Source organism: Pteronotus mesoamericanus, unplaced genomic scaffold, assembly GCF_021234165.1.
Source record: "Pteronotus mesoamericanus isolate MK-2021 breed Mesoamerican mustached bat unplaced genomic scaffold, CSHL_Meso_final scaffold_31, whole genome shotgun sequence".
NCBI lineage: Eukaryota > Metazoa > Chordata > Mammalia > Chiroptera > Mormoopidae > Pteronotus > Pteronotus mesoamericanus.
Genome location: NW_026555312.1, coordinates 23,069,696 through 23,358,053, shown reverse-complemented (window position 1 = coordinate 23,358,053; position 288,358 = coordinate 23,069,696). Strand labels below are relative to the sequence as shown.

Genomic DNA, 288,358 nt, shown 5'->3' with positions numbered 1-288,358 from the left:
TCTTTACAGAAATAAAAGACAGAGGAATAAATTCTTAAACTTTGAAATTCTATGCCCAACCAACAAAAACAACCATCAAAAGCGACAAAGACATTTTCAGATGAACAACTTAGAGAATTCATCACAAGCAGACTCAAAGGAAACACCAAAAAGCATTCTTTAGGCAAAAGAACATGATTCCAGTTGCTTAGAGATAGATGGAGGAAGAAATGAAAAGCATAGAAATGGGGTAAATAAATAAGTAAATAACTTTTGTCCAAATAAATGTTGTTCTTTCTAAAGTGATATTAATGCTGTATTTTGGGAGTTAAAAATACATAGAAAGATTTTTAAATCTCAACAAGCAAGAGGGGTATGAATGAAAGTATTCCAAGGTCTCTTGATTCTATTGTAGAAGCAAAAGTATTAATGATACTAGCTTTTGATAATCATCAATCCACCTTGTAATTTCTGCTACTAAAAGAATAGTAAAAGATTGGAAAGTGCCAAATTAATGAAAAAAAAAAGTATTTTAAAATACTGAGTTATGCCCTGGCTGGTTGGCTTATTTGACTAGTGTGGTCTGGTTCACCAAAAGTCTGCGGGTTCGATCTCCGGTCAGGGCACATACCTGGGCTGCAGGTTTGATCCTGGTTGGGGCATGTGTGAAAAGCAGCTGATCAATGTTTCTCTCTCACATCGATGTTTCTCTCTCTCCCTTTCCTCTCTCTCTAAAGTCAATGAACATATCTTTGGGTGAGGAATAAAATACACATATTTTGAGTCAATTTCAAAGAAGGCAAAGGAGAAAAGGAAAAAAAGAGGACCTAGATAGGCAAATGAGAATAAAGCTATTAAGATGGTAGATTCTAAAATAAATATATACTATATATTTAAGAAATACATTAACTATATAGTGAAAGATGCTTTAGTTAAAATATAAATATTCATAGGTGAGTTATTTTAAAAATAACTATGATTTTACAAGGGATACATTAAGTCATGGGAACACAGAAAGGATGAAAACGAATGGAAAAGTTATACTGTGGAAATACCGTCCAGAAGAAAACTGGTCACTAATTTATTCTCAGGGAAAAGACACTGAGCAAAAAGTATTCCAAGAAATAGAGTTAATTCATAGTGATAAAATATTTAATTTACAAAAAAAGCAAAAGAGTTCTAAATATGCAGCAAAGAACATAGCTTCCTCAATAACTGACCGAAAAGGCACTTAAAAATCAGTAAAACTTTAGAAGATTTGAACAAGACAATTAATAAGCTTCATCAGATTGGCCTATATAGAACATATTGCCATACAATATGCAGAATGCACACTATTCTCAAGTACATAATAATATTTATGAAAAGTGACCACACGCTGGGCCTTAAGGCAGATCTCAACAAATTTCAGAATATTAAGATCATGCAGAATATGCTTTCTCTGAAAATCAATAAAAATATCAGGTAAGGATTAAAATAATATATATAATTACAAAAAAAATAAATTTACAGAAAAAATCATATAAATGTATAAAAGAAATGCTAAAAATCAGTTTCCTAAGCAGTCTTCTCTAGAAGTTAGAGAAAAATAGCTTAGTAAAATGTAAAAGAAGTAGAGAGGAATAAATAGGTGAGGGGATTTAATAAAATAGAAAACAAATATAGAGAGGACCTACAAAGCCAAAAGTTGTTCATTTGAAAAGACTAATAAAACTCTTAAATCCCTGCTGAGACTGATCTGGAAAAAAGTGAAGGCACAAATAACCAACGTCAGGAATGTGAAAGGGCACATCAGCTCAGATCCTCCAGACACCGCAAATAGGGTGTTATGAGGAACGTGTATGAATGACTCACGCACAAGAGAGCATTGACTGTGAGCAAGAGGGTGGGCTGGGTGGAGGGGAGCAAAAGGGAGAGAAAAGAAATTGGGACAACTGTAATAGAATAAACAATTTTTAAAAAGAAAAAAAAAAAACCAGAAGAAAACCAGGCAAAGAAAGGAGTTTTTAGATAAAAGGAGTACAAATGTCCATGAACCACAGAAGAGGATATGTTGCTATCAAAAGAAAGCTTCCAAAGTATTTAAAATTTTGCTTTTAAATATTTAGTTTTCAGTCTGCCTGGATATTATTTTTAGTATGATATGAAATAATATGTTTTTATCTTGATAAGCAATTACCTATATAGGATTTATTGAATTAAAATCTGTATTTTTCTCCCTGAGGCTATATCAACTCTGCTATATATTGATTCCATGTAAGTTGGGCCTGGCCTGGTTTATTTGTCTTTCAAAGTATTCTCAACACATTGTATTTTTTTTATTGTTGTTCTATTACAGTTGTCCCAATTTTCCCCCATGCTCTCCCGTGCCCTGCCCTACCCCCGGCTCCCACAGTCAATCCCCACCCTGTTTTCCATGTCCATGGTTCATTTATACTTGTTCTTTAACCAAACCCTTCCCCTTCTTTCCTCCGTAACCCCCCTTCCCCTCCCCTCTGGTCCCCGTCAGTCTTTTACTTGTTTCCATGCCTCTGGTTCTATTTGCTCACTTGTATGTTTTGTTCATTAGGTTTCTGCTATAGGTGAGATCATACAGTATTTGTTTTGACGGTATTTGTCTTTTATGCCTGGCTTATTTCAGTTAGGATAATGCTCTCCAGTTCCATCCATGTGGTGAAGGGTAGTAGCTCTTTCGTTCTTTCTGCTGCATAGTATTCCATTGTGAAAATGTACCACAGTTTTTTGATCTACTCATATGCTGATGGGCACTTAGGCTGTTCCCAGCGCTTGGTACATAATGAACATAGGGGTACATTAGTTCTTTTGAATTGGTGATTCGGGATTCTTAGGGTATAATCCCAACAGTGGAATCACTGAGTCAAAAGGTGTTTCCATTTTTAGTTTTTTAAATAAATTCCATACTGTTCTCCACAATGGCTGTACCAGCTTGCATTCCCACCAACAGTGCACTAGGGTTCCCTTTTCTCCACAACCTCGCCAGCACTTTTTGTGTGTTGATTTGTTAACGATGGCCATTCTGACCAGTGACAACATTGACTTAACTCTCTAGCTTTCTAACACCCAGCCTAAGTTGAACTGAAACCGGCTTATTTCAGAATGTGGAGCTTTGCTGTATTTTCGTTGAGTTACTCTTTACTGCCTTCCAATTCACCACTTCTCATTTTGACTGCATTCAAATAGACTACAACTGAACACATCTTGCTTTAGTAGTCTTTATTTCAGTGACTTTTTAAATTCATGTTTAAATCTCCAACTAGTTTTTTTCCACAAAAATGAGTTCTGATAGCATTCTATCTCATCTTTTCCCATTGTTTTTTTATTCAATTGTAAATGAAAGTACCTTCAATTATTTTTTTAAATGCTTTGAACATTAAAAAAAACTATATTATGTACAATTATATGACAGTAAGTGTGTAAATGTAAAGTAATGGACAAATTCCTAGAAAAATGCAACTTAAAACCAGCCTAAGAAGTAATAGAAAATCTAAATAATTCCATAACAATTAAATAATGTGAATCCATAATTTAAAATCATCTATAAAGAAAGCTCCAGGATTAAATGTTTGCCAGTGAATTCTTTCAAACATTTGAGGAGGAAATAATGGTAGTTGTATTGGTTGCCTATTGCTGCATAACATATTACTCCAAAACTTAGTTTAAAATAACATATTATCTCACAGTTTATGTGGATGATAAACATAAGGTATGGCTTACCGAAGTGCCTCTGGTTCAAGGGCTCAACATACACACTTGATTCAGGCTTAAGTCTCATTTGAAGGTCTGATTGGTTTGATTGTGAACGCATGTGTACCATGAGACACACACAAGCTTCCTCATGGTGGCTGGCAGGCCTCAATTCCTCACAGGCTATTGACTGAGGGCCTTGGTTCCTCACTGGCTATTGACCAGAGGTCACACTCTGTTCCTGGCCGTGTGGGCTTCTCCAAAGGGTAGTTCAAACAAAGCAGCTGGCTTTCCTCAGAGTGAGCAGGTCAGAGTGAGTACGCAAGACTGAAGGCACAGTCTTTTGTTACCTAATTTTGGAAGTGACATCCCATTACCTCGCTGTATTCTTTTCTTAGAAGTGAGTCTCCAAATTTGGCCCACACTAATGGGGAGGAAATTACACAAGGGCATAAATACCAGGGTGACAGGACCTTCAGTGCCATCTTCAAGGCTGCCCGCCATAGTAATTAATCTTAAAAAAAACTCTTCCAGAGATAAATAAAAGAGGGAGCACATCATAATAGTTTTAGGGACCAGCAAAAATTGGACACCAAATTCTGACAAGGATGTTACTAGAAAGGAAAGTGATAGGAGTGAAAGTCATCATGAGCATAGATGCAAAAAATAAGTAAAATATTAACAAATTACATGTAGCAATAGAGTAACCAAGTTGTGTTTATGCCAGGAATTCAAGGTTGTATTAACATTTGAAAATCAATTAGATAACTATAACAGGATAGATTCCAGAAATAGACCCATATTTATATATATAATTGTTTAATGAACAGGTGATTAAAAGATAGTTTTTTCAATGATTGGTTCTGGGTGAGTTGAATATCCATATGGGAAAATAAAAGTTGGCCCCTACCTCCATATCATGCAAAAAAAATTAATTCTAGGTGGACTCCAGATTCAAATATGAGAGGTGAAATTATAAAGCTTCTAGAAAACAGTTTAGGAGCATATCTTCATGAGTTTGGAAAGGGAAAGGTTTCTTACACATGACACTAAGAGCTTTAACCACAAATGACAAGACTAATATATTGATCTTCTTTAAAACTTGGAACTCTTTGTTAGCAAACAATAAATTAAGAAAGTGGAAAGGTAAGCCACAGAATGGGAGACTGTATTTATGACAACTGAAACAAAAGATTTGTAATTTGTAGCCAAACAAATGAATAAGAAATGTTATAAAGCTCAATAGAAAAGATAAGCAACCAGTTTGAACTGTCAGTTCAATAAACATAAAAATGTGTTCAATCACATTAGCCATGGGGTAATGCAGATTAAACCACAGTGCAATACTATGATACATATACCAGAATGGCTATAATTTTAAAGATTGACAATATCAGACAGATGTGAAGCAATGGAAATTTATATAGTGCAGGTGGGACTATAAACTGGCACAGTTTGGAAAAAGTTGGGCATTATCTGTGAAAGCTAAACATAAGTCTGTTCAAAGACCTAGCAAGTCCACTCCCAACAGAAACGTGCGTCCATGTGTACCATAAGACACATATAAGACTATTTACAAGAACATGATTTAGAAGAGCCCCAAATTGGAAAGAAACTATATATCCATCAGCAGCAAGATGGTAAATAAATTGTGGTATATCCATATAATTGCAGTTCCCGCCCTGCCAGATGAACTAATTCAGCTATGTACAATGATATGGGTGAATCTCACAAATGTAATGTTGAGTGAAACAAGCTAGATAAAAAAATTATACAAGATCTGTCTGGAAAAAGTCCAACAATTGTTAATATAATGAGAACAGTTTGCATCACATCATTGTAACCTGGCAGCCAAGGAGAGTGGACTGGAATGCATATGTGTGAACAATGATGACTTCACTGTAGTCAGTGGGGGCAGTTGACGCCATTGGATGAGCATGTGTACTGTGTGGCCGTCGCATTCAAAATGACTGAGAAAGTAAAGCAATGAGTCTGCATCAAATTTTGCTTTAAGCTTGAACATTCCTCTGTGGAAACTATTCTGATGTTTCAGAAGGCCGCAGCTGTGGGCAACTGGTGATTGGCAGCTTCATCATGACAAGGTGCCCACTCATGCATCACTTCTCATGCAGAGTTTTTTGCCAAAACATCAAATCACCCAGGTGACTCAGCCCCCTACAGCCCAGATTTGGCACCCTGCAACTTCTGGCGTCTCCCAAAACTAAAATCACCTTTAAAAGGAAGAGATTTCACACCATTGATGAGATTCAGGAAAATACAACAGTGCAGCTGATGGCGATTGGGGGAACTGTGTGAGGTCCCAAGGTACCTACTTTGAAAGGGACTGGGGCACCATTGTCTTATGTACAATGTTTCTTGTATCTTGTATCTTCTTCAATAAATATCTCTATTTTTTTATATTACATAGCTGGATATTTTCTGGAGATACACACACACACACACACACACACACACACATGTCTCCCGAAAATATTATAAATGAAATCATATAAAATATGTTTCCATTTATATCATGTTCAAAAGAGTAAAACTAATGTTGGGTGGTGATAGCAGTCAAAATAGTGGTTATTCTTATAGTGATTGGGAGGGAGCTCAGGGGTTATTTTCTAATTCTTGACCCCTGATAGTTATACAGAAGTACTCTCTAGATGATTCATTGTGTTGTACACTTTTTAAAGAGATAAAAACCTATGATTATGTGTATTTAAATGAGGGCTAATCATTTACTAACTCTAGGCTAAATGCTAGAATTGAAAAAGTGAATCAGAGACAGTGTCTGCCTTCCAGGAACTTGGAGTCTAGCTGTTGATAGCAACTTAAAGACAAATTACTGTGACGTAGTAGTAACGTCCTAAGTGCCATCAAGGATCAATATAAGATTAGGACCAGGATTGGTTTCTCTTAAGGAGTCAGCATGCAAATTAGGTCTTAAAGTATGATTGGCCTTCAGCAGGTGAAGAAGACGCTGGGGATGTTCTCAGCAGAAAGTGCACAAACATGAACATAGTTTCAAAGTGTAGGCACATTCACTCAACCACTAAAAAGATAATGATAAAAAAACAGTCCTTACTTAATTTTGTATTAGTGCTGAAACTGATGATAAAGCTGCTGGAAAATGGTCTGCTGCCAGTAGGCAGTGAAAAATAGAATCGAGGGAGAAATTTGCTTGTTAATCTTAAACTTCATGCCTGGATCTTAGGTATTCTTTAGAGTGCGCTTATTATATATATTTGGTAGTAGCCAAGTACTAATAAAAGTAAATATTGAAATTAAAAATTGTGCCCGCTTAGGGGGAAATGTGAGCACTTCTGGGCTCCTGTTCACAATCTGCTGTCCAGATGCTCACGCCTCCCAACGCAGAGCAGAAACACACATCTGCTCCACACTCCTATGTTTTTCTGTCTGCTCACTGTGCTGACGCCACCACTGTCCCCACTTGCAAGCCAGCACGGACCCTACATGATTCTCCAAGAGGGCAGACAACTCTTCACTACACGGACCTTCCCAAGGGGCACCGAGGTCCTGCTGTATGCATGCCTCTGCTGTGCACTGAACACAGGGCCCGTGTCAGTCTCCTATGCGTGCTGTTGTTCCCTTTGCCTAGCGATGGCTGACACCCCACGAGTGCTGAACAAATGTTTGCTGAAACCACATTAAATAAAAGCCCAGGTGGTAAGTGGCCCGAACTGTGCAGCTGTGGCATCAGCAGACCTTATCCTTAGCCCCATTAGGGCATGGGCTGACAAGGGGACCATTTATCATCTAAAAGAAGACGCTTTAAGCATGAAAAAAGGTGTTATTAACACATGTGCCAGGGTAAACCCAGGGTTTTCTGGAGTAAACTCAGATATGGTCACTCTTTTATAACTCTGTCATCACATGATTCTTATATGATGTCCCTGAGTCACCCTAAGAAGTCCCATCTCTCCCTTGATCCCAGCTCTGTGTGACCTTTTGTCAAGTGGACAGCACCACTTTTGTCCATTGTAGACAGACGTCTGAGAGAAAGGAGGCCCTGGGACTAAAGCAGGCTTTCTCCCCCCACATTTCCTCAAGAATCTCCCCTGTGACACCACGTCTTGAAGGCCGAGCTCTCTTGTGGGCCCTCTGGGTTCCGACAAAATCGCACAAACCTGGTGTTGGGCCCACATGTGACCCGTGCATGCCGAGAGTCACTTGGTTCCTCTGGCCAGTGTTCAGTTTGCAGCATTCTGCTGTGCTCGCAAGAGACACACCATGTGCAGGTACTATGTACTCTCACTCTCCCCGTGCTTCTGCTTCAGAGACAACCTTCCCCAGAACAACGTTTCCATATTGCTTCTCTGTCTACACAGGAGAAAGCTCACCATTCTTATCTCACTGCAGGCACTTCCGAGGTCACAGCAGGAGGGTTTCCCTGATGGCGTGGGGATAAATTCAGGAGACAATAAATGTCTTGGTAGACTTCCTAGAATACGAGTCCAACAAAAGGGGAGATGAATGACAAAGATATAAATTTGCAATTAAAACAGTACCCTCAGCACCCAAAATACTTTCCATGCTATGTAAGTAATACATAAACATTACAGCTGATTACCATTTGATAAACTATTAACTTCCCTACTTCTTTGATAGGAAGGCTGTGAAGTGAGATAAAGCAGGGGCGCGCTATGGAGGACAAACATCTCAGCATCCAATAAACCTCAAATTGTTTCTTTTTTTTTTGTTTTCAAGACTGGTTGCTATTTCCTCTGTGACTCTTGTTTATTAACATGTTGACTCATCTAGAGTCAAGCACCCTGTTTCCACACCAGAGAGATGGACTTGCACATCTGCCAAGTGGGGTCAGAGGGGGAGATAACAGCCGGCGACAACAATGGTCTTCCTCAGTCTGGCGGCCAAAAACTTTTGGCAGAGTGGGCTGAGAATAACTTATCATCACTGCCCTGAAAGATCTGAAGTTCTGGAAGCATAGAGTGGTTGTTTGCCAGACAGAGATAACAGGCAGGATGCGACAGAGAGCCAGACGCACTCTGGAAGTCAGGGCTACACCTGGCAGACGCTGAAAAGGAAAATGGGATGAAGCAGCCAATTAGCACATGGTTTCCTGGTTGCCCGGTCCCTGCTGTCAACACAAGCAAATGTTCTCAAGTTAGCCAAGAGGCTTGAGTTTACTTCTGGGTCATGTAAAGAATACTTAATGGTTTATGCCACAGGCAAGAATTTCCATAGCTGTGATTTTTTAAAAATGTTTAAATTATAATTGACGTACAATATTATATTAGTTTCAGGTATATGTCACAGTGATTAGACATTTATATCATTTACAAAGTGATCACTCCAGTGAGTCTTGCACCCACCTGGCGCCATGCAGAGTTATTACACATTATTTACTATCTTCCTTATGGTGTATTTTGTATCCCTCTGACTTTTTATAACTGACAGTTTGTATTTAATTCCTTCACATTTTTCACTCATCCCCCCACCTTACCCCCTCCCATGTGGTCACTACTACTTTGTTCTCTGTATCTATGAGTTTGTTTCTGTTTTACTTCATTTGTTCATTTATTTTGTTTCTTAGATTCCACTTATAATAATGTGAAATCATACAATATATGCCTTTCTGTCTGACTTATTTCACTTAGCATAATACTCTCTTGTTCCATCCATGTTGGGGCAAATGGTAAGATTTCATTCTTTTTTATATGCACCACATCTTCCTTATCCATTCATCTATTGATGGACACTTAGGATGCTTCCATATCTTGGCTATTGTAAATAATACCACAATGAATATGGGTGTGCATATATATTTCTGTATTAGTGTTTTTTATTTCTTTGGATGAATACCCAGAAGTGGGATTGCTGGGTCATATGGTGGTTCTGTTCTTAATTATTTGAAGAATTTTCATAGGCATTTTTATTTTATTTATATTTTTGGATTTTTATTTACTGATTTTAGAGAGATGAAGGGGATGGAGGGGAGAGAGAGAGAGAGAGATTTGTTGTTCCATTTATTTGTGAATTCATTGGTTGACTCTTCTATGTGCCTGACCAGGCATCAAACCAGCGACTTTGGTGTATGGGGTCAACACTAACTAGCTGAGTTATTGGGCCAGGGCTAGGTGTGATTTAAAAAAAAAAAAATTAATCCAGGCAACTCATCTTGAAGAGAGAATATGTTCATTTTCAGTTGCTCTTGTTTAAAAAACACGATTGCATGATGAGGTAAGGGTTTGATAGTCTTATGAATCATCTTCTCAATGGCTGAAACATCCTTCATTCTCAAAAGATTGCTTTGGTAACCTAGAGAGGCAGTTTAAGATATCCCAGTGATTTGACCTGCTTATGATGCGCCCTCTAAGGAGCAGCTGCTTGCCACACTGGCCTTTAGCTGCGCAGGTGATGCACACTGCCCTGTGGGCTTCTCCAGCTTGAGTCTTCAGATGCACGAGGCAGGCATCATCCTCGAAAGTTTCCATTGTAAACTTGTGATGAAAATGTCCTTCATTGTCTCATAGAACTTTTTAGAATAATGACTAAACCAATGATAAAGGTGTGGTTGTTTTAGTAATAAGTTCAATCATTACTATACTATAAATTGCTCAAACTACAAAGCACTATATACCTCAGTCCTGTACAGTATGGCAGTGTTAATAACCATTATTTAATTTGAGGGCAGTGGAGAGCATGAATCTGAGGGCAGTTTTCAAAGTCACAGAACTTGTTCTTCAACAGTGATTCAAGTCAAGAGTCAAGGTTCGCTGAGTTATTGGAGTTTTGATACATAATTGATATTTACATAATGATTTAAGATTCTAACATGAATGCTTCCATGTCAATGTTTAATAACTTAATTACAGTGTGTGTAAATACAGTATATTTTCCTCCCTCACTACATACCTACTCCCGTTCTGAACGCTATTATAAACTAATCAGTATCCTCTCCTGAAGTATTTGTCAGACGTCTATCACAGTACTGCACTAAGCCACCAAAAAAAATCTCTCCAAATTTTACAGCACTTCTTTTTCCTAATATGTGGATAGCTTCGTTTTTATATGTTGGTCATTAAATCCCTTGAGGAGAGGGATCTCACCAGACGGCCCTACCTCAATAAAAGCCAGATTTACTGCCTACCATACAACATATTTTCAGTTGGATTTTGGCAAGTGAAGATGAAGCTTAGCTCTGGATTGCTTAGGCCGCGCTCTTGGTCATAGCATTTTTGTCATTAGTCTTTTGTGATAGGCCATCTAATCTCAGTAGGAGCCAGTTCCTTGCACTAAGCTGTTTACTAATTTAATACAGATAACTCAAAGAAATTTTAAGGTCAGGAAGGCATAAAATTGACTTACTTGTTGGGGGGTTTTAACGCACAGAGCCCTAAACGTAGAATTCTGAATTGTGTGGCTCTGCCTCCCATGGGCTGGCCATCTGGAAGGCAGGTGGGGGTGACGCGGTGGCCCAGCAGCCCGAGGGTGCCTCTGAGTCATCTCCACAGAGCAAAACAGCACCTGGTGGGCGAATGGTATCTGCTTGTTTCCTGGAAAATCTGCAGTTTATATGTATATAAATGAGACAAAGCTGGTTTCTGTCAGGGTAGCATATATTAATGTATGATTAGTGAAGAATTAATTCCCCAAATTCAGTTAACATGGGAAATCAAATTATTTTTTGATTTTCAGAATGCTTACTATGGAATAATATAGGTCCTTGTCTTATCTCAACCACTTTACTCCCAATCTAGACATTTTATTATGAACAGGTATGTTTTGAGACAGTAATATTTTAGAAAAGAAAGTTGATTAAAGAAAAAGTGATTATATTGAACACATTTAGGGAAAATTATCTGAAAGTTAAAGAGAAGCAAAGGCGATCTTAATTACTACTATATTACCGTATTTTTTTCAAATATAAGATGCACTTTATTTTTTTACATGTTACCATTTCTGAAATGGATAGTATCTTGCATATTAAATACAATATCTGTATTTAATGTGGTAGTGTTACTTTCCTTCCCCACCTAGCCTTAAAAATATTGCTCTTCATCATAAAAATCAGTGGCATCTTAGAATTATAGAAATAAAGAGGTCAAGAATTAGCAGAGATAAATTTTCCCACATTTCTTCAGTCTGCAATTTTACATATTAAAGTTATTAAGTATTTTTGTCTTTAAGTGATTGTTTTTAAAGAAGTGTCCCATAGGAGAGTGATCATCCTACTCTATATTTCTTGGGTAAAAGGTAAGGAAAACTATGACCCATTATGATATTTAGAATTCCTTAATTATTGTCCAATAATGACTCAGGATGGTGATAAATAAAATAAAATATAAATTTAATAATGTTTCCATTTGGAGCTAGGCCTCTGAAAGTCCATGTACCTTAGCAATTTTGTGTAATACATGTGTTCATTACTACAGGCAGTGTGTAAATGCTCCTCTTCCACCCCAGGTGGGTGTCCTGCAACACAACTCTTGACACCAACTGCCTGGAGTTAGCCTCTGCCTCACAGGTTTCAGGGCTCAGTCTCACCAGACTGGTTGTGCTTCAGACACCAAGCTGAGAGCCTCGGAGCCGCCCACATTTCTGACTGACTGGTTATAAATTTAAGGGTTCCCATGACCCTCTCAGTTCTGATATCTTGCAAGAATAACTCATAGAACTCAGAAAAGTGCTATACTTATGATTACAATTTTGTTATAATGGATACAAACCATGACCATCCAAACAGAAGAGACGCCCAGGGGAAGGTCCAAGAGGGCTGTGGAAACAGAGCTTCCATGCCTCCCTTTATGAAATCCAGGTGTGCTCCCCCACCGCCACCCCCCTCCCCGCCCCCCAGCACATCTGTGTGTTCACCAACCAGGAAGCTCCACTGGGCCTCAGGATCCAGAGTTTTCACTGAGGTTTCTTTGGTACATATGATTGGTTAAATCATTGGCCCCATGATTGAACTAATTAATCCCTGGAGCTTGGGCTGGTCCAAAATTCCAACCCTGTAATCAGACAGTTGGTCTTTTTTGGTAACCAGCCCTCCCGACCCCCCATTCTGAAGCTCTTGAGGAGCCCATCTTGAGTCATCTTATTAGCATAACAAAAACACCTGTCACTCTGGAAATTCCAACAGTGCCAGTGTTTGAAACTCTGTGCCAGGAACTGGGGACAAAGACCTGATATACCTTGTCCATTATACCACAGGGAGTAATCCAGATCTTGTATAATGTTTTTATTGTTGTCTAATGCTTACCTTTCCACTGGCTGACTCACAGGCGGCTGCAGTCTCTGTGGGATATCTTGCTGCCATCTGCAGTTCAGCAAATTCCAAATTATGCTTAGCTTCATTCACCCAAATTAGCTTGCCCCAAATTTTCCATAATGGTTAATGGAAACCACTGTCCTCCTGGACTTTAAAGCTCCAAATTTCAGATCCATCCTTGACGTTCCCCTGTTACCAAGATTTCCTGTAAATCTTGTCTGATCATATTATTTAGATCACTTTCCAGCCTTTTTCAACCTAAGCCTTTTGGTAGTAAGTGTTGAAACAACAATAGAAAAAAAGGAGTGAAATCTAGACCATATTAAACTCTACACACGTGTTCACTTTCTTCTTCCGCCCAGGGATTCTCCTATGTTCCTTCTGGTTGAGAATTTCCAGGCCAGATTATAGCTGATACAGTCACAAATACAACTTTGGTCATCAAGGACCTTTCTGAATCAAAGGTCATCAATATTTCAAGAGAGCCTGCTGCCTGTGTCCTTGAGCACTCTGTCACCAGATATCTTGCAAAGTAGATTTTGGTATTTAAACCTGAGGTAGGACCGGGTAACTCAGGAGTGGCAGGGAGAGCTGGCAGACAGTATGTGATGGCAGGTTGCAAACAAGCTAATCTCCCTTCTTCCCTTTCGTTCCTTTTCTTTGCTATCCTATCCTATACATCCCACAACTCAAAATTTCCTGACCCACCTCCTTAGTGCATCCATCCCCTCTTTCGACCCTTCATTTATCCATTCATTCAATGCCCTGTTGAGCACCTCCTTTAGTGACCTGTTTAACAAAACACAAGTTCCTGCCTCAGGGAACCCCCTAGTCTAGTGGCAGGGGCAACAGGTAAGTAAACGTATGCCAGATAACTTCAGAGTGTGTAAGTGCTGTGAAAATAATATTAAAATAAGCTAAGATGGATGTCGTGTGTGGCTTAGGTTGAGAGTTCCGAGAAGGCCTTTGTGAGGAAGGAGCATTTGAGCCAAAACCTGAATGATTTAACTTTGTCTCTCTCCTGTTTCCAAGAGGCAGCCTGAGCTTTCATCTTTATACCCAATTTAAGGGGAGGAAGAAGAGAGAAAATAGGGTCACCCTGCATGGGCATGGGATTTGGAGAAAAATAGGACCACAGAGGACTATTTGATCTTAACTAGAGAAATTGGACCAAAGTTTGTTCAGCTTGAGTTCACTCTCAGTTCACAAGAGGGAAACCTTCTGCTCTGAAAAAGCCCTGGCATCCTTCTCTAGAAATTCATTGTGAGAAAACCACCCGACCAAGTTTCTATGTCCTCCTGCATTGCTTCCCATAGTGTCCCCAAAAGAGCCTCCAGCGGTCCATATTGGTTTCCTGCTACAGTGGGAGCTCAGGAATGAACCTCTCTGCTTCTGCTCTTTCAGATTGCATGGCTCACTCTCCTTAGCCTCCCTCTGCTCTCTCCATAAATAAACCTTCCTTTGTTTATTTAGGGTAGTGAGTGAGTCTCTATTTTCACAGCACACAAGGTCACAGTGAGCCGGGCCCTCCTTGAGGTATCCTGCTGTCAGGAATCTTGTGGGGAGCACACCTCCAGGGATTAATACCAGGAGGCTGGGGGCCGGCAGTGACAGTGAGGGGTGTAGAATGCGTGGGGGGAGGGGCCCTGCGGGCGCGCGTCGCTCTCTCCTAGGCAGGCTGCCCCGGGGAGGCTGAATGCCTTATTATAAAGTCATGCAGGGAGAAAAAAATCACTTCTGGAAGGAAACCAAACATAGAAACTTTCAGCACCAAAGGCAGCTTTCTCAGAATATTTTAAAAGTAGCTCTGTTTTAAGTTTCAAGTCAATATCGTATCAGGCTTAAAAATACACTTTTGTTGTAGTTTTTAATTGTAATTCATCTGAAACACAGACACCTCAGTTTTTAGTCATCTGCTTTGATTCATTAGGCCAATGAGATGTTTAATCCAAATTAATGTAATAGGTTATAAAATACTTTTTGTACATACTGCGTCTAGAAGGTCTGGAACTTCATTTCGGCGTCCTGGTCTCCTCCCTCTGTCTAGCTCACGCTCACGGTGCTCCCACACCGCATTGGGCCGTCCCCTCCTAAGGCCTCGTACGAATATCCCTCCCTTCTTCCCTATCTCGTTCTTCTCCCTGGGAAACAGAAGTGGAAAGAGACAGAAATGAAAAGAACTTTATTACTGGTGTTTCCTAGGGATGAGCTAGGGTTCTTTCCAGGTGATCTACCTGCTAGCTGCTGCTAGGCTGATGTCTCTGCCCCATGTGAGTCTCCAGGGAAAGCCGGGAAGCCAACAGAACACTGCCTAAGCCATACAATAGCTAATTGTGCAAAGGCTACTTTGAATATCAGGAATAGGCTGCTCATGGATAATTAAATTAAAAGTATTCTCCTGATACTACATTCAAGAGAATAACTAGCGTCAGTGCACGTGGAAACGAGCAAGCCAGCAATTCCCAAGTCCTCTCATCAACAGGGCCTTAAGCCTCTGAGAACCCGGAGGCCTCTGGGGTTCATTAGCTCCGGAAGCTCTGTTCCAATACGGGGAGCTCTGACTATTAGATGGTTCTTTCTTTTATTTAGCTGAAATTTCTCTCCATCTCCTGCAAAAACAGTTCTGTCTGTTACAGGGTGGACAGAATAGGCCCAATTTCTCTTTTGGATGAGAATACCATTCTGCTTACCTCTAGATTAAATGCATTGATTCAAGTGAAAAATTTTCACATGAAATTTTTTCTAGTCTCCTTCAGGAGATTTTCTCGCCAATCTCCTTCTTCTTCAGAATTCCTTCTAATGTGTCTATTTCTTTTTTTCTTTTTTGCTTAGGAAGCCATTTGTTTCACCTTCAATTTTAAACAATAGCCTTGCTATGTAGAATAGTCTTGGTTGTAGACCCTTGCTTTTCATCACTTTGAATATTTCACTCCATTTTCTTCTGACCTGTAGTATTGCTGATGAGAAATCAGCTGACAGTCTTGTGAGAGCTCCCTTGTAGATAAGTAACTATCTTTTTCTTGTTGTTATTAAGATTCTCTCTTTATCTTTAATCTTTGCCATTTTAATTATGATGTGTTTTGGTGTGAACTTCTTTGGGTTTATCATTTATTTATTTATTTATTGTTGTTTATTCTGTTACAGTTGTCTCAATTTCTTTTTTTTGCCTTTTGCCCCCTCCACCTAGCCCACCCTTCTCACCTACAGCCAATCTCCTCATTGTTGTCCATGTCCATGTTCATGGACATGTTATTCATACATGTTCTTTCACTAATCCCTTCCCCTTCTTCCACCATTCCCCCCTCACCCCTCCCCTCCTACAGCTATCAGTCTGTTCCATGTTTCCATGTCTCTGGCTCTATTTTTCTATAACATTAGATTCCAATTATAAGTGAGGTGATACAGTATTTGTCTTTCACTGATTGGCTTATTTCACTTAGCATAATAGTCTCTAGTGCCATCCATGCTATCACAAAAGGTAGGACTTCCTTTTTACTTTCTGCTTCATAGCATTCCATTATGTAAATGTACCACAGTTTTTTAATCCACTCATCTACTGATGGGCACTTGGGCTGTTTCCAACACTTAGCTATTGTACATAGTGCTGCTATGAACATAGAGCTGCATAAATTCTTTTGAGTTGGTGTTTCAGGATTCCTAGGGTATATTCCCAGCAGTGGAATTGCTGGGTCATAAAGCAGTTATGTTTTTAATTTTTTAAGAAAATTCCATACTGTTTTCCACAGTGGCTGCACCAGACTACATTCCCACCAACGCTACACTAGGGTTCATTTTTCCCCATATCCTAGCCAGCACTTGTTGTTTGTTGATATATTAGTGATGGCCATTCAGACAGGTGTGAGTTGATATCTCATTGTGGTTTTAATTTGCATTTTTCTGATGGCTACTGATGCTAAACATTTTTTCATATGCTTATGGGCCATCTGTATACCCTCCTTGGAAAAATGTCTATTCAGGTCTTTTGCCCATTTTTTAATCAGATTGTTTTGAGTCATATGAGTTCTTTATATATTTTTGAGATTAAACCCTGTCTGATGTATCCTTAGCAAATATGTTCTCCCATATAGTCAGTGCCCTTTTCATTTTGATGGTGGTCTCTTTAGCCATGCAGAAAATTTTAATTTGATATAGTCCATTTATTTATTTTTTCCTTTATTTCCCTTGCTCTAGGAGATATATCAGCAAATATATTCCTATGTGGGATGTCTGAAATTTTACTGCTTGTGTTTTTGCTAGGACTATTATGGTATCACGACTTATATTTAAGTCCTTTATCCATTTTGAGTTTATTCTGGTGTATGGTGTAACTTGGTGGTCCAGGTTCATTTTTTTGCATGTAGCTGTCTCATTCTCCCAACACCATTTACTGGAGAATCTGTTTTTACCCCACTGTATGACCATGTTCCCTTTGTCGAATATTAATTGACCATACAAACATGGGTTTAATTCTGGGCTGTCTATTCTGTTCCATTGATCTATATGTCTGTTCTTATGCCAGTACCAGACTGTCTTTATTACAGTGACCTTGTAGCATAATTTAATGTCAGGTATTATGATCCCTCCAACTTTGTTCTTTCTCAGGATTGCTGAGGCTATTTGGGGTATTTTTTGGTTTCATACAAGTTTTTGGAATACTTGTTCCAGATCTGTGAAATATACCATTGATATTTTTATAGGAATTGTATTGAATATATAGATTGCTTTGGGTAGTATGCACATTTCGATGATGTTAATTCTTCCAATCCATAAACATGGTATATATTTCCATTTATTTGTGTCTTCCACAAAGTCTTTCTTCAGTGTTGGATTCATCCTGTTTGGGACTCTCTGTGCTTCCTGGACCTATCTTTTTTCTTCATCAGGTTAGGGAAGTTTCAGCCATTATTTCTTCAAACAGGTTCTTGATCCCTTGCTTTCTTGCTTCTAACCCTTGTGATACCCCTATGATGTGAATGTTGTTACACTTGATGTTGCCCCAGAGGTCTCATACTTTCTTCATGTTTTAAAATATCTCTCTTTATTTATTTATTTATTTATTTATTTATTGCTGCTGTGCTTGGGTGTTTCCTGTTATCTTGTTCTCTGAATCACTGTTTAATCTTCTGTTTCATCTAACCTGTTGTTGATTCCCTCTATGTATTCTTCATTTCAGATATTTTTCTTCCTTTCTGAATGGTTCTCTTTTTCTATAGTTTCTATGTCCTTTTTCATGTTTCTGTCTCTTTGTATAAGTTCTCCTTGACATCATCCATTTTTTCCCCTAAGGCCCTTGAGTATCATTATAACCATTGTTTTGACCTCTGCACCTGATGTCTTGGTTGCTTCCATTTCATTTAATTTTTTCTGGGGATTTCTCATGTCCTCTCATTTGAGGCATGTCTATTTGTCTCCCAATTTTGTCTGCCTTTTTGTGTTTGTCTTAGTGTACTAGGTAGATCTTTTCTGAGCCCTGAATTTGTTATGGTGGTTTTATGTTGTAGGTGTCTTATGAGGCTCAGTGGTTCAATCTCCCAAATACATTTAGGTACTCCAAATACAGTTAGGTACTCCAGGAATGTCTTTTGTGTGGGTTATGTGTGCCCCCCTTTTGTAGCCGAGTCTTGAATGCTGTTGGCCCCCTCATGGGTATGGTTAACCTCAGTGTGGCTGACTATAAGAATAGAACTTGATCACAGAGTATGAGCTGCCGTGCAGGGGCTGCCCACCTGAGGCAAAATTGTTTCCAGCAGGGTCTGGTGCCTCCCAGGATCTCCGTCTGTGTGTGCTGCTTGTGTGGTTATTTGGGTCAAGTTCTGGTGTGGGCTGAAGCCCACCACCAGCTGTTTTGGTTCTGGGTCCACTTGAAGAAGTTTCTGGTGCATGTTGATATCAGATTCTGCTGTAACTGGCCTTGGGCTACCTGCCTGGCACTACTGTGCAATTTGCCGTTTGTCACTGCCTCTACTGGGCCTGGGCATGCATGGAAGGGACCAAATTGTGTACAAGGGTCAGCTTCCTCCATCTCTAAGTTGCCGGGTTGGGGGGCGGGGAGATCAGTAACAGGTCCAAAGCCCCTTGAGGTCCGCCTCCACCTGTTTGCTCCTCTGCCATTCCCTAAGGTATCCTGATCCTCCTTGAGAGCGTTCTGTGGAAAGACTGTAGATTGGACACAGGCTCACCGTATCCCACATACTCTGCCACAAGGCATGAGCTTGATAGGTCAGGTTGATTGGGGTAGGATAGGGCTAGTGGGTCTCCTGTTCTGGGCAGCATAGTCAGGCACTCAGTAGGGGAAGTGGTCCCTATTCCAGAACAGTACCACTCAGTCTCTGTCTGAGTCTCTGACCCTTGCTCTCCCAGAAGGAGCAAATCGCAGGTTCAGGTTGGATGCAGCCAGCAGACTCTTCTGCAAAATCAAGCTCAGTAGGGTGGAGCTTCTGGGAGTCAGAGAAACAGGCCAAATGAGTCTCCTCTTGGGTGAGTGGAGCAGGCCGAGCTCACAGGGAGTAAGAATGGCTCCCCCTTAGCCATAGATGCACAACCCAGTGCCTTTTTGAGTCCCAGACAAGATCCTCCCAGGGAGATGTGCTCTAAACCCAGCTCTGCCCAGCACTCTGATTTCCCTGTGGGACTGAGCTCAGCAGGGTGGGACTCTAGGGAGTTGGAGGGACAGGTCAAATAAGTCTCCCATTGTGGGAGTGGCATGGATTTAGTTCACGGGGGTAAGTGCCCCCCCAGCAGCCTTAGTCACACAACCCAGCTCCAGTCTGAGTCTCGGACATGAGCCCCCCAGGGAGATGAGCTCCTAAGGTCCCAGCTCTGTATTGTACCCTTATCTTCCTTAGGGACTGAGCTTAGCAGGGTGGGGCCCCCCGAGTTGCAGGATAGGCCAAGTTCATCAACAGGTTGTGGGGGAGCACTGGCTGTGCACATGAAGTGGGAGAGTGGCCTCTGTTCCAAAGCTAAATTATTGTCTGAGTCTTTGCCAAGAGCTTCTCCAGATAAAGAGCTCACCAGTAGACCCTGCTGGGTACAGTCAACAGACATTTCTGCAGGACTCAAGCTCAACAGGGTGGTGTTGCCGGTAGCTGGAGAACCAGGCTGGTGCTATACGAGTAGGAGTGCTTGACCCTGAGAGGATGGCATCTGGGTTTCTAGCAGACACCCTTCTCTCCCAGGCAAACTAGACCCCTGCTGATTTTCACCCCCAGATGCTATACGGGCTCCTCTTCCCAGCTCTGGTACTCTGGGTTGGGGAACCAGGCATGAGATTGAAACCCCATGCTCCTCAGGGTGGACTTTTGTAGCCAAGATATTCCTTCGGGTTCTCAGCTGCCGTATGCAGGTGCAGGACCCAGCCCTTTCCATGTCTGTGCCTTTCTTACCAGTCTCTATGAGGCTTCTTTCATAAATCCTTAGTTATAATACTTCTGTTCACCTAGACTTCAGTTGGTTATTTAGGTTGATTGCTCTATTATTTAGCTGTAAATCTGGTTTGGCGCCTGGAGGAGGTGAATGTAGCTTCTACCTACTTTTGCAGTCATTTTAGAATCCATCTCACTGAGTTAGTTTTACTAAGTTTATGTTGTTCAACCATATAACAGCCATTCTCTTCTAGGTCTTATGTAGTATGACCCAGTATATGCACAGCCTAGCCCTTGAAAAGGACCCACGAGGGACTTTCTCAGAGACTTTTACCCACATATGTCCCCCAAACCCTGAGTAACTCCCTCTTCTTTATGACCTTCCCCCATAGATCCCAGCAACTTTTAACAGCTCCAAACTTGGGTCATCTCTGCCTTCCCAGGTCAGGGAAACTGCCATATACTCTTTGGGTTCCAGCTCTCTGCACCACGAACAGGAAATTTTCCCTATAAAACAGCCAGAGCAATCAAAGGACACATCCCATGCATTACCCTTCTCTCAAGGGATTACATTCTTGTGATACCTTGTGGCCAATGCCAGAAAACATTTACTTCATTTAGTTTGTCCAGTTTTATAGTTGTTTACAGTGGGAAGGCTAGTCTGATAGTAGGTACTCTATTAAACCACAGGTAGAAATCACTCTTCATGTTTATAAAAACAGGATTTATTAGTGAGGATGTCCAAACCTCCATACACAGAATATGTGGCCTCTCATGACCTGGCTTGTCCGCTATGTCTATTCCTCCAGCCTTTTCTCTTGACACACTGCCAAGCACTTAATGCTTCAGACAAACTACACTACTACACTACTTAGTGTTACTTTTTTTGCCACGCACACACCACAGAAGAGGCTGGAGTGCTTGCTCCTCTGGGTTTTCAGATGTTTGACGTTCTCTCTCTCTCTCTCTCTCTCTCTCTCTCTCTAACCTCAAATGTTCCCTTACCCTCTTCTAGCTAATGCACGGTTGTCCTTCAGAACTCATGGCAACTCCTGTGGCTGGATCACATGGCCCTCTTTTCCTCTCCTTCATGCTTACTTCTGTCATAGCACTCAGCATAGCAGAATAGACTAGTCTGTTCATTCTTATTTTGTTTCTTCCACTTGTGGATAGCAACTATTATTTATTTATCTTCTAAACAAATAAACATGTAGAAGGTCCTTAATAAATACTTGCAGAATGACTAATGCAGTGCCATTAACAGGTACTTTAACTGAAGGCAAATTTTTAAGTATTTCATTGTTTAAGATAATTAGCTTTATTAAATTATCTTAGAGTTCCAGACTATAGACATAAACTAGGGTCCTTCAAGCCCAGTTCCTGCCCTTCAACCTCAGTGAGGCAGAATCTTGAGGGAGGGGGAGAAATAATGGTATTATCTCATAGACCAGGCTCTGTAGCCACCTAAAGTGAGACGTTTCATGACTTTATTTTTATGTTCTTGGTTCATTTGATAACTTGTTTCATGACCATGGGGCTGGTTCTCCTTTGCTGTGACAGGCCACCTGAGGATCTGGCCACAGTGACCCTTCTGTAGTACTCCTGGTGCATCCTCCACTGCTCTAAGCCTTCTGCAATGGCTGGTTCCCCTCGCTAGAGAACAGACATCTGACATCTGAATATTAGGTTTTAATAGTCTGTGGACCCCTGTTTGCACTCCATTTTAGTGTCCACTATGTTTCCCTGCCCTTCTGTCTCAGAAGAGATGACTTTCTTGTGTGATTTACTTTCTCATTTACATGAGCACTCTACAAAGGATATTTGTATGATATTCTGAAGTACAGACTCTGATACTGAGAATAAAACTTTCTTAGGATTGTAACTCTTCCCTGGGAAGAACGACTTGCTGGTCAGAGCCCCTGCTTGCTGAGAGATGTTGACTCTCTGGAGGCCCAAGGTTGGGTCCTATTGCTTATAAGCAACTGAAACTGGCTGCTATCCTTCTTCGAAAGACCATGATACCTTATTTTGTATCTGTAAACTACCAGCATTCATATGGGTAAACAAAATCATCTGGGAAAGAACCCACAGCTTAAATTAATACCCAGGACTAGATTTCATGGAAACTGAAGTTCATTTTATTAGCAACAGACAGATCAGTCTGTTAGTAACAATAATTTTATATTTGCTTTAGAGGCCTATTTATTTATGCTATACTAAATGTACCTCATTTGCTATACGAAAGAATATTTTCTTTATGAGTTGGATAAAATTGACCACTAGAATTATCAGAGCCTATTGGGTGGATTCTATGATGATTCTCTAAATTTCTGTCCTGATATTTAGTTTGTTCAAAATTTCAACAGTGTGGATCACCTTTTTTGCCCCAAAAATGTTTTCTATTTCAAGTTTATTGAACATGTAAGCATGCAGTTATATAGACACTCCTCTTACAATTTTGTTGAATTTTCTTATTATTTTTAGAAATTGAGAAAAGACCAAGGAGTTGGTTTTTATGATTTTTAAAATATGATTTGGCCAGGAAACTTAGAAATCTCCAAATCCAGCCTTGGCTCATGAGCTCTCTTTTCTGAAGGAACTCCATGGTAAATTTAAGAACAGGGAACAATAGCAACATGAAACAGTGGAGAAGGAAAGTTTAATTTCAGCGGGGACTTTAACTTGGCTCTGCAGGGTTGAATGGCAGTAGGCAGGGCGGGGTCCGGATTGCAGAGCTGTCTTCTAGATAATTGAGTTTTCTGATTCGTAGTCAGATGCATCATCCACTGGGCCACTGGCCCATGCCTTGTCTTCTAGATCATTGGAAATGGGTAAAACCAGAACAAAGGTCTCCCTGGCCCACTTCAGTGATGCAGAAGAAAAGGAGAGAGAGGACAGAGCACATCTGCCCCAGCCACTAGCACTGAGCTGGCCCAGGCTGTCTGCCCTGGGATTTTCTTTATAGGCCAGTAGTTTCCTGCCTAATTGCCACACTGGAGGAAAAAGAGAAGAGAAAAAAGAGAAGACCAGTGCCTCCTGACACAGTCACAGAAACTTAAGGATGGGCATATTAGGGACGGGCTGGGGGCACTGAAGGAGCATACAAGTAACACATTGGACAACTAAGAACCACTGAATTGTACATTTTAATATTTTCTACTAGTAAAACTTTATTATACATTTTAGTGTTGACATATTTTAATGATGGCATTATAGAGGGAGCACAGTCATTTCTCAGCCCTGTCAGCCACTGGCTTGCTCTTCAGTCACTGTCATGCACATTTGTGATACAAAATAGACACTCACTGTCAAATGATTCCAGAAAAAGAACAGAGATTTGTAGGAGGATACATCATTTTGCTGTAACACTTTCTTTTTTCTTCATTTTTGATATTCTTTATTACCTCTGGTTCAAATATGATTTATCATGGGTGATATTGTACATAACTTAGGCATTTTTCCTCCTTGGGCAAGTCTGAGGCAACAAAGTGGACATTCTGCTTTTAACTTGTCATTCATAAGAATGGCCAAATAAGATTTTCTCCTGATTTATGACCTAAATGGAATTTAAAATGAATAAATAAAAACTTTAAATATTATTATAAATACTAATGTAAAAGAAACCATTTTACATAAAAAGGCTTATATCAAATCTTCATAATTTTGTTTTATTAAAAATTTTATAAAATGGGTTGGCTAAAAAAGAAGTCGTGTTTTTCCTCAAGTTATGTAACTAGCACGTTGTCTTACACAACTGTTTCAGTTGCCAGGCTTATTTTCTATGTATTGAACTATTTGAAAATTTTTTAATCCTTGTACATAAGTTAATAGTTTTCACAGACATTATACCTTATAGCATGTTACTCTTGCATAGCAAATATACATTTATTTTAACTGACTGATAGAATTTCAACCAAGAAGGTATTTTAAAAGTTTTAACTAAGTTTCCTTAAGTAAGTAAACTGGACTGGCATGTCTTATTGTAAATTGAGGTCATACTGATTAGAAATTGGGTCACATGGTTGTTGATCACTCTCAAGTTAAGGATAACTAAAAATGAAGGATAATTCAGCTATCTGGACTTCCCTATGCCCCAGGGCAAAGCTGAAGCAGAATAGCAGATTTGCGCCATATTGAAAGCTGCAGGTGAAATTTGGTGCATCATAGTATTTACTTACATTTTTCCTTATTTTTTCTAAAAAATTATTTATGGCATTATATTCCATTTTACCACTTATTATTTGGAACAATGTTCTTTGGGATTTCAAATAGTTTTTTAACCAAAATTTTGTTATTACTTTATAATTTTATCATATCTATAAAATAAAGCATTCTTTTATCTATTGGATTCTATTTTATATTTTATGTATTATGGACTGGATCTGTTTCTGTTTTATTAGTTGAGCTGTCAAGGCTAATATAATGTGTTAAAATGTCTTACAGTGATTTTGTCAAATTTTTTGTGTATTTTTTAAACAGATATTTCTATGTATGTTTGATACTGTGTTATTCATGTCTAAGAAGTTCATTCCACTGTTTTCTGCCTATGTGACCAAGCAAGTTGCTTGAATTCTCTGAGCTCCATTTCCCTTTTTTATAACCTAGGGTAGTAAAGCTCACTTTTCTGTAGTATGTATTGAAGGATTAAATGAAATAATTTGTGTAAAGGGAAAATTGCATATTCGATGATAGTGATTACATCTTCTTTGTGTCTTATGCATTTTAGCGGCAGCGTTTTTTGTTTCATGCATTTGGAGTTTTACCTGGTGTCAAATTAATATCATTGTCCCTCCTTTCTTTTTGTTTTAGTTCACCTTAAAAAACTATTCCCTATTGTTTTGTTTCACTTTTCTGTTGTGGTAATATATGCCTAACATAAAATGAACCATTTGCATCTTTTGTAAGCGTGTAAGACATCGGTGTTAAGCATACTCGCGTTGCTGTGCAACCATCAGTCACCGCCATCCGTGTCCAGAGCGTTTCATCTTCCCAAACGGAAACCCCGTCCCCATTAAACACCAACTCCCCATTCGTCTCTCCATCCAGCTGCTGGGAACCTTTATTCTACTTTCTGTATCTATGACTTTGCCTTTTATAGGTATATCATACAAGGAGAATTATACACTTGCCTTTTTGTGCCTATTTTCACTTAGCATGTTTTTAGGGGTCATCTGTGATGTAGCATATATCAAAATTTTATTTCTATTATGGAGGAATAATATTCCATTGTATCTATATTTCTCATGTGTTTATCCATTCATCTGTCCATGTACACTTCGGCAGTTTCCCCCTTTTGGCGATTGTGAACCATGCTGCTATGTACACTAGTGCACACGTCTGTTTGAGTCCCCGCTTTCAATTTTGGGGGTGTATACCTAGAAGTGGAATCACTGGGTCACATAAAACATATAAAGTTCTATGTTTAACTTTTTGAGGAACTCTCTGACTCTCTACAGTGGCTGTTACATCCTTTTACTTTTAACAGGTATGTGTGGATCTGTTTTAGTTGTATCTCTTGTAAGTTGTATGTAGCTGGTTTTTACATTTTAACCCCAAACTTTACTTAATCTTAACTATACCAGTAATTTGGCAAGTATATAATCTTTTTATTTTATTGGGACTTGCCTTTAATGTTTAAAAAGTTATCTTCCAGTCTCTATTGTTTTACTCTAAAGTTTGAAATTTTTAAAGATGCTTTTAGATCTATGCTCCTCCTACCCACAACTTGTAGTTAAGCTCTAAAACAATAAAAAAAAAGTAAATTAAAAAAATAAAAGCAATTTACAATTTAAAAAGAAAACTAAAATGTTTATTATTCTTTCAGTTGTGAATAAATGATGTAGAGAAAAAATAAAATTTAAATTATTTTTGCTCTTCATTATTATTCTATGTACTTTCACCTCAAACCTGAATCTTCTTTAATATAATCAGGAGTTTGAAATTGAGATTATTGTTACTTTATAGTTTTTATAGGTATATACATGTTAATCTCCAAGCACTGTTTCCACATTTGCCTTGAGTTTAGCAACCATATTTGTGAGTGTTTTCTACAACTCTGCCTTTAACTGCCTTTAGTGCTTATAGCTAATGCTTTTGGTCTCTAGTTTTTATCTTTTCTTGTTTGTTTCATCTTTTAGTCAACTAAACAGACTAAACCTCCAAGTAATTTTTTTCAAAAGGGAGAAAATACAACATATGTTTCAATCAGAGGTAGCTTTAGCACAGCACTCATAAGTTTAAGCTTCAAGTCCTCTCATTTACAGTGCCCCTCCCAATACGCCATCCCTAAAGTTGAATTTGTAGTGCTACATACTTAAAGAAGTGCCACAAATTGTTTTAATTTTAGACTCCACAAAGCCTGGATCTGCCCCTGATTCTTATTCATTAATCTCTGAGTATATTCATCTGTTGCTTTCACATGTGAAAGAGCTAAAGTCAAAAACCAACGAGATTTTTAAATCTTTCTGGGAGATATAGTTTTCCTATCTGGAACTCATGTGAGATTATTCTTGTAATTCAAAAATTTTGCCACACCATGTCGCCCCCACCCACAACCAATCCCTGCACTGGTTTTTTCTCCCTGCTGTGGAAAGATAGCAGGGAGATGAGAATTGGAGACTTTATTCTGGTTGTCTCACGTAGAACAACCAAGGTTTTCAGCCAGTTTTTAGAGTCTACATTTCTGTTCCAGGTTTCAGACAATAAGGATGACATTTTGGCCTGTCTCTTCCAAATATGGTAGAACTGTCCTAATTTATAAGATGCATGGGTTAATTTTCTCAGTCCAGTTCCACTAGGTTTATAACTTGTGGCAACATCAGCCAGACTATTTTCTTAAATAACAGTTTTATTGACATATAATTCACCATACCATACGAGTCACCCTTTTAAAGTGTACAACTCAATGTTTTTTGTATATTCACAGATATGGGCATCCATCACCACAGTCAATTTTAGAACATTCTCATCGGCTAAGAAAGAAAGTTCACCCCTAAGCTATCACCCCCTATCCATTCATATCCCCCATCCCTAAGCCACCACTAATATACTTTCTGTAGCTATAGATATGCCTGTTTTGGAATTTTATCTAAATGGTATCATTTAACAGGCGGTCTTCTGTAACTGTCTTCTTCCTTTAGCATAAGGTTTTCAAGGGCCATTGATGTTGAGTTTATATCAGTACATCATTCTTTTTTTGACCAAATAACATTCCATTGTACACTATGAATATTGCTGCATTTTGTTTATCCATTCTTCAGTTGATAGACATTTGGGTTGTTTCCACCTTTTTTTTTGTAGTTATAAGTGATACTGATATAAGCAGTTGTGTGAAAGTTTTTATAGACATATGTTTTCATTTCTCTTGGATAGACACCAGTGAGTGAGATTTCTGAGTTATGTCCTAAATTGATGTTTAACCATTTGAGGAACTACCACACTGTTTTCCAAAGTAGTTGCACCATTTGACATTTGCACCAGCAGTTTAGGAAGTTTCTGATTTCTCCACATCCTTATCAACACATGTTATTATTTGAATTTTTATGATTCTCATGGGTATGAAATAGTATCTCTTTGTAGTTATGATTTACATTTCCCTGATGACCAGCGATGTTCAGCATCTTTACATGTGTTTATGGCCATTTGTATTTTTTCTTTGGAGAAATGTCTATTCACATACTTTGTCCATTTTTAAGTTGGATTGTCTTTTTAGTATTGTGTTTTAAGAATATTTTAAAATATATTCTGGATATTAGTCCCTTATTAAATATGTGATTTGAAAATATTTTCTCCTATTCTGTGTGTCAAATTTCCACCTTCTTGATATTGTCTTTTGAAGTGCCTGATTTTGATGAAGTCTTGTTCATCTAATTTTTTCTGTTGTTGCTTGTGCTCTTGGTCCTACCTAAGACCAATTGCTTAACTCAAGGTTATGAAGATTGATGCCTATACTGTCCTCTAAGAGTTGTGTAGTTTTAGTTCATATTGTACATTTAGGTCTTTGATTGATTTTTGAGTTAGTATTTTTATGTAGTGTGAAGTAAGGGTCCAACCTCATTCTTTTGCATGTGGAAATCCAGATGCCCTGATACCATTTGTTGAAAAAAGCTTGTCTATTTGTATTGAATTGTCTTGGAAACCTTTTCAAAATCAATTGATCTTAAATATAAGGGGTATTTCTGGACTCTCTTCTGTTCAATTGATCCATATATATGATCCTATACCAGTGCCACACAGTCTTGATTTCTGCAACTTAGTAATAATTTTTGGAATCAGGAAATATTAGTCTTTCAACTTTCTTATTTTTTTCAAGATTGCCTGACTCTTTGTGGTCCCACAAAATTCCATGTGAACTTTAAGATCAGTTTGTCTATTTGAATAAGACTGCATTCAATATGTACATAATTTGAAGGGTATTTCCATTTTACCAATATTACATTTTCCAATCCTTGAACACAGGTATTTTTCCATGAATTTAAGTCTTTTTAAACTTTTTTCAATGACATTTTGTACTTTTTAGTATACAAGAATCATGCTTCTTTTATTTTTTTTTTTAAGATTTTATTTATTTATTCTTAGAGATAGGGGAAAGAAGGGAGAAAGAGAGGGAGAGAAACATCCAACAGCTGCCTCTCCCAAACACCCTGACTGGGTAGTGGCCTACAACTCAGACGTGCCCTGACCGGGAATCAAACTGGAGAGCTTTTGCTTTGTGGGACAATGCCCAACCAACTGAGCTACACTGGTCAGGGGAAATCTTATACTTCTTCAGTTAAATTTATTCATAAGTATCTTATTCTTTTTATTTTTAAAAATATTTTATTGATTATGCTATTACGGTTGGCCCAATTAATCCCCTTAGCCCCCACACTCAGCATCCCCCATTCCCCTCAGGCTTTCCCCTCACATTAGTTCATGCCCATGGGTCATGCATGTAAATTCTTTGGCTAGTTCATTTCCTATGTTGTACTTTACTATTCTGTGACTACCTATTTGTACTTCTTAATCCCCTCACCTCTTCACCCATTCTCCTGCAACCCCTTTCCCATCTGGTAACCATCAAAATGCTTTCCATATCCATGATTCTGTCTCTATTCATCTTGTTTGTTTAGTTTGTTTTTTAGATTCAATTGTTGATAGGTGTGTGCTGATTGCCATTTTATTATTCATAGTTTTGATCTTCTTTTTCTTAAATAAGTCTCTTTAACATTTCATATAATAATCATTTAGTTATGATGAACTCCTTTATTTTTTTCTTGTCTGGGTAGCTCTTTATCTGCCCTTCAGTTCTAACTGATCTCTTTGCTGAGTAGAGCAATCTTGGCTGTAGGTCCCCACTTTTCATGACTGAATATTTCTTGCCAATTCCTTTTAGCCTGCAGAGTTTCTTTTGAGAAATCAGCTGACAGCATTATGGGAACTCCCCTGTAGGGAACTAACTGCTTTTCTCTGCTGCTTTTAAGAGCCTCTCTTTATCTTTCACACTTGGCATTTTAATTATGATGTGTCTTGGGGTAGGCATCTTAGCATCCACCTTGTTTGAGACTGTTCTTCCTGGACTTGCATGTCATTTTCCTTCACCAAATCAGGGAATATTTCTTTCATTATTTTTTTCAAATAGATTTCCAATTTCCTGCTCTTTCTCTTTTCCTTCTGGCATGACTATGAGGCAAATATTGGAACACTTGAAACTGTTGCAGAAGCTGCTTACACTATCCTTGCTTTTTTGGATTCTTTTTTCTTCCTGTTGCTCTGGTAGGTTGTTTTATTGTTTCCTTATGTTCCAAGTCATTGATTTGATGTTTGGCTTCATTCACTCTACTGTTGATTCCCTATAAATTGTTCATTTTGATTATTGTATCCTTCATTTCTGCCTGGCTTTTTTTTATGCTGTTGAAATACTCACTGAGTTCCTTGAGCATCCTTATACCCAGTGTTTTTAGTTTTGAATCTAGTAGATTGCTCATCCCTATTTTGTGTAGTTCTTTTTCTGGAGTTTTGATCTGTTCTTTCATTGGGTCATGTGTCTTTGTCTCCTCATTTTGGCAGCCTCCCTGTGTTTGCTTCTGTGTATTAGGTGGAGCTGCTTTGACTCTCTGTCTTGGTAGTGTGGCTTAATGTAGCAGATGTCCTGTAGGCTCCAGTGGCACAGCTTCTCCTATCACCCATGCTGGGAACTCAAGTTGCGCCTTCCATGTGGGCTGAGTACACCCCCTCTTGTAGTTTAGTCTTGTTTGCTGTTGGCAGGTCTATGGGAGGAATTTACTCAGGCTAGTCAGCTGCAAAGACTGGCTATTATCACTGACTACCAATCTATTCCCTCCATGGAGGATCAGCTGTGCAAGGGCAGGCAGGGTGGTGGTGCTCACACATGGTCTGTAACTGTCCACTGGGTGCGCAGCCTCTGGGATTTCCCGGGTGGTGTATGCCAGGATCAGTCACTATCTGCGTTCCACCCAGGGCTACCAAGGGTGAGATACAGAGCAATCTGCAGATGGTTGCTACTTGTGCAGGGCTTGGAGGTTCCTAGGCAGAGCCAAACTGATCCAAAGCTGGCTGCTGCTAGTGCCGGGCCTGGGGCTGCTTAGCCAGAGATACAGGACTCGGGGCAGTACTGTAAGTTAGGTGTGGTGGAGCCTCAGGTAAACTCCAGAGCAGGGCAAACAGCATAAGCCATGTTGATGGGGTCTCAGATATGGCCCCTGCCCATTCTGCGGTTCTGTTGGGGGAGGCCTCAAAAAGGCACAGTGGCCTCAGCCTACCTTGCTGTCTGGGAAAGAGCTGTAGAGCTGTTCCCTAGCTCTCACTTTATGCTGGACACTTCATTTCCTCCTCATATGCCACTAGTACCTTTCAGACTGCTACCCTGGTGGTGCTAGTGCTCAGAAGGAGTGCCTCTGAGTAAGTTTGGCATGGGCACTTTAAGAGGAACTGCTAGGAAGTCCAGTAGTTTTTTTTTTCACCAACTCACTGGTTTTTACCACCAGAAGTTATGAGGGCTTCTCCTCCTGGCACTGGTACTCTGGGCTGGGGGCCAGATGTGGGGCTGGGACCACTCGCTCCTGAGATATCCTTCCTGGATTTTTATCCACCACACATGGGCCTGTTCTGCCTCTCTCAGTCTCTATCTTCCATGCATCAGGATCAATGTGATTTCTTTAGTTCCATAGTTTTTGGATTTCCATTCACTCAATTTCTGATGGTTCTGAGTGATCTTGGTCTGTAATTTAGTTGTAATTTTGATGTGGCTGCCTGAGGAGGTGAGCCATGTTTATCTTCGCCTCCATCTTCTATTTTATTCTTTTCAAAAATCTTATTTATTTTTAGAAATAGAGGAAGGGAGGGAGAAAAAGATGGAGAGAAACATTGATGCAAAAGAGAAACATCTGTTGGTTGCCTCTAGTACACACCCAACTGGGGACTGAACCTGTAACCTAGATATGTGCCCTGACTGGGAATCAAAGCAGCGACCATTTGCTTTGCTGGATGACACCCAACCAACTGAGCCACATTCATCAGAACCTAAGTATTTTATTCTATTGTATCCTTTTTATTCTCTTTATTCTATTGTAAATGTAATCATTTACTTAATTTTAGTTTCAGATTGTTCTTTGCCAGTGTATGAAAATATGATTCATTTTTGTATATTGATTATGTATTCTGCAAACTTGCTAAATTTGTTTATTAGTTGTCATAATTTTTAAAAAATTCTTTAGTATTTTCTACATGCAAAATGATGTAATCTGCAAATAGAGGTAAGTTTACTTCTTCTCTTCTATCTGGATGCCTGTCATTTCTTGTTCTTGCCTAATTGGCCTAGCTAGAACATCCAGTTCATTATTGAATACAAATGATAAGAACAGACATCCTTCTTCTTCCTGATCTTAAGGGAGGGCAGTTCAGTCTTTCACCATTAAGTGTGATATTTGCTGTGGGTTTTCCATAGATGCCACTTATTGGCTTAGATAAGTTTCCATCTATTTCTAGTTTGTTCAGTGTTGCTATCATGAAAAGGTGTTGGAATTCCTCACATGAGTTTTCTGGATCTTTTGTGGTGATCATGGGATTTTGTTCTTTATGCAGTGAATATGCTGTATTACATTGATTGATTTTCACATGTTGAATCAATCTTATTTCATTACTGGGATAAATTACACTTTATCATGGTATATGATCTGATGTTTCTGTTGCTGGATTTGGGATGCTAGTATTTTCTTAAGATATTAGTCTGCAGTTTTCTTGTGGTATGTTTTTTTGTTTTTACAATTAGGGTAATACTAGCCTCTTAGAATGAATTGAGAACTATTCTCTTATCTTCTATTGTTTGGAAGTGTTTATGAAGAATTGATGTTACTTATTCTTTAAAGATTTGTCAGAGTGCACCAGTAAAAGCATCTTATCCTGAGCTTTCCTTTGTGGGTTTTTCTTTTATTACCAACTCAGTCTTTTTACTTGCTATGGGTCTATTCAGATTTTCTGTTTTGTTCTTGAGTCAGTTTCAATAGGTTGTGTCTTTCTAGGAATGTGTACATTCTACCTAGATAGACAATTGTTGACACTATCCATTTTTATTTATGTAAGATCAGTAGTAATGTCTCCACTTTTATTTCTGATTTAATAATTTGAATCTTCTTACTTTTTTTTTTGGTCAGTCTTTCTAAAATTTTCTCAGTTCAGTTGGTATATACAGTGAACCAACTTTTGGTTTTAGAATTTTTTTCTATTGTTTCTCTGTTCTCTATTTCATTCATCTCTACTCATTTTTATTATTCCCTTCCTTCTGCTTGAATTGAATTTAGTTTGCTCCTCTTTTGCTAGTAGCTTAATGTGTAAGGTTAAGTTGTTGATTTGAAATCTTCCTTTTTTTAATATAGACATTAACAACTACAAATTATCCTATAAGCATGGCCGTAGCTGCATTCCATAAATTTTTATATGTCTCCATTTTATTTATATAAAAGTATTTCCTAATTTTTCTTGTGATTTCTTCTTTGACCCATTGGTTATATAAGAGTGTTATGTTTAATTTTTACATGTACAAAGTATATTTCTTTCCCAAATTACCTTCTGTTACTGATTTCTATTTTCATTTCATTGTGGTCAGATAGTACACTTTGTTTGATTTCAATCCTTTTAAATTTATTGAGGCTTGTTTTATGACGCCATATATTATTTATCCTGGATAATATTCCATGTGCACTTGAGAAGAATGTGTATTCTGCTGTTATTATGTGGCGTGTTCAAATATATCTTAGATCTAGTCAGTTTATAGCGTTGTACAAATCTACTTCCTTGTGGATTTTCTTTCTTGTTATTTTAATTATTATTTAAAGTGGGCTACTGAAGTTCCCAACACTTAGTTGTTGGAATGTCTATTTATTTCCTCAGTTCTGTCAGTTTTTCTTCATGTAGCTTTGGTCTCTGTTATTGGACTCGTACATGTTGATAATTATTGTATCTTTGTGATGCCTTTACCCTTTTATCTTTATTAAATTTCTTTTGTCTCTGGTCTCAATGCCTATTTTGTGTGATAATAGAATAACCACTGCACTTCTTTGTGTTCACTATTTGTGCAATGTATCTTTTTCCACCCTTTTGCTTTCCACTGATTTGTCTTTGAATCTAAAGGGTATCTTTCTTTAGTTGGATCATTAAAAAAAATTTCTTATCCATTCTGCCAGTCCCTGCATTTTGATTGAAGTGTTTAACCCATTTACACTTAATGTAATTACCAGTAAGGTGAAATTTAGGTATACCACTTTATATTTACTTTTTATATATTATGTCATTTTTGTTTTTTATTCCTTCATTACTACTTTTTGTTTTATGTAGATATTTTAATTATATGTGCATATTTAGTAATTTGTGGTTTCTCTAGTAATTACAGTTAACTTGTTGTTAACTTATTGTTAACATCTTAACAATCTTGTTCAAACTAATACCAGTTGAATTTCTACAGTGTTTATCTTATTGTCATATTTTTAACAAAACTTTTCTCCTCCATAACTTCATTCCCTTCCTCCTCCTTTGCACTATTATTTTTATATATTTTACATCTTTATGCATTGTATGCATATCCACACAGATACATAATTACTGCTTTACTTAGTTGTCTTTTAAATCAGATAGCAAAAAAAAGTTACAAAAATACATTTATACTATCTTTTATATTTACCTGTGTGGTCACCTTTACTGATATTCTTTATTTCTTTATATGGACTGAAGTTACTGTCTATAGTCCTTTCAGCCTGAGGGACCCTCTAACATATTTATCTAATGTGTTTCTTATACAACAGCTCAGCCAGTGACAATTTTCTCAGTTTTGGTTTGTGTGGGAGTGTCTTAATTTCTCCTTCATTGTGTGGTATCTTTTTCTGGTTTTATAATCAGGAATTAGTTCAGGAAACCATTTTGAATGATAGTTTTCCTAGGTATAGAATTCTTTGTTGACAATCTTTTTTTCTCTCTCTTCAGTGCATTGAAATGGCATCCCACTACCTTCTGGTCTCCGTGATTTCTGACGAACAATTAGCTTTTAATCTTCTTGAGGCTCTCTAATACATAATGAGTCATTTCTTCCTTGGAACTTTCAAAAGTCTCTCTTGTGGCTTTGATCAGCAGTTTGAGTATGAGGTGTTCAGGTTTTTATCCTACTTGCTGTTTGTTGGTTATGTATATTAATCTCTTTCTAATCACATTTTGGTTCACTTTTTTCAGTCATTCTTTCTTCCCCTTTCTCTCTCTCCTTGTCTTCTAGGAGTCCCATTATGCATATGTTGGTGTATTTGATGGTGCCCTAAATGGCTCTAGGACTCTGTTTTTCTTCATTGTTTTTCTTGTGTTCTGAGACTAGTCTCAATTGATGTAAATTAAAGTTCATTAATTCTTTCTTCTGCCTTCTCAAATCTCCTCTTGAACCCTTTAGACATTTAAAATTCTTAGTTAAGGTATTCTTTAGCCTCAGAATTTCTATTTGAAATTTTAATACTTTTAATAATTTCTGTCTCTTTACTGAACCTCCTGCCTCCAAAAGCTTTGTTGTTTTTATTATTATTTAGTGACTTTCCTGAACTAATTCTGTAAAGTCTATATTCTTTGTTGTGTTTGGTCACTGACATCTCTTTTTGGTCAGTTTAGTGAACAACTAATGATTGGACACATATTTTCTTAAACTCCTGATGCCAAATAAGCCTCTCGTTCTTTGCGGAGAGTCTCTGTGTGCATGTGGGGCATGCCTTCAATATTCATCCAGGCAGTCGGCATCCCTGCTTTAGCCTTCACTTCTTGCTTGCACAGAGCTTCAGAGTTATTCAGAAACAAGAACTCAGTTCTTTTCTGAGCCTACACACAGTCTTCTAGACTTCCAGGAATTTTCTGGAGGTCTTTATAACCCCCTATAGACATCTCCTTCTCTAGCTTTTCCTTAGGTGTCTGTGTCAACCTGTTTTTTGCCTCAACTGTTATCACCACCTCAGGCAGCTTCTGTATTAAACAATAGCCACTGATTTTTTTCTTTTCAACAATGGCCCTGGGTTGGAGGTGGGGAGGGAGGAAGATGTTTATATTTGGTGAGCTCTGAGTTAGAGTAAATGAAGGCACATTCTCTGAGTGAAGTTTTCCAAGGAACTTGCGGGCAGGTCAAATAATGACCATTCCCTAGAGATGCGGTTTGGGAGGGGTGCCAGCCCCATGTGCTTCCTCCAGTGGCTGCAGGCTTCTGGTCTTCTCTGTGACTGAGGGGTGGTGGTTTTGCAAGGCTACTGCAGAGGTTTGTATGGAGCGATGGCTGTATGGCAAGTTAAAATAACTCTGAACTTGCTATGGTAACCGAAGTTCAGGTTTTAAAAAAAAAATGCTTTCCTGGTCATTGCAAGCATTTAGTTAATTTCCAAGGTTTAGAAAAAAACTGATTTGGACAAATTTGAGCTGTTCTCATTGCTTTTATGGAAAGAGATGATTTTCGGAGATTTTTACTTCATTGCTCCCACCTAGGTCACCCCTTTTAAAATCTTTAATCAGGTTTTGTCACAGCCTCTTTAAAATCTTTCTAAAGGCTTCTCTTCACAATTGCAATGCCAGGCCTTCCGCAGGGCCTCGGGCTCTGCGTGGCTGCGCCCCTCGTGCTCCTCTGGTCTCACGCCCTGTCGCTCCCAGTTCTCCCGCCACATGGCCGCTCTGTCCTTTTTTCCATTCCTTGAACCTGCCCGTCTGCTTCCTCAGGCCACGTACCTCCTCGCAGAGGTTGTGCCTTCCCCATCCCACCCTCACTGTCTTTATTACATTGCCCTGCTTTGCTTTATTTGTAACATTTAGCACTATCTGAAAAGATCTTGTACTTCATTTCTTCAGTATGTATTTGCTCTACTTCACTAGACTGTAAACCTTATGTGCGCCAACGCCTTGTCTGTTTTCTTTTCTGTCACATCTCGCTGCTTAGAAAACAGGAGGGCTTTATTGTTGACTGAATTAAAAGCTAACTTTACAGTTTACAGACAACAAAAGTAGACCTACTGCAGTTCTTAAAGGGGATTTAAAATTTGTTTTTATCCCCTAGAATTTCTCAAATCTGCCTTCTGGCTATTAAAATGAAGTTAATAAACTTTCTCTTAAAGGACAGTTTTTACAATTGTTTTGTGAAACTAGTTAGAGTCTACATTAATCATGCCCAATGTACATTCTTAATCCCTTTTTACTCTATCCTTATATTTTAAGATCTCTGTTTATGTTAGAATTCAACTCTGTGTGTTGTATAATCTGAAAGACATTTTTTTCTTCTTTTAACAGCAGAAAAATATCACAGTAGAAGTATTTTGAAGAATTTCAGTCCCTAAAGTGGGAGCCATAATATATGAAAGGAAATTAAACTGTAACAAGCTGTAGAAGATATGACCTCTGGAAGTTTAGACTGTAAATTAGGCTCTTCAGCATATAAATTTATTCTTCATGCTATCACTTAATATACTTAGTGTTAAATTATTCCCACAGAGTAACCAAACAAAATCTGTATTTAATGTAAGAAAACTTTCCAACTTTCTCTGCCATTTTTATGTTAAAGAACCATTTTTCCTCTTATGGAACTCTTTGCAGGAATGAAATGTGTGAAATTGTTGTGAGTCCTTCATTAGTGTCCTAGTGGTGAGTACACCGAGGTGTGGCCTGATGACTCATTCTGTGTAATTAACTCTACTCTATCCAGGAACTGAGCCGTATCCATAAATGTAAGAGATCCAACACCAGATGTCAAAAAGTCAATGTTTATTCAGGAAAGGAAATATGTCATTGAGTGATTAACTCCTAGCAGCTATGGCTAAGTTTTTGATTCATGTGAATTTATTTTAAAGTGACACACTTCTTCTTCACTTTGTGGTTGGGATCATTCACTAAACACTTGGGTTTTCAATAAGAAAACAACATGGACACCTGTTAACATCAAGAGTTTCTTTTTCATGGTTAGTCTGTAAAATTAGCCTGGGAAATTCAGCAATTAATAATTTCCTGCTCTGAGTGGAGCTTCTGAATATCAGCCGGGTTGTACCTGGGTGGATTGCACTCAGGTAAGTGCTCCTGGAGGCAGGGAGCGGCCCGCACACGGGGAAGGATGCAGAGACCAGAACCACATGGCAGTGAATGGCGCAAGCTGGTTATAAGAAAACTTTCATTCAAGGTACATGTGGCCCCCAAATCTTTACTACTTTCAAAGGAGAGCAAAAGGTAGCCCTATCCTTCCATTGTGGATGAGTTGCAGAATATCTCACTGACTTGGCACATACAAGGCTGAGAGACCCAGGCAAACTTGCTTGACTGGTTACAGCACGATGCTAACAGGATCCAAGGATGCCATCTGATCCCTCTCAGGTCAGTTTCTTGGTTCAGGGAAAGAGAGTCAAACCCAAGACCCCAGGCACTACCCTGGACCGTTCACCCAAACCTAAACCATTTAAAAGTCTGTGACACAATAATCTTCTCAGTTCCACAGGAGATAATGGAAAACAACCCGTAGAAGTCACTTTCTAAATGCTGTCCTCCTGTTTCCTTTTTATTTCTAAAAATAAATGTCATGTGCTTCATGTGGATGAAGGTATTTTAATAACTACCTAAATAGAGAGGTATACAGATTGTATGAAACATTTAAAAAACTGTTAGCCTGTTTATTTAACCAGTATAGAGTATGTGGATCAGGCCCTTAAAATAAAAAAGCCATAAGAAATAATTCCTGCCATCAAAAAACTGCAATGAAATTAGTATCAAATTTTGGTTATTTGGAATATGCAAACTTCTTGGGAGGAAAGCCATAACAGGAGGTCACATGGAATTCAAATATTCTGACACATTTCAACAAGTAAGCTTCTCTTTTTTTTTATTCTTATTAAAACTATCAAACCTATTCCTCTTGATGTTGCAATATAATAGTAAATATTTTAAAAGCTTCATTTGTGATAAACATAATATACACACAAAATAGCATTCAGCCATGCAGCACCATTTTAACCAATGATGGACCACGTATGCGATGGTGGTCCTGTAAGATTATAGTGGAACTGAAAGAGTCCTCTCACAGTGACGGAGCTGTCCTAACGTCATAATGCAGCATTATTCACGAGTCTGTGGTGATGCTGGTGCAAATCACCATCCTGTGCTGCCAATCGTATAAAAGTATATAGCACCTCATTATGTAGAGCGCATAAAACTTGATAATGATAATAAACACTATGTCACTGGTTTACATATTTACTATACTATATTTTTATCATTATTTTAGAATGTAGTCTTTATACTTATAAAAAGAAATGTTTGCTGTAAAGCAGTATGCTGTGTTACAAAAGCAACCTCATATATCTCACGTCCGCTGTGTGCCTTGATCGCATCCTTTTCTCTTGTGCTTGATTTAATCTTGTGATGTGTTATAAATTTCGTGTAGCCTAAGTGAACAGTGTTTATAAAGTCTACCGTAGTGCACAGCGATGTCCTGGGCCTTCACACTCACCCAGCACTCCCTCACTGACTCACCCAGAGTAACCTCCAGCTCTGCAAGCTCCATTCATAAGTGCCCCACGCAGAAGAACCACATTTTATCTTGCATACCATATTTTCTATGTTTAGTTATGTTTTGATACATAAACACTTTCCATTGTGTTACAATTGCCTTCAGTATTTAGTAATGTAACATTGTGTTTGCAGCCTAAGAACAAGAGACTGCATCACATAGCCTAGGAGTGTAGTAGACTCTACCGCCTGCTCGTGTAAGTGCACTCTGTGATGTTTGTGCAGCGAAATTGTCTAATGCCTCATTTCTCAAAATGTATCTTCATCATTAAGCAGCACATGACTTTATGCAAATGAGTTCCAGGTACTTTTAAAAAGGAATCTAAATTGAGTATCCTATTTAAGAATATAGCTCTGGGGAGCTGTAATTTTTGTTAGTTTTTCATTCTTACATATTCATTGTGGAAAATTTAGAATATGCAAACCAAAACGAAGAAAACTAAATTTTCCATAATCCTACCACACAGATATAACCAGCTACCACTCAGATATATTTCAGAATATGTCTTTTAGCCTTTTATTATTTAAATAATAGTAAACATTTATCGTATCTGTGACAATAATTAAAATATCAACATACTGCTAAGCCTATCACATGCAGTATCTCATTTAATAAATGGTCTCAGGCTCTCCATGTGTTTTGTGGCAGTTTTTAATATATTTTATGATACTTTTTTCGCTAAAAATTCTATTAAGGCATAATTTTAAGTGGCTTAATTTTATGGTGTTTTAACCATAATTGTATTTAATCAAATTTTAAAAAAATGTTATCCTCACCCAAGGACAATTTTTTTCATTGCTTTTTTAGAGAGAGAGGAAAGGTGAGAAAGAAACATCAATGCAAGAGAAAAGCATCAACTGGTTACCTCCCATATGCACCTGCACCAGGGATCAAGTGTCTGGACCAGGGATTGCACACGCCTGCATCTGAACCAGAGATCGAACCTGCAACCTAAGTATGTGCCCTGACCAGGAATTGAACCCACGACCTTTCAGTCATGGGATGACACTCCAACCAACTGAGGCACATTGGCCAGGGCTCAAACTTTTAAATTTTTTTGAACTTTTTTTGCTGTTTTAATAAATGCAAGTGATGAGCGTGTATTGTTTATAATTGCAAACAAAACAAAACCCACAAGCAAGAAAATATTTTATCACCTCCAAGACTATTTCCTTAGTATAAACTCCTAGAAATAGTTCTGAAAACAAGTGCTTGAGCAATTTTAAGGCTTTTAATAGATGTCACCAAGAGAATATTCTGTTTGCATTCAATATCTATATTTCCAGAACACAGTGAGCGTAATGATAAGTGGATATTTTTCCATGATGTAAAGAAATGTTCATTTAGGACACAGAGTGAAATATGTTACTCCACTTGGGCTGTCCCTTCAGCAGCTGTAGCCACTCACCTGACTGGCAAAACCTCAGGACACTTCTTCGGGCTCCTGGCACCTATTTATAACACTGGGGGAGATAATACAATTGTCTTTCTTTCAGCTCAAAAAAATGAATTCAAGTAAGTTTAAGTTTACATGTGTAAAGAAGATTTTTATAGGTTAAAACCTACACTGCAACTTTTTTTTATAGCCTCTTCCTATTACCATAACATCCACATACTAAGACATGTAGCTTTCTTGATAATTATCAAGAAAGATTAGAACGAGGGGTAAGTCTAGCTCAGCAACATGATCATATTTGAACTTGTAGCTCATGTCTGAGGATGTTACACCCTTGTAGGCCCTGCACTTCTTGAGACATACAGCTTGCACTGTCAGCCTTAGAAAAGTCCCCAGAAGGTTCTGGATGCTCTCCAGAACCAAAGAGATTGCTTTGATCCTCTATTTGTCCTTGTCGATGTTCTACTACAATTGATAAAATAAATACAACGGTCATAGGTATGTGCATTTCAAATAGTGGGGACATTAAGAGGTCAACTCTAATATACCCTTAACACAAAAGGAGAGTCTAGTCATCTTTTAAGACCAAAGAAAACGCCAGTTGTGGCTAAATATTGAGAACTGTGAAAATTCCACCTAGGAAGGCAAAAAGAATAATAATAGTCAGGCAAATTTGACCTCATACCTCTCCCCAACTCACATTTCCAGTTCCCTCACTGGTTTGGATTTTATTCTGAAACTTTCTTGCGTCATTTGGTACTATATTGTAAATTCATTTTGTCCCTTAGAGAAAATGGTGTGATTAAATTGGAAACTTAAAAAATATATATTTTCTCACATAAATACCAAACATATAAGTTATAAAACAAAACAAAACCCTAATTGTTTGAGTCTCTTCCTCCCACCCAATAAACAGTTAAACTCATGTGTGGTTCTACAAACAAGAAATTAAGTGGTAAATGACTGGTAACAGTAGTTTCTTCTTTGCCAAATCAAACTATAAAAAAAATAGTTATATATCACCTGCACACCAGTGGGCTTATCACTAGTTTGAGATATTCTACCATATTTCCTGTGTTAGTTTAGAAGGTGGAGAAGTAGTTGCATATTTACTTTGGTCTCCTGTGGGTGCTAGCTGAGAGTTCTATTTTGTTCCACATTATATTACTTACAAGTCATTTTACTGGGTTGGCCAAAAAGACTGTTTAGTATTTTCTGTAACATAAAAGACACATTTCTCATTTTCATGAATAGCTTTATTAATTTGGATATTTTGAGTATGTCAGCTATCTCCCACATGGTAGAACAGTGATTTTTCTCAATTAATATCTCGATTTGATTTCTATCAACTTTAACGGGTCTGTCCGACCATGGAACATAATCCAGCAAGAAATCTCCAGCATGAAATGCTGCAAACCACTTTTTACACATTCCATCAGTCATAGCACCTTCTCTGTACACTGCACAAATCTTTTTTTGCATTTCAGTTTTTATGTCTCTTGAAATAATAAAGCATAATATTCCAAAAATGTTGCTTATTTTCTTCCATCTTCAATATTAAAATGGCTACAGAAAAATTAACCAATTTTGATTTTTTAAAAAATGCATGCTGATATGACGGCAGTCACAATACAATCTAACAAAATTGTTCCAAATGAAGTTAAAGTCAACTAAGCGCTACTAGAGCTAGCTTATGGGGAAAAAATGAACAAACTTTTTGGCCAGCCCAATATAATGGACTTCCTGAGGTCATACCCTACCTACACATTTCAAAGAAGCACTTAAAATTAGTCCAGAGTAGTTTTTTACGTGATAGCAACTTTAAGGCTAAAAGAACTTCTTGTACCATCAATGGTACATTTAATAAATGTCATTTGACAAGTTGGTGATTTAAAAAATGATGTTTTCGCCTTGCAGTAGAAATAAAATTGTGGATTTAATTTAAAGTAGGACACGTTTTTGGTTTCTGTACAGTTAGCTAGGCCCAAGGGAATATAATTCCTGGTAAAATATTTGAAGTCTCAGTATTATACATTGAGTTATAAATATTGTTGCTTTTCAAACAGGTTTTCCACCTAAAGTATGATGTTTTCAAATTTGCTTACTCCTTCGTATGATTTTTTTGTGCTTATATCATATGTTAGAATATACTTTCAATTTTATAAGGAAAATTAATGACGATAAAGTAAGCAGAAACTTATTTTCTCACTAACTTTCAAAACAGAGCTGCATTCCATAAAATGAGATGTGACTTGGCTGGTGTAAAACCTATCAAACTGCAAGGTAGATTAAGTGACTGAATTTAGTAGTTAGCAATGTCTTTCGCTGGATTCAGTGGTCTTTAACTGATCATTGTTTAAAGAATATATACAGGAGTGGACAAGAGTACATTTACAGTTGTGAGTACATGAAAACAGAGTTTATTCTGTTGGCCTTCGGGAATTGAAGCCCCATGCGAACTAGGCCTTGAAAGGGGCCTGTAGGTCTCAACCAGAAAACTGGGAATGCTGGAGGCAGGCATGATCGGATGCTAACACCAAGGGTTCCTGTGGGAAATCTGGCCTAAAGAATGCATTGTATCCATTAAAGGTGCTCTGCTTTGTACTGCTCTGATAAGGAAAAACCAGATGTTTAAGCTCCAAACAGAAGGAGTGAATTCCTGAATTCAGGAGCCATACCTTAACGACCATCTGACATCATCATGTCTTACAGATCCTGATCTGAGGCAAATCTCTGTGTTCCTTCAGTTATCTATGATCTCTATCCGTTTTCTATAAATATAACCTTTAGGCATTGATTGACAGGTTTTGCTTGCATGCAAGCTGAATATCATTCTCAATAAAAATCACTTCAGAGAAGGGCTTGGGGCATTCCCCTCTGGAGGGAATCACCTTCTCCTTTTCTTGACAGCATTTGGTGTCTGGAATGACACATTATTTCATCTGTGGTGAATCAGAGGACTCCGCAGCACGGGGTCTGCCACATCATTCATGTATTATTATTTATTAATTAATTACTGTATTATTTATTATTAGTCTACTTTTGCCAACCCCTCTGTGTGTGTGTGTGTGTGTGTGTGTGTACACAGACACATAAAATTCTTAAAATTGGAAACAGTATGTTTTTTTAAAAAAGATTCTTGTATTTCAACAAGAACATTTATTACTCGTTTACTAAACATTTATTATATGCCAAGTCCTTACAAATAATTGTTTTCTGTTGGAAATAGTAGTAACTGAAAGAGTCTTCATTGTGCCCTTTTCAAGGGAAATTAAACATTAAACTACAAAATTGTACTTACAGTTGCTTTAGTTACTGATGGATACTTCCATTTTAGAAGAGATCATTCTAAAAGTTTTCATGATATATAAAATGCTTAATATAGAGTTTCCAAATTCTTTATTACTTATTTGGCTTTGTGTTGCATGCATGTGCACACGTCTTGCTTTTCCTTCCGTTCCTTCATTCCCTTACAAGTTCCCACTGTACACTGGATTATAAAAAATTATATTCCTCTGAACATATCCAGTGATATTGCAAAATGTTTCTTTTTGACAGTTCTCCCTTCTCTGATGGTTTTTCTTTTCAAAGTCACTCTGTAAAAGATGCCTGTACTTTGTTATATTAAAACTAGAACTTCCAAGAAACACTTGGGTAATTGAAAGATTAAAACTTACAAATGGAGGCAAAGGTGACCAACTTCCTGGAACCTGGCTCTCCCTTAAGTGTATCTCTTGCTTGTAGCACCTTCACAAGAAAGCGCTCACCCTCTCATGTCAGTCCATGGGCTCAGGGGATGAGGTGGTGTCCTGCCTTCTCCTCAGTGCTGTTTCTCACAAGGAAAAGAAGTAAACTAGACCGCTTTTCCACCACACAAAAGCCCTTTGCTCTTTTGGAAATGGAAGAAAGAAGACCTGAACAGATACTTCTCCCAAGAAAACATGCAAATAGCCAATAGATGGAGGAAAAGATGCTCAGCCTCACTAGCTGTTAGGGAAATGCAAATCAAAACTACAACAGAGATACCAGCTCACACCGGTGAGGATGGCTGTTATCACAAATGTCATCACAAGTGTTGGAGCAGCTGTGGGAAGAAAAGTAACACTCACTCACTGCTGGTGGGAATGTAAACTGGTACAGCCACTATGGAAAACAGTATGGAGGCTCCTCAAAAAATTAAGAATACAGTTGCAATGTGACCCAGTGGCCCCCTTCTGGGTATTTACCCTAAATATTTAAAAATATTTATCCACAAAGATATGTGCACTCCTATGTTCAGTGAATCATTAATCATGGTGGCCAAGACGTGGAAACAAAGTTTTCTTTGATAGATGCCTGGATAAAGATGTGGTACATTTATACAATGGAATACTACTCAACGATAAGATGAAATATTACCATTTGTGACAATGTGGATGAATCTTGAGAACATCATGCTAAGTGAAATAAGTCCGACAGAAATAGTCAAGAACCATATGATTTCACTCACATGTGCGATATAAAACTGAAAGCAACAAGTGAACAAACAAGAAAAGCAAACAAAAACTCTTAGAGACAACAGTGCGGTGGTTATCAGAAGGAAGTGGCATGAGGGAGCAGTAAAGGGGAAAGGGGGTCAAATGTATGATGACAAAAGGTCTGACTTTGGGGGTTGGCCATACAATGCAACACACAAACGATGTATCATAGAAATGTACACTTGAAATCTATATAATTTTATTAATCAATGTCAACTCAATAAATTTAATTTTAAAAAGCCTCAGCTGAGTCTTAAGAAGTAAAGTATACAATGTATACAAGAACTGAAAAAAAAAAAAAAGAAATGCCACCTTTGTCACAGCTTCACAAATCTCTGTGAAGGGTGCTTGAATTGTGGAATGAAGAAAATACAAACAATGAGATCTCTGTCTTGGGAGGGAGACAGATAGTCAATAGCTAACAATTGGTGAGCACTGAGAGGTGTGAAGCAGTAGGATTAGATAACAGAGAAGTTTCTGCTTGACTGGAAAGGTCAGAAAATCAGAGAATGTTCCTGGAGGGAGTCAACACCTGTGTCCCATCGGAGGCGCTGACTATACTGAAAGAGGGACTGTAGACACAGCACCAGCCTGGGCAAAGATCTGGATGAGAGAGGGGACCCATCTGCCAGCGCTTCAGTGTCTTGGGAATGAGGGTGTGAGGCTGGGAATGGTAAGAGATGAATGAGGCAGATGCTGGGAATGATTAGGAATTTAGATTTCAACTTCCTAAGTGGGGGCCAAGTGGGAAGCCTTGGTCAGTTTTGAGCAAGACAGTAATGCAATACAAATTGTATTTAAATTTAAAGGATTGGCAGTGAGCAAGACTAAATGGTGGGAGCACGGTTAGAGGAGACATGCAACCAGCAAAATCAGGCCAAAGGGGCTGAAACTAAGGTAACAGAGAGAAGAGAGACAGTGATCGGAACCAGTGAGGAGGCTGGGTGGACGAGCTCAGAGCTGGCTGGGTGAGAGCTGGTTCGCGGATCCCTCTGCCTGTGGAAACTGGCAACGCCTCCCAGGTCAAAGCGCTCTCTCTTCCTCTCTCAGCTTCACAACTCAGACCTCACAGGCCCCTTCTCTTCCTTCTTGCTCTGTCCCCTTCTCTATCTTTCCCATCTCCCAGCGTAAAGCCAACTATTCTTTCAGAGTGGCTTCCAATCTACAAACTTCAGAATTCCGCTTACCTCCTCCCTCTTCCCGAGCCCCCTCCTCCCTCCTAGTCGCCCGATCTTGATGCCACTGAGAGGTTCCCAAATCTGGCTGCTTTCCCTCAAGCCCCTGCTCCTGCTCTGACTTAGAGTTTAATTTACTTCTTTATACCTCTCTTTTTCTACCTTCCACCACTGAAATCTTTGTTTACACTGATTAGACTAAGAATGGTTAGAGATGGGAGAAGGTAAAACTCATTCCACCTAGTTAATTTCAGTTCTTTGAAGGTGTGATTCAAACAAGGCACTAATGACATTTAGGGAAACTTAATTTTATTTTTTTAATTATAGTTGAAATGGGGAGATATTTTAAATAACAATTTAATCTGCCTTTTTTGTTTTAGTAAGAGTCAATTGAATAACAGAATTATAAAAACTTTTTCTAGAACATACTAAATTATATAAACAGCAGGTCTTTAAAATTAACAATGAAGAAACTACCTGCCCCTCCCTGCCCCCTCTTTTCCTCAGGAAAAAGCTAACATATTTCAATGAGGAACAAACGGTTTTTAAAATTTTACTTCTGTTGTATAGCAAAGTGATTATACATTCTGGAAAAAAAAAATGATAGCAAGGGACTACTCTTGATTATGGCAAATATCTAATTCAAATACTCTATGCCATTTAACTTATTCCAAAATATAAAACAATGCCTTAGGAACACTTTGGCTAACACTATTCTTCTATTGTTTTTGTGTAGGTAGGTCAAGTTGCTTAAGAGCTCATGCCAAATAATGTAACTGATTTAGAGCAGCCACTGATACTAGATCTAGTTCATGAGCACTGATTGCCATTGGAAGACTGCATTTGATACCTGACTAGTAAAATTAACTCTCATCTCTCATGATAACCCTTTGTTCCTGAAACTTTCTCTACTTGCTTCAAAAATGTTTGAAGATTTTATTTGGGATCTCTGTAGACAACTCTCTTGAATGGAAAAGGTTTTCTATATTGCTGAACATGTATGTTTCTAGAATGGGCAGGCACAAACTAGAAACCATAGAAGCCATCCATAGGAGAATAAGAATGCCTATTCCATCTTCTTAGAATTCAGCTTTAAGGCAAACAAGTAGACAATATATGAAGTTATTTGCACTCTTTGTTGAAAGTCATGATACAAATATGATCATAGGAAAGGACATTTTAGGGGACCAAAATTGGTGAGTTGCACACATTTATAAGGAAGCAACAGTAATTTAGAGCAATTTAAATGATCAATAAGGAGCTGCTGTCGGGATAGGATGGGACATTGCAGTCTGGCAAGTCTCTGTTGGTGAAGTGACAGGGAACTCCCAGGAGCTGAGGACGCTCTCAGGCTAAACTGGAGCAAGGGCAAGGATACAGGGGGCTTCCTAGCAACCTGGGAGCCTCCGCTTACCTTGATCTACAAAGACCCCGTTTCCTGTGAAAGCACAGTTACCCACCATGGCCTCTGGTTCTGGAGGAATCTGCGCCATGATGCAAACTGTTGTGATGGCAGAAAACCCAAAGGACATTGAGAGTCAGAACCTTTGGGTTCCACGCTCACCTTTTCCACTTGCTGGTTCTCTATGACATGCAGCAAAAATCTTAATGCCCTTAACTTTGATTTTTCTCAACTCTAAGCAGGAGAAATAATGTCATTTTCCTTACATACCTCTAATAGTGTGATAAGGAGGGGTCGAGGGAGAAGATGGAGGTGAGGACACCTTGTGAGATGTCTTTATAAACATAGGTGCCATTCTGCGCTTTGGCGTGTGCCTGTGGGAGTGTCTGAAGGCCAGGGAGTCCTGTGAAAAGAAAACTGAGTTGAGAAGGGGAATCACTTAGGGGGACTTTTGCTTTATCTCTATTGTTGGAATAGAATAAGGTAATGAGCATGTATTAATAGATTACTTGTAATATTTTAAAAACTGAAAAGTATAGAAATGGGCTATGGTATTTTTTTGAAGGAATATTTTAGAAATTCCTTCAAAAAATACCATATTCCAATAGAAATTCCAATATTCCAATAGAAATTTAATATAGAAGAAGTAACAATTTGTTTTCCCTTTGAATATAGGTCCATGACACTTCATTGTTTGGAAATTTAAAAAGCATTGAAAACAAAGAACTTTTTACATAAGATTTCAGAAAACTTATTTGATGGTAAAACATAACCTGAAATAATGTTAGGTTAGTTCTTATTTATTCCTTTACTATACTTTTTGTAACTGTACACAGTGGTAACATGCTACATAATACAATACAAGAATTATTTTAACATTTGAAAATCTGAAAAATTCTGATATAACGTGAACCCAGATAAGGAATAGTGTACCTGAATATGCTTATTAATAAATAAGATGGGGAAGGAGGACAATGGTGGAAAGAAGGAGAAGGGACTAGACAAAGAACATGTATGAATGACCCGTGGACATGGACAACAGAGTGGGAATTGACTGTGGGAGCAGAGGGTGGGATGGGTGGAGGAGGGCAAAGGGGAAAAAATTGAGACAACTGTAATAGAATAAACATGATTTAAAAATAAAAATAAAAAATAATTTTATTAAAAAAATAAAACCAATTTAAAAAGATGATAAAAATTAATAAATAAAGCAGAGGGGGAAATTGAGATAACTGTAATAGAATAAACATGATTTTAAAATAAAATTTAAAATAATAAATAAAGCAAATAGTCTTATGGATCTTTATAGAGATTTACTTAGTATAAACCCAGGTGCCTCGGACCCAGTAAGTTTTTTTGAGGGCATAATTCAATACAACATATGTTTAATTAATTAGTACTTTGAGGGGAATATCAAGATTAAAAAAGGTGATGGCGGCCCCTAAGGAATCGGCATTACAGCTCAGAGTGCATTTTCACGTAAATCTGATACAATTACGTTGCAATCAGTGCTGTGGCAGGACCACAGCCAGAGAGCAGAGATGGGTGAGAGCCAGGACCCCCCCTGGGGTGTGAAGTCTAGACCATTGGGGGAGGGTGAGAGAGAAGACTGTCTAAAGTCCTAATATTTTAGTTCCTTTTTCATCCTAAGTAATCAATAATACCTTGTGTTGTTAACACCCTTTCTGCGAGACCTAAGAGGCTCTGCGGAATCAGCATTCCCAAAACGTTCTCCAGGGCTGTGAGATACAATGAGATGTGAACACTGGGAAATGGAAACCCAGCAGTCATTTAGAATTATGAGACTCATTGCCAAGTCTCCCTCACCAGAGGTGGCGCTGTTGCAGAGGGGCCATCTTGCCCAGATCTGGGGTTCAGAAATTACATTTGTCCGTGAAAGGGTAATGTTAAAGTCTCCCTTCTGTGGTGGTTGACACTGAAACACATTGATTCTAAAGCCCCCAGAAAAGCAATGGATAGTGAAAAAAGAAACTGATTATTAAAACATGACTAAAACATAATTAAAACCAGTTTTACCACTAACTCCTAAAAGTGCTAGATAGGCTAAATCAAGCCCTAAGAGTGAGTAAATGAAAGACAAAGGGATCCCCGCCCCCAACCCAAAGCTTCATTTGTGTCAGCGGTGCCTCATGGTTTTGGTGCTGTTTGTTCCTCTGAAACTGCCCCCTTTTCTTTTAGTTCCACTTTTAGAATTACCAGCATAGGGTTCCATAATATGGACGTAATAGCATATCTAGAATGGCTGCGACGCTACAGCTGCAGGCAGAAGCAGCTCCAGGTCCTGTAATGAAGGTGTGTCCTTTCATGGGAGAAAACCTGAGCATAGAAAAATGTCCAGCATTCCCTCACACACAAGAGCAGCCATGGAACTAGCAGGGGGAAACACTCTCTTTTTCATCTGTGACAACTTCAGCATCTCTGTGGCATGTGTGAGCTCTGGCGGCCTGAGCGAAAAGCCCCAATGGTGAGGATCACAGCAGGGAAAGGTGCACAGAGACTCAGGGCACCCATGCAGTCGTTTAAACCTCAGCCTCCAGAGACCCAAGCTGGGAAAGATCTAATGGGAAAGGGCTCTAAAATGGACATAATTCCACGCAGAGGGAGCTGTTGCTCACGGCTCTGGGGAAAGCTAATGGCTTGTTGTCATAGTCATAATTTCATTATAGTGGCAGTTGCCAAACCTAAAAAGAAAATGGAGAAGAGAATAATTTTTATGGAAATATTTCTTCTCAAACACACAAAACCTGTCAACTTACTTGGCATTTTATTCTTCCTAGCATATGCCATCTTCTGGGCTGTCAAAGTTATAAGATTTGTGGGTGGCAAGATGATGTCATCTGTAGTCAGCAGCTTGTATTAATTTCCACTCCCAGCCCTGCTCAAGAGTTGAGATTATTGCAGTAAATGGGATCTGAGCTTACAAATGAAAGCCTCACTTTTCTTTTCCATTGAGATCACAATACTCTGCTCTTTAGCAGGATGACAATTGTGCTGTCACCAACATTACCTCACGCTATCTCCCTTGAAATGGCATCGTCTAAGCGTGTAAGCCCAGCTGTGAAAACAAAACATAAAACATATTTTGCTGGGAGCTTTGTAAATCCTCAAGGCATATGTTAATTAGTTTGCATTTTTAAAGTACAGTCATATCACCAATGTAATGTAAGAGGTGTGGCTGCAAGGAGTGAGTCATGAGCAAGATTCAGGAGCTCAGAAGGCACAGAGATCAGGCCTGGGTGCAGTGCCGGGTCCGCCAGTAGGGCTCCTGTCATGGGCCTTGCTCGAGTGTGGAAGCATGCATTCCACGGAAACATGTGGGAAACACACTCCTGAACAGCCCAGTGAGACACCACCACCTATCCACCATGCTATTCACCCCTAGACCACAAGAAGGAGAGACACTTACGTCACCGGATGATAAACCAAAAGGTGGACCAGGCGACTATTTCATATTCTGGAAACACCATACAGCTATCAAGATTTGGAGGGTTCAGTACCTTTTTCAACTAGTGATCCCAAATCTGGAGAAGCATCAACAAATTGAACAAATATGCAATGACTGGATACTGTCAGCCAGGACTGCAAAGTGAAAACGGTTTCTAGTGTTGAAAATAAACATCAGCTGACAAGACGTTACGTTCATGGATGGGAGAGGATTAGAAGTGACTGGATGTGGATTGAAATGTGAAGCAAAGGAATGTTCACTTCCTTTATTCCAGAAGTGGCAAAAACTGTCTAACTCAGAGAAAATGCCTACCTTGTGGTTGCCAGCAATGACTTCAGCCGTGCTTTCTGTAAGACGCGCCCCTCCTGAGACACACCTACACAGTCACAGATGGCACGGTTGTGAACAGCGTGAGGGTGCAGGGTGTCCCCACTCACAGATACCTGGGACTGTGGCTGGAGCTCTCTTGGTAACTTTTTCTCTTGATCATTAGTTTTGTCATCTTTCGATGTGTTGAAAACTGCAGAGAGGAAAATAAGAAAAGGAAGTTCACCATAATGGCAGAGCAGGGTGCCTCCTTCAATGACCTGTGTAAGAGCCGGCAGAGCCCTCTAGTCAGTGGTCATCGTTCCCGGGGCGCACGCCTCCTTCCACAATAGAAGGGTATTCTGGGGCCCAGTCCCACCAAGTGAGGAAACCTTGGATGATGTTTTACATAGCTGGAGTTACTGTAACAAAATACCTCAAGCAGGGGGATTAAATAACAAAAATTTATATTCTGACAGTTTTGAGGCTGGAAGTTCAAGATGAAGGTGTTGGCAGGTTTTTTCCTTCTGAGGCCTCTCTCCTGGGCTTGCAGATGGCCGTCTCTTCCCACGTCTTCACGTGGTCATCCCTCTGTGTGTGTCTGTGTTCTCTGCTAATAAGGGTACCAACCCTGCTGGATTAGGGCCCACCAAATGACCTCATTTTAACTTAATTACCTCTTCAAACTTCTTATTAACTTAAATAGTTACATTCTGAGGTACTGGGGTTAGGACTTCAACATGAATTTGTAGGGGAGACACAATTCAGCTCATGCCTAACAGGTAGCACTCTCAGAGCCTGCACCTCCCTCCAGCTAACCTCAAGCATGTTTTACTGGCCTGACTGGACAGCGTTGCAGTGGTGCAGTGAGGAGGGACCACTGGAGAACCTCAAAGCTGGGACCATTTGGATTTGGTGTTATCGCTCTAGTGTAAAGTTCTAGCAATACCTTTTTTCTTTTTCATTTAAAAATCAGCTCTTGGTGGTTTCTTCCAGGTTAGAGAGAAGTCTAGCAGAGGACAGAGCTGACGTCTGATAAGGACATGTACCTCGACAACAGCTCCATTGAAGACGCTTCAGGAGTGTATCCTATTGATGACAATGACTATGCTTCTGCATCGGGCTCAGGAGCCAATGAGGATGTGGAGAGTCCTGAGCTGACGACATCTCGGCCACTTACGAAGATCCTATTCACTAGTACTGCTCCAAAAGTAGAAACCACCATGCTGAAGATGCAGAACAAGCTACCTGCTCAGACAAAGTCACCTGAAGAAAATAAGGACAAAGATCACCACTCTGACTCAGAAAGAAAAATGGACCCAGCTGAAGAGGTTACAAATGTATATACTGAGAAGCCCCCAGACAGTCTGTTTAAAAGGACGGAAGTCCTGGCAGCTGTCATTGCTGGTGGAGTGATAGGCTTTCTCTTTGCCATTTTCCTTATCCTGCTGCTGGTGTACCGCATGAGAAAGAAGGATGAAGGAAGTTATGACCTTGGAGAGCACAAACCACCCAGTGTTGCTTATCAGAAAGCACCTACTGAGGAGCTTTATGCGTGAAACTCCTACTTAGTGTCTCTATTTATGAGATCACTGAACTTTTAAAAACAAAGTTTTTGCATAGAATAATGATCTTCGTTTTTTGTTTTTTCATTAAAGAGCCATTCTGGCACTTTAATGATAAAATCCCATTGTATTTAAAAGCTTTTCACGTATTTCTTTAGAACATAAAATTAAAACTTAACATCTGCAATGTTCTGTGAATAGCAGTGGCAAAATATTATGTTATGAAATTTCTCAATATTCATGGAATCAGTTTAAACTTTCATGCGCAAATATGAAACGATTGTTTTTTATTCAATGGTTCAGAGATGAAAGCTGTTTAATTTGTGTCAGCATGTCTCCAACTGACCTAACCAGGTTGGTCTTAGTTTGTTAATTTTTCTGTTTTCCTGTCTCCTCTACTCTCCCCTCGTGTCCCTTGGAAAAGAAAACAAAACTCTATGCCTTTTGTAACTGTTACGGTGTAATTTGTCTTTGGATAATTCAGATAACAGTAATTTAGTGTATATGTGATTTTCAAATATGTAAACTTTAACTTCCACTTTGTATAAAAAGAGGAAAATAAAAAAATAAAAATCAGCTCTTATTGTCTTGTACAAGGGACAAAGTTAAGATCTGCTGTGGAAACGTTGTTCTAGGAAAAGAGTGGATTTTTTTCCTTTACCACTTCCAAAAGAAGTTTCCAGGGTATAAGGCATTTCTTAAAATCCATATGAAGTCCTCAGTATTGTGTCTGTTTTGCAGACAAAACACTTTACCAGCAAATCTTTGACAGAGACAGTCCCATAACTCAGAAATTCCAGACTCTTCAAGCCTCAGTGACATAGATGTAAGCAGTTCCCACTGCCGACCCACACTGCCTGACTGCACATAACTAAACAACACACCTAAGGATGCGCTGGTTTTCTTCATTTGATAGGAGAGTGAGGATGTCACTGTGTGTGTATTGGGACTTGGCTGGGACAACAAGAATAACACCCCTCTGTTTATGAAAAATGCAGAGAGATTTTTAATGGAGCAGAAAATTTAGTTACATCACTGGGGTTTGCCCATCATTAAATGCATTTGGTTTATTTTATATTATGTCTGACCCACATGTGTGTGAGGCTGTAGATTCTTCCATGTTTAGTAAAACACTGAGCAAGAAGGCACAACTGACTAAATACTAGATGTTGAAGACCTATTTTTTAAAGTTGGTCAAAGGTACATGCCTTCACTGTTTTTCCTTTGTTTGTAAGCATAAAGACTCAAGACCTAATTCCTGAAGATGGTGGCAGAATAGATGGAAGCTACCTTCACCTCCTCCTAGGGCCAAACTGGCATTACAACTAAGTTATAGAACAATCAACTTGAATGGCCAGTTGAAGAGTAGCTGAAGGGAAGTCTCATGACCAAGGATTTACAGAAGAAGTCACATCAAAACTGGTAAGAAGGTCAGTGTTATATAAAGAGCTAACCCTACTCCCACGAGAGGTGGCTGAGGTTCCAGAGGGATATCTCAACTGTGGGGGAATCCCCCTGAGAAATCCCATGCCAAGATCCCTAGCCCAGAACATCGGAGCCAGCAAGAGGTACCCATATAACATTTGGACATGAAAAGCAGTGGGGTTTCTGTCCATCAGGGAGAGATTTGAGTCTGCCAAAGACACAAGCACCCTCTTAAAGAGCCAATGCACAAATCTCATTCACTGCCACTCACCCTGGGCTCCAGAGGAGGGAAGGAAGAGTAGACTAGAGTTGCATGAGGACAGTCTGGGGGTTGTGTTTCTGGAGAGATAGCTTAAGGGTCACCATCAGGATCCCTGTGCTGAGTTTCTTTCATACCATAGAGGCCATATTCCTTGAGTGGAGCACTATCCTCTGTGTGACACCAGTCTTGGGGGAAGAAATAGCCCCAAACTCTAGACTCCCTCTCACCCCATTCTATGGTGCTTCTGTCCTATTGAGTCAGCTACATGGCCAGGGTATAGAGGTCTGGGCAGATTCAGGGGGTGTCAAAGACTGAGTTGTGTGGCTTTGGAGTAGAGGCCATTCCCCACATTTTCACATAGACCTGACTGGCACTCTACCTTATGGAAGATCCACTAGAACCATCCTTTGAGCTTCTAGTGGACCAACACTTGGGGCTCTGGCAGCTCCACCCACCAGACTCCTAGTGGCTCTGCCCAGCCAGGGTTGGGGCAAATTTCAAGGCAAACTAAGCTGTGTGACTCTGGGGTGAGAACCACACTCTCACCTTACCAGAAGCCTGAGCAGCACCTCCCCTTCACAGGAGACCCACTGGCCCCATCCTTTCAAGTCCTGGCAGCCTTGCCCTGCTGAACTCTGTCTCCTCTAGCCAAAATCTGGGACACACTGAGTTGTGTGGCTCTAGGACAAGGGCCATTATTTCCTCAGACACCCAACTGGAGAAGTGCCCTCCCTTCACATGGCCAAATCGTGGTCTGTTTGGGCTTGATAAGCTCTGATGGCCTCACCCAGATGACCCCCTAAGGCCCCCACCCAACTCAAATGCATGCAAGCACCCAGTGGGTGGAAGTTGGACTTGGTAAACCCAGGAACATTTTCTGAGTATCTTCAGACTCAGCACTGGTGCCAAGTTTGATCCTGTATCAATCAGGTGAACATAACTCACCCCTACCTGGTGATTCCCTGAGAAATACTTCATGGAACTTGAGTACTGCCAGAGACTCTTTCAGTGACTGAGCATATCTGGCAGCCAGGAAGTGGAGGCAGGAAAATGCAGACCTTGGGATGCCTTGGGACTTTTGCTGACCTGTCTCCAAGCCCAGAGCTGGTAAAAGCCACTTTTGGTATACAGCTTCATCCTTACATGCACCCAGGCCCAGTAGAGGCAGCCACAAATTGTGAGTCACTTGTAGCTCCAAACCAAGTTGCCCAGGGCCAGTCTCAGGCAGCACCTGACAACAGCCTACACCAGAGTCCCTTCTAAGAGGTCCAGAAACAATACACCGAGTCGCCATCTTCAGACATCAGAAGAGGATCCAATAAGCTTTACAAGCAGCATATCCACAGGAAGATCTTGGCAAGCACCAGATCCTGCTGAAGTGAGTTCTGCTTTGTGATGGTCAGAATCTGCAAAGTAGCTCGCATGCCATGGTTGGTGTTAGCCCCACAATCAGCCATTCTGGAGGTCAGTTGCACTCACAAATGGGCCAATAGCAAGCAAGGCCCTATTACAACAGGAGGCCTCCCATAACCCACACAAGGGACATTCCTGGAGCACCCAAATAAGGTGATCAAAGAGATTGCACCACTGGGCCCCACAGGAAACCTACTATATAAGGCCACCCCACCAAGACTGGGAGTCATAGGAGATCTATCTAACACATAAAAACAAACACAAAAAGGAGCAAAAATGGGGTGGCAAAGAAATGGGCCTCAAATGAAACAAGAGAAAACTTCTGAAAAGAGCTAAATGAAGTACAAGCAAGCAATTCATCAGATATAGAGTTTAAAAATGGTTATAATGATGCTCAACAGCATAAAAAAAAGACATAGAAAGGATAAAAAGGGACCAGTCACAAATTAAGAATACAGTATGAGAAATGAAGAATACACTGGAAGAAATACACAGTAGTTTGGATGAAGCAGAGGACTGAATCAGCAATTTGGAAGACATGGTAGGATAAAACACACGATCAGAGCAGCAAAATCAAAAAAGAATTTTTAAAAAAATGAGGATAGTTTAAGGGACCTTTGAGACAATGTGAAGCATAACAACATCTGCATCATAAGGGTACCAGAATGAGAAAAGAGAAGGAAAAGGATAGAGAACCCATTTGAAGAAATAATGACCAAAATATTTCCAAACCTGGTGAAGAAAAAATGCGCACAAGTCCAAGAAATACAGTCACAAGCAAGATTAACAAAGAGGACCGAAACCAAGACACATCATAAATAAAATGGCAAAGCTGCTTAAAGACAAAAAGAAAATCTTAAAAGCAGCAAGAGAAAGACAGTTACCTACAAGGGAGCTTCCATTAGACTGTCAGTTAATTTCTCAACAGAAAGATTTCAGGGAAGACAGGACTGGCATGAAATATTCAAAGAGATGAAAAGTAAGGACCTACAATGAAGACTACTTTATCCAGAAAGACTATCGTTTAAAATTTAAGGAGAAATAAAGAGCTTCCCAGACCAGAACAACCTCAGGAATTTGTTACCAACAAACCAGTATTACAAGAAATATTAAATGGCATTCTTGAAGGAGGAGGAGGGGGGGGAGGAGGAATAGGAGAGGGAGCGAGGAAGAGGGAAGGAGGAGAAGGAGGAGGGAGAAGAGGAGGGGGGTAGAAAAGAAAAACAAAGGAACATAGATAAAAGAATGAAATAGCAACCTAGCAATAATCACTTTAAATGTAAATGGCTTAAGTGCTCCAATCAAAAGACCTAAGTTAGCTGAATGGGTAAGAAAACTAGATCTATATATATATACTGTCTATAAAAGACCCACATCAGAATTAAAGATACATACAGAATAAAAGTAAAGGGATAGAAAAAATATTTCATGCAAATGGAAAGAAAGAAAAGCTTGGGTAGCAATATGTATATCTGACAAAATAAACAAAAGCTATAGTAAGAGGCAAAGAAGGACACTACATAATGATAACAGGCACAATGCAACAAAATATATAACCCTTGTAAACATTTATGCACCCAACATAGGAGCACCTAAATATGTAAAGCAAATCTTGATGGACATAAAGTGAGAGAATGACAGTAATAAAATCATAGTAGGGGATTTTAACACTCTATTGACATTAATAGACAGATCTTCCAGACATAAAATCAACAAGGAAATGGCAGCCTTAAATGATACACTATATCAGATGGGCTGAATCTATATATTCAGAGCATTTCAACCCAGAACCCCAGAATATACATTCTTTTCAAGAGCACATGTCTTTTTCTAGGACAGATCACATCTTCGGACACAATTCAAGTTTCAATAAATTTAAGAAGATTGAAATCATATCAAGCATCTTCTCTGACCATAGTAGTATGAAACTAGAAGTCAATCACAAGAAAAAAACTGAAAAACACACAAAGACATGGAGGCTAAACAACATGTTACTAAACAATGAATGGGTTAAAAATGAGGTCAAGGAAGAAATCAAAAGATACCATGACAAAAATGATATTGAGAACAGAAGACCAAAAATCTACAGGACACAGGGAAAGCAGTCTTAATAGGGATATTCACAGCATCACAGTCCTACCTACCTCACGAAAAAAGAAAGATGTCAAATACACAATCTAACTTTACACTTAAATGAACTTGATAAAGAACAATAAACAAAGTCCAAAGTGGGTAGAGGATGGGAATAATGACTATCAGAGCAGAAGAGAATGGACTAGATTTTTTAAAAAGTACAAAAGATCAATGAAACCAAGAGCTTCTTGGCTTCAAAGGTTCTTTGAAAAGATAAACAAGATTGATATACCTTTAACCAGACTTATCAAGAAAACAAGAGAGACTTCTGGCCAAGATGGAGGCGTAGGTAGATATGCTTTGCTTCTTCGCACAACGAAAGAAGGACAACAACCAATTTGAAAACAAAAAACAACCAGAACTGCCAGAATATCGAACTGTATGGAGTCTGATAATCAAGGAGTTAAAGAAGAAGCATTCATCCACACTAGTAGGAGGGGCGGAGATGGGAAGCGGGGGGGAGGGAGGACATGTGGCAAGGCAGTGAACCAGGCAGGCGAGGCTGCGCCTGGTGGACTCTGCGGTCCCACATTTGTGTGCAGATAAACTTGGAGGAACAACTGGGGAGCGAGACAGACCGCAACATCCAGGGTTAAAGAAAGCCTCAAAACCTCTGGTTGTAAAAATCTGTGGGAGTTGTGGTTGGGGGAGACACTCCCAGCCTCACAGGAGAGTTTGTTGGAGAGACCCACAGTATCCTAGCATGTACACAAACCCACCCACTCAGGAATCAGCACCAAAAGGGCCCAATTTGCTTGTGAGTAGTGGGGGAAGTGACTGAAAGTGGGGTGAGAACAGAGCAAGAGGCATAGTTCCCTCTCTGATCCCTCCCCGACATACAGTGCCATAATGCAGCCAAGGGGGTTGCCCCACCCTGGGGAATACCTAAGGTTCCACCCAAGTGAAAGAACAGATAAAAACTCCAAAAACAGAACTAAGCAATGAGGAGATACCCAACCTATCAGATGCAGAGTTCAAAACACTGGTAATCAGGATGCTCACAGAAATGGTTGAGTACAGACACAAAATAGAAGAAAAAGTGAAGGCTATGCAAAGTAAAATAAAGCAAAATATACAGGGAACTGACAGTGAAGGGAAGGAAACCGGGATTCATATCAGCAATTTGGCACAGAAGGAAGAAATACACATTCACTGGAACAGAATGAAGAAACAATTCAAAAAAATGAGGAGAGGATTAGGGACCTCTGGGACAACATTAAATGTTTCAACATCTGAATCATAGGGGTGTCAGAAGGAGAAGAGGAACAGCAAGAAATTGAAAACTTCTTTGAAAAAATAATGGAAGAGCCCTAGCTGGGGTGGCTCAGTGGATTGAGTGACAGCCTGCGAACCAAATGGTTTCAGGTTAGATTCCCAGTCTAGGGCACATGCCTGGGTTGCGGGCTGGGTCTCCAGGTGGGGGCGCACAAGAGGCAACCACACCTTGGTGTTTCTCTCCTTCTCTTGCTCCCTCCCTTCCCAGGAAAAATAAATACAATCAAAAAAAAAAACTTTAAAAAACAAAAAGAATAATGAAGGAAAACTTCCTCAATCTGGTGAAGAAAATAGACATGCAAGTCCAGGAAGCTCAGAGAGTCCTAAAGAAGCTGGACCCAAGGAAGCACACACCAGGACACATCATAATTGAATTACTCAAAATTAAAAATAAGGAGAGAATCTTAAAAGCAGCAAGAGAAAAGGAGACAGTTACCTACAAAGGAGTTCCCATAAGACTATCAGCTGATTTCTCAAAAGAAACCTTGCGGGCAAGAAGGGGATGGAAGAAGTTTTCAAAGTCATGAAAAGCAAGGACCCACGCCCAAGATTACTCTATCCAGCAAAGCTATCATTTAGGATGGAAGGGCAAATAAAGTGCTTCCCAGGTAATGTCAAGTTAAAGGAGTTCATCATCATCAAGCCCTTATTATATGAAATGTTAAAGGGACTTATCTAAGAAAAAGAAGAACATCAAAACTATGAACAGTAAAATGACAATATACTCATGACTATCAACAACGGAACCTAAAAAACAAAAACAAACTAAGGAAACAACTAAAACAGGAACAGAATCACAGAAATGTAGATCACATGGAGTGTTATCAGTGGGGATGGGGAGCAGGAGAACTGGGGGGAAAGTACAGGGAATGAGAAACATAAATAGTAGGTACAAAATAGACAGGGGTCAATTAAGAATAGTATAGGAAATGGAGAAGCCGAAGAACTCATATGTACAACCCATGGACATGTACTAAGTGGCAGGGAATGCTAGAGAGAGGGGTTTGCAGGGTGGAGGGGAACAAAAGGGAGAATAAAAATAAGACAACTGTAATAGCATAATCAATAAAACATACTTAAAATAAAAAAATAAAAATAAATTTAAAAAGCAATCTAATTGAAAAATGAGCAAAGGACCTGAACAGACACTTTTCCAAAGACAACATTCAAATGACCAATAGACATATAAAAAGATGCTCATGTCACAAATCATCAGAGAAATGTCAGTTAAAACCAAAATGAGATATCATCTTACTCCTGTCAAAATGGCTATGATCAATAAATCAACAAACAACAAGTGCTGGCAAGGATTGGTAATAAAGGAACCCTTGATCACTGTTGGTGGGAATGCAGGCTGGTGCAGCCACTGTGGAAAACAGAATGGAGTTTCCTCAACAAATTAAAAATGGAACTGCCTTATGACCCAGTGAGTCCACTTCTGGGAATATATCCAAAGAAACCCAAAACACTAATTGAAAGAATATATGCACCCCTTTGTTCATTACAGCATTATTTACAATCGCTGAGATTTGGATGCAGGCCAAGTGTCCATCAAGAGATGAGTGGATAAAAGAGCTGTGGTACATTTGCACAATGGAATACTACACAGCTATAAAAAGGAAGGAACTCTTACCCTTTGCCACATATGGATGGACCTGGAGAGCATTATGCTAAGTGAAATAAGCCAGTCAGAGGAAGACAAACATTGTATGATCTCACTTATTTGGAATCTAATGAACAAAATTAACAAATTAGAAAAGAAAGACTGAAGGCCTGATTTTTTTTTTGCCTTAATGCAGTTTTTAAAGTGTCTTAAACTTTGATCTTCTTTACACACATAGATTTAAAAAGAGAAAGAAAATAGACGATAATGACATCTCCAGAAGAAATTAAATTTGGACCACAGTTCTTTAAAAGGAGATTTTATTTCTATGGGAGATATAAGTTTACTAAAAACTGAAAAAGTAGATGAAAATATACATGTGTACCTTTAAAAAACATCTCTCAAAGTTTTCCATAAAGATCTCTACTTATAAACAACTTTAAAATTAATTTCATTGCCTTATATGCTAGAAATTTTGACTCAAAAAAAGTAAATTTGGATATGCTCATTAAATAGTTGTATTGAGTGAGCCATTATTCTTGGGAAGTTAAAAGGAATAAACTGGTGCTTCTTTAGACATGAATGTACCATTGCTGAGGGGTTTTTTGTACAGATGGATGCTAATTGACTCTGAATTGATGTACATGTGTTAAAATGTTACTAAATCAGCTGTTTATAAAACAAAATAAACAAGAGCTGAGGAGTCTTTCACTGGAGAATGAGGGCATTAACTTTCACTTCAACTTTTCAATCCAAAGCAAACAAATTCATAAATACATTCTCTTTAATCATGAAGACAAGGTCAAATTTACAGTCTATTTAATCTATAATTCAAAAAGTGAATGACAGTTCTAACTTTTCAGTTTTAGGAAGGGCCATGTTGTTTAAAAACAAAGGAAGCAGGAGAAAATACTGCTTTAATCACTATGCTTATGATAATTATGATTTCATTTTAAAAAAAACATATTCTGGGACTGCTACAGACTGAATATTCATACTCACCTTCCAAATTTTATATGTTGAAACCCTAACTCCCCGTGTGACGGTATTCGGAAGTGGGGCCTTTGGAAGATGATTAGGCCGTGAGAGTGGAGCCCCCATGAGTGGGATTAGTGCCCTAATGAAGGGGCCCCCAAGGGCCCCCATGGCCCTTCCCGCCTGTGAGGACACAGTCAACCAGGCAGCAGGCTCTCGCCAGATGCCAAATCTTCCAGCACCTTGATTTTGGACTTCCTAGCATCCAGAACTGGCAGAAATAAATTTCTGCTGTTTCCAAGCCACCCAGTCTCTGGTGTTCTGTCACAGTGGCCTGAGGGCAGGAGCTTTCAAGTAGAGGGGCTTGGCTGTTGTGTGGAATTTATTTCTAGATGCTCATCCCCAACCAATTCTTAAATAATAATCCAAGAAATATATACAGTTGGGAATATTGTCCATTTACACAGAAAGCAGAAAGCAACTCATCAAAATGGCTGAAATTAATCCCTCCTCGAAGGCATGGTGTGGCCTCCTGGAAGTAAATAGGTAAAGTCCTGGCCTCCGTGGAGTCTCTGGACGGGGAGGGCTGCGTTCTGGAGAAAAGGGTGGGCTGCGGGACTAACCTGGAAAGTGCCCTGTGACTCCTGGCTAGGTGTGTAGCCTGCTGAGATCTCTTGTTAACAGCCAGTGCAGGACTCAGAGACCCAGGCTGCTCTCTGAAAGAACTGGTTTCTAGTTCTGGAGGGGAAGTTTCCCAAAGTGTAAAGGTGACTGTTGTGGTGATAAGCAGCCTGGTGAAATTGGGCCGCAGGAGACCCAAAAGAAGGAACACTGAACAAGAGGCCGCTGCTGTTGGGAAGAGCAGCATCCCTGGATGGTGGGTGCAGTAACGGCCAAATACAAAAATTGGGCTGAAAAGACAGATATTCATGTAGCAGATTGAAAGCCTAGCCGGAAGCCTGATGCCAGGCTGAGTGGTTTTGATATAAATAGTAGAGAAATTACAGAGACCAAACTCCCTAGTCAGCATAGTCTGCGGCTCAAATGCTCTCTTAGCTATCTGCAGACTGGATCACTGGATTAGCAACAATCACTAAGCAAGAATAAAATGAATGTGGTGTCTATAAAAAGATTCTTTATCATAAAATCCTGCTAGTAAGATTCAGACTAAGTACAGATTTTTGAAAAAGATTTGTGGCAAAAAAAAAACAATGAATTTCCAACAATGAATGCTCAATAACAATCAAGAAAATATATTCTCTATTCCTTTTTTTCTATTTTGCATTATTTTTACATTATGGAACATATATGTATATATACTCGTAGAGAAAGGTTAGAATATGTGTGTGTGTGTGTGTGTGTGTTTGGAAAGTCTGATGTTATCTGCTTAATTCCAAACCATTTCTTCAATACCTTATTATTTCTCTTATGGTTCTGCTTCCATCTCAATGTCACATCATTGTCACCTTGTCTTATAGTTCATCTGATTTTACAGAGAGCACATCCTCTTGAACGTTATTGAGCGTTGCTTGCTTTGTCTCTTGACTGGTTGTTTTTTATCTTTGTGTGTGTGTCTTATAATTTTTTATTGAATGTTGGACATTATGTATAGAACAATCAACGCTGAGGTAAATAGCATTTATATCTGTAAATGAGCACACCTCTACTGTTAGGCCACTAGCATTGGAGGTTAAATCTACTCAGGAGTTCAAGTGGATTTGAGTTTCATTGTTGTTATGGTTACCTTCAGAGCATCACTGAATTCAGTTCCTCTAGCATTACCTTGTGTGGGGGCTTGGGTTTCGTAATGTTTTCCTCAATATTCCCATTCTACCCTCGACTTTCAGTCCTTCCTGTGTGCCAAAGAGGAGGAGGTCTCTTTCCATGCTCTTGTCTCCTCCCCACAAGTACACTGTTCTTCCTTATGATTTGATGCTTGCTAGCCTTGTGGTGGGGAGTGGGAAGGGGTGGTTCTTTGTTGTTCTAGTCCAGCTTTAGTCTCAGGCAGGTCCACTCCAATTCCACTCATTTTCTTGTACCAACCACTATCACAGTTTAGTATGTATAGCAGGTTGAATTTTGAAAAGCAGGAAAGCATGGCATGAGCAAAGGAGGGAAAGAGTTGAAAATGAGTACAACATCTAGTAGGAGCAGTAAGGAAGCAAGCCTGCCAAACAGAATTACACAATGTAGAGATGAGTTTGCAAAAGCAGAGGGAGCTACAAACGTCAGGCAGAGGATTTGTGAATGTGATGGAATAGCAAACATTAACCTAGCCTTTTTTGGAGGGCGGGGACAAAGCAGTGACATGATAGACCTGTTGTCTCAAGATGATCTTGATCAAAATAATTGCCATTGTTTGAATGGGAACGCATGGAGCCAGGAATAACAGCCAAGACACTATGGAGATAATGCAGGCAGGAAGTGATGAAGGCCTGAGCTAAACAGGGTGCTAGACCTAGAGGGGAAGGCATGGAACATGACTTCTCAATAAACTGATTGACAGGTGACACTGGAATTATTAACATATCAAATTGTAATGAACTTACGTATTGTGTATATACATGGCTGAGTGCTACAACTTCTTTTTTTTTCATTTTTATATCATTTTTATGTTTCAGTTACAGTTGACATACATCATTGTATTAGTTTCAGGAGTACACTCCAGTGATTAGACATTACCTAATTTACTAAGTAATCATCCTGATAAACCTCACACTCATTTGATACCATGCATACTTATTAGAATATTATTGCCTATATTCCCTATGCTATACTTTACAACACAACTTATTAAACTGATTTACCCAGCTTAAATTCCCTGATCAACTATAATCATTTCTCCCCTACATGCACCCTCACTCTGTTGCCCTTCTCTGCCTTTGCTACTTCACTTGGCTAAATCCAACTCTTTGTCTATAGGACTTGATGGGACATACCTGCCCAGGTATGTCACAGTAATTTCAGGAAGGCCGTCAAAGCCTCCAGGCGATCATAACAAAATACCCTGGTGCATTCACTCTCTCCTTTTCTAGACTGCTACTGCCAACCTTTTCCTCCCTCCCCACACCTCCAATACTTCTTCAGTCTCAGCTTACGTTATTGTTCCCATTACGGTGACAAAATGGAAGCAGCCTGACGAAACGTCCCACCACCGACTGCATCCATCCACCCCTCTGGATCTGCGCTCACCTACTGTGCCTGCCCTTCTCTTATCACAGACAGTTGCCCTTGCTCCTTGGGCCAGCCTCCCCCAAGCACTTGGTGACATCGCCCTCACCCTCACTCAGGGATGTAGCCACAGACATTCTCTCTTCTCTCTCCTGCCACATCAATGATTTCTTCTTTTCTGGGTCAGCCTCATCGGCCTGGATATGTGCTTATTTGTTTTTTTTCACATTAAAAAAAAATTAAACTCTCTTGGTCATTCTCTCCCCTCTAATTACTATTGCATTCCTTGCCTTTTCTTTACAAGAGTTCTTGAACATGCTGTTTACACTCATTGTTTCCGATTCCTCTCTTCCTGCCCCTCAGCACTTCAATTAGATTTTTGTTGCTACCTCTGTGCCCAGACTACCATGATTGGGGTCTCCGGTGACATACACGTTGCCAAATCCAGAGGTAAGTGTTAATGCTCGTCACACCTGACCCATCAGTAGGATGATAGGTACAGTGTGTCCAAACATTTGAGAGTAAATGGGGTGCTAATAATAATTAAACCATGTCCATGGGTATACACTGGTATTGCCCAGGCCAAACCAAGATGACATCAACACCTTTGAAACAGCTGCTGCTCACTGCCTTCCTTTGAAACGTTTCCGTTCTTGGCCTTCAGGGCAACAATGCTCAAGTTGTCCTCCTACCTGCCCCACTGCTCCTTGTCAGTCTCTTCTTCCTGTTCCTCCTCATCGGCTGGTCTTTTAAACAGTGGTGTCCCCTAGGGCTCAGCCCTTGAATCTCTTCTCTTCTCTACACTCATGCAAACAGTAATCTTATCCTATCCCAAGGCTTTAAGTACCAACTACATGCTAATGACTCTCAAATTTGTCTCTGGCCCTCATCTCTGCCCTGACCTCAAATATCCAGCTGCCTACTCTGTATCTGCAGACATCTCCAATTTAGTATGTTCAATACTGTGAAACTATTTTCCCCCAAATCTGTTTCCCATCAAAGTTAATTACATTTCAATATTCCCCCTTGCTCCAGCTAAAAACCTCAAAGTCATCCTCATCTCCTATCTTTCTCTCAGAGGCCTCATCTGCTCAAGCAGCAGATGTTGGCATTTGCATCAAAACAGGTCTGGAATCCACCACTTCTCATCACCCTGCTGCTTCCATCCTGGCCTGAGTCATCAGCATCTCTGTCTGGGCTGTGGTAATAGCTTCCCAACTGGTCCCTGGACTTCTCCCCCTGCCCCCTGGGTGCTCTCCAGCACCACTTCAGAGCAGTGCTGTTGAAATGGAAGTCAGCACATGTGATGTTCCTGCTGAAACAAGGCTCCCCATGACTTCCCTTTTCATTTATAAAAGCCAGTGTTCTCATTCTGAACTGCCTCCCTCTGTGCCCACTACCTCTCTGACCACCTCTTCTAATTAATACTCACCCCTTCGTCCATTCCACTTAGTCATTTGCAGTTGCTGTTCCTTCAGCCAGGATCCTTTCCTCCAAATTTACATCTGTTGCTCCATCCCTAGGAGGTGTACTCAAAAACCACCTACCTAATGAGCCCTTCTTAAAATTTCAGTCCCATCGAGAACTTGACACTTCCTATCTCCTTCCCTCCCTGTGTTTTCTCCTTCCCACTTACCACTGAGCAACATAGTCTAGATCTTCTGTATCTTGTTTACTGGCTCTTTCTCCAGGAAGAATGGAAGCTCCTTTATGGCAGGGTTTTTTGTTTTCTTTTTTTTTTTTTTTTTTGGTCTATTCCTGTTGTTGATGAATATCCAGCACCTAGAATTTTGCCAGACACAATAGACACTGTTACAAACTTGATGAATTTCCTGGCAACTAAGCACATGAAATGAAGGAGGGGATGTTGCGGCTATAGGGAATGAAACCATTTATCTTTCCACGTGAAATATTACTTACCAGTAATAAAGCCTTTCACAAAGTGTTCTTCCAAGCATTAAAGACACAAGATATACCTTGAATAAAACAGAGTCCATGATCAGATAAGTTTGGAAAACACTGCATATGATACCTTTAGAGATTCCTAGGGTTCATTCACACATTAAAATCTCTGATAAGTCTCTTGGCAAATAAACGTAGCTCTTTCTTTTTTTGCCCCATTCCCATCTTATCTGGCCATTCCTCCAGTCTGCCCAGCTTCTCTGAGCACTTTTTCTGGGTTTGTGGGGCTTCCCACCTCACATCACCACATTAGAAAGAGCGCAGGCTACTCAGGACTAATATGGTGAAAGTAGTTTTGTGAAGCAGGTGTCCTGCAAAATGCATTTCTGCAAGGCTGGTGGCAGGGCAGAGGTTGTAGGGGTCAAACCCAGTGTCCTGTAGCAGAGGTGGGATAGACTAAGTTTGTACCCAAAGATGGTAGCAATGGCACCTCAATCTGAGCAATGTTATGGTACAATTTGGGCATATTCCTGGCTCTTTTGTCTTTGCTATAACCTAGTGTTCTGCAAACATGTTTGAGTGTTAAGGGTCTTTTCTTAAGGAAATGCCTATGAACTTCCACAGAACAGCGGCATTCCTTTGGGGGTCTGCTCCATGTTTGTGCCCTAAGAGCCCTACCACACTCCTCTCCAGGAACCTCAAGCACGGAGATCCAACTGTGCATCCTGGCTCAACTCTGGGAGCCAGGCCAAGGCATCAGTACTGGTCTCAACACCCAGGTGACTGTACTTTGCAGCCAGAGTTGAGAACCACTCAGGTAACCATGATCCTGGATTCTGGATTTGGAATAGTGTTCTGGAATTCGGGGAGCCATTAAGAGCTGGCCTCTGAGCACCATGAGAGAAATCTATCCCCATGCTCATAGGAAGATCACAGACCATGGCCAAAGCCATCGACACGCGCTAGGAAGGCCAAGGGAAGAGTGAGACGGCTTAGGGATGCCCTTCATCCTCGGTGGGAAGACTGCTCTTCTGTTCTCAAACCCGGGTGCTGACAGACAAGCTTCTGCAGTAGCATGTGGGCCCCGCACCCCGGGGGCCTGAGAGAGCAGCAGGAGGCCTGCCCTGACAGGATCCAGCGCACGCAGCCTGGGCAACTCACGGGTGAGAAGGAGCACGAGAGCCAGCATGTGCAAGGACCGAACGAGCCACAGTGGACAGCTAGGGCCGGACATCCATGGACTTTGAGAAATGGCAGTTCTTTCAGCTTAGTGGTCACGATACATGCAACAGAGGAACTGTTAATTTTTTCCTTGGTACGGGGCTCACATAGACTTTGAAAGATTTCTCTCCCTCAGCTGAACCTCGTATGTTACAATGTGCTTTCTTGTGCATATTGCTTGGGAGGAGGTGAGCAGTGTTGTCCAAGGAAGCTTTGTGTGCAGTGAGTAAATATCAAATTTCCATTAACCATTTTTAAAACACTGAGAATAGCTCTACTGCTCTGGGTGATTCCTGGGAATTCACTTCAGACTTTCTTTACGTGTTCTCTGATGAGAGTAATCCTCCAGCTTTGCCCTTTCTCAATAATCACATTTTACATTACAAAAGCTCATTGAGAAAAAATATGGTTTCTCCTCTTCATCTATACCTTCCAGAATGTTCTGACCAAAAGAACAACAGGATGTTGTACTTTCAGTGCCTGCCTAAAAGTAGCACTGTTAGCCCAATAATAACTCAGGATGCACCTGGTAAAGTGGTTCAAATGTTGGCATTTCAGTTTCTGTATTAACAGTGTTCTGCAGGGTTCTCTTCCCAAAATGACAACATACTTGGGATTCATTTTGCCTTCAGGAGGTGAAAATGAAAGCTGTAATTTTCCCAGTCAGTAGCAATTTGTCCCATTTTAGTTATCATTGCAGTCACTGGGATGAGGACAGCTTTACAAACAAGAGGCTTTGCCCCCTATCTCTCAGGCTGCTTCTGGGGATGGGGGTACAGCTCTTTGAAAAAACGGATTTGCAACAAGGGGGCGAGGCAGCACCACTCTTCGCCACTGGTGGCTATGCTGCTCTCCATGCCTGTTGCCTTATTTGCTGTGGGAAGGGCTGTGATTGGCAGGATTCTTTCTCAAGGAAGCCATTAGCTGAGGCTACACAAATGTGGCTTTCCATTCATTCATTCATGTACTCACTCAGCAACCTGCTCCAGACACCATGTTTACACCGCTCACTCCATGGGGTCTGGAGGGGAAGCCTGGCACTAAGCAAAAATTACACCAACAAATAATGCCTGTTCTCTTCAGGGCTATGGAGAGAAAGTACCTACATGACAGCATAGTGGGGAGCCGTGGGGAGTCTAGCTCCTGCTGGGAGTGACAAAAGTCTTCCCTGAGAAAGTGGTACTTACTTCATTGTTGTAAAATATAATTTCTCTGTTTTTAGGCTTTGTTGAGCTGAAGTCAGGATGCTCAGGGTGGGAATCTAAAGAGGGGCACTTGTGGCTGCTGTCGTACAGAGCCACATGCACGTCCTGGGCGAGGGCCAGGGTTTGAGAGGAAAGGCATGTGCAGCCGCCTGGTGATGCTGAGCAGCTTTGGGGCACTTTTGTTGATGGGTCATCCAGAGAAGGTAGGATCGTGGTTGACCCAGAAAAGGGGAATGTCATTCCTGGCCAAGGGAACAGCTTGCACATGTTTGGCAAAAACTAAGTAACTTAGCCCTGGCTGGTATGGCTCAGTGGATTGTGCACTGGCCTGCAAACCAAAGGGTCGCTGGTTCAATTCCCACGCAGGGCACGTGCCCGGGTTGCGGGCCAGGTCCCCAGTCAGGGGGCACATGAGAGGCAACCACACATTGATGTTTCTCTTCCTTTCTTTTTCCCTCCCTTCCCCTCTCTAAAAATAAATAAATACAATCTTTAAAAAAAACCAAAGAAACAAACAAACAAAAAAAACCCCTACATCCTTTAGTCTTGTGGACTCTGGGAAAGAGATTTGGGTAGAAAGATGGGCTCTTTCACCTAACACTTGTTGAGCATGTACTATGTGTCAGGAATCTGGGTTTCAGGGAGAGAGTGGTAAATATGGCAGGTAGATCTAGCCTTCGTGGGGCTTAGTGATGGAGAAGACGGCCCATTAACTAACTTAACACATAAATCTGCAGCAAAACAGCGTCAAGTTGTGAGATGGGCCGTGTGGAGACTAAACTGTGCAGTAATGGCAAGAGCACAGTGAGCAGGGGGAGGCTGCTCCAGAGAGGTGCTTGGGGAAGGTGTCCCTGAGATGGTATGTGGACAGAAGGCCTGAGGGTACAAGGGGGCCAGTCCCAGGGGAAGACAAGAGAGGAAACAAGCATGGGGCACCACGAGGGCAAAGGAGGGAAACACGAAGAGGGTACTGAAAAGCATCCCACGCGGCCAGGACCTTGGGGAGCGGAGGCACAGTGGTGTGGGAGGAGACTGCATCTTTCCTGAAGGCCCCTGCAAGCCAAGGCAAAGAGCTGGGATCTTACTAAGAGTGAAAAGGAAGCCACTGAAGCAAGTTAGGTGGAAGAGGGAGATGATTCCATTCTAGCTGCTCTATGAAGGCCAGATCAGGACTCATGGGCAGTAACACAGCAACCAGGACACTATTTTAGATGGCAAGATGAGCAGGTATGTGGCAATTGGAAAGCAGTAAGCCAATTGGAGCTGGGTTTCAAAAATGGAAATGACTGAGCTTGCTGCTATGAGGTGGGGGGCTGAAGTTGGGGTTGAGACACAACAATAAGGAAAAGGGGAACAAAGGCTGTAACCTGTGTTTCTGGTTTGAGCAAACAGCAGGGAAGGGCCGTTTATGGAGGCAGAGAAACTAAAGGACCAGCAGATTGCCTGGAAAATCACAGGTTTGGTTTTGGCTATGCCTGTAAGATAAACAAGTGGTGATCCCAAGTAGATAGTGAGTGTTCAGAGAAAGATCTCAGCTGGTAATTTAAATTTTGGAGTCATCACATACAGACAGTGTCTAAAGCCATGGCTCTGAATGAGATCATCTAGGGAGGGAGTAGAGAGAGGAGAAGTGGGTTGGAGACTAAGCCCGGAGTAACTAACATCTAGAGGTTGGGTTGAGGAGTCAGGGGTAACATAGGAGGCAAATCAGAGAAGCTAAGGCCCAGTGTTGATCCAGATGTGGGACCAGAGGTGGTCAGTCAACAGTACTGACGCTGCCAGGAAGCCTCGGCAGTGAGGGGAGCAAAGCCTTCTCTGACTTGCCAATGCAGACACCTTCAGTGTCTTTGGTGTATGACGGATACGGGAGTCAGAATGGCGTGTGCTAAAGAATCAGTGGAAAGTGAGATGCAGGAAAGTCTTGGAAGATTTTGCTATGAAGGAAAACTAAAGAATTGGGATAATAGCTAGGGGGTCATGCAGTCAAGGGGCTTTAAAAATCTTTTAAGTTAGGAGATACTACAGTATGTTTGTACATAGATGGAAATGCTCCAACAGAGAGAGAGAGTGGTTGAAATTAATGCAGGAGAGAGAGAAGACAGCTGAAGGAGAAAAATCTTTGAGTTGGGACAGTGTATCAGTTTCCCACGCCTGCTTTCATGAACTACCACAAACTTTGGGATTTAAAACATGCGTTTATTCTCTTACAGTTCTGGAGGTCAGAGTTCAAAATCAGTTTCACTGGACTAAAGTCAAACTGTCAGTAGGGCCAAAGGCCCCTCTGGAGGTTCTAAGAGAGAATCTGTTCCTTTGCTTTGTGCAGCTTCTAAGAGTTGCATTCCTTGGCTCATTGTCCCTGCCTTCATCTTCAAGGTCTGCAGTGAGGTATCTTCAAATCTCTCTGCTCTGGTCACACTGTCTACTCATCTACAGTCAAGTTTCCCTCTGCTTCTTTCTTAGGACACTTGTGATTCCACTTAGGGCCTATCCAGATATTCCAAGATCCTCTCTCCACCTCAAAATCCTTTAACCTGTACTCACATCCACAAATTTCTCCTTTGCCCTAAAAGGTCATACTCAGAGGTTCCAGGACTTAGGAACTGGAATGGCTCTAAAGTACCTGTGGAAGACTGGCCTTTGCTAGGAGGACGATTCTTTCCTTTGAACCTGAAGAAGAAGAGGGAGAAGAGGCTCGTGCAGAGCTGCACAGATTTGGTGGTGAAAAGACGAGGGAGTTCAGGCTTTTGGCTTCGATTTTCTGAGAGAAGTATGAGGTCAAGTTGACAGCTGAGAAGGATGATGACTGAAGGAGGGTGGAGAGGGAATTGCGTAAGTGGGAAAACAAACCGCCTTTTAGTCCTTTCAGCATCACTGCAGGGGAGCATGGCAAGGTAGCAAGTATAAGGATGAGAACCCACGGGGTGTGGTCTGGTCAGGAGGCCAGGGAAGACATCCCAGTCTGGCGGATTGTGAGGAGACTGTGAGATGGTGGGATTGGGAGCCCAGAGGCCATGACGAGGGGATACGGAGCAAGTGCAAACTGTAAGTACAAGAGGTGTTGGGCAGAGTGGAAGACTTTAATTCAGACTTTGGAGACAGTGCATTTCTGGTTATGCTAAGTTCTAGGGTTTCCTTTTGGGAGGGAGTCACTGAAGGACGGATAGATGATCATCCACCTAAATGCTGCAGACACCAGGAATGAAGTAAGGAATGGGGTGGCCAGGAAGCAAAGTCTTCAGTGATGAATTGGGTACCGGTGGGGGAAGCGACCTGGAAGAAGTGGGATGAGCCAAGTAGGTGGATGACAGAAACTGGAAGAGCAGTAGATGCCATGCCCAACGGCATCGATTAAATGGGAGCTGGGGGTTTCGCCAGAGGAAGGGGGAGAAATGGTTTGGAAGGAGCAATGGGGAGGAAGGAAACTCCGTGCTTTACTTCCTGTCTTTAAGGGACTCAGGTGTGAAAGAGTGGTTAACACTTAGGAGGGCTCCTATGTTCCTATGTTTGTACTAAGATAAGTTAACAAGTCGATGCAATAATAATGTGTGCTAATCCTTTGCTGGAGTTTCCCAATATCACAGTGGAAGGTTTCGGGAGGTATGAGGTTCTGGGGAGGACAGGGATGACAGTCTGGCAGTAGGTTATTGGAGACGGTCCCTGGATGTCCAGTGGTGAGTTTCACAAGGACACAAAACACATCACAGAGCCTTGATAAGAAATCTGTTTTACCTTGAGGCTGGGGGCTGGAGAGGACATTGAGAACTACAGTATTATGATCAAAGGCAGGCTTTAGGAAAATTAATTATGAACAAAAGAGGTCCTTAGAAAGCTATTGCAATAGGCCAAGATTAAAGTCTATTAAGGATTCAGGGTATGAATACTGAGAATGGTGGAAAGAAATGACAGTTCCAAGAAATGCACTTGGTTTGAATTATAGCACATAAGGGAAATGAGGGAGCCAGCGGGGAATGATTCTCATGTTTCAAGCTTAAGGGATTGGGAGGATTGGTTTTGAATGGAAATTGATGGTTTTGGTATTTGGCAAACAGTGGTTAAAGGTTCAGCAGTGGCTGGACCTGTAATGACAGGTGAATCACTGGGCTTTTTCCCTTTTGCCAACTCAGGAGTAACTGTCTGCTGTTTCCCACATTGAGGATCAGGCAAAGATCAGGCAGGATCTCAGGGAGCAACCAGTGATAGGCCCTAATTTAGCTTCAGATCCCCAGGGCAGGATCTGAACCTTCAATTACCATATGCAGTAAGGCACGTGCGCAGGTGTGAATGGTGGGGTGCCCAAACCTAGGGGTTACTGTTCAGCCAGAGGAGAGGTGCTGTCATTCTTTATAACCCTAACTCATGTCATGTCTTTATAACCCTAACTCACCATGACTTAGGGCACAGTAAGACACACCAGCTAGTCTCTCCAAGCAGGAGCCCTGCAGGCCTTGTCTAAGAGGCGACTTTTACTTTTTCTCCTACTCATCCGCCTGTTAAGGCCAAGCAGGGTTAACAGGCAAGGGTTTCGTCACACCTCGGAGTTCAGGTTTAGCGGCAGTTGATGTCCGGCTAAGAGTTGGACTCACTCAGGTGCAAACCCCACCCACTTTTGCTCAATTTCCCACTTTCTGCTGACAGCAGCTCTTTTCTTCCCTTTGCCCAAAAGGCCAGGTCTTTGTGTATGTCAGGACTGACCGAGTCTGACATTACCCTCTGTCGCATTCCTGCCTGGCCTCCACGACCCTTCAATATTCACCCTCGCTCCGAGCTGAGCGGGAACTGTCATGGTTGGGGAAGCGCCGGGGCCCTACGGGATTAACGCGAACTGACCCAGAAAGTGCTGGAGGGCAAACACCTGAAGATCTCTCCCGGGCCAGGACCTGCTCCTCCTTTGGCCACCCAACCCCCGAGCTGCCCACGCGCGCGCACTCAGTCTCCGCCGGGAGCCGACGCGCGCCGGACGGGGCGGGGCGAGGAAGAGGCGCGGCCTCTGTGGGGCGGTGCACGCGGCGGGCGGGCGGCGTGGAGCTGACCGGCCGCCGCGGCGAGAACGCGCCAGCCCCGCCGTGATGCCCGCGCGCCCCGGACACCTCCTCCTAACGCTGCCCCGGCCGCTAGCCCCGGCCGCGGTGCTGTTGGTGCTGCTGTTAGGCCTTGGCGGAGCTGAGCGCTGGGGCGCCAGGGCCCAGGAGCCGGGTGCAGCGGCGGAGAACGAGCCCCCTGCGGCCGATGGCGGGGACGGGGAGGACCCTCACGCCAAGCACCTGTACACAGCGGACATGTTCACGCACGGGATCCAGAGTGCTGCGCACTTCGTCATGTTCTTCGCGCCCTGGTAACTGGCCGCGCCGCCTCCTTGGGCCCCGGCCGTCGCTGGCCGGGCCCTCCAAGTCCCACAGCTGCGCTTCCGAAGCGGCCTGGGCCTCGGGGCCCTCGGGGCTCTCGGGAACCGCGGCGAGCCGGGAGCGCCGGGGCGGGGGCGGTGCGGGCTGGGGCGCTCACGGCTGACGTGGCGCTAGGCGGCCCGGGCTGTGCGGGGTGGGGGCGGGGGCGGGAGGCGGTTCCCATGGAACCCGGGAATAGGCCTTCCCTCCCCCATCCAAGTCCCCCTTTCCCCGAATCCTTGGACGGGACGAGGAGAAGGGGAATCGTCGCCCTTTGGGGCTGCTGGGAGCCTAGAGGCCACTCCGCAGTCCTCTGCCCCAAACTTGCTGCGCCGGCCGGAGGCAGTGGCCTGTCTGAGCGGCGGGACCTAGTGGGCCACGTGCGGCGGCTGCTGGCGAGCGGGGGCCCTGCCGGGGACACTTACACCTAGGATTCCATTCACACGCTGCAGGGGTGATTGTATGAGGGTTTAACTGAAAGATAAGAACGCACAACGGTGTGATTTCCTACTCTGTGTGTTCCTAAAGTGGGAAAGTGTGGCCCAGGCAACAGAGGGTCCCTGGGAGAGAGTAGTGCGAATTCTGGGGACGCATCCGCAGCTCGGAGTGGATGAGGAGCTGTGCTCTTGGCTCTCACTTCAAGGCTGACTGATGGCACCACCTCCCTTTGCTCTCTTGGGGCCTGCTCCTCTAGAAAGTGGCAAAACTCACTAAGTTGAACGGACTGTACCTCTTGGTTCTGGGGAATGGACTCTGGTATGGCCTCCGGGCCAACCCGAGACCCCCTACCCTGAGAGTTGTCCTAGCAGAGACAACAGGTAGTGCTCTTCTTCCATGGCATAGATGCCCCAATGAAGGGAAGTTCTCATGGGGCAGAGCGAAAGCTGGTGTTTGGGTAGAAGGCAGTTTGCAGGCTTACTGCAGAATTTGGCGTCCTTCCCTAGCGTGGGGGAGAAGCTCATTGAGATGTGGGAAGGAATAGAGAGAAGATGCCTGAGAAAAAACGGCCTATTCAGAAAGTGTGCTGTCGGAAGTAGGAGGAAACTTTTTCCCCTTTCTCCCCATATTCAGGCTATAAACTGTATTTCATTTCATTTGGAGTTAAGTCAACTTTTGGGAGCGCGTCTGAGTCACAGCTACCGTGTATTAAGAGTGTTTAAAGTTCCCAAGAACCAACTGACTTAATTTTTAGAACCACTTTTGGTGTAGAAAATACATTGTACATACAAATAATTATTCAGTATTATTAGTTATGCTGGGAAGGAATATTCTCAGAGTAACTCTTCCAATTATGTACACTACTTGACTGGAGCTTATACCAGTGGAATAAATCTGTCCGTGAACTTTTTTTATTTTTAAAAGAAAAAAATGACACATAGACATAGCAAGTCCATGCAGTGCCAGTGGTGTTTTAATTTCAGAGCCTGTAATACTTAACCAGCTGGTCCTGGACTGAGTGAGGGAGACGACTGGCAAATTTGAGCCCTTGGTATTAAGTAAACTCCTTTTTCACTGTGTGTGGTTTATGGTCTTTTAAGTGGACACCACCAGTAAAAGTAACTGAAAGCTTTTATTTTGCTTCTGAAAGTCTTACTACAAAATATTTAAACAGAGATGTGTGGGGCTTTCTATGACGGCATTTAAGAGTTTGACTTTAACAGCAGATTGGGACTCAAATAGAATATGCTGTGTTACCTGCTCCCCGCCCCCTGCCATCTCTTAACCGGTTTCAGTCTCTGTGGAATAGTGGAAGCCTGCATGTGATTTGGGATCAGGAGTGCCATGTAATGAAAACATTGGTCTATGAATTTTTACTCTGAACTTGACAGATGTAGGGTAGTCCTCCTGCTATAGATTTTGTGTCAACATATTCTCCTGAGTTAGTTTGCAGGCCACACTGAACCTGAAGGTGACAAAAGAGGTCACGGTTGGGGCCACCTCCTTGGGAGGACCAGGTAGCTTCGCTCTGTTACATGGCCACAGGCCACCTTCTGAATGCAGCTGCTGTCTTAGGTTCATGCTGTAGCCAGAAGGGTCCCAAACCAGAAGTGCCAACTACATGACACCCGTGGATCTATCACTGAGAAATTGCCAAACTCTTAGTACATGCTAAGCATGTGCTAAATACAGGGAACACAGTGGTAAAAAGGATAATGCTGTCTTCTTGGCCTTTGTACCACATATACTTACATAGAACACTGGTTTTTCTTCACAATTATCTTCCAGAAAAGAGGGAACCATACTGTATTTATGTCTCTCATAAAGCAGGGATTCTCTTAGCTTGCCAAGAAAGTGCTGCTCAGGGAAGACACATTTGCTGAAGCAAACGGTTTTTGTGCTACCTTTAGATGCATATTATTGAGGTCATCTGTCAGAAAAGAAAAGAGACAAAGATTTTATTGAGAAATCATTTTGAGGGTAGGCAGGCATGTTAAAGACCACTTTAAAAAGCAGTACAGCAAGTAGTTACATTATAGGCATTGTGACTACACACTTAGCAGGTGCCTTAGTCATACGTGACAGTACTCGAAGCTTGAGATAAAGTTTCTAGTGTTGGCTCATAGTCAAAAATGGCACTGCACACAGCTGTCAGCAAAAGAAGGTAATGAGCTATATGACTGAATAGATTTAGTTGATGGGAAAGAAACTGATGCTGTCAAGAAATGTGACAAAGAAGCAATAATTCTAAGTAAACGTTATTTTAAATGATAGGTGATATAAAAATATCTGTGTAGTTAAATTCATACAATAAATATTATATGCATACATTTGATTATATCAAACTTAGAATTTTGAGTGGACATAAATGCTTTTAAAGCTTTTCATTGGAGAACGTGCAGGATTGATTTGATTTTGGGGTTGCCTTGCATTTGCAGATACTTGGTCATATAGTGGAGGAGACCTGACTGAATGATAATGGGGCAAGTATAGCAAGAAGTGCTAAGCTGCTGCAGTAGAGGGAGAGTAAGTTTGCTTTCCAGAAAAGGGGAAGAGAATGGGTACCAAATAGCCTGGGAAGTCAGGCTGGCTTCTTGACGGAAGCGACACTTGAGCTAAACCTGGAGCGCAAATAGGAATAGCCAGGTGGGCTTAAAGCGAAGTGTCAAAGAGCGTATTTTGTGATTCCCAGGGCGAGCCAGGCTCTGGCCCTTTCCGAAAACTGCAAACACTGCAGTATGGTGCATGGATAGGCTACAAGGGCAGGAGGTTGCTAGGGCATTGAGGTGAAGTGGGAGGTCAGCAGTTTGGATTTCATGCTGAGAACAGTGCAAGCACTTTCTGGTGGATCATGAACCAGGGGAGGGGGGTTTTGTAGTAGCTGTGAGCTCACACATCTCTGCTGTGATGTGAAGGAAGGATCAGAGAGCCCTGTTGCCCTGCGAAAATGGCTGAGGAGCTGGGTGGGGCATCCTCTCACCCTGCACTCAGTGTGCTTATTACTCTCACCTTGTTACAGGTGTGGGCACTGCCAGCGGCTGCAGCCTACTTGGAACCTCCTGGGAGACAAGTACAACAGCATGGAAGATGCCAAAGTCTACGTGGCTAAGGTGGACTGCACAGCTGACTCAGACGTGTGCTCTGCCCAGGGGGTGCGAGGGTACCCCACGTAAGTGAGAAGGGTACATGCTTCCCGTATCTTCTAGGTTTTCCACATCTTATGACCAGCTGCCTTTGGCCAAAGAAAGTCTGGGTTACATTTTTGGTATCTTCCTTTGTAGTTCTGAGGAAGGAGGACACGCTGAATGTAAGCAGGCAGTCCCCGTTGTTAGAGAAAGGTTATATTGATCACCAGGTGTATAGTAGATATCTTTTTGTACCTTGTATGGAAAAATCCTTTTATTAATCAGTGTTGGGTTTGTCTGTTTATAAGAACATATGTTTGCAAGACAAAAATGGTCATCTCCGTGAGGTCCTGTCACATTTGATGTTCACAGGTACATTTACACAATGAGTACAGATTTTGTCATCAAATTAGTATGAATTTTTGGTCACTCTGTTATTCCTAAGCATCCTTCCTAATTTCCCATGTGACCAGCAGATGCTATTTCTGTGGACAGAAAGGTAGCAGGATGGAAAACAGCAGTTCTGACAAGGGATGTTACTTACTCCCTTGACAGGTAAAAGAGTTTTTGGTTTTAAGAAACAGAAATTGAAACTGGCTTAATAAACAAAAGAGGGAATTAAGTAGTAGGCTATGGAGGAAGCTCTGAAAGTCTGCTCCAAAGATTTCGGAACCTGTTTTTACTGTGTCTCCCTTAAGGTGACTTAACCCTCTAGCTTTGCATCTCTCTGTTGCCATGGTGTTCTTGGGCCCGCCACTCACTGGCCCAGCTTGGATGGGGCGCTCATTCCGAGAACAGTCCTTGTGGCCAGAGAGGCAGAGTCTTGTATGAAGACAGCAGCCCTATTCAGACCCGATGGCAGCTGTTGGGATGAAGAGTCCTCCTCCCAAAAAAGGGAAGGTGCTGTTTCCAGGAGGATGGGGGAAGGAGTAGGTGCTTCAACTCCCAAAATGTTTGTTTGAGTTGATGAATTAAGTAAAGTCTATATAAAACCTGAACTTTATCTTCAAAACTGAAAGTCAACACGGAAAAGTGGAAGGAACTTTGGGCTGGAACCTAGAAACCAGTGTTTGAATCCTGCCTCTACCACCTACTTAGGCAACTCTGGTCACACTATTTAACCTCTGAGTCGAAAGTAGGTTGCTGATACTCACTTCATATCCCTAAACATCCTTATGAAATAAAATGTGTGCAAACACCAATCTGAGCATACCCAGCAAATGTTAGGTTCCCCCTAATATTTGGAAATTTGGCATTTCCATATAGGACTCAGGAACTCTTGGTCTTTGGTGAATGCTCACTAATCTAAGTACCATAATTCGAGTCTACATCAAGTCAGGTCAAATAGAGATAAAATCTCCCACTCTGTGTACCTACCTCAAAGGCATCACTGTGCTATGCCTCACAGCATTGCCTTTAAACTCTGCTTGGATGGAGAGCATCCCAAATAAGCGGTCAGTGAGTAGTGGGAATGGGTGAGGAGGTAGATGCTTACGTGTTGAGAGCCTGTTACTTCAAGGTACAGGGGTGGCAGAGATGGTTGGGTGGTTGGCTATGGTGTATACTCTTATTTTACTTATTTTTAAAGAGAGGAGAGGGAGGGAGAAAGAGAGGGAGAAAAAGGCATCGATCCATTGCTTTTCACATGCCCCCAACCGGGGACCTGGCCTGAAACCCAGACATGGACCCTACCTGGGAATTGAACCGACATCCATTTGGTTTGCGGAACGATGCCCAACCCACTGAGCCACACCAGTCAGGGCGTGGTGTCCACTCTTGGGCAGCTGGCCATCTGTGGCCATGTGGCTGTGTACGCCACAAACCATGCCACAGGGAAGATGAAACAACAGGATCTGTAATAGGGCTGAGAGAGCATGTGTTAGGGGGCAACAGAGAGGGGAGTAGAGGGTTCCACATGGACCCGGCTATACAGACTATCTGGCTATAATTCTGTAGATGCTATTCACAGACTTCGAAAGATCCATCTGGGATCACGTGTCCCGGTTTTTATTTAGAAGATATGTCCCCTCGCCCTCCCTCACTGCAAATCATGCACTGTTTTTGTGTTATAAAAAAAGCAAAATGAGCTTACACTCTGCTGAGCGTGGTTTAGGAGGGAACCCCTGTGGCCATGACACACAGGTGTCTGAGAAGAGACTCTTCATTGAAGTCAGGAGGTAGAATGTGCTGCATAAAACATAGTCATGTCAGGGTATTCATAGAGCTACGTGCTGATCTTGTCCTTCCTCTAAACCGGCACTCACCTCAGAGAGATGTGGCGGGCCCTGAATCGGAGAGTGAATGTAAATGCCTGAGCTTTTATGTCATTCTTCCCCTGGCACCTTGAACTGGAGGGAAGGATTGAGAGGGAGGGTGTTTGAGTGCCCACACTCCTACAGGTGGCTCACTGTGCACAGGAGGGTGTTTTGAGGTCTTTCTGTCGAGCCAGAAAGTAATCTTTCTCATATTGGAAAATTTGAGCAGGGGCAGGACTGAATGAAGGAGGTTTCCTAGGGCTGCCTGGCTGAAAGAACAGAAGTTTATTCTCACAGTTCTGGAGGCCTGAAGCCCGAAATCAAGGCATCAGCAGGTCTCGTCTCTCTCTCTGAAATCTGTCAAGGAACCCGTCCTCGCTTCCTCCCAGCTCCTGGCGTTTGCTGGCGGCCTTTGGTGCGTTTGCTGGTGGCCTTTGGTGCGTTTGCTGGTGGCCTTTGGTGCGCCTGGGCTCGCAGCCGCGTCGCTCCAGTCCGCCATCCTCACGTGGCTTCTCATGTGCAGGCCTCTCCGTGTGTCCAAATTTCCCCTTTTTATAAGGACACAGTCACAGTAAATGAGGGCCCACCCTGCGAACCTCAGTTTAATTTGCCTCTCTAAAGACCCTATTTCTACATAAGGTCACATTCTCAGGTACTGTGTTTTAGGACTTCAGCAGATCTGTTTTGGGGGACATAGTTCAAACCATAACACCATATCATCATTAGTAGTGGAACTGTCATTGCACTGTTTGCCAGAGTGACCCATAAATGGCGATTTTCTCCCCTATAGTGACCTTGAAAAAGAAATAGGCTGCCAAAAACAACAACAGCAAAAAACAAATGCCCATGTCGGGGCTGGAGATAACAGAAAAGCTTGGGGTTGTATGTTGGTCTCGTACCCCATAGCTCTCTCACCATCACCTCCTTCATCTCCATCTACAATGAGAATTGAAGTCAGACTGAAAAGCCTGTAAAGGAAGCTCTAATTCTATCCCTAGGATCTAGAAACATAAGGAAGAATCTCAAACTCAGGCAGGCAGATTTTCAATCCAGCAAGAAGTTTTTTAAAAAAATTGTTTTGTTTTGTTTTGCTTCAAGCACACCAAATTAGAAAAATATCAGGTTAGATTTTACTGACTATTAAAGTTAGCAAAGAAATAGGGAATGAGTTTGACAACACCTGGTCCTTTCTGATGTTGGGAAGCTCTTTGGTGGAGGGAGATGCTCAGAGGAGAGAAGGGAGGTAGAGAAGAATAGTAAGCATCTTACAGTTCTCTGGGCAAAGCACATACTTCCAGAGTTTCACACAGTCCCAGGGGTGGGTGTGGGCATTCATAATTGTGAGATCATACCTTGGAGTTGCTTAAAATGTTAAGCTTCAGGAAGTCATAGGCACACTGGCCAAGTCTAGTTAGATTTTGGCTTTTTGTTATGTTTACAAAGGTATAAGCTGCTGAGAAAAACGTCATGTACAAACTGTCCCGAAAAAGTCCGGCTACTGTTAATGTAACGAGAATGGTTTGTGTGACATCAGTGTAACCTGGCATCAAAGGAAAGTGGGCTGGAGTGCACACGCGTGAACAATGACGACTTCGCTGTTCTAGTCAGTGGGGGTGGTAGACGCCATAGAGTGAGCATGCGTTTCATGTGACTGTCACACTCAAAATGACTGAGTGAGTAGAGCAACGGTTTTATGTTAAGTTTGAACATTCCTTCATGGAAACAGTTCAGATGATTCGGGAGGCCACAGCTGTGGGCAACTGGTGATTGGCAGCTCCATCACAACAACGCCCCGACTCAGGCATCACGTCTCATGCAGAGTTTTTGGCAAAACACCAAGTCACCCAGGTAGGTGTCTCAGCACCCCAACAGCCCAGATTTGGTGCCCCGTGACTTCTGACTTCCCAAAACGAAAAGCACCTTTGACAACAGGGCAGCTAATGGTGATTGGGAGAACGGTGTGAGGTCCTAAGGTGCCTATTTTAAAGGGGACTGAGGTGTCATTGCCCTATGTACAGTGTTTCTTGTATCTTCAATAATATCTCTGTTTTTCATATTACGTGGCTGGATACCTTATGGACAGACCTAATATATTCTTTGTTGGAAGCACATTAGTAAAGTCACCTAAGCCCATCACAGGATCTTAGCTTCTGGATGAGGCCAGGAAGCCCATTTTAATTTAAATACCTACTCCAGCCAGTTTTCTCATATAGCCGTGAAATGTCATTATATGGCATTTGGGGAGTTAGATAATCAAACCCACAGTTCTGATTTCTGCACATCTGACTTTTTACACTTTTGACCTTGCGTATTGGGCATCTGCTAACAAACTCCATGTACATACTTGTAGAAGTGTTAGGGGCGTTTTAGATGAATAGTCTTGCCAAAAAAAAAGCTGGTCTGTGTTTTTTCTGTCAATAGCCACATTTCTCCCTCCATCCTTGACACCTTCTCTTAGTTCTGTCAATGGAAGAATTAATCTCCCTTCTCCCACCCCCCTTTCTTTGACACCTTCTACTAAATTTTATCAGCATGTTTTTCCTTTACCAGCAGCATGATAACAGGATCTGGAAGCATTGATTTCAGGCTCTGGAATGTCTTTTGCTCACCTCTGAAGAAATACTTCGTATTCTCTCTGTAGATATCTTCAGAGACTAATATGTGTAGAAAAAAGAAAAGATTCCTTCTCTGTGAGGAAGTGGATAGACTGTATCAGCCAATGTCAAGGTTGTTCTTATAGTTGGAGACTTGAATTCTTACAATATCTGGTTATTCATGCTTTGTAAGAGTCGAATAGCTGACATGGTAACCTGGAAATACATTTATTGCAAAACAGTGCTATTTCTATTACAGTTCTAATTTCAAAAATAAAAAAAGAGCAGGATATAAAAACTATGAAAGCCTGGGAAGGATATCAAACACCTAGCAGGGAAAAGTTTTTGAGTGTTCTACACAACTCAACACTTGTTGCTTGGCATTTAATTCACAGCATCAGGCTTGATGTGTTCACCTCAGTTTTATTTTTCTTGAATAAAATATAAAACGTTTAAAAGTTTAGGATTAAAAGAGTATATTATCTTTTTCTTTTGCAAGTTTTATCAGAGAGTGGCAGATACATGCCTGGCTGCAGCCCATTGATAACTCCTTTTCTGATTGCTTCACTAAACGAGTTTGCTCCCTGAGAAGACGTTGCTCTTTACTCAGAGCAGTTTGAAATGCTCTGAAAATCTGCTCTATCTAATCATTTTTTACCCTTTCAGCTTGAAGTTTTACAAGCCTGGTCAAGAAGCTGTGAAGTACCAAGGTCCCCGGGACTTCCAGGCACTGGAAAACTGGATGCTGCAGACGCTGAATGATGAGCCTGCTGTGAGTGCGCAGAAAACCCCCTCCCTCTCTTTTTCTTCCTACATATTTGGTAATAAAGAGGCCAGTTTAGGTGAAAAATTAGGGATACCTAAAAAGTAAGGCTGATTTTACTTTTTTTTTTGGAAGTAATATAATCTTTTTTAAATATGTATTTTACTGATTGTGCTGTTACAGTTGTCTCATTTTTTTCCTCCCCTTCATTCCCCTCTACCCTACACCACTCCACCCCCTGGCATTCCCTCCCTTAGCTCATGTCCATAGTTCATGTCCATGGGTCGTACATATGAGTTCTTTGGCTTCTCCATTTCCTGTACTATTCTTAACCTCCCCCTGACTATGTTGTACCTATTATTTATGCTGCACCTTTTCTTCCCTGTACCTTTTCCCCCCATTCTTCCCTCTCTCCCTCCCCTCTGTTTTATTGTTCATAGTTTTTAATCTCCTTTTTCATAGGTAAGTCCTTTTAACATTTCATATAAGGGCTTGGTGATGGTGAACTCCTTTAACTTGACCTTACCTGGGAAGCGCTTTATCTGCCCTTCCATCCTAAATGATAGCTTTGCTGGATAGAGTAATCTTGGATGTGGGCCCTTGCTTTTCATGGCTGAAAACTTCTTTTCTGCAAGGTTTCTTTTGAGAAATCAGCTGATAGTCTTATGGGAACTCCTTTGTAGGTAACTGTCTCTTTTTTTCTTGCTGCTTTTAAGATTTTCTCTTTATCTATAATCTTGGGTAACTTAATTATGATGTCCCTTGGTGTGTGCTTCCTTGGGTCCAACTTCTTTGGGACTCAGCTTCCTGGACCTCCTGGAAGTCTATTTTCTTCACCAGATTGGGGAAGTTCTCCTTTGTTATTTTTTCAAATAAGTTTTCAATTTCTTGCTGTTCCTCTAATCCTGGCACCTCTATGATTTGGGTGTTGGAATATTTAAAGTTGTCCCAGAGGTTCCTAAGCCTCTCCTCATTTTTTTGAATTCTTGTTTCTTCATTCTGTTCTGGTTGAATGTTTTATCTCTTCCTTCTGCTCCCAATCATTGATTTAAGTCCTGGTTTCCTTCCCTTTACTGCTGGTTCCCTGTATATTTTTCTTTCTTTCAGTTTGTGTAGCCTTCTCTTTTTCCTCCATTTTGTGACCATATTCAACCAATACAATGAGCACACAGATTACCAGTGTTTTGAATTGTACATCTGATAGGTTGGCTATCTGTTCATCGCTTAGTTCTATTTTTGGAACTTGGATCAGTTCTTTCATTTGGGCCATATTTCTTTTTCTCAGTGTGCCTTTTATATTGGAAGGGGCAGAGACTTACGTGGTCGTTGGGCAGGGCAACCCGGGTCATTGGGTTGTGATGCTCTCTTGCAGCGGTGAAGCGGGGGTGGGGGGGTGTCTGAGAGAGAACAATGCTGCTCGCTTGGCTCTCAGCTGGCTTTCAGTCACTTCCCTCTCTACCCACAAGCAAATTGGGCCCTTCTAGTGCTGATTCCTGGATGGGTAGGTTTTTGTTTTTTGTACATTCTAGGGCCCTGTGGGTCTCCAGCGGACTCTCCTGTGAGGCAGGGAGTTTCTCCTGCTGCCGCAGCCCTCACAGGTTTTTACCTCCAGAAGTTTTGAGGTTTTCTTTTCCCGCACTGGAACCCTGGATTGCAGAGTCTGTCCCACTCCCCAGGTGTTCCTCCAGTTTATCTGCATGCAAATATGGAACCACCCTTTCTGCCATCCACCACATTGCCTGCCCGGCCCTCTAGCTGCTGCCTTCCCACGTGTTCTCTCCGCTCTGGCTGCCCATTTCTGCCCCTCCTACTGGTCTGGATGAATGTTTCTTTTCCAACTCCGCAGTTGTTGGACTTCCATACAGTTCGATTTTCTGGCAGTTCTGGTTATTTTTTGTTTTTTAAATTTGTTGTATTTCTTCTTTGGGTTGTGTGAGGAGGCAAAGTGTATCTACCAATGCTGCCATCTTGACCAGAAGTCTGGAGTTAATGTAATCTTAATACCAATACCCTGGACTCCAGCAAAGGCAGGGCAGAGTGGGCCAGAGACGCCTGAGGAGAGACTGGGGAAGGAGGCCCTGGGGAGAGAACTGAGAGAGTAGCCGGCGGGATCCCAGTGCTCTACTTTTACTTTTTTAGAACTCTGGTGTAACAAGTAAGGATTAACTTTTTTTCCTTCTCAACTTTTTTGTTGTGGTAAAATTTACCATCTTCACTATTTTCAAGTGTACAATTCAGTGGCATTAAGTACATTCATAATGTTGTGCAACCATCACCACCTTCCATCTTCAGAACTCTTTTTATCTATAAAACTGAAACTTTGCAAAATTAAACACTAACTTCGATCCTGTGGCAACCACTATCTACTTTTTTCCTGAATGATTTTAGCTCTAAACACCTTATGTGAGTGGAAAAGATTAATTTTTTAAATACTTTTTAGTAATGAAATACTCATATATACCCAACAGTAGAAAGGAGAATCTAGTGCTGCAGTTTTCAAATGGTGCGCTGCAAGAATTTCTAAAGCATGCAGTACTCGACTATTTAGTCAGGGGCACTGACCTCTTTTCCCTTAGATTGTCAAATAAAAAAACGACAACAGCCAACACAACAGTAGCCATCTAGTGCAAATGAATCAAAATTATAACTAATTTTCTGTCTGAATGGCAAAAAATGTATTTTTTTTTGGTGTGCCACAAAACTTTAGTCATTGGTTCATGTGTGCTATGAGATGAAAAAGGTTGAAAATCACTGGCCTAGTGAATGATGTATGAGTGATGAGAGGTGTATTGAAGACAGTCCCATGTACTCTTCCCCCAGCTTCAGTAATTATCTCAGTAATCAACCTTTTTTTGTCTTACCTGACTCTCTATCTCTTGCTTGGCTGCAGGGTCAGCCCTTATGGAGTGTCATTTTGTAAATATTCGAATGTGTATCTCACAGATCTCTCCTCAGTACTTTTTTAACATGTTCTCACCACTCCCCCTATACTACAATTAGCAGTAATTCCTTAGCATCAGAGATGGACTCTGGCCCACCTGGGGCCGGGCCAGGCCAGGCCAGAGTGTTCTGTGCGGGCCAGCTTTGGCCCTCCTGCCCACCTCCCGCAGCTACCAACTGCTTGTACTCCCACTCCGCATACCCAGAATGTGAATCTTTCCTTTTCCTTTCAACCCTCAGTCTGTAAGACCCTAACCAGCTTTGCTGATAATGTAATTTAATACTCTTAAAACTTTTAGTGTCATAATGTTCCTCCCTACATTACGGGTAATATCAGGAAGTTGGTGGAAACTGTATGATTCCTGAGATATTTTTTAAAGACATAGCTGTGTATAGAATGTTACCTGTTAGGAAAAATGTATAATCCTCTCCCCTCTCCATTTGACTTTGGGAGTCTTGATTTTTTAAAAGAATTATGATCATAAACCATGCATTGTGTCCCTTCATGTGTGGTGCTTTTGGATTAGTGCTGAATGCTCAGGCCCACCGAGGCTAAGTTGGACTTAGACGGTCTATGGAATTGTATTGGTGAGGGACTGGAAGGGTGGCCAGTATTCCCGTGCTATGTGCTTCTGATGAAGAATTTAAGAGCAGCCAAAGTCTTTGAATGTAATTTCAATTTAAAACTTAACTTAGGCTGCTTTATTGTAGCAGGTAGGTATTCCCAGGTGTGGAGGTTCTTGGTGCTCATGTGCAATTCAGCAGTCTTTGTGGGGTTCAGGGGCCTTTGTGGTGCGTCAGCTTTCCCCCAAGTGCTACAGCTAATCAGAAGCCAGCTGCTTCCTGAGTGCACCTGGGCCTCACATTTTAAAGTCTATAAGTATGTGGTGAAGAATGTTGGAATATGGTGTTGAATAAGTTGACCAGAGTCTTATCTAATTTTAGGTAACGGGAAAACCACAAACTTCTCAGAGAATAAATTTGCATCTCAGTCATGGCGAGAAAGCTGGCTGAGCCAGGTGTCACTTTCATGTAGATTTAAACTTCAAATTATTTCCTTTGTGAAAATGTTCTCTAATGAGAGGAAGCTAATTTTAAAGAGGAGTTAATAGTTTCAAAAAAAAGAACTCTTAAAATAAACTTTTCACAAAAAAACCCCCAAAAGACCAATCTCCTACACTGACTTTATTCAAGAAACCAGCAGCCAGTATCAGGATGGCAGAGAGACTTAAATGTCTGTGGGCCGACTTCCCTTTAGTGGGGTGACAGCCCAAAGTACAGGCTGCAAAGGATGGGGAGGCCAGGTCTAGGCCCAGTTAGATGTTTTGAGAAGCAGTGTCCTGTCTCCTTTGGGAGGGTGGGGGGCATGGTTGTGTGGGTTCCACCCATCACCACCCTAGAACCATAGTTTACCCACTGGAATGTCTTAGTCGCTCAGAGCTGTAGGGATCCCACACAGTTGCAGAAACAATGACAGCGTTCAATATTGCAGGAAAAAACTTCATATTGTGAACGGAAAACCCTTTCCAGTTTGAACTTAGCTGTTTATTGTAAGCAAAAACTTTTTTAGAAGTTCTTGTGTGTATTTATACCTATGATACATTTTTATATTTATACAGGATAAATTTTTATATTTATACAGGATAAATTTAGATTCCTTCCTAGTTATAGCAATAATAAAGAAGCTCAAAGAAAAGAAAATCTACCATTTATTACTGTCTACTTCAATTTTTATATTTCCATGTTTCCGTATTTTTTCTTAAACAGTTATAGTCATATAAACTATTTTATTAATGATCTTTTTAGTTATGTTGTCTTTATACTTGATCATATATTATGTGAATTTGCCATAATTCAGCTCTGTTCTGTTATGACTATTTAGTATTTATAATTTTTCTGTCATCAGAAATGCTGTAAGAAACTTGTTATCTTTGTAAAGGACATTTTTTTCCACCTGTCAGTGATATTGTTAGACTATATTCCCAGACAAAATATCAACACAGGAAAAAAAATAAGCAAGACCACGTTTATGGCTCTTGCTCAATATTGGAAGATTGCTTTCTTGAGAATTTAGACTGGGAGCTTTGGGTCAAGATGGCGGCATAGGCAGACATGGCTCGTCTCTTCGCACAACCACATCAAAATTACAACTAATATTTCGAACAACCATCAATCAGAACCATCAGAAATCGAGTTGAATGGAAACCTGACAACTGTGGAATTGAAGAAACCACATCCATCCAGACTGGTAGGAGGGGCGTGGACGCAGAATGGGCTAAGCCCACACTCATGTGGATGGAAACTCAGGAGGGATATCTCGGGTGAGGAGTCCCAGACCCACACCAGGCCCCCCCAGCCCAGGATTCCTGTGTCAGGAAGATAATTCCCCACTACTTCTGGCTGTAAAACCTAGTGGGGATTGAGTCAGTGGAGGAGGCTGCTGGAGCTCTCAGCAGTCACGCATGAATTCACCTACTCAGACTCACTCCCTCTGAGTTCCAGCACCAGAGAGACAGATTGAAGGGGACCAGCGGTACACAGGGAGAGACTGAAGTGTCTGGCATCAGGGTGAGCAGAGGCCATTGTCCCTTTGCTGAGCCCTCCCCCGACAGAGCCGGTAGTCTGGTGCTATATCTGAGACTCCATCAACCTGGCTAACACTGTGAGACCCACCTTGGAGATCCACAGAAGCTCTTCCCCATCCAATTTACACACCCACCCAAGCTGCTTTTCCATAAGAATGGCTGGCCTTTGCTCCTAAATCCTATGAAATAAACAACAGCTGGCTTCAGTGAGCCCTAGTGGCAGCCAGATTAGAGTCACAGTTTGGCTTCACCTAGAAATCCACAAGCCCAACACAAGTAGCGGCCACCTCAGATTGCTTTACAGATCAGGCAGGGTGCCCTGGGCAAAACACAGGTGTGGGCTGACCTTGGCCTGAGCCACCCGGGAAACCCCAGGGCCAGCAGACCCAGTGGACAGCTACAACCCTACCCCAGCATGGCTGATCCTCCGTGGAGGGAGGAGGTTGGTGGTAAGGGGTCACAGCCAGTCCTTGAAGTTGCCTGGCCTGGGCGAATCCCTCCCATTGACCTGTCAATAGCAGTCAAGTCTCAATTACAAGAGGAGGGTGTACCCAGCCCACACAAAGGGTGCACTTTGAGTACCCAGCATGGGTGACAGGAGAGGCTGTGCCACTGGACCCTACAGGACATCTACTAAATTAGGCCACGCTACCAAGACATGGAGTCAAAGCAGCTCTACCTAATACATAGAAACAAGTACAAGGAGGCTGCCAAAACGAGGAGGCAAACATGGCCCAAATGAAAGAACAGATCAAAACTCCAGAAAAAGAACACAATGAAATGGAGAAAAGCAATATATCAGATGCAGGATTCAAAATACTGTTTATTAGGATGCTCAAGGAATATAGTGAGGAGCAGCATAAAAAAGACCCAGACAGAAACGAAGGATACAATAATTAAAATAAGGAACAATTTACAGGGAAACAACAGTAGAATGGATGGAGCTAAGAATCAAATCAATGATTTGGAACATAAGCAGAAAACAACTGTGCAGAACAAGAAGAACAAAGAATTTAAAAAAATGAGGATAGTATAAACAGCTTCTGGGACAACTTCAGGAAATTTAATATTTGCCTCAAAGGGGTGCTCTGGCACCCTTCTGAGGAGAAGAAAAAGCAAGAAATTGGAAATATCTCTGAAAAAATAGTGAAAGAAAACTCCCCTAATTTGGAGAAGGAAATAGACATGCAAATTCAAGAAGCACAGAGAGTCCCAGTTATGATGGATGTAAAGAGGCCCACTCCAAGACACGTAATTATTGAAAGGCCAAAAGGTAAAAGTAGGGACTCTTAAAAGCAAGAGAAAAGAAGTTAGTTACAGTAACATTGCCAGATGGGAGAGGGGTGGGGGAGAATTGAAGAGGTGAGGGGATTAAGAAGTACAAATAGGTAGTTACAGAATAGCCATTAAGATGTGAAGTACAGCATAGGAAATGGAGTCACCAAAGAACTTGTACCCATGAGCCATGGACAGGAACAAAGGTGGAGGGATTGCCTGAGGGAGTGGGAGATGCTGGGGGCGGGGGGCAAAGTGGGAAAAGTCAGGACAACTGTAATAGCATAATCAATAAAACATAATTAAAAAATAAAATTAAAAAAACACTCTAGAGTGTACTCATTTCTGTGATGTGCTGTGGTGTTCCTATGAGGGCGGGGACCCCTCCGGTGTCTGCCCCAGAGCACAGGAAGTGAAAGTGTCCCCTAGGTGCCATGAATAACACCTTAATACAATAGCCCTTTGAACATCTTAAATTACACAGAGTGTTTTGTTTCACCTTTTTGGAACTCAGCTGCTGTTCATTTAGCTGTCATTCTCTTGAGCATCCTTTTGTGTAGGTGCTTAGCACTTGGAAAGTTTGACAAGCCGGCCACAGAAAGGAAAACTTAATGGGCTTTATGATTCAACTCTGTACACCTTTGAGCTGTCAGCACTTTTAAAGCTTTTAATGACATAACTTGGGTATTCTTTTTAATAGAAATATGAAGTGTCACAAAGCAATTGAGTAATACCCATGTGTCTACAGCAAACTGGTGATTCAAAGATCTTTCCTTCACCCCAGCTGTACTAGCCTCAAAGTCACAGAAATGTAGAATTGTGTAATAAGTACTGTGGTAACTATATAGTTGTACATATTGGTGTTTGCTCAGGTACTGGCAGAAGCATCTTTCTTAAAAAGCCACTTCTTGCACCTTCGTTGTTTGTTTCTGTCCCAAACTTAGTAATGTGATTAATAGCCTTTCTTAAAATTACAGCTCCCGTTTGCCTGTGGTTTTCTCTTTGTTGCGTTGATTCATCTAGATTTACCTTCTCATCACCTACTTTTCTCCTTTATCATCCTTCAGAGTTTTACCTTCCTTCACAGCTTTTTTTTGTTTTTATTGTTGTTTGTTTTTCATCATTTGTATGAATAACAGATAGCCAGGCTGCCCTTTTCCCTGGTGGTTTTCATTCTCAGTTTTGTCCATTTTGCTACCTCTGCGTGTTTAGGTACTTCTTCCTTCAGAGCCATTCTGTCAGGAATTTAATTTTGTAGTCTAGGTGAAATCTCAGATCGCATTTCAAACAGCAGGACAGAGTGCTAGTTTGGGGAGGGCCTGTCCTTCAGTTTGTCTGCTCTGTTTAGTTGTGTTCAGAGTCGTAAAAGATAGGTTGAGGTCAGGATGGCTGTCCCCTACTTCCCTCCACTGTCAGTCTTAGGACATTGCTGGGGAAGGAGGAGGCGGTTGTTGGCGAGGGGCTTCTTACTGAATCGTCCGGGGACCTGACCGCCCACTCCTGCTCTGGGCTCCCTCAGCACAGCACCACCCTGCATAGCTGCAAGGTAGCCAGGTGAGGAAGGAGATCTGCAAGAGGCTCTGGACAGACACAGCTCACCTCCCTGATGGGTTTCACTAAGTTTTTACTGACAAACTCTGTGTTCTTGTTTATTCCTATTAGACACCAGAACCAGAAGTAGAACCGCCCAGAGCCCCTGAGCTCAAGCAGGGGCTGTATGAGCTCTCCGCGAGCAACTTCGAGCTGCACGTCGCACAAGGTATGGCAGGCACATCTGGGGGCATTCCTGGTGGGGTACATACCTCTTAGAGCCGCTGACCATCCGTCAGTCCCTGGTTTGATGGGCTTGTCCTTCTTGCCACTTGAGGGCTCACGGAAAGCAGAGCCTGTCACACTAAGTCAGTATTTCTCTCTTCAGGACCCATTATATCATAGTTTATTGCTCTTCCTCTTGGAAATTATTACTCCTTTTGTCTCTATTCTTATAGAAATGAGAATTTTAATGCTAAGCTAAAGCCATAGGTGTGGAAATTTGGAGTTCACAAATCATGAGTGACACACTTGATTTGTACACTTGCTGGACAGTGTGCATCCTTGGCTAAGAAAGTGTGTTTATGTCCATGTTGATCATGTGCTTATTGATCTGAGGTAGAAACAGCACTTTCTCCTGTCCGTTTAAACTACAATTTAGTTTGTTTAGTGGAACTGTTATAACATGTGAATTAGAGTACGTGCTCTTTACGCTTAAAATCTTTTTTTAGATTACATCTCACTTTTTAAAGTGGTCTACTAAATATTAAAATGATCTATGTACAACTTCTGATATCAATAAGTCCTCCTCTCTTCACACGTTTCAGAAGAGTTGGTTCAGCAGTGAATGACTCGAAAGTAAATTCAGCTTTCTTGCTGACTCCATTCTCAAATACTACCATGGAGAGAAATCCTCCCGTAAGACTGGGTTGGAAATGTTGTGGAAAAGGGTTTAAAATCGTATCTGGCCTTGTAAGTTCGTGCCTGCTGAGAGTCAGCCCCACCACACTCCAAATAAGTGTCCAAATAAGTTCTCCCCCACCACATTTAAGGTCAAAAATAATTGTGATGCCTTTGACTGTTTTCCATTTCATTAAAGATGGCCATTCAATTTGTACCACTGCTCTGGCGGTGGAACTTTAAGGGGTTTCCCCCTGCAGGGGATTCTCTTTAATTTGAGACTGGCTTGGGCTCCCTGCATATGTGCTCCCAAAGTCACCTTGTTATAGCCCACTTCTGCAAGCCCTTCCTGGTCCCTCCCTAAGCAGGTCATTGCTGAAGGGCAGGGTTCTAGAGATGCTACCTCTGCTGCTTGCATGAGGCTACAGCCTCATTTCAGTTTGGTCTCAGCCTGACATCTTTTAGGTCCAAGGTGGTCAAAGTAGAAGAGCCTAGGAAAAAAAAAATCTTTAACATCTAAGTAATGACATTTGAGGGTTTGTTTTGTTTTTTTCCTCCTAGCCAAGGGAGTAATTTTCAGGTTTTTATTTTAATTTGTGTTTATTGATTTGAGAGAGAGAGAGAGAAACATAGATTTGTTGTTCCACTTAGGCATTCATTGGTTCACTCTTGTATGTGCCCTGACCAGAGAGCATACCAGCAGCCTTGGCCTATTGGGGCACTACTGGGCCAGGGCAAAATACTCATTTTTAAGCCTTCTATTTTGTGAAATAAAACACAGATTTAGGAAACGAATGTAGGGCTTGGTGAATTGTTATAAATTGGTCCCCTGCAACCATTGTTCAGTTCAAGAAATAACGCTGCCAGCTGCCCTGTACCCCATCCCCACCCCCAGAGGAGGCGCTGTCCTGGCTTTCATGGAAACCACTCCTTGTTTTTCTTTGTGGTTTCATCACTCAAGTGTCTGCTACTAAACGCTGTAGTTTAGTTTGGTCTTTTTAAAATATATCTCACTTAAATCTGTTTAATCTACATATACCCTCAACATTTCTTCCTTCCTTAACATTCCGTTTGCTCGCCACATAGGTTGTTTGACTTGTAGAGATCCCTACAGCGTGGCCTTTGCTGATTTGTCTCCCCATTGGTGTGGTTTAACAGGTGTCCCTGATTGCTCTAGTCCCTGTGACCTGCTATTTGGATCGAGGGACATTATCAGTTTTCATTAGGCATTTTTGGGGGGGTTTGGGCAGGACTTCATAGCTGCTGAAGTCTCTTTGTGATGTCAGTGCCTAGATTTGTTAATTCATTCTGGATACCAAATGCCACTGGTCTAATTCAAGCATCCTACCTTCATTTTTTCAGCAAGAGAAACTTGCCCTGACTTACCACTTGGTTATCCAAGACAGGATAAATGCCTGATTCTTTCACTTTATTTCCAGTTTTCCAAATAATAAGTTGGTTCCCTGTTGTCCTCCAAAGATGACAAATTAGTTTTTGTTTTGAGGATTGTTACACACCCATGGATATAGACATTTTTGATGGAGAGCCACTTTTTACCAGTTAAAGGTTTCACACTAAACTGAGCTTTGCAAGAGGACAAAGATCAGGCGCTTCCATTCAATCTCTAGTTAGGTGTCATGTCAATTACATTCCCTTTTCCCCCTTCTCTGCCCTGGCTCCCCACGGAAGGCGACCACTTTATCAAGTTCTTCGCTCCATGGTGTGGTCACTGCAAAGCTCTGGCTCCGACCTGGGAGCAGCTGGCTCTGGGCCTTGAACATTCCGAAACTGTCAAGATTGGCAAGGTAAGTGAAAGCCCTTATTAAACTGGAAATAGACTGCCTTTGGCTGGATTAATTAGCAGAGTAGCCCATTATTCATTCTGTGTGCAAAGTCACAAACTTGATTTATTATTTCCATTTAGTGTGCCACTTGATAATTCATTTCACCTTCCCAGATGGCAGCCTGGTTTCACATGTGCTGGCTTTTCCACAGCCTAGAGATAAATTATGGCTTGGGCTCCTCTGTTTATTTTGAAGTGATGGCCAATTCTGAATTGGCAGCTCAGAACCCTTTCTGCAGAGATAGCGGGCAGAGCCTTAGAGAATGTTCACTGGACGCCCTTGGAGATTGTCCACATTTGATCTCACCCAAGAGCTCCTTCCTGAAGGACGCACGGCTCCGTTGCCACACAGACACGCAGAAGCCCCTCCCGGTGGTGAGCCCCAACTTGCTCTGCTGCCTGGAATTCTTTCCAACTTTTCCCACTTCATGCAGAGAAGCCAGAAGTGATGTCTAACAACCTCTGTACCATCAAACACTTTTTAATCTTATCCATCTTCTGGCACTTACCCTGCCTGGATCTCCTTTAATAAAAATCTCATTTTCTGCATTGCCAGGGGGCTGATTTCTATACAGAAGTAATGCTATCTGTCCAGGAACTCTAGTTAATGAGACAATCTGCTCAGCATGGTGAGATGGTCAAAAGCATAAATCTGGGAGTCAGATAGACCTGGCTGGCCCACCTAGGGCAACCTCTCCACACCTCACTCTCCCTCTTTGTGAAACTGAGATAAGACCTAACTGTGGTGGTGAAGAGGATGAAAGTAAGAAGCTTAGCATGGTGCTTGGCACGGAGCAGATGGCTAGTAAATGGAAATAGGTGCTTTTATTTAAATGGAATTTGCAGGGGTGCCTGCAACTTTCCATAATATGTTCTAGTATATATGTGTATGATTGTGATTTTATATTTATTGAACATTTCATGGAAGTAATCATCAAATAATTTTCTTGTCTTCTGTATCCTTTAAATTATTTTTTGAACTTTGATGGGAAATTATTTTCAGTTTATGTCACTAGAGTGGACATAGTCTCAGTAACTGCCATGTGGCCCTTCATCTCTGGACAGACATGTGCCTGGGGTAGACTGGACCCCCAAAATGCATCCCCATCCTCAGTTTTAGTTTGAGGCTTCCTGTGCCTTAGTTTAACACTTTTAACTGCTCTTTGAATAGCAGTTAAAAGTTATAGTCTCTGTGTTACTATAACACAGTCTTATGTGTTATAGTAACATTTTCATCCTACTTTATTGACATAGTGAAAAACAATGTAGTCCCACATAGTTGATTTTAATGCCAGTAGAAAAAGAAAGAAATGACTTAGGAAAAAATGTTTCATGGACATGTTGACCAAGCAGAATCTTATGAAGATTTAAAAGAAGTAAAATATCTGAAGAGCTACGATAGATAGTTGGTAAATTGAGCTTATCGAATTAAGGACACAGTATAATCTTAATTCCACATCTTCTCAGTTTTCTCTTATGATATACCAAGTACTTCTATTTAAAATTGACTTCTTTATCCCCCTTGATTTTAAAACTCTATAAGTTTGAGCGTGAAAGTAACTCTCTGAGCTAGCACTGTGACAGGTTTGGGTGTCAGGCACCGATGTCCAGGCCCGCCCCTCCCCAGATGTCAGGCGAGGCTCCCCTTCTCCTCCTTATTAACCTGCTCGAGGTAAAGTTTTGCTTCCTAAAAATGGGCGTTTTAGTGAGAGAAATAAGTCATGTCTCTCAAATCTTGTCATCCTGCTCCCTTAGCTCAAGTGTATTTTGGGGCAGCTTTAGGAAAAGTCTCCGCAGAAACTGCAGCTTGCTGGCAGAGATGCTATAGATTGGGGCTTTAGAATTTTTCTTTTAAAAAAAGACTAGCAAGTACCCAGTAGTCCATTTTAATCAGAAAGGCTCACAAAAAGACCGACTTGGAATGTGATCTATAATTATAGGTTGACTGTACACAGCACTATGAACTCTGTTCAGGAAACCAGGTTCGTGGCTACCCTACTCTTCTCTGGTTCCGAGACGGTAAAAAGGTACGTCTTAGTGTTGAGACAAAATAAGGTTTCCCTTAACCACAGTGGGCTGAGTTGTCAAGTGGCTTAACAGGCATGGCAAATTGCCAGTATGGATTGTTTGGGCACTGGTTTAAAGGAATATATGTACTAGAACAAAAATGCCTTTCTCTTAATAAGATTTGGGTAGTTGAGAAAAACTGTCAGTTATACTATCTTGAAACCTTTCATTTGGCCAAGGTTATCACTAGAGTAACCAAGGTGCACTGTCCTAGGATAACTGAGCTCTGATCCTGACTTCTGAGCAGGGGTAATGGTCACTTTTCTTGGTGGGGTTCTCACGCCCTGCCTTCCGCCCCTGGCTGATGGTCAGCCTCTCAGAGGATCTGAGTTGGCACCCAAGCTTCTGTGACTCCCAGCTCTGCAGAAGGAAGAAGCCATAAAGTTCTCTCACCAAAGCCAAATCCTCAGTTTATAATCTGTGCTCTCCCATTCAAATTTGAGCACGCAAACCTTGCATAGCCCACACAGCCACGGGAAGACATCTGATGGGAGGAGGGTTCATGTGGGCAGTGGGGTCGGAGGAGGTGTGAGTGGTTCAAGCACTCAGGCGCACTAACAGGGCCGTGTTGCTGTGTGCCCTTATCTGGACAGATTGACCAGTACAAGGGAAAGCGGGATCTGGACTCGCTGAGGGAGTACGTGGAATCGCAGCTCCAGAGTGTGGCCAGGGGCGCCCCAGAGACCGCCCAGCCCTCTGAGGCCCCTGTGCCGCCTGCAGAGCCTGAGGACAAGGTGGGTGCACACCCAGCACTGCCCAGAGGGCGCGCTCCATTCTCTGATGCTTGGGGCAGAAGGACAGCTTAAGGACAGTACAGAGTCATCCAGATGATGGTTGCCACTGACTTTTCAATATGAAGCAAATTTTCTTTGACTACTTTTGCATTCATTTAAGGGGTAAAAGGAAAAAAGCCTCCGTGAAATTGAGGTGAGGAAGATGCTGAGTGGAGTCAGAATCGCTGGGAAATTTCTCCCTTTGATTCAGTCTCATTACTGTACTTGAGGATATTTGCTCTGAAGGCTTGTCTTCTGCCTCTTGGGCCTGCATTTCTGTTCATTTCCACAATGTGCAGCAGTCATGTTACTCTAGCCTGGGGCTTATAAAGATCCTGAAAGATCCACAGCGGAAAAGCTATGCTGTGTGCGCCGGAAGTGAAGGCACACAGCTGTCGAACATTTGCTTGGCTTGGGCAGTCTCTGACTCCCTGAGGGGCGCCTTCATTCATTCTGACAGTGTGAGGTTCCCGATTCATTTGTCCTGTGATTATCAAGCCCTTGTTATGTTTCAGGCCCTATCCTTGGCCACCGGGGAACAAAAACAAGGCCATTTTCCTGCCTGTGCAGAGTGGGGGGGCATGAGATCACACACACACAGATCCCGCAGGGGCTATGATGAGTGCCTGCAGGGCCGGTCACCGTTGTTTGAGGGGTGGGGGCAGATGGGCAGGAAGGCTGGCCTGATGGAGGAAGAGCGTGAGCAGTAGCCCTGCGGTGGGAACCAGCCGGGCATTCTGGGGCAGGCAGGTGGTCGGCTGGAGAGGGTGGTTAGAGAGAAGGGGGCGTGGCGGGGGGGTACCGGGAGGATGCCGGAAGGGAGCCATAGGAGCTGGTTGCAGGGATTTTGTGCTTTATTTATAGGGATCCAATGGAGGGTTTGAATTTTGGAAAGAGGACTGGCAACAGCACGCATGAGAGATGGAAAACTGATGGTGTATTAGGTCATAAAAGATAATGAGACCCCAAAGTGAGGCTGTGACAGTGGGAATGGAAGGAAGGGGTAGAACTAGCATTAAGGAGTCAAATCTGTGAGCACAGTTAGGAGGGCGGGGTCTGAGCTGGCTCAGATTTCCAGCACATCTGGTGCAGCATGGCACCAAGCACAAGAAAAGGGCCAGCGGGGAGCAAGGAGATACATTTGGTTTTCAGGGCTGTGATGGATATTTAGACAGCAATGTCCAATGGACAGTTAAATATTACCAGTCTGGAGCTAAAGCAGGTTATCTATACTAGGATTGTGTGTGTGAAGCTTTCAGGAGAAGCTGACGCTGAAGCCATGGGTAAAAACAGATTAAGGGGAGTCAAAATAATGTTTTTGCAGGAAAACAATGCTTGGATTTCCTAACTAAGAACCATAAGCCCTGTTTGTCAACGTATTTCTAAACTAGAATATTTAATGTTACTACTTCAGTTGACACAGCTATACTTTGTAGCCTGCCAAATCCTTACGTGGGACGCTGGGACACCGGGGGCACAGGAGGGGGCAGGGTGAGAGGGCAGCCGTCCCACACGCCCGAACGCCTCCCCAGTGGCTCTCCCGCCCTCAGCATTCACAGCAGAGACCACGGCTCGCCGGAGCCGGCTCTCCCGGAACCCCAGGTGTTTGGAATTGGAAACACCAGTGGAGCCACCCACCCACCGTCCCGGGGTCGGGGAGTAATGGGCCTCCTCGTCCCCACAGCCCCGCCCGTAGTGGGACTCTTGCAGGTTGTGGACTGTCTGGGTGTTAGCTAAAAGTTGAAGTTTTGGTTTAAGAAGTAAACAAATGATTTTGTACTTGTTATGACCACATATGTTAAAGGAGTGTGTGTGTCATGGTGGTTATAAAGGTCACCCTAAATTGAGTATAATTATATGGTATGGATGTTTTCATCAAACATAGAATGGTTTCTATTTATAATAGTTTTCCACCATTAAGTGGGTCTTTCAGTCAGTGTGGCGTCATATTTCTGAACATAAAGAAAGATGGCAGTGTTCTGCAATGGCCCCCTGGCACACTCCGCCTCCCCATCACTGACAAACGTTACTCGATGCCAGACTCACGTGGAGCGGCCCTGGTACATTTGGCCACATGATAAATCATCCATATTCCTGCTCTCACGAGAAAATCGCTGATGTGTTTTTGGAGAAACACAAGACATGATGTTCTGAAGAATGACTGAGATAGAATCACTTTAGAGCAGACTGCCTTGTCGCACCTTTCTCTTAATTTATCCAGCCAGAGCTTAGATGAACAGTTTTTACATTTACTTTGAATTTAAAAATGGAGAAAAGTCTTTTATATGTAAAACACATCATTGCCTGTGCCTCTGTAACTTTTTGTAAGGTCCTCCTATGACACAGAGAAGATCAGTTTTATGAATCCACGTAACATGAGAGTGGTTGAGTCAGGGGGAGAAGCCGCGTGCGCGCGGACTTCAGGAGGGCCAGTCAGTGGGCGTGTGGGTCTGGTTACTGTTGGGAGCTCCCAGCCTGGGAGGTCCAGCTTCCACCCTGTTGCCTGGAACCGCCTGGTCCACACTGCAGAGCCCCAAAGGACAGCAGCTGCACCTGAACTCCCTTGGGCAGGTGGGCAGCAGAGCTCTGGACTGGGTCCTGCCACCTCCTCAAGGCATCTCCTGGGCCCAGGGCCCATGGGGCCCGTAATGAGTCTCTGCCCTTCAGAGGCCTCTGCTCTTCCCTTTTGTGTCATTTGTGAAGTGCAAGTTGTATGGATATTTTTTGGTGACCTGGGAGTATACATAAAAATATTTTAAAATATTGATTCATATTTCTGTAATCCCAAAGCATGATCCCGCTGTGCTCTAAGTGCTGTATTTGAACTGTGGCTTTTCCATCCCCTGAAGGGCACTGTATTGGCACTCACAGAAAATAATTTCGATGACACCATTGCAGAAGGAATAACCTTCATCAAGTTTTATGCTCCATGGTAAGTGGCTCTGCAATTAGAAACTACTTTGTCCTAATGCACTTCAGTCCCGTCGTATTTTTCAGCTCAGTAGCCAGCCCTCCAAGCTCATTGTTGGACGGGTATTACATTGACCCCCAGGTTATGTTGTAGGAAATAAGGACATGTTGTCATTATGCTCCTTTGTTCAGGTATGTTCAAGTTTGGTGGTATTCATAAACATTTATGGTGAATGACGTTAATTTATTTTAAAGTTCAGTCTGCTTTGGAGAAAACATAGTAACGGAGGAGAATTACGGTGGCCATACAAAACCTAAGTTTTGTGGTATTTGTGTGCTTTTCCAAATAAATGGCTTTTTTGTTAACTATACCATGAACATCATGTTGTAGCTTTGCTCCTTAATCTTTTTACATGTTACAGAGAAGGCCAGTCGAGTTCAGCTTTCTGTTAGCACCTTTCAGTATGTTACCTGATCACCCGCCACTTTCCTGCCACATGGCTGAGGGGCCAGAGCAGAGAGGGGCTGTGTGCACATGGTCTGAGAACAGGGCCACCTGAAGGGGTGGGAAGACGAGAGGCCCCAGACTTCCCATGAGCTGCTGTAATTCAGCATGTCCTGTAATTTCTTGAAACTTCAGTTTCCTCAGTTGTAAAATCGAAGAAGGCTTTTTCTTCTCAAATGAAACATTCCTTTTGGGAAAGCAGAGGATGGAGGAGAGTGTAAGATTCTATATTTAAAAGTGAACAAGTACAGTCACCACGTGTCATAGTTGTTCTTCTGTTTGTTTCATTTTGGATATTGGTGAGAAACCATAATAGCAGAGATAAAAAGTTAATGAGCACATGACTCATATGAGTTGTGCAATTTTAATTCTTAAAAAATAAGAAACACTAGTAAATAATGCCTTTAAAACTGTTCTCTATTTTTTAAAAAAACCTAAAGCTGTAGGTCAAATTTGAAGACAGAAGCTCCCCTTTTATTGAAGGGGAGCAGCACCTCGCAGTGGGGGAGGGTCAGAAAAGGGCCGCAGTAGCAGTAGAGGGGAGGGTTTGAATGAAACTTGGTTGTAGCCTCGGTGCTCACACCAGATCACTGACACCTGAGGGGGGTCTGTGATGCTGTTTTGAAATGTTGAGACCATAAGCAATCAAATCTAAAATGTTTTTGGCATTCAAATAATTTTAAAAATAAATGTTTGCAGTCTGTTTTGTTTCCTGTTTAGTTCCTTCTGCTCATGGTGCATTCACAAAAGCCAGTTTGCCTGACTTACCGTATCATAGAAATGGTTTCAGAATCCAAATTTGTTTTCAGAGAAGCTTGCTCCTATCGGGTTATCCAAAACTCTACTTTAGAGTGGATTTGACTTCCTTGTTTAGAATAGGGAGGAAGAGAATGGGAGAATGTGGCGTTGTATAAATTTCTAGGCAATTGTTGACTGCCTCATAGAAAAACAAGGCTTGGCTTTGCTGTGAAATGGGCCCAGGACTTCAACCAGGCTGTCATTGTTCTGTTTCTAGGTGCGGTCATTGTAAGAATCTGGCTCCTACTTGGGAGGAACTCTCTAAAAAGGAATTCCCTGGTTTGGCAGAGGTCAAGATTGCTGAAGTGGACTGTACAGCTGAACGGAATATTTGCAGCAAGTTCTCGGTGAGTACCTGTGGATGGAAGGAAACACTTACAGGGATGCTAAGTTATTGGGGGCAGATCCCCGGTAGGGTTGGAATTTGGTATTGTGGACTCAACCGAGATAACTCACGCTGCCCTCACCCCTTCAACAAAGCACTCTGTGTGTCCTTCTGAGGTGTTTTGTTTTTTTCACTTTGAAAAGCAAGAGATGCTCTCAAAAAGAAAGGCTTTCTCCCTCTGCTACTATACACATTTCAGTGGGGGTTTTAGGCCTTGCCCTCTGTGTATGAGGCTGGGCAGTGACTGAGACTCCACACTGGGGAATGGGGTGCCGCCCAAATGCACTTTCTCAGCAACAGAACAGTCAGCTGCTTTGTAGCCTTCATCGTAAATACCTAAGTGGCTCATTTTTTTGGCATAAGCCAGCATTCTGAAGTACGATGTCTGAATAAAGGAAACATTTGAACATAAACTTCCACCTGAGAGGGCCATACCAACAAGCCAGTCTTGTGCTTGGATTGTTTATTTAACTGCTGCCTTCTTTACCCGCTGTTCGCACCATCTACTAGCCTGTAAGATTTGTAATTTGTAGTTTTCTTTTGTGTTGTTTTCTTAAAACACCTGAGGCTTCTCAAATTACCTCATTCGATTGAGATAGATGTAGCATAGACATTTTTTCTTTATCATTAGAAGATACCAGTTACATATATATATTTTTTGTGCCTTAAAATTCTCAAAAGAGAAAAGAAGTGAGTTGCAGCTGAAAAATATATCTCCTTGTGGCTCTCGCTACTACTGACTGTGGCCCCCTCTGGCCCTGGGCGTCCCTGGGAAGTGTGTCAGCAACACAGAGTCTCAGGCCCCACACTGACCTGCTGCACCAGAACGTGCACTCTCATCGGTCCCCAGGGCTGCGTATGCCTGTGAAAGATTGAGATTTCCACTTTCAGGGAAAGGCAGCCCTTTGACTCTGATCTTGAATGTAATTTGGATTGGAAAGTGAATAAATAGCCCCAAGGCTTTGTTTTCTGAACTGTCTGGTACTTTTTAAGTAGTGTGTACACTTCATAGACTTTCCTGACCACAATAGTAGGCGTTTTTCTGGTTTTATATAAGAAGTAATTTGTGTATGGTTCAGACCACCGGTTTTCAAACTGCATTTTTTCTTTAAAGGTACGAGGCTATCCCACATTGTTGCTTTTCCGTGGAGGAAAAAAAGTCAGTGAGCACAGTGGAGGCAGAGACCTTGAATCGTTGCACCACTTTGTCCTGCGCCAGGCAAAAGATGAGCTCTAAAAACTCAGGTGGAAGTCCTGCCTGGCCCCCTGGACTCAGTGTGGAGGAGCCAAGTCCTGCAGATGTTGAGGAGTTTCAAGCGGTGGTTGTTCAGAAAGCTGAATGTACTGAACTTGTGGTATCTTCTTTGTGTGGGTGTTTTTAAGCCAACACACTCTACAGATCCTTAATATTAAGTTTCTTTAAGTAAATACTGTAACTCTATGACCCCTTTGCAAACTACAGATTTTCAGTGGCAATCTTTCATCCCCTTTAACCTTCTCTTGATGGAATCTAAATGGTTTCCTTTGAGACTAAAATAGAGTTGAGAAAAATCAAATTGCTGGATTATTTTTCGCTCCTGAGTGACTTTGGCTAAAGCATCATCCAAAGCATAGTTTTTAACTGCCCACAAGTTGAGAAAGATGGCCGTGTGGTAGTTATCGATGTGCCTCTGATCTGAAGGTCACAATTGACTTACTAATAATGTGGTTGGTCCGTAGCTTGGAGTAGATCTAAAAACAAAACCCTGCATCTCTGGAAGATACCTTCACACTACTCCTGGATTTTGTTTCTGTTAATACTTCTCTCATCATGAGAGGTTTGCCATAATGAGAGCAGTGGTACTTCAGACATGTGCCTGAGAAAGAGAACGCTGATGCCATAATCTTTTGTGTGTGTCGATATTTGTCATGTCGGTCATTACTGTTCAAGGGATACTTACTTCTCTTTGTTTCTCATGGGTGAAAGATCTAATTAGTTATATTAACATTAAGTCAGGGTCCATGTGAAGGTATTTAAGAGTTGAAGTCCATGTTGAAGTCCATGTTTAAGATTTGATATCTCCCATGGAAAGTTCCACAAGGCTGGTCCTGACTGTTCATTAAATCATAGGAAGATTCTGATTGTATTTGCCACCTAAGGCAAGAGGACTAGACGAGCTTTTCCAGGTCCTGGTATTGGGGACCAGGGGAAGCCTGCAGCCTCCTCCCTATAAGGCCCTCACTGGAAGCAGCTTCTGTCCTGCTCCTAGGAAGTCCTTTCAGAGGCTCCCTGTGCATCGTCTGCCTTCGCGGGGGCTGTCCCCCTGCTTTATGGAGAGTGGGATTAACTTGACCTAAAGACCAAAGAATGGAGTAGGCAGGGCTGAGTCACAGCTGATGGAGGCTGTGCTACCATCAGTGCTAGCTACCATCCTTACAATGTAAGCCATCCTGGCTATTAAACATTTTTACCATCACCCTTGGAAATAAGTAACCACAGGACTAGGCTTACCTTAAAATAGGCACCTGTATGTTCTTTGCTGTCAATTTACTTCTCATGATACCCGCTCTGGGTCTAACACTGTTCACCCTACCTCCCATGCTTGGGGAATCTAGCCACTTGGCACAAAGTAACTGATGGTACAAATCTTAGAAGCAAGAGCCCTTCTGCTCTCTGCGGCAGATGACAACAGAGCAGGATCTCGACCAGCCTCTGCCTTAAAGGAAATCTTTATTAATCACGTATGGTTCACAGATGTTCTTTTTAAAAACCCAATTTTCTGGAGAAGCACAATCCTCATGAGTGGCTTCAGCTTTGCATCATGAGTCTTGTATTGAAAGGAAATCAAAGTGGTACAATTTGTTTACACTATGATACTTTCTAAATAAACTCTTTTTTAAAAAAAAAAGTCTGGTCTTTCCTTAAAAGTTACAGCAAAACAGATATAAAATAGACAATAAATTACAGTTTATATTTACAAAAAAGCTGTAAGTGCAAGTAGTTATAGATCATAAATGTATTATTTAATCAGTTTAGTATGAAATTGATTTCCTAGTACATGATTGTGAAAAAGACATTTAAAAAATATTCTAAGATTTAATCCGAGTCTTAATTTCTACAAGAGAAAACTGATTCCGATTCATAAACAGCATGGCCATCCAGTCCCATTCCTAAAGGCTAGGAGCCCCTTTCTCAGTGTATTTCCTTGATTGGTTCTCACCTCTGACATGATGTGCTGTATAGTAAAAGGGAAAGAACTGTTTTACCAAAATAGATGCAATATTAGAGCCAGCGTTCCTGAAGTGAATGTGCTTTTCAGAGAGCCACTCCAAAAAAAGAGGTGCAGAACTGCTTTCACATGTCACATGGTTACAACGATGGCTATTAAAGATGCTTCTCACTCCTGGCAGCCTCTCCTTGAAGAAGGAGCTGACTGCTTTTGGTACTAGCAAAGGCAATGGCAAATGGGGGACAACTGAGGTGTGGAAATCACACGGTTTTCACACCGACAAAATGTCAGCACAAACATGTAACAGCAATTACTGAGACAAAAGGCACTTCCACATGGCCCTGGTTATGGCTTGGGCTATTGGTCCTATATGAAGTTGACCTTCCTAGGAATGAAATCAACAAATAGAGGCATTTCCCCCCCAATTTCTGTTAACTGTAACATCTATTTTTGAGAAGCGTCACTAAACTGACTGATATTTTAGCCAAGAATACTTTTATTCCTTTAAGATTATTTTCCTCCTTTTACTAACACCATGAACAGCTTGATTTAAAGCTAAAACTAATTTTGGTGGGCATTTTGCCGGGAAGAGGGACCCTTCAAAGTTACATTTCTGCAGTTACCAGACTTTATACTAAGGACATTCAAACAGCTTCCAACAGACCAACTACTCACGTTATTTACTATGTGAGCAAATCATTACTGAGGCCCTTTAACCTCTTCCTTGGGCAGTAAGGCACCGACCGGCATAAGATGGTTCAAAGTCATCATCCCACTTTCACTGTGCTTCTGTGTACTTTTTAAGGCAGATGTAACCTAGGAATCCAAGGCAATATTTGTGTCCCCAGCAACCAGTTTCGAGTTAGTGGCATCCACAAGCTCTTACGACCATATTCCTGTATTTTTTCAAGATGACATTGGAGTTGTCATCAAAGTAAAGGACTGAGATGGCATTTAGTTTAGTTGGCGCACAGCATGGTTTGGGGACATACTCAGGATTCATAAGGTGAACCTGTTCCAAAACAGAAGGAGGAAAGGGTTCCATTAGAAACTATACCTGGTCTTGGCTTACACCTGCCTATAAAGTGGCAAAGGTCTCTGAGAGCTCACCAGTGTCTGTACGATCGCGTGGTTCGTTGCATTCATGTGTGCATTGAGTGGGAAGGAGCATTCTCCATCACAGTAATTGGCAGCATAGCCCTTGGGTGCGATGATCCAGTCCTTACAGCAAAAGGAAGCAACAAAAAGGTGGTTAACATACACTTTTGTCATCTGTGCTCTCAATAATCCTGTGTGAAAAATTACATGGACAGGAAAGGAGACAGATGCAGGAAGGTCAATCTCACACTCAAGTGGCAAATCGAGGGTGGGGGGGTCCTGTCCTGCCTGACCCCGGAGTCCTTGCTCCTCCTACAGGCCCACATGGCATTTAGCTGCTACCTGCAGGCTCAGCCTGGGAGGACAGAGGTGGCTGGCTTTGTGTACTTGGATGCAGTGGAGCCTCTCCAGGAGCCCAGGGTACTCCCTGTCATCATGCCACGTACATATGGAAACTATCATCTATCACTTGCCACCTGTAACTTGCTTTTTATAAACGAGTGGTGGCTCTCAGGTGTGGGGCAAACATTTGTGCTCTTCTAGATAGTTTGGATGAGCCGATTTATAGCCATTGCAGAAGTTAACTATTGGTCCATTTCCCCAACTCTTTCTCAATACAATTAAAATTTGTTTAAATGCCCAAACGTGAATACATACCCTGTGAATTTTGAAAGAATGAGGGAAGAGTATTGGGAAAGGTGACTACTGACGCTGAGGTACACACAGCTGGGGAACCGTGGGGTCCCTGGAAAGGTGCCAGGAAGGGCTGTATGCACAAGTAGGCCAGGCCTTCACCCACCTCACACCAAGAGCCTGGGCATTTGGAAGGGCTCCTACATTCCTTCATGGGAGGCACCATCTTAGTCCTAAAGCTTAAGGTCTTTGATGAAGGTGAGAAGAGATTGCTGAAAAAGGAATTTTGTCTCTCTTGTTGTTCTGAGAACTCACCTGCCATCCCAGGTCTTGGAAGCTCACATAAAGCTCATGCTTCCTGCAGGCTGTTTTTAATTCACTGCTGTTATAATCTGTTGGAGGAGATCAAAAGGTGCACCCATTAACTCATTCATTCCCTCACCAGGCGCCATACTAGGCTCAGGATAGCAGTGAACAAGGCCCCTGCTAGACACAAATTTGGTCACCAAACAGCTCCATCAGGTTCCTGATCGCTTGGGTGTTTCACACTCTCCGTCTTGTGCACTGTAGGCTTAGCGCTGGGCACACTTGCAAATGATATATAATATGGACTTGAATGGACTCCTTTAAGCAACTGATGTTTGTTATGAGCCTCTCGTGTGCAAGCTCTATGGAGGGGGGTGCCGAGACGCCCAAAATTCTCAAGGCTCCTGACTTGGAAAATGTCGTTTTTATAGTAAAGGATGATTATCCTGGACAGGGATGGTGTTGAAGCTGTATGGAGGCCCTAGAGATGGCCGCTGGGCCAGGAAAGCATCCGGAGGAAGAATAATGGAACAGGCCCTGAGCGGGAGGCCCAGGAGCGAGGGGGACAGGGAGACACCGCAGCAGGGGCCGGTCTCATCTGCACTGTCCTCCAGCCTCACTGCCAGGGCTGAGCCCTTTGACCTGCACTTAGGCAACAACTCCTAAGCCGGTAGTGCCCTGTGAGAATCTGCTGAAGTGTGTATACTGCTGTGTGCAATTCAGGAGCCACCAGCCTGGCTTAACCTAATTAATCACTGGCAAGAGGATTGGAAGTGCCCTGGTTCGCTTAGGCTAATGGGAGCAGCTCTTGTGTGATGTGCCTTCTGCTAGGCATGATGGTAAAGAGGAGGAGAACTTAGAGGACATTTCCATCCTCCAGGAACTTAAGGAATCAAAAGGGTGGTGCGAGACCTGTACCCAACTAACTGAAATACAAAATAGCAGGAATGCTACGGGCAAAGGCCAGCGGGAAATCCCACTGGGAGTTCAGGGAGTGGGCAGGAGGAAAAGAGAGCAGTTCTATTGGAATGCATTTAAGGATATGAGGAGAAGTCAGCGGATATAGAGTTGGAGAAACTTTATCTTGATTGGCTTAGAACACTAACCAAAATTATTTGGACCTTCTACCAGAGGTATTAAGTAAGCCTTTGTAGGTTTCTGAGTCAGAGTGAAATGTTCAGAGCTGGGATTCTAAAGGATTGATCTGATGATAATGGTGCTTGAGAGTCCCAGAGAGGGGAGAGAGACGCGAGGTAGGAAGACTTTGGGAAAAGGTTCTTAATCTAAAATGGACTTTGATGGATACAAGAGCCTGAGTCCATTTGCGCACGACCTCTGTCCTTTTTGATCCCATGAGCCAATAAGTTACCTGGCTGCCTAAAGCCTGTCTGAGCTGGGTTTTCTGTTACTTGCACTCCTGGGCCCCCTGGCCCTGACACAGGACCCGACACGCAGATTTCATGATTTTGTGAGGGAAGGAGACAAGCAGCTCTGGCTCAGCCCAGTGACAGGCTCCCTTCCTGAGGAGGTTCCTAATTCTAAACTTATTCGTTCTCCCCAACCGTCTGTCTTTAACCTTAAAGAAGCCCACTTGCTGTCATTTAAAGGACCTGGAAGAAGTGAATGAAAACCACACTGGAGGGAAATTTTCACAAGGCAGGAGACCATCTCAGTAAAAACAGATACCTACCAGCATCACAAAACAAGACAAATACTGCCTGTTGAAAATAATCCCTCAACAAAAAGAATCAACCACACAAAGAAATAAAGTATCCTGAGAGGAGATTTGGAGTGCAAGACAGAGAAAATATAGGCCCACAAAGACTGCAGGCAATAGTCTCTGAATGAGGTTACAAACAATAATATCTAATATAATCAAAGATAAAATAAGAAATAGAACCCTAAAGCAAGAACATTGCAGAAAAAGAACATAAAGAATGGGTGGATTTGAAACAGAACCAAATAAAACTTTATAGAAAACATAAGCATTGAAAGTAACAACAAAATGGGCAGGTTAAACATCAGATTAGAGATAACTGAAGAGAGAATTAAAGAATTGAACAATATATTTGAAGAAACTTCCAGAAATATAGCCCAGGGTTGAATGGCCAGAAAATATGGCTATCTGTAAAGAGATATGGAATACAGAATAGAAGGTCCAATGTTATTTCTAATAGGAATCTCTGAAGAGACTAATGGGGAGATGTAATAGTTCAAGATATAAATGTCTGTGAATTTTTCAGAACTGAAGAAAGGCAAACTTCTTCAAATTGAGAAGGCACAGTGAGTCCTAAGCAGAGTAAGTAACTTCCTGTCTGGCCACATCTGGTGAAATTGTAGTAGGTCAAACTCATAGAGAAATTCTTACAAGCAACCCTGAGATGAACAGAAAATCACCTACAAAAGAACACAAAGTGGGTTGATAGCAAATTTCTCAACAGAAATACAACACATAAAACATATCAAAAACTATGCCATCAATGTACAATTCCATAAACAGCTATAGCAGTTATTTATTGTTCTGGCTACCCAGCTTGTAGGGACACTTCTCATTTGGGGGAATTCCTAGAGAGGTGGGAATCAAGGTCCCATTTCCCGAAACTGATAGCTACTGTTGTTGTCCCCTGGCAGATAGAGTGCAGGCTCCTGACTTCATTAAAGCCAATCCAGTGCACCCACTTGTGAGAGGGTGATTCAAGGGGGAAACTAAGCATGTGCAGCATGGCAGCAGGGGTTCGGGGTGATGGTTCCAGTGGTAGCATTCAGACCACGTTGTTCCCACGACCAGGTTCAAGCTAGACCTTGCTTCTGAGTTGTGTTCTCCAGCCTCATTGGTTGAGTCAATATGCTTAGATTATTTTTCACTTTAAGTAAGTTAGCGTTTGCTTCTATTCCATGTAATCAAGAGCCCCGACTAGCTAAATTATCATTCATAGTTAGAGGATAGGAAGCATAGGGCGGAGCGGGCTATCTCATACAGGGTTGATGAGCCCATCTTTCTGCTGATGTATATCTTCTAAGCAGAGACCTGAAGGAACTTCAGGAGCAAGGCAGGAGTCTGTCTGAAGGAAGAATAACAAATATGAAAGCCTTGAGGAAGTGTCCTGCTTGGTATAGTCCAGGCACAGTGTGACGGAGGCTGCTATGAATTTATTAAAAATCCATATCCTCCATCTACCCCCAGGGCACACAGCTATCTGACATTCCCCGCCGCAGTTAGTTGTGGCCAGGTGCTGACCCCTGCCCACGAATGTGGGGAGGAGGGGAGTGTGCTGCTCCCAGGCCTGGCCTCCTAAGCTCGCCTGCAGCCCTCACCTGCTCTCTCCTCTCCTGGCAGATACAGGCAAGGGTCTGTCTCCTGGAGACTCCAAGGCCCTGGTCCCCTTGCACTCTTGAAGGTGTCCTGGGTTAGATAAGCTATGTGGTCACCCTACTTATAGTCTCAGTCTGGAATGTCCCATGCCCAACCTCGTTTGGCCTGTGTCCCCTAAAATAAACTTCCTTTAAAAGATCTTCTCTGTGCTGGGGACCAAGATCTCCCCAAAATCAAACTTGGAATTGTTGGCCATGTGAAAGATTTTTAGGATAGGTTTCCTGCCCAGGTTAGTGAACATGGGCAGAGTAATATAATACAGAGTATATCTGTTTTTTGTCCTGGTTCCTGCCACAGAACTATAAAAACCATGGAATTTCCTAACTGATAATGCCAACATATGGTGGGGCCCTAGATGGCTTCAGGATGGGGGCTGGTCACCAGGAAGACCAACTATATGATTAGAGAGTTGGAACTGTGGGCCAGCCTGGCCACCATGGAGGGAGACTGAGTTCACTCACGGGGCCAATGATTTAATCAACCGTGTATAGTAATGAGATCCATATAAAAACCCTGAATACTGAGGTTCTGTGGAACTTTGGGGTTGGCAAACACATTGGGAGAATGAACCACCCAGATTCCATGAGGAGAGAGCACGGAAACTCCGTGTCTACCCCCAGACCCCATACCCCCCATCCCCACGGAGCTTGCCCTGTACATCTCTCCCATGTGGCTCTTCTTCATGTGCATCCTCTATGATAAAACTGTAATAATAAGTATAGCACTTTACTGAGTTCTGTGAGTTACCTTAGTGAATTATCAAACTGAAAGGCGGGGAGTGGGGGGGTCATGAGAACCCCCGCGCTTGTAGCCAAGTCAGACATAACTGGTGGGCGGGGGACCCTATCTGCAGCTGGCATCTGAAGTGAAAGCATCTTTCTGGGGACCTCGCCCTTGAACTTGTGGCATCTGTGTTAACTCCAGGTGGTTAGTGTGGGACCGAAGTGGATTGCAGGACACCTAATCGTGTCAGAACCAAGACTGGGGCAACTTCTGCATGTCTGGATTTCCAGCTGCTCTGCAGGATGGAAACAAGATGACGTAGTGAAGAACTTCTACCTTCAGCACAGTTCTTGTTGTCTGAACCTCTTGCTAATTTGACTCTCTCAGTTCTCAATGAAGAGAACTTTCTTGGCAAGAACAGCTATTTCTTTTAGAGCTACATATTGGCATTTTTGATGTTAAGTAAAAACTGGGGCCAGAGAGAGGAACGGAGGAATTTGGCTCTCCTGTTTTTCTTCTTACAGACTCTTCCAGGCCACACTTCAGTTTCCTTATAACTCCATGTTAGGTGCTGGCAAGGAATGTATAAATATTTGTGCAAGTCAATGCTCCTCAAGATACTTATGTCTGCTGCTGAGGGGACAGGATCCTATCCTGAGTTTGGTGGTGGAATTGCATTGCCATGCATTGTTTTTTTTTAGGGGTTCACAGATTGCAGAAAAACATTCCTCCCAGCCCCATCTCCCTTTGATATTTGGTTAGATGAATGGTGTGGATAGAGCCAATGAATATCTGTGCAGTTAAAATTTAATCGGCACATAGCGACTCCAGTGGGATAAAGGCAGGCAATACAGCTTTGTCCAAATGGTTCCCCAGTCAAGGACAGGGCAGAGGAAAGAAGCCATAGAGCTGAGGAGATGCAAACAAACAAACAAACAAAGAAGCCAGAGCAACAGACGAGAGGCTGACAAAACCATCCCCAGGAGCAGCAGTCCTTGGTCTGACTCATGAGCTGCCTGTTTCTGAATAAGGAGAACCATCAGGGAGCTTAAGCCCCGGCCCAGGCCTGCAAGTTGGAATGGTCAGCGATGGGTCCTCTGCTGCCCAGGTGAGCCTGCGGACACTGGCCATAGACACGCACACAGCCCTCGGAGTAGGAGGCTCACACACAGGTGCTGGCATCACCCACGCACACATGGTCTGCCTTCAAACACCAGCCCTGCCTGCCCATCCCTGGGTCACAGCTATGGTGAAGGCCGGTCCTGGTTCGAAGAGAAATTTTCAAGGTATCTGGCTTTTTCAATGTTGAATATAAAAAGTGAAATCTGGTTCTCTAATCATTCCATGTGATTCTTTGTCCTAAGACTGGAGGGCAGGGCTCTGGCCCTGCCAGACCAAGCCCAAGACAGTCATCTCAAGTAACCTGGACAAGCGTGGCCCAGCCGCAGATGGGTTCGGGCAAAAACTGTTAAGTGGTCAGGTGACAGATGACAGAATATAATATTCATAACCCTCTTTCCCCCCAGGACTCTGTTCTTCCACAACCAGAAGCAGGCAGCTGCCTCGTGTGCTCTTGACAGGAGGAAGCCACCTCCCCTCCACAAACCTTCAAGCTTCCAGCCATCAGAAGCATATGAATAACCTTTAGCAACACTGCTTCCCGACTCCACTTTTATAAACTGCCCCAGTAGGGAGAGCTATGGATGTGATTGGTTTAAAAAGCCCCAATCCTTCCTTCCATCTCCAAATCAACATTACAAACATTTAAACAGGGGTTTTAAATGGAACTTTCTATTGGTTTCAGCTCTATTGTGTGAGGCAGGTGCAGACCATCACACAGGAAGCTTCAGAGGCTCCACCCCAGGAGGAGGAGAGAAACTTTAAAGCTCCAAGGCAGACCTGCCTGGCTGCCCCGTACGTGAAGGTCTGACCCATTGGTGGTACCTGCGTGCCCTGCCATGGGAAAGGTACAGTGACTGCCACACAGGCAGGCACGGGCCCTCTCAGAAAGAAGGGCAAGTGGAAGGGAGTCGGGGCGAGAGGGCCAGGCTGCCCACAGTGTGTCTTGATTAAGTCTTTATTCTTCCTGGACTTTGCCAAGGGAGGTTTGCACCTCATCCAGGCCTTCTGAATGATTAAACCAGTGGTACAGAAACACACCAATGTCTCATGTCCACTGCTGATGGACATGATGCACCGTGGCTGGTGACAAGAGGGCTCGGGGTAGTCCAGTCAGTCGTTCATCCTTGAATGAAGCATCAGCTCCATCAGTGGCTGTCACCTCATTCTCCCAAGCCTCAAGTGTGTCTTTATTATTTGGGATTCTGGGTCACCTGGGGTCCAGGAACACCTGGAAGGTGCTGGGAGGCCGATGCAAAATGAGCTGTATGAAGATATGTTTTCCTAGAGTCCGGCTGATGGCAGGAGAGTATGCTGATTGGGAATCTTGTCCTTAAACTTCAAGCACAACTTAATTCCCACAACTGAGAGTCCTGCTTGGAGGGTGGGGGCTGGGGATCATTCACATCTGGGTGGGCCACCCGGGGCCGATGCTGCAGCTCCACCACAGAGCTCTTCATTAACACCTGTGTTCACCCTCGTTCCCACCTTCCTGTGCCCCCCAGGTCACCTGGTCTCCCTTCTCTTTTATGTGTATGTTCCACGCAGGCTAGGCTGACCTACAGTCTTCTTTCTTGGTTCTGGCTGGGAACTCTTTCTTCTCAGCTGCAGGGCCACGCCCTGACACCCACTTCCACTGCCGACCACACTGCTCCCTAACCTTCTGTTCAGTCTTCCCTGTGAGGGCTGAGGGGTGTATGACCCACAGAAAAAACCTGAAGGGGGGCCTGGCCGGGCCCATGTGATAATGCGAGTCACTCCATGAGCCCCACTCAGCTCAAGGCAAGCAGGACCCTGCAGGGCAGCTTCTCTCTCATTCAATGCGGGGAGGACAGGGTGCCCCCAACCCTGCGGTGCACAGCCAGCAGGCCTCACTGTCCCCAGGCAGTGGCCATGCACACAGCATGTTTGCTCTGCCCCAGACCGGAGGATCAGCTCCCACAGCCCTGAGGAGGACATCCGGGTTAATTCCATCCAGCATCCCTTGTATCTGGTCCTCCTGAAAAGCCACACTTACAGCAACGCGCAGAGGAGCCATGTGCTGGGAGAGCCGGGCTCTTGCTGCTGGTTTATGTCTGAAGCTGCATTATTAAGTGCAGTGGAAGGCGAGAGGATTCTCGGGGGGCTGGGCCCTGGATGGGAAGAGAAGGGCCCTGCAATGACCCTGACCTGCAGGGCAGGTGACGTTCAGGGAGACTGCATGGCCAGCTTCGGGGGTACCATCATGCCAGAGTCGGGGCCACACAACTAAAACTTTGGGGGCCCCAGGGAGGTGGCTGCACCTGACTCACAGCGGCCCAAGTCCAGCCCAGGTCCCAGGGGTCTGGGCTGCCCACCCTCTTTCCTTTCCAACCCCAACAGAGGAGGAGAGAGAAACAACAGGGAAGACATGGAGAGGGGAAAAGGCAGAAAACAGACAAAGCCAGGGCAACTACCCAAAACCAGGTGAGACAGAACAAGGGAGAGGAGTAGCCGGGGGCGGGGGGGCGGCACCTCCTCTGCTGGGGTTCCTGCAGAGGGGTCGCTCGGCCTGGTGAGCTGACCTTCACAGGCCAGGCCAGCTGCAGGCGTGTGTCCCTGCTCAGCTGGATGCACACTCAGCCAGGAAAATGCTGGCACAGCAGGAGCTGGGGGCAGAGTGGCATGGTTCACACTGTATTTCCTGGCATTTCTGAGCTAAGGCTACCGAATCTTCCCAGAGAAAACTTGTTTTTTTTTGAGTGAGCAATTCACTACTCTTATTTCCCTTCTCTCCCTGGATGCCAAGGGGAAGGATAACAAACAGCTGTTAAAAGGGCACCTCTGTCTTCAGTGGCCTGGTCGCTCTCTCCATATCCCTGGGCCTTATCAGTCGTCTTATCCAAAGCAAGTACCTGGCTCCCACGTGCTCCACAGAATCAATACAGCCATTGAGAGCAGGTGGAAGACACCCCGCTCCCGCGCCTCGGACACTGCAAGCCGCAAGGAACCACTCTGGGATCTTGATTTCTGGTGTCAATAATCTCATAAGGTTAGGGGGTGGGGGGCAGGATGAGAGATTAATTTTCAGAGTCTCGGTTTTGTTTACAACCTGGATGGTTAACACGAGAGGCAACAGAGAGGTCTTATTCTTCTGTTGCTCCAGGATTTCAAGGTCTTGTAAGATTCCATTTAATCTGGTGGGACGTTGGCCTCTTCCTAGGCTTTGTCTTGATTATAAAAGAAAATGGAGCTAAATATTTTGAAAATAGATGCTTCCTTTGAATGCTAAGCTCTAATACCCCCTTGCTCCAAGCACCTTTGTTCCCCATCAGTCCCTAGGCTGGGTCTCCTGGCCTCAGGAACCTGCGGGGAGCTGGGGCAGTTGTTGAATTACTGGGTAGCACCTCTTCACGCCTCGTTATTCTTACCACTTTTAGCACTGCTGCCATTAGCACCTTCCTAAGGACGAGCCCAGGGATGGGACAGAAGGTAACTTTCCAGTCCATTTCCCTCTTGATAACTATTATTCTAAAGGCACTTAGTAGCAAATGAGAGTCAAGTATTATAAATATGGCATCTGAAGTGATTCTAACTTTCAAATTGCTAATGCCACACCTGCCCACTGCAGAGGCAGAGAATTAAGATTTGATTTCATTTAGAAAAATCTGAGCTAACCTCTACTTCTTGACTGAGACATCTGGAAGCCAAGCTGCAGTGTCTAAAATTTTAATTTAAGATCAAAATGATAAATTAAAACTCCCCACTCCTTTGAAGAACTGCAAACAGTCCATTCTCTCCAAGCTTTGGAAGCCAGGGGTGACCTTGGGGGGACACCTACCAGGAACAGTAAGAATGAGACCTCCTAGTCTGTGGACTGGAGTTCCCTGAAATCTATAGCAAAAGATTTCATTGTCATAATAAAGTACCCAAACCATTGTTTTGCAAGTGATGACTTCCAGTTAGCTTTCTTATCTAGAAGCATACTGAATGGTCTCAATTGGGAAGTTCAAGGAATATAAGATATGAACTATCAACAAGGTCGAAAAAGTATATCTAAATGTACCAGATCCACGCTTTCCTCCAGGATTCTTAAAGATACATGTTTGTATCTTTATGTGTGGATGGGTTGAAAAGAGAACTGACTGTAAGAAGTATAAACAGGTAACATTTGAAGGGCTCATTCCAAAGGACAGACAGGGCCTGGAAAAGTTGTTCATAGATGGTTGGCAGAGCTGGGTGGTAGCAACATAAACATCAAGGATTAAATTTCAAAGCTTAAAAGTCATCCCATCTAATTTTACATGAATTGTTAAAGTGGCAGATATGCTCCCCAACTACCATCTGCCAAAAGGAAGAGCAATTCCAAGTCACACTGTTGGCAGTTGGCAGCCGGTGGGTTAACATGGCAGGAAACCTCACACTCACCAGCTGACTTTTAATCGCAAAAACTACCCCCTCCCCAAAGATGTCTGGGAAAAATCCTGGAAAATTAGCTATATCGGTATGTAGAACCCCCACATGGGACAATCCTATTTGTCCTCAAGCCTATTTGTCCACAGCCCTCATTGTGGATGGGCCAGGTGGTGTCACAGTGCCCCAGAAGACAAAAGAATGAGCCCCAAGAGAAAGATACTATAGAAGACGGTATATGAAAGCAAGTAGGAAGAGACTACTAAATGAGAACTAAGGAATGCAAGGGTGCACTAGACCTGTTAGGCTGGTAGAACTGGAGACTGAAAAAGAAATTGCGAGGTTGACTAGAATCCCCAGTGGGCTGCACAGCATGGCTTGGACCTGGACTAGAAAAACATGTGCAAAAACAATAGCTGATACTGTGCAGATGATATTCAAGCCCACTGGAGAAGTGCAACACAGCCAACATCCATCATTTATTTGGAGCAGACAGCTGCAGAGAAGCAAGGGCAAGTGAAAACCACCCAGGGGGACTTCAGCCCAAACCCACTGTTTGGTGCATGTGTTTGGAAAGTCCAGCTTCAAGGCCAAAGACAGATGAGAGCAGATTTTGGTGGGCAGTAGGGAGGACGCGGATGGGGCTCTCAGCCTTTCCCTAGTTGTGGACTGGTCCTGCTGCCTCAGGCATCTGCAGCTCAGTTCTAAAAATAGCTACATATCCCCCTGCCATGCTTCACCCTGATGACAGGCAATTTGATGAATTTTGTTAACTTCTTTACCCAGATGCAGGGCATTCTCTAGTGGGCTTCTCCTGGTGGTGGTTGTTAGAGTGAGCAATTCACTCCTCTTATACGAGTAGTTTCAATGGAGAGATGCTAATTCCCTGGGAGTGCACTGTGGAAGAAGGAGGGCAGCAGAGGCAAAGCAATCTCTTGCTTCCACCTCCCCCAAGATTTACAAGGGGAGGGGCCTGCCTGGAGTCACACCAGAGGCCACAGCTTGGCATCTCTGCAGCATCTGCCTGGTTCACGAAGGCCCAGGAACATCCGGCCTCACCGCAGCCTGGAAGGACAGCACAAACCGGACAGCCCATTTCTCGGGGTAGCAGGCCATCTTTTTGGAATCCCTTTCTGCAAGAGCAATCTCCTCCTCTGCATGTCCACCCCCATTAACGGCATGGATACATAAGGAAGAAAGAGCCAAATAAGTAACATAGCACTTCAGTCGGCCTCACGTGAGCAGTTTCTCAGAGCAGCTTGAGAGGGTCTTTGAAGACAGTGAGAGGCAAGGAGGATCCTTTGTAGTAATGCTTTCTTGGGGGTCTGGGCCATTGCATAGCTGAGGCCAGAGGTGTCTGTGATGAGCTCTTTTGCTTTAGTACTGCTGACAGGAGCAAAGCAAATTGGAAAGTGTTGGGTTGGGAGGTGGGGGGTGAGAAGACCAAATAAAAATGGATATACTTATATCCTATTGTGAAATAGATAAACTCTAATATTCATATTTAATTTAAACTCATTAAATAAAAAAAAGTTGAAAGGAACTTCAAAAAAAATGATTGGATGTCACTACTAAAACCAAAATCAGAGACAACATGTTTTCTCCATTAAAAAAATTCCTGTGTGTATTAGGGAGGAGAGGAGATGCTGAATAAATCAAGTGAAACTTTAATTTTAAAAGCAATCAACATTTCAAGAGCTGTCTTCATGCCTGAGGTCCCAGTACCGAACTGACCACAGTTCATCAGTGAGCTGAAGCCCACCATTGGCAGAACTACCCGTCGTCATGCCCTGAGGGACACTCGGGGATTATTAACTCTGTTCAGCAGGCTTCTTCTGAAGCGAATAAAGGAAAGCGATCATTTCTTCTTCTTTTCTTTTAAACCCCAACCCTGACTGTTGCTAGTGGTAAACACAGAAACACCCATGCTGTGCGATACATCCAAGAAACACCAGGATGACAAGAAGCAAAATGTCATCTCACACTGGGTGGTGGATCCTCATGTTCCATATCCAAGTTACTGGTAAAAGAAATGATGTATTAAGTCAGAATGTAAACTGTAGACACTTCTTCCCAAAGAAAAATTGGGGACTTTGGGGAGTTGCATGAACTCTTTCTGGCCACTGAAGGTGACATTTTTAAACAGTCACTGGGAGAATTAAGGCATCTTCCAGGAAGTACTTTACATGCTTTCCCAGGGTCCTAACATGTGTCCTGACAACCTACTTCCTACAATTGGATGCAACTCACCTTTGAGTGCTATTATGAGCCAGATCAAATGCTTCTCATTGAATCCCAGCAAATCTACCAAGTATTAACCATCCCCACTGAGTAGATGAGTGAACGAAGCTGAAGTGGATTAGGTTTGTTCAAAGTCACAGAGTAGTAACAAGGGAAGCAAGTTCTCTGACTGAAAATCCCACATCAAATCTTCAGCTTCATGCTGGATTCCCAGACTATTAAACAGCCATAGGAAACCCAGAACTTGCAAGCACCGGTTTTAGAGTAAGGTGCACCTGGGCTGGAATTCCAGTTACTAGCTCTGTGAGGTGTATGCCCATTCCCATGGGAGGGAACACTTCTGAAGAACCAATGAATTGACACCTAAGTAGTGTGACCTGTTCCCTCTCTCTTGTCCATTGAACCTCCCTGTTCAGGGCAGGATGGGGTTGACCCCATTACCTCATTTCAGGGGTGAGCACATAGCCCCAGCCTGGCTTTCTACTGAAGCTTCAGTGAAAGGGATGATGCTGGAACTATCGATTGGCTTCCTTACTACTGTAGAGAGATAGTCTTTGTGAGAGTGCCCCCCAAAGGAAAATAGAAGAAGAGAGATTCCTCATATCATCTCAGCCCATGGAGGCAGCCATGCCTAAAGCTAGAACCTCTGAATGTTTGAGTTAAATGAACCAACCAAATCTGCCACTGAGTGTTGTTTGAGCTGACTCTCCACCACTGCCGACCAAGGGCACTGACAAATACAAGTCCAGGTAATATGAGAGTATGAAGTTTGTTTCTACACTGCAAGCTCCCAGGCAAAATGCAACTAGAAGAAAATCTAGGTACTCTCAGGATCTTTATGGCAGTGAAAAAAGACTTGGAGAACTCTTATCAAACAGAAGGATGCTTTTCTGGAAAAAGAGACACACAGGACGTCTGCAGCCTGCAGGCGCCATCTCTGGATAACAAGATGGTCCTAGGAACCCGTCTAAGTAACAATGACAAGGCAGCTGCATGCCTTTGAGTTTGCCATGCAGAAGCTGTGCAGCATATGAAACCACCCATATGTCCTTTGTTCTCACTGAGGCCTGAGAGCCAACAAGTAAAAATGGGCTTCACCAAACCTACCTGACGCACTGGAGACCCGGGACATGTCCTGGGACTGGGTGGAGCGATTGCGACTCTGCTGCCGGCGCCGACCAGTGGCCGACCTTGTGGTGCGCACGTGGACCTCGCTCACCTTGAAGAAGGCCACCATGAAAGGCTGCTTGTCATAAGGGCCATCTCTGCCCACCAGGCCTGCAGCTCGGGGGTTGATGTTGAGTCCTTGAATGCAAGCCAAAGCACACCCCTCTTTATTCCACGGAAACTAAGTCCTGATTCTGCATAACTGATCCTTCCCAGCCTCCCAGGGCCTAATCATACAGGATGAGTGCAATGGGCAAGCACGTGCATTCTCCGATCTCTGATGGCTCACTCTGGGTGGATAAAATCAAAATACTCTTTCCAAAGGTCCATCAACCAAAGCAGACTGGGGGACACCCAGGCTCTCCCATTTCTGCTACTCTTTTTCCTTCCTGTTCATTCTTTCTTTCTGATCATATTCATGCCAACCAGTGAGGCAACTTCACAGGCAGAGTATGCCCAGTCTGAGGACCCATGAGGGAACCTCAATCTTCCAGGCTTTGATGTTACAGAAGGGGGGGATGCTGAAATGTACCTTCACAAACGTACTCAACAGTCAGGGTTAGACAATGGTCCCACCTTTTTCTTTATCTCAACATCATCCACCTGCCTCTGCCTCCAAGTGCTCTCCTCGCACTGTTTCTCTCAGAAGCCTGACCACCTAACTGGCTCCTAGTCTCCCCCGGGAAGGATTTTGCTTTTCAGTAGGAGTTACAAGGGGATACTAAATAAAGTCATCCTGGGCCCAGGACTTGACTGTAAACCACGCTTCTCCCACAACTGTTGTAAAGGAAACGAATGACAGTGACTGTTTGCTTGAGTTTGGCAAACTTACCATCCCGAGTCACCACGCTCAGCTGGAGCCCCATGTTGTGCTGTGGGGTCACGACCCACAGATTGCTAGTGGCCGTGATGTCAAATTCCAGCCAGCCTTCTTCTGAGGCCCACACTATGCGGGTGTCCAACAGAAATAGGTCAGAGTCTCTGAAAGAAAGAAAAGATGGTGCAGTGAGTAACACGCTCTCCCCTCTGGTCATTTTCACTCTGTCCTGCCTTGCTGTCACCATAAAAGATGCCAAAGTCAGATCAGGTCCACCATAGAGCACTGTGTACTGTGACCTTCTGCAGCTGTAGTGGGCATGACACCATGTAGGTCACGTGCACAACACAACCTGGAAAGAAATGAATACATGCTATGCCCTTCAGAGAAATCAGCTTTCTCCTGAACAGAGGAGGATCCCTCAACTTCAACAGAAGCCTTGCTATTATGCTTATACTAAGTCTTTTTTGGAATTAGGATAAATGATAGACAGATAGATAGATGGATGAATGGATAGATAGATAGCTAGATAGATAGATAGAGTCATATGGTTGCTTACTTTATGGCTAATGAACTCTAAAAAGAGAAAGTGTGGGGGCAATGAGGAAAAGGATTAAGAAAATACTAAAATCAGGATCAATATGAGCACTGAAAAAGTTGTGCTTTGTTCACTTTTGTTTTTAAAAAGTTCCTGTTTTAGTTCCTGTGAAGTAAGGAGAAACAAGAAGCCACATGATATTTCTGAGTGATCATCAGCTCTTTTCTTTTAATTAAGGCATTTGAATGGTCTATGGTGAGTGTCAAGTCTTTTCTCATCTGGACTGTGTAACGTGGGTGTGTGTATGTTGAGTGATGTTAAAGTTTATCCCAGCACAGCTGTGAGCTGGGGCCGAGGTTCTGTGAGGCAAACTCGTTGAGTGTATTCCTTCCATTGGGCTCCACGGGGAGTATTTTTATATTTTTTACAGTTTTCAACTAACATAACCCTAGGGGTTGTGGGAAGATGGAGTGAGGGTTTCTTCCTCCTCACCTCACCCACATGTCCTGGTGGGGCAGCATTAGGGGACGGTCACCTTCGTGTGCTCCAAGGACACTCTGAATCTGAGCTGATGTCCCAGGGTCAGTGGCATGCAATGGCCTGGAATGCCCATGACAGGGAAGGGGGTGCTTTGGCCATAGAAAGAGTCAAACCCCTGGTGCTGGAAATAGTTTGCTGAAATATTTTACCAGATAGAAAAACTTACTGGAACTAAATATTATATTTAAGGTGAGCTTCTCAATATTAATAAAGTACATTTAAACCAGTTATAAAAGACTTCCAAATACTTTGCTCTCCTCAGTCCTTAGAACAATCCTGAAAGCTTGGAAGAATATCATTACTCCCATTTTACAGTTTGGGAAACTGAGACTCAGATGTGAGGTTAGGGTCATGTGGCCAAGATCAAAAACTACTAAGTGAAAGAACTAGGTAGAGAAAAGAAAGTGGACTCAGTTTTCCATAATGACATACTGACTTTTGAGAGTTTTATGAAAGATTACCAGTGACAAATGAATGCAATTTATCTCTATTCCTTTGAATTTGTGAGGAAAGTGAAACATCTGAGTTAAGAATTTTAGATTTCTCAGAGGGGAAACAATTTTTCCTGCTTACATGACTTAGAGTTAGAAGAAAACTCTATTGTCATCTTTTCCAAGCTTAAAACAGTAGGAACAGCTAAAAGAAGTTTACTCAGCTGCTGAGCAGAGTCTGCAGGGGGTACATTCAGACCTGCCATCTTTAAAGCACGCTCCAACACGCCTGTGTCACACCCCCTGGTGACAAATCAGCCCTCCCCATCACTTAGGTAACTGTAAGCAGGGAGACAGGGTGTCCGTGGAAAACAGCAAGAGGGGAGTGCAAGTCCAAGGCTTTGAAGTTAAGATGCAAGAAGACATAAATTCTGTTCTGGAAGGTCAGAGAAGACCTTTATCCAGCAATAACACAGACATCATGCATGGCACTGTGGGAAAAGTAGCCCTGGTCCTGAAGGAAGCACAAGACATATTCACGTCAGAGCAGCACCCTCCAGAATGAAGACGCAGTGAGAATTCCAGGGCGTGAGGCTGACCCTGAGGCAGAGGATCAGTGTAGGGCTCTACCTCCACAGGTCATTTGCTGCTATTTATAGGACTTTGATGATACTCATAATTTTTAAGGTCTTGTAACAAAGATGGAGAAAAATACAATCCAACATATGAGTGGGGCATAGCTGGTTGAAAGAAACAGAATGAACCTTTATTTTTAAAAAGTGGGTTAATGATAAAGGAAATAGGAGTCTATTACAAGGGAAAGTAGGGGAGGGGATAGAAGGCCATCACTCAAAAACAGGAGAGAGAACACAGAGAAGAGGAGAAGAGAGAATGGCATGGACTAATGAGGGCGAACGTGAATCAAGAGTTAAATGTGGACTAGAGGCAGAAAATTGGGCATCACTGGACATGGGGAGCCCACGTTTATACCATGACTCTGCTCCTAAGTCTCCAGGGGCCCCCAGGAATTACTTTCTCTGCCACACTTCCCTGTATAATAAGGACAATGTTTAAGTAGCCTGTGGGCTACATGAACCCAGTCAAATAGTGAGTGTAGAAAAGATAAAAAACTCAGGCTCCTGCAGTTAGGCAGTCTCAAATTTAAATATTTAAACCTAGGACACTCAGGTTCTATGGAAGGGAGGTGAGGTAGATAATAGACTTAAAATAACTGGACTAAATGGAGAGAGAGGCAACAAACATTTACTGTAGGTTTTCAATATGTGGGCACATGTCCAGAGCCTCTCCTTTACGCCTCGGGAAGCCTGGAGAGGCAGGTCCTACAGCTGAAGGCACAGAGCCTAGAGAGGGTAAGTGTATTATGGTTTCCAGCATTAAGTGGGCTGACCAGAACTTAAAATCAGAGCTTGGACTCTCAGCCACCACATATCTAAAAAAACAGCGTCAAGAAAAGTCTAGGGCACAGGTTGAAAAGATTGAGCAAGGGCTCAGGGTAAAGTAAGGAATCAAAATCTACTGCACATAAAGGCCAGTGTCAGGTGGCTACAGAGAAGAGATGAAGATACTTGGGGCTGGCACAGGACCTGGAAATCATGAGTGGGCACTCATTTCAGGGTCTGGAGAGGAAGGGACAACAGGCACATGCAGAGATGGATTGCCCACTGTTCCTCCTCCTAGGCGGACTGCTCTGTCTAGACTGAGACCATCATTGGCATGCAATCACACACAGCCAGGGTGCAGAACTTTAAGAATTACAGCTTTAAGGAACAGCTTTGCTGGCTGACCCTCAATGCTTCCAATAACTCAGGTATTTGAGAGGCACGATTTATGGCAAGTCATTGAAATGGTTCTGGTCTAACCCACATCTATTTACTTTTCTTCAATGACACATGGCCTTCTTAGTCTACCAACTCTCTAAAGTATAGCCTCAAATAAGATGCCCCTCATTTCACTATGTGAAAAACAAGGGTTCCCTTCTGAATCTCACTGCAGCGGAGTTGAGGTCTGTTATTACCATCTACAATACGAATTATCACCCAATAGTGAATAGTGGGGTCTGGCCAAAATAACCATCACGACTAGATTATCTGGACCCTCCTGCTGAGATGACAGACATGCAAGTAAGTATACTATAAAAGGAAATCCTGAAACAAGAGAGAGATAACACTTTGAATGAATTTATTGCCTGTTTTGTTCTCAACTAACTCATAGTCACATGATACATGATGAATATGTGTTCCATCTTCAAGGGTACCATAGTGTTATTCTGTGTTATCCCAACTTGAGGGCATGAGTTTCCTCACATTGTGACCATCCAGGGAAAATGAAGTTCATAATAATTAACAAGTCTAATAAGAGATTTCTAGAAATTTTCAAATATTCACCCTGGTGCTAGAGTTGTCTGACCAGCACACCACTCAAAAGACTTGTAGAGTTAGTGTCTGTGGTCCAGGTCACCCCTCTGTGGTCCATGCCATCACAAAGCCTCCAAGGCGCCTTCCCTTCTCAGTGACACCCCATCAGGCCGAGAAGCAGACGGCACCATGGGCAAGTACAGTGGGTCTTTCTCTCCTTTGCCCTGGAAGAAGGTCTGGAGGCATCTGAGCTTCTGATTTTGACCTTTCCTGACAAATGCTATCCATTAAAGTCTCACTGCCCTGGAAAAAGTACAACTGCACTTATTACTAATCATTTTACTAGAAAAAAATGTTCTTCATAAAATGAAATTTATAGGTTTGAAGTGAGCAGATTTGTGAAATATTTGCTAAGGTGAATTTGTGGTTTGTTTCTTTATTTCTTTAAAAAACATTCCTCTGCCATTTATGTGTCTGGACTTAATGGTAAACTAAGATACTAAACAACATTCATACCCTGATGAACCAACTTTATGTGATAAAAAATTCAATTTTCAAATTAAATGAAAGTCAAAAAATTAATCATTTTAGAAAGTTAGATAGTAAAATAAAGATTTGTATTTTTTCCTAATGTAATGTATCATATATGAAGGATTATGTCGAAAATTTTACCACTAAAAAAGAAAAGAAATAGGATTTGAAAAGATAGCACTACAACTCAGAGTAAACTGCTACACACATACACACACACAGATTTGAGTAATATGGATGAATGGACATTATTATTATATAATAAGCTAAGTTCTATTGATTTTATGCCACTTGATATTACCCAAATTTGACCTCAAAGATGAGCATAGTATGAAGAGAAGTTTCAAATATCAGTCACCTTAACTCTGTAAGGGATATTTCGTTCAATAAACCAACACAAATGACTTTCCTGTCAGACTATTAACATAGTAAGCCCTTATGTGGTGTTCACTACCTGAATGTACTAACTGCTCTTACATATGTTAACTCCTCACAACTACCATAAAGAGTATTAACACCATCACAGTTTGGCAGATAAGGACACTGAGAAACAGTGAGGATAAGTAATTTGCGCGCAGTCATATAGCCAGTGAGTGCAGAGCTGGGATTTGAAACCAGTCAGTTTGGTTCAAGTGTTACATATGTTCTTAGCCTTCAGAGCAGTGGTTCTCCAGTTCAGTCTGCATTGGGATCCCCTGGGAGCAAGTTACACGGACTGCTAGGCCTACCCCAGAGTCCCTAGAGTGGGACCTCAGAATTTGCTTCTAACGGGTTCCCAGGTGATGCTGCTGGTCTGAGGACTAAACTTTGAGAGTTATTGACCTATACCATATTCCTTCTCTCTTCTTTTTTCTCTTTTTTGTTGCATTTATTGGGGTGACATTGGTTAATAAAATTATATAAATTTCAGGTATACAATTCTATAATGTCATCTGTGTATTGTATTGTGTGTTCACCACCCCAAGTCTTGTTCCATCACCATTATTCCCCTCCTTTACCATCTTCTACCTACTCCCCTCCTTCCTTTTGGTAATCACGATACTGTTGTCCGTGTCTAAGGGGTTTTGTCCCTTAATCCCTTCATCTTTTTCACCCAGCCCCACAACCCCTCTCCCTTCTGATAGCTGTCAGTCTGTTTCCTGTATCTGTGAGTCTGTTTCTATTTGTTTATTTTGTTCATTAGATTCCACATATGAGTGAAATCATATGGTACCTGTCTTTTTCTGACTGGCTTATTTCACTTAGCATAATGTCTCCAGGTCCATCTATGCTGTTGCAAAAGATAAGAGTTCCTTCTTTTTCTTTTCTTCTCTCTCTCTTTTTTAACAGCTGAGTAGTATTCCATTATGGAAATGTACCATAGCTGTTTTATCCACTCATCTACTGATAGACAATTGAGCTGCGTCCAAACTTTGGCAATTATAAATAACACTGCAATGAACACAGGGAGCTTATATTCTTCTGAATTACTGTTTTGGGTTTCTTCAGATATATTCCCAGAAGTGGAATCATTGGGTCATAACCTCTCTGTCTTATACATGGATAGTATTAACTTCACCTGCCTTTTAGGCTTAAGTTCAAAGCTATCTGCTCTCAAGATTCATTGTTCCTCTCCTAAAACAGCACAAAGTAAATGGGGGCTGCTCCACAAGTACTGGTAAATGTCGGATTGTCTTAGGAATAGATCTTAACCTCCGGGAGTAATCAGCCCAGGCTAATAATTAGAATCACAGGTAAGATCAAGTCCAAGATAGCAGTATTACGAGAAGGCTTTCTTCTGTGTGGCTAAGACAAGAGAAAGGGGAAGGTAGAAGATTATTTTATATAAATTCATGACTACCTAACCTGTCCTCTTTGGCCACATAAACAAAATAATGTTCCCAAACACTGGGGTATACTCCAACATGCCCTAGTGACCAAGCACAGACTGAAAAAGGAGTTCTGCCACCTTTTATATATGTTACGTGCAAATCTCACGTGTTTTAGTTCTCTTCACCAATTTTCCATGTCCTTGTCCAATATGGGGAAATAAAGCAGCAAAAATACTCTTAATTTGTGATTTTTTAAAAAAAGATGTTTCACAAAATAAACCTAACTGCTCCCATGGCCTGCCTCCCACAGAGCTGGCTGCGCAGGTGAAGAGGTAGGTGCACCTGCACCGAAGCAATCCGGTTCCGAGAGCGAAAAATAGATAAGGCATGGTTTCCAGAAATAAAAATGTATTTCCTGTTCTCTTTCATGTCTACCAAGTGGGTAAGCAGTTCCCAAACAAGAGTTTCCTCTGCCCACCACACCCTGACTTCTCCTCCCCCCCAAATTTAGCATTCTTTTGAGTGTATGCAATTCTTTATGAAAACTTTAATTCTTCTCTGAAACATTCTTCTCTCCTCTGTGCTTTGCAAAGAACAGTACATACATAGGCTGAGGAACAAGGTTTTGGCAGTTTTTGGAGCCTCTACTTTTTAAACTTCAGGTAGATCATTCTAAGTATAAATAATACGCACTGCACTAAAAAGATAAAACTAACTAGTTACATAACCTGAGCTGTGGGTTAGTGGTATTATCCCTTTTTCAAGGGCAAAGGAACAGATACTGAAAAGTTCAATGCTTGCCTGAGGCCCACACTGAGTGTGCCAGAGATTATCAAGTCAGCAGTAAATTTCAGGAGTCCCTGAGGATTGTACCTGTGAAAGCCAGATACCGAAGGAGAAACAGGTGTGGCTGCGCATGGTGATAAAAGGCTTTGATTTTCTTCTACCAAACTACAATAGGGTTCTCCTATCCTGACTTTCTCAAATTTGCCCTTCTCTTCAAAACAGAAAATAGTCTCAGATATCTCCCTTTTATCTCAGTGATGATAAAGTTCACTCTCCACTTCACCAGGCAGCCCTGAAAATGCAACAGAATTCATACAGCAATCAGACTGTAAAAAATGCTTTTCCGAGGAAAATATCCTCTTAGATCCTGGAACTGGATCAACTACTGGGTTCACGTCTTGTTTTCAGAACTACACTATTTGGTTGAATCAAATATCAACATATGAATCAAATATCAACATTCTTTGGAATTCATTACAAAGATTTCCAAATAAAAACACGATCCCTCAGAGATGTATGCTTCTGGCTATAATGTATCAAACTAACACTCCCACTAAGAACACGTTTAAGAAAAAAACCTGTTTCAAGTTATCTCTCAGCAACAACACAGTCAATACATGACGATCCAAGATCTCAGAAAGAAATGAAATGCATTAAGGTAAGCCCTGTATTTGCTGTTGGCTTTTCATCTCAAGGCATTTGTTAATTCCTTGTGTGAGGCATAGGTGCCAAACAGAAAGGAGCAGCAGTCTGGAGTTTTCAGCAATGTCATCGGCTGGGGCAATCACTGGAGTTTAGGGTAGCTTGAAGGGCTAGGGTCCCAGAGGAGAGGGGCTGCATAGAAGTGAGCTCATAAGAGTGATCGCATAGAAGTTTGGGTTCACTTCCTTCAGGACCTTGGCTCTTCAAGTTCTGGCTGCCGTGATCTCTTAGTATTTTGCCAAATATTAAGCTGTGTATGCACGGAGTAAGAAGCTGAGGAATCAAGCAAAAAGAAACTGCTTAGAGGATAAAAAGAAAAGCAGACTTTTTGGCAATCTTGCAATGCTGGGGAGTTAAAAATTAGAGTTCAGAGCCCACCAAGGAAGATGGGCTCTTTTAAACATCCTAGATATTCAGCTGAGACTTCTAAAGGGCTAACCTCTAGGAGAAAGGGAAGACTAGGGACAGATGGAGCCTTAACACATCCTGAAACCCAGCCTCAATGGGAACAAAAAGAACAAGGCACTCTGCTTGCATTCTGTCTGCTTTCTAGAAGAAAATAAAATCCAGTTGGGGAGAAGATAACAGTAACTAGAACTATTTTTCATAAATAATGTCAAGAACTTAATTTTGAAAATTATCAGACATTCCAGGAAATAAAACCAAATGAGGAAAAATCAAGGGAACAAACAGGCAATGAAAATAGACCTACAGGTGATCCAAATGATAGTTATCAGACATGATTTTTGAATCTAACCTTATATAAAGAGGATTATAAATCACAAGTTGGGCCTGATCCAGGGATATGAAGTTGGTTTAATAGCTGAAAACCTTTAATATAGTATATCTCATTAACACTATAAAGGAGAAAAATCATATTATCTCCAAAAGTTCAGGAAAATATTTTGATAAAATTTGACACCAATTTCTAATTTAAAAAACTCTTAGCAAACTAGGAATAGAGAAGAATTTCCTTAATTAAATAGCATTTACAAGAACATTTATAGACGACATCATCCTTAATGGTAAATTATTAATTCTTCCCTCCATCCCCCCTTAGTGTAGAAATATGACAGGGATTTCCAACTTGAGATTAGAAATCTGACAGAAATGTAAGTGGAATTCGACATTGTACTGGATGTGCAGCTGGCACAACAAAACAAGAAAAGAAAAGAAACACAAATTACAAGAATAGAAATAAAACTGATGTTTATAGGTGGTATGATTGTATTTATAAAATTACCAAAGTACTGCACAGTAGAATTATTAGAATTTATACGTGAATTTGCAAAGTTGCTAGATAAAAGAACAATATACAAATTCAATTGTATTTCTAAATGCGAGCAATAAATAATTAGACACTGAAATTTTTAAGAGCTAATAATACCATTTACAATGCCATAAACTTAAATACCTGGAGTAATTCTAATAAAAATATTCAAGACACAAAAACTACAAAATTTTATTCAGATAAATTAAAGAATGCCTAAATAAATACCATATTCTTGGATTAGAACACTCAATATTGGTAAGAGTCAATTCTTCCCAAATAAATTCCTAGATTTAATACAATTCCAATCAAAAGCCCATCAGTTTTCTTTTGTGGAAATTGAAATGCCTATTTTACAATTTATATGGAAATGCAAAGGTTCATACATAGGCAAGGAAATCTCAAGGAATAGAGTTAGAGAACTTACCCATAGACACAGAGACTTCTTTAAAAACTAAAAGAATTAAAGGTACAGTATTGGTAGAAGAGAAAATTAACCAACGGAACAAAATAAAGATCCCAGAAACAGACCCATGCATATGATATCACCTGATTTAGGACAAAGGTGCCACAGAAGTATAATGAAAATGAAAACTACTTTCAATAAATTGTACTGGGTCCTTTTGGTTTTTCTATTCTTACACAGCTGGGATATCTGATCAACTTCAATATCTCACATATGAATTCAAATATCTACAGTATAGTTTAGTTCGCCCTGCTGAGCTCAGCACCGCCACAGCCCACTGCCTCCTGGGCATCCCCGCCATGACTCAAACACGTCCCAACCAGAACTCATCTCTATCCCTCTTCCTCACTTACTCTTGTGGTTCCTGGGTGAGCGGTTCAGAGTAGCATATCAAATGAAACGTTTTGGGAAAATGCATAATTTTCCCTTTGACAGTTATTTTCTCTAGTGGAACAATTATATACTATCTGTAAAAAAGATCAGAACTGGTGAATTTTGTCAAAAATTTAGTTTTAGCCATACTTCAGTCTGTGATTTCTCCTGGGACCCCACGGCATGGCTTCAGGGATATCCTAAGGAAATCTTTCTCAGTTTTGAAGACCAACTCTACAGCAGCCCTGCCCTGTTTCCTTGATTCAGAGATGTATTTTTTTACATCCTAAGGATTCTGAAGTTAAGATAAAACGTACAGGATGGGGAAAACATAGGTTTACAGTTGTTCATATGGAAAATAATACAATAATTAATAAATAATAAGATAAGAATAAACTGTGATTTGCATACTCACAACTGTAAACCTATGTTTGCCCTACCCTGTAGTAACCAAACTCAAAAATATATATACAATTAAAAATAAATAAATTTGCCTGTTTGCAAACAGAGGAATAATTTGTAGTACTGCTTTATCAGGACTAATGAATTTTGAATTTGGTAACTATTTCTTACTTTAAATGCATCATGAGAGAACAGGGGAAAAGTCATATACACAGAAGATAGACTATCACTACCAAGCAGTGCAATCACTAAAACATGGAATAGCTCATGGCATTTCAAAACTACCAGAGTCAAGTGTGGTCCATTCATGTACCAAACAGGACAATCTTTCAGACACTAAATGTGTTCCTCTGTTAAAATTTCTGCCTGGCTCTCAGGAGATGCTCTTTGACTTCTAAGTATACAAAATCAATTAAAACCAGTATGAGTATGTCTTTAGCCAAATAAGAAATATAGATAAACATGATATCCTTTAAAGGCCTCTGAATTGCACTCTTAAACTGAAGGTGCTATAGAAGTAAAGATTACGAATATATGTTATGACAAGCAACATGTTACCATGATGCTACCATACATGAAGAGGGAAGGTCAAAAGTTACTTAGAACAGCCTTTACACTCCCGATGTGAAGACAGCTTACTGTGTATGAGATGTAGTAGAAAACGGTGAAGTAAATAGACAAATGTATAATACTGTGAATAAGTACAAATATTTCTGTATAAATTTAGTCTTTCTTCCCTTCATACCTCTCCTCTAGAAAAACTGCTAGTAGATCAAAGTTTGATCAGTAAGTCATTTGATCCATAGATCAACAAAGGTTTGCAAAGGTTTTCCATAGGAACACCTTCAGAGTCAATGTACCAGGGCCTGACAGACACATTTTCATCCCCAGGAGAAGTGCCTCTCTTCTCTTGTCATCCAAACAGAAACATCATTAGGATGTTCTCATCAAAGCTAAGGAGATGGAGATGTGGAGCATGCCAGTAGGAACTGTCCCCATGTCATCGGGGTGACTTTTGGGAAGCCTGGCAGACAAAAGTTTAGGCATATTTTGGACTTGATAATATGCACCTGTGACAACGTTGCATTCTCTGATAGGTAATATGTCTGACCTGCTTATCTGATGGTATCATGGTTAAACTCTAGTGAGGGAATATATGAGAAGGTCCTTTCCTAACTCTAAGTACTATGTAAATGATAAATTTTTCCAGTATCTTCATAAAAACATAATGATTTATAACACCAGATGTTAACACCAAACTCATCTTATAGTATACACAGCACACCACAGCATAGGGTACGTTGACAAATCAAGTGCGGAAGCATCTCTGCTCCTCTGGTTTAGTGTGCTCACTGCTGCTGGTTGATCCCACTCTGCTCAGACCTTTTCAAGACTTAGATTCCATCTCAGGGCTTATTCTCAGGTTTTGAATAAAGCATCAAATGTTTTCCTGTTCTTACTCAAAGCACCATCTATATAAGTAGTCATTTTTTGAACTTACCTGGTCCAACGATTTCTTATCAGCCTTAGGAATATGTTTCTGTAGGGATCTCAGCAATGGCCTAGCTTCCAAGAATCTTTTCTGACCGTTCCTTTATGTGAGGAGGCCCAATGCATAACTTATTCTGCTCAGCTGAGTATATGAGGGCATTGAAAAACCTGCCTTTTTTTTTTCCTTTTGCAAGGAAGCCAACTATTTTGCAACACAAACATTTGTTAAATTAAGTTAATCCATCACATACTACAAATTTCACTGGAACACAGATTAGACAAATAAGTTTCTTTACAAGCCTGGAGAATCGTTTTCAGCCAAGACACCCCAAGACGGTACAGATGGGGAGATCAAACCTCCCCCAGGAGTCCTGCAGTTAAATCTGGAGCCTCTGGAAGGACATGAGGAGACAGCAGGAGGCCCGGGCTCCTGGCCCACCGATAAGAAAAAAACCTCTCCCCCTGGCCAACCTGGAACCCTTCAAAAGCATGAAATTCTCCCAATCCTCCCAGTATTTTCCCTTTCCTGTGCATAAAATTAAACACATCTAATCGCCAAATATCCCCATCCTAGAAGGCAGAGAAATTACAACTCTGCTTTGACAGAGAGCCATCAAAGGTTGGGACAGTTTGAGACTTTGTTTTCCAAACTCACTGCTGGCCTCGAGGAAGTATGACACCACCATTTTAAGCACAAGGCAGCTGTTCATTTTTGGCTGAAGTTCAATATAAACCTTACAAATGGTCTGCTAGCTCTCTTTTTAAAAATAATAATTAAAAAAGTTGTATAGTCATAAAACCCCCAATCCAGTGTTTTCACTATAAAGCTTTTCCTGCAGGACAGAGAAAACGATGTATTCTGAACAAAGTTCTGAGCCAAAAAGGTACCAGGAGGCTATTTCTACCAGAAAAATATAATGGGACAAATAATTAGGCAGATTGAAAATCAATGGCTAAAGTAGTTTCAAAGAATCACTGAACACCAATTCTCTCTGAAGTATTGAAAGATGAAAATCTAGCAACAAATAATACACTTTTCAAAAGAGGCCCTTATAATTGCTAAGTCACTGCATATACTTTTATGAAGGAATGAAAATAAGACCTCAGAAAACTTCCCATTCATTCTGAAATTTTGGTCTGTTACAAAAACACCACAATGACTATATTTTATTTATAATTTTACTATTCCAGCGAGAATTCACATACAACCATCAGTGTGTATGTTGAACACTATGATGTGTCCCCAAAACCTGGCAAGTGTCCTTCCCCTTCTTTATTTCCCCCCTTAGAGATTTGAATATGCATAAGGGCCAAATGTTGACAGTGCTCTCAAAACTAAAATAAACCTTTTATGGGACAAGTTAACATTTGTTATTATTCTAGTGTGCATATTTATGACAGACCCATACACAGATTTATAATTTCAGGATAAACTAAAGTCATTCCTAAACCTTAGGACATTCTTGGGAAGTTAATAGACTTTCAAGACCAAAAGCAAGAATGTGGACTTGGTTTATAAAGTCAAAGCTGGCAAATCCCTTGCAGAGTCTGTAAGTGGGGGTTCCCTCCCTGTCTGTATGCTCTCCCTTTAGCGTTTATCTTCGCACCTACCATCTGACTGCCAGGCTGTCGTGCCACACGCTGCGCCCCCACGTCATGCACACTCAGCATATGCAGTGCTCACCTGTGTGTCAGATGCTCCACCCTCCCCAAACCATTAAACTGACCTCTAAATAATAAGCAAAATTCAGGGTTATTGGCTTGTTTTCTGTGTGCTATAGGTTTGAACTAACTGCTGTAATCCTTCATCCTTAGCCCTTGCTCCAAACATCACTCCATGAAAGTTTGTTCTTTTTGTTCATGGAGCAAGCCACATGAATGTACTTCATTGCAGTTCTTTTATAAAATGATTTGGCCTCATTTCAGGAAATAAGACTAATGCAGACACAGAAAAAACATCTACCATTCCCTTGTATTCAAATGATAAGAAATACATTTGATGCACACACATGTACACACACTCATTTACTCAGACATATCTCACACGTAATATGTAGATGTATATATAATATGCACAAATACATAGCCTTCTAGTCATCTGAATTAGTATCATTTGTAAGCATCCTTACATAATTTTCATGCGTGAATTTATTTTAGCCACCCTGACCCGTCATTCAAAGTAGGGACTAAGCAATAGCGGGAAACATTTTATCCCCAGTAAGTCATATGTTCTCTGATCACAGAGGATGTTTAGTAAATACGGTCTACTGGCTTGCTTAAGAAAAGAAAACCATTTGGAAAGTCTTCAACTTATTAGCAAAAAATCCTCCTACTGGCTAAACACTGCCATTTAGAACACACTCATTATTACGCTCATGTGCAAGCCCTGAGCTCCAAAGCACTGTCCACAGACACATTGGGTGTTATGTGATGACAGGGTGAGAAATGGGGGCCAGCCCCACCCTTTGGGCTTCCTTGAGCCTTCATACCTGTGCTGATGCTCCTGTAAGACTTGATAAATGCTGATAAGAAAAGTTTGGTTTTTAAAACTCCCCACAACACAGTCCTTGTAGATTCGGAATTCTGCAGCCGTCACCGCCTCACCCTCAGGAATCTGGGATAAGTTGAACTTGAACTCTTTGTGGTGTCGCTGGCGAGGGGAGAACTCCTTGTCGTACTCCACTATAAGATTAAACAAGAGAGAGTGACAACTATTGTTACTTGACTAAGTGCCACAGGCTCACCTCAAAAGAAAGTCTCTCATTTTAATTCATAAGTGGATTACAGGTTATCAATGGTGTATTAGAGGGACTGGGGTGGTGGGAAGAAAATTGGCTAGGCCGTCAGGCAGGCTGGGATTAAAATCTTTTATTTTACCCAAGGATTAAATAAAGTCCTTAGATTTTATTTCATTTAAATACTTTAAATACTCTAGTTTGACTAAGTTGCATGAAAGCAAGCTATTTAAATACTTGGCTTCAGGTTTCTTCATCTGCAAAAACAAAACAAAACAAAACAAAACAAAAAAACAAACGGGAACAGTATGACTTCAAAGGGGAGTTGTGAGAATTTAGAAAACAGTGACTAAGAATGTGTCTGGCAATCCCGGCCATCAGCCCCTCCTAGCCCCGTTTCCTTTCTGCTGCTTTGGCCCTTCCCCACAGGTCTGTCCATCTCACCCCATCAGCAGTGGATGTGACCAAGGGTGGCCCTGAGCCCACCTGGGAGGCGTTGTGCTGGTGGGAAGGGCGACAAGCAGTGCATTTTGCCTGGGCCTGAAGCTCCAAGTGTCTCAAATTGTACCTGCTGCTGTTCTGTGGAACTTTCTGTTAAAGGGCTGAGGGTGAAGCTTCATAGAAAAGTTGCCCTAACCAAAGTTCTCTGTCCCCGTCCTGCTGGTGGGACCTGAAGGACTGGGGCAGGGTGCAGCAGGGAGGGACCCATTGCGCTGTGAAGCTACTGGAGTCTCCACTTAATCTGCATGTAGATCCCAAGTGTGAAAACAGAGATGTGGAAGCAAATCACTAATGGGTTGACCTGCTATTTTCTGATGCTTTTCTTAAAACTGGGAAAGGAATGAGTATAAAAGCTTTTTTTTAAAAATGAAATCTTTTCCCTGCTTGAAGAGCAGACAAATCATGAAAAACTACAACTACTAATTATCATTTTTCAGTCAGCCATCAGATGTCTATATAGAGTCTGTGTGAGAGACATGATATCAACCTCAGATGCTTAACTCATAATGATTGTAGAGAAGAAAGAAGTGATCTACTTCCCACCATCAACCCTAGACTGTTCCCCAGACTTCAGGAATGCTTCTGGCCTGCTGTCCTTGTTACTTTTTTTCTTAAAGGCAACCACAGTGAAATCTCAGGAGCAAATTAGTCCTTTATAGCAAAGTTTTCCCAGTGCTTGTGGGCAGAAAAAAAATCTAATTATTTGCTACCTCCAACTGCCCACTTTCTCCAACATGTGTTATTCTTCATAATCACCAGAGAAAAGCTTTGGGGATTTAGCTTCTTTAAGCGAGAAAAAAAAAAAAAAAAGCCAATAACTCTTTACAAGAACCTAAGACCTGAATGGCATTTGCAGAAGCTAGGAAAAGTTAAGCCATCTATAGGTATGAGGTTTTAAATAATTTCTGAAATTACCATGTGACTATGCAACAAATCTTTTAGATTCAAGTTATCTCTTCCTCTATCTCGTGCTTTTTTTTTTCAATTTTTTTGGTGGTGGGGGGATGGCGAGCAGGTTTACAAAGGGACAAGCTTTGGCTTATGTAAGAGCTTGAATATAAGTAAAAAAAGATCTCACCAGAAAGTAAACCATGGTTCAGTCCCAACAAGAGAGCAGGTTTTCTAATTAGTGGCTAACCATGAAAAGCAATATTGTTAGGGAGTTCACCCAAGGCCACCCACACATGATGGTGTATCACTTTTCCCTAAAACTGATCTGCCTTTTAAGTTTGATATGTTATCATCGGTGTTTAAAAGTGAATCAAATCTGATTTCCCAAAGAGACTTTCTACAAAATAGTCACACAGCTTTTCTATAGGGCCTTTTGGGTGCTTAAATTTTTATGTCACTGAATGAAAATATATTCTTAAGATTTGCTTGAGAGAATGCTTAAGAACTCCTCAAAGAAGTCTTTCAATTGCTCTTAACAATTAGAAAGAAAAATATAAATGTGAACCAAGATATAAGATAGTAACAAGATATTTCACTTAAAAGGAGCAGAGTAAGGGACAGAAATGTCAATAAATGAGAAATGTGGTAGCTAGTCTTTGGAGCGATGGACCAATCCCAATATATCATACCTTCTTGTATTCACACCACTGGGTGGTCTCCCTCCCCTGGGGTGGTTCAGGGATGGCCCTGTGACCTTCTCTGGACAAACAAAATGCAGCAAATGATGATGCTGAATGACTTTCTAGGCTAGATCATAAGTTTTAAACTTCCTTCCACTTGTGTTTCTTGGCATGCTTGTGTGGGGAAAGATGTCTACAATGTATGGAGTCCAACTACTCTGAAACCTCCATGCTGTGAGGAAGCCCAAGCTACTGGTGTGGAGAGACTGTGTGGTGCATGGAGAGGCAGGGAGATGGAGAGGAAGGCGGGAGGGAGAGAAGAATCTCATAAGTCCCCAGCCATCTCAGTTGAGGCACCAGACATGTCATGAAGATGCCATTTTAGGTGTCCAATCCAATGGAACTTTTGGGTGACTCATACCCAGCCACCCCTTACTACAATTCAATGAAATGCCTTAGAGAGAGACCCACCCTCTCTCTAAGCTGAACTTAGTCATTTCATGAGACTGAGAGACAATAATAATACTTTATTGTTTTAAGACACTTTGTTCTGGGTGACTTGTTATAGAGTAATAGGCAGCTAACACAAGAAGAGATGGGAGGACAGGAGAGAATAACAGAAGGAGGTGAAGAGAAAAGGGAGTTCTGTCCTTGCTAGGGAGGGGGAAATTGTGTGAAATTCTTAAGGATAAATATTTTGAAATGCTGGGAGAGAAAATGTATGAATAAGAAAGAATTCTGGCAAATGTTCACAGACAGATGTGAAGAGAGATAAAGAATCTAGAAATGATTAAAAAAAAGAAGACTAGTTCGAAGCTTTCATTTTATTACAATGTGAATTAGAACTCATTGCCTTATATGTGCATTTTCTCCTTTCTCCTCGACCCAGACAACACTATCTTGAAGTACTCTGAACTTTCTTCTGCCTTTCCTTTATACTTCTATGAGGAGACTCATGTATCTCTGATTGCTACCCACTTGCTTTTAAGTTCTTTTAACAAAATCCTTTACTCTGCTGTCTTCTGATGCCTCTACTCCCCTCACGCCTTCTAGCTGGAAGCTAAACCACCTTCCTCACTGTCCCCATGACACCACAGCCACCGGTTACTGGAGTTTGCTTGGAACTCCTCCCTTCTTCCCCAATCTTTTCCTCCAATTGAATTTACACAATGCGTTTTGTTAATGTCCCATAGGGATGCAAAAAAATAGGCGCGATTAGGTCACTGCTTACACATGGACTTGGAGGCTACAATGGTGAAATAGTAATATTTCCAATGAGCTTAGAATTCCCTATTCAAGCTGTATGATCTGACCTCCTTAAATTTCAGAGAGTTCAAGAAGCATGACAGAGGGCTGAGTTCTGAATTCAGTGCTCAGTACATATTTTGCAACCCCTAGCATTTGGCTTTCAACAGTGATGCCACGTTTGGTAGACAGTTGAGAGTGTTGATGTAGTGTCAAACTGCCAAACTGGTTTTGGATTCCACCTCCCTTTCTTCTTATGTGATGCTGAGCAAGACAGTAGTGAAATTTATAGTTATCAGTTAAATGGGAATAATAACATTTCTGAAGGTTAAGTACAACAATCTATACAAAATAACCAATGGTAGAGTAAGTGCTCAATAAACGTCAATTATGATTATCATTAACTGATATTTGAGAATCTGGCTCCTCTGAGCTTAGAGTATGTCAATACTGAGTAATTCAAATTTATTCATGTCTTTTGATAGGGCCAATTAATACTTTTGTTTGAATTAGCTTTCTAAATTAGAGATACATTCTGTGAAAAGGGTAGTAAAGTGAAATCACCATTTTGAGTATCATCAGCCTTGGTATTTGGCTACTGGATGTAGTAAGAGGTGGCTGGTGTTTTCCTAGGCAATAATTCCTAGAATTTTTCATTTTAAGGACTAGTGAAAATATCTTTTAATGGTAATGACCTTATACAAGGTCACCCACTTTCTTCTGTTTGCCATGTCTAAGTACAATAAAACAAGACAATAAGCAGTGCTCCTTTAACTCTACGATTTTATTTCTAACACCAAATGACAAAGGTCATAATTGAAGAACACATACAATCCTTGAAATTGAATAAATTTAGTTTTATAAAACTCAGTCCCCCTTTTTTTTTATGCCTCAGACTATACCATTTGAAATTTCAGACCAGGTCCAGACCTTTGGCCAACATGTAGGGCCAGAGTACTAAGGAATAAAAGTTACAGGTTTAAGATTTAAAATGCAAATTACATACTATTATATATACAAAAGAATATATGTAATTTATAGAGGTAAAAAGCACCAAGAAAACAGCACCCAACTTAAAACTGGAACATGACCCATACCATGGTGTTCCTCTCCCCTTCCCCAGCCCACACGGTACCTAGCATCAGGAATAGTGCCTAACGTTCCTGTGCCTTATATGTGCATTTTCTCATTTCTCCTTACCTTTTAATATATATACATGTATCACTAAATCATAGAGTGTTTAGTTTTTCCTTTTTCCCTCAAAGTCAATGTTCCGACATGGTAGAATTTTTATGTGGAAACTAGAGGCACAGTACAGTTCAGAGTGACAGGCAGACGGCCACATTCTCTGTCAACTGGTGGGGAGCTGAACTTCTACAGGTAGAGCATGGCCACTCTGCAGGCAATAGGTGACTAGCAAGTCTTCTCCTTCAGCTTTACCTCATATAACTCTATTAAAAGCATGGGCGTTTTCTCAACAAGTGTTGACAAGGATGTGAAAAATGCGCATTGCTGGCAGGAATGAAAAATAGTGTAGTTCCTGTGGAAAACACTGTGGACAGTCTTCAAAAAATTAAACATAGAATTATCATATGATTCAGCAATTCCACTTCTGGGTATTTACCCCCCAAAATTAAAGTAGGGACTTAAACAGATATTTCACATCCATGTTCATAGCAGCACTATTTACAAAACCAAAAGGTGGAGGCAACTCAAGCGTCCATTGACAGGTGAATGGATAAATAACATGTGGCATGTACATACAATGGAATAAGATTCAGACTTAAAAAGGAAGGTAATCCTGACACATACTACAGCATGGATGAACCCTGAAGACATGCTAAATGAAATAAGCCACAGAGACAGAATGTAGAACAGTGATTACCAGCGGCTGGAGGGAGGAAATGGGGAGTTCTTGTTTAATGAGTACAGAGTTTCAGTTTGGGAAGCTGGAAAACATTCTGGAGATGGATAGGCGTGATGATTTCACAACAACGTGAATACACTTAATGCTACAGAACTTACACGCTTAAAAATTGCTAAAGTGGCAAATTTTGTTACACCTATTTTACCACAAAAAAACCCTAATAAAAAATGGACATTTTATTACATGAGCACAGTGCATGATCACACCTAAGTCAGCATAACTCTTCATTGTCTTCTAGTACTCAATCAATAATCAAATTTCCTCAGATACCTCAAAAACTGTCTTTCTACAGTTGGTCTATTAGAATCAAGAGGCAAACAGGGTTCACTCATTTCACTTGGTTGTGCTGTCTTTTAAGCCTCTTCTAAACTAGCAAACCATGAATAGAAAGAACTCCATTAATCTGATATTAAATCTATATATAAAATCCCACAGCTAACCACAATATTCTTAATGGTGATGCATTCAAACCACTTCCTTTAAAATCAGAAAAAGGTGAGATACTCATTTTCAGTGTCACATTGGAGTCCAGTTCAGTACTACTAAGATTAAATAATAGAAAAGGAAGAGACACAGTACAAGTTGTTGAACCTAATGAGAAAACTTAGCTGATTGCCTCCTTGACTGTCCCACTGAGTTCAGGTGGCTGTAACAAAAATACCACAGACTGGGTGGCTTAAACAACAAACATTTATTTCTCACAGTTCTGGAGGCCGAAAGCCCTGTGAGAGCAGGGTGCCAGCATGGTCTGCTTCTTGGTGAGGGCCCTCCTTCTTGTAATGTCCTCAGGTAGCCTTCCTTGGTGCATGCACATGAGGGCGAGCTCTAGTCTCTCTCCCTTCCTATAAGGACACTAATTCCATCATGGGACCCCACCCTCATTACATCATGTAGACCTAATCACCTCCCAAAGACTCCAACTCCTAACACTATCTCACTGGGGATTAAAGTTCCAAAACTGTGAACTATGGGGGGACACAAATACACAGTCCATAACATTGACATTAGGGTGCCACATCATTTGTTCTGCTTGCTACCTTTTGAGCTTACATTTTGGAATTTTTGTGTTTGTGTTCATAAGTGTCACTGGTGATGGTCTCATCTCATACAGTGTTACTTGGTTTTAAGTTATACTTGCTTTTGGAATATGTTCCTTGGGTGAACATTTTTAATTACTCATTCACTTTCCTTTAAACACATGAAGATATTCAAGCTATATAGCTCTTTTTAAGACAGTGTGCATTTTCTAGAGGTTTATCAATTTGGGTTAAATTTTTCAAATTTATCACCATAAGGTTTTTCAGAGTATTCCATTTAAAAATCTCTGCTCTACCTATGATTCTTTCATTCTAATATTGTTTATTTATGAATTCCCTTTCTCTTGATTTATCTTATTGCAGGCCACTTTCCTCCCCCCAACCCCTTATTACTGCTTAATTTGGTTGCAATATAGATATTTTAATAGAGGCATATTCTGAATATCATTCCACAAAGTCTGCATTATTTCAGTTAAAGTTGTCTAGAGAAAAATAAAAATACCAGCTATTTCAACTGCAAATATAAAAGAGAAAAGAAAAAGGAGAGAGGGAAGAAAAATAACAGAATAATCTCTAATACATTTAAGAGTAGTCACATATTTATTATTTACTAACTGGACTTACTCGACAGTTAATTCAAATTCTACTATTTCCAAATGCTTCATGCTTCATGCTTCTACTTATACATCAAAGTTGAAAAACGTGAAACTTTTAAAATTGCCATTCCATTGACTATTGTAAACAAGTTTTCATGCTGTGGCACAAGTTTATTTAATTTTAGGCAATAAATACAGTTTTGGCTAGTCTTCCAAGGGCTGTAACAATGGCAGCCTATTGACTTTTATGTTGCAGCATACAACCTTAAATAGTAATAGAGATACTGAATTGAACTGTCCAATTCACTTTTTAACCACAGTGAGATGACAGACTTTACCCTCCAGGATTCACCAAATATTTTAAAATATTTGTATTAATGTTCTATGAGAATCACAAAAATCAAGAATCTACTTTCCTGGTTGCCATGCTCCAAGTGACATTTTTTTCCCTAAACTTTACTTTTCATTTAAAATAATTACAGACCCACAAGTAGCTGCAAAATTTGAAAGCACCCATGTAACATCTTAGGTAACTGAAAAACAACAGCAAAACCAGGAAACTGACATTGACATTATGTTTTAATACATTTTTTAAAAGATTTTATTTATTTTTAGAGAGAGGGGAAGGGAGGGAGAAAAAGAGGGAGAGAAACATCGATCGGCCACCCCTCGCATGCGCACTGACCGGAGACCAAACCCGCAACCCAGGCAGGTGTCCCAGTCACTGGTGACACACCAGCTCTGCAGGGCCATGCCCAGCCAACTGAGCCACACTGGTCAGGGCAGCATTATACTTTAAATAGACTACACACCATATTTTGCTTTCACCAATTTTTCCATGCCTCTCTGGTATGCATGCATATAATTCTATGTCATTTTATAACATGTATAGATTCCTATAACTACCTCCCGATCCAGACACAGAACTATTCTGTCACTACAAAAGATACTCCTTGGGCCTATCCTTTTATTCCCACTGGCTTTTTAAGATGAGACCAAGTGCATACATTATAAAGAGCTTTAGGACCAACAGTAAGTGCCTACATATCATCATTAATAATAAGGGTTAATCAAGCCATTTTTTTTAATTTTTAAAAATTCACTTTAGAACCACTCTCACACCCAAATACAGATTTTAACATAACTTAGGCTGGGAAGAAGCTCAATGGCTTCTTTACAATGGAAGTAAGTCATAGACCTCAGCTAACATGAGAGAATACACTCAGGCACTTAAATCAATAAACATGTGTCATTTCTTTTTTTTTTCTTTTTTCTTTTTTTTTCTTTTCAGGGGAGAGCACAAACGCAGCCCCCACTACCACAAATTATGCAGTTGAGTTTCCCACATTTGAGGAAATCACAGGGGTCAGCAGATCCGGAGCGCAATGGATAAGCCTCGCCCTGGGAAAACCACCTTCGTGATCATGGTATCTCCCCTGCCAGGTAAGTATTCTTTTTGTTTTTTTAAAATTAATTTTTTATCATTGATGCTATTACAGATGTCCCCCATTCCTCCTTGTTTTGCCCCCTCCCCCAGCCCTTGTCCTTCCCCCAGCCTTCACCACATTGCTGTGTCCATGACTATGTGTATGAGGACATATGTTCTTTGACTAATCTCTTCCAGTCCCATCACCACCTCACTCCCCTCTGAGATCTGTCAGTCTGTTCCATGTTTCCATGCCTCTGGTTTTGTTCTGTTCATCAGTTTATTTTTTTCATTAGATTCCACATATGAGTGACCTAGGTGTTTTAGCAATACTGATGAAGTGTCTTCTTCAAGACTTATAACCAAAAAGTTACCACCTCCACCTACCTCCCTTCCCTGCTGTAATCAACACACTGTTGTCCATGTCTATGAGTCCTTTTTCTTTTCTGCTCAAGCCTTCCACTGTTCAATGCCCCCCGCCAAGAGCAGTCATCCTGCTCTCTATAAGTCTGTCTCTATTTTGCTTGTTAGTTCAGTTTGTTCATTAGATTCCACATATGAGTGAAATCATATGGTATTTGTCTTTCTCTGACAGGCTTATTTCACTTAGCATAATGTTCTCCAGGTCCATCCATGCTATCATAAAGGTTAAAATTTTTCTTCTTTTTTATGGCCAAGTAGTATTCCATTTTGTAAATGTCCCATAGTTGTTTTATCCACTCATCTACTGATGGACATTTGGGCTGTTACCAAATCTTGGCTATTGTAAATAAAGCTGCAGTGAACATAGTGGTGCTTACATTCCTTCAAATTAGTGTTTTGGGTTCCTTTGGATATATTCCCAGAAGTGGGATTGCTGAGTCATAAGGCAGTTTCATTTTTTAATTTTTTGAGGTATCTCCATACCACTTTCCAAACTGGCCGCACCAATCTGCATTCCCACCAACCGTGAAGAAGGGTTCCTCTTTTCTCCACATTCTCACCAGCATTTGTTATTTGTTGGTTTATTGATGATAGTCATTCTGACAAGTGTGAGATGGTACCTCATTGTGGTTTTAATTTGCATCTTTCAAATGATTAGTAACATTGAGCATCTTTTCATATGTCTATTGGCCAAACTGTCTGTCCTCTTTGGAAAAATGTCTATTCATATCCTTTGCATGTTTTTCAATTGGATTGTTTGTTCTTTTGGTGTTGAGCTTTATAAGCTCTTTATAATTTTTAAATATTAACCCCTTATCAAATGTATTGGCAAACATGTTCTCCCATTCATTTTGTTGATAGCCTCCTTTGCTGTGCAAAAACTTTTTAGTTTGTTGTAGTCCCATTTGTTTCTCTTGCCTGAGGGGAGATACACACACACACACACACACACACACACACACACATATATATAAATACTGCTTTGAGCAATGTCCAAGATTTTACTGCCTATGTTTGCCTCTAGAATTTTTATTGTTTCAAGTCAAACATTTAAGTGTTTAATCCCTTTTGAATTTATTCTTGGGTGTAGTGTAAGAAGGTGGTTTAGTTCATTTCTCTGTGTGTATCGTTCCAATTTTCCCAACACCATTTACTGAATCTTTAGCCCATTGCATGTGTTTGCTTCCTCTGTCACATAGTAATTGACTATAAAGGCATGGCTTTATTTCTGGGATCTCTATTCTGTTCCATTGATCTATGTGTCTTGTTTTTATGGAAGTACCATGCTGTTTTGATTACTATGGCCTTATAGTATAGTTTGATATTAGGTAGCATGATTCCTCCAATTTTGTTCTTCTTTCTCAAGACCACTGTTGCTATTTGGGATCTTTCCAAAAAAGTTATTTTAAATGGTCATTTACCATACATGATGTCATTGTCTTTGATATGACCCTTTCAATTAGTCTTTGGTTATGGACAGCACAGGTACAGTTTCAAAAATTTCAAAAATTTCATGTACATATAGTGACTTCTGCACTGTCGTGGCTAGGAGGACCTCATACTGTTCTCCAGCCTCACCACTCAAGCTGCGACAATTGTTCTATGTGGGGAAATGAGAACCATGATCCCCAGGGCTGTGGCAATGGTTGATCAAACTTCCTGAATCACTAATCACAATGCTGTGATGTATCACAGATGTTTCTCTCAAATGTGAACTTATTTATTTGGAATTTTTTCAAGGAATACAAATAAATCTCATGTAGATTTAACCAAAGACAAACAAACAAACAAACATGTGTCATGAGGAAAGACAAACTAAATAACTACAGCCCTGATAAGAGTGCTGTTGACATCAAATAACCATGTTGTGCCTATTTATAAGGCCTGTTATAACAAAGCAATCAGACCACATTTAGTAAAAATCAATTTATACAACATATATTTTTTCACGATTAAGAAAAAGTTTACCATCTTCAGTCAAAACTCAAAGATAGGATGGCTCAAAGAGAAAAATAATCTCCCACACTCTTATTGCAACTGCAGAGAAATAATGGGCAGAATATCCTTACTGACTGAGAGAGGAAATTTCAGTCTATATTTATTATGTCAGATAATCATTTCTTTTGAGATGACCTTGTTTCTCTTGTTGCTTGTATCATGTCCTTGTCCTTGGTGTGCTGGAGATCACTGCAATACACCTTACTGCATGTTTCTTTTTATTTAGTCTGCTCAAATTACACTGTACTTCACGACCCTGTGGATTCCTATCTCTCTTCAGTCCTGTGAAATTCTCAGTCATGAGCTCATCTATGAGGACCTCTTCTCCATTCTCTTTAGAGTCTCCTTCAAGAATGACAATTATGTATTAGACTTTCTCATTCTAATTTCCATGTCTTTTAACTGCTTTTTTTTTATCCTTGATCTCCTTGTCTCTTGGCTGAAAAAATTCTTTCAGTCTATTGACAAATTCACCAATTCCCTCTTCAGCTGAGGAAATGTACATTTAAAGAGCCATCTATTAGTTTGTCATTTTAGTGACTTTTAAAAAATTCTAACAGCTCTCTTTGTTGTTATTGTTGCTGTATGGTCTGCTCGGGTACTTTTGATTGTCTATTGTCCTACACTACTATCATACATTATACTATCCTTTATTCTTTGTGTATTTCCTGTATAGGTGTCTTACATTTTCTCTCCAGCTTGGGATCTGTTTCCTAAGATGTGACATCCTTGGGGAACTTAATCTGCACTACCATCCTATCCCTCTGATAACTTTCATTACGGTGATTTATTTCCTTATGGGTTTGGAGATATTTAAGGTAATTTTTGATTGAAAATAACCTTGGATGTTTAAACTGGTGTTGCTTTTCTTCCCCCACAAAAATTGCACATTTGCTTTTGTGAGGAGCACTGCCAAGCTGGAGCCACCTCTCTCCCTCTGAGGTCCCTGGCTTCAGCTGGGAACCTCTGGAGCAGCTCTCCCTCGTGCCTGGACCCAGAGCTTGTCTCGTGATCTGCAGTAGCGATGGCATTTGCACTCACAGAAAGCTGGCTTTATGTTTGTTTGCTCACAGCAATACATGCCAGGGAGTCCTCAAAAATGTCCCTGAGTCCCTGACATTCATGCTGTAGACATCTTTGCTCTTGTTTATCCTGGATCTAGCCATATGTTAGCAGGAGGGCCTTACAGATTATCTAGTGTGCAATCCTCCCAGAATTTGAAGGCTTTCTTGTATCTTGTGTGTTTAGAAAATAACATTTGGGGCACATTCCTCTCAACTCCTAAAGATATAATAAAACCTGCCTAATGATTGAAGAGTTTACAAAGATTTTCAAACATATCATCTCATCTGTTTCTTAAAATAGTCCCAGAAGATAGGCAAAGCAAATGCTATCATTATCATATCAATAGAAATCTGGGGCCAAAAGCAGTTAAAGGGCTTCCCTATACCACTCACTTTTGTGATTTCAACTATTATTTTTATGCGTCAGCCGTTCCCAATTCCATCTTCAGCTCACTGCTCTCCCTTAAAGGATGTGTTTCTCTTATTGCTGGGTATACCTCCTCTCCAGATGCCGCTGTGTTCTTGAAGCCAACATGCACAAAATAAAACTTGCCACCTCCCCCCTAACTAACTTGCCCCTGTAGTTATACCTCTGTCCATCTGGTCACTTCAAACTGGAAAATTAACCACCACCCTCTAGACATGCACTGTCCAACACAATAGCCAGTAGCCATGTTCAATTATTTAAATATAAATTGGTTAAAAACTAAAAATTTAGTTCCTCAGTCACACTAGCCACATTTAAAGTATTCAGTAGCCTAATGTGACCGATGGGTACTATATGCTTGTATAGACACATCGCTGTAAACTTCCATCATTAGAGAAAGTTCTATTGCATAGCACTGTTCTAGAAATTTCTCTAACCCACCTGATTCCACCTCTGCACGGTCACTGCCTTCATGCACAGCCTTGTCCTGCTGCCTCTAGTTTTGCCTCTCATCCATCCATTCTTCACACTGCAGCTGGCAGCACAGTCACAAGTCTGACCTTAAAACTTGCCTGAACAGAGCCTTCAGTCTGTTCCCCAGTCACCTTCCAGCCTCATCCCTTACCATTCTGGCCTTGAATGATACCCTTGGGAGAGGTGTTTTTCCAACCACATTTCCCAGGACCTCATGCTTTTGCCTTACTTATATAATCTTTTTACCCTTTAAAAATATTTCCCTCCTTCACCCCCAGGACAAAGGCTTTTTATCGACCCAAAGTTTGAAGCAGCAGCACTACAGACCCAGAATACCAATTTGCATATGGCTTTGTACTTTGAGTTCAGGATGCAAACTCCAAGCACATTAAATTTTTAAAAGTGAAGGAAAGAAATTAATCCGCTGAAATTACTTCAATTATACTCAAGCCATATCACAAAGTCATCACGCACAAAAAAGATGAAATGGATTTTTAAATCACATCCTTAATTTAGAGAAACAGACCTCTTACTCTTCCTCTTTTATTTTTTCTAAGGCAAAGTAAAATTTACATATTAAAATTAACCATTTTAAAGTGAACATTTTAAAATGAGCATTTAGTGGCATTTAGTAGATACACAATGTTGTAAAAACACCACCTCTACCTGGTTCCAAAGTATTTCCATCACCCCAGAAGAAAACGCCAGGCCCATTAAGCAGTAGCTCCCCATTCATTCCTTTTCCCAGGTCCTGGAAACCACCAGTCTGTTCTGTCTCTATGGATTTGTATATAGTGCATATTTCATATACATGGAATCATATAACCCTCTGTAACCTGCTTCTTTCACTTGGCATAATGTTTCCAAGGCTCATCAATAGTGTTAGCATGTATTAGTTTTTTATGGCTGTATGATATTCTATTGTATGTATATATCACATTTTTTTATCCTTTCATCCATGGATGGGCATTTAGATTGTTTCCACCTTTTCGCTATTATGAATAGTGCTTCTTGCAACATGCATGTACATGTATTCAAATGCCTGTTTTCAATTTATTTGTGTCCACAAGGTGGGGCAAAAGTAGGTTAACAGTTGTTTGTATATAATACAATGCAATAAGTAATAAATAATAACACGAGAATAAACTCTGTTTCACACACTCACAACTGTAAACCTACGTTTGCCATACCCTGTATATCTCTTTCATTCTCTTTTGTTCTTCTTTGTCTCTTCTTCTCAGCCACTGATTCCCCAGAGTTAATGTGGGAAAGGTTGATAATTACCCATCAGAGTTTAAGCATAGCCTGTCCTAGACACAAGGGCAATTAGCTAAGCACCTTCCTCAAGGCCAGGCTATGCAAGACATCTGAACAGAAAGGCTGGACAATGAATGAGTGTAGAGTGAAAGTGCCCGGGACAGTCTCTGGCACAGGGTAGGTTTGCAATAAACATTTGCTGAGTCTGATTGTAAACAAAGTTAATTCAGGGGAGTTGCAGAAGAGACTACTACAAGGAGAAAGAGAGAGATGCTGTAGACCAAAAGTCAGAGGTAAAAGATACCTCAGAGGTCGACATTGTGGGGAGGGTGACAAGAGAGAATGGAAATCGAGCACTGATGAGAGATAGCTTCTTACCAGGAGAAATCCTGGGAACGCTGAAAAGAGAGGAACCCTAATCAAATGGCTATTGTTTCCTTTTTTTAAAAGTCAGGAGTCTATTATGCGGGAAAGAACCTGGGACCAACAGGCTAAAGATGTGAGACCATACTACAGTAATGTCTCTTTTTAACCCTGTCAAGTTGCTTAACTGCTTTCAGTCTCTTAAGGTATCTGCAGAGTGCCCTTGAGATATGGAAACAAAGGTAATATTATTTTATCATGTAGTAGAATGTGATATCAATAACTCATTTGTTATGAGTTATTGTGTCTGTGTTTAATGACTGGGTGACCACCCTCTGTATGTGAGGTAGGAACATGCACCTACAGTCCAGGGTGAGAGGCAAATGAGACCCTGTGCACCCGGATGCTCCATGAAGACCCAGCAGGCCCACAAAGTACTAGACGGTGCCTTCTTTTAAGAGCACTACTGATCAAGATCACTTCCATTTAGGGTTTTCCTTCATATGCACCCTTACCTGGCCAGTAAATTCTACTGCTTCAATCAAAACTTCTGCAGAGACTCAAAGAGAGTGAGACCAAGAGCATGAAAAAATCCACAAAATGAAAAATCAGTCCTTAAATAATGAAGAATTGAACTATGTGAGGCAACAGTTTCTCTCATTGGGTGGCAGCTTAAATTTAAAAACACTAAATCCTGCCTTTCTCCACCGTGGACTTTTGACCATGACAATGGAGCTATTTGGTTTAATGAAATGTTCAAGTTTTAAAAGTTAAAAGCAACTGACAGGCCAATTCCTTGCTTCAGTTTCCCAGGTTTACCAGGGTTTCATATTCCTATCAGGTTACACTGCATCAGATGACCTGTTATTATCCACAGCACAGAAGCAAGCGTGCCAAACATGGGGATGTTGGGAGAGTTCTTTCTCATGATCCCTTCCAACCTTTCCTCCACGTGATTGGTCCAGGGTGGCCTGCCCCCTGGGGAGTGGGGGCCAGCACACATCCTTGCTCAGGGACATCTGCACATGGCCCTCTCTCTTCACCTCAACAACATGCCAGTGGCCACAGAAAAAGAAAACACAGACACGTTAGTGCTGAGGGCTAGAACTTCCCTTGAATGGACACCGTACCGGGGCAGGAAATTCATCTTGTTCCCTTATGTGTCATAAATGCCTAAAATAGTATCTGGCACATAGTAGGGCTCAGTGTGCGTTTGCTAAATGAATGAATGATGGAGCCATACTTCTCAAGTAGTGACCGGCTGGCCTGGAGTCAGCAAGGGGCATTTGAACTTTCTTGGTCAAACAAAGACCTGCAGTGCTAAACCAAGATGTGATCTTGGCCGGGGAGGCATGAGTGCGACATGAGCTTGTGCCCAGGGGTCTACACAAGAGACTGGAAAAGCACCAACACAGCGGGCGAGACTGCCTTGCAGCACAGCCGCGCACCACAAACGCACAGACACAGAGAAGGGCCAGTCCCTTCCTTTAAGAGGCAAAACCTGGATCCCCACGTTCTTGCAAAAACACAATAATACACTTCTCTCAGGACTGTTCCTAGACAATATCTTTACTTTTCTGGGGCAACAAGCCCTCACCGTCCCTTTTGAGCAATAACTATACTGGTGCCAGGTATATTTAGAACTGTCTGATTTGAAGTCTTTACATGCAGAACTTCCTAAGTTAAACAACAACAATGCCTGTCAAAATTAAGCATTTGAATGTATTAGTTGAAAAACAGAAAAGAATAACAGCAAATACCAAAGACCTAACAAGAAACTTAAAAGAGTGGGAAACATACTGCCATATCATTCCCATCTCCCATCTCCCAAAAATTGAATGAGTGAATGAATGAATAAATAAACAAACCACCCATCTAACTTCTGAGTTAACCAAATAAGCTTCTGTTAACAAGGTAATTTCTTAGGCAGTTTTATTCAAAGACTGAAATGAACTGCAGTCTACCAGGGCGCTTTGGGGCGCTTGTGCTCCTAGATGATGACGATGGATTGTATAAAGTGAAAAAGACAAAAATAAGCTGGGAAACATTCAAGTGTGACAGATTTGTGGTATGCACTTATTTGTATTTTTCATTTGGTTCTGATTTACTAATTAACAAATGGGGCAAGAAAAACACATTCGGGTTGAGCTGGAACCTTATGCTCTCACAACTCCTCTCCACTTCCTGGAGACTTCAGTGGAATAATAATCTTGGATTCGTTGCTCTGCAGTAATTTCCATGTCAAACATGGCCTTGTCATTTCACTGCAGGATTGAGTTCAGGAAAAACGAGGCTGGAGAGGAGAGTTCTTATCCAAGCATCCATCTGAGGGAAGGAAGGGAGAGAAAAAGGAGCAACAAAGTGACGAGCCAAAGGTTTCTCAGTTTCTCTCTCTCCCTCTTCTAATTCAAAACATTAGACTTTATTATTGGTGTAGCACCAGAGAGTACATTCCTTGCTCCGGTGATTCACTTCATTTTCCTGAGAACACAATGGAGAGAGTATCTCAGTGTAAAGTTACTGATTTGCCTCCAGATTAAGTCCAAGCTAAACTGCTCACTTAACATTTTGTTTTCCCTCAAGCACAGCAGGTCCACATGGTGGGTGAGTCCACAGGGCGGGTGGCTCTCCCTGCCAAGTCACAAGATCTTGGTTCTTTCAGGATCTGAAATCACAGATTGATGAGACCAGCAAACAGGCTTGGCAAAAACGGCTTGGAAAAGAAACAAGGAGAGCTGTGAAGTAGATGGGAAATCACCAAGGACATTTGCCCTTGGTTTTGAGATTGACACAGGGCTGTCATTTATTTGGACCAACATTTCAGTCTCATGAAGGCACTGAAATTAGCAAAAGTCATGTTTCACAGAATAAGAAAAGACAGGTGGGAGGAAATGAGTGGAAAGAGGCTGCCTGGGGATCCCAGGGAACACCCCACATAAGTCAGGAAGCACAGTATTAACGAAGGAATGGACCATGTAGCCGCAAGGAGACACGTCTAGTTCCCCATTAATGGGCAATTGTCCTCTCTCTCTGGCTGTACTCTTAACACAGGTGGCTGTGTGGCCTGTACATATTTGGTATAATCATGTGCTGTATCTTTGTTCATCCCCATCAGGTCTTGACTTTTCTCTTCCTGTCTAGTATTGGCAATAATCAGACTAAGCAAGTCAAAAGGAGAGTAGAAATGAGAAAAATCAGGGGTAATTATTCAAACTACCTTTGATCATTAGTGCCTTCCCCACAAAAACTTCCACCAAAGCAATTAGCAATCAGTGCAGTTAATGGTCTGAATTTTAATCCCTTTTATAGCCTTCAAATGCCCAGAAGTTGGCAATAAGGAGCCCAGTGCAAAATAAACCATGATTGAAATAACTGGCACTCAGGTGATTCAAACCCAGGCTGACAAAAGGTATTTTGATAGGCCCCTCCAGGTATGGGATCATTCCATCCTCCTGAAGTCTGTTGCATCCTGAAGATTACAAAGCCATCGGGAGATAAATGTGTCAAAATAGATGGTGCATTTAAGAACAAGAGAAAGTGAATGTGAAAGCTACAACAGAAAGGATTTGACTCCATTGGAAGTGACCTGCTACATAAGAGAAAAATAAACTCTTGCTTTATAGCCCTTTGGAACCAAAAAGGAAGTCCAGGCAACAAGGCTTGGAAATAGAGAGATACCAACACACAACACAGCACAGTCTGTATCAAGCTGCCCCAAGCCTCCCTGAGTAGTCCAGAAGAATCTGAAGCCATTCTGATGTGCTCTCAGCTCACAAGAGTAAACTCCATCTCTGAGATCCTCCTCAGTCCTGCTCCCGACTGGAGAACCTCGTGACTGTGACCAGGCAGAGCCAAGATGGGAAGGGAAATATGCACCATCACTGTGGAATGTGCGAGCTATATAAGAGTAGGGAACGGCTTTCCTTTTTTGTGACTCTGCCTCAAACAAAATACTGATTCGGAAGAAGAAGAAGAAGACTGGAGAGTGTTGTCTGGGACAGGTGGCCCCAGGATTATGGTAGATGGAGTCTCTGATAGCCACCTGGTTAGAAGCAGTGATTGGGAAGACATTTTGTCTCCTAAAGCCACTGAATTTTTAAAAGTCACCAGTTAGCAGATATGGCCAGATCTTACCATGACCTGACAATGTCAACAAAGGCCAGCAAAAAAACATAGAAGGTAGGACAGTAGGTTGAAGTTCGCACATTTTCAATGGTGCAACGAAGGTGTGGGTCCCAAGACCAAATGCCTGGGATTCATCTGGAAAATTCTCCTGTATGTCTCAGCCCCATCGATAAGGAGCTAATGGTGTCACGAGGGGTGCACCTCTACTTTTCACCTTTTCCCATCTCAGTTTCCTCATTGGCAAAATACTGCAAATACCAACACTAATCCCACCTGAAAGTAAGGTATGACTCTAATCACCAACATTGGACAGAGAATTGTAATTTACATTTTTTGGAATATGAAGCCAGCACTTAATACTCAACTGAGAAAAATCACTAAATTCAACAAATACTTGCCGAACGTCTGTTACTTACAAGGCATGCTAACAAACCTTTGGGATTATCAGATCATCTTCTACATAGCTCACATTGGCATGTGAAATAATTTTAAAGGTCATTAATGGGCATTTAAAGATATTATAAATACACTAAGTGATATCTTGCTGTTTAATTGGATATTCAGTTAAGGCTCTTCCCACACTTCCACATCCTTGAAATAAATTAAAAGATTACAAAACAATAATTTACTAACTTCCATCCTCTATTGTTTACCAGTCAGAAAAGGTCCATAAATGACTAGGGCCAAATGTCTACGGGTTTGACCAGGGGGACTGGAGCCTTGTAGCAGCTGCATCACTTGTTAGTGGACTCCCATGGCCACTGGGAGAAGGTGCCTGCTACTCCCTGACTCTTGCTCAAAGTGTTCTGGAAAGAGCCGCAGGAGATCCAGCCAATCGGGAGGCCTGGACTGGCCTTTAGCTGACAACAACATTGTTAATATGCCATTTCCTGAATTCTTCTTCTGAGCTTAGAGTCCTCCTTGACTCCTCCCTTGCACACCCACCTCCGAGACACACGCAAATCCTGCCTGCTCTGTCTTCAGTATCTAGCGGACCCTGTCCGCTCACCACCTCCATAGCCACCACCTGCTGTCTGAACTACGGCAGTAACTGCCGAGTGTGCTTCTGATTCCACTTTGCTCCTATAGCTTGTTCTCTACGCAGTGGCCACAATGATTCTTATAAAATAAGTCAGATGATGTTATCCCCAGTGTGTAACTCTTTCATTCCCTCTTAGAGCAAAAATAAAATTCGGAATATGACTCAAAATCCTTAGGATGATACACGAAGCCCTGATTCATTCCCTGGCTTGCTCTCTGACCTCACTTCATGCCACTGAATAAGTTTCTCATTGGGGCGATTCTGTGAACCCTCCAAACACCTTCTGGCCACAGGAACTTCGCACTGGCTGCTTCCTCAGCAGAGACGTAGCTCACCCTCTCACTTCTCCTACCTGCCTGCTCAAATGCCATCTTCTCAGGAAGCCTTCCCTGTCCACCTAACTAGCAGCGCAAGTGGTCACTTTCTGTCCCCTTAAAATATGTTTTATTGACATCTGCGTTTGTTACCACCTGACATTATACATTGTTGCCTGCCTCCTTCTCTAGAATGTATGTTCCGACAGTGCAAGAAGTTTACATCCCATGTGCCTAGAGCTGTACATGACATATATGGTGGATGGTCAACAATTCCTTTGAATGAATGAGTAACCACCTCGACTTTACTTTCTTCATTGGCTTTTGGGAGGTAATAATAACTCCTCTGCCTCATAGAGCTGTTCAGTGCTTAAATGAGATGATATATGGAAAGCATTTTGAAAAAGTTAAAGTGCAATACTCTTTAAGTGAAAGAAAGGTGCTACACATTTCTTTTTTCCCACCTGCCTTGGAACAAGGCAGAGTCAATAACTCAGTCCGCATCACTTCCTACCAGTGAGCTGCCGCTGTGCAGGGAAACATACAGCGACACATCATGGCGGTACCTGAAACTTAAAATTTTTTCTGTGGTAAAAGAAACTTGGGAGAACATAAAGTAAAAAGGCTTACTTAAGGTACTAAATGTCCTGGAAAACGCTGAGCAGGCCTGCTGTTATATGCAGATTCCATACTCAGAAATGTTAAAAGGAATCAAAGCCAGAACAAAGGAGGAAGCAGGAAGCGGCTTCACAACCCCCACGCTGATGGCGCTGCAGCACTGAGGGCCACTGTGGTTTCCAGAACTAAATGGCCTGGAGGAGCTCGTGGCTTAAGATTCCAGCACATCAAAAACTTTCTGAATGCTGGCACTGATGACTTCTGGAACTCAGCTTTTGAAAGTCACACCACTCCTTTGGTAATTTGTCCCATTTTGCTCCATTTTGTTTGGCTGCTCCCAGAGGAATGGTAACAATTACGAGGGAGAATCTAAAGGTGGTGAGAAAAAGGAGTGCGCAGGGGTCGATAGCACAGGGAGAAGAAGGAGGGGTGAACCTGTGACCTCAGGACGGGATGGGCCTGAGAAGTGGGAGGAGAGTGTCTCCACACATGCTCCCAGGATGGAAATCAACCCCACAGAAATAGGTCAGCAAGCAGCAAAGCTTCAGGCTGTGACCTGGTGCGAGACAAGGCTACAGTTCCTGGGCTCCAGTTATTAGGAGATAGCAGGGGCAAGAAGAAAACTTCTGGGGGCCCTAATTGACACACCCAGTAAACACTTCGCAAAGCAGACCACCTATCTCTGCAGACTGCCCCTTGTCCAGGGGCAGGACCCCTTAAAGAGTCTTTTCCACAGTCAGAAAAAGGCATAGTCAGGCCTTGGTTGCAAGGGGGCGAAAGGAGCGTGGAGGGTTGATATCCATAATTTTAAACCCTTTTTTAGGTTAAATCTCCTTCTCAGAGACTCTCCTCAGATTCCAAACAGCCAAAGTCCCTTTACAGATCCCTCCTTACTGTACCTAGTGTAGAATATTCTCAAAAAGTAGAGAACGACCTGCTTAAATGAGAATGTGTGGAACACTCATTGTGCCAGAGAGTTTGCAAAGTGATGTACATGTACTATGTTGCTTACTCTTCAAATTGCCTGCATGTGGGAGTAGTCACCATTGCTATAACCACTGCATGTTTGGGGAAAGAGACTCTCAAGGAGGAAAGTAACCTGCTCAAGGTCATGTGATTGACTGGGTCAGAATTGGGACTTGACTCCAAACCCATGCAGTAATCATTACACCACAGTGCCTGCAGGCAGCCAGAGAAGGGTTCTGAGAACACGCAGGTGGCAGAAGAGTTGACCCAAGGCTCACAATCTTGATGGGCACAGTGCAAGAACCCTACACCCAATCGTGAGCACTCCTACTTGGACTAGAAGCCAGCCCTCGCGGCCAGGGTTGTGGTTGTGCCGGTTGAGGAAGTCAGAGCACAGTCTACAAACCTCACAGATCGGGGCTCCAACAGCCAGATGTGCATGGAGGAGCAAGGCAGAGAGTTCCAAAAGTCTGGCTGTCCTATTCAGCTCACGAAGGTCAAGTTACCCTGGAAGAAAGGAACCTCTGGAGAAACATCCCCCAATGGCAGGGGGATGTTCAATGGGACAAAGGTCTGGGGGTAATTAAAAATAAAGAATGAGCAATTTAAGGACTAGAAAAATGGGGCCCGATCTTCCTCACCTTGGGAATGAGCAGATGGCTCAGATTCTGCTGACTGTCCTCCACCTGATTTCCTCCAAGAATGCAGGTCCTAACGATGCTCACAGTGACCAGGCCACAAAGCAACCGCAAAGCCAGAAAAGCTCCTAGATATGGCTTCTTTTGGTGGGGAAAGCAGAAGGGACCACATGAAACAAAGACAGCCAAAGCGTTCAGTCATCACCAAGTCCTCAGACCAAAAAGAAACACTTTTCTGAGAGTTTCTGAGCTTCCAAACCCACTGCAAACCCACCTAGGTTTGAATTTATCATCTATAGGTAAGAGCTTTAGTCCTGTATCAGTGAATGTTGCAACACCCAAAGCAATCTTTTTTTTTTTAAATTAAATTTATTGGGGTGAAAAAAGAGTAAACCTGTATTGTATGTTTGGAAGTTGCTAAGAGAGTAGATCTTAAAAGTTCTCATCGCAGGAAAAAGAAACTGTAACTATGTGTAGTGATGAATGTTATCTAGGTTAACTATGGTGACCATTCTGCAATATATACAAATATCAAATGATCATCTTATACTCCTGACACTAGTATAATATTATATGTCGATTATATCTCAATTTAAAATAATTTTTTAAACAATGAAACATTAAAAGTTATCTCTTTATAAAACAATATGTACAGGATGAGCCATCTGTATGTACAAACATATATTAAAATGTACATACATAGCTTTTAAAAGACTAAAAAGATATACAACAAAATTCTAGTTAGTTGACATGATAAAAGGAATATGGATACTTTCTATATCCTTATTTCTGGTTATCTCTATTTTATAAAGTATTCATAATAAATATTCTATTTATAATAAAATACACTACTTAAAAAATGTAAAAGTACATCACGTAAGCAGACCACAAATGTCCCCAATTTCACCAACTCTTAACTTTATTTCTCAAAGAAGGTGTTCAATGCTCTCAGATAACTAGAAACATAGTTGAAATGCCTGTTTCTGCCCTGGCTGGTGTGGCTCCGTGGGTTGAGTGCCAGCCTGCAAACAAGGTTCGCAGGTTAGATTCCTGCTCAGGGCACATGCCTGAATTGTGGGCCAGGTCCCTGGGTGGGGGTGTGTGAGAGACAACTGTTGGATATTTCTCTCACACATCAGTGTTTCCCTCTCTTTCTCCCTCCCTTTCCCTCTCTCTAAAAAGTTAATGTAATCTTTTAAAAAAGAAAAGAAATGCCTATTTTCATCTGGTAAAAATATTACTCTCTGTAGTCTAATTAATGGTAACTTTGCTACCAAAAAAAAAAAAAAATACAGCTTCTGTTTCTGTTTGAAAATCACAGTATTACCTCAACTCCAGCTGGAAGATGGAAAAATAACATTTAGGATGATATGCTGAGTTGTGGAAGAATATTATAATTGGGGGAAAAACAACTAAAAAGTATTCCTAGAAGGAATTCTTGGTTCGTTCCCACGGTTGGACTCATTTTGACCTGGTAACAGTGCTGGACCATCGCAACAGGGCCTGGGGGCCACACCCCTTCTCCAGCCCTTCTCTTTCTCCTCTTCTCTCACCGCCTTTCCCTTTTTCACTTCTTTCTCTGCTTACTTATTTAAGTTTGCCAAATTCAAATGTAAAAAACAGCTAAATCTCCACTAAAAAACACTGTTGTTAGTTATGAAATCCCCAAAGCATTGGTGCATGAATTTACCTGGGAATTCTAGCCAGCTAACTGCGAGCAATGAGGCAGGCAAGGACAGAGGTGTGCGATCACACTGGGTCTGAAGTTCATCTGGATCATTTTCGCCAGCCAATCTTAAAGACGAATCTTTAAATAAGATATACAGCGACCCGTCATGCTGGTTTGTACAAGGTGAGGGATTTCCCAGGACACAGGCCTTTTAGTGCTAAAACTGGATAGTCCTGGAACTAGAACAAGCTGATCACCCCATTTCCATAGAATAGCTACTTCAATCATATCTCATACTCTAGAAGATGCCCAGGTTAGAGATTGCACATGTACACAAGTGCATGCATGCTCATACATACACACAAGAGTCACATATAGTCACTAGATATTAACACACATACACACAGACTCACACACACAAGCCTACATAAGTTCTTGGTCACAGTTGGTCCTATGCTTTCCCTTATTTTCTTCCACTGCCAATTATCGCAAGTCACCTTGTCATTACAAATGATGTTTCTCCCTCTAATTATTTGTGTTCTCGTGTCTTATCTGTGGGACATGGACATGGAATATCCCTCTCTGAAATCTGAGAAGACCATCTTGTCATTGTTGATGTTTTTGTAAAATGAAATCATCAGCTCATTGAAAGGTTCTCCTTCAACAGATCATGATGGCCTTTTCCTTTTTTGATAGTAACACATCTACAAATGACCTCTGACCCAGACAGACCCAGGCAGACCCCAGCAGTTGTCTCTGTTGTGGTCCTGAGGACTGTGAGCAGTGGCTTCCCTGTTCGCCCTGAGAACAAGCCATACGGAGCATTGGCTCCAGGACCCCAAGCCCTGGATGAGGAATCCTCTGGCTCTGCGTGACTGCAGCCCAGCCAGCAGGAGCATTTCCGTTCAAGGCTGGCTGTGATTAGTGTTGAATCGTAGACTGTGTTTGTCTACATGAAAGGAAACCCCTTAAAGCACCAGCAACAATAAAGAACCGCTCCATGGGTATGTTGACAATGTGCAACTTACATAAAGATGTCAGTTATTGCCTACAGCTGCTAGCAAGTTCGGGATGATCACAAGTGCTGAAATATCCCACAAGTGGTAGCAGGGAGTTAAATAACATGATTCTACAGAGAGTATTAAAGATTCTAAAATCTCTTCTATTTTTCCCCCAATTTCCTTCAGCCAAATATAAAATGTCCCAAAAGTATAAAGTGAACACGATGTTGCCACTCTTGTCTTACATAAAAATAGAAACATTTAGGAATGCTATTTTATTCCTCTATGGCAGTGAGATTAGGAAATCTGAGAAGATTTTCCAGCCCAAATTTGTATGTATTTGCTTATTTTTTATCTACTGCAATTCTTTGTATTTTGGAAATTCTGAGAAAAATCAGCAGAACAAAAACAGTCTAAGCCTTGGATTTGGTCTAGTTAATGCTTTTTGAACGTTTTCCAAGGAAACAGTCCAATTATAAATGTGCTAAAAAAAAAAAACAACAAAAAAACAATGTGTAGGCATGGAGACACAATCTAAATGTATTCACCTGGTAGAGCCATAACGTGATTACCCTCCACAGATGGGGACTGGCTGGCTGAGTAATGGGAGGCAAACAGCCTGCCGTTCTGGACCCGCATTTCCTCACTTTGCCATGTAAGGAGGCTGAACACGATTCCCAGAGCCCACTCATCCCAACGCTACATTACTATCATAACAGGAGGTGTTTGGGATAAGCCAAGAGTCTAGTCAGCAGAAGGTTACATAATTTAAAAAAAAAAACAACACTTTTAATTCAGCATTAAAACATGAAGCAGTTTTCTGCCTTAACAAATATACCATAATACATCATTCCTTAATGACTGAGGTTCCGGTAGAATGTCAACAGTAGTGTCCACTGAGAAAGGAAGGCAAGAAGGAAACAGTGTCTTCTAGCTGAAAGAACCTTAAAGACTGGAAGACCTGAGGATCACAGCATGTGCCTACCTCCCTCACAAAAAACCCCCGAAAAACAAAAAAAACCCCACAAACCCTCAAAAGTCCTCCCACAAAAACAGAATTAAATGAGACCATTAACACATACAAAAGCACTTCACAAAGTTCAAAGGCAAGGCATTATTTTCAAATTAGAGGAAATCCCTGGCCACGGAACTGCCTGAAAGTTTTCTCCGGAGTGAAAAGTTGGTTTCCCCAGAGTGAAATGGTGGTGGGGATGTGGGGGTCTTTGTTTCCAAGTTTGGCTCTTTCTTCTCTAAATACGGTTCAGAATAATAGACAATCCTGATTAATTGAAAGATCTGATCTTAGTAACTGAAGCATTATTGTAATAAAAAGGCCAATCAGCTAATAACTAGAATTAGATATATTGGAACAATAACTTTTTGCTTATATAGCATTCTACAGTAGTTTCCCTTAATGTTATAATGGATTTTCTTTTTTAACTTAATCTATAACCTCTGTAGTAAAACCTGACACTAATGGAAAAATGTGAAACCAAAAACAACCACCACTAAAACAAATGAACTACATACTATGATGCACTAATAATGCAATTTAATCAAGTTGACCTAGTCCTCCTGGTTTAATTAGTCTAAGATAAGGGTCAGGATAAACACAAAATATAATAATGGATGGGACTTTAACTGACAGGAATCCCACTGGGAAGGATTCTCTTAAATTTTGCTTTAACCTCACCTCCCCCTCCAGAGTTACCATGGCTGAATGTATTAACACTTTCCTAATCATGAATTTTGCTTTGGGCTAGAATCCAAGGTCATACCAGCAGGAAAACACATGGATTACGTGATCAGACAGATCTGGGTTTAAATTCAGCTCTATTACTTATCAGTTAGTTGGTATGAGTTGCTTACCTTTAAAATGGGGCAACATCTATTTTGTGGATTGCTTAGAGAGGATTAAAGGTAAAAGACCCAGGTGTTCTATAAACATAAATGCCATTCTGTTCCACCAACTCCTCAACTTATTTCTCTCCTTTCCCACTCTTTCCTCTTCCTTCTCAATATTTGTCAGGAAAACATACACACAAGTCTTCCTAGAAATTTTCCATCCTACTAATGGCTGGCTTTGCAACCTTGAGGGCAGGACTTCCTCAGGTCCTCGCTGTGGGAGATGCTCCAACATAAAAGCACAGCCTCTACCTGAAGTGTCACAAAGGCACACTGTAACTGTTTTGCCAGCAAGCACAGCTTAAGACATATCAATACACAAATGATTAGTAAAATATTCCTGCCAAGTACTTGGTTTCCAGCCAGAATGACTATTTCTATGCTACTGTATTCTATTTTCTCTTGTTCTATTTTTGTATTAGAAGTCTAGCAAGTGGAGACAAAGGAAACTGTTAATGCTAAGCACATCTTTGCTCCTTGTTAATTATAACAGGAATGAAGTAAGGCATTTTCCTCCATTCTTAAAGACCCTATTATAGTGCATAATCTCAATTTTTGAAAATTTAATATTAACTTATGATTCAACTATATAATCCTTCTATGATTATTTTAACCTCTAAAGTGTTTTCATTATAATGTACTTTTAACAAAGACTATTGCTATTGCCACCATTAAATCTTAGCAGCAAAAGTAATAATAGCTATTGTTTATTGAACACTTATCTGCCAAGCAGTGACAGGCTTTTTACAGACAGCTAATTCTGTCTTTTTTTTTTTTCAACATCTAATATTATCCAAATTTACTGATGAGAAACATGCCCTAATTCCTAAAGCTTGTCAGTGTCAGAGCCAGGATTCCAGTACAGATATTTTTATTGCAAAGTAAGTGCTCTTAGCCACTCTGTCATTCTGCATGCATGCAGGTGGCTGCCATACAGCCAAAAATGTCTCCACATTCATCAGTACTTGGTGGAGACCTGGAGCCCACAGTGTCTGTCCAAGAAGCATTTTGGGTCAAGACTCTAATTTCCTGGCAAGAAAAAAACAAGACTGATCCCTTGATTAAGTCCCAGGAGTTGTTGGGCTTATCATGAGAGACAGTACCCCTGAATCCTAAGAACAATCTTGCAACAGGTGTTTAGGAGCCTGGCATCACATAATTTTAATATTTTTTAAAAAATTTGATAAGCTCATTGTATACCCCAAACAGGTTACCAGAGACTTAGTTGTTGCCAGCTGAGGAAACCAAAGGACTAAGAGATAAAGCCACTTTCTTTTTTTAGGGACAGACTGGGCCTCCTGAGCCTCAGACCACTACATATCTCCTTCCATGGCCCAAAGAAAAAGGGAGATACAGTGAGCAGAAGAGAAAGGTAAAGAGAGAGACTCCTTGTGGTTGCTAGTGAGGAATTCAGACATGGTGACAAAGGGTAAGCCTAGGGGATGTATGTGCATTATGTGAAAGAAAAAAAAGATCCTGAAATAAAACTAAAGAACAACAGAAGCTAGTAAACAACAGAAAGACAGCAACAAGGAATAAATAAATACCATCTTAAGGATGAAGAGAAGTTAAGAGTTTTTGACGTTTGACTGTGGTAGGCAAATTCCTAAAATAATCCCTAAGGTTTTGTGCCCTAATCCCTAGAACTGTAAGTAGGATGAGATATCATGCCCTGATTATGTTATATTAAGTGGTAAAGGGGATTCTACAGGTGTAATTAAGGTTACTAAAAGGTCAACCTTGAGTTCATCAATGGGGAGATTATCCATGTGGGTCTGATGTAATTCCAGGAGCCCCTTAAAAGCAGAGTTCTCTGGCTGGTGACAGAGAAGGTAATCAAAAAGATTGCAGGTGGGAGGTGTCTTTGCTGCTCTGAAGACAGAGGAGAATTACCTGTTGAGGAATATGGACGGCTTCTAAAATCTGAGGGCAGCCCAGGCTAACAGCCAGCAAGAAAATGGGAACATCAGTCCTACAACCACAAGGAACTGAATTCTTGCAAAAACCTGAATGAGCTTCAAGGTAGTTTTTTTCCTCCAGAGCTTACAGATGAGAGGCCAGTGTGGCTTCTAATATCTTGATTTCAGCCTCACTGGACTCTGGGCAGAGCATCCAGCCAAGCCCCCCAAGCTTGTGATCTACAGAACAGTGAGCTAACAAATAGACATTGTTTTAAGCCCTTAGGTTTGTGATAATTTGGTATGTAGCAGTAGAAAATTAATATACTGACTGACTTGTCCATCATCAATTTGTGATCTTGGGCAAGTGACTTAATCTCTTTGTCTTCTCATCTGTAAAATGAGATGATAATACACTGCTCAGAAAGTCAGTGAGAGGACTGCCTGCCTCCTAGAAGCTCTCGCTTGAGAATCAAAATAGGTGGAGTCCCCAAAACTGGCCACCAGGTGGTGCCACCAAACAAAAACAGCTGGGTTTTCCTTCCGAACCCTGGGTGGAGTAGAGAAAAGGAAGCAACAGAGTCGCAGCAGGAGTGAAGCGCCATTGTCTAGCCAGCTATTTATACAACCACTGTTCGTAACACAGGGGTTCAGAACCAAGGGAATTCCAAAGGTAAATCACAGAGAGACGCGATAAAATACTTGTAGATATTTTAAAATATATTTTTACATAACAATTTACTTAGAACCTATGTCATTCCAAAATGCATTTGAGGTAGTTTACAAAATCAAATCACACAGCAGGATGAAAATGAGAAACTGGGTTAGAGAAAACAAACCCAGGGATATACAAACTGAACAGTATTAAGATCTTCCGGCCATGCTAAGGATGATATCTGACCTTTCAAGCAATCACTGAAAACAAGGACACGTGGCCAGTGACACCACTCACTGACGAGAGTTGCGCAGAAGAAGCCTACACTTGGGAGTGCATCTTCACGCGGGACCTCACAAATGAGACACCACATCCTATTGTGAAAGATGAGCTGTTGAAAATATACTGCAGACACTTATATTTCTTTTGCAATGTTTTCCCATCTTTTGCATATTTTAAATTTATTTTTCTTCATGATGTAGATGGGTTCATTATACAGTAAGAATAGCTTTTTGTCATATTTGTTGTCTAGCATATATATATGCAACAGTTACACCACAGGATTAATATCATGAATATATTTATTTGCTTTTTGTTTATATTGTTTGCTTAATTTTGTTTATATTTTGACATAAGTGGGTTTAAAATTTTTATGTCTAGTACATAGATTTATATTTCCTTGAATGTATGTGTAAGGAATACACACACACACACACACACACATATGTTACACAATCTTCTATTACTTTGTACCTGGAATACGTTTCTCCATCTGGACACCAGTTAATTAATCACCTATATTTTCTTCTAGTTCGTAATGGCTTATTTTGTAAATTTCTCTGTTGCCTAAGCATTACTGAATTTTAAAATGCATCTGAGGTTCAGGCCATTGTCCATAGGAATGGGAACAAATAGTGTTCTGTAAGCAAATAAAAGGAAACTTTTTCTTAGATTGAAAGTTTAAAATGGACACTTGCTATCTGGAATGAATTCACTATCAGTCCTGAGAACAAGCAAACAGATTCATTTATTTTCTTTCCCTAAAGTCCTTCCAGTTTCTCAATCCAATTATAACACAGCTCTATCAAAGTATATAAAACATACCAGGACTTGATCTAACTCAACCCTAACCCAAAACAACTAAATCAATGTTGAATTTGGAATCACAGTCCTTGGTCCGCTACCCCCACCCTGTTTGCTCCATTTGAACACCTGCCTGTGTTGACACAAAGCTCAGATCAGAGGCACTACCCTGTTCTCTTATAACCATTTGCAGAGCAGTAATTTTCATGTATACATTTTTCACTTAGTTCAGAATCCCAATTTTAAAACAAAAACATAAATATTTTCATTACCAGGGGATTTTACTGTTCCCCTCCCCCAAATTAGGTGCCTCCATTACAGAAGTTATCTATAGAACGGGTTCGCACCTCTGCAAGAGTTTCAGTGGAAAAGTTTCACTGAGGGAAAAGAGAATCCATGTGAATTTAATAAAGGGGGGGGGGCGATGTTAGTGAGACAATGATGAGGCCTGGAATCAATTAGGTCAAATTATACCCTGTGTTGCATGCGCAAAACTCCTCCTGTTACAGTCAAATGAAATAGCAGAAAAGAATAGTACCCTGAACTAAGACCCTATTTCAGAACACAGAGTGCTTTATAAACAAAGTCTCCTTAATCAAGTTGTTTCAGTTAGACAGTGGGTCAGCAACGCCAGCTGAAAAAGTTTCTCTCAAGGGGATATACATTTGCCCCATCAGGGGACCTGTCTCCATGGCAACTAGTTACCAGGACAACGATTATTCCTACAAATCAGACCTTCCTTCCAAATACTCTTTTCCCATTTCCTCTTCTACCATTGATTTCTTCCTCCCGTCTTTTTGTCCCTCAAGCCAACATTTCCCCCTCCACAACCTGACAAATATGCTGATCTTGGTACCTGTGAATCAACCCTTAGGACCCCTAGTTCACGCTTCCGTAGGAGGTGGGTATGCTGAGCACCTGAGCACTGAGGAGGGCCTGTCCTGGATTTCTGGGGACCAGAGCAAGTAGGGTGGGCAGGGGCGCAGACCAGCTCACTCAGGAATCATTGCTGCAGTAACTGAGGAGGGTGGCCTGGGAAGGTGTCAAGAGCCTGTGACACAGCGACAGGTGGGGGCCTTCTCAAGGAGATAGCAGTCATGCTTAAGTGCTGATCTTTGACCCCATATAGCATGAACCTGGTGAGCTACTAAACATGACTCTTCAGTCATCAAGTGTGAGCTGCACTGAGATTAACAGAACACTCTTCAGGCTCTGGACATAGTGTTTACCAACAGGGGGAAAGATACAACAAAGATGGGCTACATTGCAGATCCAGGGTTCCAAGGCATGGGTTAAAATTCCAGTCCCAGCATACTGCATGCATTGCTATCCCTGTACAGACATATAGGAGGGACCTTTCACCTCAAAAACCTCTGTCCCCGAGAATCAGAGTTGGCCCAGGTAGCAGAGAAGCAAGGCAACCGCCGCGTCTGACGTATACTTTGAGATTTCTCTTCTCCCAAGAATATATGTATTTTCACATCTTAAAGATGCTTTCAGTAAAATATAATGACTGCAACTACTAAGTGTAATGAGTCTTTCAGAAATTGATCTTCCTGACAGACGCCCTGGGTAATTTTCACATTTCATAAGTTTCCGGTTTGTAGCATTAGAGGAAGAAAGATCTAAGGCAAATATAAACAGTGCACTACTCAAGGACAGGGACTTTCAATTTCTTTTACTTATTGTTTTAGTCATGGAGTCCAGCTCTAGAGTCTGGAACCAAGTCAGTGCCCCCAGAAGAGCGGCGCAGGTGGGGCATTTGCCCAGAGGGCAGCACGTGGCCCTGTGCTGGGACAGTCCACCCGCTGCCCTGCTGCCCTGCGGCCTCAGGACAGCCACTTGCACTGAGCTTATTGGGCTTCAGTGTGCTTGTCTGTCAACTAAGGGTATTCTCAAATACCCCCTGGAGCTTTAAGAATTCCACGATGCTATGTAGCTGCTTTTTTAAACTTCGGGTGTAACACAAGTTGAGTGGAACCATTTTGCTATTTATGGGTAAGATGAACTATTTGGCATGGAGAAAATGTTTAATTCATATTCTTCCATGAGCCAAATAAATGTACAGAGTGGAACAAGGGTAAGTTTACAGTTGTTCATATGGAAAACAATAGAATAATTAATAAATAATGCAATGAACTCTGTGTTTCGCTTATTCACAACATAAACCTACTTTTGCCCCATCCTGTATATATTTTTCTATCAACACATCGAATTAACTGAGTAAGTAAGATCAGACTTGGGGAATTTGTAGAGATGGATGCATAAATGTACGTACATATATATGTGTATGTGTATGTGTGTATGTGTGTGTGTGTGAGAGAGAGAGAGAGAGAGAGTGTGTGTTTGTATGACCAAAGCTGGGCTAAACCTTTTACTTTAGATAAAGTAAATAGCTTTACAAAAAGTAAGTAGTGAACAAATACTTGAATAAGTGATCTCACAGTGTAAAAGATTTTGGAGAAGTAATACAATAGATTTCATGATCAGTTTCAGGTTTTCTATCGTTGATAATGTTTTATTTCCCTACATGACTTACTGAGTGTGGTATAAGTTCCAACACAATCACAAACTGTTCATCCACTGGCCTTTAAATCCTAAAAAAAAAAAAAAAAATTCAGTAATAACCATGTCAGTCTATTTTACAGAGCCTGAAGATTTCCACTGAATGGTGGTGTGTGGAAGGAGGTTAATAGTTGGGAGCATCTCCTGGATTAAGTGTTTTCTGGCATTTCTCAGAAAAGGAGAGCAGTTAGTCTGCATTTAATTTTTAAACCGCATTTCATCCCTTTCCGCCTCTACATAGCCACACACAGGAAAAAAACCCCTGTTGCTCATGCTACGCATTCTTTCCCCAATTCTTCAGGGCTGCTCTCCCATTTCTGTTTAGAACAACTAATCTTTTACAAACCTGGATTGAGTGCAAGAGGCACATCCTCACATCCCTAATCACACAAACATAAATAAGGTTTGAATACCATTAACCCCTTGAACAACAGCTCTTTTCTGGCCAGGGGCCCAAGGAAGGTTCCAGAAACATATGATAGCTATTTCCCACTCATTCCAATGAGTTTATTAAAGGTTGCAAAAAGCTACCAGAGTTCCACTTAAACACACTCATGCCAAAAGTTTTTAAGGGATGTTTAAGCCATTGCTATTAAATCTTTATCAACACAGACGTTAAAAGGATACATTTCTGTACTATACACCCATTGGAAGAAGCAGGGCCCTTGCCAAAGCACCGTACTGGAAAAAATTAGCTCTAAATTCTCCTGTGATCACAAGTTCTCAGGAGTCTCAAGGCTCAGAAGTGCTAACAGGAAGCGGATGCTTCTGATCATGGTAGTTGAACATTTGCCTGGTTTGCTCTTTCAAGGTAAATAAAATCTGACAACTTTGGTACCTGTTGGAAAGGAAGAGAGAAGGGTACTCAGGGACCATCCAAATCTTCTTTAGACCTTCCAAGTCCCAAGAACAAATGCAAAGTTTAAAATGGACAACTCAGAACTTACAGTCTTGAGAAGTTAACTGCAGCACAGAAATTCCAAGCAATTGATTTTGATAAGTTTGCAATGTATCCCCCACCTCCATCCAAGAGACACTGAGCAGTTTCTGGCCAATGTAATGTGCACGGCTAATAGGTCTATTTCAAAAATGTGTCTCCATTCATCTACCAGCAAATGTTCAGATTTTATAGAAGTTTGTCTTCTTCCAACCAAAAGTACAAGTTGACTTTAATTGTAAGTGCAATCAATTCTGTATATGCATACTTATTTTCTTCTATTTTCCACTTTTAAAGACTTTAGGTCAGTAACACAAAAAAGAACTGGGGGATCATTCACAGGCATGGGGACATAGCAGGGCTGCATTTATGTGGTTGTCTCAAGATGAATTGTGATTGAGGAAGAAGGCAGTTTGCTCTCTCACAGTGGTTTGACTGGTCCTCTCCCTTTTGGGACTACCTCTCCCCAGCTTCCTACATAGCAAGGGTTCTCGATCTTAGCATCAGAGTCACCTGGAGGGTCAGTTAGAACACAAATTACTAGGCCCCACGCCTAGAGTTTCTGATTTAGTAGGTCTGTGGCAGGGTCCAACATGTGCATGTCTAACAAATTTCCAGGAGACACCGATCTGCTGATTTATAGACCACATGTTGAGAAACACTGCTAATGTCCATCAAAGGGCGGTGATGGAACAGGAGATGTAAGATCCCTGTGCAGCACCATTCTCTCCCCTAAAGAGACTCTCTAGGAGAGCCTTACATAAGAGGTTGAAAGTCATTTTCTATTTGTAAGAGTAAATGGAGAATTAACAAACTGAAGCAAGAAATAAGGTAAGATGCTCAGAGAGTTGTTAAGTATTGAAATGGGATGGCAGAGAGGCAAGGAGACAGTGGAATCCTCTTGTCAGGACTTGACTAAGACTAGAGGCAACTTTTAATTCAATAGTATGATTTAAGCTGAAGAGGCGGGTGTTTGCCAATCCATTCCCCTCCTGCGATACGTGAAGTTTTTCCTTTACTACCTGCCTAGCCCCAATAGATTAATCAGCCTCTTAAACATGGAACTTTAATTCTAAGCTATAGTTTTTTAAAAAATCATTTAGTAATTCAATCACAGTTTCATAAGACGGACTAAGTGGAAAATATTAATGTCATTAACATATTGTAAGTATGAAAAATAACTAAGAAAAATCCTAAAAATTCTCTGTAGACTACTCTGACATACTCCCTTTATTTAAGTCACTTTCTTTTTTACTAGACAGGACCAGTAAAAATATGTGTTTCTTAGGATCAGAGAAAAATATCAAGAGCCAATGGACTGCATTTGTACAACCACAAAAGCCATACATTTGCAAGTCAAAAATCTGGCTAGAGGAAGGAAAAGTTACAATTTACACATAAGAAAAGCTACACAAATTTTTCACAGTGAGAACATAAGAGACTATGAAGATGTTTATACACAAGGAAATCACTTGATTAGCAATTCTAGACATGGGACATAGGGAATGTAACTTCTGGGTTGCCTACCCAGTCTAAGAAGTGATCACTATAATAGAAATCAATTTCATTAAGCTGCTAATCCATGTGCCACCCTCATTTGAAGATCCTGCTCCCCCATGGGAGAGGGAAAAGGAAAAGTCCTCAGGGTTCTGGAAATCCAGAGGAGCACTTGCCTCATGTTCCCCAGGCTTCTAGGGGGCTGGCACAAAGCAGTTAACTTGGTGTGTTAAGCAGGCTTTGTAGAAAACATCTTAGATGTTAATCTCCTAAAACGCATCCAACCACATTGCTGACCCCACGTCCCAGAAAGCCACAATCCGATGTGTGGAAGACTGCATTTTTTCCAAGTTGGCACTTCACACTTTAACAGTAATGAGACTAAATGTGACTGCAGTCATGTGCCATTCCAACTGGAGATAAACAGACTCAAATGTGCCTTCCATGACGACCTCACTTAGTGTGGGAAGACTCCTTGGGACATTTTTCACACTGGGGAGTATTTAACCTTTAATGGCCTTGTGACTTCTGTGCTAGGATACTTTATGATCTCTACTAACCCTCAAAGTGCTTTTTGTGGGGTTTATTTTGCCTTACATGGTCCTACAAATGCTCCCTAAATCTGAAAAGTGCTTGAACCAAATATTGACACTGTTTTCCCCAGTCATAATGAAATACGTGCTCATTGATTCACATTCATTCTTGTAACTTGAAACCTCTATAAAGCTCTAATGGGGATAGATCTGGTTTCCTTCCAGAGTATCTGATGCATTTATACAATTAAAATTCCATCCATCCTAAACCATTAAAATAAGACAGCAAGTCAGACCTGGTTCTTTAAATGAACCTGACAATGTCTTGAATTAAAAAGACACAAATTTCGTTTTACATTCTAAAATGACTGTAACCAAGATAATAATCTTGTATGTGTTGAATAGACACAGTTCATGTCACATACCTGTGTGTCAGTGTGTAGCTTTGTAATCTGAAAGATAACATTTATAAATTTCACATCATGTAAGGTACTGACAGTGAGTTTGGTGATTACTCCGGTCCTACTGAAAGAATGACAGATGACATGATCAGCAAAGGCCTTTTACATGGGAAAGACTTTGATGGGAATCTTGAGCCTCTGTTTTGTCTATAAGATCTAATTGATTCTATTAGACCTATCTTAAACTGGTGTGGCACAAGAATTTTTAAAACATACAATACCTGACTATTTAGTCAGGAGCACTAACCTCTTTTCCCTTAGGTTGTCAAATTAAAAAAATGACAACAGCCAACACAATAGCCATTCAATGTGAATGAATCAAAATTATACCTATTTTTTGTCAGATTAGCAAAAAATACATTTTCTGATGTGCCATAAAATTTTAGTCACTAGTTTCTGTGCACCGTGAGATGAAAGAGGTTGTAAACTGCTGCTCTAGACCAAAGACAAAACATTAAAACAGGCAAAAAAAATTTACAGCCCATCAATGACAGTATCACATAAATAGTGTCAGAATTTCTACAATAAAAGTGCTTCAAAATTAATAAAAATATGCTTTCTATGAAAGATTCTATCCATCTTGTGTGACCCAAAAGTGAGTTTACAAGCATAGGCTGTCAGAGATGGGGAACAGTATTTCTGGGGAATGGCTAGTGTTTATACACTAAAAATCAATCACAGAAAAAGATGGAAAATATTTTTTAAGTCACCTAGTCCAGTCATGGAAAGCACCTAATTTAAACCAATGCAGTATAGACAGTTGTCCAGATATGTCTAAGAATATGTCCAGATTATGCTTTCTCTCCCTGTCACCACCATATAAGTAACCTAATAACCAATTCTCTTTGTGTTTAGAGTAGAATCTACTTGAAGGAAAGATGCACATCTTTATTTGTGTATTTTCTGAACACAACATAGTAGCTAGCATACAGAAAGCACTAAATGCATGCCAAATGAATGAATGAATGAATTTTCCAATAATATGGAAATAGAAGAAGAGAATTTCAGCATCATCCATGTATCCTTGGATTCTAAAATTCTTATCTCCATTGAAGTTCTGGTTTGACATGAAATTAATAATTTAAATAAAGAACTAGGGTAACTGCTCCTGATCATCACAGAGCTACCTGAAAACTCTGTCCTGGCATTCACTATGTATATGAGTAGGGTGTCCACTGAGTAATAAAAATAAAAGCAAAGGAAAAAAGGAAGGGAGTGTTGAAAACCAATTTTATGGCAAGATGACTAGTGACAAAAGGAGGTAGGTTTTTAAAATATCTGCAATGTTGTAAGTGGGAGAATCATGAAAAAGAAAGATTATCAGTGGGAATTAAAACCAAAAGAAAGTTAATAATATCCTCTTTCCCTTTAGTTTTTCACTTCTTACTTATACCCCTACTTTAATTTTCTACCTCAGTAGCTGTTTCAATTTGGACTGCTATAATAAAAACTCCACAGACTGGGTGGCCTATAAACAACAGAAATTTATTTCTCACAGATCTGGAGGGAAATCAAAGGTCAAGACACCAGGTAGCTGGTGGGAGCCCACTTCCTGGCTCCTGTGAAGCCATCTTTTCAAAGTGTCCTCACATAGCAGAAAGGGGAAGCAAGCTTTTCAGTGCCATTTATAAGGGCACTAATTCCATTCATGAGAACTCCACCCACATGACCTCATCTAACCCTAATCACCTCCCAAAGACCCCACCTGCTAATACCATCACATTAGGTACCAGATTTCAACATGAATGTTGTGAGGACAGAAGCAATCAGTCCATAAAAATGACTTTGCATCTCATTTGTGGTCTGAGATAATCCTAAGGAGGAGATACCAGTTCTTTAGCTTGGCATTTGGGCTCTCTACTCAACTGGTCACCCACCCCATTCTAGACATTTACATCTCTTATAATGCTCCGATTTACTCCCTCAGATCTAGCGAGGGTAAATTTGCTCCTGTTTCCTGTATATTTTTCTCCCATTTATCATTTCAGATTCATTGTGGAGCACCGAGTTTACCTTGGGATATGAAAAGGGCTACCATGTGGTTCCTCAGCTCTGAGCCCTCATTTCAGGAGGGTAAAATACAATTACATTGATTACAATAGTACTTGGTAGACTGATTACCATATTTCATCCCTATCTAAGATGCTGCTGATTGTAAGACACAGTATTCATTTATAAAACTGCTAATAAAGTTAAAAGCACTGCCAACTAAATTATGATATACTTTCAACTGCTAGGCACAACCTAACTTCAGAAGTTAAATGGGGGGAAAAAAGGTGTATCTTGGAATTAATGAATATAGTGGTATTCCCAAATTACAAAGGGCTGGTGGAGAAGGGAGATCAATCTAGGCTGGGAAAACTGAAAGAAAGGTAGCATGAAGCAGATGTCATGAGAACTGAGCCTTGAAGGGGGATGAGTTTTCTGGAGGTGAAGATAATGGCATAGACAAAGGCTCGCAGTCGGTGAGTGCAGGGAATGGAGGTTGACACTAGGTTGGACCTTAATTTGCATGAAGGGGAGAAATAAAAGACAAGATGATCTGAAGGACACCAATGCTGGTTGGAAGGCAACGGAGAGTCCCTGAGGATGTTTGTGTGGTATAGCAACCCACTGAGATCACTAATCTCATAGTGGTATCTAGGATGTCACAACTATATTCAGATACTTCAATAGATACCAGTACGAACAAATCCAAACTCTTTTTCAAGAAATCCAAAGCCCTGAATGATCTAGCCGCTGCCTCTGTCCACAGCCTAATCCACCTCTCCCCCTCAACCACTGATCTCACCTCACCTGAACCAGCCAGAGTCGCCTGCCATGGGACATGTGTACCTGCTGCTCCCTCTGCCTATGATGCTCTACCTCAGCTCCTCACAAGGCGGGTCCTCCCCATTCTTCATTTCTCTGTACACCTTCTCAGATAAAGGGACCTGCCCAGGCCAGCTCTGTCCAAAGTCTGTTATTTTCCCTTTCAATCCTCTATATTCCTCTTTCCTAGCACCCATCATAGCTTGAAGTGATTTCATTCATCTTCTGTTCACTAGGTTTTAGTAGGTCTCCCTCTTCAGAATAGAAGGTTCATCAGTGTAGGGACCATGTCTCTCTCCTCTTCTGTTGCATCCTGGCACCTGGCAGTGCCTAGCATGAAGCAAGCACTCAGTGAGTATCTGGTGAATGAATAATCTGAATGCCTAGCCCATGCCTCCCCTACAGCGTATGTGCTCTGAAGCAGAATGCCAGGTCAGCCTCAGGTCTATGCAGTCTCACCCTCTGGAAAGATGAAAAAACCACAGTGGTGCTTTTTTTCTGTCAGATGACAATCCAAAAGAGAAGTTTCAGTCCATTCAAGGCCACTTTCCTTTTAGCAACCTGCTATATGTTATCGATGGCTGTACCTTCTTCTGCTGAGCAAGTCGCTGCCCTATCCTTTCCCCTCCCCAATGGGAGGTCTAACTCAAGCTTACCAAACAGTATTCTTCTAACTCAGCCAGGCCACACATCCAGGGTTGTCCTGAACATTATGCCTATTCCATTAATTCTGGCTACCATGTGAAAAGCCCCTTGCTTGTAAATATTACAACCCCTGGACACTAGGGTTTGAGAAAGATTAACTATCAAGACTATCCTTAGTCTCTGAATGACACTCCAACCATATGAATCAAACAGACTGCAGGGGGACAGGGGCATATCTGTTTAATTCACCACTGTATAGCTAGTGCCAAGAACACACAGCTACTCAATATGTATTGACCGAGTGAATGAAAACTATGAATTAGATATTCCTTCCATTGGGCTTAATAAATCACAATTTTCTTTTAAATCCAAAGTATCTGTACCCTGGTCGGGTAGCTCAGTTGGTCAGCATTTTCCCAGCATGCCAAGGTTCCAGGTTTAATCCCCAGTCAGTGCACATACAAGAATCAACCAACGAATGCATAAATAAGTAGAACAACAAATTGTCTTTCTCTCAAAATCAATAAATAAAATTTAAAAAACAAAGCATCTGTAAACAGTACAGCTTTTTAAAAATAACTAATGATAATAACAAATAAGCTGCATTAGATAGTAAATTAACTGGCTCACATAACGTTCTCATTCAAGCTGAAGACCTCTTGAGTGTTCTACCAAATGCCTTCTGAATGGCCTGTTGGCAGACCCTCTGTGTTCAGGAAGCTGCTGGGAATCTAATCTCTGGATCTTTGTCTGGTTAAGGACACTCCAAATCTCCCTGACAGAAAGGTTCTTCTGCAGACTTTTGTGCAATACCTCTGTCTCCCTGACCTAGATCAAGCTGACCTTATTCATCAATTCTACTATAGAACCATCCGCATCACATCTTGCTAGATAGGTCAGGTTGCTGCTTCAGCCAAACAGAGCCACATCTGCTATGTGTGCTGTGGCTCCAGAGCCCACTAATTCATGAAAGTCATCCCTATACCTAAGTTCTCCATAAACCTCATGGAGATACAGAAGGCATCTGTATTCAGACTGCATTCTGCAAGCTGCTTGAGCTCCCCACCCACCCCAGTTTGGCACACATATCCCAACTGTAGGGAAAACCTGGAGGGAACATACTTCCTCTGACACTACTGTGTTGTCTGGATGGACCTCTTCAGTTCCTGAGCTATTTCATGAAACCACCTGAGATCGTGGGGGCTGCCAACTCTGAGGGCGAAGCATGACTTGGCAGCATCCAATTGTCCTGGGCCTCAGCATTTGGTTGCTGTGGATCTCAGAGCTCAGTGCTGACCAGAAGGAAATGATTTCCTATTCACCTGGATTTACTCTTAAGGACGTATTCAGGTCTAGCCTGGCAGAGTCTAGCCCTAGCATCAGTCACTGCAGGTGCTTCCTAATTGAGTTTCTCAGTACATCACTGCTCAATGATGAAGAGCTGGGTTTAAGTCCAATGGTATCAGGTAGTGCCAAAAATAAGAGGACAGATCTTTAAGAAAACAATAAACAAAGCAGTTTGAAAATTCTGCAAGAAAGTTTTTGAGAGGATACTGTTTGATTTAATAAATACCCTCTTAAAAAGTTAATGCTAAGCCTCCAGAATGAATAGTATTTACTTATGTGGGAGGGATCATCAATTTAGAAATATTGTGCTTCATCATCTTGCCTTCATTACTACATTTCCAAACAGAAACACATTTCTTCTTCCAAATTAAGTCGCCAAATGAGAACAATCTGAATTTTGAACAGCTTATGTATAGCTCCTTCCAAACTGAGGCAAGCGTCCCCTTTTCTCTGAAATTAAAATAGACATGGTTGGGATTGACCAGCTCAACTGACTGGAGTCAAGGCAAAGGTCAACAATTTGTGGCCCACCTTTGGTTTTCTTTATTTTATGGCTTCAACCAGAACACCTAATCTGACCAATTCAGATAAAGAATCACTAAAACTGTGTGTGGCTCAGTTGGTTGGGCATCATCCCACAAAGTGAAAGGTCATCCGGGCCTGGGTTACAGGTTTGGTCCCCGGTCAGGGCACAGTTGGGGCGCGGTCAGGGCACATACAAAAGGCAACCAATCCATGTTTGTCTTGCACATTGATGTTTCTCTCCCTTTCTTTCTCTCTTCCTTCCCTCTCTCTAAAAATAAATAAATAATAAAATCTTAAAATGAAAGAATCACTGGCACTAGAATATGTGGACTGAACACAATTTTTTAAATTAATGATGTTTTATTGAATCAATTTAATAACTTAAAAAGTCATTCCAATAAATATGTCTGTTATACTGCTGAATGTAGAAACAAAATGGAACAATAAAGGAGCCAAAAAATAACTAAATAAGTATATAAATTTTCCCCTAATCCCTAAAGTAAAAGAAAACTTATGTAATTAGTAGGGGGAGCGACTATTGAACTCCTAGAAACTAGTGAGAAGAGAACCAAGAGATCACTCCATCCAGATGTGGTTAGACCACGCTTCCCAGAAGTGGGTGAAGGGAGAAGGGCAGAGGGAAAGCTTTTTCAAGAGATAAATGTTAGAGATTTTGTGAGACATTTGAGCTATTAGGGCAAAGGCCAATATATGGGGAAATGTGGGATCAAATTTAATATTTTATGGACATTAATATCTACAAAGTTTCCCACTGGAATTATTTGACTCTCTAAGATAATTTTTTAAGTCTGTATTTAAAAGCTCTCTTCTTAAGAGTTCAAAGAATGTTCATATTTATTATCTCACTTGTCTCTACTACTTGTGAGGTAGGAAAGATAAGGATTATCCCATTTTATAGACTTTATCTGAGATAAAGAATAGCAGTCCATGTGACATATTTGGAGAAGGTCATGTAAGGAAGGAGGAAATCATATGGTAAGGTGGCTACTTATAGATCACACACACACACACACACACACACACACACACACACACACACTCCCCTTCCTTCACCATAATAACACTCAACTCTTGTGGTTAGGATAAGACATACTGATAAAGATAATATAAACAACAGAAAAACTCAAAAAGCATCATATGCTAGAACCTCATCAATTCAAAACTTCATTAATTTGGAATGTCTGCTTACTTGTTGGCATCTGACCCTTCTCCATTTGCACTTATCAATAATGAGCAATGGCTCCCTTGAGCAAATGGAAATGACACCTATGTAAGAAAACAAGCTTAACAGTTAATGGGATAAGAATTAAAATCAAAGCTTCTTTCAAGTTTTTAAAAATCATATTCTATTGATTATGCTATTACAGCTGTCCTGATTTTTCCTCCTTCCCCCCGCCCCCCGCTCCACTCAGCACTCCCCATTCCCCTCAGGCAATCCTCGCATCATTGTTCATGGCCATGGATCATGTGTATAAGTTCCTTGGCTACTCCATTTCCTATACTGTGCTTCATGTCCCCATGGCTATTCGGTAATTACCTATTTGTACTTCTTAATCTCCTCACCTCTTCAGCCATTCTTCCCTACCCTTCTCCCATCTGGCAACCATCAAAATGTTCTCTATATCCATGATTCTGTCTCTGTTCTTGTTTGCTTAGTCTGTATTTTAGATTCAGTTATTGATAGAAATGTATTTTTTGCCATTTTATTGTTCATAGTTTTGATCTTCTTTTTCTTAAATAAGTCCCCTTAATATTTTACATAATAATGGTTTGGTGATGATGAACTCCTTTAGTTTTTTCTTGTATGGGAAGCTCTTTATCTGCCCTTTGATTCTAAACAATAGCTTTGCTGGATAGAGCAGTCTTGGCTGTAGGCCCCTGCTTTTCATGACTTTGAATATTTCTTGCCAACCCCTTCTAGCCTGCAAAGTTTCTTTTGAGAAATCAAGTGATGGTCTTATGGGGGCTCCCCTGTAGGTGACTAACTTCTTTTCTCTAGCTGCTTTTAAGGTTCTCTCCTTATCCTTAACCTTTGGCATTTTAATAATGATGTGTCTTAGAGTGGGTCTCTTGCATCCAACTTGTTTAGGACTCTCTGTGCTTCCTCTCCTTGCATGTTTATTTCCTTCACCAAATTAGGGGAATTTTCTTTCACTATTTTTTCAAATAGAGTTCCAATTTCTTGTTCTTTCTCTTCTCCTTCTGGCACCCCTTTGTTGTGAATGTTGGACCACTTGAAGTTGTCCCAGAGACTGCTTATATTATCCTCATTTGAGGGGATTCTTTTTCCTTCTTGTTGTTCTGATTGTTTTTCTTTTTGCTTCCTTATGTCCAAATCATTGATTTGATTCTCTGCTTCATCCACTCTACTGTTGTTTCCCTGTTAAGTTGTTCTTTATTTCAATTAGTGTATCCTTCGTTTCTGACTGGATGTTTTTTATGCTGTTGAGGTCTTGTCAATGTTCTTTGAGCATCCTTATAACCAACGTTTTGAACTCTGCATCTGATAGATTGCTAATCTCCATTTTGTTTAGCCTTTTTCTGGAGTTTTGATCTGTTCTTTCAATTGGGGCATGTTTCTTTTCTCCTCATTTTTGCATCCTCCCTGTGTTTGTTTTTATGTATCAGGTAGATCTGCTTTTACTCCTTATCCTGGTAGCGTGGCCTAATGTAGTAGATATCCTGTAGGGTTCAGCAGCATAGCCTCCTCTGTCACCCAACCTGGGTACTTGAGGTGTACCCTTCATGTTGGCTGAGTACGCCCTTCTCCTGGAGTTGAGTCTTGGTTGCTGTTGGCAGATTAAGGGGAAGGATTTAACCAGGCCTATCAGCTGCAAGGACTGGTTCAATTACTTACCAGCAACCACCACCCTAAATGGGGGATCAGCTGTGCAGGGGCATGGTGGTGGTGCTCTGATGTGGTCTGTAGGTGTCCCAGCTGGCCCTGGGATTTCCTGGGTGATGCAAGCCAAGGTCAGCCCCTACCTGTGTTTTTCCTGGGGCACCCTGCCTGAACTACAAAACAATCCGAAATGGCTGCTACTTGTGCTGGGCTTGAAGATTCCCAGGTGAAGCCAAGCTGTGATTCGAGGCTGACTGCTACTAGCTTACTGAAACTGAGCTGTTCCTTGTTTGATAGGATTAAGGAAGTTGTGAAGCATGAGCCAAGAGCAGTCATTCATATACTAATATATCTTGGGTGGACCTGTAAGTTGGGTGGGGCAGAGTCTCTGGGGATCTCCAAGGTGGGTCAAACAGTGTTAGCCAGGTTGATGGAGTCTCAAATATGGCACTAGTTGAACAGCTCTGTCGGGGGAGGGTTTAGAAAAGGGACAATGGCCTCTGTTCACCTTGATGGCAGACACTTCAGTTTCTCCCTGCATACCACTGGTGTCTTTCAAGCTGCTACCCAGTGCTGGAGCTCAGAGGGAGTGAGTCTGAGTAGGTGAGTCCAGGTGTAGGTTCTTCAAGTGGAATTGCCCGGGGCTCCAGAAGCCTCCTCCAGTGACTCAATCCCTGCAGGCTTCTACAGCCAGAAGTTGTGGGGACTTATCTCCCTCGCACTGGAACTCTGGGCTGGGGGTCTGGGTTGGACCTGGGATGGGCCTGGGACTGCTTGTTCCCAAAATCTCTCTCGCAAATTCCCATCCACTACACATGGGTGTGTGACCAGCCTATTCCACCTCTGCACCCCTCCTTCCAGTCTGTATGGATGTAGCTTCTCCAATTCTGTAGTTGTCAGACTTCAATTCAAATCTATTTCTGACAGTTCTGAGTGATGGTTGTTCTATATTTTAGTTGTAATTTTGATGTGGTTGAGTGAAGAGGTGAGCCATGTCTGCCTACACCGCCATCTTGACCAGAAGTCCCTTTCAAGTTTTAAAGATTATAAGATTATATGCTTTTAAGCTCTGTAGACATTATGTTTTCTTTTTTTTCTACTGTAAATCAGGAAAGGTGGGTTTGGGCTGGTGCTGTTATCAACTACAAATCATGACTAAAGTAAGCTTAATAGTTGGGATGATTAGTAGTTTATTACCAGTTACTACAGGTATTTTAAAGTAATGGTCTTATGCTTATGGGGTGTTGGCACTGGAAGAGATCTTAAAATTCATCTTGGTCTTTTACAGGGAAAACCTGAGGTCCAGACGAGTTAAATAACTTGCACAATGACATACAGCTAGAATCAAATAGCCTTTCTTTGGGGAAAAATACAACAATTAACAACATAACTTTAATCTCTCCAATAATTTCAACAGGACTTCCCTGAATTAATCCTTGTTACTGGCAGTTTTCTGAATTCTCTTTATACACAATTACTGATTTAGCATCTGACCCTGACCTCCTGCTTTGATTGGCTGAGACTTGGTGACCACTGACCATTGAAAATCCACAATGTAAATAATCCTTGAAATGGATAATTGAGAACTGAGTGTAGTAATTTTAACAAATTAGCTTGGCACTCAGGCCTTAAAATGAGGTTATTCTGTTGAATAAGCTGCTCTCTCCTTTCTGCCTCCTTTGGAGTCCTTGCCAGATTTCACCATGAAAAACCTTGGAATTCACAGTAGCTGAAGTTTTCATGCTCTGTGTTGGAAAGTTCGAGTAAGCTTGTCACTCTTAGGCTACTGACCAATTAAAATCAGTACATGATGTGGTGAGAGAAAGTGAACGAGTGAGGTCAAGAGGTAATAATTAAAAATGATGTAATGAGATGATCCAACCTCCCTAGGCCTGCCAGAAAGCCCATTGGTGACCACGTTCCCAGTTTCCCTATATCACTCTGGCATCTAGCCATAGAACCTGTGAAATAAAGGGCACTTCTAATTCTACGGGGGGTTTCTGTGGGTCCTGATCTGAGACTAGTTATTATAATGTCTGAATGTAAGGGAATTACTTTATAGATCATCTTCCTTAGGCTACATGTGGCAGGGCGGAGTGGGGCACTGGGGACCATTTAGACATATTTTGTATTAGCAGGTGCGCAATGTGTCCTTGCACTCCTACCCTTAGCCCAGTGTGTAGCACGCAGCAGTGCTCGGGGCATGAGTGTGGAAGAAATATCTGCATCCTCACTCTCAAGACAAATGGGACTGAAAACAGATTGTTGAGGATGTAAAGCAAAGAACACAGGGAATGCAAAACACTAAACTGGAGTTTTTGCTTGCTTCCAACAATGATATGGGATATCCGCAGAGACTTCTGTGCACAAAGGACCAGGAAAGAAAAACACTGGAAGGTGGTCACCCAGTACAGCTCTAAGAGGCTGTGTGACTATGAACAGGGACTTGACCTCCTTGGGCCTCAGGTCTTCATCTATAAAGTGAAAAAAATGACTTAGATAATCTATAAATGCATGTGTCCACCCAAATTCATATTCAAACCCTAAACCCCAGTGTGATGGTATTAGGAGGTGGATCTCTGGGAGGTAAGTGGGTCATGAGGATGGAGCCCTCTTGAATGGGACTAGTGCCTTTGTAAAGGATCCCTAGAGTGATCCTTTGCCCCTCCTGCCATGTGAGGGCACCACGAAAAGACGACTGTCTATGAAATAGGAGGCAGACTCTCACCAAATTTCAAATCTGCCAGTGACTCGATCTTGAACTTCCCAGCCTCCAGAACTGCAAGAAATAAATTTGTTTGTTTATAAGCCACCAGGTCTATGGTATACTGTTATAACAGCCCAAACAGACCAAGACTGTCTCTGTAATTCCTACTGAGGCCAGCCTCCTAAGCCATCTGCTCTTTAACCAAGTTCTACTTCATGACTCATGATAAGGATTTGGCTGACTTGGACTAATGGTGTAGTTTGTGCCCTTAATTATAAGAAAGCTAACTGACTCTACAAAGATAAATGTACTTTGTATCATAGGTTGATTTTTGTCATTTTAAATCCAAGACTTGGTCTCCTTAGTACTTTACTAAACCCAACAAGGCGACTAATTAAGGGACAGAGATTAGACCACTAGAGAGTTTCTAGAGGCATATTTAGGTTAAAGGAAAAAATGATAGAGAGGCACAAGTCCCATAGGATAACAGAAAGCAGAAATCACCCTATTCCAGGGGAAGGATGGAGCAATTGACATAACTGATTTTTTTCAACTGGTAGTTTCTACATTTCTCAAAACACCATGAGGGAACAAATGATCAGAGAAGTTCATTTAGCGAAAAAGAAATACATATAAAGCAAAAATATAGAGACTAAAATAATTTTTTTCACTTTGGGGTTCTCTGAAGCTTGCGTCAATCTACTTTTTTGTTGCTGTTATTAATAAAGTTGAAGTCTAAGAGATGAACCAAGCAATCCCTTGGCACATGGAACTTACTACTCATGCAGTTTGTACTCCAAGAAAGAGATTTACAGACCCAGTGAGAAAAATAAATCAAAGGTACACTTGTGAATAATGTCCAATGAGCACAGTGGTGTGATGACATGTCACCATTTGAGGTTTGATGGTTTATTACTCCCTCTCAACACCCACTCTTGTTTCTCACCTAAAATACAATTTCACATTGAAATAATCTATAAACATCAATCTGCCAAGGTTGATTGCTAACCTTAACTTTTCACTCAATGAATTCTTAGGTGCATATTAGGATTAAAATACATCACCTCTTAGAATATTAGTTTCTTAGCTTAATATGCCAAGAGAAAGTTGAAGCAACTATACACCTCGCTGCTTGGGATTTGTAACAGCCTGGGTTTTGTACGATGGATGAAAGACGGGGTGCTGCCTCTGCTAGATTTATTGTGGAGACTGAGAACTTAGGGACACATTAAATAGAGCATACATTTAAAAATAAGCACCACCTGCAATTTCCAGTGTGTCATCTCCACAAAGAGTATGATGATGTATATTTGTTGTAGTTACTGCAAAGTTTCCTATTGCTTTACCAAACTGTCCTCATTATTGGATTTGTTAGTCTATGTTGAAGCATATTATGAGTAGGTAATACTGAAGGAACTATTCTTTGAAGAAGACACTTAGGCTCAGCACTCTATAATTTAAATTGACAAATAATAAAAATAAACCCCAACTCACATGAAAAAAAGAAAAAAAAACACTTCGAGTTCTGTTTATGATGTAAGACGGTGGGTGCTGTTATCTGGAAAACAGAACCAATTATCCAGAGAGATTTGGGTAGTCATGAATTGAAAATAAGATTATTTTACTAACTTACAAAACATAAAAATTAGATTCATTTGTGAATCCAGCAACCTTCTTTTATTAAAAAAGGAAAGTTTGCTATTAATTTGCTTACAAAGTAAATATTGTGTAAAGTGGAAATAAGTTCCACTATGTACTGATTATACTAAAAGTAAAGCAGTAAAAGAAAACAATTATTATTTTGTAAGTATCGGTTTTTCTGGCAAAATAAAAACTTCTTCACTGTGAATTCTAGACCCCATAAAAATGAAGACATTTGACAAACACACAAATTTTTTTTTTTCTCTAGAGAAACTCTCCAGGATATAACTAAGAATTTAGGAAAAATTAGCTAAGCTATTCTGGCATCAAGACAAAGCCCAGAACTAATATTCCTACATCTGAGGAAGGGAGAAATGTTATTTAACATGCCTTAATGCAACAATGTTGGGAACCAGGTGAAAATAACACTCTTTTTCCACCAGACACAGAAGGAACTTCCCTGCAACAGAACCAAAGCCCTCACAGCCCTGATGGCTGCAGTTGTGCTTCATCCTCAGTAATTCTGCCAAAACTTTTCTCCTTCCTGTCACCAGTGAGCTCCTCGTTGGCAACCAGGTGGCAGTCTTCCATCTTCTTCTTTAGAAGCTGCTGCAGAATGTGACCTTATGATCCCATGATCTTCCTCCTCCCTCAGCACTTACCTCCTTTATTTGGGGGATCCCATGCATTTCTGATTCTGTTTATCATCCTTCCTAGGATCCCTTCTCTATTTGCATCCTAGTCTACTCCAGAAAAGACTTCATCGTCATTCTAGGTATTCTCCCTGGGCAATTACATCCATTCTATGCTGGTAACTATTCCTCCATCCTGTAGACTCCAAATCCAACACCTCTGGTCTTGACCTTTCTTACAAATTGCAGACCTGATTCCAACTGCCTATTTGATATTTCCCAAAGGTTCCTCAAATTTAACATATTGACAGCCAAACTCATAATCTTTCCCCCAAAGCCTACCATTCCTCCTCCTGATGATTAATTTTTGTGTCAACTTAATTGTCCAAGAAGTGGCCAGAGTAAACATTGCTTCTGGATGTGTCTGGATAAGATTAGCATTTGAATCTGTGGACTCTGTAAAGCAGACTGTCCTTCCCAATATTGGTGGGCAGTATCCTATCTGCTGAGGACCTAAATAGAACAAAAGGTAGGGGCAGGGGGAATTCACTCCTTTTTCCCTGATTGCATGTGAGGTGGGACATATCTTCCTCTGACCTTGGAGCAGCTTTCCTGGGTCTCCAGTTTGCAGATCATGGGACTTCTCAGCCTCCACAATTGTATAAGCCAATTCCTCATAATAAATCTCCTTTAATGTATATATAATATAAATTGATTATATATTTATAACTTTGATAAATAAATTACAAATATATAAACCCCTGATGTATATATACATGCATCATATGTGTGTTTGTGTGTGTGTCTCCTATTGGTTCAGTCTCTCTGGAGAACCCTAACACACTCCTCATTCTTTCATTTAGAGGCTCCACCTTCCACCCATGTAGCCAACACAGTTGTCTGGAGTCGTCCTCAACACCTCACTCCCTACACTCCCTTTCTCTTTTTCAATTAGTGTCAAGTCCCATCAATCTGACTTCCCTGTGTCCTCTGTGTTTGTCTCCTGCTCTCCATCTGCACTGTTTCTACTTCAGCCCAGACCCTCATCTGTCTGCTGGACAATATGATAGCTTCCCATCATCAAGTTCTATACCATCTGCCCTCCTCACTGCCACCCAGAGTGCACTTAAAAACACATCTGTTCATATCACTCCTGATTTAATTCCTTCAGTGGCTCATCATCACCTACAGGATTGAGTCTAAGTGGCATCATGACAAATTAGCTCTTTGTGACAGGACCTTGACTCCCTCTCCAGCTGCATTGCTCCGTGTTGGAGATCCCTGAACTAATAGGGCTATTTTACAACCTGATAACCTTGTTTCTCCTCTTTTCAGCCTGGAATGTCCACCACCACCACCACCACCATCACATCGTCCAGATCATCTTTCTGGGCCACCTTCTCCTTCCTTAAGATTTGACCCCATCCTTGGGAAACCTCTACCGACCACTTCAGACTGGGCCAGGGTCCTTCCTTCTGCTTCTGCTGCCCCTTGTGCAAGCCTCTTTTAGGATCCTAGACTGCCCAGCCAAGATGGAGGCATAGGGCAGATACACTTTGCCTCCTTGCACAATCCAAAGAAGGACAACAACAAATTTAAAAACAACCAGAACTGCCGAACTGTATGGAAGTCTGGAAAACAAGGAGTTAAAGAAGAAATATTCATCCAGACTGGTAGGGAAGGTGGAGACAAGCAGCCAGGGTGAAGAGGACATGAAGCAAGGCAGCAGCTGGAGGACTGGGTGGGCGAGATGGAGGCTGGTGGTCCCACATGTGCATGCGGATAAACTGGGAGGATCAACAGGGGAGCGAGACAGACCGCACAACCGGGGGTTCCAGCGCAGGGAAAGAGAGACTCAATACCTTTAGCTGTAAAAATATGTGAGGATTGTGGCGGCAGGAGAAACTCCCAGTCTCAGAGGAGTACTTGTTGGAGAGACTCACAGGGTCCTAGAATTTACACAAACCCACCCACCCAGGAATCAGCACCGGAAGGGCCCAATTTGCTTGTGAGAAGTGGGAAATGTGACTGAAAGCCAGCTGAGATCTGAGCAAGTGGTCTTGTTCCCTCTCTGACCCCTCTCCCACACATAGCACCACAACACAGCCAAGTGCGTTGACCTACCCTGCAGAATATCTAAGGCCCTGCCCCTTAAAACATAACAGGCACACCAAGAGAAAAATATATGGCCCAAATGAAAGGACAGATCAAAGCTCCAAAAATAGAACCAAGTGAGGAACAGATAGCCAGCCTACTAAATGCAGAGTTCAAAAACACTGGTAATCAGGTGCTCCCAGAAATGGTTGAGTATGTTCACAAAATAGAGGAAGAAGTAAAGGCTATGCAAAGTGAAATAAAGAAAAATATACAGGGAATGAACAGTGAAGGGAAAGAAACTGGGACTCAAATCAATGATCTGGAGCAGAAGAAAGAAATAATCATTCAACCAGAACAGAATGAAGTAACAAAAATTCAAAAAAATGAGGAGAGGATTAGGAACCTCTGGGACAACTTTATACATTCCAATATCTGAATTATAGGGGTGCCAGAAGAGAAGAGAAAGAGCAAGAAATTGAAAACTTATTTGAACAAGTAATGAAGGAGAATTCCCCCAATCTGTCCAGGGAAATAGACTTCCAGGAGATCCAGGAGGCTCAGAGAGTCCCCAAGAAGTTGGGCCCAAGGAAACATACACCAAGACACATAATAATTACATTACCCAGGATTAAAGATAAGGAGAGAATCTTAAAAACAGCAAGAGAAAAGGAGACAGTTATCTACAAAGGAGTTCCCATAAGACTATCAGCTGATTTCCCAAAAGAAACCTTGCAGACAAGAATGGGCTGGAAAGAAGTATTCAAAGTCATGAAAGGCAAGGACCCACACCCAAGATTACTCTCTCCAGCAGAGCTATCATTTAGAATGGAAGGGCAGATAAAGTGCTTGCCAGATAAGGTCAAGTTAAAGGAGTTTGTCATCACCAAGCCCGTATTATATGAAATGTTAAAGGGACTTATCTAAGAAGAAGAAGATCAAAACTATGAACAGTAAAATGACAACAAATGCACAACTATCAACAAATGAACCTAAAACAAAAACAAACTAACCAAACAGCTAGAACAGGAACAGAAAAGGAGATCACTTGCACAGTTATCAGGGTAGAGGGAGAGCAGGGAGAAGAGGGGGAAAGGTACAGGGAATAAGCAGCATAAATGGTAGGTACAAAATAGACGGGGCAGGTTAAGAGTAGGAAATGGAGAAGCCAAAGAACTTATATGTATGACCCATGGACATGAACTGGGGGAGGGGGATGCAGGGTGGGAGGTGTGGGCAGGGGAGAAGGGAATATGGTGGAGAAAAAAATAGGACAACTGTAATAGCATAGTCAATAAAATATACTTAAAAATAAAAAAAAATAAATAAAATCCCAGATTGTGTATAAATTAAAATTTCCTACCTGTGTGTTTTTCCCCATGAAAGATTGTCAATCCCATTGTATCTACAAACCCCAACACACAATAGGTGCTTTACCTCCTATGTCTAGCAAAGAGATGTTCAAGATGCATTTGTTCCTATTACTTGAAAGCTTCTCTGTCATTTTGCAATTTAATAAACAATGAGGAAGCATTGTTTCCTAAAATGGACTCAAGTGTTTCCCTGGACAGTACTGGCATTCTGAAGTCTAGAAACTATCCTGTATGAGTAGAAAGATACTGTGACAGGTGTCCTTCGGAAAATAATGATTCCTCCATGTTTTTTTCTTAAGAATAATGTGGCATAGTGAAGTGAGATCAATGTGTGTCCAAACCATTGCTCTGTCACTTATGACCTTGGGCAAGGGACAGTTCCTCAACTCTCTACACCTCATTTTCTCATCTGTAACCTGGGGTGAGAATCCTAGCTTCTGGGTATATGTAAATGTGGCAGAATTTATGGTGAGGTTTCAACTAATGTATTATTTTCTCATGCTCCCTCTCATTCTTCAACCCTTTCCCACTTGGTAGGCTAGATCTTGTTTGCAATAAGTCAACCCATTATTTCCCTGAGAAATCATTACAATAGAACAAGAGAACAAATCCCACTGAGGAGGACTACTAAGATTTAACTGAGAAAACTGAATTGACTGAGGACTGAGCTTTCCTGCTGTTAACTCTACTAAATTTCTGCCATCAGGCTTAAGTGGGGAAAGAAAAATATACTAATTTATAGAAAAATAAAGAAATTATACTTTTGAAACCCCAAAGTATGTGACATGAAATGTATAAATGCCACATAATGAAAAATCCTGTAACCATTTTTGAGCACATATTATATAATTGGTAATATTTAGTAGTTATTGTTATGAGTCTCTTGAGTATGAGAATATTTAGCTGCAAAGTGATTGATCTTTTCTTCGTTTTTCTCTTTTGCAGCTTTGTTGGCTATTGTTGGATCCAGGACTAGGCTCTGGCAAATCTTGGAATATTGGTAGTATGGCATACTGAAATGTTTTTCACTTCCTGGCATCTATCTACTGCCACCAAATGTCATTTGTTACTGGTACTATATTGTTGGGATGTTGCTTCCCCATAGACTTATCCATGAAAACAAAGAGACTGAGAAAATAAATATTCATTCCTTCATTCACTCCTACATGTGTATGTTTGAACATATGTGTCTGTGTGTGTGAGTGAGTGTGAATGGATGTGCGTGTTGTGTGTCTAGTATTCCTCTTTTATGCAGGCATTAGGTTAGGTGGACAGCATACAATGCCTGCCCACAGTCCAGCAGTGACACAGATGAGTACACAGCCCATTTTAATACAGTGGCATCTATGCCAGGAGATGTGCAGAAAGGTCCACCCACAAGGAGAACTGCGATGGTTAGTTTTATGTATCAATTCAGCTAAGCTACAGTATCCAGTTATTTAATCAAATAGTAACCTAGGTGTTGCTATGAGGGTGTTTTGTAGATGTGGTCAAGATCTACAATCAGCTGATTTTAAGTAAAGAAGATTGCTCTTGAGAATGCAGAGGAGGGGGGTTTATCCAATCAATTGAAGGCCTGAAGAACAAAAACCAAGGTTTCCCAGGAAAGAAGAAATTCTGCCTCAAGACTGCAACATCAACTCCTGCCTGAGTGTGCAACCTGCTGGCCTGCTATACAGATTTGGAACTGTCAGCCCCGACATTGCCATGAGGCAATTCCTTAAAACATATTTCTACCCATCCATCCATCTATCCATCCATCCACCCATCCTTCTATCCTACTGGTATTGCTTCTCTGACTGATACAAGAAACTCACCTGTTCTGGTGAGGTTAAGGAAGTCTTCCAAGGTATTGATATCTAGGTAAGATATGAAGGATAGAAATAAGTAAACAGATATGAAAAAATAAGTAGATGTCTGTGAAACATATTAAGGAGGTAGTGTTGATATGATTTGGCAATTGAAATGGGTAGGTGGAGGACAAGAGAAAAGAAAAAATCTGAGATAATGTTTGTTCTGTTGGCTTAGGAAGTTGAGTATGTGTTGATGCTACTCACTGGCCAGGGAACACAGAAAGAGTGATCGGTTTGGGGGACATGATGAAATCAGTTTCTTGTTTGTTGAATTTGAAAGGTCCTTAGGACTTTCAAGTAGTGATTTTCTGAGAACAGTTAGAAAAGGAGGTTGAGGGAGGGGAGAGAGTGTGAGAGAGAGAGAGAAAGTTCATTGAAGCCCTGGGAGAAGACCCAGTTGCCACAAGGAGCAAAGAGAGGCACAGAGGACAGAGGGCAAAGGGCAGAGCCTGAGGGACTCAAACACTGAAGTGGTCCATGAAGATGACAGAGAAAGAGGGCAGGAGCCAGGAATTGCAAAGGAAAACCAAGAGCGGAGCAGCACAGAAGCCAGGGAAGATGATCCTTCCCAGAGGAGATGAAGCAAAGAGGACATCACAGAGCTGTCTCACGACGTGGTGGGAATGAAGTAAACACACAGGGGAGATACTGTGTCTACTGCAGAATGGACTGGTCAAGTAATCTGTGGAGCAAGACGTGATTCTCTTTGTGCTGGGATATTGTAAAACCCACAAAATTCTAATACAGAAAATCAGGCTTTGCCACCCCCTTGTGCAAATAACCACTCCCCCCCACCACCCTTGGATAGGGGAAGGCAGGCTTTGGTGGGAGGTGAGGGAAGGAGGTATGGAGGAAGTTTGAGTGTTGAAAACACTTTCAGGAATTTTGTCTGGGCAGGGGAGGAGGGAGACAGGGTATGCGCTTGAGGAGGAGGAGGTCAAGGGAGGTTTCCTGTGGCAGACAGACAGATGTAAGCATGTTGAAGTGCTCAGGTCAGGAGCCTGCAGAAAGGGTGAATTTGAATTTGTGAGAAGGAAGGAAGATAAGTGGATTTGAGGAGGTGGGAAGAGCTGAAACTGGCATAACAGAAGGGGTTAGAGTTCTCCCATGTGACAAGAAGAAAGGAACAGATGCTCCTTTCAAGAAGCTTAAATGTGTGGTGGTGGGGAAAACCTACAGTAAGATGCGTTTAGAAATACAGTGACCTCTCACATACATTAAGAGAGAAATTCGGTAGGTTTTGTTTCATTGTGTCTTCTTTTTACTGCAAAGGCCTTAAGAACCATGATGAACAATGACAAACTCTGCCAACACTGTTAACTTATACTCTCTGGCAGATGCTAGAAAAATTCTCACAAAGTCAAAGGGGCAGAAGGAAGGGGACCACGTGAATAAAATACTTGAAAACAAACTTGAATAAACACACATACGCAGGCGCGCACACCCCTGTAATAACAGCTGTGTATGTGCACGTTCCTGAGCCAACATCAAAACAAGTGGCGTGGGTTCAGAAACCTGGCTACAGCAATTGGTAAAACACAAGAGGCTTCTGGAACACAGGATATCACTCAGGAGAATTGACGAAGGGAATGGCCCAACTGAAAACTCAACAAACACTGAAGGATGCTGACTGGCACTGACAACCCTGAGAAAGTAAGGGACGGGCCAGTGGCTCAGGATGCAGGACCAGGGCCAGCCCAGCAGCCCCGACTCCGGGGACAGTCAGAGGGTGTGAAAAGCAGTGGCCTCCAGGCCCAGCGAGGTGCACTGTAGACTGGCCAGGGTCATGAGAGGCCTTAAAGAGCCTGCTTAATCTTGAAAAAAGAAGTGTCGTTTTGAGAAGGGCAGCCAGAGAGTCTCCGAAGCAATCCTACAAGCTGGGAAATAATTACCAGCCCAGAACACTTCCAGAAAGGAAGTTGTCAGGACACTTTGAACTGGCCTCTTAGGAGCATGTTACCCATTCTCCATGAGATTCATGGAGTATTTGCCAGCTTGTCTGTCTGCCTCCCCCTCTAACATTATCTACACATTTTCAATTCAAGGATCCATGTGAATGATGGTCCCATGGGCCACATTCTTCCTTGCATTTTTCTACCTATTTTTAAACTTCCATCTGCTCTTCAGATACTTTAATTTTATTTTTCACAGTTTCTTTGGAGACGCTCTTCCTTGACCTTTCCCTCTGCAATATCCCTGCTAGGAGTCATGCACTCAAAATCTGGAATCTCCCATCTGGGGTCCACAAACCCCTGGGGAGTGACAAGGATTTTTCTGGAGGGAGCATGAATATGGATGGTTTTTGAAAGTAGATTATACTTCCAGAAACTGAGTTTCTATATGAACTCTTTCCTAAAACTGATCAGCCTACGATTATGCTGGCTCTCCTCTCCTACCTCCCCTTGCTTCTCTCCCCTTCTGAATCACAAAGCATATTGATAGGGGTGTAAAAACCTCCAGGTGCCAAATAAAAGGAGTAATTCAAGAATGCATTGCTGAGGGGAGCCCGGGAGGGCAAAGCACAGAAAATATCTCTTTCAAGCAAATAGTTACATGATATAATAAGTAGGGGGCAAGAGGGCATGGAGGTGGTGCAAGGGCCTTATTTCTACCAGGTGACAGATCGACTGCAAGGCCCTTGCCCTTCTGATCTACTCATTTTAGATTTTCAATTCAGAAGTTGGACAGCTGGTTGGAGATACATGTTAATATGTTTATTTAAAATGAAAAAACCTAGTTGCCACTTCTGATTTACTTTATTTATTTTATAATGAGGACTGGTTCTGCCACCATTCCTGTTATACATATGGTGGATATCTCCCAAATATAAAAAGCCATACATTCAACATTCTTATGAAAAATATTTAAAGAATATATATGTATACATACACATACATATGTATACGTGTGTGTGTGTATAGTCTGTCCAGAAGACATCCAGCCATGTAATATGAAAATAGACTTTTTTCTGAAGAAGATATAAGATACAAGAAACACTGTACACAGGACAATGATACATCAGTCCCCTTCAAAGTAGGCACCTCTGGATCTCACACAGTTTTCCCATTGTCTGTTCCACTGTTCAAAACACTCTGCAAAATCCTTTGTTGGAATTGCCATCAACTGCCCCTTCATAGTTTCTTGAATCTCACTGCGGGTCTGAAATCTCTTCCCTTTCAAAGGTGATTTTCATTTTGGGAAAAGCCAAAAGTCGCAGGGCATCAAATCTGGGCTGTAGGGGGGCTGAGTCACCTGGGTGATTTGATGTTTCACCAAAAAAGTCGGCACGAGACATGATGCATGAGCTGGTATGTTGTCATGATGAAGCTGCCAATCACCAGTTGCCCACAGCTGCAGCCATTTTCATGGTATTGCTTCTCTCAACCCATGAAGAACATTACGGTAGTACCTCTTATTAATAGTTTGGCCTGGAGGGGCGTACTCATGAAGGACAACACCTTCCTAATCAAAAAACAGTTAATGTGGCCTTGATCTTAGTGAGACTTTGCCGTACCTTCTTCGGGCATGGAGAACCAGGTGACTTCCATTGGGTCGACTGGGCCTTCACTTCCAGATCATAGCCATAGACCCACAATTCATCTCTGCTTAAGACCTTCTTGAGGAAACCTGGTTAACTGAAAGAGGTTTTAATCAAGTTATGAGCAACTGCAGCATGATGTTCCTCCTGCTCTGGTAACAGAAGCTGAGGAACGAATTTTGCTGTGACACATTTCCTACCAAGATCCTGTGTCAAATTCTCAGACTCAGTACTTTTTACAATCTCCAGGTCAGCTTCTAGTTCCCGCACTGTCTGTCGCCAGTCTTTGTTGATTGCAATACTTTCACATTCAACATTCTCACATGTTCTGCTTGTTTCATGCCTACCAGAACATGGATCACTTTCAACAGATTCTCAGCCAATTTTTGAAGCATTTGTGCCATACTTTTATTTGCTCTGCACTCACTGCATCCTCCCTGAAAGCCTTCTGAATCATCTGACTAGTTTCCACTGAAAAGTGCTCAAGCTTAACACCAAATTTCATGCAGATTCATTCTGGCACAGTAATTTTGAATGTGGTGGCCACACAGTACACATGCGCCCTCAATGGTGTCTACCACCCCCACTGACTAGTACAGTTGAAGTCATCATTGTTCATGCATGTGCACTCCAGTCCACTCTCCTTGGCTGCCAGGTTACATCAATGTTGTACAAACTGTTCTCATTATATTAACAATGGCTGGACCTTTTCCAGACAGACGTGTGTGTGTGTGTGTGTGTGTGTGTGTGTGTGTGTACATATATGTATGATTGTACCTCTAAAACCATTCAAATTTATTTTTTAAAAGTCTTTCATTGTTGGCTTAAAAATGTATGAAAGGGTCAATATTTGTCTGGCATATACATGGAAGACAGTGCTTAGGGCCCATGACTAATCATTTCCCCATTTTGTACCACCATACAATAGTGTACACTTGTATATCTTCTCTGAAAATGAAGTTACTCATAGTATATATGGAGTCTAGCTGGAAAGACTGATGTATGACTTCCTGTTCTTTCCATATTGGATGCAAATGATGTCTCTTTTTTCTCTAGTGCCCTCAACTTATTGCTACTGAGCTTCTGCCTAAAAATACTTGGAGGTCTAAATTTAATTGATTGAGCTCTGTCAAAATACTGCCCAAAATGTGTCTTATTCCACCGATTCAAGAAATATCCTCCAGACTTAATGCAGGGACTGCCCCCAAACAAGGGGCTGAATCATTCTTGTAACTAAACATTAATCATCAGTTTTTATTATTTCAAACAGATCACATGTATCACATGTGGTATGAAGCTATACTTGAAACAAGCACCCTAGCCTGATATAATTTTATCAAAATGACTTTTGATTAAAAAAAATTATTTGACCACAGTCAATAGTCCAAATGGTGAATAAATCATGCCCAATGTAAATGTGAGCCGACAAATTAGCGGAGAGAGGAGGGAAAACACTAAAGGGGAAATGTCAAGCTCAAGTGATTTACAGGATTCTGGGTAAGAAATCTTGCTATTACAATAATGAAAGCAATAAACATTCCATAGGAGTTGAGAAATACAAATTCCAGAAAGTTCTACTTAGTGTCTAATATTTACTAAGTGGAGAGTCTTCATTCCACACTAACACACAAATATGCCACGGCCAAATGTGGCCTTGACCCTTTCAGATGGAGCAACCATGGCTAACTAAGAAACAGCGATGGGGGCACACCAGACAAAGCAAATGGCCCGTTGGTTTGCTAACAGGGTTACAAGCAAATAGATCCCTGCTCTGAGTGAGGAGTCTAACAGATTCCTCTTAGAGCTCTTTCGCAGCCTGAAACAATTCATCTGTCAAAAAAAGTGCATGAATGGGAAAAATCCAGCGCCTGAGCCAAGGACTGTGTTGCAAGTGTCTAAGATTTTTGAGAGCTGGCCAAACACGCCTTTATGGATTGTTTTCACTCTCTTGGCTCTGCAGTACCTCATCCCTAAATACTTGATAACTGTTTTAGAGGTGTAAGCCTGTTTCAGACAGACTCACTTAGGCTCTTCCAGAAACTCATGCACAATTTTCAGTACAGATGGTGTATTTGCATATGTACATCTGGCAAAAGGACAAATAAAAACATTCTTCCCTTTTTCTAAGAACTGATCCATACTTAGCTATTCAAGGACTGATTTCCCAAACTCCTTGCTTCTGTTTTCCTCCCTAACGATGCCTTCTTCCATTGGACTTTTACTCCTACCCAGTATCTTCATCAGAGGATCAGTGGAAAGGAAAGAAGAGCTGACTGAACTCAAACTAATCAATTTAGCTTGATACAGTGGCTCTCGGGAAAAGGATCATGGCGAAGGCTGCGAAAACCATGAACAGGACTTGGGGATGATTTGTGGACCCTAATGATTCCTGTTCTTCCCACTTCAAAAGATTGGGTATGAATAATAAGCTAGCTGCTGATGAAGTTTGAAGTGGGGCATACTACCCAATTGGTAGACCCTCAAGAAAATCTTTCCCTTTGACCCCTGAACTGGGATACCTACATGGGGCTTTTCTACCTGATGCTCTAAGTGCACATTATTAATGATTAATCACTGCTTTTCATTCTACTTTCTGAGTTGTCTCATTGAAGTCTAGGTATGGCTTGCTTGTCCCTGTGGGTTGTCTTTTCTAGGATGATTGAATCTACAGAGTGTTGATACACATACACAAAATTACATTGAACTCACACAATGGCAACCTACTAATTCAATGGCCTGCCTATAGCAACAGGTGCTGGTTGTGAGCATGGCATAGTATGAGCAGGCTTTCACTAAGGAAGCATAGCCAAGGATGTGAGCTGAAAGTTTTCTGGAGGGAATTTATTTATTTATTTTTTTTCAAAAGGGAAAACAGAGTAAAGAAGGGAAAAGCAGCTGTTTGGAAATAAACTGTAAAACATCTGTAGCACACGACCAGAAATGTCTAAGTACGAGTAAGAAATTTTAAAGGGACCTCATTTTTGTGGAACAATACTCCCACTATGCAGCAGACACCAAAGTCCATCAAACCTTTTAAGTATTCCTAGCAGGAAAGAGAAAAGGTGTGCCTAGATGTGCTATTACGGGGAAAAGTTCAGTTTGCCTGGCAGCCACTGAACACAATTGGCCTGTACCATACCAAGCCACAAAGAAGGGAACATTCAGAGGAAACTTCAGGAAGTTAAGAAAACTTATCTTAGGGAGTTTAAACAACCAAATGCATGTGGACCTGTTCTCTCTCTACTGGGAAACCTGGGCTTCCGTTTCGGGCGTTTTTCAGACTCTTTGGGTACAATAGTTAATAGGAGGGCAAAGAAACTTTCTGCATAGTTTCTTTGGCTTCATTTGCATCACTGCAATAGAATTCAGAAATCTTTTTTTAAATCAAGGTTCAAGGGTCTAAGTAGCTCAATTTATTTTTCAGTAACTAAGTTACCAGAAACTTGTAGCTTGGCTGTATTTATTTTCTGAAGGAGGCTCCAAGTTGGCAAAAGGGTCCTTGGAAGGACATATTTCTTCACGTTCTCTTGATCTCAGTGTGTGGAGATTCGCTTAACAGCTGTTTTATGTACAAGTGTTTTTTTCAGCCACGTCCTCTCTCTCCATAAACAGACTTTTTTGAGGCAAAAGAGGTCTACAAAGCACAACAAAATATGAGGCTGCTCCCCACGCTTCTTTCAGTGGCAGACACAAGGTGAATTTAAGATCATCAAGGTGCACGCCTCCACCTGTCGCTCTGACAGCCTGAAGTGAAATTGGAGTTGAAAACAAAAGATGCTCCCTCTCCTATTACGTCACCTACTGAGGCCTTTCCCCAGCTTACTGCTTCTCGAAATGACAATCTTGATGGAAAATCACAATAAACACACCATTTTCACTAAGTGTCTGACAATTCTGAATTTCAAACACTGAAGAACCCTTTTCTCACTAAGGAAGCTTATAACAAGCAAAGTCATGACACATGAAAAGAAATGAAGAGAAACCAGCAAATTATCATTCTTTTAGCTCTATATATTTATTAATTCACACATTAATTCCATGCATTTTTAATGTCATTTATTTGAAGAATGACAAACCAATAAGCCTGTTATCTCTTTCCCTCTAGAGCACTGATGGGCTGGAGACAAACATTGTTTTTACAGATATTGAAAGAGGATCATCACAAAAAGCTGGTGGGTATAACATCACAGTCTTAAACATTGTCAGTCCTCCTCTTGCTGCCTGAACAGGTGTCTAGGGGTGAATATGTTTTGCCCTGAATTCATCTAAACCTTTTCATCTCCATGATACTCTTCTTGGTTTGTCAGTAAAGTCATCCCTTGCTAAGTAGGCAGTAGATGGTTCTAAGGACTTCCTTTCCTGGGACTGAAAAGTCCACCTCAGATGCTAATAAACACAGAAGCCTCCTTCACTTCCTCGGCACACCTGGGAGCCCCAGGAAGGAGGAATTGGCCCTGTGACTAGCAATGCCAAGGTAGGAAGCAGCCGACTGCTGTGGGGACAACTGGTCCCTCTGTCCCTCTGTCCCTCAGCAGCTCAGGGTTAGCTCACTGAGAAGATACCTTCTTACACTTCTTCCAAGATCAACTTATTACACATCCTTCTCTATTGTGTTTGATCATCCCCCATGGTCATATCAAATACTACCATCTAAAGTTCAAAGAATTTTTCTAAGAAAAATTGAATTTTGCCAAATGTGCTAATTTAAAAAATAAAGGAACTCTGGAAAAATATTTGAGTTGATGTGTGAATTTTTTAAAATTTATCCTGGCAAAGAAAAGCTTTATTTTGCAATAACACTTGCAATAACACTCTGAACACTTACTACCATATGATTTGAACATATACTCAGTCAAATACACACAGACCATCAAGCTATACTTGGAGATGGTCAATTTATTTTGAAAGAAACTGGCTCTAAAGATGATTAAGTTTCATACTTCTTTAAAAAAATAAAATCAATTTAAATAAGCAAATGGAGGAGCAAGAAGATGGGTCCCAAAATTATGATAAAATGAAAAAAAAAGTCAACAATCACATAAGGAAACTGGGAAGAAGGAGGCATTTTAGGTTTCTCTAAGCATTACACAGTAGGACTATTACAAATAAAGGCATCTGAAATTTTATGTAATATACAAGATGATTTCCTCAAATTGCTAAAGGCTGTTTATAGCCACTTACTGGACACTAAAGAATATTGACCTTTAAAAAATTGATGAGAGAGAACAAAAATTAAAATAAATCATTTTTCTATGCAAAGGCAATACATGGCAAAGAGGACTCAAATAAAAATAATTAAGCCTTTTCCAACCAGAAAGATGGAACATTAGAAAGAATCCAATAAAAATATACAACATCATAGAGGATGGGAACATCAACTGTTCTGAGAATCTTACATGTTATCTCAATTTTCATAAGTTTCCTGAGAAAGATATCTGTATTTTATACTCTCAATCATTTATTCTCTCTCTTGGAGTTAACCACTCCCTTCAACTCGATCATTCCCAGGATATTTTATGCTCAAATCTCTCCCACTGAAACCACACAAGCTCCCTTCTGCTCTTCCACCATCTCCAGTGCATACTGTTCTCTCTCCTCCCCTTCCCAGCCAGATTTCATGAAAGTAGTCTAGATTCCGTCTGTATTTCGTTATCTTGTATTATGACACTCACCCCTCCCAATGTGACTTTTGCTTAGATCTCTCCACCAAATGAATCTCAGTAATCAATGACCTCCATGTTGCAAAATTCAAAGGATAATTTTCAGTTCTCACTTTCAGTTCTCATACTACTTACTCACTTTACTGATCTCTCTGCAGTATTTGAAACTGTTAATCACACCCTCTTTCTTGATGTGTCCTCTCCCGGTTTTTCTCCTACCTCCCTAGGCTGTTCCTTCTCAGTTTTTTCTTTTTCTTTCTTTCTTTCTTTTTCTTTCTTTCTTTTTTTTTTTTTTTTTGGCAGGCTCTGTTCTGGGCCCTCTTTTCTCTCACTCTGTCCTCTTCCCTTGGGCAAGTTCATCTATGCCTATTGCTCCAGTTGTCCTGCACATACCAATGGCTCCAAAATGGCTCCAAGTTCTGTCTACCCTACCTCTGTTCTTCAGATTCCAGAACCCTATAAACCAGTGCCTTCTCAACAAGTCCCCCAGCATGGCTCAAAGATACTTCAAACTCAACATGATCATGACCGAAGCTATAACCTACTCCTCACCAACTTCCAGAGTTCCCTGTCTTAACGAGTGACATTCCTTCTACAAGGTCTGCAAGCCAGAAACTGTGCATCATTCTCAACACCTCTCACTCACCCCTTCATGTCTCATCCATCACCAGGTCCTGTCCATTTACCTTCCTCAAATTTGTCCACTTCTCACCATCTCCTCTGCCACTTAAGTCACTGTTTCTTAACCCAGATACTAAAAAAGCTTCCACAACGGGCTCCCCATCTACTCTACACTTTCCATTCTTCTGTTCTATCAACTATAGTGATCTTTTTTCAAATACATATTTGATCAAGTCAGTCCCCAACACCAGTCACTAAAAACCATCCCAACTATACCCTACAAGACCTTGCACTTACCACCCTGTTTTTCAGTGCTCAAAAGTTTCATACTCCCTGCCACTATGGCCTTTGGCCAAGCACCATTTATTCTAGGATATCTTCCCAGACCTCCCAGTCTTGATTAATAGCTTTTGCTCCTTCAGAACACTTGCCTCAGTTTATCATTATATTCAGTACTATAATTACTTGATTGATATCCATTTGTTTTTTTAAAATTTAATTGTATCTCATGTACAGTTCCTAGTACTTGATAGGCACTCAGCAGACATTTGTTAAATGAATGATAGAGAGACCCAGTTAAATAACGTGCTAAGGTGGTGGGTGATAGAATGAGGATTCAGAGCCAGGCCTATCAAACATGCAAGGTTGTGCTCTTCCCACTATACCACACTGCTCCCCACAGCAAATGTTCCCAGTGTGCTTGTTGAGTCTTACTCTGTACAGAGTTGACAGCAAACTAGCTCACCAAGTCTTGGTTCACATGAGTGAGGAGCATGCCTCAAAGTGGCCAGAGATGGCGTGTGAAGGAGCATGGGTTTTAGCACTTCAGCACATCACTTAATCTTTTTGTGCCCCAGTCTCCTCATCTGTAAAGTGGTATTAAGAGTAACGATAATACTTATTTTATAGAAATTTGGTAAGTGTTAAATAGAATGCAAATAGTCATTACTAAGCCCTGGATTAGAAGGGACTAGAAGTGGGAGTAGCTTTAAAGATAGTGTCGGGGCAAAGAAAGCCTGTGTTATCACATACTGTATTATACTATCTGGATCAGAAAGTTGCTAGGAGATATAGGTTAAAAACATAATTGTCTCTCTCATATTTAACAAACATTTATTGATCACCTTACTAAGTAGAAGCTCTTTGGAACATAAAGGACAGATCTGGATTAATTCAAGGATTAAGGAAGACTAAGAAAGTGTGGAGGGCCTTACTTACTGTTTACAAAAGAAATGGAAATGCTCTTGTGGCGGGTGGACAGTCTGATACCAGCAACACAGACCAGGAGATATAGAATTAAATTGGTCACAGAAACACATAACCCAAGTGCAAGAACACCTTGGTTCTCCAGAGTAAGTCGTGACAAATGAGCACTGCAGTCCAGGAGAAGCAGCAGCACAGAAATTACGGGGCGTGGGCACCCTCTGCATTATACTAATTCAAAGCCCTGCTCAACCACATACAGCCTATGGAGCAAGGTATAAAGAGGTGAAACAGAGCTAAAGATTAGCTTCTCAAAGGCAGCCTGTGGTTTCAGGGAGGAGAAAGACCATATGCACTCACACACTCCCACCAAAGACAACAAAAAGACACAGCAAGCACCAAGGAGGGACCAATAAAAGGCTGTTTCTCATCCATCCCTCCTTGACCTCAGATGGCATCTCTTTGCCCTTTAGGTATTCTCCCCCCTTTTGGTGCCCCTATCTCTAAAATAAGAATAATGGCCTTACAAGAACACATCGCAGGTGATGTAACATCCTGCCCCTGAGAACACTTTGGAAAATACAAAGCTGTATCTATGCAGGAGTAATAAAGTATTTATTATCATACTTCATAAGTACGCTATTTGCGAATCAAAAGCTTATTCGAGATTAAATCCACCCAGACAAGGAGAGGAGGGAATAACTTGGGCATCCCCCAGGGGGCACCATGGTCACTAGGCACTTTGGACACCACACTTGGAGGAAGTGTCTGGTTCTGTGGGCGCCCACCATACACACAGGCGCTTGGCTAGAACCTGGGTCACAGGGCAAGTAACCGGGTCCTCTTGCTCTGCTCCTCAGTGAGACTCATGGGGACCCAAGATAATGCACCCATTAGCACCAGAGTCAGGATCTTCTTCTCCCCAAGAAGTACAGTTGTATGGTATGCATACCATTACTTTCAAATCACAAATATTTAAACAGCTGCATGTTTGAAGTACTGGATTATGAACTTGGGGAAAAACAAAGAAGTTAAACAGTACCTGCCCTCAGATGGTTTTCATTTTCATTGGAGAAATATGATACAAATAGAGAAAAAGTAAGCAGTGAGTCAAGAAGATGAGTAAATACTAAATGGACCAAAGGGGGAATAAAAGCAATAGATAGGGCCCCCCTTGAGTGGACAGGGTCAATGCCAAATGGCATAAGAGGGAGGAGTCCGGCCCCCCAGACTCCAGCCCAGCTCTGCCACTGACTCGCTCAGTGAATCTGGGAAGTCACTTCATAGAACCTACTCCAGGGAAACAATAATGGGTTAAGGCAAGATCATCTCACACTCTTTTCCAGGTCTGATGTTACGACGACGACTGTAACATCTACTTCTTTCAAGTTTTCCCTGTCCTTCATTTTAATAAATTTGTAAATGTACAGCCACAGTAACAACATCTAGGAAACTACTCCATGCTGGCTTATTTAGGGAGAGGAGGACTCTTCCTCTCCCTAAATAAGACACACCTGCACTCTGCTGCTGCTGTTGCCCATGTGACCTTGAGCAAGGCGCTGAGCTTCCTGAAAACCTCAGTCTCCTCATCTCTGAACTGGAAACAACATTAACTACAAGTGTTGTAGAAATTAAATCAGATAGCCATAGCGAGTACTCAGTGCATGTTTGCTGCTAATAATGTTTCAGGTTACACACACACACACACACACACACGCACACACACACACCTGTTTCCCTACAGTGCACTTATCCTCTCTGGACTGCCTGTTTTCAGGTGAGGGTGCCTAAGAGACATGTCACATCTTCCATAACACAGTTTCCCCACAAGGCTTCCTATTGTGCTCTAAACACCAGCCGACAGTCAGTAAACAATTTCCAAATGGCATACTTGACTGTTCTGAGGAGATGGACTTCTGAATAGGGGCATGTAACCAGACTTCTGAACTAACAGGTAATGTTCCTTATATAAAAGTTATTAGCACTCATTTTGGGAAATGAGGAAAAACAGAAAGGCAATGTCATCATTATTTTATGTTCTGTAAGCCAAAGAAAACACTAACATATACAGCCCTGCCTCGGGTGGGAGCCCAAGCCAGCCACCTCCAGCGAGGTCACTCCCTGAGTGGCTCCAGCTCTAAATATAAAGGTGTGTTTGCATAGAGAACTAATTTGGTAGTTCTCATGTATTTACTAGGGTTTTATGCTTTACTGTCAGCTTTTTTCTGCCCTGTTTATTAAGAAAAACAATGATGCCAGAAAGATACAGGTTTTCATTAGATGTGTTTGCTTTGCTTTATTTTAATAGAGGCCTAAGTTCCTCTCTCTCCTCAGATGCTCTCTCTCCCACCTCCCTCCCCAAACCTGCAAATGCCCAAGTCTTCTAAGAAACAAAGCCCTTCCTACTGATACAGCGGCCTCCTAGGGAGCTGGGTTTCCTGTGTACATCTCCCCTTTCCCAGTTCGGGCCCTGCAGCTGGAGAGGGCTTTCCCCTTAGCACAGAGTCACTCTCAGGAACTTCAGAATGCTTTAAAGAACAGGCTCTCATAAAGAAAGTATTCATGCATTATGCAGACAATTTTTTTAAACCACAATGTGTGAAAATATATCCAGTCTACTCTCTCTTAACCTGATGGCTGCCTATTTGAAGAGTGTGCGCACATACCTAGTAAAAGTGTTAAGGGTCTGCTGGTCAAAGTGCCCTCAGGGGCCACCCAGGGCTGCCAGCACCCAGGGCTGATCTGGTCAACTCAGCAAGCTTCTCCGTCTTCTTTCACCTCACCATGCACCCTGATCCAGAAGAAGCTGGGCAGCCTGGAGGGCGACTTTCTCCGGTGGAAGACACCCTTCTTTGGTCGGGGACATAGGAAATGCTCCACTTCCCCGCCAGAACGCTCAGGTGAGGTTGCCATTTACAAAGATGAGGGCTGTTCCTCCCTAGCTTTATGGCACAAACAGTTTCTGATTATGACCTTCTCATATTGTGGTAAGGTGGGTGCTTGACCTTCTAAAAAGTTTACCACTAGATATTCCGGTGATGACCAAATTATATCCGTAAGGACTGAGTCTCATCTTCTCCCCTTCTCTTCACTCCTACTATCATAAGGTAAACTAGAGTACAGTCTTGAGGGGATTTCTATGTAGATAAAATGGTACTAAATATATTGTGCTTAATACTCTTTCAACTTGTCCACAACCAAGAGGAATGTAAAGTTGGGAACAAAACATAACGACACATTTTGGGGAGCAGGCCACTTTGAGGAAATAATCCTGATGATGAAGTGTTTGACTGATACTGTGAGGGAGGCTCTTTCTCCTGAAAGACTGGAAATGGGCAGGGGACTCACAGACTAAATAAGGAGAGATTCCTTGGGCACCATCCTTTTTCCTGGGGACCCAAGAAAGCAAGATATAATCAGCAGCCCTGTGATTCTCAAAATCTTACCAAGGTCATCCTTGGAACAGAGGAGAGAGAAGTTTTATGACCCAGATATCTCTAGCTTACCTAAAGGTCCACCATTTCTTTGACTTCATGACTTATTTTAAAAATTATATCCATGTTTTAATAGAGATTATGTCTTAAGGCCTTTAGATAATGGGGAGAAACAAAGGGTCCAGGAAGGTGTGTTGTGTGAATCTCTTATACCTTAGGAATCCGTCAAAGATACATTCTCCCATAAAGCAGCAGACGGAAAGGATCCTAGACGGGAGCTGGAAGATCTGGGTTCTGTTCCAGGTGCAGACACTAGGCAGCTATGTCTAGGCCAGCTGTGAGACCCTGGGCCAGTCGCTACCCCTTTGAACTAGACAAGCTCTGTGATAGTTGATTTGATCTGTCAACTTGACATGACCGTGGGGTGCCCAGATACTCAGTCAAATCTTATTCTGGGTGTTTTGTAAGGGTGTCTTTCAATGAGATTGACATTTCAATCAGTAGACTAAGTAAAGCAGATTGTCCTCCCTAATATGGGTGGGCCTCACCTAACCAAATAAGGCCTGAAACAGAATAAAGGCTGTCTGTCCTCCAAGTCAGGGAGAACTCTCCTGCCTGACATCTTCAAACTGGAACATCAGCTCTTCCTGCCTGATGAGCTGGGACACTGGCTCCTTCTGGTTCTACAGCAGCTTCTAGCCTCTGGACTTCAATTGGGACATTGTTTCTGCAGATTTTGGACTTGCCAGCCTCTGGAATTACATGAGCCAATTCCTTATAATAAATCTCTTTCTCCACATATGCACATCCTATCGGTGCTATTTCTCTGGAGGACTCTAATACAAGATCTAAATTTCCACTACCCTCAAAGTATTATAATTGGAATTAAAATGCATTCGATGCTTTTCACTGCTTCTCTCCCCCCACCCAAATTCTAATAGTAATTGGCACTTTTTATTGGACACACTTTGCTCCTTCCTTCTTCTGATTTATATATTCCTAGGGTTAGTATTATGGGGTGGGAAGAAACTCCATGATTTAAAAAAAAAAAAAAAACAATATTTTTTAGAATTTCACAATGCAGCTTGATGTGAAAAGACTTTAAGTTTTGCAGTAAATAAATCTTTTAAACTGCTTGGAATCCCTTTTGTAAGAAAGTATATTTCTTAATACTCCCACAATAGTTCAGCACATGTTTTGGAAAATGGCAAATTAGAATAACTGTTCCAGTCCCACACACTGGCATTTCCCTCCCCGCCTGCCACCCTAATGATGCAGATGCTCAGTAACTAAGCAGTCATTCACCCAGGTGGCCATACAGAGGGATGTAGGTGGCTCAACTCTTCCTGAGAAAGTGTTATGAACTTCCCATCTTATAATTATCCCTAGCACCTTTCTCTCTTTGTCAGTAAGGCACTGATGGGTGGAACTACCTCTCCTTGCTTCACACCCTACAGCTGCCCTTGGTTTTCAGCTTTATCTAAACTCATCCATAAAGTCCAGGATAATTTATTCTTGACCTGCACCCCACTATGATGTGCCTGCTGGTCAGAGCTGGTATTTATCCTCTATCTTGTGTTAGGCACCAACATCTTTGTTCATTGTGTATCTGCTAGCATAGTACCAAGCGCATAAGAAACACCCAATGAATACTTGTAGAATATGTCAATGAATGAATAAAAGTACAGAGCCATACTTCAAACAGTGGAACTTTCCATAGTATGAACTTCATTCTGACAGTCTTCTGGCAATTGTGGTGAGAAGCCAGTACAGAGCACTTCCTTCTATGCATCGCAAACCCTTTGTTCATGACAATAAAAAGGAACAAGTAACTCCATCAGATGCAGGGAATGCATGAAGGATACACTATATGTTATCTTGCAAGGGCAACAGTGGATAGGGGCCAACTTCAACACTCATAAGCTACAGCTTGAACTCGAACAAGTGAAGTCTCTTCTTGTCATCAGAGCAGATTTGGGGGAGCCATCAGGCTCTCAATCTGAACACAGCAGGCACAGGGTATGTCCTACCCAGTGTGTGCAATGGCGCTTCCCTTCAACTGCCGAGGATAAATCACCCAACCAATGCTATCAGAGTGGCAGCCACGAAAGTGGATAACTTACAGATTGAGAGAGACATTTAAAGCCAGAAAGAACACCAGAATGATCTATTCAACCCCTTTCATCCCACAAAGAAGAAAACAAGGCCAAGAATTGCTAAATAACTCAACCAAAGTTTAAGATTTCAGAGCTAGGATTTAAACCCAACTCTTCTGGTTTCAAGTCCAGTATGTTTCCTATGACACCGCTCTGGTTGGGCCTTGCTGAAGCCTTAGACCTGTCACTGAAGCCGTTAACACAAGTGTTTTGAAATTGTTTTAGGAAACTCTTGGAAACATCTGCTTACATTCTTTCAAGTTGTCAGAGGATCCAGAACAGAACAACAGCAGAACCCGTGTGCAATCCACCCGACCACACGCAGGAGGTTCTGATTTTTTGTGTCCTCTTGCAATTACTCATCCATATCAGGACATCAGCTCTACTAATGCTAAATGATAACATCAAGTTGAGGGCTTAATTCCTGGTCAGGGCACCTACCTAGAAAGGTTCAATCCCCTCTTGGGGTACACACAGAAGGCAACTGATCAATGTTTCTCTCTCACATATGTGTTTCTCTCTCTCTCATATCAATAAGCACATCCTCAGGTGAGGAGATATATATACTCCTCATATATATATATATATATAAATACATATATATATATAATACATATATATATGTTGTTACTAAAAACAGTTTCACTACTGGGATCTGGGGAAGGTGAGGTAAAGGCACATAATTCAAGAAGCATCCCTGTTTCTTTTATATGCTCCTCACACAACATATACATCAACTAAGCAAAACACCAGCCCAGGGCTTCTTATGTTGGTTTTATTTCTTGCCCCAATACTTTGGGAATCCTTTTCTTTGGGTGGGAAATATGGAAAGGAAGATGTAGCTTTCCAGTTTCCTGTTACAAATATGTATAATTGTTGTAAATTTTTTCATCTAATTTGTCCAAACCAATTAACAGCCATGACTTCACAACTTTTCAATGAGTCTAAACTTATTTCAAACTAAAGAGTCAAAAAAAAGTATTTAAAAAAGGAATGCAAGAAGGTAGGAAGAAAGGAGGGGAGAAAAGGAGGAGGGAAGGTGGAGACAGTCCCAGGAGCGCAAAGCTTTGCTTGCTCTGCAATTTGAGCAGGGCAAGTACCTGGGTCCCCCCATGCAGTGACTCAACCAAGCGGTCAGGGTATAGTTGCAGATCACAAAAACCAACTGAGCAACTTAAAGCAGAAAGGATCTTAATTCAGGCAATTAGGTGATAAAATTGGAGGAAGAGTTAGAGGAGCAGGCTCTGGGATAGGCCTCCAAGAATGAGGCCCAGAACAACACTCTAGAACCAGCTACCAGAATTGCCATCAGTGGTCAGTCAGGAAGCTACTGGCCCCCGGGCCACACACCATCTCAGCCACTACCAGGGCAACAGGAAGCTGTTGCTGACTGCTGGCTCTGGGGCACACTGAGCTGGTGAGACCAGCACCAACCAGCAAACGGGTGCCTCAGCACCTGCCTTCCACCCCCTCAAGTGGGTTCCAACTTCAGTTCCTGCATGATATATTTGACTAAGGGAATGTAAGTCACATCTTGAATTGGAATTGGATGGCATTAGGTCGGAGAAATGGCACTTTCAGCTTCCCAGCTTCTGCAGGACAACAGGGTATACCAGGAGGAGGGCGCAGCAGATGCTGGCCACACCAACATGCTGTACATCCTACATCTACCTACCAGTCAGAGAAAGTCTTCCTTCCATGGCACAAATGTCTTGGCGGGCCTGACAGCTGGGGGTTCCTCTTCACTATGCATCATCCCCTTTCTAGCAGACCCAGCTCAAGCCCAAACCCTCTTTCAAGTTAGCCAAACCTCCACAAGAACAAAAGGCTCCAAATGATAAGTTCCAAAGAATACATCCAGGTGGCCAACAGGTGCATAAAAAGTGCTCAATGCAACTAATCATCAAGAAAATGCAAATAAAAACCACAATGAGATATCTCCTCATGTCTTTTAGGATGACTTATTTTTACAAGGATGTGGAAAAAAGGGAACATTTGTGCACTGTTGGTGGGATTGTAAATTGGTGCAGCCACTGTGGAAAACAGTATGGGTGTTCCTCAAAATTAACAACAGAACTACCATGTTACCCAGCAATTCCACTTCTGAATACCTATTGAAGGAAATGAAAACACTATCTTGAAAGGATGTTTACATGCCAGGTCCATTGCAACAATTATTTACAGTAGCCAAGTCATGGAAACAACCTAAATGTCCATCAATAGACAAACGGATATAGAAAATGTGGTATGTACTCATTCATGCATGAATCCGATGCAGCCATAAACAGAAGGAAAGACTGCCATTGGTGATACTGATGGACCCTGAGGGCATTACGCTAAGTCAATAAGTCAAATAAGTCAAGAGAGAAAGACAAATACTGCATGACCTCACTTATATGTGGAATCTAAAAAACAAACAATAACAACAAAAAACTTATAGACACAGAGAGCAGACTGGTGGTTGCCAGGGGCAGGCAGAGGTGTGGGGGCATCGGGAATGAGTGAAGGAGGCCAGAGGTAGACTTCCAGCTCTAATATAAATAAATCTTGGGGCTGCAATGTACAGCATTGTGACAAAAACAAACCAACAAACAAACGACTACAGGCACATGGCGTCCTTGCTGGAGTCAACTGGGGGCCAGATCCTGGAATGTCCATCCACCATAGCCTAAGCCATTTTCTGCCTAGGAGAAACCTGAGGACCAGTGTTGAGGACTGTACCGCCTGGTTTCAGGGACTGTAGCCTCACCGACAGGCAAGAAAGCCACAGGCTGGAGCTGAGCAAGGAGGCCTTGGGAAAACAGGCCACTGAGGAGACAAAACCTGTCCCCTGGGCAGGGGTGCAGCCGCTGCCTCCCTCACATCACCGTGCTTGGCCCCAGAGGATGACTGGTTAGTCAATGATGGGTAAGACCCCTCGATGGCAGGGGCAACCTAAGACAGGCACAGTGGCATAGGGGCCATTAGGGAAGGACTTGGGGAACACGGAGAAGGGGCAAAAGACCCTCATCCCTTGGCTTTGTCATGGCCAGGGTCCTCATTCTATCTGAAAGAAGTCCGTTTACCTCTGGGATGCTCTGCTCCCCCGACCTGACTCAGTCTTGAAAATATACTAGAGGCAGGTACAGCCCTAAACTGGATCAGTCAGTTCCCAGGGACAATTGGGCCTGGAAAAGGAATGTATTAAATCCTATGAAACTTCTTTGCTAAGAATGCCCTAGAGTTAATGAGTGTTGATGTATGGGGTCAAGCATAGAATGTGATCAGTTTTCCAGGTTTCAGGGCCAAATGGGCACCACCCTGTCTACCATACCCTGACCTGAGGCAAATCTCTGTGTTCCTTCAATCACAGCCTTTTGATGTTGATGGATGAGCGTTGCATGCATGCTGTATACCTCTGCACATATCGTTCTCAATAAAAGCTACTTCAGGAGAAGGGCTCAGGGCATTCTCCACTAGAGGGAATTGCCACCCCCTTTTCCAAGAGACTGAGAGTGTCTGGAATGACTTATTTTATTTCCTTCATCTGCAACGACTCAGGGGACTCTGAGAAGAATGGGGTACACCCTCAGACCAGTACTGGCATTTGTCCTTGATTAGACCCTCTGTCCATCCCCAACTCCCTCCTAGATACCAAGGCATCTCTGTACAGCTTTCCAGATTTCAAAAGCTGAGACCGGATTCCTGCCCCACTCCCCTCTTCCATAATTCCTGCACTACTGCTCTCCCCTCATCTCATCTACTTTAGTTGTATCCCTGCTACCTGTGACCAAGGAAGTAGGCAGGTCTGATGTGATGGAAAGAACAGAAGAAATGGGTTTAAATCCTGGCTCTGTCTCTGACAGATTAACGAACTTAAATGAGGTGCTACAACTTTCTGAGCTTGAGTTTTCTAAAATGTAAAATGATGAGTTTAGTACCGCCCAGGGATGGAAAAGGATGAAATGAGACAAGACGTTATATTAAAGTGCCACACTAAGCACTCAAATCATCCTTCATTCTTTGATGGGGTTTTGTTCACTGCCTATAACTTTTTCCCACCTTTCTTGTCCCCATATTCTTGGGGATGACCAGTACACACCTGACATCAACTGCCCACTTCTCTGTACTTCCTTTGATGGCCGGCTGCTGAGCAATGTCCTGATATGCAGCCTCTCCCCAGCGCCTCTTTTGAGCATGATTATAATTTTTCACCACATTGAGTCATAGCAAGACATAATGAAATACTGGAGTCTGTAAATGACTCACATTTTTTAAATGAGATGAATTCAGATCTATCCCAGTCTCACTCACCTGCTTGCATTTTGATATGCTTTCTTGGGTGGAAAGGACAGTCAGAATGGGAGCTACCAAGCTGAGAATCGTCTTTGCCACAGGCCTGAAGGAGCCACCCAGATCCTGGATGCACTGTGTGTATCTCGTCATTAAAAAAAATTCTTTAGGGAGCCTTATTCTGGTCTGGAAGACCCTTTGGTAAAATCCAGATTCTACCACTAATTGCCACATACCCCAAACTTGGCCCAGGACTAGCCTTCCCTGGGGCCAGCAAGGCTAGAATAGCACAAACCCCTCTGAAAGTAACAGAAGTGATGATCAAAATCATTCAGGGCTCCTGGCCCTCTCATACATTCCCAGGAAATCATAACAAACTGATTAATATACCATTACCCAAAAATTTCACCTAGACTCAAAAGAAAGGTCTCCCAGGAGAAAGAGAAATGGAGGAAGAGAAATCCATCCCATTAACTCTAGCCTAAATACAAAGACCAAAAGTAGGATAGCAAATACATGGAAATTCCAAATGATCTAATCTCTCTGCCTCAGAAAAAGTCACCTGCACATGGATTAATGAAACTAGAAGGCTTGCTTTAGAATTATCTAATATTTAACATGTTAAGTCCTATGCTTAAGTTTGGCCATTGCTCATATTTCTCTTTATCCCTACTCTTTTTAGAACCTTTGGCTTTAGTATGATGCCCTTTTGAAGGTCTATAAATGCACATACATATTAACAAAAATAGAACTATGATATATGGTCTAAAGTTATTTGAATAATTTACATATTCATTAGGAGCTATGTTTATGCATAGTGCAGGCCTGTGACAAAATTTGGCTTACCTATCTTTTCCTTATTCCTGATTTTGTCTGCAGGATACCCTCCACAGTGATTTCTGCTTTTTTGTTACTCCTTAGAGTAACCACATTCTGCCCAACCACATTCACTAGGAAAATGCATTGTGATGAATGAACACAATTAATAGCAGATGTTCTGTTCTCCTCTTCCTTCCCAAGTTCCCACTGGAATATGGGAACTCATCTGGCTTTGGCAAAAATGCCACAGACAACAGTAAAACTAGGTGTACTGGGCAGTATACACGTATGTAAATGGAGATGAAAGGCAGAGGGAGGTTTCCCTGGGTTTTCTGTGCTCCACCTGAGAGCACATGCAAGTGGGAACTACAGAAAGTGTCAGGCATCAGAGTGAGTGTGTTCTATGAAAACAGAGAGCCTTGGTTCTTCTAAGTACCTTCTCTCATTTTCCTGACTGTAAACAGCGTATAAGTTCTACAGGGAAGCATCCCCTCTAAGAATCTGAAAATAAGAAATTTTCCTTGAAAAATGAAATTTTAAAGTCAACCTGCAATGAATCCAATTAAGCCACCATAAAGAGAAAGACCGGCTCGCAAACTTGCAAGGCATAAGAGTTTTCAGAGCAAATGTTTTATAAAAATACCTTTAAAAAGGATGTAAAAAATGTGCTTGTCAATGACAGGCTGGGGCTGGGGCAGGGGCAGGGGTGGGGGCAGGGGGTGGAGTGTGCTATCACCTGTTGGTCATTGAACCTTAGAAAAGAGACGTCCACAAATTATGACAGACACGTTTACCCAAACACTGTGCAGAGTTAGGGCATCCTTAACTTCAGAGATTCGGAGCAGAATACTGATTTGAGAAGTCTAATTCACTCTTGTATTCTAGTTCCAGTTTTTCCTTTATAATTTGACTCTGTGGCATGAGTCCACCAGGAGAGAACATTCTGGCAGAGGACATGGGGCCTTGGTCCTCTTGGCAGTTCCCATTCTCACTGTAAATCAATAAGCTGGCCTTGTGTTTACAATCTGGCTTGCCTATAGCCCCCTCATACAGAGAGAAAGTTCTGCTCTTTGATACATTTTTCTGGTTCCCTCAGAAGTTATAGTCTCATCATAAATCAATAAATGCATTACTGACAAAATGGACTGTGGGTCTTTACAACTATGGTACAGAATCTAAGCTCACTAAGGAAAAGAATCCCCCACAGGTATGATTCTGCATGTGAGGAAAATGGCACAAGGAAAGATACATATGCAGTGAATAATTACAACAAAATGGAGGGGTCTCCATGAACCAGAGGCCTCTCAGTGGGCGTACGGCCTGGATGAGTGCAGTTATGCCAGGTGAGAGCAGAAATGGTCTGTAAAATAGAGGAAGAAGAATGTTCTCAGGGGTGACTCTAAAAGGGGAGGGTGGAGGATGACATGCTGGCACTGTCAGGGATGCAGACCAAGTGACTTCTAATAAAAGGAATGACTGATGTGCAGTTTCAGATTCCACTGTGCCGTCTGCTAAGCTATCCCTCCCTGTGACACTCCTCAGCGCCCCCGTCCAAAGTCTTCAGTCAAATCCACCACTGAGGCAAAATTGCCCAAACACAAAAAGCATCAAAACAGACTCCCAGGCTAGGATGCCTGGGCTCAGTGTCTAGCTCTACCACCTAACTTATTGCAGCATCCCAGGGAATGTTTTCTAATCTCTCTGCCTCAGCTTCCTCATCTTAAAAATGGGAGAATAACAGCAACTACATTACGTAAGTGCTGTGTCTGTATGGCGGTATCGTGAGTGAGTAATGATTTCATAGCTGGGTCAACTTGATACAGAATAAAACCTCCAGGCACAGCAGCAGACACCCAGAACTTGTGGCCAACAAAACCACACAAACACCAGGACAGCAGAAAGCTTAAAGAGGACAGTGGAGACTCCATGCAATCAAATCAAGAACTTAAGGAGCTGGTTAAGCTCAGCTGACATCTGGATTAGACCTACAGTGGTGAACATTAATTGAACATTTACCATGTGTCAGATACTCACCTGTTTTTCTGCAGAAGTATAACTTGGTTGACCGGTATGACTATATAAAGAATTAAATCACAGAGAAAGAAGGACGGAGGTGAGCGGGGAAATCACAACAGAAGGGGGCTCAGTCTCATTCCCTTTATGAAAAGACATGGAATCTATTCAAGTTATCTCCAGTCTTGATTTTCTAACAAGACAAGAATCAACAATGATCTCGAAGAATTCTGCTCAGTTCTCCAGAAGGTCAATGACTATCGGTGCTAGTGCTGCACATTTAGAAAATACTGATGCCCAGTCTTCATCCCCAGAAATGGAATCCCTTGGTAGGTGAGTCCTGGGCATGAGGATTTGTTAAAGCTTTCCATTTTTTTTCCAATGTGCAGTCCAGGTTGAGAACCACTGCTGTAACAAACTGATTTATTTCCCCATAGATTGTTCCCCAAACTTTCCTGATAATAGAGATCATCTGGGATGATTGTTGACTGTATAGATTCCCCATGCCCCTTCTCTAGAATTTCTGAGTTAGTAAATCTGGGACAGAGCCCAGGAATCTGCATGTTTACAAGCACCCCAGGTGGTGTAGATCACCAGGGAGGTTCAGGAAACAGGTAGCACTTTTGGGAAAAGGTATGGGTGGTATTGTCTAATCAAGAGAAGTGATGAAATTGAGAATAATGACTCTAACTATATATATTTATACCTATGAATCCAGGATCTCTCTCTTTGGGGTTTTGTTCCAATCCCTATCTATGTCCAGGACTTAGCCAACAGATAATACATGAAAAAAAAAATCCCCATTCTGCAAATACTTGATCTTTATTCAGTGGACCATTGGCCCAGACAGAGGAGGAAAAATTGTTACGTGTGGTTTCTGTTGTTCCTTAAGGGATTTTTTTTTCACCATTATTCAAACCAAATTACCCGGACCTAGTATTTAACAATGATGTAAGCCATATACACATCATTAAATAAGTACTTAGATATCAATTCACTTGAAAGTATGTTAAACTGCTCAAAAACAGGATGTGGCTTTTTTTAATTTTAAATATTTTATGCTGTATTATTTAAACTATTCCACACATTTTTTTTAAAAAGGCAGAAAACTTCTAACTTCATTCTTTAAGTTCACAGTATAAGTGGCTATATACCCACTTATAAATGGACAAGAATAGAAAAAATAATGGTAATATATAGCGATCTCATTTGAACATATATGAAGATCTTGAAATAGTCTATTAAAATAATTGTATATAATAAAGGTTTATTTTAGGATGCAATAATGATTAAACATTAGAAAATCTGTTTATAAAGTCACTATTCTGAAGGGTGTCCATTGTTACTATTATTAAATATTTTATAAAAGTAAAAATTAGTTTTAGGACCTCTCAGAGGTCCTAGATAATGAAAGATGAGAAAAAGACTGGAATATTGGAAGAAAAATACAAATCTATCTTTATTTACAGATAGTTTGATGGTCTACTTTAAAAAACAAGAAAATCAACCTCTTTACATTTTTTCCTTTTATGAGTTTTAAAAAATCATAATATAAATGGAAATTTACAAATTATAATAATTTCCAAATATGTTTTTCCCCTAACATTCCAAAATTGTATGGCAACTACCTTACATATTTTCCCATACTTAATTTCTCTGTGACCCTACCAGCTAAGTCTTTCAAGTTTTAAAATCAAAGGCCAGAAAATGCAGAAAAACAAAACTCTTGCAGAAGTCATGTTAAACAGGCTGTGAAGTTCACGTACACCTGTGCTGAACTTGACCCTACTTGACACATGTGATACATAAGCCCGTGGCTCTCAAACTCTGCTGCACACTGGAATCAGCTGGGGTATTTCTGAAAGAGTCCAATGACCAACTCCCACCCCCAGGCACAGTGACTGGATTGGTACTGGGTACAATCTGGGCATCAGGTTTAATAAAAGCCCTCCAGGGGATTTGAATGCAGAACAGAGTTTGGAACCCTTGCATAAGTAGTTCTCAGGTTGGTCATCACTTTGGCAAGTCTGGGCTAGGAAGAGCTGGTCTGCAGAGTTTGCTTTGTCCTTTCCATCAGTTAGCTCAGTTCCTTTAACCTGCTGCCCATCTCTTCTTCATTTTTTAAAAATATATTTTACTGATTATGCTATTACAGTTGTCCCAGTACTCTCATTCCTTCCAGCAATCTCCCACCTTAATTCATGTCCTAGGGTCATGCGTATAAGTTCTTTGGCTTCTCCATTTCCTATACTGTTCTTAACATCTCCCTGTCTATTTTGTGCCTACCAATTTGTACTTGTTAATCCATGCACCTTTCCCCCATTTTCCCTCCCCCTCTCCCAGCTGATATCCCTCCAAATGATGTCCACATCTATGATTGTGTTCCTGTTCTTGTTTGCTTAGTTTGTTTTCTAGAGTCAGTTGTTGATAGTTGTGAATTTGCTGCCATTTTAATGTTCATAGTTTGGGGGGGTTTTTTTCTTTATAGTTTCCTTTAACATTTCATATAATAATGGCTTGGTGATGATGAACTCCTTTAGCTTTACCTTGTCTGGGAAACACTTTATCTGCCCTTCCATTCTAAATGATAGCTTCGCTGGATAGAGTAATCTAGGTTGTAGGTCCTTGCTTTTCATTACTTTGAAATATTTCTTGCCAGTCCCTTCTAGCCTGCCAAGTTTGTTTTGAGAAATCAGCTGACAGTCATATGGGAACTTCTTTGGAGGTAACTATCTACTTTTCTCTTGCTGCTTTTAAGATTCTCTCTTCATCTTTAAACTTTGGAATTTTAATTATGATGTATCTTGATGTGGTCTTAGTTGGGTCCAACTTGTTTAGGATTCTCTGCTCTCTCTGGACTTGCATGTCTATTTCCTTCACCAAATTAAGGAAGTTCTCCACTGTTTTTTCAAATAAATTTTCAACTTCTTGCTCTTCCTCTTCTCCTTCTGGCACCCCTATGATTTGGATGTTGGCATGTTTGGAGATGTCCCAGAAGTTCCTGATTCTATCCTCATTTTTTAAAATTCTTTTTTTCTTCTTGCTGTTCTGATTGAATGCTTTTTTCCTCCTTATGTTCCAAATCATTTATTTGATTCTTGGCTTCATCCCTTCCACTGTTGGTTCCCTGTAGATTTTTCTTAATTTTATTTAATGCAACCTTAATTTTGGCCTGGGCCTTTTTATGCTGTTGAAGTATCTGCTGAGTTCTCGGAGCATCCTGATAACCAGTGTTTTGAACTCTGCATCTGATAGATTGCTTATCTCCATTTCATTTAGTTCTTTTTCTGGAGTTTGTTCTATTCTTTCATTTGGGCCATACTTTTTTTTGTCTGCTCATTTTGGCAGCCTCCCTGTGTTTGTTTCTGTATATTAAGTAGAGCTGCTTTGACCCTCTGTCTTAGTCACATGACCTATTGTAGAAGAGACACCTGTATGGGGCAGAGCCTTAGGTAATCACTGGAGCAGGGCAACCTATTTCACCACTTTGTAGCTTTTTGTGAGGGAGGGCTTGGAGAGGCAACAATGCCACTGCCTGGCCTCTGCCTATTTGCCCAGGAGGAAGCTATCTCTTGGCACTTGCCCCATTGCCAGTCAGTTCGCTTTCTCCCTTAATGCCACTTGTGCCCTTCCAGCTGTTGCCTTGGTGCTGAATTCCAGAGGACTGGGTCTGTGTAAGTCCTGAGACCTTTGCAGGCCTTTTAAGAGGAATCTCCTGAGAAGTCTGCAGTTTTTTTCTGCTGCCTCAAACTTCACTGGTTTTTACAGCCAGAAGTTATGGGGACTTATCTTCCTTGTGCTAGAACCCTGGGCTGGGTGGTGTGGTCTGGGGCTGGGATCACTTGCTCCCAAGGTATCCCTCCCAATTTTTATCCACCACTTGTGAATGTGGGACCACCTGTTCCACCGCCTTCCCATGCCACTCTGCATCTCTGCACCTGCTACCTGTCTGAATGAATGTGGTTTCTTTAAATCCTTGGTTGTTAGACTTCTATACAGCTTGATTTTCTGACAAATCTGGGTGATATTTGTTCTGTAGTCTAGTTGTAATTTTTGCTGTAGTTGTGTAAGGAGGGGTAGCGTGTTTACCTACACCTCCATCTTGACCAGCACTCCCAGCCTCCTTTCTAATTCAGAAATTAGCTGCAACTTTTGAGTACCCTCTGTGCCTTGGTTCTATTTTTCCTATTTACTGCATGAACACCTTATGTACTTATTAGTAAGTTTGGTTTGAGGGGAAGTATGTATCCCTTTAGAACTGTTTTATCTAGTCAGTACATTAATGCTTTCATTGTATTTATTGACTACCTACTGTACAGGCACAAAGGCACTTTGAAGTAGCAACAAGGATAAGGCCCCTTCCCTTGGTGTTTATGGTTTATAATGAGCTAGAAAAGGATACAAATCACCACAACACATGTCAGGTCATAATAAGTAGTGATGAGTATAAAAATCAAGGCACTGAAAAATGTTATGGAGTTCAAGAAAGAGAGAAATATTCCTTCATTCCACAAAATGATGAGACAGGAAAAAATAACCAATCTGAGTGGACTGAGATAAGAAAGCAGAAATCCTCAGGCACCTGAGCACGATGGAAGGGAGTGGTGCCAGACTACTTTTCAGAAGAACCACAACAATCAGCAAGAACAGGAGGAAAAAATGGGAATGATGAGCACAATTCTCAAGGACTCCCAGGAGCCAAAGACATAGGTTCAGAGGCCGGTGGCCAATAGTGGAAGACAGTCTGCAGAAGTGGATGCAAACACAGCATAGCCCATAGTAAGGGTCAGGGTGTCTAGAAACACCCATGGGACACAGCTCTGACTAAGGTAGGGCACACCAAATGCAAGTGAAATAAATAATTTTCACTTCTGGTTTTGATTTGGCATGTAAGGATCTTAGAAGTCACCAGTTCATCCTCACAAGTAAAAAACTAAGTGAACTGAAAATCAACAAATCTTCTTGGAACCACTAGAGAACTGAGGTCACAGGGCAAGCTACCACCCCACAAATTGAAAAGGCAGACTGGCAGATACAAAGAATCACAATTCACCAGAGCAGAAATCCATGAGCAAAAACCCCCATGAAAACCAACAGAGAGGAAGGAAAACCTGAATTGCGATTGACAACTTGCTGGAGGCTCACTGTGGACAAGTCTTAGAATTATAAACTCAAGGGGAAGACTTTCAGTCAACATGGCAATGTAGGTAAAAATGGCTTGCCTTCTTGCACAACCACATCAAAACTACAACTGAGCTATAGAAAGGACAAGGGAAAGGAAGGGTCAAGTCAAGGAACATACATCAAGGACTCATGGACAAAGCCAAAGTGGGGAAGGGTTGAGGGAGGGAGATGGGGGAGGGGGACAAGGGAAAGTGGCAGTGAGAAGGTAGAGACAAACGTATTTGAACAAAAAATAAAAATTAAAAATAATAATAAAATACAGATAAAGTAAAAAATAAAAAAAGAAGTACAAATCAGCAGTTACAGAATAGTCATGGGATGTAAAGTATAGCATAGGGAATAGAGTAGCCAAAGAACATATATTCATGACCCATGGACATGGACAATGGTGTGGGGATTGCCTGAGGGAGTGTAGGGGGGCTGGGTGGATAGGGGCACAGGGGAAGGGGGAAATGAGGACAACTGTAACAGCATAAACAATGAAATCCAATTAAAAATAAAAATAATTCCAAGAGGACACCATACTCTTGTGAATTTTACCGTCTTCAGGAACTCAACTAGGTTCTCACAATGCAAATCAGGAGAAAACCCTCATACATTACAGAAGCAGGGGAAAAGTAGCCATTTTGAAATATACCAGAGCACTTCGTTCTTAACAAGGCCTGACTCATGAGAAATTATTTCACCAGAGTCTTATGAACCTGGGGAAAAGAAAATACCCAACTCAAGTCCCGCTAGCCATCCTGTCCACCTAAGTGGGTGTGGGGGATGGGGAAACACTGAAAAGCACTGGTGAGGTACACAGCCCAGGGCCACAGGCTCACCAAAAGACTGGGACCAAATCATAGGTCTCTAGATTGCTTCCCCCCCCCCCCGCCCCCTACACACACCTCACCACCACAGTACAAAGAGCTGTTATTGAAGTTCCTTCTACCTAGTACACCATGCCTGTCTTTCAACAACAAAAAATTACAAGGCATACTAAAAGACAAAAACAAACAAACAAACAAAAAAAAACCCAAAAACCAGTTTGCAGAGACAGAGTAAGCAAGCAATCAGCGCCAGACTCAGACATGATGGGGATGTTGGAATTGTGAAATCAGGAAATTAAAATAACTGTACCTGTGGGGTACAAAAGATTTGCCAGCTAGTACTTACGTAAGAATTATCTCTGGCCTAAATATACTAGCAGTATTAAATTTTCACCAAAGATAAAAAATAGTTTTGTATCTGCGGGCGGTGTTCAGGAACCTAGTGAGAACTGGGGTTCCTGAGCACTGCCCCCCAACTTATTGAGTCAAATCTCCAAGGAGGGACTGAGAACTCCACACTTTAGTAAGGGACCTTAGCACCCTGGTGATCGGTCAGTTTGGGAATAACTGCTCTGCGCCTAAAGAAAGCAACCCAGGGGCATGCTTTACATGCCCAAACATAAATAAATGACTTATTTGAAAGTTTAGTATCTTCTATAATGAGCACATTAAACATAAAAACATCTTCAAAATACTATGCTATTTCCATACCCTTTTGGTTTGTTCTTTCCAGGGGCACTTTCAATTGTTTTTTTTTTGTTTTGTTTTGTTTCACTTTTTTAACAAAATAGTCTTCAAAATGGGGCTGTACACTTACCAACAGGGTAAGGATGGTATCTAAAATATCTTTACACACATCACTCTGCAAAGTCTCTTGCACAAAGATATGCCTTCAAAATATACATTGATTTTATTTAATTGGGTACATTATCCTAAAGAGAGCAAATCTACATTTAGGCACAAGGAAATGGCCTACCATTACATACCTTCTAATTAATTATTTCTAATAATTGATTTTATTGATTTAACTCATTATTAGAGGTAGATTGCAAAGCCACTCAGAAAATTTGCAGATGAAATACAGTCCTCAAAATTCTTCACAGATCATCCTTCCTGCAAAAAGACCAGCTGGAAGTACACACTAAATGCAGAAAAAGTCTCTCACTTAAAAACTGTCAAGTTGTAAAGACATCAAACACTGTGGAGGGCAGAACAGTGGTCCCTCAATGGTGCCCATGTCCTAACCCTGCAACCAGGAGGTGTGTTACCTTATATGGCTATAGGGATTTTGTGGGTGTGATTAAATTAAGGATTTTGAGATGAGGAGCTTATCCTGAATTATCCATCTGGGCCCATTGTAACCACAAGGGTTCTCATACGGCAAAGAGGGAGGCTGGAGAGTCTGACAGGCAAATGCGATAAAGAAGGGTGAGAGTTCAAGAGAGACTTGAAGATGCTATGCTGCTGAATGTGAACGTGGAGGCCACAGGTCAAGGAATGCAAGTGGCCTCTAGTAGCTGGAAAAGGCAAGGAAATGTATTTTCCTCTAGGGTTTCTTGAAGAAATAGAACCTGCCTAACACCTTCATGTCAGCCCAGTAAGACCCATGTCAGACCTCTCACCTGTAGAACTGTAAGAATATGAGCTTGTGTTGTTTTAAGCCACCATTCTTGTGGTAATTTGTTACAGCAGCAACAGGAAACACACTTGGCATATACCAGCATGTGCCAAAGCAGGGTCAGGTCGGTGAGTCAATGAAGACCAGGAATCAGTACCTTGGTAGGTACTGATGTGGACAAGTTGAGGAATAAGCTTTAGCTTCCATGTGCTTTGAAGCTCTTAAACATTCTTTTTAAGGTAAGGTGGGATCATGGAACAAAGTTAACCTAAATGAACCAAGCAAGGATTAACCAATCAAGTTGTTTGTTTTCTGGGAGGAGAGGGGGATTCTTTTTCTCTGAATATGTAATGGTGAGAGTTCATGCAATTATCCCCTGTCCTTCCTACAATCCTGAGAAGCAGGTAACAATGAATATGGTTGAATGAATTGGGGTTACCCCTCTAGGAAACTAGGTTGGCCTTTTTGAGAAATAAACTCCCAACCCCAGATGCCCCTGTGCAAGCCAACTAACTTAACCAATCACAAGGAAAGTCAAGGTTCTAAAGTCTTAAGACTGGTCCATTCCAGGAACATTTCATATGCCACCATTTGTTAGAACATAGTTTTACAATGACAGAGAATGAGCTGCATCCCAGTGAGAGTGAAACGGGCCATTGTGTGTGTGTTTGACTAAAGCCCCATGAAGATGGAGCTCACAGCACTTCCCAGTGTGCAAGTAATGTCAGTCTCTGCAAAACCAGTCATGAAACACCAAGTCATCAGTCTTAATTCCAGTCAAACATTTCAGGTCAAACATTTAGAAAGTTCAACCTGTGATCTCTCTTTAAAACCAAGAGCTAGGACAGTGACTCATCGAAAACAGTATTGCAAATAGGAAAAGGAGAAGAAGAGATTGGAAGTGAGACAAAATTCAAACCTATCATAAGTCTTCCACTACTGAGAGAAAACTTGGTCTTGAAGTCACCTAATTTCCTGCACACTGTGTTTAATAAATGTCTATTAAATAAATGAAGGCATGAATAGAACACCTCAAACTGTCAGCTGCCAATGTGACAGGATATCCGTGCGCAAAATAAATCTCTTGTCCATTTCACCCTCTAGTCCCCTTAGGCTTCCCTACTGGGGAGGACCTTGCAGTTTCAGCAATGAGAATGTGGTGGGCAACTAGGCCTTGAGGCAAAAATCTGACCTCCACTTAATATCTCAGAACAGACAACTGACTTGAAAAGGGCTCTCCCATCATGACAGCATGTTCTCTATATGTTACAGATACCATACTGTAAACCAACGTTTTGGAGGAAAAGAGGAAAGAAACAGGATTGTGGTACAAGACTTATTCTTAGTGGGAAGAATTAGCTATAAATACAGGCTGCCGGGCCTATGAATTTCTAATGTCTTTCTTAAAGTTGCAGATTATTTCAAAAAAGAATAAGTTGAAATAGATAAAATTCCCTTCCATCACTTACAGAAAGAAACAGGTAAGTGCTTGTATATTAAACAGAGGTTTAATTTGAGGAAAGAAGATGACATTTCAGACTCTCTTTCCATAGAAGCCTTCCCACACTAATCATTCTAAATAAAAGCAAACTGCCTCAGCTGGAAATCCAGAATTGCCTCTCCTCACAGCCAGCTCATCCTGGAATACACAGCAGATACCCGGGCCCAGCCCTGCTGAGGGCGGCCTGCGCCTCCAAAGCCGAGTCACATAACTTCTCTCCCCTGCTGTGGTCTCTCTGGCAGGGCACAGGGCACAGCTGGGTTTTTTTCCCCCCACCATTTCTGAGGACAGATACTTCACTCAACAGCTGTGTTTGTTTACAGGACTAGAAATGAACGCAGAACACACTCGCTTGATCCAGCAGAGTTTTTCTTTTGGCAACTCCTCCTCCAGACTACACAATATATTCAACCTTGTAGCCCAGTTATAATTGGCCATCGGTGGGAGCCAAAAGGTGGGTAGAAAAAGACACCATGTAGGGGAACCTTGCCGTATTTGCTCCACGTTCTATACACAGACAGACATAGATCTTTCCTTTAAACAGGCTAAGAGTCCACAGCTGCACATCCATCTGAACCTGCCATTTCCTTACAACAGGATAAGGGTCCCCACCTGTCAGACACAGGAGGATGGGCAGCCCAGTCAGCAGCCCTGTGAGTCCATCAGAGAGGTACTGCCCAGGCATGACAGAGCCAACCTGGCTGTCATGACCACAAACCACACTTTCATATCTGGCAATTGTCCCTTGCAGCAAATAGCTTTTTGGAAGAAAACCACTAGCCTCTGTCTTTTTAAGTAGTGTTTTAGAGGGGTGAGGGTAAAAGTCTGGGATGTAAAAGAAAATGCAGATGTTTTCTTGAAACTTTTTCTGTTCAGAAAAATGCTTTTTGTTTTTGATGAGGTTTTTTTATTCCCATAAATGTGATCCCTCAACTTTTCAAAGTAAAATCATCTAGAAGAGGGTCATTATTTTTTGTAAAAATATAGAACTTAATTGTTACTCTTTTTTTGAAATGAATACTGCTGGCCCTCTTGTTTCACAGAAAAGGGGTGTCCTGTGCTTCCATTTCTTTGAGATCTCTTTTATGTTATTCCTCCCTTGGGGTTGGCTGCAGAGAGTGGAAGCTGAAAAGATTAGCAAACTTTTTCCAAGTGCTAAATTTGCTTCTGAGATGTATGCTTTGTATTTCAAAACACAGATTTCTAAAGGCTAACCTATTCCTCCAAGACTTCTGGAACCCACAGGAGTACCTGCAGAGCAGAGTGTGGGGTACAAACTTGCACAAGAGTTGAGGGGTCAGGAGGGAAGCCCTGCCTCATTTTATGGGCTGTGGCCACATCTCACAGTTGTTAAAAGGCCTCTTCTATAGACTTCCAGTCTATCATAACTGCAAAACAGACGTCAGCTGGTGGCACATTTGTGTCACCAGGCAGCTTAAACACCATGGCGACCATCAGAATTCCCTCTATCATCTTACTACTTACCCCCCAAGGAGAAATGTGAAAATATGAGTGCATAGTCAATGTTTTGATAAGACCACTGGAAAAACATTTAAAATGTGTGGTCACACACTCAGACATGCACACTGAGTTGTATCTCTTTATTAAATCAGAACATAAGTTTTATTATAGATGCTGTTATGTTTAGAGCTAGAAGGAATATTTAGCAAACCATGGATTAAGATTAAGCTAATATTTCTATAGTATTTATTGACTGTTCTACTCAGCATGTAAAACATTTATGTCATGTCTCTTTGTTACATATTTATTTTAACTCCCCTGATATGCTGTAAACTTCAAGAGGGTAAAGACTACTCTACAAAGGTTTGAATCCCCCACACAGCACTTTAGCAAGAGTAGGTGCCCAGTAATACTAAGATAACTCATTATTAAAGCAAACCTTAAAGTCTGAATGAAATGTCAACCCAGGAAGTCACTGGCGAGGCCTGGGCATACATGTCCTTTGACAAATAACATAACATTTCACGAACACATGACTACTCACACCTTAATAAAGGCACAACCTCTTTCCTATAACAAATCCAAGGTAGGGCACTGTCCATAGCCTCAAGGAGGTTAAAGACATCTAGGGGCAGTAAAAAAATTAACAAATGACTACTGAGCCATGAGGAAGTACAAGTAAAATGCTATAAAGACTTCAAGGACAGAGCGTTGAGTCTACTTAGAAGAGGTCAGCAAAAACTTTAAAGAAGGAGCTGCAACTTCAGATGAGCCTTGAAGGTTGGCTAAGAGCAAATCAGGCTGAGCCATCATGACTGGGCACCTGCCTAAGGCGGTGAGAGTGGAGGGCAGAGACACAGCCGCAGTGCTCCTGCCTCCCCACTCAGGTGGCTGCGGCTGCGTCCTCAGCTCTGATCCAATCCCTTCTTCTCTCCCTGTTGCCTCCACGAAACTGCAACCATGGATGGGCTTGCTTATCCTCTCAGCTGCACTGGAATTTTCTATGCTATTAATTGATCACACTGAGTACATTACAGAATATCCTATGTCCTTCTCAATCTTATGAAAAGAGAAATGCACTTGGAATTCTATGTTAAAATAATATACTGTGCTCCTTATGTCTACTGCCCAATTATATTATGTTGGAACACTCTACTGGAAAACTTACTATAATGACCAGCCAAGTGCTGAAGGGCATAATGTTTTGATTGTCAAACAGGTTGTACATGATGCAAATATATGACTTAAGAAGTGATTTCACAAACATTTTGGTAACAGTAATCTGACTCATAAGCTCCAACGCAGTCTCATAAAACAGCTGTGTGTATAAGTAATCCAAAGATGGTCCTTCAGAAATGTTACAGAGAAAAGCATAAAATAAGAGGAGAAAGTTTGAATCTTGAAGAGACTATCGGTTTGCCTTGTAACTTTAATGTTCAGTATAAGACAAGGGACAAATCGACTGCCAACAAAATGTGCCATTTGCTTTCAGGTCAGCAGGCATTGTTGGTCCAGGGAGAAAAATATATGTTTAGGCTCATATCAATTGGTTGCAAAATTAAGCAATTACACTGGACAAAGAAAACTCACTTAGGAGGCCCCATAAGATAATGCTGATTTCACAAAAAATGCTTAGATCCATTCAAGACTTCTGCTTTGATTTGTACATTTTATCCATCAGGTATCTGTACACATTAAAACATGGATCCAGGAGAGGTAAGTGACTTGCCCAAAGTCACCCAGAGGCAAAGTCAGAGTGGGAACATAATGCTCCTCACTCCACTCAGATTCACTTCCTTTAATTCACAGGCAGAATGACAAAGATACTCAGAAAAAGGGCCAAATAAATTATAATTCTGCATTATCTGTTTCAGTTTCACTAGTCTTAGTTTATCACACCAGCTCAAAAAAAATTGCAATTTGTTTCTGAAAAATAAGAATGGAATCAGCAGGTGTTTAAAATTTATTTCTTTGTTCTTTTACTTTACTCAAGATCTTAAAGTAGGATTTAATCCCATGTTATGAGTCCTTTGTTTAAAGTCAAAGCAAGTTCAAGGCAAGAGTTGAGAATAAAAGAGCATGTGTTTTACCGATTAGGTCACTGGGGTCTAGAAAGGTTAAGTGAATCCTAGGTCATCAACTAGTTAGTGGCAAAAGCAAGACTAGAAACAAAATGTTCTGAATTTCAGCATGCTCAGTGGTGGCTCGGGGCTAACTGCATAGAGCTTGCATCTTTTTCACCCATGCTCTGGCATGTCCCCTCTACCTTGAGCTGCCCAAGGAACCATCTGGCAAAATTCACATCTGACGGAAGTATTCTGTGGTGATATGTGACCTTTCTAGGGACACAGGTTCCTAGGAAGACTGATGATATTGCTAGTGTTGAGAATATATACATGGTCATGAGGGACTTAAAGAACATCTAACTTCAAGGACACCTCTGGAGTCCTAAAACCAGCAGTGAGAATGACTTTCTGAGAAAAGGACAGCCTTCTCTGTGTACTATTTAACCATTCAGAAGCTAAGTCAATGGTTATCGTGTGCCAGGCTCTGCTTGAAGACACAGGAATAAGACAGTCCCTGCTCTTAGAATAGTCTAGGGGAAGCACTGATAAATGAATCGACCACTCATGTTGGGGGGACATGAGACGCCACTGCTCCACCATTGCTGCTGTCCTCTCCTCAAACCACAGATGCACATATGCACATGTGAGCAAAGAGAGAAGGGAACATTGGCTGTACCTCCTGTTATGCACGTGAGCCTGCAGAAGGTGGATGGAGAGAAGGTGAGGTGGATTTGTGGTTAGGTCAAAGAAAAGACTGGACACCCAAATTACTAGGCATAGCCTGACCCAAAGTCTACATTCTTCTAATGTATCAGGTTTGGCAACAGGCCTCCTGTGACCAATTCCTCTAAAGCACCCTAACGCTCCACCTTTCAGCCACTACCACCACAGCTGTTCCAAAAAAGTCAAAATTAACACACAAAGACCACAAAGCATTGGAGAGAGGATAGAGCAGAGCTTTTGTTCATATATTTAAAAAGACTTGGTTGCAAACCATAGTTGTCAGTATGGCCATTTTCCAAACACAAACCTAGTATGGTCCTGCAGTGGCCCACTAGAAGCCCAGATGAATTTCCTGGTCTTTAGAAAAAGCCTAGTGGTGAGTATTTAGTCAAAATTCACTAAATCTATTCCTGATCCTGCCAGCAATTTCTACTCTTGAGTGAGAATATTGTTTCTTTATTCAGCTCCCTGTCTATACAGTGGAAGTACCACTTAACTACGTGTGGCAAGCTACTCAACTTGCATTCACAATTTCAGTATGAATTCAAAAAGATGCTCTCAACTGCACAGATTATCACCTTTCTAGAAAGAAGCTGAGCTACAATGCTGTAAGGCAATATGGGAAGTGTTTGTGGAAAACATTATCTGTTTGGTTTGTGTCTTCTGCATGCATGAGTGTTTTTCTCTGACCAGAAAGAATAATTTGCCATGATTCTGTTTCTCATCTGCAGAACTTTGATCTATTCAAGGAGCCACTTTTTTGGGAAATGTGTCACAAAGAAAACTTATGAAGATAATTTGAGGCAGGATTCTAAAATGTATGAACTTTCAGAGAATGGCCATTTTAGCAGGGTAGGGAGGGGTGACCAGCTGTTATGACCGAGGGCTGTGGAAAGGATGAAGAGGAATGCTAAATGGGATTTCCTCCCTGCTCTGCAGTGCAGTGAGCTTTCAAAGGGAGAGCATACAGAATGCCTATGAAGATGAAGCTCTGGGTGCTTTGTGTAACGATAAAAGAACACCAATGGATTGCTGGGTAGGGTGGGAAGACAGAAGGGAAGAGGTCTGGAAATACAGACGAATTCCCTGTAACTAGTCTTGTTTCAGCATAAAGAATTCCTTATCAACAGTAATAATATACATTCCTTTTTCTCTGAGTGAAAATAAACAATCAGAGATATTTCATAGCTTCAAGGGATAAAAGGAACTTAGGGGCTTCACAGTTGCCATACATATTGGGTTGGATGGTCTTCTCTAAAAATTCAGACCTCAGAACGTGGCCTTATTTGAATATAGGGTCCTTGCATATACAATTAGTTAAGATGAGGTCATACTGGATTAAGATGGGCCCTTAATCCAGTGTGATTAATGTCCTTATAAGAAGATGTGAGGAGAAACAAAAACAGTGCGAGTACAATGTGATGACGGAGGCAGAGATTGCAGTGATGCTCCTACAAATCAAGGAATGCCAAGAACTGACAGTGATACCAAAAGCTAAGAGAAATGCATGGAACAGATTCTTTCCTAGATCCTCCAAAGAGAACAAACCCCTCCTGATACTTGGATCTCAGACTTTTAGCCTCCAAAACCGCGAGAGAATAAATTTCTCCTGTTTAAAGTCACCCAGTTTATGATAGTTTGCTACAGAAGATCTAGGGTATTAGTATGCCATACTATGCATTTTGCAAATAGAATAATAATATAACAAGGCACATAGTCTTTAATTTTACTTTTTTATACCACACAATGTAACTTTCCCTTGCGTCCATAAAGGATTAACCGTTATAGAATTGCCCTCCCACCATAAAACACTTAGAAAACTGGATAAAAGTTATGAAATGAAAAATGTAAGCCCTACAATAGCTCCAGATCAATGCCTGGAGAGACTGTTCAAGAGTAGGGGGTCGAACAGAGCTCAATATTCTCACTGAGTTCAGGAGACAGGGACGAGACTTTGGGGAGGCCAAGGTAGTTAAATTAGAAGGGGTGAACACCAGAAAAGGAGCAGCTACACAGAAGAGAGAGAGTTCCAAAGATCTGCAAAGGGGCCTTCTCTAGTTTTTAGTTAAGTTCTAAACTTCTTGCATATGGGAAAAACCTCCCAGGCAGGGAAAGAACTATGGGAAAGCAGTAAGGGGAAAAAAACCCCAAAACCCATACATTTGACCAGTGCTCACACAAGTCTGGGGAGGGTTGTGTGCCCAAAAACCAGTGTAGAGACTTTATAATATACGGAGTATTGGGTAGAATCCTTAAAGGAAAATGTGCTTTAGTAGTGGGATAAATCATTCCTAAAATCAAGGCATCTGTGGATCCACCAAAACAGGGTTTAAAAGCAAACCTTAAAAGGATCCTCAAACAGATCTGCAAGTTACTTAACTGCACAACAAAATCCAGTACACAACACCAAATCAAAAATTAGGGAGCATGCAAAGACATGTCACTTATAACCAAAAGAAAAATCAATCAATAGAAGCAGACTCAGAAATGAAAGAGATAATAGAGTCAGTAGTTACTATAAATACCTATTATAAATCTTTGAAATATGCTCAAGGATCCAAAGGAAAACATCAGTATAAGTATGAAAAGCATCAGGAAGTAAATAGAAGCAATAAAATATACAAATGAAACTCTTAGAAATCAAATAAAAAATACACTCAATGAGGTTAACTGTAGCTTAGATACTGAAAAAAAAATATATTAGTGAAGTTAAAGTCATAGCAACAGAAACTATGCCAAATGTGATAGCAGGGAGAGAAAAAAAGACTGAAAATAAATGGACAAGGTTTGATGGACTGTGGAATAATATAAAGTAGTCTAGTATTTCTGTAACTTGAGCCCAGAAGGAGGGAAAGAAAGGGGAAGACTGAAAAGCGATTTGAAGAAGTAGTGCCCAAGTTTTTCTGAATTTGAAAAAAAAACTATAAACTCACAGATCCAAGAAACTCAAAGAACTACAAAATAATAGAAAACATAAAATAACACCAAGGCACATAATAATAAAATTGCTGAAAAACAGCGATAAAGTGAAAATCTTAAAAATCAGCCAAATAGAAGACACACATGAACAGAGGAACAAAGATTAAAATAATAGCAAACTTCTCATCAGGCCACTCAGGGTAGTAGTCAATCAATAGAAGAATATCTTTAAAGTGTGGGAAGAAAAATACACTGTCAATCTAGAATTATAATTTGAAGAAATTAGAAATCAAAAGTGAAGATTTTTTCAAAAAAGGAGATAGGTATGCTTTTAGACAAATAAAACTGAGAGAATTTATCATCATTAAAGCTGTATTACAGGAAAGATTTTAAAACGTTCTTCAAGCAGAATGAAATGATTCTAGATGGAAATGTAGATCTACACAAAGGAATAAACAACGTGAAAAATGGTAAATATGTAGCTAAGTATAAAAGACTTTTCTCATTTTTAATTTCTTTAAAACATAATTGACTACTCAAAACCAACAAAAAATAACAAACAAAAAATAGCAGACAACTATGAGGTCTGTAACATATGAAAAAATAAAATGTATGACAACGCTACTACAAAGGATAGAAGGGGAAAATTAAAGCATGCTTGGTAAAATTCTTATACTATATGTGAAGTGATAAAACATTATTTAAAGGTAGACTGTGATAAATTAAATATGTGTACTCTGAAACTTAGAGCAACTACTAAAAATATAATAATAAAATATAAAGGTTTAACCCATAATGTAGATAAAATAAAATCATAAAAAATACATAATTCTCTAGAAGACAAAGAAAGGAGGCAAAGGAACAAAGAACAAACAGAACAAAAAGAATACAAATAGAAAGAAGGTAGATTTAAACTCAAAGATGTCAATAATCATCTTAAGTATAAATGGTCTAAACACTGCCATTAATAGGCAGAGATTGCCAGATCATCAAAAAAAAATTTACAAGAAATATCTTACGTGATATTTATATATCACATAAAAACCACATATTTATAAGAAATCCAATTTACATATAAAGACACAGCTTTGTTAAGAAGTTTAAAAATCTACACATTTAATGCTTATTTAAAAAACAGGAAAGTTCCATATACCAGAGTGATTAGAGTTTTGGCATTCAGAATTTTGTTTTGTAGATTTCTAGGCAAAGTGTGGATGTCACTGGAGGCATAATTTCTTTCCCCCACTTAATCTCCCCCCCAAAAATTCAAGTTCTCTGTGAATATGGGCATTTCTGAAATGAAGATAGCCCCTCTGTTACTTCTGTGAAAAAGGAGGGCTGTGAACTAGACCAGTGCCTCTCAGACTTTAATGTGTTTGTAAATCACCTAAGGGTGTTGTAAGGATGAGATTCTGAAACAAAAGGTAAAGGGTTGGGCCTGAGAGAATGCATTTCTAACCAGCTCCCTAGTGTGGCAGACCAAACTCCTAGTAGCAAGGAATGAGAACTCCCTGTAACAATACATAAGCCTCATTTTAACCAGGAATAATGTCTCCCACCATCTGATTTATTTTTAATTTCACTTGTGTCCTCTCTCCTGTTTGAAGAAAATGCCAAGAAAAAGTGAATGTGTGATTGGGGCAAAGTTAGTTATTAGGGAACAGACAGGGCTTGCCAGTGACCATTTGACCAATTAAGTAGAAGGTATTTGATTGAGGTGAGGACTGGCTTTAAAAACCCTTACTTAAAATGCTCTGAAATTTTTTTTAATGCCTAAAATTACTTTGGACACAGACCAATTTTTTTTTAACAACAGCAGTGCTCTTACCATATATAATGTGAAATCTTAAAAATGAAGCTGGTTTTGTGCTTAATATTACCTGCTTCTGCAGTGTGATAGAATATGACTCCTGGCTGACCTGTTTCTTGATCCCCTGAGCTATGGGTAGGTGTTTATTATATCCAGTGGATAATATGCTGGCACTACCATAGCCCCACAGAAGAAGCTAATCAGTAAAGAGAAGAATACGAAGGGCAAAAGGGAAGGGGGAAAAAAACACATGAGCAATGCTTCATGCAGCTGTCCCATGTATCAGCTAAATTACAATACATAGCTCTGAAAGGATGGTTGTATTCAGAACCAAAAGAATATTCTTCCCTTGAGGGTGAAGATTTTTGTTCACCTGCATCTTCCTCATCCCCAAATGGCCATTTCGCATCCAAGAAATCTCAATGAGGAAGCACTAAAAGCATTTTCTTGAAGTTATTGCTTCTTGACATGAAAAATTATATAGTATTAAAACTTTGCCCTTTGAAAAGGGAGGGAAGACTAGCTTGAACTTCATAATACTATAATTCACACTTAAAACAGCAGATAATTCCAGCTACAAATTCATTTCTATTAGGACTTAAAGACTCTTGTTAGATTTATGGAATGACTTTAGATAGACTTTCCTAATTAATTCATCAAGCAGGAAAGGTGGAGAGTAAAGGCCCTTATATTTGTCAGGAAATCCACCTGGAATTAAAAGTTTGAGTAATTCATATTCAGGACCTAGATTATATGGCTCTAGAACAGGAGCCCAAAAACTACAGCCCATGCACCAGGTACCTAGTTTAATTTAAATACAGCGACTGCCATTTGTTGAAGTACTGCTCCTGTACAACTGTAGCAGAGCACTTGTGACAAAGATGTGCCTGCAAAGCCAAAAATATTTACTATCTGACCCTTTAAGAAGAAGTTTTTCAACCTCTGCTCTAGAAGAATGGGCAAGGACCAAGAGGTTTTAAAGAGGTAGACAATTATTTTGATGAGAATTGAAATGTCCTTGGGAAGTAGTGAGTTTCCCATAGCTGGAAGGGTTTAAGCAGCTTTTAAATGACTGCCATGTTAGAACTGTGGTCTTGGAGATGTATGCACTACTTAAAGGGCTGCTTTCTTAAATCCCTACTGAGATCCCGCATTTTACACTGTTGATTGCACAGAAGTCCATATTAAACTTCAAAAATAGTCTCACTTGATTCATAAATACAAACATCTTACATTATAGCTAAGAAAATCTAAAGAAAATGTGCACCTTGAAAGGAGAGTTCTAGGGAGGGGGATTGCAGAGCTGGGTGAAAAAGGTGAAGACATTGGTGGGGGGGGGGAAGCAAGAACAACAAAAAACACCTCACAGACACAGAGAACAGTATAGTAACTACCAGCAGAAAGGAGGATGGGGGAAGATAGAAGAGCACATGAGGGGATAAATGGTGATGAATGGAGACTTGACTTGGGGCGGTAAACACATAATAAAATATACAGATGATGTATTATAGAATTGTATACCTGAAACCTATGTGATTTTATTAACCAATAAATTCAATTAAAAATAAACAAAAAAAAAAGGAAAAGAAAAGGAGAGCCCTGGGTATCTTCTGGTGGCCAGTTTGTCTTTATTGGTCCACAGAAGTGACTCCACTGGACAAAAGCCATGTTTAATTCTTTGGCCATTATAGCTCTTAACATGCTGTGATTGCTCCACAGAGATTTGTAAATATAACTTAATGATGTCCCTGTGTAACCCAGATTGCCAAATCCTTCTGCAATCTTACTCTTGGGCAGAGAATGTATGTGTCAACTCAACTATATATTCTGAAATATCTGCTGTACTCTTGGGCTCTTTTAGCACAACACTAAGTATGTTTTCTAGAAACCCACGTGGGTGGCCTAATTGAGAAATAAGGTAAGGCTTCAAAAAATCAAGATTCATCACTGTTTTCATTTCTTATCCAAATCACTTTTATAATACAGCAAATTAAGAGGGTTTGTGTTTTTTTTTTTTTTTCCTGATGTTCCCAATTAAAGTGTTTGACGTGTCTACTACATTTGAATTAGGGAGCCTCATGAGATTGAGCTGGGCTCCACTCCTCTGCCAGAGGAACGCACTTTGCAATTTGCAAGCCAATTCTTTCTTTGACCAATTTGGCAGTGTGACTGGCTGGGCTTGCAGGTAGCAGAGCAAGCACTCTCAGTAAAATGTTCATTTTTATGGTGTTGGCTTTCACCTAAATATCAGCAGGAGGCAATACCACTTGGTCAAGTCTGCCTTTAAGCTACATCAAAGGCCTGAGCTTAATGTGGCTGAGAACAGCGGAATCCAACAACATTCGAAACTTTGGGTCACAGCCAAAGACAAGTAGGTTAAGAATTTTAGCTCTGGCTCTAGATTAAGAGTGACTTAAGCAGAATCCTGAGATAGGCCCATCCCCCATCACAGCTAATATACTTCAAGAAGAGACTCAAGGTGGAGAGAATTAGAGCTCAGACATCACAGAACTGGGGCAGAAGTGTAGTTGAGTAAGGAGGTTACCTGACATTTAACCTCAAAGTGTTTGAAACCATGGGAACCAGGCTTAAAAAGAAATAAATAGTAGCCAAGTTATTAAAACTCTTACCATCTATTAAGTCTCTCTTTCAAATAAAGAATGTTCACTTTGTTTCTGAAGAATAGAGAATTTAAACATCAAAAAGATTGTAACTTTTTTTCAAATTTCAAATTCCAGAACCAGCTGGAAAAATCTCAAGACACACCTAGTTTTACACTATTTATATAGTTCATTTAATTAGTCATCAAAAAGACAGGTAAAATGCAAGCAAACTATCCAATAAAAATCAAGTTATTGTAAAAGTCACTATGAAAAACCTCAAGCTAACTCACTGCACTGTACAATTTCAGAAACTCAGAAGAAGAAAATGACTGCCCAACTTTCAGTTTCAGACCCTGCCTCCTTGTCCTGCCTCATTGCTTCCTAACTGATATACCCTGGATATGTTTCTACTGCAGCACCTGCTATGCTCCAGAAGTCCTGTGCATCTGCACTTCTGCCTCACCCTCTGAAAACCTACTGCTGGCAGAATGGCCTTTCTATTTTAGTATCCTTGGCACCTGGCAAAGCAGCTGGCAGATAATGGGCACTCCAGTGTTTAAGTGGATGGATATACACATGTTACTGATAGTAGGGAAAGTGCCCTCAACATATGTGGTTTCCACCCATCAGCCTCCCTGTCATCCATTCTTGCCCATTATCATGATTAGTGCCTTTGCTCCTGCTGGTCCCACCATCTGCAGCACACAACCCCTTGCCTCTTTAAATCCCAGCTACCCTGTAGGAAAGAGCTTCTCAAAGTCTGGTCCATGAACCACTTGATTAAAAACCATTTCGGGTGCTTCTAAAATGCAGGTTCTTGTGTCCTATTGCAGACAAATTGAATCAAAACCTCTGGAAGGGGAGCCCAGGATTGTAAATTTTAAATAAGCTCCTCAGGTGATTCTGATGCCCATTACCCACAAGCCACACTCTAAGAAAGTTTAACGTCAAGTCAAACCTGCCTTCAGGGTTAATCAGCCAGGCGATGTTACATTGTCCCTTCTGTACTGGGAACTGTGCATGACATATAACCATACAGCAAAAGATTCCAGCCCTGTACGCATGGTGGTGAAACACAGGGTATGGGCCATTTCTTTAGAGAAGATTCCCAAGGACATGGCATAGAGGTAGGTGTGGGATCTACTGGCTCCCATGACAACCAGCAATGGTTTCCTTGACAATTTTGTTATTGATCTTGAGTGGTAACTTGTTTCTCCCCTGCCTCCTTCTGAAAATAGATCTGGACGAAATTCACAGAATTTTATAGGATAAACATTAAACAGATGTGAAAATGGGGATGGAAGGAAAATAGGGCAAAAAAATAAGATAAGGCTAATATAGAATAAATACCATACAATAAATTAGAAATAATTCTGATTCCCTAGTGATCAATAAAAGTGGAAACATGATTATATACAGTATTCATAGGATAAAACCAAAGTTGGTCAGGGAAAAAAAACCCTGAATTTCCCTGATAGTGGCAATCTGAGCTAAGCACTGCTTCATGTTCTGAAAAAAAAAACATCAATAATGTGGAATAACCTATTCTCACCACCCCCTATTGCAGATGCAGTGGTTCATCCAAGGTTGCCTTTTGTAAATGAAACATAGTAGACAATGAATATCCACAGGAAAACCCTAAGCATTTATACTGAAGGAGAGAAAACCAGTGGCCTCAAGGTGGGAGTCCAAAATGGCAGTATGAGAGATTTTTTTCCTATTTTATTAGAATACCTTATTTGACTAAATGATGTGGGAATTTCCTAAAACTTTTTGACATGTTCATCCTCTATCGATTCCAGAAACAGGACATCATCATGACACAGCAGCACACTTGCAATCCGAAAAACTAAGAAGATCACAGAATACAAGAAAATTATAGGACTATGGAGCCCTGGCTGCTGTGGTTCAGTGGATTAAGTGCAGGCCTGCAAACCATAGGGTCACCAGTTCAATTCCCAGTCAGGGCACATGCCTGGGCTGCAGGCCAGGTCTCTAGTAGGGGGCTCTTGAGAGGCAACCACGCACTGATGTTTCTCTCCCTCTCTTTCTCCCTCCCTTGCCCTCTCTCTAAAAAGAAGTAAATAAAATCTTTAAAAAAAGAAAAAATATTATAGGACTATGGAATTCTAAAATCAGAGGCCTATAGAACCAGAATGTTTCTCAGCACATGATGATTATTTGGATATTGACAATGAATCTTGGATCATTCAACTTGGTTAGGTTGCAAAAGTCTCCACCTAATCAGAAGCTGACTGTGGGCACTGAGCTTATTCACAGGGTATTTGTGGTTCCCACAGCTGGCAAAGCCCCCAAATATCCTACTTTATTTACCTTTTGCTGACATAGTGCTTTAGCTTTATAAATTTCTCTCATAAACATCATCTCCTCAAGTTCCAGAGAGTACGGAAAGAGTAAGTGTGTTCAAATTGAATTTAATAAATATGTACTGCACTAAGTTTTCCAGTTTTCTCTTTTGGTGGTTTTCTACCCTCAGCATAAGATGATGATGTGTTAAATAGCATGACAGGCCAAGAACATGTAGATTTTTCTTTAAATGGCCCCTTATTGCAAACAAAGCCAATAACAGCTTGTAACTATTGCACTTAAGATGTACCAAACACCATGCTAAGCTCTTTACATGTAGTATCTTAATTCTCACAACCGCCCTAGTAACAAAATGCAATTATTATTTCCTATATTTCAGGTGTAGAACTGGAACTCAAAGAGGACAACTGACCTAAAACCCACGTTCAAACACAGGCAGTCCAGTGCCCGCAGGTTAACCTTCCGGAACACCATCATTCAGATCACTCTAATTCAAGGGATTGCCTGGGATTCCAGGGGAAGAAGAATAGTATCAAAGCCCTGTATAAATAACATTCATTCATTTTTTATTGCTGCCCTAACAAATTACCACTAATTTAGTGGCTTAAAACAATACAGATTTATTATCTCACTTTTCTGTAGGTCAAAAGTACACCATGGGTCTCACTAGAGCTCAAATCAAGGTGTCAGCAGAACTGCTTTCCTTTCTGGAGCCTCTAGGGGAGAATCTGTTGCTTTGCTCATGTGAATTGGCAGAATTCAGTTCCTTACGGTTGTATAACTGGTGCCCCTGTTTCCTTGCTGCAGTCAGCTGAGCGCTGTTCCCAGCTTCTAGAGGCCACTGTAGTCATTGGCTTAAGGTCCCTTTCTCCATGTTCAAATAAAGCACCAGCAGGTTTAGTTCCTGTCCCTTTCGAATTGCCCTGCCTCTTCTTCCACCCCACCTGCCTGGTTCTTCTGCCTTCCTCTTCTGTTTTTAAGGGCCCATGTGAATAATCACCCAGGATAATCTCCCTATTCTACTGTCAGCTGCTTATCAATCTCAATTCCCCCTTGCCAAGTAAGGTAACATATTTGCAGGCTAACACAAGAGGGCAAACACCGGGGGTCAGAATTCTGCCTCCTGCAAATACCAACAGTGAATGTGTATGTGTCTAAACCAGCTCTCATGCATATGGTTGTCCTGGTGTTTGTCGACCAAGATAATAACATTTGTGAACTAAACACTGTAAACAAAACTTTCTTAGGACTAGGTTCTTATGTGATTAATTCGGGAGATATGAAGGAGAAGAGCATGTCACCTGCTTGAATTGGCACTGGCTAATTCCAGCCCCAGGAGATGACAGCCCTCTCTCACACTACCTGTTGCAGGTGTGGGTTGGCGAACGGAGTGGAGACAAATCATGTGGAAAATGAAGCTGAACTTCTATCTGATTGGTTCATTTGGGCTGAGCCACCTGTGAATGAGGCTTAGTTCACTGCTGAAGTCTCTTCATAAGCCAAGTAGTTTAAAAAACAGAACATTCTCTGCACCTTGACCACAATTCTAAGCTCACAAATGAGTGTTTTTAATTGCAAGGAGAAATGAGCAGGAGTTCCTGGAAGACCAGGTTAAGTCTATTTCATGTCTATTTAAATCATAACTTTTCAGATTTTAGTTACTGGAAGTAGCATTTTTCCCACAAATTATAATCTCTTAGGTGCTATTCATGAGTTTTTCACCTAATTTCCCCTCTTTATTAAACATTTTAAACTTAATCAAAGTAAAGGGAAAATGTACTTTTAAAATTTCAAAAAGACTCTTGAATGCTGCAAAAACAGATTAAATGGGGGTTTTACCTGGAGAACTACAAAAACGTCCTAGCTGATCCTCTCACATCCAACCTCTCCCTGCCTCCTTCCACCCTGCTACCACATTCGTCTCCCTAAAGCACGCAGCAACCATTCCACAGCCCCACTGAAACACTCTAAGGAGTTCCTTGCAGTGCACAAAATAAAGTTCAGATTGCTTAGAATCTCTTCAATATCCCTCACAAACTGCTCTTAGCCTATCTTCCCAACCTTCTCCCCGGCTGAGTCTCCCCTGACCACTGGGATGCACTAGGCCTTGGACCAGCACCCTGGGCCTCTCCCCATGCCCAGAGCCCCGTTGTCATTTCCCTCATGTGTTCCGCAGCCAGGAACGCCTCTGCCTTCCATGTCCTCCAGCAGAAATCCAACTCTTCTTTCTACACTCAACCTGAATGCCCCGTTCCTCCCCGTCCCCCAGTAAATCAATCACATCCTCCTTGGTGCTCCCATGTTCTGTTCTTACCTCTATCATAGAGACCACAATACTCCACTCAGGGTCAGCGTTACGTGTCCCTGCATCTGTCTTCTTGAATCAGCAACTACACCTCTCCTCTCCCTACTGTGTAGTTAGCACTTAGCCTGGTGCCTTGAAAAGCCTCCATAAACACTGGACAACCAAATTAAACCTGTCACTTCTAATACTGAAGATAGTCCTGAGTTTAAGGAAACTGCTCAGGGTATGTTACCCAGTGCATCAGTTTCCATGTGATTAAAGGTGCACTGTCACTGTATCTTCCAGAATGCAAAATAATGCAGCAAACAGAACCTATGTACTTTCGTATTCCTGTGCTACATATAGTCCCTTTATAAATAGATCTTTTTTGCATTCTGTAGAGGGTATACAGATATTCACTGTAAAACCTTTTAATTTTTGTTTATGTTTGAAAATTTTTCACAATAAATATTGGCAAAAATTAAAAGATGAATCACAACTTGGAATTTGCTTCCTCAAAAAGGTGTGGAAGAAAATGACAATATTTGCAGTAATCAACATGGAGGAAGCCAAGAATTCATTGTGGAATTGTAAATGAAAAGCACTTAGGTAAGAGTTTGGTAAAATATGTTTGCTGCCCAGTAGAAAAAAGCATGTACCATAGTTGACCTTAGGGAATCATGGAAATAAATTCTTCATTCCAGGGAAATGTTCTGGTGACATATTTTATTTTTGTAGTGTTAACAGGGCTATCCCAGTTGTCTCTGTGGTTTTAGTGATGTAAGGTGGCACTCAGAGGTTTCAATTCTGAGCTCAGCTTCCTATGAGCCAGGCCCCAAGCACCAGGACTATGAAAATATGACAGCCTATGAAAGAGACAGGGAGAGATCAAGGGCATGAGAATGAGTGAGCATTTCTACTCCTCTGAAAACAAAGGATGATCCATTTGCTTCAGAAAGACTGTCATCCAACACTGAGAGGGGAGAAGCACTATGGTAAGATGAAAATTTTTTATCCTAAAATGATCTAGCCAAATGGAAACAAAATAATACTAAGGAAGAGACAGGTTTACAATAGCCAAGACACCTTAACCATTAGTCAAGATACCTTGAACAATGTAACATTATACACTATTACTTGTTCCTAAATATGGCTGAAAAAATAAAAAACAAAACAGTAAATTAGCTAAGATGTGAAAACAACCTAAGTGTCTTCCATTGATGGATGAATGGAAATAGAAAATGTGGTATATACACAATGGAATATTATTCAGCCTTACAAAGAAGGACATCCTGCGACAACATGGATGGACCTGAAGGATATTATGCTAAGCGAGATAAGCTAGACACAGAAAGATAAACAATGTATGATCTCAATTATATGTAGAATCTAAAATTAGGCAAATTCAAATTCTGGTAAAGATAGCAACCCAAGTAAACATGGTTCACCTCCTCACACAACAACTTCAAAATTACAATTAAAATATAGAACAACCATCACTCAGAACCATCAGAAGTACATTTGAATTAAATGTAGAATTAAAGAACCATAGAATTAAAGAAACCACATCCATCCAGACTGGTGAGAGGGGCGCAGACGCAGAACTGGCTGGTCCCTCACCCATATGAGGTGGATAAAAATTTGGGAAGGATATCTCAGGAGCAAGGAGTCCCAGCCCCACACCAGAGTACCAATGCCAGGAAGATAAGTCCCTACAACAACTGGATGCAAAAATGAGCAGGGATTGATTTGGTGGAAGAAACTTCTGGAGCCCTAAGCAGTTCCTCCTCTTAACCCACACACAGACTCAACTCAGTCTCTCTGAGCTCTAGCACTGGGGTAGAAGCTTGAAAGGCATCAGTAGTACACAAGAAGAAACTGAAGTATCTGGCATCAAGGCAAGCAGAGGTCAGTGTCCCTTTTCTAAACTCCAACCCTTTCACACAGAGCCAGCAAGCTGGTACCATGTCTGAGACTCCATCAACCTGGCTAACACTGTTTGACCCACCTTGGAGATCCCCAGAGACTCTGCCCCCTCCCAACTTACAGGCCCACCCAACCTGCTATATCATTTGAATGGTTTGTCTTGGCTCATGCTTCACAACTTCCTAAATCCTATCAAACAAGCAACAGCTGGCCTCAGTGAGCCCCAGGCCCAGTGCCAGCAGCAGCCAGCCTAGATTCACAGGTTGGATTCACCCGGGAATCTCCAAGCCCAGCACAAGTAGCAGTCATCTCAAATTGCTTTATAGCTCAGGTAGCGTGGCCCCAGGCTAAACACAGGTTGGGGTTGACCTTGGCCTGCACCACCAGGAAAACCCAGGGCCAACGCATCCAGTGGACAGCTATAGACCATGTCAGAGCACCACCACCCTGCCCCTGAACAGCTGATTCTCTATGGAGGGCAGAAGTTGGGAGTAAGTGGTCACAGCCAATCCTTGAACCTGACTGGCCTGGGTAAAATCCCTCCATTGATCTGCCAACAGCAACCAAGGTTTAACCACCTGAAGAGGATGTACTCAGACCACACAAAGGGCTCGCCTCAAGTACCCGGTTTGGGTGACAGGGGAGGCTGTGTCACTGGACCCGTCAGGACACCTACATTAGGCCATACTACCAAGACAGGGAGTCATAGCAGCTCTACCTAATACATAGAAACAAATACACAGAGGCTGCCAAAACAAGGAGACAAAAAAAAAAAAAAATGACCCAAATGAAAGAACAGAAAAAGAGCTAAATGAAATGGAGAGAAGCAATCTGTCAGATGCAGAGTTCAAAACACTGGTTATAAGGATGCTTAAGGAACTTAGTGAGGACCTCAGCAGCATAAAAAGATCCAGACAGAAATGAAGGATATACTAATTATAATAGAAAACAATTTACAGGGAAACAACAGCAGAGTGGATGAAGCTAAAAATTAAATCAAATCAATGATTTAGAACTTAAGGAAGTAAAAAACAGCCAATCAAATCAAGAAGAAAGAAGAATCCAAAAAAAATGAGGGTAGCGTAAGCAACCTCTGGGACAACTTTAAGCAGTCCAACATTCACATCATAGGGGTGCCAGTAGGAGAAGAGAAAGAGCAATAAATTGGAAATCTATTTCAAAAAAAATAGTGAAAGGAAATTTCTCTAATTTGGTGAAGGAAATAGACATGCAAGTCCAGAGAGAACAGAGAATACCAAACAAAATGCATGCAAGGAAGCCCACTCTGAGACACATCATAATTAAAATGCCAAAGCTTAAAGATAAAGAGGGAATTTTAAAAGCAGCAAGAGAAAAGCAGTTAGTTACTTACAGGGGAATTTCCATAAGACTGTCAGCCAATTTCTCAAAAGAAGCTTTGAGGCTAGAATGGATTGGCAAGAAATATTCAAAGTCATGAAAAGCAGGGACCTACAGCCAAGCTTGCTCTACCCAGCAAAGATACCATTTAGAAAGAGCTTCCCATATAAGGAAAAACTAAAGGAGTTCATCATCACCAAACCATTATTATATGAAATGTTAAAGGGATTTATTTAAGAAAAAGATGATCAAAAGTATGAACAATAAAATGGCAAGAAGTACATATCTAAAAAACAAAGTAAGCAAACAAGAACAGAGACATAAGCATGGATATGGTGAGCATTTGGATGGTTGCCAGATTGGAGGGGGGAGGGGGAGAATGGGTGAAGAGGTGAGGGGATTAAGAAGTGCAAATAGTTACAGAATAGCGATGGGGATGTAAAGTACAGTATAGGAAATGGAGTAGCCAAAGAACCTATATGCATGACCCATGGACATGAACAATGTGTGGGGACTGCCTGAGGGACAAGGGGTGCTGGGTGCACAGGGTCAAAGGAGGAAAATTTGGGACAACTGTAATAACATAATCAATAAAATATGATAAAAAATATAATAATAAGTAAAATTCAGCAAATTCATAGAGGCAAAAAGTAGAAGGGCTTGAGGGGGAGGGAGAAATGGGAAGATATTGGTCGGAGAGTATAAAGTTTTAGTTATACAAAATGAGTGGGTTCCGGAGAGCTAACATATAACAAGGTGAATATAATTAACAATATTGCATTATGTACTTAAAATTTGTTAACAAGGTAGATAAAAAGTATTCTTACTATATAAAAAAATGGTAACAATGTGAGGTGATGGATATGTTAATTAGCTTGATTGTGGTGATATTTCACAATGTATCAAATCATGATGTACAACTGAAATATATACAATTTCTATTTGTCAATTACATCTGAATAAAGCTGGAAAAAAACAATAAACTACTTATTTGGGGTTAGACCATAAAAGTAGTATATGCTGTATAATATACCTTCCTCTACATCTACATATATTAAAAAAGTATAAAATGCAAAAGATTATCACTTGATGAGACTTATAAATATGAATCACAAGTTATTTTTATATTTCCCTTGGCTACAGCCTTGCAGTTCACCAAATAAAAGGTGAATGAGAACTAGATTTGCTGCTGCTATGGACTATATCAACTCCATCTCTCCCCTTCCTCCATGCTAAGGCTAATATATCTCCTGGAAATGAAAGTGTTTATGTCTTGCACATTCTGGCAGGAAGAGCAAAATTTAAGTGGGATAAGGAAGAAGAAGAAAAAAACAACAACTCTCTGTTCTAGGACCTACCTGTCTCATTATACATAATTTAAGTACTGAAGACTTGTTTAATTTTAAACAACTTTCCTAACAGTCTGCAAAAAGAGAAACATCACATCTTGTATGTGCTTACTCTCAGTGGACATTTTTTCCAACCTATTGGAACACACATGCACCCACTTAAGCATCTCTCTGGATTGGCTGCTCAGAGTTTAATTCTGCCTGATTCATTTCACCAGTGGTCTGGAAATACGGTGAGGCAATAATGCACGTATATTCCAGGCAACCAACCAAGAGACCACCCCTCCCTGGCCAGACCGCTCTGCTCCTGGGTAGGGGTATCTCAACCCTGCCCATGCCTTTGATCTGTTTTTGGTTTTTAAATGCTCCCTGTTGCCTAGTGGGGAGCTAAGTGACTTTGCTTCAATAGACATTATGTCACCCCCTCAGCCCTTGTGTAAACAGAATGTCTAACACCTTCACGATGTAAGCCAAGCCAGCCGGCCTAGAGTAGAAGCTGACAAGATAAGTATTTTGCGTCGGCACCTGCAGGAGGAGTCGTGCCTCCTCGCATGCAAGCTTTCTGCACAGCACAACCAGGACATTTAAATTTAGACTCAGCAGCACTCCTTTCTGACTCCTTTTAATACTTATTAAAGTCATCATGACATCAGAAAGATGGAAAATAATATTTCTTCTTCCTGAAGGCTTTTTTCCTAACCCATCTAGAGAATAACAGAACATAAACCCTGAAAGTCGAAGGCAATGTCTCTTTTTATAACCGCCTCTGAGAATGGAGGTTCATTCCTCATATTAGCACAGTGTTTCACAGTTTATAATTCCCTCATCAAAATGCTTGATGGCACTTCTTATGAGAGAAAGAAGACAGCGCACACCAATTTTACTTTGGTTTAGAGAAACTGAGCATCAAGCATGTAAGACACCATGCTAGGTGCTGGGAGTGGGAGAAAGAAGGAGTAGGTGTCACAATAAATAAAGCATTAAATAACAACGAAGCAGAGAAGTCTGTGTTGAAGGTGATTTGCCCATATCCACACAGCTGCTCAGTGCAGCGCCAACACTAGAACTCAAGGCTCCCTACTCCTTTCTCCAAGCCATGCAGAGAGCTTGCCTGCACACATACGTCTGAGTAGAATGACACTCTGTGGTGCTCTGCTCTAGGGAAAGCCATGAGGCTCCCAAAGCTCTTGCAAAGCATTGTGGCATGTGGTAAGTAAATTTCAGAAAGGCTTCCTTGACAAGTGGCATTTCTGCTGGGATTTAAAGAGCAGATACAACTGAGAAAGTGAAAGTGGTCAATTGCACAATGTAAATGGGATAAATTATGAGAACATGGCCAGACGAAGGAAATCATGGAACACAGTTACTTGCGTGAATGATATGTATACAAAGAGGTGTGGAGGGGCTGAAATTGAAAGGGAATGGAAGTCAGATGGCATCTTGGCTTTATTCAGTAGGCCATAATAATCCAATGAAGGTGATGGATGAGGGATAACAGATCACACCTGTGCTACAGAAAAGCAGAGCTGATATTGATGCAAGGACAGACTAGCAGTGGAGGAGACTGGCATAGAGTCAAGGCCAAGATCTTCTCACCCAGGGAACTTGGGAAGAAAATGGAGAAAAAAGATGGGAGAATAGGAGTGATTGATTCCATGTGAGAGTAAGGTCAGAGATTAAGGTTGAACCTGAGTAACTAGCTCCCTGGCTCTCAAACCTTAGTCACCACTCTTGTTTCCAAGTGAGTTTATTAAAATGGGGATCCTCACACCAGATCCCAAGTCAAGGCGGGTCCAAAACTGCAAGTGAATAAATACAGTGGGACTGCATTGATCAACAACTTCTGTAGCTGGCCTGCAATAAAATAAGTACAAAGATGGAGACTACCTATACAGTTTGGTAGCAATTTGACTTATAATGTTGTATTGGTAGAATCTAATAATTAAAAATTAAGGCTTGATTTATGATCAAAACACTCAGCAAAATGGGAATAAATGGGGCATTCCTCAATGTAATAAAGGCCATATATGAAAAACCTACAGCCAACATCATACTCAACGGGCAAAAACTGAAAGCTTTCCCACTAAGATCAGGAACACGACAAGGATATCTGCTTTCACCACTTCTTTTCAACATCGTATTGGAAGTCCTAACCACAGCGGTCAGACAAGAGAAAGAAATAAAAGGCATCCAAATAGGAAAGGAGGAAGTAAAGCTATCATTGTTTGCAGATGACATGATAGTGTACATAGAAAACCCTGTAGACTCTACCAAAAAACTCCTCAACCTAATAAGTGAATTTGGCAAAACAGCAGGATACAAAGTCAATATTCAGAAATCAAAGGCATTTTTGTACACCAGCAATGAAATAGAAGAAGAAGAAATCAGAAAAAAAATACCATTCGATATAGCAAGAAGAAAAATAAAGTACCGAGGAATAAATTTAACCAAAGAGGTAAAAGACTTATACTCAGAAAACTATACAACATTTAAGAAAGAAATTAAGGAAGACACAAATAAATGGAAGCATATACCATGCTCATGGATTGGAAGAATTAATATCATCAAAATGTCCATATTACCGAAAGCAATTTATAGATTCAACACAATCCCTATTAAGATACCAATGACATATTTCACAGAAATAGAACAGACATTTCAAAAATTTATATGGAACCATAAATGACTCCAAATAGCCGCAGCAATTTTGAGAAAGAAACACAAAGTAGGAGGGATCACAATACCGGACATCAAACTCTACTACAAAGCCACTGTACTCAAAACAATCTGGTACTGGCATAAGAACAGATCCATAGACCAGTAGAACAGAATAGAAAGCCCAGAAATAAGCCCAGGTCTATATGGGCATCTAATATTTGACCAAGGGGGCAGAAGCATAAAATGGAGCAATAATAGCCTCTTCAACAAATGGTGTTGGGAGAGCTGGACAGCTATATGCAAAAAATTGAAATTGGATCATCAGCTGACACCATACACAAAAATAAACTCAAGATGGATAAAAGACTTAAATATAAGTCACAACACCATAAAAATCCTAGAGGAGAACATTGGCAGGACACTCTCTGATATCCCACACAGCAATTTTTTCACTGATATGTCTCCTAAAGCAAGGGACATAAAGGAAAGAATAAACAAGTGGGACCTCATCAAAATAAGAAGCTTCTGCACGGCAAAAGAAAACATCAGCAAAATGAAAAGGGAGCCAACCGTATGGGAAAATATATTCACTAATGATACATCAGACAGAGGTTTGATCTCCAAGATATATAAAGAATTCACTTGACTCCACTCCAAGAAGACAAACGATCCAATCAAAAAATGGGCAAAGGACCTGGGCAGACGCTTTTCCAAGGAGGAGATACAGAGGGCCCAGAGACATTTGAAAGGATGCTTGGCATCACCAGCCATCAGAGAAATGCAGATCAAAACCACCATGAGGTACCACCTCACACCGGTCAGAATGGCAATCATAAACAGATCAACAAACAACAGGTGCTGGCGAGGCTGCGGAGAAAAGGGAACCCTAGTACACTAGTACCTAGTGTGGAATTTCCTCAAAAAGCTGAAAATGGAACTGCCTTTTGATCCAGTGATTCCCCTGCTGGGACTATACCCTAAGAATACCAAAACGCCAATTCAAAAGAACCTATGCACCTCAGTGTTCATAGCAGCACAATTTACAATAGCCAAGTGTTGGAAGCAACCTAAATGCCCATCAGTAGATGATTGGGTCAAAAAATTATGGTACATTTACACAATGGAATACTACGCAGCAGAAAGAAAAAAAGAACTACTAAACTTCAAGACAGCATGGATGGAACTTGAGAGCATTATGCTAAGCGAAATAAGCCAGGAGGTGAAAGACAAATACCATCTGATCTCACCTGTAAGCGGAACCTAACCAACAATACAAAGATGCAAGGAAAATAAGACCAGCAACACTGAAAGGAGAAGAAACCAACAGAGACAAGAGGGAAGGAGGTGGGGGCGGGGGAAAAGGAAGGGAAGGGGAAAGTCAAGGAACATATAGCAAGGACTCATGGACAAAACCAAAGGGGAAGAGTTGAAGGAGGGACGGGGCAAGGGAAAGTGGTGGGGGGTAGGCAGAGACAAATGTATTTGAAAAAATAAATTAATTAATTTTTTTAAAAAGTCAAAAAATAAAAATAAAATAAAAATTAAGGCTTGATTTCATGTGCATTTGGTTTTATTACATTTCACTTTTCTAGTAATTTTGGGGCAGGATCACACTTTGAATACATGAGTTAGCAAAAGAGGAGGAAAACATTTGCTCAGAACTGAGACCTCCCTGTAGCTGACATCTGGCCTCCTGAATACACCAGCTGCAGGGTTCCTCATCACCATAACCAGGCCACTGAGCTTCCATAGGGGTTCACCCAAAAGCCTGGCACCTGCCCTTCACCATGCCCAATGTCTGCATATTATTATCTCACTCCTGTGGCTGGACATGCTCCCTCCACTTCAAACCCAAGCCTATCCCAGTTTCCTGTGTAGGTCTAGTGCCTCAGGCCAACCCTCCCAAATTGTTTGCTGTTCTTTAGGAAATGTTCCAAAACACAGTAGCAGTCTGTGGGACAGAAAAAGAACCGAGAGTAAGCAAGCAGCATTATAGAAGCTAAGGAGAGAATTTCTTAGATTGTACAACATGCAAAAAAAGGAGTGTCAGGTGATAAAGCTTTGCACAGAGGAGGGTGAAGACTCAGAGCAGAGTCATTAGTTACCTCTGATACAAAAATTTCAACAGAGTAATGGGAACAGAGGTCAGATGGCAAGAAGAGAGGATTAAGTGGGTGGAAGAGAGAGAGTAGCTTCCCTGAATTAACTTCACAAAACTCTTCTATTACATGACTGGGTGTTATCGGGAATAGTAATGCTACTCTAACTAACAATTTTCTCAAAAAATCTCCAAATTCTCCCCTATCTTACCGTCCACTACTGGTTAATATAAATTTGCAACTATAGAAGTCTCGGTTTTTGCCTTGCTGACAATATAGAATAAGTGACATCAGTCATTCTTAAGGCAAAAGGCCACAAAAATATGCAATACTTGTGTTTTCTTGCAAAAAAAATGTAGTTTTTGCATGCAGTTTTGATTTAAGCTTATAGGACATTTGGAAAAGGATAAGTATAGCAGGAAAAGTTGAGGGTAAATTGGAGTATACTTTTATACATTTTTTGGATTTGTGTCCTACCTACATTGCCAGAATTTAAAATAGAAACACAGGGAAGCATCTTTGCAATTTTTCCCAAAGGATCAAATCTTTAAAGTTGAGTGTTACAAGATGCCAACGGGATCCCTAGCAACCCAAAATATCCAGATGCTTGATCTCAAAATTGGGAAAGATATCTGCCTATTTTGATTATTTCCTAAAATAAATATAAGGGGATGAGATACAGGATAAAGGCCAGTCACAAATCCAAAGAGCAGGCTTGAGGCTGGAGTTCTCTGATCCAAGAAAACCATTCGCAAACATCTTCAGCAAATTCCATACTTAAGGATGTTCAAAGTATATACGATAAGAGCATGAAGAACAATGGCATTAATGAAAGGTGGGAATTTTCACTGCCCTTCCTATGTGTTAAGTCTGATTACTTCATTCCCTGGCTTAGACAACTGGGTAAAAGAATAGCTCTGGACATGTTCAACTAACTTGATTGCAGTGATCGTTTCACAGATACACATATATGTCAAAGCTTACCATAATGTACACTTTAAATAAGCAGCTTATTGGATGCCAATTATACCTCAAGAAAGCTGTTTAAAAAAAATCACTCAGAGATATACAACACAGAACACTCCTAATACTGGTTTCTGAGCATCATGCAGCCTGGAGTTTCTCTACTGTATTGCAGGGAATTAAGAGGCCGTAGCCCTCAGGGTCCCACCAAGGGAAGAGATACACCTGCAAGTGTTTACAAGAGAGGGAATTTAATACAGGGAGCTGGTGGTAGAGCAGTGGGAGAGCCAAGCAGCCAACCAGATCATGGATTAGCAAGACCCACCACTAAGCCCCTCCCACCAGCAGGAAGGAGGAGAGAGCCTGGGGCCAGCAGAAGGTGGAGCAGGGCAGGTCTTCCAGTGAAAGCTGGACCCCCAAAAGAGCAGAGGCAGCTGGAAATGCAGCCTTCTGGGGTCTCACTCTGGGGAAGAGTCAGGAGTGAATGTGGGGGTAGAGGCCTGGATCTGACACAAGGGTGTTTCAGAAAATAGGGGTTACAGAGTAAAAGTAAGTTTAAAAAAACTATTAAAACAAGTGAGGAAACTTCTTTATCACTGGGTTTGTTAGGGCTTTAAATGCTAATAGACTTGAAAATCTCAAGGAGGGGAATATGAAATAAAGTGCTTCCATGACCTTCTTTTACAGAGCATGATGGAAAGGTCGTGCTCCATCAAACACTATTTGGAAAATACAATACTCACATTTTACAGACAAGTATATTTGGTTAAGTGGCTTGAACAAGATATTATAAAAAGAGATAATACTAACACTAGAGGCCAGACTCAAGCTTCCTGAATCTTAAACATATGCCCTTTCCTCAACTCCGTATTGAATAGGCCTTAAGCACTTCCTAGCACCATCAAGAAAACCAGCTATTTAACTATTTGAGTAAGCAATGAGTCACATTGGTGGTATAAACTACCAGGCTTCATGGAATGAGTACAGACTGCTCTGCTAGATTAAGAACCACCAAAGGCACCAACACTACTGCAAAGGAACAAATGTAAAAGGGAAATAAGTGCCATAGAGTCGCCAAATTTATTAACAGGAAGAAACGAAGAGAAGAAGGAAGGGAAAAGCAAGAGAGAAAGAAGGAAACTAACCTCCACCGGGGGTCACCTATATCCCTGCAGCTATGCTGGTGTCCACATCTTCTCATGACTACACATGTGCGTGTGGTAGCAATAGGGTCAAACAACCTCAATTAAGTAGATGAAATAACCAAGGTGTCAGAGTTGTGGGACTAGTTACCAAAGCTGGTGTTAAGGAATTCTGCCCTACATAGACCCCATAAAAGTGCAAAGGTCTTTTTCCATGGCCCTCTGGGAGAAACACAACTCTCTCAAATACCTTCAACTGAAAGCACCTATACCCTCCTTATTATTACCCTCCGTTTCACTTTCGGCCCAGGTCAACATCAACCCTGTCAGAGAAGTGGTTAAACCACAGCACGTGCTAAGTCAGATGTCATGAAACAAAGCTGAATTTCTCAAGCCACCTGAAACTGCCATGGCCCAAGCTCTTCCCTCTTTTTAAGGTTCTATCTTTACGGCGGTGGAGGGCTGGGGGAGAACAAAAGAGGTGATTAATTTAACTGGAATTCATAGTTGATAGGGAGAGTTCATGTCTCACCTATTAAATACTTGTAAAGAAATGCTCACAAGTTCCCAAAATATCGCAAATGCATTGCTAGCTATTTGTTCAATAGCACTCTTTGGAGTTACCGCGTTGGTTACTTACCTTATTGCATTGTCTCATTTATTTGCCATTAATCTGTGTAGCCCTTTCTCATAGAAAACAGCTTAAAGCAAATGACCTTCACTTACAAAGACCTCTGTATTTATGGAGTCTTTATAAATTTAGTTTAAATCTGATCTAAACAGTCTCTCCTATTTAAGCTTTTAAAGTCCTCTGATCCTGGCTTTAGGGCCAGTAAAAGATATTTTTGTGAGTTTCTCAAGCCAGAAGTCACACTAAGTTTTAATATATATTTTCATAAACAAAGGAGAAATATTTAACCCCTCCCCTGCCAACTCCCCAAATTTCAATAATTTACAAGCACAGAATTCCTATAATTCTTATTCATTCTTCAGGCTTCTTTCTTTTACTCCCCCAAATCCTGCCGAGCACGGATCAAACAGGGTGCAAGCCAGGGAGAAATTTAATCGCTCATATCTCTCTGCCTGAGGGATTGTCTAGGTACTATGGTGACAGACACCTCACTGAAAGTATGTGGAAGAAAAAAGATTTTTAAACCCCTAGATGAGAAGGAGAGAGATTTCTACTAGATTTGCTGTCCACACATAGAAGCACAAAACAAGGTGCACATGTTCAATCAAAATTACTTATTTATACACCGATGTGGTAAAACACCAGAAATAAAATATTATTCAACAGAGGCATTTTACTTCTATTTTCCTAAACTCTACGTATTTTGAATTTTAATATTTTTATTGATTTGTTTTTCTAGTTTAAAGTACAGCTTCTCCACAGAGGATTTTAAGGGCAGTGAAAATACTCCGTATGATGAATATACGTCGTTATACATTTGTCCAAACCCATAAAATGTCTCGCACCAGGAGTGAACTCTAATATAAACTATGGACTTTGGGTGATAATGCCATATTAGTGCAGGTTCATCAACTGTAACAAATGTAACACTCAGGTTGGGGATGTTGCTAGGGAGGGAGACTGTTCGTTTCTGGGCAGCCAGTATATGGGAAATGGCTGTACCTTTTACTTAATTTTTCTGTAGGCCTATAACTGCTTTAATAAATAAAATTTTTATAAAGGCAGAGCTTCTCTGTTGTTAACTTATTCTGATATGGGTGTTCAAATAAAATCTGGAAAAAACAAAGTCAAGAAAAACTTTTAGTGCTTAATTTTATAGTTTACAAAGCTCTGTTTTCAGAATATTTAAATGTAATTCATAGATTTAAAAGAAGGGAGGGAAAATAACTGGTCTCAGAGATTAAGCCAGGCTAATTATAAAAATCTCCCGGCCAAATCAGCACATAAAATAGCTCACACCAATGATATGGTTAGTTCATACTCTGCTGATACACAAATCAGAATTTTTGCCCGCCTATGTTCATGTACAGGAAACCCACGAGACTGTAAACACAGGAACAACAATCAACAAACGCAGATGTTTAAGGCTGGAAGTCACATTCTGGACAAGGTGAAAAGGGTAAGTGGCAGAAGAGTCATAATAAGGATCGCGGCGGATATCAAAGTTCAGCACGGAGAGGGCGCCGGGCTCCGCAGCAGCCGGGGCACTGTTTTCTGCCTGCTGTGAGCCTCTGCACTCCTCCCCCCACAGGCTCTCCGATGATGAGAAAACAATCTGAACATAAAATCAGCACGACGGAGCAAGGATGTTTCAGGCCTAGGACAATCCCAATCTATCTTGCAGGATCAGTAATCAAGGGTGTGTGCCCAAGAACCAGAAAGTCAGGAAGACTCTCCCACTCAGAACCAGAGCCTCATTCTGCAAAAATGTTTGAAGGAGAGTCTTCGCCCCAATCTTTCAAGACTGGGTTAGAGATAACAAAACCGTGGGGACCCATCAAGGAATTACCTGATGTAATTTAGATATCATCTCTATTATGGGCCCAAAGTCTTTAATAATAGTCATGGGAAGGGCAGGAAGAGAATCCGTGCCTGCGGACATCAGAGGAACAATGCCACTCTGAGCAATGTGGTTTTCAACTCACTTTCAGAGCAGAAAACAATTCTTTCGGATCAACAATCCTTCCACATACCGAACAAGGGGGTATTTATAGAATGCATGGCTTTTTCTTTCCTTAAAGCAGAGTTCTAGAAGAGAATGCCTTCCACTAATAGAAAACCCACAAAATTCCAGATTTGGTCATCCTGGCTATTGCCCAAGGCTGTGCTTTTGCATACTTTTGTAATTTCTCCTCAATTATCCATTCATGCCTGACCAACAACCCTATGGCCCTGCTCCCCTGTTACATTAGGATGCCTTTGTGGTTCTCCTGGTTGTCCCTCAGCCTTCAGGTGTTATAGCAGTTAAGAGAAATGGATCCTGAATAAATGTAACACATTCAACAGCAGACACAAGAGATTAGATGATATGTAAGAACCTTTAAAGCTCTAAATTCTGTGACCCGTGGATAATGCAAATTTACCAATAATTTCAAACTTCCTATCAATGACAGAGAAAGCCCAACATAAAAATGGGTTGTCTGCTGCTGGGCATGTTTCCCAGAAAAACAATGTTATGTGACCTCAGCCATCTCCAGAGTCTAACTTTATCCATAAGTGTGCTGAAATACTATGTCTTTACACTGGGGAAACAAATGTAGAGAACAGTATTTTCAGAACACTACTGATCAAACAAAACATCCAATCAACTTCAGTGAACTACAGTATCATTTATTTCTAATGCTTGTGGTAGAAGATTAGCAGGTATAACTCTGAGGTTCTGTGAATTTCTGGCATTCTCAAAAACTTTAGAGATTAACAGCCCTGGTTCTTTAATAACTCTAATTTTTACTAAAACAGGAATCGTTTTCCTGCTCCCTGATACAAGTGTCACCAGTTCCATATATTCTGGGTGAGACTGGAGCCCTTTTCTGGCTCACAAGTTTCCAGAGGACAAGTGTTGGGAAAGAGATGGGAGTCAAGGTGTTGAAGAAGAGGTAAGGGGATTGTGAGAGGAAAACCATGTTTAAACAAAAAAGCAACTTCACTGTCATGACGAAAACAGAGACAGGACAACAGAATTGTACTAGCTCTTCGTGGGGAACACAAAAGGAGAGAAGACTGCAGCTGTCCCCCATACGAGCCCCGGGGTGACCCAGCTGGATGCTGGGTTAAGCAAAGGCCTCAGGGAGGATGGGACAGAAAGGTTAATGTGTAATAGCTGTTTGCATGCATGGGGATTCTGCAAACTGTTCCTGTCTTAGGGAGTTTCTATATTGATTTCTACTTCTGTTACTCTGATAACTCAGATACTTATGCAACCTTCTAATCAGGAACATAATTATCTGAGTAAAATATTGTCTATTCTCCTTCCACTGATGGAAGCAGTAAAGATGATGTGACTAAAATTCAGACAAGAGGATGGGGGAAGGGGGACAGAATAAGACTCAAAATAGAAAAACTAAGAGGACACTGTAATGGCTTTAAGTTAAAGAAAAATTAAGCTTTACATGGACTAATTCATTTTTAAATACAAGATGGGAAGCAGAGAGTGGATGATCAACTTGGGGAAAAGTTATAGAAAGCTGGTTCATTATCCCAGAAATTTTACCCTTTTCATTTTCCTATTCTTACTCAGCTTTTAAACAGATTAGGTGAGGCAAACATGACAGAGCTGTTATCTTTAAGAGCCTGCTCTACTACCTTTGATATCCAATATTCACCCATCTACCCACTCCCTCCGCCCACCATATTCAAGTAAAATATTAATTTGTAACCCAATATTGAAAGTAGCTAAACTCTGAACACACAGTGATGAAACGTAATTATTACATGCTGACTCTTAAGGGTTGTTTTTTCACATACTTTGTTATACCACTGAGAATCCTCTGTCCATGCAAGTCAGAGGTAAGCCCTTCAGAAGAGGAACTGAGCATGATTCAGCATATTTAAAAAGGATTTATACCCATTCTTAGAAGGACAACCAGAGGAAACACCATCTGAGGTCTAAACAATGATATCTGCTTGCCCTTTGATCCGAGTTTAAGAACACTTTGTACAACTTTTTTGTTGAAATACCACTGAATTCCACATTTACTATTTTAAATCTCTTTAGGAAAAAATCTACAGCTTCTTTGAAACACACTCTCCAAACTATTTTTGCCGTGAGTAGCTTGCAGGCATGGATTTATTTGCTGATAACAAAAATCTTCCTTCTTAAGTACAGGCAGCTTAAATGAAAAATAGTACCACTGATCCTGTGTTTATGAGAAAAAGACAGTATGGTATATCTGGTTACACATACAAGTAAGGAATATTCCCATTTTTCTTCTAATTTATGTTTCCCAAGAGTAATTTTGTCAGAAGATTGCCAGTATTTTTAGTACAAGTTTCTTATTACTTGTACTAATACATACTGATTCACTTTTCTGAGCATAATTTGAGTTTTTATTTCATTTTACCCTAGTATCTGGAGATCAACACCTCATTAATTCAAAATAAATAAATGAAGTCTGAAATGGAGAGATTTAAAGAAACCTTTGCACTGGTCTCAAGTGTAATGCCTATTACAAATTAATATACATATGGGTAACTAATACAAAAGAAGTTTATTAATTAAGCATTATGATAGACATCAAATACCATGAAACCTCAATATCCTAAATGTCTTCACTTATTTACTTATAGGTATACCATCTCTAAATGATCACCAGATTAGTGAATTATAAATTATAAGTGAGAGATTTGCCTATGCTTTCATTAATTCAATTTTTATAAGCACCTCTTATGTGCTCGACATTATGTTGGGAACTTATGTTACAGCAGTAGATAAGCCTGGTTGCCTTTTGAGGCTGATATCCTAGAGGGGGGACAAATAAATGAGTAAGCAAATTTAAAAAGAAAAAATAATACTCCTTGTGATAAGTGCAACCAAGGAAATAAACAGGGAGCTCTGATGGTAGAGAAGTGGAAAGGGCAGCGGGGCAGCACTAATTTCTGTAGAGTGGTTAGAGAAAAGTTCTCTCAGAAGGTGAATTTTAAGCTAAGACCTGAAGGATATTTCGGGATACTTCTCCAAGGTCACCAAGTTGGCAGCCTTGTTTTTGAGGCTGCCAAGACATTTTTAGCATTAGAAAACAAGTAGAAAATGGCATCTGTGGCCCTGATTGAATGCAGATTCCTGAGTACCCCAGCTTCCCTGGGCACACTGCACACCATCCAGTTAGCACTTAGGAGGCCACACACCCCCAGCCTTTTCACCTGGAGGGAGTTTAAAACAGTCAGAATAAACAGCAGTGACCAGCATTGGGAATATGCAAGAGAAATTAATGCTGTTGATTCATACTTTCTGAGAGTCACTCCAGGTGAGAAGGGTCAGGGGTTTTTTAAGTATTTCTTCTTTTTTAAGATTTTATTTATTTTTAGAGAGAGGAGAAGGGAGGGAGACAGAGAGGGAGAGAAACATTCATGCGTGAGAGAAACATGGATCGGTTGCTGGGACCTAGCCTGCAACCCAGGCCCGTGCCTTGACTGGGAATCAAACCGGCAACTTTTTGGTTTGCAGGCCGGCACTCAATCCACCAAGCCACAACGGCCAGGGCTAAACATATTTCATGAGTAAATTATTGCTCAGCCCCAAGGAAAAATGATGTTTACCACTATGTTTCCCTTATACTTACAGTTTACAATTTATCTAACTCAATGAGTGTAAGAGTACTTTAAAACACAAAACTGTAACATGGATCTTTCTGTAGGTTAATAGAAAAGTCATGCAATGTAGCAGTAACATGCCATTGACACGTTAGGAAATCTGTGGGATTCTCCCAACATCCTTATTTAAAGGATCCACATTGCTAAGCAGTTACTTTCTTCAAATGAACTATCCTTCTACTCAGACGTTTTAGCCTCTCATTATGAATCCCCTTTTCCTATTACTAATTGGATTAAGATTAAATAGAATTGCTTGACTTTATGGTGGCATGGCTTTATGACTTGAATCCACTTATCTGGAAAAGGTTTTCTCCTCTAACTACCCAGGTGGAGTCCAGGTCTGAACCTACAGCTTAGTGCTTATAACTTGTAGTCAGAAAGCCCCGTGGCTTGATACAAGGGGCTTGCGGCTGAGTTCCCCACTCATGAATTCCTTTCAGTTCCACGTCAGCCTGGGAGGGAGGGAAGGACTAAAATTAACACTACTATTGTTGAATTCTCTTGGAATTTTTAATTTTTCAGTGGTATTTTTTTGTATCTTTAACAATCCTTTAAGAAAAATGAAAGTATCCCTAGGGAGATACTCTGTTAAACCATTACTTTAGCAGAATTAGTTGGCAACCAACTTCAAGCAGTGTGACTCAGAAGCAATGTGTACCTGTAGACCAGGAAAGGTCAGAAAAGCAAGGGAGGGGGAGAATTTGGAGGTTATTAAACACTGTAAATGTCACAGTACTTTACAAACTTGCCTCAGGCCAACTCTCACAATTTCAAAGAACATCTAAGGCAGTGGTTCCCAAACATTGGGATCACCTGGGGATCTTTAAAAATACTGATACCTGGGTTCCACAACACACATTCAGTTTAATTGACATGGGTACCACCTGGGCATCTGGATTTTTTTTTTTTTTAAGCCCCCAGCTGATTCTATTGTGTAGCACCATTTGGGAGCCATTAACATAAGGGAAACACTGCTCTTAATCACTTACTGGGATGATTTATTGATTTCCTTCAGACATCAGAATCTCCTATGCCAGTGCCTGCTGATCATGGATGCACATTAGAAAAGCCTGAGGCCCTAAGAAAGAAAGAAAAGAGGGGGGAGGGGAGGGGGAGGGGGGGGGGGGGGGGAGGGGAGGGGGAGGGAGGGGGAGGAGAGGAGGGTGGGAGAGAGACCACCCTCAAAGATTCTGACTTAATTGCTGTAAGGGGAAGCCCCAGCATCCCTTAGTTCTGTTAAGTGTCCTCAGGTATGTTAATTGGCAGCGGAGGTTGACAATAACCATCCAAGCCCAGGAACGGTTTTCCCGGAGACTACAGCATGATTCTCTGCTTCCACTTTGTCCAGGTTGGGACTACCCACAAGAGGCAATAATACATTTCCCCAAACAATCAGAGAAATTTGGGGAAGGGAGTGAGGGAGCGGGAAAGAGGTGGAATTTACTAAGCCAGAAGAATCAGAGACGTTAAAATAAGGAACAGTGTTTGTCCTCTGTAACCCCCTCCCCAAATTTTATTGACTGGCAGAATTTCCTTAGAATGCTTCCTGGAAGTAGCTCAACCTTGGATTCAGTTCCAATAAATTGTGAAAATTCTTGTCCAATCAGAACCCCTGGCACTGCAAGTAGCAGGATTGGCAGGCCTTGAGCCTGTGAGATTCTGATTCATGAATTTCCCAGGAGGATTTCTGCACCACTTGGATGCACATCCCCATCCCCCTTTGCCCCCACTCCTTCTTTCTTCCCCCAAATTCAGCGGAGTTAAGAATCATCCTATAGCTATAGCTGTAAAGAACTCGCCAGAATATTTTACATGGTAGTCATTCAAGTAAATAATGTCCTTAAATGACAGACAGAGGTCTTTGACGTAGCTTGGCCAAGTGCTTGCTTCTTTGGCAAGTGTCTGCTAACCCACTTTGGGGCCTGGGCAGATCCACGCGTCCCACAGGAAAGGAAGCGCGCGGAGACGCACGTTACAGTGCCGCTGCACCCACTCCGGGCATGGCTACTGCGTCCTGATGTCTCCCCGTGGAGAACGCGTCTCCGCCATCCCTCTGTGTACGCTAAACTGAGTCACCTTATGAACGAAGAGCACAAATCGGCGGCATTGACTGGGGTGGGGGAGAGGCAGGAAGACTTCCTTACCCTCTTCTCAGTTACAGATTAGAAAACTTGGGAGTGGGGGGGTGGGGGGAGGCTATGTAACTTCGCCGGGGTTTGCCACAGAACATTTGTGGCGGAGCCCGATTTAGCCGCCCTTGAATTTCCATTCTGTTGCCTGGCAACGGGTTCAGACCAGCTCAGCGCCCAACCCCGGCCCCTAACCCGCACCCTTTCTCTGCCCGTAAAGCTTGGGCAGTGCTGATCATAAGTTCAGCCTTTTGGGGCATTGGCCAAAGGCATGTGAGAAACGTTGCTGGATTGGTTAACCGGGAGTTGGGCTCGAGATCCAGCCCCAAACCAGCGCCAGCCCCGCCGGCCCGGAACTGGCGCGCCTTCCCCGGTCCTTTTAGGCACCTTTCCTTCCCCAGTTCCGTGGATGCCACTTAACATCATCACATAAAGTTTCCAAAGTTCTCAGCTGCTTTCGGACTCCGGAAAAATCCCGGTGGGAAAACAGGCACTCAGCGCGTTAAGGGTGCAAAAGGAAACAGGAGGGGAAAGTGTGGAAGGGCCTTCTCCTTCCCAGATGGCTACACTCGGGCCAGACTTTACGCCACAGTGTAGTGAAGGTGGCCCAAGCCGGACACTCTTGAGGAAAGCGCTGAACGTGCTCCGGGATCCTGCAGAGACGCACCTGCAGAGCGTCGCACCTCCGCCAGTGCGCCGCCTCCTGTGGCTCCCCAAGTGCCGCCAGGCCCGGGGCTCTGGGGGCTGCACGTGCTGCCCACGGCCGCTCAGGTGGCAGGAGCGCAGCCCCCCAATCCTTCCGCCCCTGTCTCGCCATCCCCAACTCGAGCGCCAAGGGCTCTTCCACCCTCTCACCCTGCACAGCCCCCAAACCCGGGACAGTGGAAAGGGGGGATTGTTCTCATTGTACGCTACCCCAGATCCTTACCCAGGTTCACAAAGCTCATGACCATGTCCGCGTCGTTGAGGAAGGCGCTATCCTGCGCGCTGGTCAGCTGGGACGTGCCGCCGCCGCCAGGTCCCGGGGCAAGGAGGCTCTTGCGGTTGTGGGGTTGCGCCGCTCCAGGAGGCTGCTGCCGGGGCTGGGAAGCGCTGGCCCCTTTCCGGGGCCCGGGCTGCCGCCTCTCCTCGTCCGACGGCCAGCCCTCGTCGTCGTCGTTGGACAGGGTGTTGTACAGGTCCAGCATGAAGAGCGGCGCGGACTTCAGCCGCCCGGGAGGGGGCTCCCCGCGAGGCTGCTGCTGAGGGAGCGCAGGGGGCTGCGGCGGCTGGAGGCCATGGAAGGGCCGGGGCCGGTGAGGGAGCCCCAGCACCGAGAGGATCTCCTTCTGCATCTCCCGCTTCTCGTGCGTCTTGAGCCGGCGGTAGAGGAAGCCCGAGGAGGAGGACGGCGGCGGCTGCTCCGCGTGGCCCAGGCTCCCGCCATCCCCCAGCAGCGCCCCACGGCCGGCGGCGGCGGCGGCGGGCAGGGGCGGCCGCAGCGGCGGGGGCCCGCAGCAACTGCACAGCAGCCCCCACCACCAGCACAGCCACTGAGCCCTCCGCCCCAGCCCCGGCATCCCCGCCCTGCCGGGCTGACCCCGCGGGCCCCGCGAGGCGTGGAGCCTCGGAGCGAGGCCGGAGCGCTGCCGCTGTGGCCCTTGGTGTGAACAGCCCCCGCCACCTCTCGGCGGGCTCGCTTCCCCTTCCTGGCCCTCAGTCCTTATCTCTCATGGTCCACTGGGGCGCCCCCAATTGTCCAGGATGCGGAGTCAGGCAGCGAAGGGGGCGATCACCGGGAGAACCACACTCCCGCGCAGGTCCCTAGAATCGCAAGGTACAGGCCAGGTGTGTCCGGGTCCGGGCTGAGCTGTAGCCGGCGCCCTCGTCCCTGGGCAGGTCACGGAGCTGTCGCTCTCGGGCCTCGCTGCCCGTGCACGTGTGCTAACCCGCGCCCTCCCGGGAGGCTGAGTGGGACCCGGGGCGGCGGGGGAGTGGGACCGCTCACCAGCTGGGGGTGATGCCAGGCAGCATCCCCGCGCACGTATTTCCTTGGCTCGCACAGCCGCTGTGAAGTTTACCCCGCCGTAGGGCCCAGGCTGTGGAGACTAGGAGTCCGGAGATGCCAGTCTTCTGCGTGAGGCTTAACTCCCTTCTTGCTCACAAACTCCTCGCCCCTCCGCCCTCCGGTACTGTCGCTCCCCCTCAGAATCTCCGCACGCTGTTCTACTCCCCAAGCAGAGGCGGCAAGGATTTTCCTTTCCGTTCAGTGCTCTCCCGGCTGCCCTTTACACCCGGCTCACAGAAACGATGAGAGGGAAGGGGGCCGGTGTGCGGAGCTGTGGCCGCGGCGTCGGCGCCGGAATTCGCAGTCTCCCGCCTCACAACGCTGCGTTCCCCGCAGCAGCCAACGTGGGCTTTCTGGTGCGCTTGTCGCTCAGGTACCACACTCCAGCCCACGGGATTCCCCGCCCTCCCGGGTAACGGACAGGAGGGCAGCCAATGGAGAGGCCCATCTCTCCTGTATTTAAATGGTCCCGCCCCTTCTTTCACCCTCCCTCTCCGGAGAAGCGTAGCCTGGGCGGCGCGTAGGTTTCAAGTGCACATAAAATTTTTGGAGGCACCTAAGGAACCGCAAGGTAGCAAAGGCAAAGAAGTCATCGCTAGTGAAAATGACCTGATCAGAACCTCAATGTGAACCTTTCTCTTTTCGATCACACTAATTGATGCTTTAACTAAATAAAAGCACAATCAGCTGTTAAATCAATGCTGCCTGGATTGAGGAAGAACCAAAAAGTGATAGTTTTCCCACTCCTTTCTTAGTTTCTCTTATTGGTGTACTACAGGCTTTTAGCGGACACGTGGCTTTCAAAGGCAGCTGCTGCAAGTTGGGACACGCCCTCCGAGAAGCTGCTCACAAACTGGCCCACGGAGATGGCCAAATGTAAGCCAGACCCAGTGTCCAGAGGGTTCGGGCCTGTGCCAAATATTTTGACTTATCTCTTCATTTGGTCTTTGACTTGGTTTCTTAAGCTAGCACCCAAAAGGAGGGTGTAGTCATATATATATATATATATATATATATATATATATATATATATATATGTACATATATATATATTAAAAAAGCCACCCCCTACCTTTTTGAATGGTTTCAATGCTTCTCCAGTTTGTCTATTAACATTGCATTTTAATGTATTGAAATACAGTAGATGCTGGATACATTATGCAAGATAAATAAAACTTGAGGCGAGGTGGCAAAGCTAATTCCTGTAAGGGTAGGAACTTGGCATGTTCCCATTTGGGACAGGAGACAGGGCCCTGAAACTCAGATTGCTGTGAGCAACAGAAAAGAGCAAGTTTGTAAAACACATATTTCACTTTCATGACAGTCACACTTCTCAACCAAAGACACTGCCCACACTACCAAACACCACCACCACCATCTGCCTTTCAGGGTGCAAATTTATTTGCCTTATACTAGCCAAGAATGTTCAGTAATTTATGGATCCTGGACAAATTCACTTAAAACATTAGGATCTTTTATCTGGTGGAAACTGTTTGGATTAGAAAACAAAAATCTGGCAGCCTTAGTTCAATAGTCCATGGCACTTGAGAGCCAGAATAAGGGATTCATGGACTTTATGAGATAATGGGGTTTCTGCTGATCCAAAACTTACTAGCGTTTTTACCTTATTTCAAAGAACTTGTTTTTACATGGGTAAGGGTCTTCACCTCCCCCTATCCCATCATGCTTCAGATTGCCCTTTCACCTTCTGTCTTGGCCCAGCCACAGTGATCATTTAGGACACTCTTTAATTCTACAGATGTCCCATTGCCATTGAGCTCAGGCAAGGCAATTTCAGCAACACTGGAAGCCAGTCTTTAACCATCTGCACGGATTCTTTTCATGTGAAAAGAAAATACATCACTACTTGGTCTGGGATGCCAGGACCCTTAGAATTCAAGAACCTATAGCACATCTTTCTCTGTATGGGACTTGTTACGAGCATAAAATCATTGCAGTGCATAAAATCACAGCAGCCAAGATTTCTGATCAGGAGATCTGAAATCTCAGTGCATATACATAGGTTTCCTGCCAAGGTTCTCTTTCCTCAAACTTAGTCATACCTTCTTTTGAAGAATTCTAGTGATACACAAGCAGAATAAAAACAGTTCCAGCTTACAAGGGCAGTGGGGAAGCACTAGAAAAATGGTAAAAACCCTGGAGATAAACAAATGCATCTAGATAGGGCCATGCCATTTAAAACACAGAAGCAGACTGTGACTCATCTTTATGCACCTTTTGTAATAACATATATGGTCTAGTGAAGAAACACACACAGTCTTCCCATTTACTCAGATACTTGGTAAGAGGTAGATGGACCTTATGACATAGATCTAAAATGGCATTTAGCAATTTATTACCAATTAAAAACATCTGAGCAACAGGTCTCATTCAGGTCTGTCATGGGCTCCCCATCCCCACTAAGATGGTCTCTCCATTCTTGTACAGTTCTAGAAAAGGGGGCACTGGTGACAAACAGAAGAGCACACAACTCTGTGAAGAGCCAGAAAGAAAAACATGTGAGGTGAGGTATGAAGATGATCCTAAGGACAGTGACATTCAACCAAGGGCCATAAAAGAGGGTGTTCTCTTCTCTTGTCCCTACCACTCCAAGTATGTGCTCATGATTGTCAGAAAAACACTCAGAAAGGCCCTTGGTTCCATTATTGACAAAGGAGATGAAGAGATGTGGTTCTAAAATTTCAATAACTTCAAAATTTGGGGCCACTGCTTTTTCAAACCAACTAGAACTCCTGGTGTGTAAGGAACCCCTAACCCCCACTTCACCTACTACCTGTTTCTGTGAGCCATCCCCATCACACATCCTGGCACTCCCATGAAGTCTCAGGACAGGGAGCTGGACAAAGGACAGATGTGATTCAGGCCAGGTGGCCTGAAGGAAGAGGAACAGGACTGGCTTTGAAGTTTGCTGGAATGTATGAACCGACTGGAGAAAAATCAGAGGTAACTTCGCCCCCTGCAGGACACCAAAATATTGCTGCCCCTTCCTCTGCACTGGACAAGCTTCATTAAGATCTCTGTAACTGTCACCAAAACATCTGGGTGGAAAGAGGAGAAATTCAGTTAAGAAGCCGGATGTGGGAGCCAATCCATATCAAACATCTGGTTGCTTGGCTGACATTTCATGGAAACAGATGGCTGTCAGTTTTCTGGAAATAGGTTGCCTGCCTCACTACCGCCCCCTTAATGAAGGAGTGAAGAACCGTCACCAAAAAGCACAGGTTCATCCCATGCCTTTGGTGATACTGAGGCTGGGGTAAGACTCCTATACCCAAGCATTCATTAGTACACAGGGTAATTCACACAACAAATTCCTTAAAGCAGCAGTTATCCTTGTTCCTTTTTATATTATGAGGGTTTCTATTATACATTTACAGCACACATAACCAAATAATTTGTTTTTAAAAGATACTGTTTTTTAATCTGATGTTAAATATTCTATACTTTTCCTTTGAATTAAATTATTAGCAATAAACTGCAATTGCAGTCTTTGATTTTACACTAAAACAAACCTTGGCCCCTTTCAGCTAACTTTCCTGAAGATGTAAGTAGCTGCTTTTAGAATTAATTTAACATATAAGAGTTATAGCTATGCTGCTGTTGTGTCTAAAAGGCTGAGGTCTAGTCACCTTGAATCCTTGGGAAAAATTCCACTTAAAAGGACTACACTTTTATCTTTAATATTAATATAAGGAGTTGGGTATTTCTTAATATTAATTTCTAAATATAATAATTTACTTAAATCTTTAAAATACCAATTTGGAGTCAAGTAAAAAGGGAATATGTTAAGTAAATATTTGTAGAGTATGAGAAATGAAAATTGGAGAGTTAAATAAATATTGCTTCTGAAAGCTACACCTGTAAGGCGGCCTTCAAAATATGTGTCTCATCCAAAAGCCTGTGGTAACATTTACATTCACTCACACTTTCCTTTCACTGTCAAATATTCAAAAATGCTGGGTATTCACACTTCAAAATATCATTCGAACCATCATATTTTCCTACTCATGAAGGACATCTGGTGGCAAAGTGAAAAACTAATACATAAACCTGTTTCCAGAGCTTTTTTTCCACACTATAACCAAAATAGCAATTCTGTGTGTGCTTCAAACTTTTCACACAAGCTCAGATCTTTATCATCCTAGGATTTAGGCTGTCTGCATACTATTAAAAGGAGTCTGTAAAAACATCCAGGTGCTTACATTTTTTAAATTTCAATCAGATAATTGACATGTGCAGACTGTCATAATTTTTTTTTTTTTACTGGTCAAAACAATGCTTAATACATTTCCATGACTAGCTCTAGTATTCTTGAAGAGTTTTATTCCAATAAGTCATAGCTACCCTGCATAGTGCCTGAAGTTTCATAGCTTGTGCTGGCCTCTGAACATCACTCCATTCTGTGGCCCTCTGTGTACCCCATGTCCTGGATGTGTCTCTTGTGTGTCCACTAGGAGGTTCCATGAAAATATGACACTATCATACTGCCAATCCTTAACTAGCAGAACTATGACCAGCAGTCGGGGTAGGGAGGCAGGGAAAACCACACTGGCTGGATAAACTCAGGTTGAAATGAAGATAGAGGCCATCTTTTAAAGAGGAAGTCTGAGATTTTTACTAAAGGGAAGGCAGATGTTGGTACCAATTACCCAGTATGCACTCATTTATTCAGTAAATATTTGAATGCCCACTATGTGCCAGGGGCAGCATTCTAGATTTTGGAATACTAAAGAGTCAGAGGTCCCTGCCCTCATAGATTCTAGAAAGAGGATAATGACAATAAATAAAATAAGAAAATATATTGTGATAGGCAGAATATTGCCCCCCACGCTTTTTGCTGCCAGTGTTAAACACTTGTGAATATATTACCTTACATACCAAAAGGGATTTTGCAGCTGGAATTAAGTTTGCTAAACAGATGATCTTAAAATAGGAAGATTATCCTGGAATATCTGATTAGGCCCAGTGTAATCATAAGGGTCCTTAAAAGCAGAAGAGGAAGGCAGATGAGATGTGGTGGCTGAAGGGGGACTCAACCTGACTGTGCTGGCTTTTAATGTGAAGGGGCCAACAGCCAGGGAATGCAGGTGGTTTCTAGAAGCTAAGAGCAAACCTCAGCGGACAGCCAGAGAGAAACCAGGGACCTCAGTCTTAATTCTGAATGGTCAACAACCTGAATGAGTCTGGAAATGAATCGTGACTCAGAGACGCCAGATAAGAGTCTCCCTGGGCAGCTGACACCTAGATTTCAGGCTGGGGAGACCCAGAGCAGAGAAAGCAGCCAAACCTACCAAACTTCCAATCCACAGAACTGTGAGACAGTGAGTTTGTGTTGCTGAGGCACTACATGTGTAGTACTTTGTTTTGCAATAACAGGAAACTAATACGTATGTAGTGTGGTGATAAGTGCTGTGGAGAATCAAACAAGGAAAGGGGTGGTTGGGAAAGTCTTCATGAGGAGGTAACACTTGTGTGCAGATCTGACAGACTAAGAGAAGCAGCCATGAGGCTCTCTGGGAAAAGAGTTTTCTTGACTGTAGAAACAGTGCAAAGGCTCTGAGGCAGAAAGAAGAGCAAGGAGGGCAGTGAGACTACAGCAGAGAAAATGAGGGGGGCTATTGGCAGGAAATAATATTAGAAGCCCAAAGAGGGTGGAAATTGGGGGCCAAGGTGGTGTTCTTGTAAAGACGCCAGTTTTTAGAAAGCATAAGATGGCAGAACAATATGGATAAAATTCACAAACATAATGTAGAAAAAATGCCAGACGTGAAATAACACTATTTGTATGAAATTCAAAAACAAACTAATCTAGAAGTCAGGTTAGTGACTAACTTTGTAGATGAGGAAAGAAGAAGTCAAGATTAAATAAAACCAAGGGAAGTTTCCCAAGAGTTGGTCTATTTTATTACCTGGGTAGTAATGTTGATATAGAAGTGGTCAATTCTAATAATTCATTGAGTGATACACATATGATTTGTACACTTTTCTGCATATATGTTATGACACAATAAAGAATTTGATTAAAAAACAATTAAGTGACTACCACCACCACCAACAGAAAGCATGAGATAGGAGGATCTCTGGATGGTTTTGAACACAGTTCTGTAAGCTGACTTAAATATTAACAGAACCTTTCAGGCCTCTGTGTTGAGAACAGACTATATTGACAACAAAGAATCTGAGAGTCAACATAAGAAGCCCTTGCTAGTGTTCAGTAAGAGATAATAAAGGCTTATGGGGGACCTCAGATTGAAGCAGTGGAGAGAGAAAAGTGGTTGGGCTTTGGACATCTTGAAGGCAGACCCCAGTGCCAAGAGAATGCACTAATTGCATAAGATACACCAACAACTTCTCCCCTAGTGCAGGGTCAGAAAAGCATGGTTTCCCCCATTGCACAGACTAGGGTATGAGTGTGAATTTGCTGTGACTGAGGAAAACAGTGTTCAGGCCTAGTTATTGTTAAGGAGTAGCCTGAGGGGATTTAGCCAACCCATAATCTCCACCAGCACCATACTGCAGAAGTCACTCAATGTCAACAGAGTACTTGCTACCCAAGAACAGCTTCAAGACAAGTCACCTGATAGCCTTGCACAAAGATTCCCTATGTAATGATACAATGGTTTCATCTCTGAATGTAAAATCTCTTCATATGAAGTTTGGCCATTAAGAATTATATTAATTTTAACATGACTCCTATAAATGTGGTATCTTAGACGGAATATTGGAGCAGGGAAAAAAAGGCAAAGAGGAAAGCAAATGGAATTAGAATGAAGTATGCTTAGTTAATAATAATACACCAATATTGGTTCATTAGTTCTGACAAATGTACCATTATAATTGGAGACACTGAGGATGGGATATGCAGGATCTGGGTTTGTTTCCTGGGCTTTGTGGTTTTGTGCTGGCAGCACCTGCACAACAACAACACACAAGATGTGGTGGGCAGACTGACCTTCAGTCAACCACCTGAGGGAAGGACCCACCAAAGAAAGACCAAACATCAGTCAAAACCCAGTTACTTCAAGCAAACCAACATAAACGGCATAAAAGGCATCCCAACAGCATCAAGTTCAGAAGACCAACAAGACTGCCCCACTGAATCTCACAGGTCTCCTACCACAGAAGATCACACCACAAAGTCAGACAGTCTAAAAAGATCAGTTTAAGAAGCAAAAGCAAAAAAGAAGAGTCTCACAAGTAATGGGAAGACAAAGAAACAACCTCCAATTAAAAGGAAAGGAAGAATCCTCAGAAAGAGTCCTAAATGAAATAGAGGCAAGTAAACTATCAGATACTAAGTTCAAAACAACAGTTCTAAGGAAGCTCAATGAGCCCAGTGAGAATTACTAAAAACCACAGGGAAATTATGAAGAACTTACTGCAAACTACATCAACATGACAAAGGACATAGAAACCATCAAGAGCCAAGAGGGAATGAAGAATACAATTTCTGAATTGAAGAACACAGTAGAAGGAAGCAAAAGCAGGCTAGATGAAGCAGAGGACTGAATCAACGAACTGGAGGACAAGGTAGAAAAAAATTCCCAGAAAGAGCAAGAAAAGAAAAAAAGACTCAAAAAGAACAAAGAAGCATTAAGAGAACTGCAGGACGACATGAAATGTAATAATATTTGTATAATACCAGAAGGAGAAGAAGAAGAGCAAGGAATAGAAAATCTATTTGAAAAAGTAATGATGGAAAATGTCCCTAATTTGAGGAGAAAAAAAGTCACACAAGTCCAGGAATCACAGAGGGTCCCACTCAAGAGGAAACCAATGAGGTCCACTCCAAGACACATCATCAATAAAATGGCAAATATCAAAGACAAAGAGAGAATCTTATAGTCAGCAAGGGAGAAACAGGAAGTAACATACCAGGAAACCCCAATATGGCTAGAAGCTGACTTCTCAACAGAAACACTACAAGCGAGAAGAGAATGGCAAGAAATATTCCAAGGAATGAAAAGTAAAGGCCTGCAACCAAGACAACTCTACCCAGCAAGACTCTCAGTTAAAATAGAAGATGAAATAAGGAATTTCCCAGAAAAAAGAAGGCTAAAAGAACACACCTCCTCCAAATCAGTATTGCAAGACATGCTTAAGTAACTCCTTTAAGAAGATGAAGAAAAAGAGTGAGAAAGAGAGTAACTCAGATACAAAAGGGAAAAAGGGAGTAATTATCTGTTAATAATAATTTTAAATGTAAACGTATTAAATGCCCCAATCAAAACACGCAGGGTAGCTGAGTGGATAAGAAAACATGACCCACACATATGCTGCCTACAACAGACCCACCTCAGAACAAACGACCTACACAGGCTGAAAGTAAAGGGATGGAAAAAATATTCCAAGCAAATGGGCAAGACAAAAAAGCAGGGGTAGCAATACTTATATCAGACAAAATAGATTTCAAAACAAGGTCATAAAAAGAGACCCAGAAGGACACTTCATAATACTCAAAGGAAGAATCCATTAAAAAGACATAAACATTATAAAACTATATGCACCCCACATAGAAGCACCCAAATAGAGAAGGAAAATCTTGGAGGACTTCAAGAAAGATATAGACAGCAGCACGCTGATTACAGGGCATTTTAACATCCCACTGTCAACAATGGATAGATCTTCCAAACAAAACATCAAGGATATTGTGGAACTGAATGATGCATTAGATCAAATGGACTTAACTGATATATATAGAAATCTTTCAGCTCAAATAAGCAAAAATCACATTCTTTTCAAATGTACATGGAACATTTTCAAAGATAGACCACATGATAGGACACAAAACAAGCCTCAATAAATTCAAGGAAATTAAAATCATAACAAGCATTTTCTCAAATGACAAGAGACTGAAACTAGAAACCAACCCCAAGGAAAAAACTCAAAAACATTCAAAACCATGGAGACTGAATAGCATGCTATTAAACAATGAATGGGTCAACAATGAGATCAAAGAAGTAATCGAAAAGTTTCTGGAAACAAATCAAAATGAACACACAATACACAACAACCCAAACCTATGGGACACAGTGAAGGCAGCCCTGAGAGAAAAGTTGATAACAATACAGGCCTACATAGAAACGATAGAAACATTTCAAATAAATGACCTAACCATACATCTACAAAAACTGGAGACACAACAACAAACAAAGCCCAGAAAGAGTAGAAGGAAGGAAATAATATCAGAGCAGAATTGAATGACATAGAGACTAAAAGAACAATTCAAAGGATCAACAAATCCAGGAGGTGGTTCTTTAAAAAGATAACATAATCAATAAGCCTTTAAGCAGACTCACCAAGAAAAAAGGGGACAGGACCTAAATAAATAAAATCAGATATAAAAGAGGAGAAATTACAACTGATACCACAGAAATACAAAAGATTGTAAGAAATTACTAAAAACAACTATATGCAAAGAAATTTGAAAACCTGGGTGAAATGGACACATTCCTAAAAAATATAATCTTCCAACACTGAATGAAGAAGCAGAAAGCTTGAAGAGACCAATAACAGCTGGGGAAATCGAAGCAGTAACCAAAAAACTCCCAGCACACAAAAGCCCTGGACCAGACACATTCACAGGAGAATTTTACAAAACACTTAATGAAGAACTGACTCCTGTCCTTCTCAGACTATTCCAAAAATTCCAAAAAGAGGGAAGCCTCCCAAACTCTTTTTATGAGACCAGCATCATCCTAATCCCAAAACCAGGGAAAGACACAACAAAGTAGGAAAACTACAGACCAATATAACTGATGAACATAGACACTAAAATCCTCAACAAAATATTGGCAAACCATATCCAGCAATACATTAAAAAGATCATCCATCATGATCAAGTGGGATTCATCCAAGGGATGCACGGATGGTACAGTATTTGCCAATCAATAAACGTAATACATCACAAAAACAAAAGGAAAGGACAAAAACACATGATCATCTCAATAGATGCAGAAAAAGCATTTGATAAGGTACAACATCCATTTATGATAAAAAACACTCAGCAAAGTGGGAATAAAGGGGGCATGCCTCAACATAATAAAGGCCATATATGAAAAGTTGACAGCCAACATCATACTCAATGGGCAAAAACTAAAAGCTTTCCCACTAAGATTAGGAATAAGACAAGCATGTCCGCTTTCAACACCTCCATTCAATATAGTGTTGGAAGTCCTAGCCACAGCAATCAGACAAAAAAATAAATAAAAGGCATCCAAATTGGAAAGAAGGAAGTAAAACTGTCATTGTTTGCAGATGACATGATAGTGTACATGGAAAACCCTATAGACTTTACAAAAAACCTACTCGACCTAATAAGTGAATTTGGCAAAACAATGGGATACAAAGTCAATATTCAGAAATCAAAGGCATTTTTATATATCAACAATGAAATATCAGAAACAGAAATCAGGAAAAAAATTCCATTTGCAATAGCAATAAGAAAAATAAAGTACCTAGGAAAAAACCTAACCAAGGAGGTAAAAGATCTGTACTCAGAAAACTACAAAACACTGAAGAAGAAATTAAGGAAGACACAATAAATTGAAGTACATACTGTGTTCATGGATTGGAAGAATTAACATCATCAAAATGTCCATACTACCCAAAGCAATTTATAGACTCAACGCAGTCCTTATTAAAATTCCAATGACATATTTCACAGATATAGAACAAGCATTTCAAAAAGTTATATGGAACCATAAACAACCCCAAATAGCTGCAGCAATTTTGAGAAAGAAGAACAAAATAGGAGGGATCACAATACCTGACATCAAACTATATTACAAGGACACTGTAATCAAAACAGTCTGGTGCTGGCATAAGAACAGACACATAGATCAATGGAACAGAATAGACAGCCCAGAAATAAACCCATGTCTCTATGGTTAGTTATATTCAGCAAAGGGGACAGAAGCATAAAATGGAGTAAGAATAGCCTCTTCAACAAATGGTGTTGGGAGAGCTGGACAGCTACATACAAAAAATTGAAATTCAACCACCAACTCATACCATACACAAAAATGAACTCAAGATGATAAAAGACTTAAATATAAGTCATGACACCATAAAAGTCCCAGAGGAGAACATAGGCAGGAAACTCTCAGATATCCCATGCAGAACTATCTTCACTGATGTGTCCCGTAGAGCAAGGGACATAAAGGAAAGAATAAACAAACGGGACTTGATGAAATAAGAAGCTTCTGCACGGATAAAGAAAACATCAGCAAAATGAAAAGGGAACCAACTGTATGGGGAAATATTTTTGCCAATGGTACCTCAGACAGCAGTTTGATCTCCAAAATATGTAAAGAACTCACAGGACACCACTCCAGGAAGACAAATAATCCAATTAAAAAATGGACAAAGGACTGGAACAGGCACTTCTTTGAGGAGGACATACACAGGGCCCAGAGATATATGAAAGGGTGCTCAGCATCACTAGCCATCAGAGGGATGCAAATTAAAAGCACAATGAGATACCACTTCACACCTGTCAGAATAGCCATCATAAATCAACAAACAGTAAGTGCATGTGAGGTTGTGGAGAAAAGGGAACCTTAGTGCACTGTTTTTGGGAATGCAGACTGGTACAGCCACTGTGGAAAATAGTTTGGGATTTCCTCAAAATGGTAAAAATGGAACTGCCTTTTGACCCAATGATTCCACTGCTGGGATTATACCCTAAGAATCCCAAAACACCAATTCAAAAGAACCTATGTATCCCAATGTTCATAGCAGCACAATTTATAATGTAGCCAAGTGCTGGAAGCAACCTAAGTGCCCATCAGTAAATGAGTGGATCAAAAAACTATGGTACATTTACACAATGGAATACTATGCAGCAGAAAGAAAGAAAGAGCTACTACCCTTCTCAACAGCACGGATGGAACTGAAGAGCATTATGCTAAGTGAAATAAGCCTGGCAGTGAAAGACAAATACAATATGATCTCACCTATAAGTGGAACCTAATCTCACATTAACCAGAGGGGAGGGGGGAGGACGATAATGGGGGAAAAGAAGGGGAAGGGTCATCAAGGAACATGTATAAAGGACCCATGGACAAAGCCAAAGTGGGGAGGGATTGAGGGTAGGAGATGGAGGTGGGTGGGGCAGTGGAAAGTGGTGGCGGGAAAATGGAGACAACTGTACTTGAACACCAATAAAAAAATAAATAAATAAAATCCATTCTAAATAAAAATTCCATTATAAAACTTCCATTTGATTCTTTTTTAAAAACTTTCATTTCTTTACAGAGATTTTCTACTCTTTAATTTTTTCCAGAGAATTTGTAACTGATTGTTGAAATGTTTTTATGGCAGCTGCTTTTAAATCCTTGATGATTTGGATAATGTGCAAAAAATTTAATATCTCACTGATCTCACTACTAGGTCTCAGTTGATTGACTTTTCTCATTCAAATTGAAATTTCCTTGGTTTTTGGTATCACAGGTGATTTTTTTCTTCTTTATTGTATCCTGGACATTTTGTCTATTATGTTAACAGTCTCTGGGTCCTATTTAAATCTTTTATTTTATCAGACAGTCACCCTGATTAGGTTTAGCATGCAGGTCCTAGAAGACTTTTGTGGCCATGATTCCAACTGCAACTTAATTTTCAGAGCCTATGTGGTATTATTTTGGTCTGTGTGGTTTATCTGGTGATGTTGGGGTTCCTATCATCCCTGCTATCTGGGGGACAGAAGGCTCTTCCTCAATCCAGGCCACCAGATATCTCTCAGTAGGTAAGGAGAGGCCTTCAGGGATGAGGAGTCTTTCTTGGAGTCAACTTTTAAACACCCACATGTTGGTTATCCACCATAAAATATTAGTTCCAGGACAGCTTTCTCTGATGACTCCATAGCAAGTGCGGTCACTCCTCCCTTTTGATGAGTACATGTTGATCATTCCTTTTACCTGAAAAAGCCAAATCTACCCAACAAGATTCATATGGTATATTTCAGAAATAGGTAGAAACTGCTATTTGGGTTTTTATATGGCATTCTTTTCCCAAGTTTCATGCTGAGGCTACTGAATTTACGCTATGAACAAATGAGCTGGAGTGGTAGGCAGAATAGGCAACTAATAACTAACTTGTAAGTCACTCTCCGGATAACCAGTCTGATTTGTGCAGGTGAGAATCTACTATACCTTATGTCACCGAGCCAGAAATCTGGACTGTAAACCCTGTTGTACCCTAGGATATAGTACAGTGCCTGGCACACAGTATGGAGCTAATTAAACATTTGTTTAATGATAGCATTTTACTGGATAAGGCATTGGGTGGGGAACGAGAACACATAGAATACCTTCCTAGTCACATACTTTCTCTACCATGAGGAGACCTCAAAGCATAAAAAAAGTATGTGCATTTATCAGTTAAGCTAAATTATAGCCAATGATAGTAAATATTAAATTATTCACTAAATATAACCAAAATGTCAGGGTTTTAAAACTATATTATTCTCTTTCTACACATACATTAGCACTGGATAACAGAAACTAATTTTAGCAGTCACCTCAACTAATATATATAAATCACATTCCTAAAAATGAGACTTTTATAAAGAAAGAAAACTAAAACTAAAATTTGCCAATACACCTCAGAGTGAAATGTTATTTAAGGATTAGTAAAACATTTATTTTCCTAGCATGTGAATAGGATGCTTGTTCTCATAATTTTCCTTCACGTCCTTCCCCAGAACTGAATCTTCTGGCATCTGCAGAAAGTTCTTTCAAATACATACATACACCTGTTTCAAATTCAGACTCCCCAGAATCAGTAAAAGAAAGCTCTTCCAGATGACATCAGCAGGACAGGGCTCCTGTCAACCATACACTTTGCTAAGAAGGAAAGGGGTCTGTCTCTGTCATTAGAAGTGAGCCAAAGGGAAATAAAAGTGTTACTTGTATTAAATTAATAAAATGATGTTACAAGTTGAAGAATGTGTATGTTTCATGTTAAGCATTTTACCACAATTACCTTTGCTCTATGTCAGTTTCTCTTACTTTTTAGCAGAGGTACTCAAGAATCATTCTTTTCAATATTGCTGTGTTCTAGTTATGCAAGATGAGTAAGTTCTAGAGATCTGCTGTGTAACAGTGCCGATAGTCAATAATACTATGTCATGCATTTAAAATTGTGTTAAGTAGGTAGAGCTAATGTTAAGTATTCTCACCAAAAAAAAGCAGGAGGACAAGGAACATAAGGAAACTTTTGGAAGTGATGAATATGCCTGTGGTGATGATGCCTTGGATGAATGCATATGTCCCAGCTCACTGAATTGTATACATTAAATATGTGCATATTTTTGTATATCAATTATACTTCAATAAAGTTGATTTTTAAAAAAGACTGTTAATTCTTTCCTTTCCTACTCTAAGTATATTTCACTTAGCAAAATCGCATGGGATCAAAGGGGCACTTCCCAGAGAAGCTCAGGTTTGACAGCAGTGCAGGTTCAAGAAGGGCAGCTGACAAAGCAGTCAGGAGCCTGGGTTTTGTTGCTGAGCCTGGAAAAAGAGCTTATCACCCATGAGCCAGAGTAGACTGCTGAACCTTCACAAGGACCCTCAGCACATCATTTGACAAACACGTCGTGCCCCTGCTGGGTCTGCAGCAGGCATTGTCAAGAGTGCCCTGGGTTTTAACAATGAAAAGAAGAGGTTCTAGCCCCTAAGGAGCCTGTGGTCTATTGTGATGGATATGTAAAGAACTTTCAACACATCATGGCAAGTGCTACACAAGAGGTATGCGGTCAGTAATATTCAGGAGAGGGTATTGATGGGTCAGCCTGTAGGGCTCTGGGAAGGCCCCATGTCCTGGGAAAGTGGTTAAGGAGGCAATTTTTGAGCTGAGATTTGGAGCATAACTGTGAAATTGTTCATTTTCTCAAATATTTACTAAGTACTTACAAGGTGTTTGGTGCTGGGTATACAAGTGTGAACGAAGCAGACATGGACTTTGTCCTTAAGGGGCTAACAGTTTAATGAGGTAGGCAATAGATAAATGAACAAAGCTATAATTACTAGTTTTAATAAATGCATGAGCTGACCATGGGGGAAAAGTGAGGGAAAGCATTTTCAGCTGAAGGAACAGCATGCTCAAAGGCCTGAAGATAAAGAACTCAGAGCACTTAAGAAACAATGAAAGCCCATGCAGTTGACCCATAGTAAGTACAGGGGAATACCATGAGCTGAGGTTGAAAAGATAAGCAAGAGACCCATTATACAAGATATTTATATATTTCCCAGTATAAAGGGACAGCACCAAAGGGTTCTAACCCTTCAAAGCACATTCTAATAAAGTATTTTCAACTAGTTAGTTGGCTGCTTTGCAGAGCATATGAATAAAAAGGCCAGTAGGGTGTTATTGTAGTAAGCCAAGTGACTGAAGACAGTGGCTTTGATTAGGGTAGAGACAGTAGAGAAGAAGGGGACTGATTAAACATATAGTTGGAGGTAGGAAAATTATGGGACTTGATGATAGATCAAAATGGGAAATTTACAACAAGGAAGAATCAAGGATTTATACATAGGCAAACAAAGTGGGTGGTGGCACCATTTATTGACATGGGGAATTCTGGAGAGAAGCAGGATGGAAGAGGGGAGTTAGAAAACAGAAACTGTACTTCCAGTCAGGCATAGGTAAACACAGCTCGCTTCCTTGAACAACTGCAGCAAAAGTTACAACTAAATTACTAAACAACTATCTGAATCATCAGAAAACCCAGCCGTAAGGAAGTCTGACAACCAAGGAATTAAAGAAGCCATGTTCATCCATATGGGTAAGAGGGGTAGAGATGCGGAATGGGCAGCGCCACACCCACATGTGGTGGATAAAAATTGGGAGGGATACTTCAGGAGTGAGGAATCCCAGCCCCACACCAGACTACCCCAACCAAGATTCCAGTGCCAGGAAGACAAGTCCCCATAACTTCTGGCTGTAAAAACCACTAGGGGTTGGGGTGGCAGAAGAAACTGCAGAATTCTGAGGAGTCTCCTCTCACAGGGCCCACAGTGGTCTCAGGACTTACACAGACTAACTCCATCTGGGCTCTAACACCAGGGCAGCAGCTAGAAGGGCACTAGTGGCATACAAGGAAAAACTCAAGTGCTAGCACCAGGGCAAGTGCTGAGGGACAGCTTCCTCAAAGATAAAACTCCAGAGGTCAATTAGTGGCCATTGTTTCTTTTCTGAGCCCTTCCCCACATAGAGCCATAGAGAAGCGACATCATATCAGAGACTCCATCAACCTGGTTGACATAGGTTGCCCTGCCCTGTCAATTACGTAAGGCTCTGCTTCATGCAACTTATGGGTGCCCTTTTCTACACTAGGCCACAATACTGAGACAGGTAATCAAAGCAGCTCTATCCAATACATAGAAACAAACATAGGGAGGCTGCCAAAATGAGGGGACAAAGAAATATGGCCCAAATGAAAGAACAGAACAAAACTCCAGAAAAAGAACCAAACAAAATGGAGATAAGCAATCTATCAGATGCAGAGCTCAAAACACTGGTTATTAGGATGCGCAAGGAACTCACTGGGCACTTCAACAGCATAAAAAAGACCCAGGAGGAAAGAAGATTACACTAAGTGAAATAAGGAAAAATTTACAGGGAACCAGCAGTGGAGTGGATGAAGCTGAGAATCAAATAAATGATTTGGAACATAAGGAAGAAAAAAACATTCAATCAGAAAGAAAAAGAGTCCAAAAAAATGAGGATAGGGTAAGGAGCTTCTGAGACCACTTCAAACATACCAATATTTGAAATGTAGCCAGAAGGAGAAGAGGAAGAGCAAGAAATTGAAAACATATTTGAAAAAGTAATGAAAGAAAACTTCCCTAATTTGGTTAAGGAAGAAAACATACAGGTCTAGGGAGAACAGAGAGTCCCCAACAAAATGGACACAAAGAGAAGCCCAGCAAGACACATCATAATTAAAATGCCAAAGTTTAAAGATAAAGAAGAATTTTAAAAGCAGCAAGAGAAAAGCAGGTAGTTATACATACAAAGGAGTTCCCAGAGGCTGTCAGCTGATTTCTCAAAAGAAACTTTGCAGGCTAGAAGGATCTGGCAAGAAGTATTCAAAGTAATGAAAAGCAAAGACCTACAACCTAGATTACTCTCTCCAGCAAAGTTATCATTTAGAATGGAAGGGCAGATAAAGTGCTTCCCAGACAAGGTAAAGCTAAAGGAGTTCATCATCACCAAGCCATTATTATATGAAATGTTAAAGGGAATCATTTAAGAAAAGATCAAAACTATGAACATTTAAATGGCAATAAATACACAACTATCAACAATTAAATTTAAGAAACAAACTAAGCAAAGAAGAAAAGAAACAGAATCATAAATATGGAGATCATTTGGAGGGTTATGAATTGGGAGGGGAAGGAGAAGAACAGGGGAAAAGATGCAGGGGGTTAAGAAGTACAAATTGATAGGTACAGAATAGACAGGGGGATGTTAAGAACAGTATAGAAAATGGAGTAGCTAAAAATCTTATATGCATGAGCCATGGACATCAAATAAGAGGGGGAGCATTGCTAGAGGGAATGGGGGTACTGGTTGGAGGGGAGTGAAGGGGGAAAAATTGGGACAACTGTAATAGCATAATCAATAAAATATACTTTTTAAAAAGAAAACAGCAATTCTATTATAGACATTAAGTTTCAGGTTCCTTTGTGATTTCCAAGTGGAGTTACCATAAGCAGTTAAAGAAACTATTCTTACAGTTCAGAGGCATTGGATGAATAAATTAATTTCAGGTTCATATACGCATACGTAAGTGATATTTAAAATGCCAGGAATGGATTAGGTCACTTATGGAAAGTGGGAGAGAAGGAAGACACAGAACTAAGCTCTGGAAAACACCAACATTTAGAATGTGGATAGAAGTCAACAAAAGAAACTGAAAAATTGTGACAGATTGATTGGAAAATATATGTCACTATAAAAGTGTGGTGTCATGGAAATCAAAAAAGAAGGGAATGGTCTACTGTGCTATATGTAGTCAAGGACAGAAAAGTGCTCCCTGAATGTAGCAACATGGAAATCATTGGTGACTTTGACAAAAATAATTTCAGTGAAGTGATAGGGACAGAAGCATGATTCATTAGGACCAATGAATGAATGGGAATTGAGGTGTGGAGAAACTATTTAAAACAACTTGCTTTAAAAAATGTTTTGTAAAGGGGAACAGAGTAATGAGATCATAGCATGAGGAGGACAAGAAACATTTTAATTTGTGATAAGGGAGGGCAGGAAGATGAGTAATTCATCAGTGATGATAAGAGGAAAGAAAGAGAAAATGGCTTCAGATGAATAAGATGCGAGACTTAGTTGCAAGAAGATAAAATATAATTTATCATATATTTTCTTAAAAAATAGGAGGCTAGGTCATCAGATGCAAATGAGAGTTATAAAGGGTCGATTATTGAGAGAAGATTGGGGGTAGAGAGATGATTTAGTAGGAAGCCACTAAGATAGCCACCCATGATCCTCACCTACTATTCATGAACTTTTCTAGTCTCCTCCCCTTGAGCGTGGGAGGAGAAAATGGCAGAAGTGATGAGATGTCCCTTCTGAGACTGGATGATGACAAAAGTGTTGGACATTTTCTCCCCCGCCCCACTCATCGGGAAGAAAACCAGAGGTGGCACGCTGTGAGCTGCATGGTGAAGAAGCCTACCTGCCAAGGAACGATGGAGGCTTCTGGCCCACAGCCCAGGGGGACCTGAATCCTGCCCACCACCACACAAGGGAGCGTGGAAGGTGTCTTTAGCTGAGCCTACAGATAAAACTACAGCTTAAACTGACAGAGGGACAACAAGCTTGTGAGAAACCTTGAGTCTGAGATTCAAACATAAGCTGCACCCAAATTCCTGATCCATAGAAACTCTGAGGTAGTAAAGGTTTGTTTTTTTAAGCAGCTAAATTTTGGGGTGACTTGTTATACTGCAATAGAAAACTAATACAGAGAAGAAAACAAGAAACAGAAATCTTGAACAGTAAGAAATACAGTTTATTTAGAGAACTATGGTTAGGATTGATAATATTAAATGACCAGTTTATTAAAAAGTCTCACTTCAGTGGGATCAAAATGTAAAACATTTTATATTTTTTATATTTTTTCCCTAATTTAATGCACTCAGCTATAGTCTGTCAAATCCCCATTTCCCATTCTTCAACACAGCTGAGGAAAATTTCATAACTTAACACTCACTTTCAGTGTAAAAGTCCATGCAGTTTAACACTTCAATGTCTTTATTAAAAATGTCTCAGATTTTGAAGCAGCATTCCTTACCCATTGTTTGGTCCACAGCTTGAATAACCAGTGCTCTAAACTTTATATTAACATTCCACAAAGGGTTAATAATAACAATCCACAGAACATGATAGCTCTTTAGCATATTCTTCAGAATTCTACCAAAACAGAATAAGCATATGCTATCTTCATTTTCTCTAGAATTTATTTAAAGTCTAACTATGAAAAAAGTATTCGACTACATTATAAAGTTGTGTGTTTCTTCATTCTTGATAACCTGACTTCTAAAAAAATGGTGTGTCCAAGCAGAAAATGCTGGGAATTGTTGGGTGTGATTGCTTCATGCACAAATACATGGCTTCAATCTGCTTACTGATGGATATGAAATTTCTTAATTTATTATTGCCTTGATGTACATTAAATACTTGATTTAATGATCATTGACTTATATTAGGTATCTTTTGTTAAAATTTCAACTTCTTTGATATTTTGTTCTTTTTCTTTTAATATCTCTTTAAACATTTAATAATGTTTAAATGGATAGGAATACATTTAGAATTGTTTCTAAATGGGGGAGTTAATTCATTAATAAGATAACATTTCATTACATGGATTTAAGTTTGCAAAATATGTCATGTGCCCTATTAATGTTGTGCCAATTTTATAATTTAAATGTGGTCAATATTTAAGAAAGTCAGAGATAGGCTGACCTATAGAAACTTTTAAGCACTAGAATTATGTTTTTATTTTTAAATATAGTTTCCTGACTATATTTAAAATGGTATAGTGGGGTGTGTACATGTGTGTGTGTACACACAACTTAAAGCTATCCTTCTCCCCCACCATCTTGAACTGGATAGACTGTTGTGGTCTGGTTCTAAGACACCTCTTCCCCTCTTTTTCCTGGGCCTACCTCCTCGGGGGATGAGTGGGAGAAACAAACAAGAGAGCAGAGGCTCTTCTAAGCAACTGATGTTCTAGTGCATGTCATGACAGGAGCATCTTTGATCCTCTCTGGTTGTACTGATGTTGGTGCCCTAGCTGGTATAGTGGCTTCTACAATATATACTCAGGATGTGTGGTTTTGGAGGTTGGTGTTCAGATTCACCCCAGTCTTCTCCATCACTGAGAATCTCTTCAGAAAGGAGCACCATGTGTGTCTTTTGCTCCAACTCCCAAACCCATGGGAGCAGTCCACGCTCCAAATCATCTCCTCAAGCTGGGCATTCCCTTGCTGGCCCAGATGCCTCCTGAGAAGCTTCCTTCCTGCTTCTCATCTAACTTCTAGCTTTATATTGAGCCATGCAAGCCACTAAAGTCCTTTCCATGTCCCCTGAAGGCCAAAGAGAACTGCAGTGAAACCCACTAACATCCACATTTCTCATCCAAACCATATTAAGCCATGGTCCTTACTCACCCTGCTTGCAAGGGTTAAAAAACCTTTCACCTTAGAAATTTCGGGCAAAGGAGGCACTCATTTCTATGGACATGTGTACTCCTAAACTGCAGGGACACATGTCAGGCTCCCCTACAAAACCCTTCACCATACTACCCTCTGCTCCCAGGACAGCATCAGAATAGAAAAACAGGTTTCCAGTTTTGTGAGCATCAAGACAAGGAGTGATACATCACCGCCCCTTCTTGTGATTCATTCATCTCTACAGGCGATTCTCATGAGGTTCCATATATATGCTTGACTTGGTAGGGAACAGCCCTGCCGCCCCGCCTCCACGGTGAGAAAGTGAAAAAGCCACACACTCTACCACCAGGCCCATGACTCCTGGCTCCACAGATTCCCCTTCCCTGCCGTCCATGGGCATGTGGGGAAAGGACTGAAGTCATGGCTGATGGGTGTGGGTAAGCTTCTGCAGACTCTTTAGTAGTCTTTGAGGGAGTGTCTGGCCCTAAGTGTGGGCAGCTGCCAGTACTCCTTCTTCTCTGTCCTCCATTTTGGACCTTCAGTTTCCAACCCAGGAAAATAGTAAATGCCTTGCTTTGGGTGGCAAGCAATCTTTGGAGGCTATTCCATGATTATGATGTTCTCTGTTCCTAGGAAAGAGAAAGCATAAAGGTGGTTCTGCTGACAGTGTGGCAGGTAAATTGTGGAGATGCATCTAGAAGCAGGAGGAAAGGAAACAAGGGTGCTGCCATGTCTCAGGTGAGAGGGGAATGATGGCGACTGTGATGTGGGAAGTGAACAGAGGTGAAAGGTATTTAGCATGTGGACCAGCCAGTTCTTTGTGATTAACTAGATGTACAGGAAAAAGGAGAAGGAGACATTTACAAGGGCCTGTTGGTTTTTGACTTGAATAACCTGGTAGAGAGCAATGGTATTTACAAAGACAGAGAGTTCAGCAGAATATAATGAATTCTACTTTGGACATACTGCGTTTGAGGCCCTTGTAGGCCATCCACATGGAGCTGCCTAGTTGGACATATAGGAATATCCCTCAGTGTCAACCTGGGTGGGGACCTCAATGTGGAAGTCAGAGCCACAAGTATGAGGAGGTCAGTAAATTGTGACAAGAAGACTCAGGGAACGAGGAGAGATTAGTGCCATAGAATTCACTAAGAAGGGGATTCCGTAGTAAGAATGCTACAGGAGAGGTCAAGTAAAATGGCATTTGAAGAGTTTTCACTGAACGGAACCACCAGAATGTCATTTGTGATCTTGGAAAGCTAATTGCAGAGGGGTGGGAGCTGGTGTATAGGCAGCTGAAGAGTTCATGGAAAGTGAAGAAGAAGAGAGAGCAGAAACAGAAAGCCTCCTGTGGGAGAATGAAGAGAAAGACAATAAATGCTAGAGCAGGAGGCAGGGTCAAGAAAGGTTGTTGTGTGGGGATAAGAGGACATGTTTTAATTCAGAGTTGGGACAGAAGAGTCATTTTGAGGGCTTACTGTAATTCTGCATGCAGAGATAACCTCAAATTGTAAAGAAGCATGCTTCTAGAGATGCAAACTAATGATGGGACTCCTTAAACTTTATTTACCAGCCTCATGAAATATGTAATACCCCAGTAGAATATAGTAGTGAAAAACTGAACTACAAACTTCTAAATTTCAATTCTTTGTCTATATCTCTGCTTATACTCCCAACAAAGAAATACAGAAGACAGGAATACTCAAGACCTGTGAATTCAATCAGAGATGCCGCTTAACACATGTGAATTCAATCACTTACTCTTATTATAATATTTGCATCTAGCATTTTGATAGAAACCATAAGCATCTTTGAAAGTATACTAACTATAAATTGTTAATAATCTTAATCAACCAATAACCTTCCAATATTCTCCCAAACCTAGTTGAGCCCCAAACACTGCTGGAAAAAAATACCCAATATAGAGACTGGTACCAAGCTCATACTCACCAGTTTCCCAAGGACACTGCTAGCTTTCTCTCCATCTCCACACAATGCCAAGGTCATAACACCTCAGTCTGCTCCAACTCCAACTGCTCTTTGCCCTTCACTATGACCTTGCTTCATGCCTCATAAAGGAGGTTGTGGGAAAGAAATGTCCCCAGTAGGAAAGAAATGTCTCCATCTTCCCATACCAAATCTACAAATCCACTTTCTCCTTCTTCTCCTCTTGTCACAATACAAGAGCTATCTCCTTCTATCCCAGGAGCAGTGTGAAATAGTACACAATGCTCCACATTCACTCTGGGCACACGCCCTTGTGACTTCCCAGGGAATTTACTCCTTTGATTAGCCAAGAGTGTGTGTCTGTTTGAGATTCTCTCTCACACACATACTATCATCACCATCAATCTACCCTTTGACAATAGATGACTTTCCTCATTGTGCTGAAATGCTTTAATATGTTCTACTTTCAAAAGCTTTCCTTCAGTCCCCACCAATACATATTCCCGCTAGCTTCCTTCTCATCTTTTTCCTTCCCTTGACAGCTTGATTCCTATCAAGTGTGTTCTACATATGCTGCGTCCACTCCAATCTGGCTTCCAACCCCACCATGCTAGGGTCACTATGTTGTCAAATCCAAGAGCTATTTTAGAAACTTTTTATAGCAATCAACTTAACCTCTATCTTGTTCTTAAAATACTTTCATCTCTTCTACTTTTAATGAAACAGTCCTCCCTTGGTTTTGTCCTACTTTTCCTCTAATCCATTCTCCTTGCAGCAGACTTGATCTTAAATATAAATTTGTCCCTGCTCAAATCTTCCAATGGCCTCCAAAAATCCTGCTGACCTCTCCAGCCTCAGAACTGTGCCTCTCCTCAACATTCACTGCCCTCCTATCACACCTGGACTCCTTCCACTTCCAAGTCTACAGGGACTTGACACATTCTGTTCCCTCTATTTGAAATACTCTTTTCTCCCCAATCCCAACTCTTCACCTACCTCAATTCTACTTTAATGCTTAAATGTGACTTCCTCAAAGAGGCCTTCCCAATCTACATTTAGTTGTCTTGAAATAATAATCTCTCATATTACTCTATAGATTTTCTTTGTAATATTTATTACAGCTTTAACTACTTATCTATTTGTGCCTGAATATTTAATGTTAATTTGTTGGCACAATTCTATCACCTCCAAAAGGACAGGGCCTGTGTGTATCTTCCTCCAAAAACCTAGCATCCTTGTGGCCCCCAAGAGGTGCTCAACAAGTATCTGTTGAATAAAATAAATTATTATTTTGAAACAGCTTTGTCAAATTTGAAAATAATAACATTCTCAGTCTATCAATTATATCACATCATTTGCAAAAGAAAAAATGTTCTTTAGACAAAAATTCCTCCCCTTCTGGTGAAACAATGGTGTGTTGTAGTGGAAAGAATGTAGTCCAGCTGAGGACACAGACCTGGCTCTGCCCTCTGAGTCACAGTTTTCTCATTTGTAAGAGAGGATTACAATTATATCTAACTAGTATTAATAGAATTGTTGTGAGGGTTGAATAAAGAAAAAAATAAGAAAAGTGCTTTGTAAATTGGAAAGTGCTAAATAAACATAGTTACTAATAGGATGTTGCTGCTAGGTTCAATTCTTTAAAGAAGGTTTTTTCCATATTAGAAGTCCTACAAAAAGTAGGTCAATTAATTGTTTAAGTATTGCAAAACTATGAGCTGTTACCTGCTCCTAGTACACCTATTTTTTCAACTCACCTAAAAATACAAACCACACATTCTGTTGAGAAGAAATGTGAAAAGTTTCTATTTTTAAAAAGGAGTATTTTTAAAAATTATTTTACTTATTTATTTTTAGAGAGGGAAAAGGAGGGAGAAAGAGTGGGAGAGAAACATCAGTGTGCAAGAGAAACATTGACCGGTTGCCTCTCGCACACCCTCTACTGGGGACTGGGCCCGTAACCCAAGCGTGCACTCTGACTGGGAATTGAACAAGCAACATTTTAGTCTATAAACTGGCGCTCAAACCACTGAGCCATACCAGCCAGGGAAAGTATTTTTTTTTAATGCATTAATTGGATTAGCTTACTGAGATTAACATGTTGGAATGTGAATGCATCTACAATTTAATTTAGTTGATAAAGATGAAAACCATGGCCATGTGAAGTTGAATGAACAAAAATCTTGAACAAAAGAAATTCTTTGTTATGGCTAAACTAAAAGGATCCCTAGCTCCACCGCACAGGGCATTTGGGAAAAGCAGTAGGCCTGTCTCCCTTGTAGGAGTCTTGAAATTGTAAACTTCTTAAATGCTGAAACATTGCTACATAAATACACATTAGTCTTTCTTGGAGAAAAGCTTACATATCAAGCTGGTAAAAAGCAGCAACAAAAAACTCTAAGTGAACTTTTTAGTTCAGCCAGTAACAACCCCAAGACAGTTTCATGTGAAGAAGTCATCCTATCCTTTTACCCATGATCCCTGCTTCTTTTCCCTTAAATGCCTCTCAGGATATTCTTGCTTCAACCACAAAGTGGGGCACTTGGAAGTCAACTGTGATTTCTATTCTCATATTTTCATGTCAACTTTAAAAAGCATGAACTGTTTCTTTTAAAATTACATTCTATACACATTAATATATCTAACATGTTCATTCTAAAATGGGTATTTATTTAGATGTGACTTCTCAAAACTAATTTACTGATTTAGAAAGATTATCCTTTAACACTATGTATTTGGTCAATTATGCTAAAAGTGCTTTCATAAAGCTGGCAAAGTAATTTAATAGACCAGAATAATGGTTTATTTTTGCTGATTTTTTTTTCAGTTTTACAAGACCATGGACATGTAAGCCTACTAACATCTGCATGTCTCATCCTGATGCCTAAAACATGCTTTATAACTTCCAAATATGTGATAAAACTGTCAAAAGTCTATGGAGGAAGCTGCATAAATTTGGAAACCAAAGTCAAGGTTCTATTTATTCAGTGACAGTGTAAGAGTTGCAAACTTACCACATTATGAAAAGTAAAACCCTCACCCCAACTTCTGTTTTTCTTTTGTTTTGTTTTGTTTTTTAACTCATGCTATGGGGATTTCTTCTGAGCACTTAGCATTTATTTGCCTGTCTGTTCATAAGATGAAGGGCTGTTCATATATTTTTCAGTTTTTATTGAAATGTGATATACATGCAGAAAAGTGTACATGTTGTAATGCACAATTTGATAAGGCTTTACCAACTGAGTGCATGTATATAATCAGCACCCAGATCAAGAAACAACATGACCAGTCCTTCAAGACCCTCTTCCAGCAACTACCTGTCACAAGGATAACCACAAACTTGGCTTCTAAGAGTCTAAGTAGTTTTGCCTGTTTTTGACTTCATATAAATGAAATAATGAAGTATTCTGTTTTGTTTCTGGATTGTTTAACTCAACACTGTGTTTTATATATCTTACTAATGTATCTATAGTCAAACACTGACTTCCATAGCACTGCAATTCTTATCCAATCACTCAACATATATTTGTTGAGCTTTTAATATGTTCCAGGAGCAAATGAATCTTCATTTCTATAGATAACATTTCAGTGTTCATTTGTTTATAGAAAGTCAATAAATAAAACCTTAGTTTACTAACTCATTTTTCAAAGTCAATTGCTTTGCCAAACTGAATT

General features: G+C 41.3%; 3 protein-coding genes and 1 non-coding gene across 4 annotated transcripts; 2 read left to right on the top strand and 2 right to left on the bottom strand.

Moving 5' to 3' along the window:
- The first annotated feature begins 51,862 nt into the window (after positions 1 to 51,862).
- LOC129085572 (syndecan-2-like) lies at positions 51,863 to 53,170 on the top strand. Its single transcript, XM_054591999.1, has 2 exons — positions 51,863 to 51,919; positions 52,628 to 53,170. Exons 1-2 carry the CDS (start codon positions 51,863 to 51,865, stop codon positions 53,168 to 53,170), a joined length of 600 nt encoding a protein of 199 aa, XP_054447974.1.
- A 21,588-nt stretch (positions 53,171 to 74,758) lies between these two features.
- Positions 74,759 to 105,682, top strand: TXNDC5 (thioredoxin domain containing 5). The gene is made up of 10 exons (XM_054591934.1): positions 74,759 to 75,093; positions 78,600 to 78,749; positions 84,221 to 84,326; positions 92,780 to 92,876; positions 95,237 to 95,352; positions 97,331 to 97,417; positions 98,051 to 98,191; positions 101,080 to 101,162; positions 102,661 to 102,790; positions 103,943 to 105,682. The coding sequence occupies exons 1-10, from the start codon at positions 74,828 to 74,830 to the stop codon at positions 104,063 to 104,065; spliced, it is 1,299 nt and encodes a 432-aa protein (XP_054447909.1). The 5' UTR covers positions 74,759 to 74,827; the 3' UTR covers positions 104,066 to 105,682.
- An 833-nt stretch (positions 105,683 to 106,515) lies between these two features.
- Positions 106,516 to 261,605, bottom strand: BMP6 (bone morphogenetic protein 6). Its single transcript, XM_054591935.1, has 7 exons — positions 260,901 to 261,605; positions 136,090 to 136,282; positions 121,901 to 122,049; positions 121,009 to 121,206; positions 108,084 to 108,160; positions 107,148 to 107,258; positions 106,516 to 107,049 (listed from the first exon to the last, which is right to left on the bottom strand). The coding sequence occupies exons 1-7, from the start codon at positions 261,529 to 261,531 to the stop codon at positions 106,900 to 106,902; spliced, it is 1,509 nt and encodes a 502-aa protein (XP_054447910.1). The 5' UTR covers positions 261,532 to 261,605; the 3' UTR covers positions 106,516 to 106,899.
- LOC129085791 (U1 spliceosomal RNA) lies at positions 144,501 to 144,663 on the bottom strand. Its single transcript, XR_008530739.1, has one exon. It is a non-coding gene; the product is annotated as a U1 spliceosomal RNA (small nuclear RNA).
- Positions 261,606 to 288,358: the final 26,753 nt, after the last annotated feature.

Bases quoted from the DNA above. Each gene is read 5' to 3' on its own strand.
- LOC129085572 (XM_054591999.1), top strand. From the start codon at position 51,863: ATGGCAGAGCAGGGTGCCTCCTTCAATGACCTGTGTAAGAGCCGGCAG. The intron at 51,920-52,627 runs GTCAGTGGTCAT...GAAGTCTAGCAG, and splicing joins AGAGCCGGCAGAGCCCTCTA to AGGACAGAGCTGACGTCTGA.
- TXNDC5 (XM_054591934.1), top strand. From the start codon at position 74,828: ATGCCCGCGCGCCCCGGACACCTCCTCCTAACGCTGCCCCGGCCGCTA. The intron at 84,327-92,779 runs GTGAGTGCGCAG...TATTCCTATTAG, and splicing joins CGCTGAATGATGAGCCTGCT to ACACCAGAACCAGAAGTAGA. The intron at 102,791-103,942 runs GTGAGTACCTGT...TTTTCTTTAAAG, and splicing joins ATATTTGCAGCAAGTTCTCG to GTACGAGGCTATCCCACATT.
- BMP6 (XM_054591935.1), bottom strand. From the start codon at position 261,531: ATGCCGGGGCTGGGGCGGAGGGCTCAGTGGCTGTGCTGGTGGTGGGGG. The intron at 121,207-121,900 runs GTAAGTTTGCCA...CTTGCATTCAAG, and splicing joins GAGCGTGGTGACTCGGGATG to GACTCAACATCAACCCCCGA. The intron at 107,259-108,083 runs GTGAGTTCTCAG...TTTTGCTGTAAG, and splicing joins TCCAAGACCTGGGATGGCAG to GACTGGATCATCGCACCCAA.